At 40.8% G+C, this 282,041-nt stretch overlaps 3 protein-coding genes across 6 annotated transcripts; 1 reads left to right on the plus strand and 2 right to left on the minus strand.

Moving 5' to 3' along the window:
- Positions 1 to 1,033: 1,033 nt before the first annotated feature.
- MAN1A2 (mannosidase alpha class 1A member 2) lies at positions 1,034 to 147,281 on the plus strand. Its single transcript, XM_074157379.1, has 13 exons — positions 1,034 to 1,449; positions 29,725 to 29,980; positions 47,088 to 47,184; positions 66,255 to 66,373; positions 68,821 to 68,901; positions 91,320 to 91,414; positions 93,524 to 93,647; positions 94,058 to 94,151; positions 113,621 to 113,736; positions 123,084 to 123,303; positions 129,653 to 129,825; positions 138,205 to 138,320; positions 142,449 to 147,281. Exons 1-13 carry the CDS (start codon positions 1,142 to 1,144, stop codon positions 142,579 to 142,581), a joined length of 1,932 nt encoding a protein of 643 aa, XP_074013480.1. The 5' UTR covers positions 1,034 to 1,141; the 3' UTR covers positions 142,582 to 147,281.
- A 17,604-nt stretch (positions 147,282 to 164,885) lies between these two features.
- On the minus strand, positions 164,886 to 176,768 carry LOC141471108 (3 beta-hydroxysteroid dehydrogenase/Delta 5-->4-isomerase-like). Of its 3 annotated transcripts, none has more exons than XM_074157522.1 (4): positions 176,579 to 176,768; positions 176,231 to 176,451; positions 170,778 to 170,942; positions 164,886 to 166,866 (listed from the first exon to the last, which is right to left on the minus strand). In XM_074157522.1, exons 2-4 carry the CDS (start codon positions 176,382 to 176,384, stop codon positions 166,052 to 166,054), a joined length of 1,134 nt encoding a protein of 377 aa, XP_074013623.1. In that variant the 5' UTR covers positions 176,385 to 176,451; positions 176,579 to 176,768; the 3' UTR covers positions 164,886 to 166,051. The 3 variants fall into 3 exon arrangements, with proteins under 3 accessions (XP_074013623.1, XP_074013630.1, XP_074013638.1); XM_074157529.1 differs by having other exon boundaries at positions 165,861 to 166,866; positions 176,715 to 176,760; XM_074157537.1 differs by lacking the exon at positions 176,579 to 176,768 and having other exon boundaries at positions 165,861 to 166,866; positions 176,231 to 176,476.
- Positions 176,769 to 185,751: 8,983 nt separating this feature from the next.
- On the minus strand, positions 185,752 to 194,307 carry HAO2 (hydroxyacid oxidase 2). Of its 2 annotated transcripts, XM_074151326.1 has the most exons (7): positions 193,927 to 194,307; positions 193,007 to 193,158; positions 191,909 to 192,192; positions 191,323 to 191,538; positions 189,333 to 189,491; positions 187,587 to 187,656; positions 185,752 to 186,056 (listed from the first exon to the last, which is right to left on the minus strand). In XM_074151326.1, the coding sequence occupies exons 1-7, from the start codon at positions 194,127 to 194,129 to the stop codon at positions 186,001 to 186,003; spliced, it is 1,140 nt and encodes a 379-aa protein (XP_074007427.1). In that variant the 5' UTR covers positions 194,130 to 194,307; the 3' UTR covers positions 185,752 to 186,000. The 2 variants fall into 2 exon arrangements, with proteins under 2 accessions (XP_074007427.1, XP_074007435.1); XM_074151334.1 differs by lacking the exon at positions 191,323 to 191,538 and having other exon boundaries at positions 186,001 to 186,056; positions 193,927 to 194,057.
- Between the last annotated feature and the right edge of the window lie 87,734 nt (positions 194,308 to 282,041).

Here is a 282,041-nt window from a genome sequence, read left to right on the forward strand (position 1 = left end):
CTGCCTTAACGTTCCCACAGCTTTAAAGGGGCTTGGGGAGGTGGACGGCTCAAACACTTGAAGTGGCTGGACCTGGCAGTATTCCTGGGGGATCTTCAGCTCCCAGCTGTCCCAGGACAGCTGCCCCCGGGCAGCGTGCTCTGCTCTCCAGGTCGATCCTCCATCACAGACCAAAACCACCACGCCGGGGGACGCAGCGGCAGATGCCCCCCTAGCAGGCTACCGCTACGTGTCACACGGGTGTGCTCACACCACATCGCGGTGCAGCTACCCAGGGACGCCGCTTCCTGCAGAGAGGAGCGACGCCGAACCGCCGGGGACACCGCAGGAAGGCGACGGCGGCGGCTGCCCCTGCCTTTCCCTCCCGTCCCGTCCCGCCCCGCCCGGGTTACGCGGCCGGGCCGCCCCCTGCCGCCGGGAACGGCGCGGCCAGGCCTCGCCCCTCGCCCCGCCTCCACCCCCGGCGGCGGGGCGGGGCTCTCCCGGCGGCGGCTTCCTCCATCCCTCGCTTCCCCCAGCGCGCCTGCGCCGCCCGCCGCCGCCGCGCAGGCGCCGTGGGGGCGGGGAGAGGGGTCCGGTGTGGAATTGCGGTGGCCGTTGCCGGCGCCGCTCGCCGTTCGCAGCGGGGCGGCGCGGCGGGGATGAGCCTCCGCCCGGCCCGGCCAAGGGGACGCGGGCGGAGGGACGCCGCTCGCCGGGACGCCGCTCGCCAGGCCGGGCCCCCGGCAGCCCGCTGCCGCTCGCCGCCGCCGCTGTTGCCGGCGTCGTCGTCCCCTCGCAGCCGAGCGGCCGCGGAGCTGAGGGAGCGCCGCTGACCGGAGCCCGCCCGCTCGGGCCCTGCCGGCCCCGGGGCGAGGGAGGGGGCCGCGCAGGTAGCGGGGCGGCCGAGCCCCCGGGGGGGCGGGGGCCGTTGGGGCGGCCCGGCCCCCCCCCCTCCCCTCCGTCCCTCCCTCTTTCCCCCCAGGCGGTGGTTCGGCGGGCGAGGGGGGGACGCGGCCCGGCACCCGCGGGGAGGATGGTGAAGCCGCCCTCAGTCCCCGCGGCGGGCCGGGAGGCGGCGGAGCCGAGCCGGGCCCGGGCAGCCCTCCGCTGGGGCTGAGGGGGATGAGCCGTGCCCCGCCGGGTGGTCGCTAGCGGAAGGATGACCACTCCCGCCCTGCTGCCGCTCTCCGGGCGGAGGCTGCCCCCCCTGAACCTGGGGGCCTCCGCCTTCCCCCACCACAGGGCTACCTTGAGACTCTCCGAAAAATTTATCCTGCTCCTTATTCTTAGTGCCTTCATCACCCTGTGCTTCGGGGCGTTCTTCTTCCTCCCCGACTCCTCGAAGCACAAGCGCTTTGACCTGGGCTTGGAGGATGTGCTCATTCCTCATGTGGACACCAGCAAAGGGGGCAAAAACCTCGGCGGCTTCCTCATCCACGGGCAAGGGCACGACGAGCACCGGCACAGGTAGGTGCCTTGCTCGCCGGTAAAGGAGCAGGACCGGGTGAAAGGGAGAGAGCCATTAGAACAGGTCCTTCCCGCTAACTGCTGTCGCTCCTATCCGTGACATCCTCGTGTCTTCCCAACGTGGGTCAACTTCTGAGTGCTAGCCTTGTGTCCTCCAGCTGCCATATGTGGCTGTGTCTCCATGTTTTCTTTTCCAGTGTGAATTTAGCCGCCTGACTAGCGAGGGCTGGGAGGATACGTATGAGCTCTCCTGCAGTTTCTTGCCCTAACCGATTCCCTGGGTCAGCCCTGGAAAAATGGATGTTACCTTGTGGCGTTTGTGGAGACTATAAGTGACTGAAAAACTGCTGTATCTTTTCTATAGTTTTGATGTGCTTACTCAAAACAGCTGCTTGTTGCTGAATAGCGTAGCAAGAACTTTAATCTGATGAAGACTTCATGCTGTGACCCAGAGGCTGTCAGCCTGTGACGTGCAGGACACAGAACTAGTGTAGAGGGCATAATTGCCTTTTCTGGCCTTTAAAATCACTTGTTATAATGTTATTCTGGGCAGTTGAAGGTCCTGGTGGCTAAGTTTCCTTGTTTGTGTTTGCCAATGTAAAGAAATTTGAGATAAAATAGTATTTAAGAGTAACAAAGGTAAATGTCATGCTGTTGATTGATAGCTTTTTGGGGCCACCTAAAGCTTTGTGCAGTGCAAGCCTCTAAATGTTCCAAGACTGGGTCATGTGAAGCCTTCAAAACAGATTAAAAAAAAACTTAAATGAGGGTTATACAGTATGTTTGTTTCTAACATACTTTAATTGCTAAAATGCTACTGAAGTGCCTGGATTATAATGAAGCTGACTGATCTCTCTTCACTGTCAAAGATGTGTAAAATGTGATGATGGGTCATAAAATATAGGCTCTTCCACACTCAAATTATTAATACAGTGAAATTTAAAGAAGGGTTACTTATGCTGATAGTGTTCCTTTGAGAACACTTCCAAATATATGTTTGACACAATACAAGAATTATTTAAAGGTTATTTGTGCTATATTAAAAGGAGAGGGTTTAATTGCCTCTTTTTATTCGTCTGAGTTATAAAGACTACCTGAATACTATGGTGTTTTTCTTTAAGGCATCTTTGCTGTTGGATGTCTTGGGGCACTTACGATCTCGTTCTCCCTAACTGAAAGGGCATGGATGCTTAATATTTAACAAGGACTTCTTTTGTCTATCGTGTTACTTGCTAGTGCAGTTAAATGGTGCACAAAACGTAGATTTAGATGCTCTAACATGCCTTTGAAGTTCTCATCTTTCGCTCTTTTTTTGTGATCTGATTTGTTATCTTCCCCAGTCACTGTGGTACATGCAGTCAAAATCATGTTCTACAACAGAAGACAGGTGAAACAAAAAGAAGAGTTCAGGAATTTTCAAACCTGCAGCTGTGACTGTTGTACTTTGTGCTGCCCAGTAGATGGGCTGTTAAAAAAAAAAAAAAAAAGTTAGTTGATACTGATAATTCTGGAGTGATGCTCTTGATTAACCTACCTACATGGATCCTTTTCACGTTTCCTCTTTAAGTGTAATTAGTGAGGCTACAGCTTTAGTAATGAAGTGTGTACTGGTTTTGTCTGTCATGTGTAGATAAGCAATAACTTATAACTGTCAGAGCTAAATGAGTTTTGCTTGTTTGGGGTCTGTTCTTAAATGAATTGGTTATCCTGTCATCAGTTAACCCTCTTATAGTTCCTCCATGAGCTACGAATGTGTGTACCTCCCCCTGCCCCTCACCCAAAATTATCCCTGTCATGTACAGGTTTTTTTTATGGCTGCCTTTTGAGTTATTTGAGCAAGAATAGATATTTTAGCCCTGCAAACCATTGGATTACTCCAAGCATGCCTTAACTACTAAAAAAGCCTGTCTGCTTAACCTGCTTGTCAAACACTTATGTGAATGAGACAATGTGCTTTGCGGGGCAAGGTTATATGCTTTACTTTTGGAGCAACTCTTTTTGCTTATTACTGCGTAGTCCTGTCAAGAGGCTATTTGCTAGCTTGGAGCTGATGTGGTGACTGTTTTCCATAAAGGAAAACACCTGTTGCCACTTCCATTGCTGATTACCTGCTCCTGGATTGTGGGGACATTGACAGATGGTACTTAGAAAAAGTGTAGAGTCTTCAGTAACGAATTCTAGATTACTTGTTATCTCAGTTTAGGATGGATGCCTTCGTTCAGCTTGCTGTCAAGGAGCAGTCAAGTGTCAACTGCTCAGTAAGCATTGTTTCTTGGATGGCACTGAGGAGTTACGGCACAAAACATCGAGAGAAATTAACCTACTAGTAATACAAAGGAGTATGCAGTCTAAGATATCAAGTGTGATGGTGGATTGACAAGCTGTATTTCCAAGAATTATGGGACTTCAGAAGAGTCAGGTCAAAGGTTATTCATATGAAGTATACACTTGAACATGGAATGACAGGTGTGTTGATTTACTGAATAAACAAAAGTTTCTTCTTTTGTTGTGAATGCTGGTATTGACCTCTGTCAAATGATGAAACCCACATATTATTATACTGCTCCCTTGGTATACAAGCTATAATATTTCAATTCTCATTTTCCCCTACCTCTTGCATTTTGAGCTTTGTAGGCTATTGGAGGCTATTCATATTTCTGTCTTCTAGGAAAATATAGCAATGGTGTAGGTAGAGTGTTGTCATGCAGCCATGCTTTAGTGTTGGGTGTACGAACAATGGTTCTCACTGGACCTTCTCTGTATTCCTTGCTTTGCTTTCCCACCTCTTCCCTTGTCCCCCTCACCCCCCTTGACATTCTTGAGTGGTTTTATTGTTACAGTGGGTACCCCTTGGTGATGTTAACTTTATGTCTTCCATTAACCTTTTTTTTTTTTTTTTTTTTTTTACTGCTCCTGCCCCTCTTCCCCTCTCCACCTCCAGGCAGAAAAAGGGGGGGGAACCCCACCTCCTTTCTGATGGTCTTAAGAAAGAAATTCTTTACTGTGAGGGTGGTGAGACACTGGAACAGGTTGCCCGGAGAAGCTGTGGATGCCCCATCCCTGGAAGTGTTCAAGACCAGGCTGGATGGGACTTTGAGCAACCTGGTCTGGCAGGACGTGTCCCTGCCCATGGCAGGGGGGTTGGAACTCAATGATCTTTAAGGTCCCTTCCAAATCTAACCATTGTATGATTTGTTCAAGAATGACTGTGTCCTTGCCTATCATCCAGAGAAAAACAGCTTTCTTGTAAGAAGATGGTTAAAATCTGGAATAAAACTGCAGTTTATATTTTGGGAAATGGACAGGCTGTAGCGCAAGTTAACACTCATTTTTAGTTGTTCATTTTATGGGTAAGCTCTTCATGTGCACTTGCAGAATAATGCATGGGGAATGGGCTAGTAACGTTGGAAAGGTACACCATAAAATTTTGCCTCTGGAAGGAGGAGGAGCGGAGGAGACTAGTCCAGGAGTTGTAAAGATATGTGCATATGCTTGCTTTCTAAAAATCAGTTTCACTTCCCAAAGATTATTTTCTCTCCGTTTCAAATAGGATATTGCAGAGATTCTGGAGCGAAAGCAGCATGGTTTTGAACACACATCTTGCCGAACAAACTTGTGTGTCACTCAATTTGTTACATGGTTTTAGATAACTGTTACTTCTCCCAGACTTCTGCATCTCACCTGCCACACAAAAGCACTTCTGATGTTTCTCACTACCCGGTTACTTTCCAGCTATCTTAGGTATTTTATTCTTCAGTACCAGCTCTGAAAGATAGCTTTGGAACCAAAACAAAACATTCTTATGGTTTCTTGGCATCTAATATAAATGAGTGAGAATGCAGATGCCCTATAATGCCCTTGATTTATCAGATATTTTTTTTAAAATAAGATTATCTATAATATGAAAATTGAGCAGACTTGTTTCTCTAATGATGTGTCAAACAGCTGCTCTTTATATTACTTGACAAAAGTTAAGATGATTTCTGTGGTAAAAGTACATTTATCTTAGAGGCAAGGAATAATGTAATTTTGTGAGCTCAAAGCTGCTAAGCCACTTTGGAACAGCACTTGGCTACTGTTGTGCCAACGATTCCGTCCTTCAGAATTTGCAGAGCTGTATCTTCAGCTGCTAAATTCCCATGTACTACTTCTGCCACAATTCCTGCCTGTGCTTAAAAAAAGCACCACCAACCCTCATGTTGTCAGATTGATAGCAGGTGCTGCTAGTACAACTGACCACCTCAAGGGCCATGATGGCTTCTGTGTGTGAGTAGGTGTAGATCAGTGTAAATCATGCCTTTGCCTTTATCTCTGTGAAGCTAGGGAATATTGACTTTAGGCAAAGATATAAGCTCAGCAGTCTGATACGACCAGTTGTGGGTCAGCAGCTGTATGGCAATAGTCTTAAAGTGCTCTTTCTTCTGTTGCTCAATATATGGTTGTGTCTACGGTAGTAGCAGCTGCTGTCTCTACTCTTAGGAGGTGAAAGTAACAAAAAATAATTCTGAAGGGCTTTTAGTCTTAATTTCTTCTTTTAAATCCTGTGGTTTTTTTTTCTTTTTAAAGAAACATGAAAGGTTTAATGTGCTTCTTTTGAATACCTTTACCTTCTCTGGTCTATATGACTTAATTAGTCATAGTAGAAGTATAAAAGTGCATAAAACTTTTTGCTGTTCCTTTCCCACCTTTACTTGAGGCACAGCTTATTAGTGTAATTAAGAGTATTTGTTGTGATTCAGAGAACCTGTTTTTTTTTTTTTTCCTGAAAAATCAGGAGCCACTGCAGTGTCTGGGCCCCAACTCCTACTCTGTCCAATTTTTTGTTGCATGAAATTGAGCCTGTCTTCAGAGTAGACTCCACGGTCTCTCTGAAATGTGGGCACTGAGTTTAAACTGAGGTGCTTGATCTAGAAGCAAGGGGATCTTAGGGTGTAACACTCAGGAGATGTAGGTCCTCATGGTGACACCTGTGGAGCTGAAGAAGGCAGGAGTAGTATGTTCCAAGTCAGGATTCAGAAACATCTCGTATGTCTATGGCAAAGAACTCTGTCTGATGTCAGCCTCCAGCTGTTGAAGCTATTGCAAGAGCACTGCCCAATCTTTAGCTGGAGACTTTTCTTGGAGTTTTTAGAAGTCACATGTCATTCTCTATTCTGGACTCTGTTTTGAGAAGAGGCTTAAGATAAAGATTTATGGGAGTTTGATTTCTTCTGGAGTCCCCACATTATACCCTTAAACTCAATTTGAATTTCTTCTGAAGTTGTGCTGGACTGGGGGAGAGGTACCCTCTTGTATTATTTCTAAGGTTCTGCTGAAATTAGTGCATTATGTTATAGGCTGAGAAATGCTTTTATCTTTGAATTACAAAATGCAAATTCTAGACCATCTGTTTAGCTGTCCTCCCTCCTTCCCCCCCATCTGCTGAACAGCCTACATCATATGTAGAGTGCTGCTTACTTCAAGTTATCTATCTTGCTGTCAAAGTATTTCCTGTACTATGAAAGAGAGGAGTCAAGAGATGGTGTTCTCCAGTTCTTATCCTTTCCAGTTAAAAACCCCCAAACAAAACAAAAACTGAGAACTTTAGCTTCTTGGTTTTCTGCATGATCTACACTTTGTCTACATGCTGGAAAACAATCAGGCGTGGGAAAACTGCGGAAAGTCTGCTGGCTGGATTTAGGCCAGCTAGTGGGTGGGAGGCAATAGCACTTTGGTTCATTTGGAGTTTTGTAGATTAAAATCTCAAAAGAACTTTAGCATAAACGTGGGTTGCTTGATGATGGTAGCAGTGTAGGCAATAGTAAGCAGCATGGCTAGTTGTGGGCATATTACACTAAAGAGTTCTCCCATCTTCTGATCCTCTCAGTTTCCTGTAGTAAATACAAACATCTTGATCCTACTCAGCTAGTTCTGAGTTATGGGTGTTTGCTTCCTTACAACAAACGTATGTAAAACTAATTACAAGTTTGATGACAACATGTGTTGTATGTGTCCCTGTTTTCATAACAATTGAACTGAGACTGAATATGAACAAAGAGGAAAAATTTTTGTAATGCCTTTCTTCTTAGGTCCTTCCCAAAGGAGGCCATAAAGTCGAAAACATGGTCAGTGCTTTTATTCCACCATCTTGCACTTTTATTATTGTAGCTCTCAATGTTGAGAAAAGTCTGGTCTGATGGGTAGGCAGCTGTTTCTCACAGTAGATTTTCAGGCTAACGAAGTGGGAACTTGAGGGCATGTGTTTGGATATAGCTTGTGGGATTTGTTCTTTTTCCCTTCATTTCCAGTTGCGGACTGACGTGAGCGCTATCATTTGTCTTAATTCGGTAACTAGATTGTCACTTTATTCCTAAAAATCAGAGTTGTGTTGCAAGTCAGCTGTTTGTGGGGAGAGAAGCATTAAACAGGCTAAATAAAGGTAGTAAGGCCAAGAAAGGGGAAAAATAAGTACCTTTCCCCTGCTGCCCCAAACCTTGAAATAAAAATTCTGAGGGTTCTAAATGTCTTCTCTGATTGTAACTTTTTCAAATTACCTGAATTTGCAGTGTGGTTATTTACCTCTAATTTGATCAATATGGCTTGTGCTATTCGTCTTCAAATTCAACAAATAGGGTTTACTTCATTGTCTTACTGTATTGAGAGCAAATACACTTATTCATGGCAGGGAAATGTTGGGAAAAGCTTTGAGAACTGCTAAGTTTTTGTAATACATGCTTGCTCATAAAATTTGTAGGCTTTTGATTCCTTTTGCTTTCTGTTGTTGTCTGATCTATTGCCCTGTGCAGAGCACAGGATGGATGTAGCTTCATCCATTCACTCAAAGATCTGGAGGTTCTGTATTACTTGGTATTTGAAGATCTCAAAAAAAAAAAAAAAAAAAAAAAAAAGGGGGGGTTATCACTTTCCCTAGTAACTTCCATTCTTATTTTTTGAGTACCCAACCCAGGTACACTGTTGTTTCTAAAATTAAAAAACAAAACAAAAAAACCCAACAAACCAACCTCCAGAAGATATGCTATAGGTTATTTATTAATCTTTTGAGCTTGAGACTGCTCTTTAAAGGCATCCTTACCATTGTCTTCTAAGCAAACAAAGTTTATGTGGCCGTGCCGTATGTTCACCTGTAGCACTTGCTGATCCTTTTCTATTCTCTGTTCTCCCTGTCTCCTGCATAAGGTCTATCAGCAGCAAAGAGTGACCTGTCAAAATAAGTACATTTCTGTATCTTGTGCATATCTCATTGCTGGGTGAAAGACCTTAATTAGGGGCAGTGCTGAAGGAAGAATCGCAGCTGTGAGCCCAAGCATCATCTGTGATACTTGGTCTGCTGCTAGTCAGTCTACACAAGTGTAACTCTGAAGCAGCCATGATACCTGCCCTTGGTTCTTCACCGATTGCTGGAGAAGGGTGGTTGGTAATTAATGCTGTGGTAGGAAAGAGCCAGGTTTTATGGGATGTGTTACTGAGGTGACAGGAGGCATTGGGAGAGAAAGCTAAAGGACACTGATGTATGAGGAGCAGCTGAGGGAACTGGAGTTGTTTAGTCTGGAGGAAAGGAGGCTCATGGAAGACCTTATTGCTCTCTACAACTACCTGAAAGGAGGTTGTAGTGAGGTGGGGGTCGGTCTCTTCTCCCAAGTGAAAAGCGATATGATGAGAAGAAACGGCCTCAAGTTGCATCAGGGGAGGTTTAGACTGGATATTAGGAAAAAATTCTTCACCAAAAGGGTTATCGAGCATTGGAACAGCCTGCCCAAGGAACTGGTTGAGTCACCATCCCTGAAGCTATTTCAAAGACATGTAGATGTGGCATTTAGGGATGTGGTTTAGTGGTGGACTTGGCAGTGCTGGGTTAATGGTTGGACTTGATGATCTTGAAGGTCTTTACCAATCTAAATGATTCTATGAAATACTGGGCTATGTTAGTTCTGCTCCTTAAAGGATTTATTTGCACAGGCATTAAATCACATTTATTATTCCATCTTGCTGTCTTAAGTTTTTCAACTGTTCTTACAATGCAAACCTATGAACTGGATTACCATGCATATAGTATTCAACATTAGTTTCCTTAATGTTTTATGTGCTTCCTTACTTGTTAGTCACCTCTTAAACCACTAGAGGATTTTGTAAACACTTTCCCAATTCCTTACCGTAGTGCTGCCACTGAGGCTTACGATGGACAGGTAACTGTTCTCTATGATTCTATTTGTGAGAGGAAGTTTGAGCTTTTCCCTTGGTTTAAAATTAGGTAATCCGATCAGTATGACACGAGCAAAATTATAGCTTTAAGGGAGTCCGTATGATGAAAGTATCTTCTTGCTGTGTAAAGATTTAAGAGCTGTTAAATGAAATTCCTTTGTGTCTATTAGCACCAGCATGCAGAAATGTCAATTTGCACATTTAATGTGTGCTGGAAGACTTTTGCAAGATGACATTCATCTCAGCTGAGGTTTAGCACTGTCTGTAGGCCAGCAAGGCATCTGAAGTTTGCCCAGGCAAGCTGCATAAGTAGTTTCTCCCTCTCAGTAATTTGTTATCGTTTTTCTCTGGGAGCTGCTGACATGTTTTAACTGCTGAAGTGTACAGTCGGGCTGCTTATGAGCAAGTGACTGTCAGTGGTAAATCAAACTAATCCATTTTACTTTCTATTGGATCAAACTGAATGTGCTCACAAAGGGTAAGAAAAACATCTCATCTGTGGGAGTGGCAGAGCCCTTAAATCCTGTAGTTGGAAGCGGAAGATCACATCTGCCATGTTCTTGCGCTGAATATCCTGCCGGATAAGTGAACTTATGCTGAATACGCTGGGTTCAGTTGTACTTGTGGTTTAGGCTTGTTAACTAGTAAAAATAACTTACAGCATGTGCTGTTTCCTCAGCAGATTTTTCTGGATATGTTGCTGTCTTTACAAATCTGTTGCATTTTGAGTGCTATTCACTATTTTCCCTATGCAAGTTAGGGGATCTGCTTTTGTTCCAGAATACATGCATCCTTTCTGTAGTGTATTTAAAAAATCATAATCCAGATCTGACTTTCTGGAATGCAGACTCTCTGCTTGTTTTCATTATTTTATGAAATCAAATTTGCTCTATGCTTTAAAAACAAAACTTGAAAAAACACCTGCCACCCTCTGGGCTTGTTTGAAATCTCAAAAAGTAGTGGGTAAGATGCTTCTTAGAGAAGAGGGGAGTTATTTTCCTGGATAAGATAGAATATTCCCCCCCCCCCCCTTTTTTTTTTTGTTCACAGAGAAAGAGAAAATTCAGTCCTGAAAAAATGATCATGTGAACTAGTTTGACTTGGAACCATATTTCTAGTAAACTTTTAAATCTCTTGTTAATCAAGTTTATCTTGGAAACAGTGAAGAGTGTTTAATTCTGAACTTAATAACTGCAGATGATGCAAGCATGTGTCTGTTTTCCCAGTGCTATAATCGCACATCCTTAGTTTCCTAAAGGCATCTGTTCTGCTGTTGTTGGTTTCTATTTGAGTGGAAAGTGTTCTCCAAATTATTAAGTAACGCATGTATTGAATTCTGAATTGCAATGCACAGTGTTCTGGAGAAGAAAATACTGCAGAGGGGCAAGTGGGCTCTTCTGCATCATGGAGTTCTGATGTGATAAAGGGAATGTTTCATACAAGGAATTCAAATTTCTACTTTTTGCAACTAATTCCACCTTCTAGAGGCAGTGGAATCCACGGCAATTGAAATATCAACAGGTCTCTGAAAAAGCTATTTTCCAGTAAGTAGGAAAATCAAAACAAATGAGAAATATTGCTACGAATGTAACAGTTTAACTTCAATTTTATTGCTGTATCTAACACATTACTCCATTTTAACTAGTTGTTGTTAATCTGAACTGTTAAAAATACTGATTTAGGTACTTAAAACCAGTCAAGTTGAATCTACAAACTGATATACTTCTTAAGTTGGTCCACATCAGTGTGGTGAAAAGTTCATACAGTATGAATGTTTTGCTTCTTTGTATGTGGAATGAAATACTAGTTCACATCCCAGATGATGGAAGTGCAATAACTGTCACCCCGATAACTTTTTTGGGGGGTTTTGTGTCTTGTCTGGGAATTTCCTCATCTTGAGGGATTGATGATTATGGAAGGATACTAAGATATATAGATATGTTATCTATAAACTGTTTTGTGAAGTGGATAATCAATTGTCAGTGCTGTCATTTCAATATTACAGATGAAGCTTTAAAACAAATGGCTAACAAGGGGACTGGTATTCTGCTGGCAGATCTTAAAAAGAACTTCAGTTATAGACTTGTTGCAGCTTTGTCTTGTAGTGATGTTGCTGAACAGAATGATTGGGAATCATTCAAAGTTGTATTGGTAACCAAGGAAGTGTTGTTGGTTTGTTGGTGTGGTTTTTTTTTTTTTGTTGCTGTTTAAAAAAAAAAAATTAAACATCAAACCCCACCAAAAAAAATCCTGACCCAAAACCAATAAAAATCCCCCATACATCACTCCCTCATTCTTGGTATTACTTGATGTGAAGAACAACAACTAAAAACCCCACAGTGATGGAAGAGAACCTGCAGTCTTTCCGGCTGGATTTCACCCGGTCCTGTCTTGGCACTGCAACATTTGATAGCTGCTTGCTGGCCAGAGTAGGTGATGGGAACAGTTTATTGACTCAGAGTCAAATGCCTAATGATGACTTTGTTCCTGTGTGTGTTTGTGAGACAACAGAATTTTTGAGATTGTGTTACTAACAGTACATGTAAACCCCAGGTCCTTGGTTTGCTTAGGTTTTTATAGATCTGTAGGGGTTTTTTGTATGTTTATTTTGGTTTCTATAAATCACTTGAGAGCTGATTTTATTTGGATGGATATGCTATTGCAGTTTATGCGTAGTGGTTTTCTTGACACCCCCTCTCCCCTCTTTAGACATAATTTTCTCAGAATAGCATCTGGCCGTCACACTACAGTGGGACTAGATCATCCAGTCTACTGCTATTACAAAGAAAAATGAGGCTTGACATATTCATGTCAATTTGGCAAGATGCCTGAATCATTATGCTCAATGAAATATGTGACGTTTCAAGTGGTAATGTAACCTGCAGGAGCGCTTGCAGGAGGAACTTAAGGCACTGCAAAGAAAATGCCACCTTTACTTGATCTGGGAGGTTCAGATACTGACACAAGTTACCTGATCAATCCCCAGCACAAGATTTAGTCCATTAAGGTATATAATTTTATTCAAAATTTTTCATACTCTAGTATTTGCTGGTGGTGATCCTGGCAAAATTTAAAGTGCCTTTTGGATTTAAAAGGAAAATACTCAAGGAAATATCTATGGATCTTCCTTTCATGCAGTAACAAATAAACAAACCAACAACCAGCCTGAACTCCGAAGTAGTGTGTATAATTGAGTAAGTCATAATTACTTGGTGTTCTGTGATTCCCTAGCAAATTTGCTTGGAACCTTCATGGGTTCATAGTATGGATCTTCAGAAAAAAGCAGACTACGTTATATTGTCTAGCGTTCTGGTAACTAGAAAATCTGTGGAAGCATAAAGAAGTTAAAGTATTCCTTAAGTTTGATACTTAAATTCCTTTTTTCTATCTGACTTCCATTAATAAGGAAAAATTCTGGAGCCTGTGCAGACTGTAAAGAGTTCTTCCAAGTTGCCTTAAAAAATTGCCTTAAACTGCATGAGCCATAACCTTGTCTCACCAGCTTTCAGGTGGGTTCAGTAATGCTTAAAATAGAATGCCTTTTGAGATTTAGAAAGCCTTATATTTACATCAAACTGTTCAAAAATATTTATGGCAGATGGTTTTTGGGTTTATATTTTATTTTCAGTTTCTGCTCTACCTCTCCTTTCTATGGAATCTGTCACTTATTTTTAGCCATTTGACCCTGCTGTTTCCAGTTCAGTGCTCAACAGCTGAAATAAAACAAGGCTGTAAATGTGGCAAGTGCTATCCAATGGTTGTGTAGTCAGAAGACATCTGAAACAGCATCACCATCTTCTCTATGTGGAGATGGGAAAGCTGGGAGGGGAAGGAAGGATAGGAGGAGTTGGATGGAAGCATAACCCAGAAGTTGTTCATACATTCCCTTATGCTATGCTGTTTTTCAAATGAAAGATACCCTTTGCCCCAACCTTTCTCCTACAAAGGCTAGGTGTGGTCCTGAAACACATTGTGGTGACAGGTGGCTACGGGGTTGGAACTAGATGATCTTTAAGGTCCCTTCCAACTCTAACCATTCTATGATCTTGTTAAAAATGACTAAACTTTAACCTCTGAGAAGCAAGAGTAAATAAAAGCCTCCATAAAATTTAAGAAATCCTCAGGCTACGTTAGGCTTTGACAGTAATCTGAAATACTATGTTTTGTGTTCTTTGTTTTTTCTCCCATCCCTTCTATCTGGAATACAAAATGCTAAAGACCGAAGGTGAAATAATGGGGTGGGATGAAGGTGATACAGGGGAGGGAATTAAACTTCCATTTCTTAGTCAGAGTGCTCAATTTTGCAGCATCTTTTCTTTAGGGTTGGAAAGAACTTCCAACTGTAATACTAACTTCCATACGTGACAGTGGCTGCAAGGATGTAACCTTTTGCCACAGCATTAATCTTCAGAAATAAGAGTTTTTCTCATTAAAATTGTCATGGGTAAGTGTTAGGCATTTTCTAGCATAAACAGAGGCTCTTCAAGCAGGAGATACACACCAATTATTTGTTGGCTTGTGCAGAGAGCCTAGCCAGTTAGCCTATTTACTGAGGATTAATGTGCTTACCAGCTCAGCGAGTCCCTGCTGGCCTGGAAGGTGTAAGGTAGGAAAATATCAGCCTCCTTTGATTCTTGGAGTGGCTTGATTCTTGATCTTGCTGAGTCAGTGTATTCCAACTCCATTTATTCCCCCCCCCCCTCCCCAGATTTTAGGCCTTTGAGTCAGTATTTTTCTCTTAGATGAAGCTAGATGTGTCAGCAGCTTTGCTGTTTTTCCTACCCTTTGTGGCTTACAGCCATGAGAGTGTCCTCTCATAACGTAGTGGTTTGGTTTCGGTAGAGCTCAGGCCAAGCTCACACTGGACTTTGGGTTGTAAAGAGTTGATTCTCATGGTGATCTTGGGACTGCAAGCTTGTTCACTCTGGAGCAGTATGTTTTGAAACTTTTGCATCTGAATTTCTCTAAATAAACATGATTTTGTTGTCCACAGCTAGTGAAGGAAAGAGTTGTGAGTTGTTTCTAGTTCCAGAGTTTCCCTTAGTCAAATCATCAATGTTACCATGTTTGGGTGATCTCTTTCTTTATTGTCTACTGTTCTACTATGGATAGTATACTGGTTAGGGAAATGATCTCTTGATCTCTTCTTCACGAAAGAAGTAAGGAAGTTGCCGTAATCATTTGAGCTAATGAAACAGATTCCTCTATGATTAAATTAAAATCTAACATATGACTACAACTGTCCGTAAGCTGCGTTTTGTTGCTGGGAATTTAGGAAGTGGACTACGGTGGTGGTGGAGAAGGAAGAAATTTGACTTTACATGTTGGATGTATATGTGTACTAAGCAAATTAACAGATGAAGACGACACAGTGTGTACTATGTAGTGTTTATAAGGCTATCTGAAAAATCTGAGGTTCTATTTATGAAGACAATTCAAAGATCAAATTTTATGTTCCCCAGATCTTCTGTTGTTTTAGATGCATGTTCTGGGCTACAGTCTGGATTTTACTAACCTAGTTGGCTGTCAGCAGTATTGGTTACTCGCTTGGGAAAACATTGCAATTGGGAGGTATCTTTTTCAGAGTGAAACTTATCACTTGTATTCTCTGCAGTTTGCTCATACATGAAGAGAGTCCACTGCATGATTTATAATTTAATGATATCTACATCCTTGAAGATGCTCAGAAGCTGTCTGGACGTGGTCATGGGCAACCGACTCTAGGTAGTGCTGGTTTGCTCAGGGAGGAGGTTGGACAAGATGACCTCCAGAGGTCCATTCCCACCTCAATTTTTCTGTGACTCTATGATGGGGTCTGTGGTCTCTCCTTACATGTAAAAAGCTGCTTTCCATATTTATAAATGTACTGAGTAGTGTGAGCCATGCATTGTTACATTTTTTGAGGTGGGGAGTTACTGATCCAGTGTTGCTTTTCTGGCCTTTTTTAAAAGGACAGAAGCCCCAGAACACAATTATATGTGTCTCAAATCAAAATTTTGTAGTTTATTAGCAGGATGGATTATTTTAATGTGGAAAGTTATTAAAAAGCAGCTGGAAGGCTAAATAATTTGTCACACAGTTGTCTTTCATCCTCTGCTTTATTGACAAGATTAAAGAACTTTGTGAGTAATGATATACAGTTTTGCTCTGTGGAACAGTGCAGATTAGATGGTACGTCATGATTTCCAGGTATTTCGTTGCTCTATCTTTAGTTACTGTTTTGGCTGATTTGCCAAGTAGAGAGGTAAAAAGCTTTGCTGTTCTTTCCTTCTAACCAGTCCCAGAGGTGCTATATGGGAGAAGAACTTTATATTATAGAGTATTTCCATTTTAACTAATCCAATATTACTGTTAAAAGTATATCTACACTGCAGTCCGTGTCCTCTTATATGAAATGCTTTGGAATCACAGTATAATTGCTATATATATTTTATTTTTTTCCCTGAAATAAGGACTGTGTTTAACAACAGAACATTACATGCAGCTCCTGTCCTGTCTGGGTTTTTCTCATGACATGTCACAAAATACCTTCTGAAGACTATTGGTATTCTGAGACTGAGTTAAAATTATTTTTTTTTTTTCTATTGTTGCCAGTTTCTGTGACACGGGACTACTTTTTAAACTGCTGCCAATAAAGGGAAGGGAATGCTGTTGACTGGTGTGATCCTCCCAATCCTATGGTGCAAGGAGCTGGTCTGTGTCATTCAGACTAATCAAACACTGCTCTTGTGGCACAGCAAACTAATTGACTAGCACTGATGCTGTATTAGCTAGGAGCATTGTGCTGTAACTGTTTCCTGGTGTCAAGAGGAGCAAGTCAAGAGAAATTGTTGTAGACCTGTATTTTTTTTTCCCTATTTGGACTAAGCTGCACATCATTAGTAATGTTGTCCCCCTGTAATGAATTGTGATTTTAAAATGCATTAATATACATTTTAAACTCAGTTTACCATATAGCTCTGTGGTAACAGTTGTAAATGGAGAATTAGGATGAATCTGAGCAGTAGTGTGAACTTCCAGTAGGTTATTTAAAGCATTGTTGCTTCCAGGATGTGCAAAGCAACTCTGGCTGGGTGAATAAAATAGCATTACGGAAATGTGGTAGCTTGTGTTGACAGAACATCTGTGTGAGGGTAGTCGCTTCCTTAGAGCTCTGTAGAACCTGCCAGAGGGTTTCCCATGCAGGGAAGTCTAGTACCATCTGCTTACCTGAAAGTTTGCCATCTCTGAGCCTACGTTATGTGCTATTTGCTGCTTTCACTTTGTGATAGCCTTTGTCTCTTTATGTGTATTTTTGCTCTAACTTATTTTAAATTTGAACAATTGAGAATTTTTAGACTAAGACCATACTCATACCATGGCTATTGCTTTAAATTGCTAACTTGTTCCGCCTGTTTTTCTTCACTTGATGAGAGTCTTTGGGTTTCCTGCTGGAGATGAGGCTGCTGAGAAGACTCATGGCGTAGAAGGAAGGAGCTACCATACTTACTATGGTACTCCTTTTGAATACAGGCATCAGAAAACCTTGCTTCAGCTTATATAACTTGCATTTTTCTGGTATAGAGGGTGGGAAAAGGGAAATAAGTACCTGATTAGGAACATGAACCTGGAGGGGGAAAGTATTTCAGGGCTGGCAGAGGGCTGAGGTGGTAGCGAGAAGAAACGATTATTTTCTTTCTTTGAAAGCTGGAGATGGGAACTGCACACAGAGCAAAATAAAAGGGGATGGGATGACTGTGAAACAGTGCCTTTTGCTTTCTGCCCCTTTTTCCCTAAGTAGAAGATTGATGTTGTTTGTCCGAGGCATAAGAAGAGGAGGCCGTTGGCTGTACAAGATATCAAAGACTAATCAGAGTGGCACTGGGGAGAGGAGACATTTGAAGCAAGATGGTGCTCAATAAGACATAAATAAAATTTAGGATGGTAGGGAGTGACTCTTCTCTGACAGAAGAAGCTGTATCATTGGGGTAAACTAGAAGACAGGAAACCATATGGCTGAGTGAGGACATAGAGGTGATGGTGGGAATGACTGGGGTTAATGGCCATGAGTTTGTGTGCAGAAAACATGCTCCTTACAGCTTGGGCTCTAATCCTTGAACATGCAGGTCTGTAACACTTGAAGCTCATGTTCTGTTCTGCTGCATCCTCAGCCGTTTAATCTTGCCTATATCCTTGCCCCAACAACAGTGTTTGGGCAGTTGGCCAGTTAGGAGACCTGATTTGGCCTGAAATGATTGGTGATTTTTTAGCTGGCTCAGCGTATCACTAGCTGACTGGCTTGCTGCCTGGTCTCCTGAGTACCAGCATAAGGAGTAAGGGAGCTTTTTTTTGTAGTGCAACTAAAGCCCTGAAACTTAAAGAATTATTTGCACAGAGATGGTGACCAATACAAGGATTATAGAGTTACAATATCCTTTATTACACAAACCAATATTCCAACTATTATTGCTGATCATACTATTATACACAGCCAATCTGTAACCCAATAAATCGTCAGCATATGTGAACATAAAGTATAATTCACACGCTATTTGACTTGTTGCAACAGAACCACTAATTTTCTAGTCATGAGTGACTCACTGAAGCAACACCAGAGAAGCAGTGTTCCTGTGCACTGTCTGGCTGGTGATCAGGAGAGGGGACCCATGCTGATAGTGGGCATCTCTTACTCATCCAGGGATATTCTCTTACCAGTGCGCACAAGTGGCTTCCTTACCTCAGGCATACAGTGAAGGCTGTGCCATCTTTTCCCTGAGTGGCTCTGCAGATGGGTCCCCTCTGAGGTTGTCTGAACTCCCCAAGGTCTTCCCAAAGCCACTTGCTGTGGCTTATGCTTGCATTGGTGATCTCTGATCTAGGTGTTGAGTGGGTTGTCCAGTCAGTTGCTTTATCTTGCCATGATTTTATCCAATAGTCCTCAGTTTCCAGGAGATCTTTGATTTACTACTGTTGGCTTTGACTGTTTACTTCCAAGCTCTACAGTTTGTTTCATTTCTTGTTATACCAGTCGCTGTAAAGCCACAATTTACACATTTGTCTCTGGCAGCCTCTGTTAAGGGAAGGCTGTATGGACTCATCTGTAGAGGAAAGATTGTTCTTGTTTCTTTACCCACGTTTGTCATCTGAGTCCACCTTCAGCTAATTCAGGGAGCTAATCCCGTGCAGAAAACCTCAGAACAAACAAATATTTGGGAGAGCTCTACCAAGCCCCCAGATAGTCTACTGTGTTAAGACCCTCAATCAGTTCACCAGTTACTGTCAAGTGCAAGAGCTGGTGCAAGGCTGAGTGGGACCTTTCACTTGGTGGTAGCTAGGTATTAATCAGCTGAAATATAATGTGAAACTGTAGCTGGAGTATCTTTTTTTTTTTTTTTTTTTTTTTTTTCCTTGCTGCAAGCTGATATGTGTGAAACTCTGTCAAGGTATTTTTCTCTTCCTCTCCTGTTGACCTACATAGTAACTGATAGCAGGAGGCTGTCATTCTCCATTAGCTCAAACGGTGGAGTCTCTTATGGATGTAAATCTCCAACCTTACCATTTTGAATCACTGGGATATTAAAATGATTGTCATAATTTTTAGTGATTGCTGCTTCTTAGTTTCCTTAAAAAGCACCCTGTTACCCCCAAACACAATTTTATGCAGCAGATGTCTTTTGGCACCCTATTTTTTGTTTCTGGTGTCCCAAACTCTGTTCTTAAGGTTACTTATTTGACACTTTCAAAAGTCAGACAAATATTACTGCTCACAGTTGGTGTCTTTAATTTTTTCTGATTGTTATTTTAAACTAAATAAATCTATTCTTAACAAAAGTGGTTTAATAGAGGTGTTTGCTTGTTAGCTGTGTTGCTTCAAAAGTTTTCTTGGTCTGTTTTATGGTTTTCTTGGGGGTTTTTTGGTTTTGATTCCCCCAATCAAAACAAGAGTAGAGCAGGAGTTACCCTGTTTCAACTGTTGTAGACTCGCATGTTTAGTGTGGGTTGGGTTTTTTTTTTTTGGTAGGTTTTTGGGGCAAATGCTTTTCACCTATGTCCCTTCTCATTTTTTCATTCTAGAACAAGCTTATAATATCTGTATGGAATGTCACAGAAGTGTCATCTGTCCTACCACATGTGGAGAGTGAGGCTATCCTGGTATATTAAGTATTTAATATATTTATATTTAGCACTTCAAGGCATTACAAGGAATTAATGCATCTTTCTCTGTGACATTCTGACATTGTGATTTCAGCAAGTCTTTGATATCTGCTGGAGGAGGGCTTTCAAGCTATATCTTGTGAAGGTAAACAGTTAAAATCCTGTTTCTCTCTTGCTTAAATGTTCTCTTGTATGTTGCTGTTTCTGAATCTCAGATGCAATGTTTGGAAATTCTTCATGGTTTATTAATCAAACTAATATCACATGTTCTGTTACTGGGTTAAACTCCCTGAACAAGAGCATGCTATTAATCAACAGATGTGCTAAGAAATTCCTTTTCTTTACTATGTGGGAATAGCCTCAACTGGCTAAGGCTCTTTCTTAGAACTTGCTCAATTTCTGGAGGCTATTTGGGTCCATTCAATTATTCCTGAAGATTTTCTGCACGCCTCCAGAACTTTTCCTCCTCTGGGCATATCATGTGCGAAAGGGGGAATTTGTAACTCTGGGAGCAAAGAAGATCAGGAAAGAAGGGAGAGCAAGGATGCTGTATAATGCACACAGGACTGGAGTTCCTTTGCTGTCATTTTGTTCTTGTTTCTGTGCTCATCTCCTCCCAAAATTCCTGTACAGATCTAAGGTTATGAACCCAGCATCCTGTATTAGCACAACTCTCCGCCAATGTAATGAGTACAGAGGGTGAAGGGGTAGCAAATCAGTACTGTAGTGCCAACTTCCATAGAACATATACTGGAACTGTTGCTGGTGTTGTACAGAGAGGGACCCGTGATTCATTTTCTTTAGGTAAAAAATGATGTAAGAATAGTATTTAAAAACAAAACCCAAAAATATTCACTCCAGAGAATGTTAAAATGTAAATAGCATAGGAAGTGCTAGTTCTGCACTTGCACATGCAACTTTAATGTAGCTCTTCATGTGTTCAGAAGGGTGAGAATTGAGGTGTAGGAAAACCTGTAATAATCTTAGTTTTCAGGTGTTTGAATCTGTATTTTTAATCAAAAATCAGCCATCTAAGTCTGGCTAATTTTAGGATTCTGTTTAATATTTGGTGCTTAAGTGGGACTGTGGTTTCTGGGAAAAAACTGCCATCAAAGCAGGTTTGTTTTTATTACTGTGAAAAGTGAGTGTATATATTTAATTTTGTGTAGAATAAAGAAAAATAAACAACTGTAAAGATGGTGGCATGATGACTTCTGAGAAAGATGAGTTTGGAGTGGTATGGAAAAATACAGTAATGCTTTAGACTCTGCAGCAACTTTTGTGATATATGCTGAATTGTAGCATGCATGAGTTTTATTTTCCTTCCTGACTTGTGTCGTTGGCTTTGTCTCTGGCTTATTGTTGTGGTTGGTTTTTTTTCCCTCCTATTGGAAACTTAGTTTTTGGCAGTAATAGTAGACTGGATGTAAAATAGTATTTAAGAGCTTGATGCTTGTGTAATGGGGAGTGCTCTTATTCCTTTTATTTCTGCTTGAGCATATGCTTCTGTATCTGATCTGTGCCATCAATGTCAATGGGACTGCTTTGTCATATGCTTTGTAAATGTGCTTATTTGTAAAATGCCTTCTTTAATAAAAAGCAGAGATGACACACTGCTCTTACCTGACAACCCAGTTCTGTGTAATTGCTTTCTCAGTATCACAGGACCAGCTATGTATTACTCTGCCTTGATCAAACTGTCTTTTATATCAATAAATAATATAGCATGCAAGATATTTGACCATAATGTCTTAGACTTGACTGTGGTTAGTAAAGTGTAAATACCCAGATACATTGCTATATATGTATCTAAAATCGTACAACAGCAATGTTTCCAACTACCTGCAGTGGTTAAGAGTAGAAAATTCTGTGGTTTGACACTGTTAATTGAAGTAGACTTCTGCAGTTTTGAATTAAAATTATCCTAGTATTTCTGGTGCTGTTCAAATGCCGCATCAAAATAAACTCTCCACTTCCAGATGTTCGTTCTTACTATCTTGTTCATTTCTAACTTTATCCTACTGCATTCCCTTGTTCAATACTGATTTCTTTTTCTGTTTCTTACTGCTATAGTCTATATGTATTTTTCACTCCTGCTTCCTGTAAAGTTCTTCCATCTTTATTACTTAAAAAAAAAAAAAAAATCTTTCTCATCAGGGTACTAATTGGAAAGGAAGATCTAACGCTCCAGTCCGTATGTTGTTGGAGACAGGAAGCTATTTAAAATACTTTTACACAGGGCAGGTAGCAACATTCTTCTCATTCGGATTTCTTAATAAAACATGAAGAGATCCTAAATTTCATAAACTTTTAGTGACAGGCTTTTCAGTGTCTCTTTTTAGAAGTAAGTTTGATTACTAAATTATAAAATAAACTACTTCTACTCTATTAGTGTTGTAAGTCCTTTGACAATCAGATTTAAGACCTTTTTCTGCAGAGGCTTAATATTCAGCACAGAAGTAATTAGCTGCAGCTGTTAAACGAAGTTTCTTTAATCAGCAAAATTTCTGAAATAATGCCTACTCTTGATTATATGTTAGTGCCTTGAGGCAAATCTAATTGTATTCTCTTTTACGTCGTATAAGCAAAAAGGATCTAAATGAGATGTTTGATAGAGCTGTAGTGATTGAAAACTCCACATTGTTGAACTTTATGCATCTATTGCTTTTTCCTTACAAAGTGTTTTCGTACACTGATTTGTCTGAAAAATCTGTTTCAGCTGATACTGTAACTACAAAACTAAGAAAATTCATGTAAGCTTGAAATGCTTATGCAGTCTCTAGTGACCCTTCTTAGCGCTGATGAATGCCTGGCTGCTAATATGAATACAACTGTTGCAGTATTTGTAGAAAACATTTGCCTTTCTTCACTAGTAAAGCTTGAGCTGACTGTACCGGCTGTGACAGTGCTTTCAGGTCCCAAGAAAGCTGTTAGCTTGAGCTCGGTGTCCTCCTCCTTTTTTGAGTTGACGCTTGGGATTACACGGCTGCTGTGGAGACACCAGGAATAAATGCCTTTGCTAATGGTCATAGCACTTGACAGAATCTCAGGATAAAAAACTTTCCCAATTCTGTTCATGTTAACATTCATAACATAGGAAGCAAATAATTCCCTAAGGATGACCCTTTGCGAGCATGTCTTTTTTTCTCATTCAGAAGTCATACATATTCCACATTTGATTGTGGAATCTGTACTGTTTTCTTTTTAACTGGAAGATATGCGTTGTACTTATTACTGTCATTGTGAAAGAAAACAAGAGATGTCTTATATGCTAATGCACTTTATTAATGAAGTGTTTAGTTGAGTGTATTACCTTATGATGAGGATTCTGGCTATGTTCCAAAATCTTATAAAAAGTATCTAGCAATACTAAGGATTTTTTTGGCTTTCAGTTTTGCAGAGGGCTTGCTTTTCATGCATAAGTGATGTGCTTCAACTCTCCACTCCTTTCTACAAATTCTTTGTGCACGTTCAATCTGTGTTTCTGAAATTCTCTCTAAATATATTCCCCAAGGGTTTTGTTTGTCATCATTCCAAAGGCCCTGCCTAAATTACAAGACAAAGGAAAACAATTGGGTAGAGACAGACCGAGGAGTAAGAATCAGCAGTGGCCTTTAATGATCAGCGTGGAAATCCATGAATTTAATGTATCGGATATCTAGAAGTGGCCATGTTTTCTTTCTGTTGTCCCTAGAAAAATACATAGAATGAATTACAGATTTTGCAGGGAAAAAGTACAGAAAGGCAATGTAAGAATGCAAGTAGTTAAGTGGATTGTCTTCATAACAGAATTGCTGGATGAACAGAGCAAGAACAAGCTCTAAAGGCTTATAACTATATGGGTTAAGAAAGACTGCATTTAAAATACATGAAAACTAAGCAGAAAAATTTTGGTGTAGTCAAGCTCTAGGAAATGGGAAGAATGCCCAGACACTGGGAGTCTGGGGAACGGAGAAGTTTCCACTGCTGAACAAAAGATGTGGGAGGAAGATTAAAAGTTAAGTTACAGTTCATTTCACTTGAAGGTGATACCCAGCGATCTACAAAGAAATGTCCGAGTGAGGTTTTGGTTTAGAGAAGAGAGCAGAGCTGGAGTAGGATCTGTGAACTACCATCATAGAGGTGAGAGTTTTTGAAAGAAGTGATGAAGGTGGCTGAATGCCCATATTCTTGGTCTAAGATTTGGCTGCAAAAGAGATCAATTAGGGATGTCACTTATTGCACAGAAGTGGAAGGAAGTTGGAATGGAATTTGAGAGGATTAAAGGAGAGTGCCTGTGTCAGTGAGTTAATTCTCTGCTCTCCTCTCCTTAGCATGGTTCAAAGAAGTTGAATGATGCAAGTGAGAGGACTTGTTTTCAGAGTGGTGGCCAAGCCTTTGTAGAAGACCAAGGAAGGAAGCTACCGAAGCCCAGATGGGTATACAAATAATAGTAAGGGAAGTCAGGGAATAGGAACATTGAAAAGGTCAAGGGGAAGTGTGATGGCAAGAGGAAGAACTTCTGAAACTGGATGGAGAGGCATAAGAGGACTTGAGTAAGGACTCTGTCTCATGTTCCTTGTGTTTGAGGAGCAGTACTCATGTCATATGCAAATCTAACTACTTGCTAGAAATAAATTCTATGTCACCTTTGTCTGAAAGAAACCACTCAAGGAATCTTCTGCAATTTGGGTTAATTTTTGGGCAATGAGGGGCAGTAGGTATATATCCATTATCCTAGAGTGTCATAAATGTATTTTCTCCGTATACTAGGCAAACGTGATGGGTTTGTGATATGTGTGGGTGTTATAAAATCATGTATGCTGCAAGATTGGAAGGAACAGCAATTTTTGTAGTTAACATGTGAAATGTTTTCTGGGCACTGACTCTCAAAAGACTTATTTACTTATTTTTTAAATTAATGCCTATCTTTTTGTTTCACTGTGTCTCTGAAAGTAGCCTCTGGTTGAAGATTAAACTTGACAAAAGGGCAAGACTTCAGAATTTCCACACGGGGTTTGTTTCTGGATGACAGACTTATACGAATGCTTAAGTGCTTTAACAGTTCTTGTCTGTCCATCCTGCTGAAAATGATAACAAACTGGTTGTCCTTTTGCTGAGTTGACCCAGTGCTTTGCTTTTTAGTGTGAGAGAACAGCTGCTGGTGGCCAGTTTTCCTTTCTTGACTCCCTTTTAATTTTGATTTCCATTTTTGATCTTGAATCTTCTGAACAAGTTTGAAAGCATTTTTGGGCTTGATTAGTTTTTGGGGTTTTGTTGTTGTTTTTATTTTTTTTAATTCAGTTTCTCAGACTTACCTTAAGTCATTGTCTTGGCAAGTGAAGCTTTAGTAGTTGTTAAGTTCACAAGGCTCACTATTGTGTCCGTAATTAAAACACATTGAGTTTCGATTGGTGATCTGGTTGTCAAGTGTTATAATTTGTGGTCTTTTCTGAATGACATTTAGACAGCTTGTGGACACTTTTGAGTGTGTACAGTGTTCCTGCATAAGCAGCTGCAATAATTATGGTGATTGTTTAAAAAACTTGCACCTGTTTTAAGCCTGCACTTGTCTAGTTTCAGATTCTAATTATTAGCTCTATTTATGGTTCTTGCTGGCAAAAATAGTCTAATCACAGCTTCTTTTAATAATATTACTTGTTTTAAAGTAGCTGTTGCTGTAGTTTCGTGGTAAAGTCCCTGTCTTAGGATTTTTAGAATAAGCTGTTGGGGTTACAAAGAGGAAAGCAGCAGCTTTCTGTTAGGTAAGGTTTTTGAAATTTTACTCAAAATGGTCTATATTTTAAGAGTTTGCTTATGTTGCCTACAAGCTTGGTGGGTGGGGGGAGGGTAGTTGGATAGGGAAACTGTTTGACACATTTTGGTGTAAGTGTTTACGCTGGGATTCTTTCCAATCTTATATTTTTAGATTGATCCTTTCTGAGGTCTCTTTAATTCAGGGTATTTAAATGTAGTGATATCTACATGTGTTAAACTTGCTGACTCTTTCTTATGCTTGGATGGGCAGCTTGTTGGGGTTTGGGTGTGATCTCGGGGGGTGTCAGCTGCTCACACAGTTCAGATCTTCTCATTCTCTTAACTTTATTCTGTATTTTCACTTGTTACTTAAGAATTCAGAAGAAACATGTGGTATTGGTATTTAGGGGTGTGATTTTTTTTCTTCCATTAGGATCATATAGTTGAATATATTTGGTAAAATATGTCTTCAGCTGGAATGTAGAATATGACATTTCTTGTAGCTCGTGCTGTCCATCATTCCTAATTGCATGGAGAATATTGATCTGCAGAAGAAGCTCTTGTACTATCTCCTGTAAACTTCCTCAAATACCTGTTGACCTTTCTCTTCATCTTACTGTTTTCTTATGTTTGTCTCAAAATGTCACTTCCTGGAAGACTTGGAGCTGATCATACAGTTAGCGCTAGAATTTTTCATCTGTACTGAGTCTCTGTACGTTCTTCAGACACTTAAGTATTCTGCTGAGTGACTGAAGGAAAGCAGACTGTCATTCAAACCTCCTTAATGACTCTAATTGGATTATAGAGCTGTAGAAATCAACAGCTTTTGTATGTTTATACAGTGGTTCCTGCCGTGTAAACAGACGTGAGTTCAAAACTTGTTTTCCAATTTATGGCTGTTTCATGCAGTTTGAATCTAGAAATAGATGAAGTTGGTAGAGCGATGAAGCATTTGTTATTGCTGTTGTATACAGCACCTGGGACTGAAAATTTAAAGGAAAGGTAAAGGCAGAATCTGCATGGCCCTTGATCTTGATGGTACAAAATCCTGAGGGTGCACAAAGCACATCACCAGCGACTCATTTTAGTGAGTTAGACTCCCTATAACCACGCAGTCATCGTTAATCTTTTTCATACTGGGAGATCATATTTGGGGATGTGCATGTTAACCAAACGTTTCACCAAAACCATTTCTATTTATGAATAAAGCACACTCATTATAAAGCATCCTCTTTAAATTAGGTTAATATGAATACACCTTGAACACTTTTTTTTGAGATACATTGTTACACCGTTTTTTCTAAAAAATCTGGTTTTAAATGATGGTTGATCCTTTGCAAAAAGAACTTAAATAACTATTAACAAAATGTTCGTACATCTAGTCAGAAGGTAAAGGCTTCACTTTCCTCCAGAAACTGAGTTTTGAAAATGAGAAACATACCCCCAAAATATAGTATCCCCACACTGAAGTATTTTGATTCTTAAATGTTCACTAACACCTCCTATTTCTCATTTGTCTGTAAGCCATTTCTTTGGCTTCTGTACAGCGTGCTGTCTCTTGGTGAGAACATGACTGTGGGGAATGACATCTCGTTCTGGCGACCTCATTCTCATTCTCTTTAGCTGCATCTTATGCAGAGCCCTCTGCTAGCCTTGGAAAAGCTTTCCAGGTTACAGATCTATGGTTTCAAATTTTTCGGTTGATAGAAATGTGAGTAACTTTTACAGGAATACGAGGAAGTTTTTTCCACCAGAAGTGGGTCATAGTAGAAGTAAAAGTTATCCTAAATGGTATTACTTGTTTTTTCCTCTATTTAGATCAGTCTTTTGCCATTTTGAAAGTTGTTTCTTTGCTCTGCAGTGGAGGGAGAGAAGGACTGTTACTGTTCAGCAGTGTTAATGAGCTTGGATTTGATAGTCAAAGTGAAGAGCTCAGTCCTTTTTATTGTTTGGGGGAAATAGTGTGACAGGTCATATTGGGAAAAGTGACTAAAGAACTTCAGTTTGAATGCCTTTCAGTCAGTTCATCTGTTAAAACATTGCATTATATTTTTTGATACTGAAATATCAAAAGCTAATAATAAAGCTGCTATAACTTTTTAAAAATGCAAACCTAATAGCACTTAAGAAAAACGTAAGGGCTAATAAAACACTTTGTGTAACAACGTGTTGTTCTGAGAGCATTTATGTTACATTGCCATGGTTTCCCACTGCTTGCTATGCACACTGGCCTGTAAACTGGAAAGTTAGTTTCTGGATGACGTGAAGTGATATCAGACTTCGTCAAATTGAGAACAAAATATGTGCCTAAAAAAAAGTCTCTCTTTGAGCTTTTGAGTCCAAGCTAAAGAATGGAGCAGAGGAGTACAAATTTTAAGTTAAAAAGACACCGGATGCTTCTGAGATGGCAGCCAGGGCTAGTGCTCTGGGGGTTTGAACTGTGAATTTCTGGAGCTAAAAGCTTGATTTTATTGCACTTTGACTTGGAGAATCAGCTTTGCTTAGGCAGAGGGCTGTAACAGTCATAAACCTTGCACAAAATGAACCAGTCTGGTGGGATTGCTCCGATACTATTGTATCATAACTCTATGCAAGTTATTCATATTAGATTCATTCTTTGACCTTTTTTGTAAAGGTGAAGCAGTGCTCTATAATAGACATGACATAATCTTGATCTGTGAGACTAATAAAAACACTTCTGTTATACTTGCAAAGCTCAGTAAGATCTCTTTGTATCTCCAAATATTCCAACACAGCACCCCAGTGAGTTACTTGAAATTTGTTTCAATTTCTGGAGAAGTTACCGGTTTATCATAGTCTTTGCAAATATTTTTAATAACCTTTTTAGGATAAATATCCCAATTTAAATATGTAGATATATTTGTATTGTTGTCAATGTTGTGTTTACTTTTTCTGTGAACTCTGGGTTGTTTTTTAATGGCAGTTGGACTAGATGATCGCTGAAGGTCCCTTCCAACTGAACTATTCTATTCTAATTCTCACATACCAAATATTGGTTGCTCCTTTTCATTGGTATGTTTTCAGTATATTGGAAAAAACATATAATATGGGTCAAGTAGTGCAATTCCTCCTAAAAGCAGTTAGTCTAAGCTTGATATTTCTTTCATGGCTTGCTGCTTGCCTTCTTTCCTTTCAGTTATCCACTGTTCCTTAATGCTCTTAGAGGCAAAAGTATTTTTGCCTTGGGGAGAAAATAGGGAGGGAGCATGTTGTTATTTGTAACTAAGGCTTGTTTTAAATCCCTGCAACTATTTTGGCTTACATTAGTCACTGAGCAACAACTCTATATTTTAAAGAAGCTTGAAAAGGTTGTCTTAGAATGGGTTTGATGTGTCTGTTTCTGATGCCTTGAGATATTTTAGGACTGGAATGGTCTATTCTTGTCTGTTGTTAGAATAACCTCTTGTTTAAGCCAGGCTTTAAAATGGCACTCTTTGTTTTGTGTGTGAATGTCAAAACTTTTACTGATTGTTAAAGATCATGATGGAAGATTGTGCTTAGAACCAAGATGATGTTGATTTTGTTGATCGTGAGTTTTAAAACCATGCTTTACTAAAAGCTCTTATGTTCATAAATGGCTTTATAATTAACTCTGCATTTAACTTGTGGGGTTTATAGACCATACTGATTGGAACAGTGAGTTCTGAATTCAAGACAAAACATGTTGTGGTGGGGTTTGCAGCTCTTGCAGCTCACACCTCATTGTTATTAAAAGGGGTGTCTGTGATTTTTTTTTTTTTTGAGTAGTTACTTCAGATCTTGACAAGTTGTGTATGATGTATTGTTGTGCAGAAGGTGAGGAAGAGCCCTTCTGTTTTTGTTTTTTTTTTTTTTTTGTTTTTGTTCTTTTATAACTGAATGATTGCTACATGTGCCTGTGCACGCATCCTGTAGTTGAAGTATAGGCTTTCCTCTCTAAAGTTTTGTGTAGACAAGCGAAGATGCTGAGATATAATCTAGAAAACCCCTATGATAAACTTCTCTACAGTAGTGTTGCCAATGTGTGTGTTCATGGCAAAAATAGTGTAGGATTGTCAAGTAACATAATTCAGTAAACTTGTCTGAATGATTAGAATTGCTTAGAGTGAACGAACTTTGGGATGTGGCTTCTGGTTTGAAGCTGCAGTTTGTTTATAAGCAATGTGTTTTTAGTAATGAGATGCTGACCAGCATTTGTGTCTCTAGAGAAGAAGAGGAACGTCTGAGAAATAAGATCCGAGCAGATCATGAAAAGGCTCTGGAAGAGGCTAAGGAGAAATTGAAGAAATCACGTGATGAGATTCAAGCTGAGATTCAGACAGAAAAGAACAAAGTAGTGCAAGAGTTGAAAAAGAAAGACAGCAAGCCACTGCCCCCTGTTCCTTTACCAAACCTGATAGGGATAAACAGTGGAGAACCAGCAGACCCGGATATCCGAGAGAAGAGGAACAAAATTAAAGAGGTAAAGATGATGATGTGGTCCTTACCCATTCTTGTATCTAATAGCAATTATTTATATGGCGTTTAGTTGTTGTTGTGATTGATATTAAAAACAAAAGAAAAACAGGACTACAAATCTTTTAAATAAACACTAAGTCAAAAGTGTACATCCTGTATCAGTGAATATCAGCATTATTGCATGGGTTTTTTTCCTGGTGTTGGGGTGTTAATATTTCACTGGATAACAATTTAAAAAATATCTTAAGGATTTCTTCAACTTAGGGGTATGTGTTTATCATTAACACATAGAACAGCAACAAGTGCATTTTTAAAACAGAGCCTGATTTTTCAGGTTCCATTCAAAGACTGAAATATATGAAAAAACATAAGATGTTTTTAAACATTTTAAAAAATGGTTTGAAAAGATAGGAGAAAAAATAACGACCTGCTGCTAAAATTCACAAATTACCAAACTATCACATGCCTTTCAAATAAAGTTTTAAATGGGTGTAAAAAAAACCCTAGGAGCTCATTTAAGTAGATTGCCTCATTTATCTGTGTTACATTTGAACTAAGATGTTGGCTTAGGCTTTTAGTTCTGTGGCAGCCTGTGCTGTGGCTGTTTCTGGTCTTATTCTTTCTGCTCCTGCTTGACCATGAGATTCATTGCCCTCTTTTTTTTCTCTGGTGATGCCAGTTTACTATTACTGTTGCCAGATACTTTTCTGAGTGTATGCTTCTAATTAGCGTGGCAGAAACATTTTTAGTCTTTTTTTTTTCTTGCAATCTGATTAGTTTTATGCTTAAAAACTGGGTTAGCAAGGAGGAATGGTTCAGGCCAGAGGTAGACAAGCACAGGCTCTGTGACTAAAGAACCAGGACCACAGCACTTAGTAGTTACAGCAGCTAAATCTTCTTTTAAATTGTATTCTGAGTTTAGTTAGCTCATAAAACCAAACAAAAATAAGTCAGTCATACACCTGTCCTCATAGTAGGGAGGAGTTGCAGCTGCAGTGTGTGCCATGCTGTGGGTGGCTCACCCAAGTTGGTATTTTACTTGTGACTATTAACGATGACTAGATGAAATCCACTCTTATCAAATGTTGAACAACTGCTTACGATACATGAGTGATACAGCGTGGAACTGTATCATTATTTGAATCTCTCAAATAGCAAATCCTTCGCTGGAAGGTGTGCCTGTTCTGTTGGTGACTACTGCAGAAGCACTTTTGAGAAGTTTTGTGTGGAATATTGGACTCCCTTGATTCAGCTTGGTTAGGGTTGTTGCCCAGAGGACAGCACCAAATTGTGGATTTCAAAAGGCTGTACTGCTTTTTAAATTAAAACTGTGTCCTCAGACATTTTCAGTGAGAATATACAGAGAATCTTGCTTTTCAAAATGTCTTCCTTATGGTGAAGAGAAACTGTGAATGGTATGGTCATCTAGTTGTCAACACTTCTTAATTTTAAATATAGATTACTGTATTTAAATACCTTTGAATTTGCCACTGATGGATTTAATGGCAAGAGTAAAAATGAGTTGATCAAGTAATGTGAAAGTACTGAGCACAGCTAACAGCGAGGAACTAGCTGGAAGAAATCAACTAAAGTTCCTATAGATCAATCCTGGAATTGGAGGGAGGGTTGAAAATAGTATTTGCATTTCTGAGGTTGTTGTCTCAGAACGTAGACTGAGAGGCGATGAGAAGCTGTAGGTTAATAAAGAATGGCAATTTTCTTAGTGACATAAATAAGTAGTGAAGTTTGGACAATTCTTGCTGATCTGAACCTGAAGGTATAACAATTTGCGAGTAAGGAATCTGAGGTAGTTTAATACCTCAGGTGATCCTTAGTTGCAGTTGCTACTGATCTTGTGCTGCAAAAGGCTTTCTCATTTTCTTGATGATCAGCCTATGTGTGAGTCGTGCTGAAAGGCTGATTTTTTTTTTTTTTTTGTGTAACTTGTTGACAGCTCCTGTTGTGATTTCTGAAATGTAGCGTTTCATAGCCAGACCAAAGATTTTATGGGACTAAATATTAGGTTGGTCAATACTTCAGTTAGGATAATCATACCTTTGGACTGAGCAGTCTTCAAGTGTGACTGCTGGCTTGAACAGCCCAGGATCAATACTAGCACGACTGAACTTTCTGTCTTTGTGTGACCTACCTTCATTGAGTCAGTCTTGCCAGTACTGTTGGCTACCATGTGATCTCCAGAACCTTCAAATTCTTTGATGCAGGACAGCAGAATATCAGTTAAACAACTAGATGCATAGAATAAGGGAGTGGAAGGTCTGCTAGCGGTAATGCTGCAGAACCTATTGTTGGTACATTGTCATTTTTGTTTGGCCTCTGTCTACTGCATTTTTGCATCTGCTAGATTGCAATGAATATAATGTGGTTGAGATAAAAAATGTATGTATTGACAGCATCAGATGAATTGTATTTTGCCTGAAACCTGTTTTTGACAGCATGAGATGTATCACAGAAGGCTGCAGTGATTCCAGAGATGCACAGTGCATTTTGAAATATGCTATGATCATCACTACGTATTCTCTCACTGCTTTTTGTAACCAGTGTAGACTGATAAAAATGGTTTTCATAGATGAGGTAGAGACTTAGCAAAAAAAGAACAAGTTTCAGGAGACAGTATCTCTAACATAGATCTACACCTATCTTATGTAGCACTTCTGACTTGCGAGACATTATGGTTGCCTGGATTGAGACCAAAAAAGTAGTTCAGGGAAGCTCCTAGCTCTTCAGAAGCTGCGTATCTGGCTTCAAAATTCCAGGTGGTCCTAAGAAGGCATTTGACTTGTGCCTTGGTTTACTCTAAAGTGTCCTGAGATATATTTGGGGAACTGAACTTTCACAGAATAGCTTTAGACTGCTTAAATGAGATGAATTTGCTTTATTGATTTATACTAAAGAATTTATACAGCCTATTTCACCTAGTATCAAATGGCGAAAAACTATGTAGAATCGCACTGACTGGGGACAATCTGTAACATGCCAATGGCTATGTACAAGTGGGAAAAAGACTGGAAAACTTTGACATGGGGATCTCATTTCTGTCATTTTTGCAGAAAATTTATAACTACTTTCTCTTTCAGAAGAACAACTTGACGAATCTTTTTTAACAGATCTTTTGTATGAAAAGTGGTTTTGCAGTACTTAAATATTTTAAAAAGCCTTTTTTTAAAGTGCATATGAAAGTAGAAGTTGTATAATGCTCGTAAGAGAGTTTTGCAAAGTACTTGAAAGCTCTATATAATAGGAATGTTTGCTGAGCATTGAGAAGGCAGCTTAAGGTTGTGGAAAAAACAAGGAGCAGAATCTGCATCTCTTGGCTTTGTTTTTATGGATCTTTTGGTTCTGATAGTTATATTTAGTGTTATATTGTATTCTCAATTGTAACTAACTCACAGAATTGTATAATTTGTCTATATTCTTCTACTGAGCTATTAATTCAGTTATTTCAGTAAGGACCATTCATGAGTTTGCTGATTATTTTAGAAGCACAGTAACAACTTTGAGAAGTAAAAATTTTCCACCTGCTTACTGTACGTGCTTTGTAGCACTTCCCTAGTATATTAGCTTGCTCTTCTGGCTTTTAAAAAAAAAATGCTGTGGTTTTTAATTAACTGGTATTTTAAGAATAAACGCCTCTGAAAATTATCCTTGATGCTACACTTTAAGTTTTTATTAATACTTGGGGTTTTTTTTCATAGTAAGTAGAAGATGATAAAATGATCTTATAAGAGATTAGATGTAACGTAAAAACTTTTTGGAAAATTATACAAGATGTCTTTTTATTGTGGTTAATGCAAAGAAATTAAGAACAAAACTCATCTTTTGGAAGTCATTAGCTTCCTTTGCAAGATAAATTAGATATAAATTGCATGAGCACTTGGAACTTTTGGCACTTAATTTCCATTATTATGTCCTTTAAATGGTGTTCAGAACATTATATTTTTTCTGCAGTTTAAGTGTAATCATTATAGTGCTCTTTTTTTAATGAGTTTTGTTTCCTTGGTAAGTTAAATTTTACCCAGTCAAATAAGGAAAAATTTATTATTTTTTTCCACCCTACACAGGGGTTCAGGTTTTTCATTTCAGCCTAAGATCTCACAATATTACCTTACTGCTAGTGTTCATTTTGGATACTTGTTAAAATAACGGTACTAATCCTGTGCAGGATATTCTATGTATACCTTGTTCTAAACATTTAAATGTTTGCTTTGAGTTCTTGGATTGTTAAAAGTCCATAGGTGTTTGCTCTGAGAAGTATTGAAATTATGGATGTGTAAGGTTTACATACAAGTTAGTAGGTATTGTATTAAATGCAATATCAGTTTTGCCTATGTATTGACCACAGAGCTCTGGGGGCGACTGTCAAAGACCTGGTGGTCTGGGTAGTGGTCTGCTTGGGAAAGGGTGTGAGGAGGGTGGCACTGGCAACGCATGTCAGCAGGTGATTGTGGAGCTGGTGTTGGCAACCAGGTTTTGGGTTCTACAGCCATGTGACCCTGTTGCAGGGTCCGCCTGAGAGAGATGGGATCCACCGCACTAAGGCAGGACAAAGGCATCTTTGCCAGCAGGAGGGCTGATCCCCTCAGGAGGGCTTTGAACTAGGAATGATGCGGGAGGGAGAGAGTGACCAGCAGCGCTGTGAAGGAGTGACTGACATGGTGGATGAGCAAAGGGCCTGTCATGATGTGACAGAAAGGGATCACAAAATCAGCAAAACGGGGTTTAAGCAGGGTCCTGTCTAGCATATGCAATAAGCAGGTGCCTACAGGCACCATTATGGAGAAATCCCTAAAACTTTCTGGGCAATCAGCATGCCAGGGTGCCTCTCTGAGGTGCCTGTACAATAACACATGCGGCGTGGGGATTAAACACGAGTCAGATCTGTGTGCATTTGCAAGGCTGTGATCTTTTTGGGATCACGGAGATGTGGTGGGATGGTTGCGTGACTGGAGTGTTGCAGTGGAGGGATACAGACTCTTTAAGAAGAATGGGCCAGGAAAACAAGGGGTAAAGTTACCTTGTATGTGAGAGCAGCTGGAGTGCCTGAAGCTCTGCCTGGGGATGGGTGATGAACCAACTGAGATGGTTATGGATAAGGATTAAACAGCGGATCGGTATGGGTGACATTGTAGTGTGTGTCTGCTATAGGTTACCTGACCAGGGGTAACAAGTGAATGAGACCCTCTATAGGCAGATTGCAGCAGTGTCATGCTTGCAGGCCCTGTTCTTCATGGGGGACTTCAACCAACTCAGTATCTGCTGGAGGCACAACATGGCGGGGTATAAAGAATTCAAGAGCTTCCTGCAGTACAATGATGACAACTTACTCCAAATGATAGTGCAGCCAATGAGGAGAGATGCTGTGCTAAACCTCATACTTACAAAGGAGGGGCTTGTTGGGGATGTGAAGTTCGAAGGCAGCCATGGCTGTAGAGGCCATGAGATAGTGGAGTTTAGCAAGCTCACAACCGCTTCAGGAGAGTGGACTTTGGCCTCTTAAAAAATCTGCCTGGTGGAGTCCCTTGGGATAAGGCCCTGGAGGGAAGAGGGGCCCAAGAAAGCCAGTTAATACTGAAGGATTGCTTCCATTAAGCTCAAGAGCGACCATCAGGAAATCAGGCAAAAATGCCAGGAGCTCTTTCAAAACTCAAGCACACAAAGGAAGTATACAGAAGGTGGAAACAGGGACAGTTAACCTGGGGGGAATACAGAGATACAGTCTGAGCTTGCAGAGACGGAGTTGCGAAAGCCAAAGCCCAACTGCAAGGGAATCTGGCAAGGGATGTCAAAGGCAACATGAAGGACTTCTCTAAGTACACAGGTGACAAAAGGAAGGTTAAAGGATATGTGGGTCTGCTGATGAGTAAGACAGTGAACCTGGTCACAGAGGACATGGCAGAAGCTGATCTTTTTTTTCCCTTGTTCTGGACTGGTAAGACTGGCCTTCAGGAATCCTAGGCCCTGGTAATCACTGAGAAAGCCTGGAGCAAGAAAGATTTACCCTTAGTGGAACAGGATCAGGTGAAGGAATACTTAAGAAAACTAACTACATAAGTCTATGGGACATGATAAGATGTACCCAGGAGTGCTGGTGGAGCTGGCTGATGTCATAGCAAGACCTCTTTATAATCTTTGAATGATCATGGTGATTGGGAGAAGTGCCCAAAGACTGAAGGATAGCAAATGTCATTCCTGTCTTCAAGAAGAATGTAGGAAAGTACAGGCTGGTCAGCCTTACACCAGTCCCTGGGAAGGTGATGGAGCAGCTAATCCTGGAAACTATTCCCAGGCCTATGAACAATAAGAAGGTGATTGGGAGTAGCTGGCGTGGATTGAAAAAGGGGAAGTCATGGTTGACCTGCTTGATAAATTTGTACGATGAAACGACTGGCTTAGTAGATGAGGGGTGAGCAGTGGATACTGTCTACCAAGACTTTTGGCACTGTCTCCCATAAAATTCTCACAGAGAAGCTGATGAAGTCTGAGCTGGATAAGCAGACAGTGAGGTGGGTTGAAAATGGGCTGAATGGTTAGGCCCAGAGGGTCGTGATCAGTTGCTTGATGTCTGTTTGGAGGCACGTAAGTAACGGTGTACCCCAGAAGTTAATACTGGGTCCAATTCTGTTCAACACTTTCATTAAAGATCTGGATGATGGAACAGAATATACTCTCAGCCAGTTTGCTGACAGAAAAACTGGGAGGAGTGGCTGACATACCAGAGCACTGTGCTTCCTCCCAGAGGGATGACAGGCTGGAGAAATGGGCTGACAGGAACTTCATCAGAAGCGAAAGTGCAAAGTCCTGCACCTGGGGAGGAACAACCCCATGTGCCAGTGGATGCTGGAGGTCAACCATCTGGAAAGCTGCTTGGCAGAAAAGGACTTGAAAGTCCTGTCCTGGTGAACACCAAGTTGAACATGAGTCAGCAGTGTGCCCTTGCAGCAAACAAGGCGAATTGCATCCTGGGCTGGATTAGACGAAGTATTGGTAGCAAGTTGAAGGAGATGATCCCATCCCTCTACTCAGCACTGTTGAGGCCACACCTGGAGTGCTGTGTCCATTTCTGGTCTCCCCACTGCGAGAGACATAGACATACTGGGAAGAGTCCCTCAAAGGTGGTTAGGGGACTGGAGCATCTCTCATCTGAGGAAAGGTTGAGAGAGCTGGGACTGTTTGTCCTGGACAAGAGAATGCTCAGGGGGATCGTACCAATGCATAATAAACATCTGAAGGGAGGGTGCAAAGAGGAGGGAGCCAAGCTCTTGTCAGTGGTGCTTAGTGACAGGACAAGAGACCATGGGCACAAACTGGAACACAGGAGGCTCCATCTGAACATTGAAAACCCTTGTTTACTCTGGGGGTGACCAAGCACTGCAGCCCAGATAGGTTGTGGAGTCTCCCTCCTTGGAGATATTTGTAAGCTGATAGGGTCCTGGGCAGCCTGCTCCAGATTACCCTGCTTGAGCAGGGAGGTTGGACCAGATGACCTCCAGAGGTCCCTTCCAACCTCAACCATTCTGTGATAGGATGATGATTGTTGACTAAGCCTTTCAGCTGGAAGAGAGCTTCTCCAGAATGTTACACAAGTACAGTAAAGTAAACTTAAGAGTGAAATAGTTTTTATGTTCTAGGCTTCAAAGATAGACTGGAAAATCTGGGTTCTCTGGGGCTTTTGATCTACTACTTGTTCTGTATTTGCTGTGATACACAGTTATGTATTAGACAGTGCTAATTGTACATAGACTTAATTCAGCTCAAGGGAGGTTTGGTGTTCACACAAATAAGTGAAAGTTGTGAAGTGACTGAAGCTGCTTGCCTACTTCTTGTGCAGTTTAAAAGCTGTTATGTTTAATGAGACAGGATAGCAAGGAGATGTCTTCCTGCTGTCTGATAAGCTGGTTTTGACACAGCAAAATTTTGCTTCTGTTCCTGCTTGTCATGGCTTTCTGGTAAAACGAAAAAGTGGAGAAAGCCATTTAAGCAAAAGTTCTTGTGAAATGGGCATCCAGGGAGCATAGAGACCACAGTTAAAGATCACTCGCCCCATCTGACACCTGCAAAACGAGTTCCTGTGAAGTTTAGCTGGTTTACACAAGTGAGTAGCAAGGTCCCAGTTGGGAAGCTGGGGACATCCTGACTTGAGTTCTTTTGCCAGTGAACTTACTGTGGCTTTCAGCAAAACTTCCAGTGTGTCCTCTTTTAAGATGTGACTTCTAATATGTTGCCTCTTAAAAGGAGAGGTAGGAAGATAATGTATTTAATATTAGTGGAAGCAATTTTGGAAACACATTTAGAAATGTGCCAAGAGGAGAAGTGATTAAATTGTATTTTCATCATGGTCTCTGGATGATGCTCAAGAGGCTGCTAATAATGTTGAAAAACAAGAGGTTGTTTTATAAGCAGCAAAACTAATGGTTTCCTGTGGATTTTTGACCTAAATCCCCTTACACCACCCTCTGCTCCTCATGCACATGTTGCTGTTGATGCCCTCTTACCTTCCTTTTTGACTGCATGAGTTGCAATGTTCTGTGCCTAGTTTAGAGCTACCTGCATGCTAAATGCTGCCCCTCTGAATGAATAAAGGGTTGGATTATAACTGTTTTCCTCTCGGTTGGGATGCTAATTTGTGTCTGTCTACCTTACCTCGCCACAGATATTTTTTTCTTTTCTTATTTTTGTTTCCCCCACAAAAAGTAAAGGTCTCAAGTATCTGGTTACTCTAACTCTGTAAAATCAGGTTTGAAATCGGAGAATGGATTCAAAGTGTGGCAAATGACAGATGTACAGACAGCAAGATTGCGTAAGCCTTATACTCTTAAGAAATCAAGTTAAAAATAGTGAGTAAGAGTGTCCTTTTACCTGAGTTCTATTTTGTGTGGTTATTGGGAAAAGAGCTGTGCAGAAGAAATACTTAAACATGTAGAGGTCTTTTCGTGCTGCATAACTCCTCTTTTCATAGTTACTATTCATAAAGCTTCCAATGCTAATCTCATTTATTTTTTTGTAATTGCAGTGTTTCTGATTTACCCAAATAGGCTGCCTTTGTGTGACTTTGTTTTTTCAGCATCTAAACCAAATTTAGAACAATTTCATTATTGCTGACACCTTACGTTCCTTTTGTTTTCTTGGTCAAATTTACTTGGACTTCTAATTGGTTAGGGCATCAGGTTTTAGTAATAAATGTCTGTTGTGTTAAGAATTTTGCACTGGATTTTGTAGCTCCCTGCTCCTGGCTTTGATCCCAATAAAAATGAAACACAACTAAGTATTATGACCTATCTTACTCAGTATTTAAGGTAACACTCCCTGCAGTGTGTGCGTATAAAAAAAAATATATATGCACACATTTTATATGTGTGTATATATAAATGTGATTATATCTATATATGTCTATATATATATACATCATTTATGAAGTAATTTTGTTTACATGCTATTTGTAATTCTCTGTTCTGGATTCTCAAATGTAATTCAGGATGTTGAGAACAGTTAAGTTGGCTTTAAATTAGTTTCACTGCACTTTAATGCTTATCTCATTTTTACTTAATGAGTGAAATCTGTGTGAAGTAAGGATGGACTGCTTTTGATCAAGCCTGTTGGTAAACTAATTTTCAATGGATATGTTAGAATGAAAATCGTGCAGTTAGCACTTTCATCAGTTCAGGCAAGTTAGGAGTGGCTGTGCACAAAGTTGTGTCCCAGCATGTCAGGATGATTGTATAAAGAACTCATTTTACATTTGTATCTTTAATTTATGCCTATGAGAAGCTTTGTGGTTTGGTGTATTAATTTTGCTTGGACAGAAGGATGAAAATAAAGCTCCTAGTGTGGATGGTGCAGTATTCCACCTACATGTCCTGGATAGGTTGTTTTGGTTGGTCACTTAAAATGTGCTGCTGCTGAGGAATGCAAATTTGTGTGTTTGAGGATATTTTAAAAATGAATCAATTCAATTTGTAGCAATTACAGAATTCTCTAGCACTTGTGCATTATTGGAAGCATGTTAAAAATTCAAGGTCTTCATTATTAAAGATATCTTTTTATCCAGACCGTTGTGAGAACAATTTGTCTTTCAACAGTGAACTAGCACATTTGCAGCATTTAAAATTCATAAATGCAAAATCAAATCAAGAAAACAAGGAAATATTTCACTTTCCTGATACAATCAGCCAAACAAAAAAGAGCAAAACACCAGGTAAATTACTTACGTTCAGAACTGGGTAAATGTAAAGGCTCCATGATATCTGTTTGACTTTGCTGCTATTTTAATTTTGTGTTTGATGTGCCATTTATTCCTGTACTATAGAAATTTTGGTAGCAAAAATTATGAGTTATGGCTAAATGGAAGAGACCTCTATTTAAGATCCATTGTACAAGTGGTAATGTTTATTCTGCAGCTGTGAAGACTGATTGGAAGGCAAGAGCATCCTCTTAATAAATATAGTAAAAATTCTACTATTTGTTAGTCATCTTTGCATAATTTCTGCTGTAGTCCCTTCTGTGTTTCTCAGAGCAACTCTGTAGAAGAAATACCAGCATGTTCTTTAACATAGTTTTTTTGATCATGTTAATGCTTGATAATGTTGCATTTCAGAATTATTGGTAACTAAGTCATTGATACACGATGTGACCTACTTGGAGTTGATGAGTAACCTCTTATGGTGTGTTCCATTAAGATATAGACCATCTGCATACAATACTGTAATACTCGAAACTTGCAACAGTTAACTCCTCATTTGCTCTGAGATTTGGATTCTGGATCCATTCGTATTTGCTGCTTTGTTACCAGAGGACTAGGTGACTAACAAGACATCAGTTTTTGAAAGAGGTTCGAGGGGAGATCAAAGGACGGCAGACCCCCTGTACCTGGTGAATGAGCTGTGCAGGTTAACAGAAACTAGACAGGGAATAGAATTATTGAGCATACAGATACCTGAAATTTCCCAGTCTATTTTTAATGATGTCATGATGCACAAAGCTATGGAAGATACCTGAAAGAGTCAACAGGCAGGTGAACATGGGAGATATGGTGGCTATATACACAGCTTTTCAAAAAATATTTGGCAAGGTTCATCACTAATAGCTATTGAACTAAGCAGCCATGGGATGGAGGATTCTGTCTCTGTTTACCTGGAGAAATTGGTTAGAAGACAGCAAATGGAGACTAAAATAAATGGTGCTGGAGGCCATAGAGGATGTGTGCTGGCGATCCATGTTCTAAATTATACAAATAAATTATTTAGAATTGGAAAATGGATGAATAGTAGTATGATCAACTTTGTTGCCAACATGGTGATTTGGAGTAGAAAACTGAGGCTAGACTGAAGAATTGCACAAATATCTTATGGGACTGAATGATTATTTCTCAGCTAAATGTAAGATGATGCATATTGGGACTGGAAGGGGGGAAATTCCAACTGGATGCTTAATATGAAAAGCCGTGAGGTTACTTATTACTGCTTGAGAATGAAAGCTTGCATGTATAATAGTTCCTGGGAAATGTCACTGTAGTGCTCAATAGCAGACAAAAAGCAAATATTCAGTGTTTTAGGAAAAGAGACCAAAACAGGCAAGGTCCTTATGGTAGTGTGTGGAGCTAAGGTGCCTCTGCATCTTGTTTGCTTCATGCAGTTCTAGTCTCTCAACTTCAAAGAGGATTCAGTAAAACTGGGAGAGGTGCAGGGATAAGTTGATGAAGATAATCAGATTGAAGCCTGCAAAGGCAAGACTTGGAAGAAGGCAAAACTGGAAGAAAGGAACTGCTTTCTGCTGGCTGATATGTAGTCCTGGTTGTTTACAAAAGTGATCTGGGAGGTTCTAGTTTCCTGAACACCCCGCAGGACCAGTCAAACCCATGACTGTCAGTTTGTGTGTCCTCATGCTTTCAAGAGAATGTCAAAAATACTGATTCATCATCTTGGAAAAAAAGCGTTTGGCTTTCTTGTACAAACTTGAGCAGTCGCTTCACTGCTGTAAGCTCTCCAATTTTAGGCCCTTTACATCTACTGCTCCATTTCTCACCAGTCTGAAATTTTTTCCCCTTAGTTCCATTGGGCATCTTAGACTTCAAGTATTTCATGCCAACAAAAAAGAACAAGCTTCCCACTTTGTGAACACTTGATAAACATTTTAGTTTTCTTTTAGTAATGGATTTGTTACCAGATTCATTAGTAATAGAAGAAACCCCAGCTTTCTGTGTGTGTTAGGAACATGTTCTAAACAAACTTTTTCAGTGGCACTGTTCAGAAATACATGATAGAGGCATAGACTGGCGTGTGAAATAATTTCTCTTTAGGTAGAGATTTGTAGCTCCCAGAAGAATCAAATAATCTATATGAGTTTTCTAAGTTTCTTCAAAAATCTGAGTATCTATACAAGCAAAAGATCATTCTTTAATTTAACCTGCAAAAAGTATTCTCTGCAGACAGTAGGAAAGTGGATATTAATTTTTAATCTGCCAGTTGAGCAGTAATCTTGTCTAGCAAGTCCTTGGTTATTTTTAAAACAGAATTTGAAGGTGGTTTGTATAAATCTCTTGAGATTGTACCCTTAACCAGAATAGGTTCCTTTGAAAGCAAAACCTGCTCTCTGTAATGCACGTTCCTGATGAATGGCAAGTAGAGGACAGGTTTTTCATTTCTGCGCACAACCAATAAATATTGCAATTTGCTAGTCATTTGTTTCTTTTGCTTATTCCTTAGGACTCTTTATTTTCTGTTTGCTAAGCATCTGCCCTTTGTAACACTCTGTCTTTATAAAAACCTGATTTCCCAGTGACTGCAGAGGATCAGAGCCCATGAACATACTCTAAAGTCGGTAAAAGCATCTAAATAACAGTGTACCTACAAAAGCAATTTAATTTAGATATGTCCTGCTTCTTGGCATTCTGGCTGTCTTGCAGCAAAGTCCAAATTCATCTTTTTGTAGAACTAGCAAGCTGTATATACAACAGCATCTTGCTGGCTGTTTTATCTGTTGCATCCCATAATAAACATGTTCGAGACTGGTATTCAGTGGACCTCTATGAATGATTTTGCCTTCAAAAGCAAAATCTGGCATTAATAGAGTCACTCAAAAGGCCATCACTAAACCCATTTGTCCTCTGGTGGACAGACTGCAAGATATTTATATGATATGCCATCAAGCTCCAAGCATTTACTTTGGCAAACTGCTATCAGGTATGGAAATTTCAGCTATAGAAATCTACCCCTCACCTTTTCTTTTTTTTTTTTCCAATTATTGATCCATGCCTGGACCAGCTTGTTATTTTCACTCTACCTGAGCTTAAGATGTTTCTGTTATGGGTTCTTTAAGGGTTGGGTTGGTTTTTTTGCAAGTGTTTTTGCTTGCTTTCTATAATCATTAGTGCTGATGTTCCAGCCAGTGTCTGAAACTTCCCTTTCCTCTGAAAGACAAGTTTCTGGGTTTTTTTTTTCTCTTTTTAATAAAAGCTTATCTATACCTGCAGCTATTCTTCAGCATTTCCAACTTTTACTATGCAAATACTAGGTGGCATACCTGTAGAGAAAATATTGTTTTTCAGATCAGGGGTTCACATTGCTTGTACTTCCTGAGCTAAAGTGACATCCTCTGCTAAATTTTCAGCTGGTGGAGGCATCCGTCTTCTCCTGTCTCTCAAAAGCTTCTGAGTGCACAACTGATCCCAATAGTATAGATGTTGTTTCTATAGTATATCATGCTACCAGTTCTGACAGTAACACAAATCTCCATGTTGTTATAAGATCTCTTGGCATATTTCCTTACAAAACTTAATATTGTATACAAGAGCTGTGGGGTTTCTCACTTGCATGTAATGTGCAGTTATCTGCTATCATGATATCGTAAAGTCTGCTCACTTTGTGGTAGAGGAGAGTAATGAGCTGTGTGTGAGAGTAATGTGCAGTGTTCATCTGGAAATAATCAGTTGACTAGTTAGCGTAATAAAGTCAAAACATTTTCAGGGAGTTACAACACCATAGTCTTCGTACACTGGGGGAGGCAGAGGGGACAGGACAGACATGTTCGTGTTTACGAAAGTAGCTTAGTCTCCTCAAAATATGGTTTCCTATCTCAGAACCTTAGATGATGCAGTCAGCTGTGTCTTAGTCTGTTGTGTTTGACAGTTTCTAGTCTCAGTAGTGTTTTCTTAAGTTACTTCTGTATTAATTCATGAATCTGGTGAAACTTTTTTTTTGATTCCTTTACAGTTTCTATCTTATGATCTTATGGATATAGGAGCATTTTATGTTGTGATGTATTCTGGTTTAGCCCTTTAATTTCTGTAATTTTTTGGGGTTTCCTCAGAACTAAATAGTCTGTAACAAAATCTGTACCTTCCCCCAAGAAGCATAGCAAATTGGGATAGTGAAATACTCCACAATTAACATTCTGCTGTGAGGAAACAAGTTGTTCTTCTTTTGGGATTAGCTAGTTTTGATCTATAGTGGCATTGCCTACACTTTGAGATTTTTACACAGCTAAAATGGCAATGGTCATTTGATTCTCCTTCATGAAATATTTAATTGATGCATCCATTTACGTGTAGATGTGACACTTGGGGACATGGTTTAGTGGTGGACTTGGCAGTGCTAGGTTTATGGTTGGACTTGATGATCTTAAAGGTCTTTTGCAAACTAAATGATTATATGATTTTATATATTTGAATTCAAAGCCCAGTCTCCCTTACGTGGAAGCAAGTTGGTTAGATCTGCCATGTCATGGTCACCTTGTTGTTTAGACATTCATTTATTATCAAACTCACATAGAGCTCACTAGTCAGCAATTCTTTAGTTTCATCCTGTAGTGTCTTCTGAAGCTATAGGTCTGTGTTTTGCCAGGTAGAGTTTTTAGGTGTTAAAGGTGGACTGACAAGCTGTGAGTTAAAGCAGGACACTTTGTGGAGGCCTTGACTGCCCCATTCTGACTGGAGAAAGCCTTAAATCCACCCTGACTGCATAAAACCTTAAGTAGCCCAGTCTGGTCCCATCACTGATCCTACTTTGAGCCGGAGTTTGAAATAGGGACATCCTGAGGTCCCTTCCTGTGTGAATGATGCTGTGGTTCTCGATTCTGTCATCTTAAGTTAATGAACTATTTTATATAAAGATTCGTAGGTTGATTCTGGGTAATATAAGAGGTCTCAGAAGCAATTCTATACTGCCTGTGATCAGGCTTTTATTGTGTTTGTCATGCTGCAGTTTTCTTACCTGTCAAGAGATGATCACTTTACCTAAGTCACCTTGAGGTTCTAATAGCTATTAACTGGTCAATTTGATAAGTGCTTTGTAAACACTAAGGAATTTGTGAATGCTAATGAAATAGCTTTTCTCTCTTTTAGTATAGTATTTGCATCCTCTTTTTCTTAGTTACAGGTTGATGACACTAAAAGAAACTATACCATTTTATTTCCTAATCGGGTGTCAAAATCTTAGTGCAAATACCAAAAGCCATGTGTGAGCTGACTTTGAATGACAAGCAGTAGGAGTGGGACCTCTGGCATCTTGAGAGGGACATAACAGGGTTGATGTTAGTTTAAGACAGGAATGCTTCCCAGCTTCTGGGGCTGGGCAAATACCTTTGCTGTTGTTCGAATTTATTGTCCGGGAATGAGTTAACTGAGCCATGGGAAATTTGGAGGGAGTTATGTTCAAAGGAATTACAGCCATGTAGGTTGAACAGGGGTCTCTTGATGGTCCTAGGGAGGCAGAGACTTTATTTTGCATGTCTCAGCAGGCAGTTTAGATGTAGTTTGAAAGATTTGGGATTACTGGATGTGAGTTCCACTAAATCCTAAACTCAAGAGAGCTGCTTCTATGTCAAGTAGAGCTGGTATGGCAACTGGCTGCGCCTTAGTTTTAAGGCAACATCTGCTTGTTTACTCCTGTTTTCTGAGTATGGTGACTATCTCTTTAAAATAACAAAGCTACAGTCTTGTAAATCATAGCAAAAACCTTATTTGCCCTGATATAATCAGTTTCTTAAAGAATTAGTATTAGTCTGTTAGCTACACTAGGATAGTTTCTCCTCATAGAGAGCATTTCTGAAACTTGTGGATGTCATGATTTAAGTCCTATAAATTTTCAAGGGCGGGGGTTGTTTATATTAACAGTATTTTAATACCACTTTCTAAGACATAATAGGAAAATAAAATAGGTATATTGTTGTGGATACAGCTGCATGGCTGTTGTTTTAGAACAGATTTGTTCCTAACTGTTGTTGTGTATCGGGCAATGTCTTTTGGATTCCAACTCCTTACTGTTATTTGTTTTGATTCAATCTGTTTAGGTAACTAATAATATTTGATTTTAAACTGCATTTGCTTTGCAGTTTGGTCGCTGTTGAATTTCTACTGTATGCAAACAAGTAGGGATTTTAAGCAATTTAGCAAATCCATAAAATCAGTGCTTAGTGGCTGATGCAAACTAATACTTGTGGGTCAGCAAGACCTTTTGTTTTTTAGATGTAGTTTGCTACAGTAGGCGGTAGAAACATTAAAAAGTTGAGAATGTTTTGCGGAGCAAATACTAATAATTTTATACTGCTTTGTTCTTTATACTTTCTAAAGAGCAAAGCATTTGGCATTTCTTTTGGTAGAGGCTGTATGACAGTATATCTTGGTCAAGTAAGTGATGCTAATAAAAAATTTATTATCCCTTTTGCAAAATTGTTTAGTCATACTTGGATGTAGCAGTGTAAATAAATCCCTCTTATGCTTCAGATACCAGTAGAGTTTTATTTTTTTCTCTTGGGTAGTGTCTTAGACATTAGCCAGTATTTTGCACCAATTCCTTATGCTTAAATGCATTTCTTATGCTTAACTTTCTTAAATGTCTGTGCATATATTTAAAGAAAAAAAGATAAAACAAGAAAACCACCTAATGCAGAGCATTAGGCTCTGTAGCTCAAGTGAAATAGACTTGAAGTTGTTTCCAAATTTATTCATGCTGCACAATCTGATTTCTGTAACAGAGACAGTGGCAAAGTAATTATAAGTATGCTGGAATGACTGTGAAAGATGAAGTCTCAAGGAGTAAAATATTGTATTCGTACAAAGTAGTTTTATAATGTAATCGAATCCTATTTTTTCCATCTCTTAGATGATGAAGCATGCCTGGGACAATTATAGGCAATATGGATGGGGACATAATGAGCTCAAACCAATTGCCCGGAAAGGACATTCCACCAACATATTTGGTAGGCTATATTTTCTGGTCTTGTTTCTTTTTTTTTTTTAATATTTCTATCCATGCTGTCTTCCTTGAAAGTATGCCCAAGCTTCCTAGCAAATTCTGTTTTAATATAAATCTTCTGAAGTGTGGATGACAGAAATGTATTGATTATTTCAATGGTACTTCAATGAATTACTTTACTAAACTATCTTTTTGGGAGAGTAATATGTTATTGTTGCAAAAGCTAAACTATGTCTATGTGCACTGTTACTTTGTGTGCGTGTATATATAGAAAAATAAGATTTACAGTGCATTGATGATATTTTTGGGATGGAATGAATATAAATTCGTTTTTAAAAGGAACAAGCTCATCTTGTCTAGATCTTTGTATTTAATTCTGTGAAAATGTGATACAAGACAAAATGCACGTACAAGATCCCGAAAAACTGCTAGTACCAAGATGAAATTTAAAGTAGCTTTTAAAAAAAAATCTAGATAAAGCAAAAGTGACACTGTTACTTGATGTGTGACTTGTGTCCTGAACCTGTAGACTGGAATGAAAGAAAAAAAAACCAATTCAAAATACAGGAGTTTGAGGGTAGGGGCAAGTTTTGAAGAAATTCAAGGGATGGAGTGAAAATATTTGGGAAAATATGAGTATGAATGAGTGTTACAAATGGCATTTAGAATAGTACGGAACATGAAGGTAAAGATCAAGAAATTGAATAGCCTTGTGTTGTCTACGTGTGATCAGACTAGATGGCTTTTCTTCCTCAAAATGTCAACTGCAGCAGTACTGCTTTTTTGGTGTAAATGCACTGGGATAGAGCAAGTAGAATAGTGTTCTGAAAGTGGCAAGCATTTCATTGGTACACCAACCAGGAAAGACTGAGCTCTGAAGGTTCTCTAGATTAATCCTGTGGTATAGCAAAACGCATAACCTTCATGTTAGTGATTAAGGTTAAGCCTGGATTGGTCCAGAATGCACAGCATCCAAGATGACTGAGCCATGAAGTTCATGCATTTATTTTGAAACACGTACAGGATAGGGTTTTTTGAATTACGTTCAGGATTTCATGCTGTGTTCATCTACTCTCCAGTATCTGAGAAAGGTATAAATTTATCATAACCACTTTTTGCATAAAGAATGAGTGTGTATATACTGTGTATACCTCAAGTATGCTAGTATTGGTTATAATACTTTGCTTGAAATCAAGATTTTGTTGGCTTTTATTGTGAGGCAATTGGCTAATGACTCTGTGTGAGGCCGGTTCTCATTGTACGTGATACTTGTTTTATTTATCTGGCTATAAACCTTGAATTTCTTTCTTGTGGATGATAGAAATGCAGATTAGGATTGTGTAATTGGTTTTCTGTGTTTAGTGCCTGAACCTAGAATGAATTATTTTGACTTAAATCAAAATTTGATTAGCTTTTTGCTGTCATTCATAGGGGAAAAGTAAACTCCCCGAGGAAACTCATTCCAAAAGAAGAGTCAAAGGACTTGTTTCAAAAGTATTGTATAATGCTTAAAGGGATTTTTTTTTCCTCTGTCCCTTCCCTTGATCTCCTTAAATTTTGTCTTGAAACCATTCTTATATCTTACCAAATAAACAGGTTATTTTCTTTATATCCAAACTGGTTTTTATCAAATCTGTTTGCACGATAAACTTCAACCTTAAATAAAGTGCTGGACATGGAGAAGGCAAGAGAACTTTAACCAGGCACACTGCTCCTTTCCCCTGCTCCCAGCAATGAAAGGAGGGCCTCTGAGTAAAATTTTCTGCAATACTTTAAAAAACAAACAAAACAAAACAAAAAAAAATGCACACAAATAACCCCCCTCTCCCCAAACCTGTAGTGCATAGAAGCCTATTTAAATCCATAGGAGAATAATTTCAACTTCTGTACAAGCCCTGTCTGCAATAAGGACTGTTCACCTTTACTGCAGGCAAGCCCCTTTGGACCTGACGTTGATGGCTTTTGGTAAGGCACTGGAACCTGGTTCCTTGCACTTCGATATGGTGTGAAGGCTGATAGTTGTTTTACTACTTTATATTCCTTTATAAAGAAAATGACTGGGTCGGGTGGAGTTGTCTGAGGAGAGGAGAAGATGAACAAGTTAGCATGCTCAGGAGAAAAAAAGTATCTGGACTGGTTGAGGAGTTTAAAGAGTGAAATGCAAGAGTCTAAGATGCAGCCAGCACTGAGCATAGTGCAAGGAAAAGAGTGTGAAGCTGAAGAGAAGACCGGAGCAACAGGCTTCTGCTGTGGCCAACAGAAGGACATTTCTTAAGTTCCCAGAGAGTATTGTGTAGTATTCTTAGATAATTTCTCTTTGCTACCTTGTACATTGACATTGCTTTAATTTTTACAAGAAAAATCTCTACTGAAGAATCTCTTACTGTCATTTAGTTGTATGTTATTTCTAATTCATGGCTTTCCTATATTTTTTCCAGCTGATGAAGTTGGGTCTGACAATGAAAATATTTGTGAAAATGTTCACCTGTATGATTGTGTAGTCTTTGCTTGTGAATTTATGTGCAATTTTGTTGCTTAACTTGCCAAGTATAATTTTAGACTAGCCTTGGTTTGTAACCCAGACTCTCTATGAAGTGAGTGTTTGTTTTCGATGTGACTGACACAATATTTTGAAGCATTTTTGAATTTTAGTTATGTTCTAGCCTTTTATTTTCTTTGCGTTCCTCCTTTGCTTACTTCTAAGACGTCTCCTAATGGGTCTGGAGGACGACTACTTTTTATTCTCCTTGGAATGCTTATTCTTTGGAGTTTTGGCATTGTTGTTTGAAAGAAATTGCAGGCTTTCTCCACATTCAAGTTTCTGATCCTCTTATTTCAGCCACCTCTAGCAGCTGATTCCCTAAGTGTTTGTCATTTTAAAATCCAGATGCTACTAGTGCCATTTAATATTTAGCTGTATCATTTTATGATTGCTCTGTTCGATGCTATTTCATATGATGAACTTTTCTGAAATATATAGTTTTCAGTATATACCAAGTCTAAAATGGAATCGGCTATTGTTGATTTGGTGAGTGGTTGATGGGAAGGGGGAAAAAAAAGAATGGTCCTTGTAGTAAGGGCTGTCTAGGCTGTATTATTATTGTTAGTACTTTACCAATCTCTATTACCCATAATGAGTCCATTCCCAGTGGTATTTGCCTTTATAGAAGCATTACGTAATTCTTTTTGAAATCTGATGCTATTTTTAATAAAAAGCTGCTCAGAAAAACCTGGTTTTATTATTCATCTCAAAGATGATTTGACCCAAACTATTTTCTGCCATTACTGCAGTCTGCTGTACTTCCATTTCAATTCACAGCGTGTCTGTGAGATTCAGCAAGGAGATGGTATCTATCGCTGGTTGACACTGCAACCCTTTTGCTTGAATCTCTGGGAAATCGGGTTTACTGATAACACTCAAGTGAGGTAAACGTGATTCAATTTAGAAGGTAAATAAGGTATTAATCTTCCCTGTTGGACTCCCCTTCCCATCCGAAGCAGTGTATTTCTATATCTATGCCAAGAGGAACATTGGTGTTCCCAGCATTGCAAGATCTAACAGGGTTCAGGCTGGGGTCAGAGAAGGGGAGAGGAGGTGGCCTGCTCTCTTCTCATAACTCCTAGTTTTAAGTCATTAAAAAAATAAGGAAAAGTGATAAACTTTAAAGCAAGATGCTCTGTACCTCACTGAAGCATGCCAGCAAGAACGTTTGTGGGCTGCCCCAGTTATTAGTTTGACTTTTATAACCAAACCTGCTGGGGTTGCTTTAGTTCACCTGCAACTACAAGCCCTTGCCAGTCTTTTTGAGAGGTTTGACCTCATGACTAAATTCTAAAGCAGAACCTGCCAAAGTGTTGCCTATCAAACTGTGTAGTCAGTCAGTAGTTAAAATTTTGAATAGTACCTCTTCAACAGCTGTGGCACAGCATTAGTAGTGTGGTGCTGTTTTGGCAAAGTATGACTGGGAATTGGTGGGCTTTTAAAGATATTTACATTTGATGACATGAAACCATTATAGATTCTATGTTGGTGAAAAAGGGTGATAACTTACTCCTATTTTTATGAAAGTTGGCTGTTTTTGAAGGGTCTGGTAATCTCAAGATTTGTTATTTATTCCTACCCTGTAAGATAAAGTATAAAAGTCAAGGAGAAAGTATAGCAGAGAGGTGTAATTTGTCTTCCCAGTTCAGATTTTTATTTGCAGCTCAGCTGGTGGTTGTAGCAGCTAAGCTAAAGAAAGCTAACTACTTTGTTGGGCTGCTTAAACTGCTGGAATAATTTGATGACAGCCGCAGGGCATTATTGCAGAGGTGGGGTTGTATGGGATCTGGGTCAAGTTCTCATTAGAACACAAAAGGTGAAGAGAAAAGGCTGATGGAAAATGATGCATGTAAGATAATGAGCAAGCATGACGAACACTGAGCCTTACTTCAGAAGGTTTTCTGGGTTTAGCTAAAACCAGAGTAGTTGATGGTATTGTCGGAGTCTCTTGCTGTAATGAAATCTGATTTGCTTCGCTTTTGAGGATCAGAGTAACCATCTGAAACATGCTCTTTAAAGATAATTTGTCCCTGAATTTGTTTGGTGACCCCTAGGTGAATGTCTTATGGAAACACCATTAAAACTACTCAGTCCAGATATGCTTCAGAGTTTTAAACTATGCGTATTTGTGGCATCTTTTACTTCAATATCTTATAAACTAATTACCATAGCACAAGCTTTGAGGACATTTCATTGTGAGATAAATTGAGTAGTTTGTACTAGTGGGTTTCTATCAGTCTTCGCTCTTTATTTTTCTAAAACAACATTTATTTGAGAACTGGAATGACTTTAAGGAAAAAGAAAAAAGACCACAATCCTTGTGCAACTCAGAACATAGTCCTCAGCAAAGCTAGAAATCTGTCATCTTACCTGTCAAAAGCTGTCATCTTACAGCTTTTGTCATCTTACCTGATGCTTTCTGAAACGAGAGTTCTGAAATCTGTGGTGTGTTTGGGATTTTTTTGGTAATGTTAACTAAGAATAAAATGAAGATGTGCAGTTTGTCAGACAGTAAGTACACAATAAAATAATGATATGAAAACTTGCAAAATTGTAAACATACCATACTACTAACAGTTTATTTTTAAACCTTGCGTTTGGATGTATTCTGTCTAGGGATGAGTTGCATTATGTGAAGATGATCTAATAATGTATACATACATAAAAAGATATATGTCTAGGTATGTTTTCAAGGGTGTGAAAAGACCTTTCCTAAGGCATAATGATGTGGAATTTTAAAGTTGTAGGTGCTTGCATACAGGCATGCCCATTCTTGCGCACAAAGGTGTAATGAAACTATTACTTTGTATTTTGTCACACTGGAACTTTCTCGTGCATCTGTAGTGCTTTCATGCCTCTTCTGTTCTCTTATCTCACATGCCATGCAAATGGTCAGTTTTAATCTGTGATGTCTGCAGGCTCTGTCTTGGGATGTTGTATGCTGGGAAGAAGAGAAAATTGTCAATGAAGTCACATTGTGGTTGTGTTTATTACATAGTAGAGCCTCAAGGCTGCAATGCAGGGCCATATCTCTTCCCTAATACATGACCAAATACAGCTGTTGTCTCTTCTATGAGGGATTTTTGTCTGGCGCTTTCAGTGTCATATAAGTAATATACTGTTGCTTCATACATACAGAAGAAAGAAATTTTGAGGTGTATGTTGGTTAACAAGCAAGACGTGTCCAAGGGAACAATTCAAAGATGCAGTTGGGACACTTCAGTGAGCTGAATTTTAACTTGCCACAATGGGCTATTTGGTTTCTACCACCTTGTTGAGTGTGTCCTGTTGGCTAGCTTGCTGCACAACCTGTCTCAGCCTTCTGCTACCAGCATCACCCATAAACTCCTCTGGTCTGTGAGAAAGTTGCTGAGCCAGCTGCCAACTGCCCACTGCCGCAGCGTGGGAAGCTATTTGCTGCAGATCTCTGTGTTGCTAAGCAATGGAGATCTGACAGTGCATTTCTCCACTGTGCTGGAGCGCAGGAGCAGCGATGCTCCTCAACCCCGCAGAGAAAACGCATTTGTCAGACTGCAAGGGCATGAGGCTGTTGTGGGAAGGAGCTGAGTCAGGCAAAGGAGTCTGGTTTTCCAATACCTTTGGCAAGTACAGTGTAGCTTGGGAGAGTAATGCGATTTCTTTGTGGTCTAGAAAAAAAGAAGTGGAATATTTTTTGTAAGCACTACAAGAAAAGGCTTTTACAGATTATTTTTTTTTAATTACCCTGGGAAATAATTATTAATCGATTAGACGTTTTTGTCATCTGTCATTGTAGCAGTTATTGAGCTCCCTGAGTCGCTCTGACAGTATTATCTGCTGTCATCTGATTAGTTGTTGTTTACTTTTGAAGTTCACATAATTGAGTGTCAGGGGTGTCAGCTTTCATGGGCCTTTTGTTTTTCTATATTCTTTTTTTTTTTTTTTAGCTGCCAAATAACAAGTAATCTTATAAACATTATGGAGACGAACCCTTTCACTGGGAAGAACCTAGATGATACCCCCTAAAGTAAAGACTGAGGGTTGACCTTTTGAAAATATGGCTAAAAACTTCTGGTGTCTTCTCATTGTAAAATCCTAATGAAGAGACAGACAGCAGAAACAACTTCTGCTCAACATCCTTTTTCTGTGCATGTTTTCAGCCTCTGAATCCATGTGGAGGATAAAGAAAAAAAATACTTGATGAGTAGTAGTTTTTATCTTAACTGTACGTGCACAAGTGATCTGCCCATCATTGCCTTTTTTTCTGTGGCAAATGAAAGGGGAAAGAAAATCCATTCACACTAAGGAAAGAGGTAATTTCATGATGCAAATTTCAGACCAATCTTTATTTCAGGTTCTATTCAATTTTAAAGTAAATGAAGCTGGCCTTAGGACAGGCCTATGCAGCTGTGTCCTCTGCAAAATCAGTAATGAGTGACTACACTGCGACAATGTTGAATATTATATGTATATTGAATGAATATTTTTTTTTTGTCAGTAACACAGATTTTGGAAAGATAAAATTTTAAGAAAGTAAACTCCCAAGAGTTGCTGGCCAAATTTGGAATTAGAAGAGTGTTCTGGTAACGCAAGAAGAGTTTCTTCAGGTCAGATGAAAGATCAAACATGATCATTACTCATCCTCCAAAAATTGCTCACAGCAGGTACCTAGGGAAGAAATTTAAGAGCAGGAAAAGCCTGTAGTGAGTGAGTGTTTCTCAGAGTACTCTCCAGGCTTATAAAAGTTTGTGCAGTGTTAGTGCTTCTGCAGTCAGGGGCAGCAAGTTTTATTTAATCACTTGTAGTTTATTTTTCCATGATTTTGAGTTATGCAAACTTAAGAGCATCCACTTATTATGGTTGAGCAGCACTCATTATGAGTGATTCCACAGTTTGGTTCCATATTCTTTAGAAAACTTTGTGGTTTTTGAAGTCTGCTCACTGTCCCAGGTGATTAGTTTTGGTATTGAAAACACCAACCCTTTATTCATCTTTTCCTTGCCGTTCATGAGTTTGTAGAACCGTATATGCCCTTAGGTTTGTGCCTGTCTTTCATGGAGAGTCTTGGTCTGTTAAGTCATTTCTCATACGTCTGTTTTTTCATACCCTATACATTATCTCCTTTCTTAGTTTCTTTTAAAGTTTTTTGGGGTTTTTTTGAGAGAGGATGACTAAAACTTTGTTCTGTTTTCCATTTTGTTCACTGTTCATTTCCTAGTAATTGTATTTTGCATCTTTTAGGCTCCTTATGGAGTCTAGAAACTCACCATAGGATGGATTTTCTGCAGTAGCATTCCTTTTCAAATCTTAATCCAGTATTTCTAAATGATTTATAAGTATGAATGCCCCTGTGTGGATGTCTCCTTCCCTGGGAAGTGTTCAAGGCCAGGCTGAATGGGGCTTTGAGCAACCTGGTCTAGTGGGAGGTGTCCCTGCCCATGGCAGGGGAGTGGGAATTAGATAATCTTGAAGGTCCCTTCCAACCCAAACCTGTCTATGATGATGATCTATAAATATTTCCAAATGATTTTATAACTAAGCATGTGTCCAAGCATTCTTCCCTGTAGGATCCCACTGACGGTTCCCCTCACAGTGACAATCGGTTGTTTCTGCTTATCCCATTTCCTGTCTTTTAAACAAGTATTCATCTGTGTCAGAACAACTTTCTCTTATCCTGTGGCAAGCTAGTTTAAGAAAACTTAAGCATTTGTTAAGAGATGTTCTGCCATACCTTCTGTATATATTCTCTGTCCATATGGAAGTTCACTTTAAGCTTAAAGACTGTAACATTGATGTTAAGATAAGACTTCCCCTTAGAAAATCTCTGACTTTTCCTTAGTTCATCTAATTTAAAGCTGGGCTCTGATGCCCTAATTGGCAAATGGAATTTTGTAAACACTATTTTGCTTCACTGCAATAGATGTGGTGTTTATTCAGAGTATGGTTGTTCTCTAAAACTTGCAAATGTGTGCAGGCAGGAAGCAATCTGGCTGTACGTTCTCTCTTAACTATTTTACAGTACTGGTGCCACAGATAAAGACAACTGTGGTTAGCTAAGAATATTTTTGAATGTTACAGCTATTTCATCCAACTGTCACAAGTGTGTCTATGCCTATCGGGAAGATTCACCATGAGCAGCTGTTGTCATCTCTTCTCCTTTTTAATAATACAGTATTCCCAGTGAATTCTTCTCACCCAGTTTGTATTAGCTCACGTACAACACATTTAGGGCAGTTGTTCTCAGTGGCTTTTTTACATGTTTCTGAACTGATGTTGTTAAATCCTATGGCGTTATTCAGAAGATTGAAAATTCTACCTTTAAAAAAAAAAAAAAGAGATACAGAGCTGCAAAGTGGAATTACATAAACACACCTTATTTCTGTAACCTGCCTTATAGAATAGTGAGTTAAATATCTACATCTAATGGTAATGAAGAGATTAAGTCATATTAGAGTTCAGGGCTCAGGCTCAAATTGAGAATTTTTATTCTCTCTAACAGCATCATATTCTGGTTTTCTCTTACCAACCAGATGGTTTGCTCTGAGGAAAAAACCATTATTTGTTTCTTATTGGGAATCTTTGGATTTATGCTTGTTTTGCTTTGGAAATTATTTAGATTTTAGGAATGCTATTCCTGAATTTAAATTTGTTTCCTAACATTTAGAATTAATAACGGAAGGTGTAATAAGGAAATGAAATTAAGGCTATGCAGTATATTTTGGAGTGTGTTAAAATATTAAGTAAATGAGCATGACAACTAAACAAGGATTAGTATACTGAGCTCAAAAACTAAATATGGTAAGGACGACAACATGGACCTGTGTACGAAATGGGAGGCAGAAGCAAGTACATTTTGTTGTCTGAAGCCAGCAGATGTACGAGGCAGCTGTAATTCAGAAGCAGTTCAGCCACGCGAGTGCAGCACCGTGCGTGTGCCTAATGCACTTTGTCTTCTATTGGATATTGTTCACTCCAGTTTTGTACCATGCTGATGAAGTTTTATGGCTACCAAACTGAAATTAGCTCCTCTTCAGCTGTCTTAAAGACAATTTAGAACGTAGTTTGGACCAAAATGTGTGGAAGCAGCCCAAGCTTTTGATTATCTAAAGATGGAAAAGCTTATGTGACATGATAGCAGTTAGAGGTACATTTTTGGGGGATTCTTTTCCAACTGCCTAGATGGCAAAGAAAGAAGTTTAACTTACAATTTCTTGCAGATAATTGTATCTTCGCCATCTTGGAAGATCAGTACTTAGCTTGCTTCACGCATGAGATTTCTGCACTCAGGTCACACGACCATACTCAAATCCCAGATAACATCTTACTCTCTTCTTTACTGTCAAGTATTAATCTTGCTTTTCTTGCTGCTGGGTTTAACTGAAGCCTGTCCATCGGCTCTGCATTCTGAGCTGTTGCTCACAGGTGCTCTTCCCTTCAATCTTCCACTTCCTGACTTTTCAAAATGGAGTTGCTCCAGGTCTGTATTTTTCGTTAGTTTTGATTGACTGCTTCATGTGTGTAGCTGATTGCCATCACCATTCACTTCTCACCCACTATTCTTGCCTCCCATCTGATACACTTCTGTCCCCTTCTTTGTACTCAATTTAGTGCCATCTTCTCTCCCTCTGTCCTTTCCTGCTCTGAAGCTCATCCTAATCTTTTTCTCCTGACATTAGGGTCTTTCAGTTATCACTAGGTCTTAAGCTTCCACTAACTCAGATAATAATTCCAGTATTAATCTTAATTATGGTCTGCACACAGTCTGCTCTTTCCCCCTGCCATCTACAGTAATTCAGTTTTGTGTTTGTACTTAAAAACAAAATAACAAAAAAGGAGGGGAGGACTGGAAGGAAACGTAGAAAATCGAAACAGTCTGGTATTAATATGCTAAGCTCTTTTCAAATTTAGTTTTGAGGACATTGTAGGCTTTGTACTAGAGGGACTGCATTCGACTCTTGCTTGTGTGAATTTTGAATTAAGCTGAAGGGCTGTGTAGGATTTAGTTGGAGAGCAAAGTGAAGCAATCAAGTGAAGAGCGGAGAAGAGGAAGGTTTAGTGTAGTATAAATTCTTAGACGAAGTTTTTAAATTTGGATCTTAAGGAAGTAGCTATTTAAGCAGAAGTCTGTTGATTTAATAACATCTACTTGCAGGTCCACTTTTTAATCGATTCAAAGACTAGCATACACTTCAGTGCTTCACTCCCATTACTTCCTTTATAAAATTAAGGTATTACAATTGATTATTTAATGTTATTTGTATGCTAAAATACTTCACTGTCTGGTACAAAAGATTAGGAACTCCTTTTCTTGTTGTCTATTATCAGCAATTTAACAGAACTAAGCAATCAACATGCTTAGTTTTTTGTTCTGCTTTCATAATTAGCCTAAAATGTTAAAGGCAATTGGTTTCTTCATGGATACTTAAAGGCTTATTCATTGCATTTTATGGCTGAGCTGAAGTCATATGTTGCAGTTTTGTATGAAATGCATGGTTTCATTGACTAATTTTGAGGCACTTGTTTTCATGGTGGAATTAAACTCTGTTGTTCAAAAGTTTAATTCATTTTCTTAAGCGTTATCTTGTTCCTTGTGAGTCATTAAGATATTTTACAAGTGGTATGCTTCACTAGTGGCAGCTTTATTGTCAGAGCCTCATTAGAGATACAAAAAACTGGGTCGATAATTGTTTGCTTTTAATTTTCATGTTACATATTTTTTCTACCACACTTTTAATTGTCTAACACATTAAGAAATCCTGTTGCTAGTCTGAAAACTTGAATTCTTTGAATTTTTTTGGAGTAGAAATTGCTGTACTTTCCCTACATCAGTACAGTCTTGCCCAGTCTGCATTTTTCAGCTGCTCTGAAGCTGGGCAGGCAGGAATATCAATAACAAGAATATATATATTTATTTTTTTTTTAGACCATAATAACTCTTTGTTTAATGTCAGGCTGAGTTTATCAAGAAAGCATTTTTGCTCTGTTGCTAGGGTTTAAAACACCTGCCTATGTGAAAAATAACTAATCTTTTAGGTTCAAGGTGTGCCAGGATATACTTCCTTGAGGAGGCTTTACATCTTTTGTTTCTGGAATCACTGTGATGGAATAGGAAGGATCTGTTCTATGCTTGGGCACACCCCAGTTGTCGGGGTACTCAAGAGTAGTGCCGGACCGCTCTGAAGTTCAGTTCACTGGCCAGAGCAGAAATTTAACTTAAGAATTAAGTAAAATTATCCCCTTGAGACTTTGGTCCTCTTATGTCCCTTTTGCAAGTTGCTCCTCCTCCCACCCCCTATTAAGCACACCACTAATCAAAGACATTCTGTACCAGTACGAGTAAGTTCTGCTTCTAGCAGATGATGTCTGTCTAGGGCTCTGAAAAAAACCAAGAACTGGATATGGGTGGCTATGAGACTAATACTTTTTTTTGGCACTCAAGGTTTGAATCTTACGGTTTTGTCCATCAGTAGGATCATCCTGCTATGGCTATACTATTTTGAGAGTGAAAGGTATTTAATTTCATTTCATCCAGATCTCTAGTCTCTGCATATAACTAAAGATTCCAGCTTTCTAATGCTTAAGAAGAGAAGTTGGGTTTCTGGAGTATAAAATAACTTACTTCCATAGCAGGGATGTCTTGACATAGAGATACTTGCTATTTGTGTGATATAGAGGCAGTTGTCTTCTATAATAGCCCAAATACTTCCACCATACCCAACCGCTTGTTTTTCCTCAAGCAGTCTTGCCAATTCCTTTAGCTTTCATCAAAGCATAGATGGTGGTGGTATCTACAGGCAGTTCATGGAAACAAGAATGAGTCTGTATTAGATTCCTTTATGTTTTTTTCTCTAGTTCAGGAAATATTAAAACCCTACCTTGATTGTAAAGGAACTGATGAGCATCCCACTTCTGGGTCTTTGATCAGCTATCTTTTCTGCTTCATAATAAATTATGTCCTTTTCAGTCACTGCGTAATGCAGAAGGGTAAGAATAGTTCCATGTGCCTATTGTATATCACTTTCCTTGGAGGCAGAATGGCCTTAGGGTAATTTTTCCACTTAGGCTGGTTTCCTTGACTTCGTTGCAGCCCTGCTCTGACCTAGTGTGCATCTTGATGCTCCATTTGAATAGACTGTACTTCCTTCAGGTTACTCCTGTAACTGGTCTCTGGATAGATGCCAAGTGTGTGGTAATACACTAACACACTTGTAACACAAAAGTGATAGAACACAGAGGGTGAAAAGGAAAGAAGCGAATAGGAAGAGCAAAAGCAGGAAAACCCATGGGTTGAGATAAAGATAAGTGAAGGAAAGGGGTGGGGGGTGGGGGGAAGTAATGCAAAGACAATCACTTGCCACCTCCCACAAGCAGACTGAAGCCCAGCTGCTGGTCCCCAGGGGATGGCTACCTGCCAGACTAACGCCCCACACACTCAGCTTTTATCCTTGAGTGTGATGTTATATGGTACGGACTATCCTTTTGGTCAGTCTGGGTCAGCTGTCATGGCTGTGTCCCCTCCCAGCCTCTTGTCCACCCCTGGCTTATTCACTGTGGAGAGGGAAAAAAAAGAGAGCCTTGATGCTGTAAAAGCACTGCTCTGGAATAGCCAAAACTCTGGTGTGTTACCAACACTATTTTAGTCACAAATCCAGAATGTAGCACCATACAGGCTGCTGTGAAGAAATTTAACTCCATCTCAGCCAGACCTGGTACACATGCTGAGCCCCCAACTTGGGCTAATGAAAGCCCCAATGGAAGTGTTTTTCAGAAGAAATGAGATTTGTGTGTGGTATATACCTGTTGAAGAAAGGAGCAGGTATAGGTGACACGCCAAATAATCAAAATTTCTGTGAAGCACCTATTTGATGATTACTTTTCAACTTGGAGTGTATGACTTAAGTTTGCTGGCATAGAGTTTTAATTTGTCATCTTGTTCCTTATTTACATAATGTGACTGTCTCAAATTTTCAGAGTCTTCTCTGATCGTGATTTATTTGTGCTAGCTCGTGTATTTTCTCTAATGCGTCACTGCTTGTAGTCTTTTCTGCTTCCACATAATAAATACACTAAGCAACCCTGAAGCTGGTATCAGACTCTCTAAATCTCTGTACTTGTGGTATAATGAAAATGGGCTGTTTATTTTCTTCATATTCCTTTTGTTATGGAACACATGACAATGATCTGTCTCCCTGTGCTTTGATAGTCTCTTGTGAGACTTCAAAATGGTATAAATAAACCAGTTCTCCATTGAGCACTTTGGCATACTGAAAGAATTTTAGGTAGGAAGACCATTTTTCTTTAAATGGCCCTTCTGTTTACACTTAGTCATACGAGTTGCTAGATATTTCAGACTGCAGATTTATGTGCCATCAAGTGAAGGAATTGTTTGTCTAATCTCAGGAAAGTAAAGCCTACTTAAATATAAATCTGACTTATTACTTTGCCGTCTTTTGGAATAATACTCTTGCTTAAGGAGACTGCACATTTTTGTTAATAGTTGAGCTATTTCACTGCTAAATTTCTTCATTAGCTCATGATGGATATTCTGCTTTATTTAGAAAAATGAGCATTGCATTCATTAGCCAAACTTCATTAAATTTGGAGCTTAGTCAACTAGAACTATAATTACATGGAAAGGAAACTTCCTAATCTGACATTTCTAAAACTGAGCCCTTTTGGAATCAGTTATTATCTTATGCAACATGACCAACTGAGCCTTTGTATTGAACAGAGGCAGACCCTGGGAGGAGTGCCTTCAGCTGGGAGAAGTGTTATTTTCTATTATAATTTAATTGTTTTATAGCCTTTTTCACCACAATGAGACATCTGCTCTCTCTGTATCCTGAGCAATAATAGATCAGACTGGTTGAGGTGGTAGTAAGCAGTGTATACTCCTCTAAACTATTATCTCATTATTTAGACTTACTTTATTACTTTTCAAATGACACCTTCTGCAGTTTAAGTCTGGGAAGACTATCCTCTTGTCATTCAAGGCAAAATTTATGGATCTTAGCATGGCTATGAAAGGAAAAAAACACACTCTTATGAATGGAAAATTATTTCTCTTTGTGACTTTAGACTGAGTGGTTTGTATCAGCATCAGGAGAGGGAAGTACAGCTACCTATCCATTGCAGTCTGTGTTCATAGAATGGTTTGGGTTGGAAGGGACCTTTAAAGATCATCTAGTTCCAACACCCTGCCATGGGCAGGGACACTTCCCACTAGACCAGGTTGCTCAAAGCCCCATCCAGACTGGCCTTGAACAATTCCAGGGATGGGGCATCCACAGCGTCCCTGGGCAACCTGTTCTGGTGCCTCACTGCCCGCAGAGTGAAAAATTTCTTCCTGCTATCTAATCTAAATCAGCCCTCTTCTACTTTGAAGCCATTACCCCTCATTCAGTTGTTACCAAAGGCAGGCTTCTGCTTTGTTTATAACTATATGCTAACTAAAATGAGTTCATTACTGAGCTTACTGTGTAAGAAAAGTTCGTCACTGAGTTGATAGTGGTAAGGATGGGATACCAAGTAGTTAATCACTCCACGGTTCTCTTATATGTCAAAGTATTTACTCTTAATACCAATTAGGACAGAGCTGTGGCTACTTCAAAGGACATCCTTATCATCCTCAAGAAGCTGGCAAACTTACAGTAAACTTTTACTGTCCTGAGATGACTCAATACCTTAAAAGGATAATGTGAGGAAGGGTATCCTTACACAAACGACCACCGAGGAGCTCACACCTGCGCAGAAGGGTTTTGCAGATGCTGCAAAATTTAATATGCATGTGCAAAAGGGCTATTTGGTTATCCTAATGAATATGTAAGCCTAGGTGGAGTTAAGTATTAGGTAGATGAAATAATGAGAATCTTCTGTGTATAAATAATGGATGAATGTCCCCGGTAAGGTGTGTTAGATTTGTGGATTTCCACCTAGCATCTGATGTCGAATAAAGCAATATCTCCTCTCTAAACTGCTTCTGGTTTCGAGAGCTTTTGTTTCAGGTAACACTATCATTACATGCTGTTGTAAAAAGTCCCTCTCCAGCTTTCTTGTAGGCCCTCTTCAGGTACCAGAAGGCTCCTAGAAGGTCTTTCCAGAGACTTCTGTTCTCCAGGTTGAACAATCCCAACATACCCTCCACATAATCCTCTAGGAAAAAAGCTGAGAGCAATTAATTAATTTTAATCTCTAACCCACCTAGTGTAGCCCATGAATGGTTTTAAGTTGTAACTATCTTGCAACGTGGGGCAGCCAAGGTGTTATGCTATGTCTATTGTCCTCTGTGTTGCCCTGTGTCCACCTCTGCCCTCTATTCTTGTAGGCACAAGACTTCTGGATATGAGCTCTGCATTTTGGACTCTTCCCCCTCAATAGACAGGAGGAGGAAATCAGCTTGCTTTGTGCTGCCTGATTGACACTAAAGGAAAAAGACTGGGTGGACAATCTGTTGCAAAATATTGACTGTCATCTCTTGACCTTTTGGAAATGTGTTCAGCCAAAAAGGTTTAAAAAACAAAGGTTGCTCTTCTGAGTCTTCCTCAAGAAAGAAGCGCTGGTGTGCAGTTAGGGTTAGTTACCATATATTTAAGAAAAAAGAGGAAAAATAAACCAAATTTGGTTGAAATACCCTACTTATTCTTAAGAAAGAAGAAAAATGAATACGTTATTATAGGTTAGGATGTAAATGCTATCCTTAGGAAACTGTGATGAGAAATACTTGAGCTCTCACATGGAGTCTAGAAACTGTAACCATACTGATCTGCATCTCGGAAGCGGACGTGCGTCCCTGCTCATGGAGGAGGAGTGTGTGAGCCGAAGGGGCTTTGCTCAGTAATGTTTAATTGGACGCTTGTGGGTCTAGGAAAGGTAGATGTAAAAGACAAGAGAAAGGGGCAAAAAGGCAGCAGGAGGGAGAGCTTGTACAAACTATTGGAGTGTGGCCCAGACAGAAGCTTAGAGCACAAACCTTTAATTGATTCAAAAAATGCTGAGCAATTCTGGTTTGCACTATTGGACTGCACTTATTTCTGTGGCTGCAAACAATGCTGGAGGGTCTTGTGTGAAACAGCTTGTCGGTCAATCCCTATTGAAATCTACTGGTTTAGGCAAGAGTCCTATATTTGGGCTTGAGGGCTCACTTTTAACGCTGTGAGGATGAAAGCAAATTTCTTGTCTCTGCTTGATGAAGTTGTATTGTTCAATCACTAGGGATGCGTTAGAAAACCACAGACACTTGGTTGATTCTGGGGAGAGCTCTGTTCCAGCAGTTCTGGCCTTGCCACTCTCAGTCCCTGTCTGGATGGATTGGTGAGATGGCTTTTGCATTTCCATGGTCCTCCTCTCATGATTCTGGGCAGAAAACTCTATGAAAAAGGTTTAAATTAGTATTTTTGAAGATTTTCTACAGGGCTGGAAAGTAGATATACTTGTGTCGAGCATATTGCTGTCTCACCCCCCTCATCTTCTCCTCCCTCTGTGGACACTTGAATGTACTTCTGAGATCTAGAAAACTGGATAATAGTACAGTGGTGTCTGAATTTTCTTCTGGGTTGGGGGACAACGATGACACACCGATCCATCCCCATACAATTTATTCTCCTCACCCCATGCCAATTATAGGATATGAGAGCTTACTGATGTGGTTATTGCTGTGTTTGTTAGAAGGTTTTTATTTTTTAAAACTATCACAAGAGAAGCTTTCAGGATTTCCTAAGGCTACGTATCTCTGTTTATTCAAACACATTGTGTATTTTTAAATGGTATCAATGTGGTTTAAATAAAGGAACAAATTACTTTGAGTGCCACAGCAGTATAACACATTCCAATTTTGTCAGAAATACCTTACCAGCTAATAGTGAAATTAGTTCTTGTGTCGTGGTCTTGTTTGCATAATTTTGAAGTGATAAGTTAGATAACTGTCACCTTATGCATATGAAAAGGTGCCAAGTTAAGCCAGCGCTGTAGGTCTGCTCAAAGGGACCTCCCTTCAGCACAAGCAATGGAATTTGTCACTTGGCTGAAGGTGTTAAAACCTTCTACTACTTACACACCATGATGAATTCATTTCCTGAGAGTTATAGGTATGCTTGGTGGCCAATTTGTCAAAGGATATATCTTTTAATTAATCTTAAGAAAGGTAGTGTGTCCCCATTTGTACTTGAATATGAATATAATGTCACTGACTAAAGGCTTTCCGTATCGAGTTTAAATTAATTAAAACAGATGCACAGCTATTTTTAAAGAAATTAGTTGGTGATTACTTTGTCAGAGACTGTTTTGTTTAATTTTTATTATTTGGGGAAGGAAATCTCTGAAAATGCAATTAAGCTTGCATGTAAGTATCAGCTATTTAGGTGTGTAAAAGAAAAACAATGGTGGTGATGGCTTCATTCAGTTATTGTTATGCTTGAGGGGAAAAAATATCTCTAAACATGTAGAAATCAGAAATGAATGAATAAAAACAACCAAGCAGGAATACTGCACTGTAGAAATTCCATTAAGGATAAAAAGCACGTTTAAAAAAAATGAAATTGGCTTAACTTGTTAGGAGACTATTGCCATTAAATTGCTAATCACATAGCTATGTACTGTTTTATAGAATACTGGTATGAACAGTGATATTCAGCTACTTTCTTAGTGCGTACTAAGTTTTATACACTTAATGAAAATAAATAAACCCATGGTAATTCTTGATTTCCTCTAGAAAGAAAGACCTCTCCCTAATGAGGGCAACAGCTTAGGTTGGGATGGCCTAAGGAGGTCAAGGCTAACATGGTTGACGTGGTCAGTGGCTCGCCACCTCTTCAACCTGTCTTCCTGTACAAACCGATGAGTCACTCATCAATCAACTCTAAATTGCTGCTCTTTCAAGTGAATGGCATTTTAGGGTAAAGCACCATTGATTTTTATTTGGCTCTAAATGCTCCACTTTAAATGGTGACAATTTAGGAATCCATTAGCACCTCATAGTGTGGGTCCCTGCAGGCAGAGACGTGAACATCTTGGGGCTGGGGCTTTATTACTCAAGCCGAGCCAGGGCATCCCTCTTCATCAGTCCATGCTTTCAATGACTAGGAAGCTTCCATAAATGCAGAACTTTGAACGTTTCAGCAATATATGCTGGGAAATGCAAGACATTGCTCCAAGTACCGATTGCTTTATCTTGCATATGCTTTTTTTAACACTTCTGTCCCAGAATTCCTAATAGCTTTTTGAAGCTGAACCTCGTTCTGTCCTTTTTTGTGTCAAAGTACAGTTGCTTATGTTCAGGTTAGGAAAGCAGATGAGAAGGGTTTGGTTTTTTTTTTATCTATCTTTAGGTTTTTTTTCTCCCCAGAAGCCAAACTGTACCAGAGGACTGATGGTTTGAAAGAGAAGTGTCATCCTTTTATGTGGCTGCTAATTCCTCGCTCATTTTGATTATTCTTTGTACTGTCATCTTTGTAGTAACTTTGCTTTGCTACTGCTTGGGTTATTTTCTCATGCTTGTGATGTTTAAGAAAAGTAATGAAATAATCACCTGTAATAGAAATCCTTCTTTTTGTGTGTAGGAAACTCACAAATGGGTGCTACCATAGTAGATGCATTGGATACGCTTTATATCATGGGGCTTCATGATGAATTCAGAGAAGGACAAGAGTGGATTGACAAAAATCTTGATTTCAGTGTGGTGAGTAGAGCTTGCCCTAATGTTTCTCTAGTCCTTTTCACAGTGTTCCTCTTGGGGTGAGACAGAAGTGGTCTTTCAGGTGGAACTTAAAAAGCTTATGATTCAAATTTTCAGAAGTTCAGATGTAAGCTTCAGTGAACTTCTCTGTGTCTGTAACGTTATGTATTTCGAAAAAAAACCCACTCCAACACCTTCACACTTTAATTGCAAGTAAAGATACATCTATATATTGTGTTTTCAAAGTAAAAATTATAATTGGATAATGGAAGAAAGGGAAAGTGGTCAGTGAGACCCAACAGGGTCTTAGAAATGAATGAATGCAGAAAAATGAAGCTTTACTGTCTAATAGTAGCTGGAAATAACTGAGCTGTGAAAGACAATTTTTCCCCCAAAACCATGGTGTATAAATTACTTAACAATACAATTTCTTCTCCCATGTCCTTAAGATGTTTTAACACAAAGAATGCCACTTGAATCATCTTAGTTTGCCAACAGGTTCTAAATCTATCAGAAGAATGTCCCAGCTTCCTATACAGTATGACATCTAGGCCTTCTTTGTGTGCTCAGAGTTCAGAAGCATTAAATGGAAGAAATGGCTCTATTTTATCCTTCTTGATTAGTCTTCTTATTACTAATTTTGGGACTCTGTCACAGACTGTGACAGAATTTGTATTTCAATCCTTGGACTTGCCCCTGTGGTTCAAAAAAAAAATTCTTCATTCAGTAATGCACAAAAATCAAATGTAATTATACAGTCAGAATTCAGCAGATGCTTACTGTTGTTTTTATATTATATATAATGTGTATTATATATATTATATCCTACATTTCAGAAGTTATTTGTTTGAGGTTTTTTCCTCTTGTTTTATACTGGCAAACATTAAAGAAATTCTACTCTCTGCTTTTTACAGTAAGTGCAAGATAATTATTCAATCTAAAACTAAAGACCCTAAATATATCAGAGGCAGTATAGTCATAGCGGTACCATCATGAGGGTGAACTAAATTACTTCCATAACTTTTGTCTGACCTGAGGCAATCTCAATACAAATTTGCAGATTTAATCTAGGATTTGGGTGGAAGACGTCTACGTGACCCACTGAGGTTCAATTACAGCTTCCTGTGTATCAAAAAACACTTCTGAACGTTAATGAGTTTTCTTCAATCTACCAACTTGAGTGATTTCCTTATATAGTTTGAAGTTTATAAATAAATACATAAATATGTTCCTCTTGGATTCTTTTACTGGGAAATAGAAGTCCTTGGTTTCACTCTACACTGAGCCATTGCGTGTGTGATTCATTACTCATAGGAATTGAGTGGAATCGTACACTGTGGTGGTGTTATCTTTCTCATATCACCTGTATGTGAATAAAAATACATCTTGTACTAAAAACCTGTAATTGGGAGTATCTCAAACTTTACCCTTTTAGTCGTCAGTGCTATTTGCGGAAATCTTTAAAGTATTCATATAATCTTTCTGAAATAACTAATACGTGCAAAATGCATTTATTTTGGATACAAGCAAAATGCGTGGTAGAACCGCAGGTGCCATAGAAATAGTATGAAAGGAAAGATATACCTATAAATATAATTTCAACTGTGCACTAATTAGTGGGTCAACTTGTATTGTGTACTTTCTACTGACTTTTCTGGATAAAAGGAAAGGCTGCCTTATCTCGAAATCTTTTAGTAAAACTACTTTTCTGTGTCTAATGCATTGAATGGATAGAAGCTTATGGGGTGCATGCAGGCAAGGGAGTGAATGGGGCACAAAGGGAGGCAGAAAGATGCTAAAACTAGCTAGTTCAGCTTAATTTTTTGGTGGCTTAAATGAGTCAAAACGTACTGGGGAATTTAGGCCGAGGATATTAAGGTGGGGGAAGGCATTAAAATGGTTTATTGTCTTGGGTTTCTCAGTGGTCTTGTAGTACTTGTTGCCATAACATTAAATACATAAAGGCTATTGGTAGACAGAGACTGTGTTAAAGTGGAGCTCTGAATTTGAGATTGCACATTGGAATTCAGGTTAAGAAAGCATATTACAGAAATTCTCTAATTATTATTCCACCTTATCCTGTAAACCCAGGATATTCGGAGTTATACTTAAATGTAAGAGGAAAAAATGCCAAATCATGGAAATGTACAGTCCTTGCCTTCATTCCCACCATCCACAAAGAACTTTAATTGCACTTTGTGGTGGTAATATGAATAGACAGTAGGAGAAAAGCTAATTTGATTTTTAAAAATCAGTTGAAGCTGTAACTGAATTATCACTTGGTGTCTTGAGGATGTGCACAGGAATTTCAGTATGGATCTAGATACTGAAGGAGTACAAACCCTTGCATGCATATGGGTTTAGAATATGTACTTGCCCCTGCTTGGATGATTTTTTTCTTCTTTGATCACAGAGTTGGTTAATTATTTACTCTTTTCTTCCTGTTCTAGAATTCTGAAGTGTCTGTTTTTGAGGTCAATATTCGCTTCATTGGTGGTCTTCTAGCAGCATACTACCTTTCAGGACAAGAGGTAAGGAGATTGGAAGGTGGCTGTGAAATTTAATGTATTCTGGCAAATGTTGCACATGAAGAATTTTCTAGAAACTTGGTTTCTCAGTAGTTTACAAACTAAGTTGTACAAAGTAACCAAATTCTTAGAGTGTGCAGTCTTTAAAGCTTGTTTCTGTGCAGGTCTCAGTCAATTTAGGACCCTTTGTTAGAGCTTTGAAGTGCTGCTTTTATCAAGATATTTCCAATAGATACCCATTCAAGTAAACATCAGCCTGAAATGTCAAGTCACTAGCTTCTCATGCCAACAATAACTTGCTTTTATATGCTGTAACTCCATGAAGGCAGAAATAATGGTTTTGTCACTTGTCCTACAAGGCTGTAGGTTTGCTTTGCAAAAGCACTATGCAATCTTCTTACTATTTTCTCAGTTACAAACTGGGAAGTATCAAGCCAATTTCATCCCACTTCTGAAACTTCTATTAAAAAAAGAAAATCGGAGACTTAGATTGAAAGGATGCATATACCCAAAGACTTACAAGCATGGACTTCTTTTGTCTAGCAGTAACATTTCTGTGACCTCTTACTTCACATAATTTAACAAGACTGGAGCCTGACCCAACCTACAGATTAAGTCATAGCTCTTTTCATGTCTTACCAGCTAGCTGTCTTTTGATCTGTTGCCTGTGTCTTTGATTTGTTTGCTTTTATCCTTTTTTTTTTTTTTTTTAAATGGCCCTTCTGTAGTCCGCTGCCTAAAACATTAGACTTCCAGACATATTTCATGGCTTAAGGTTTGATAGGTGTTCATATATATCTTCTTCCTCTGTTTAGGGGAGCACCACATACGGATCAATGAGCTATCGGGGATTTTAAGCCCTCAGCCCTAAAATTAACCAGGAGAAACCCTGTATTTTTTGGCTCTTTAGGTCTTTGACATCATCCTGGGATCTGTGAATTTTCTCTTTTAGATGTGTCTTCTCTTTTGAAGAAGAGCTTAGTGGCAAAGCACAGGTTTAGTGTGTATCTTGAAAGAAATTGCTAGTTTTATTTTTCATCAAGTACTACTGCTTCACCTTCTTTACTGTCCACACTCTTCAAGCCCCCCGTCTGTGGAGGGTTCAGCTGCAAGCAGCCCTTCCTGCTGTGCTGATTTATGTGGTCTGTTATAGGAGGCCAAAGGAAAGGAGAATCGCAGAATTTTGCCCCTCACTTTCCTTTGGAGCAATTGAAGAGCTGAGCTTGCTTTTGTGGCAGTGAGCCTTTTTCTGCCTCCAGAATCTGTCAGGCTTAGGTCTTCCATCAGTGTTTCCTCACAGCTCAGCAAGGATTTTACCCTCAGGGAGTGATCTTGTGCCGTGGTTACCTCTTCAGGACGACAGCCTTTGTAGCAGCTATCACTTGTCTTAGAGTAGTGCTAAAATTCAAGCCCTGTTAGTTTACACTTTTGTGTAACAAAAAATGGCATAAAAATCACTGAATGATGAGCCCAAATACTAATTTGAGGCAGCTTCTGAATTTCATCTAGCTCAGCATTATTAACCTACCAGTTCTCTTTTGAAGGTCCCCAGAACAGAAGCTTTCTTGTGCTGTCAAACATAAGCAAGGAAAACTGCTTATGTTTTTATTTCTGCAGAAAAGGAGTTTCATGGAGAGCAGTCTGAGCCGCATGTGCTTTTTGTGTTGTGCCGAGGAGCAGCTGCAGTAGCTAAGCTGGAACCATTAGTAGTCGTCATGGTAGTTCCTGCTGTAGTGCAAGTGACCTCAGCAGCATGTTGAAGGATGCTTCCTTTCCAGAAATCTGTAGTTCTGTTGCTTGGAGCTCAGATCACATTAAGTACTATGTGATCACTGAAGCCTTCAAGCATTGAGTAGAGCAGTCCCACATCATCTTTTCAGCTAGGAATGTTGAGCCTTTCTCTGGATAATTTAAACTGGAGCATGCTCCGAGGAGTCATCTATTGTGAATATGAAAAACCTCAGAGAAAGAGCAATGATCGCTCATCAGTAGCTGGATTGTTTGTATAGATCAATACCACACCTGTGCACAAGTACCTTACAGGATCTTTTTTGCCTCAGTATGCAGATGGATGCAACCGAACACTGCCAAAACACACGCTTTGCCTGCATTTGTAAAGCTGAGTATTCCTTTTCCTTTCAATTGCTTCTAACAGTTTGGTAGAGTCAGAATAAGCTCCTTTGCTTAAAAAGTTTTCATCAACACATTTTATTTCTTTGCTTCTTAGAAAGCTTTTTACCCTCTGTGTTTCCTGAATTTTGGCCACTGGGCTGACTCTTTTGTTTTTAAAAATATTTTTGTGGCATTGGACTCTCCAATGGATTTTAAACACTTTGTAACTTGTGGCAGATGATTATTCCTGTTACATGTTCATATGTATTATCTTTATTTTCCAAAAGAAGAATGCCTAAAAGCATTCAGACTGCATTTCTTTCAAAATACTGCAACAGTTAGGACTGCTTCTGCTACCTGAGAGACTACTTCATTTGCCAGGTTGGTTTCTCTGCAATTTGTCAGTGCGGATAAGACAAGCAAGGGAACTTGAGGCTTTTCAGTTATTGAGCCCAGGAGAAACACCCCTGACTCTTATGAGAACTCCTTGGAATTGGAAACAGGTTTGTTTTGAGATGATTTCCAATCTCTTCTGTTCCCAAGAAGGGAAGGTATTACTTGGCTCAGGATTGGGGCATGCTTAATTTCCTTTTTTTTTTCACTGCATTCAGACATGTGAGGAGACACTTGTTAGCCACTGCTTAGACAGGCAAGGCTGATCCCGAGTGTTCGGATGTTTTGCCTGATCAGGTAGTGAATGTGCACATGGGTTTATGCCTCTAAGGGAGTCTGTCTACTGGTAGGTATCCTTGCTTTGTTATTCAAGCTATCATTTACTTGCTTATATTGCTTTCCTGCACCTTCTTTGATATTCCATTCCCTATCTCCCTTCCTCCAAGCCTCCACTTCTGTGAGACTGTTGCTAAATACTGGTTTAGAAGGTTATCATACTAATTTCCATAGTTTTGCATGTCTTATTTGATGTATTGAAAAATAGGTCCAATACAAGGAACGGGGCTGCTTGGAATTAATTCTGGTTTTTCCCTTTTATATAAATTCTGCTTAGGTCAGCAACACAAGTTACTGCTGTTTGGTGAAAGTTATAAAAACCATTCTTACTTCGTTTTGACTCCTATCACTTAGTGCTGTTAAAGATGCTCTAGTGACAACTGTAATAGAAGGTACCCAAGACTCAACATCAGCTGTGGAAGTTTGGTCACTTTTAACTGGCCGCATTTGGAGAATTTGATAGTCAGCATGGTTTATCTATATGCTTTTGCCCTTTTGTATGGAGAGAGTAATTGTGCTTAATAGGATTTTATCTCATTATGAGTCATAATGCTATATATTGATCATAGTTTTCAAGTAAGTATGGCTGTTAATTTAGATAAAATTGTCCTGTTCACTGTTTTTATAATAAACATAGTAATTTAAAAAAATTATTTAGCATAACTAGTGGCATGACTGTGGTCTCCATTTTAGCTGTCATGTTACTGGTATTGCTTAGAAGGAACATCAACTGTGGTCATGGTTTTAGTGATGCTGCTTATAGTTGATGATAAAATTTTAAACTTTTCATATTAAGATTGTGTGTATTGCTGTCCCTTTTCTCAGTGACAATTCCCTTTTGCTCGTTGGTGTGGATGGGGGAGTAAGATATCTCCTTTACAACTGAAAAAAAAAAGCTGCTGTTTTTAGCAACTGACAACTTGGCTTAAAATGCTATAGGCTTTTCCTGTCCAGTGTTGAGTCACAAGCCTTTCTTTGTGAAACATGACACTTGTGAGTTTTTGAATAGCTCAACCTTTTTTATGTGGGAATTTCTGCTGGACTTCCTTGCATGATGAGCACGTGAAGTTTGAGGAGGATGTCTTTCATGTCCCTCTGGCCAAATGTTGTGGTTGTCTTGCCTCCCTATACCTTTCTGTTGATGTAGAGGGACAAAATTGTTTCTCTAACAGTTCTGATTTGGGGAAAATCACCATCTTTCTTCATTTTTCCATGTCAAAATGTCTTTTGAATAGAGGAAAATTAAGATATGCCTGTGAAACTTGATACAGTAGAAAATCTAGCCATGCTTTCTGTTTTGGTCTTCTCAACTTGGAACAACACTGAAGTTTATCTGGTGGCAGGGGTAGTAGGTCTGCAATCTGGGAGGCCCTTGTTTAAATCCTCTGCACAATAAGTTTTTTCTGGCTGATTGTGGACAGGCCATCTGGTGTCTGACTAGGTGTATATTATCAGATCTAAGAGTGTGCCTTCTTTGTCTCAGCTCTTATGCAGGAATGAGGTCCCAACCTGTCATTGCTTTTGAGATTCTTGGGGTTTTCTTTGAAGCTTTGAGCCTGTGGCTTTTTTCTAAAGTACATTGGTGAAATATATAATGAATATATGCTAAAATAGTGGAATATAGAATCATAGAATGGTTTGGGTTGGAAGGGACCTTTAAAGATCATCTAGTTCCAACCCCCCTGCCGTGGGCAGGGACATCTTTCAATAGATCAGATTGCCCAAAGCCCCATCCAACCTGACTTTGAACACTTCCAGGGATGGGGCATCCACAACATCTCTGGTCAACCTGCCCCAGTGTCTCACCACCCTCTTAATAAAAAATTTCTCCCTTATATCCAGTCTAAACCTACCCTCTTTCAGTCAGTTTCAAAACCGTTGCCCCTTCTCTTGTCACTACAGACCGTGATAAAAAGTCTGTCTCCATCTTTCTTATAAGCCCTCTGTATAAGGGCACTATAAGGTTTCCCCAGAGCCTTCTCTTCTCCAGGCTGAACAACCCCAACTCTCTCAGCCTTTGCAGCCTTCTGATCATTTTTGTGGCCCTCTTCTGGACCCGCTCCAACAGGTCCATTTCTGTTTTATACTGGGGACCCCAGTACAAATAGGGTATACTGTTTTCCTGGTTTTTGTTGAAATTATACTGTCAAACCAAAGAAAAAGAGACTTGATAAAAAGCAGGAAAAAAAAAAAAAGGCATGGGATCTCCTGGGGGCACAGTATGTCTGGGCAGGCTCTCCTGTATTTTGCTGTATGCCGGAGGTTTCTTCCCAGCTTCCACGGAGCAACCAATACAAAGCGTTCACTCCTTGTTATTCCTTATTAAGCTGTACATTTATAGGCATAATCTCTAAGTACCTAAATCTCTAAATAGGAACTGGAAAATGCATTGTGCCTGCACTCAATCAGGAACCACTAATTAAATATTTTTGGAGGTACAGGGTTTAGGAGAGTTGCTTAGTAGAAAGTGGCTGGGAGCCATACTGTGAGAATTAGGCACTTCTTTTCTTCACCCCAGGTTATGATAGAATGGATAAAATTTCTGGCATTTTGATCAAAAAGGAAGCATGATCTTGTAGTTAAGGTGCGCGAACTACAAGTTTTCCACCTTCTGAGGTCACAGGCACCACTGTGCTTCCCCTTTTCCATCTGTCGAATGGATTTAACAGGCCAAATTAACATACTGATGATAAAATATATAATGACTTCTTACCTAAATTGAACCAGACTGTTTCTCAGTAATCCCTGCAACAATCCTTTAATTTCTGTAGGAACTAGACATGGTGTTCATTATGCTTGGGGGGGACACTGTGATGCAGTTGGTAATATAACAAAAATAAGTAGAAATGAAATGTTCCATATGCCTTCTTTGGAGTAAACATTGAGTATGGTAAGTTGGGATGAAAATCAGCCTTACATGAATTTAATAAAACCCAACAAACAAACAAAACCCCAAAAGCCCAAACAAAAACAACAGAAAAACCCAAACTGAAAAAATGCCCAAAAACAAAAGCAACAATTTTTTTTTGTGTGGGCTGCATCAAGAGATTTTTCTCTCCTGCATCATCCTGGCGCAAATGTAAATTTTGTTTTTAGTTATGAATCCCTGTTTCTTACAGTTTTCAATGATGCCTATTAAGGCATTATTTAGCATTTTCCCTAGAACAGTAGGTTCCTTTATGTTTATGCAAGTTAATTCCCCAGACTTACTGTATAAGAATGTTTTGCGTTCTTTATGGTTATCTTTAACTTCTTATCGAACATTAATAAAGTAAAATATCACTCTTGTATGTAATAGTATCAGAATAGAAATGCTTAATGAAAGAGTATCATGTATACACAGAGATCAAAACAAGATAAAGCACTTGTATTTCACAAAAAAAGGATTCTATTCCAAGTTACTCTTTTATTATTAGATTGGAGCTGTCTGTTCATACAGTCTTTTAAAGTCTCTCTCCAGGGAGGTTCCTCAGTTTCCTGGAAATCGGCCATTTTGTATAGCTGGTTTCTCAGGATGGGGCTCTGGAATTCTTTCATCTCGCAGGGTGTCTATCCAGTTCTCTGATTTTAAGATTTTGTTCAAGATCAGTCATGTTTGGTGCTTGCTTTTTCTCTGGTTAACATGTGGTTTTCTCTTTGCTATGTATGTTGGTACTGGTAAATTCTTTTTGTCAACACCAATTATTTAATTGGTCTTTATTGCGTATGTGTTCGATTATATGTTCTTTATCTTCTTTCAGTCACATTTATAGATGTGGGTGGTTTTGGGCATCAGGGTAGCTGATGCTGATTTCTGAGGGAAGACAGGAGGGCTGCTCTATAAAATCACTGCTTGTCCAAAACATTTTCAACTCCTGGCGCAAAAAACCAACAACCAGGCAAGCAGTAAGGATGAATGGCATCGAGTAGAAAAGAGCTGGCTGATCTTTCTGCGCTAATGCTGAAACAACAAAGCTTGCCAACAGATCGCAGCTATAAGCTGCAGTAGAAGTTACAAAATAGATGCATAACGAGTGCGCATGAAAGCCTACTCTCCCAGGTTTGACAATCAGGAGACCAGGAATTACAGTGTCCTCAGGGCCTAGGACAGTAAAAGGTCTGTCAGAATCTGATGGAGGGTACCACACCGGAATCTTCAACATAAATGGGATTTTCTCATGGTGTGCTGGGCTAAATTTTCTATTATGCTGTCCCCACACCTGGTTAGTGAAGAAGTGATAAGTACAAGGAAGACATCATAGACCAAGAATGTCAACAGAAACAAGCTGCAGTTCTTCATACTGGCTATGTGAACTTCTTTGAGCTCATAAAAGCAGGTGAAGATTCATGGAGCATTTTGCAGGACCCAGTTCTTGAGTATGTTCTGGGTTATAAAGAAAGCCAAGTGACTGAGAATTAGGATTAGTAAGTGACACTTTAATGCTTTGTGTAGAGCTCATTTGCTAGCAGTCCATAAAGAGATTTGTTAGGTGTGCAGGAGTAACCCCGTCTTGCCTTTAGAGTAACTAAGCATCTTATCTGGTGTGAAGAGCATTTGTCTGTGGAGAGAGCGCACAAGGCACCCGTTGACTGCTTGCTTTTTTTCATGAAGTACAGCTTCACAAATCATTGAAACTCCCAGTGTGACTGGTAGTAGCAAATAAAATATTCCTTCTAGCAATAATGGGTGGAATGATAGAAGCCCAGAGATGGATAGAGGGTCAGTTGTTGTGTGGGGTACATGGCTGTGCTTGAGAAACAACATTAAGTAAGGAAAACAAAGTGAATATTATTCACTGTTGTGTGATAGTGGCAGGAGGACACACCATTATGACAAAGTGTTCTTGTCTGCTGCTGATTTATTAATAAAAAGGATAGCTTATTGTTTTATTTTTGTTGAACAAAGCTATTTATGGTATTTGCAATATAAAAAAAAGACTAATGATTCAGTGTTTACCTTTGCCAGCCTTAGATAAAAAGCAGTTCCTTTACATGATTGTCTTTCTCATCTTTATAAATACCATCAAAATGACATATCTTTCTGGGCAAGATAATAATATAATTCGCATGGATAAATCCAGCCTGAAATCTGTCATTTAAAATAGTGAGGGGTGTTAAGTACTTGATACTCTATTAACAAATAATCAAACTAATCCTTTCCAGGAAACTGACAAGCAGCATCTCTTCTGTTCAGGAAGACTCCTTAACAAGACTATGTTATATATGCCTATGGATATCCCCAATAACTGACCTAAGTGTATAAAATATAGGTCTTCAGTAAGCAAGACAACATATTTTGTGAACTGGTTTTGCAGAAGTCTTGGCTGTACCTACAAAGGGGCTTATCTAAATTAAGTTTTCAAGGCTTTAAAATCTTGGAAGAGATAGCAGCATTGTGTAGGTCCTATCCAATAAAGATGAGATTTCAGTTTGTTGCCAGGAGATGAGCTGCTTATTCATAAGTGGTCATGACAGCTCACTGGTCCCTTAACAGGACACAGCCTGAAATGTTTTTTGTTTTTTTTTTTTTTCTTGAGTTTTAAAGTGCTGTCATGTATTGGGCATTGCCACTGCTTGCTGCAGTGCAGGTTGTAATTCTTCTGCAGTTTCAGTTTTACTGAGCTTGTACTAAATGTTTTCTTGAGTGGCAAATGACAGCCCAATTTATTGCTGCATCTTTGTACCCCACAGCACCCCAGGAGGAAGAAAGGGGGGGAAAACAGACTCCATTGCAATTTTGTTTCCTCTAGGCCAGATGGGGAATGTTTGCCTTTTGGTATAACGTGTTTTTAACTGGTGGGAATAAAGGACTAGCTGTTTTAGCAACGGAAAGTACAATACCTATGTAGTAATAGCCACTCTTAAAACTCACTCTTTGGTCATGTTTGTGTAGAGGGCTAAGAATAGACCATTTGTAACCACTTCCATGCCATGTCTATTAGTTTTTGGCTCCCTCTTGAGTAGTCTAACAGTCATACTGATGCTGATGGGCAGCAATGACAGCAAGCACAGTATCTTACTTGTTATTTTTCCAGACATTCATTTATTGCTATTACTGTTGACACAGTAACGTACTAATTTCTACCCACTGAGTTTTCCTATGTTCTTTCCTCCTACATTAGTGTCTGCACTGAGGGTTTTCATGCTTGATCTGATCCAGAGAGGAAGTATGGCATTCTTTTTTCGTCAAATGAAAACACAGTTCTTCCAGTAGGATTTTTTTATTTTATTTTAAAACAAAATAAAAAAAGAACTCTATCCATGATAGCACTTTAAAACCAGGCATCTTTGGCTGGTTTTGCCTTTTAGAGCTTGTTTTCATTCGGTGCTATTATGCTCTTAAAAAGGAGTTTGAATATTACAAGCTGTTTAGACAAGAACAGGTACTGTGAAAGAAAAATTAAATAAATGTAATGAATGCTGCAAGAATACTAGCAAAAGTCATGTTCCCTCTAATGATATGTTCATCTATCCCATGATAAAGATGGTGAAATCTTCTAGTCTGTCAGGAATCAAGAGGATGCTAAGATGTCTGCAGTAGTACTGTATTAACATTTGTGAATTGGATAATCAGCTGACAAATCTTTGAAGAAATGACCAAGGAGCTGTCTAGCCTATTAACACTAATTTTTAAATTAAAAATATAAAATTGGAGATAAGTGCCTAAACCAAAAGAACACAACTATGTCTACACTAGAAAAGGTCGTTTAAGGTGACCTAGGTATCTGTGAGCCAGTTAGTCTGATTTCACTCCTCCTCCCCATCCCAGAAATTAATTCAGTTAATGAAAAGTAAGAGATCATCAGTATAGTAGGGATTTGACAATATAAGTATTTTTGTAAAAATTTATAGCTGACTCTAGATTTGCTCATGTTGAAATGACAAGTGACTAGGAAACTCTGGGGAAATTTAATCAATTGGTCAACGTGGCCTGTATAAATGAAGTCCATTTTAATGTTGCCAAAGGTGCAGGCTGTAAGTTACAAGAAAAAGCCAACAACCCATGTTGGCCAGACCAACATGGGAATGGAACAAGGGAATATGTTTTGAGTAGCTGTGGCTTCAAGAGTATGTGGAACAAAAGGCAGGCAGCTCAGCTTGAACTTTTGGTATGAAATCCTATGGCAAAAGACCTATGAGCATTTGGATTTATAAATAAGAGTTTTGAATATGGGGAGGAATTTCTTTCTGTTGAAGTCATTAATAAAGGGTCACTGTTGGCATGCTGTAAACGTCTTGGTTATCATGTTCTTAAAAGTATGGATAAAAACAGCAGAAATGTAGAAGAATCACAAAAAGACAGAGAACTGATAGTTATGCTGCTGGACACATGAATAGTCAGTATGTTGTATGTGACTCAATCCAGATATGTATCTGGAAGAAATGTTTCACTTAAATACTACTTATTAACAGAAACACAAAGGTGGCTTGGTAATTATGCTTTATTTTATACAGAAGACCAAATTGTTGCCTAAGCCTTTTAGATTTTTTTGTTTGCATGGCATAAAAGGAGGAAATTTTGTTTTATTTCTGGCCCTAGGATCTATAAATTATGCTGCAGGAGTTTAGGGTATTTATCTTACCATTTTTCAAAGTAAATGTCTGGTTTTTCAAGTGCCTTGCAGAATTTATGCAACTATGAAGATTTGGTGCTTACTAATTTATTGCTCATAGCTTTTGTTTGCCAAGTCACTTTCTGTCAGAACTTGGTCCTAATATATATTAAGTGTAGATAAGCTAAATATGTCTGTAAATCTGTGAAAACAAGCCAGTTCATCCATTTAAAAAAAAAAAAAAAAAACACAAAACATTACTCGCTTTCATCGGGTACAATGAAACAAAACATACTTTGCATCTGACATTGTGTACAGCATATGTTTTTGAAGATGTAAAAGATCTGTGATTTTTTAAAATTATTTTTTCTATTTTTTCTATTTTTGCATTGTAATCTGTTACATCATACCAACAGGAGGAAGGAGGCTGTGTGTATAATGAGTGCACATAATGTGAAACAGTATGTAAATTCGTCTCTGTTTAACTTTTTTGTAAGGGCAAATACACTCTAAAGGGGACTGAGTAATTTCTGGCAAAGTCTAAAGGGGGAAATCAAGATTAATTTAAAATGGAAAACTTGGCAGCACATTCAAGAGAAACACGAGACAGAGGAATAACTGAGAAAGAAAGTAGAAATTGATACAGTGTAAGCACAGAGCTGAAGGACAAAAAAGATGACATGGCAGAGAAAAATACATGGGAAATTAAGGAGATATTTGACATGAGTGGAGAATGCATTAAGAGCAGGCATTTCCAAAAAAAGCCAGTGTCAAGAGAGATTAATAATCAGAGAGGGTAGGTAATTCTTATTGCTTGAAAAGGATTCTCCTAAGACTTGTAAGTATGGCACAAACAGCTTAATTACTTGACTTCAGTACCATTTCGTAGGGTTCCTAATACACATTTTTCCTTGTAAAAACCACAGAAGACTGGATCATCAGTTGGGTTGGGACCTTCAGCGACATAATGCAGTCTGTTACTCAACTCAGTAGAACAACTGGTACTGGCAAAATGCCAAGGATCACTGATTAATAAAATAAAGTATTTTTTTTACTATTTGCTTTGCCTGAGTGTGTTTGACTACAAAGGCATGTTAAGAGGCTGATGTATTAGGGTCAATTCTAGGACTGAAGAATATGTTCTGGAGATGAGAAAGAGTTCTTCCCTTGTCGGACTCCCCAAGATGTTCCTCATACTCCTGTTCCTTACAACTACACTCTTGGTACTCCCTCCGTGGTCCCTGGTTATGTCTTGTCTTGTTTAGCTTTCCATTCATTTCCTGTCCTTCCTCCTCCTGATGCTGTTTGTTTCTTCCCTTCAGCTCCTATTGGTGTTCTCTTCATTTAACAACTTCTCCTTGGCACTTTACCTTGTATGAGGTGGGGGACTGGAAGCCCTGTCTTTTTCTGGCAAAGCTCCATATGCTCAGTGGCGCTTTAATCTGGTTTCATGATGGCCATTCAGATTCATCTTTCTCCATTCCCTTTTTCCACACTCTTTAAATCAGTCTTCCTTGCTGCCAGCAACTAGTGGGAGAACATTTAAGCCGGATGCCAGACATTGTCTGTGCTCTCACATCTTGATCCCTGTGCTGCAGTAGCTCCTGCAGAAAGAAGTCGTCACATGAAAGCAGAGTCTTTTAAAATCCCACTTACATCCTTGGAGCATGCTTAGGCACGAGTGTGATTAGTATGTTGTGCAAATTCAAGATTGTTACATCTAGTCCTGTGACAGTTTATTTACAAAGGTAGCTAATCTGGCAGGTTAATACTGCTTGTGCAGGGAAACCTACAGTGTAGAATCGGAGATATGAAAAGAAGGAAAGATAAAGCACAAAAATTATCTGGACTGAAAGCAACTTTCTAATAATAATAGAAGAGAAAATTAACTCAAAACTGTCATGGGTTTTGGCTCAGTTAGGATGAGAAACAGTGCATTTTATCTTCCTGGAATGATCAGATCAAGGAGGCATTTATATGCCAGATTTTCATTGCATTTATTCTGAATTGTAAGTGATCTGTGATGTTGGCTGACTGGTGTAAAGTGCCTCAGATTTGAAGGCCCTTTAAAAATGGAGAATGTGTAACTTTTCTACTCAGATGTGCATGAAACCCATGCCAAGGAAGCTGATATGACTATTGAAGTGAATGGAAATTATGCAGTTTAATTGGGGTATTATTAGCCAGTGCCAGGTAGTTTAAATGTGATTAGCTGGTTGTCCAGTGTATGCCAAATTACTATGTTTAGATCTTCTACAGCAAAAAATTTAAATATTTCTAATAAGCTAATATATGCACAAACTTTCTCATGTGGATTTTTCAAAAATACCAATAGTGTGAAACCAATGAATATTTCATTAGATCCTAAGATACCTCAGTCAACAGTAACTAGATTCCTCACGTCTGTTGTCCAGGAAAGCAGCTTTGGAAAACTTTAGTAACAGATAAAGATAGTATCACTTAAGAATTCTGCTGGCAAATCTTTCCTTGCGGATGGTAGAAAACCACCATAGTATTTATTATCCTATATCTAAGAAGCAGCATTTGAACATACAATTGGTAATTTATAAAATGTAAATAGGGAAAGTTGTAGTCAACCAGATAATATCTGTTTTAAACTGCATCAGTTAAATGCAGATAAGTATTTTTCTGTGTTTATTTTTCTACTCATTTGTAGACTGGAGACTGTAGTTGAACAGTATGATCAGATAGGGATTGTAATGCTTTTCAGTAAAACTCTTAACTTAGGAACTTCCACTAGGGTAGTTTTCTTAGGTTGTCCAGTCCATCCAGATCAGTTGTTATGATGGGCTAATTTCTTGCCATCTCTTTTGCCAGTGCTTTATCTGTCCCTATATTCGGTATTCGAAAAAAAACTCACTTTTATTTTTATCTCAGAACAGTCCAGAGGCTCAAGGAAAGAGGAGATCTGGAGACCTGAGTATGTTAATGGACCTGTGCAGCCCTGTGGACTTTACTGAGCTTTTTGTTTCAGAAGTAGAATGCAGAGTGCAGTTACAGCTTTTTCCTTGAAGTCAGGATCATTCTGATACACTGCATTAAAATTTTTTTACAAGCTGAATCTCTGAATCTCTAGACAGAGATACTAAGGATAGCTAGACTTGTGTAGCCATGATATTTAGATCAGAGGCAACTGCTATATCACCTAATTTCGTGCATCATCTGAAACTGGACAGCCTTTCTTGCCTTCCTACCATTCTTTCAGATTGTCAACAAAGACGTATCTTTCAGTGAGGTATACAGTTTGATTTTTCTTTTATAAGAGTATTTGTAGAAGTCTCATGTGCAGTGTTACTGGCCAAAGAAAATGTCAGCCTAGTCTGCATGTTTTGAAAACTAAGGGAGTTTCAGAAAATCTCTCTACAAAGGCATTTTTCTTTTAGTGCAAAAAAACACTTTAGAAATCTTTAAAGGGAAGAGAGAGGCCTGCATCAGAATGGGTGCAGGAGGCAGAAGTCATAAATGTTCATAAACATTGATTTTCTGAGTTTGCTGAATTGCTTAGAGGTGGTTTTTTTTGTTTTGTTTTGGTATGGGGTTTGTGGTTTTGGTGGTGGGATTTTTTTTTTTTTTTTTGAAGCATTTATTGGGCCATGAAATGAGTAAATCAGCCAATTTTGTAATGCTTATGGATGAAGGACTATCTACTTTATCCTGTTGTTCTTGAGAGACCAGAATTCTCATAGCACAGGAGGGTTCTCCAGCAATAGTTGCATGAACAGAAGTAACTGGTCCTACACTTCCCTCAGGGTGAATTTGTCAGCGTTTTAAAATTTTGGAGACTGTTAGAATTAAGGAATTAAGCCCAGTTTCTTTCTCTCTGCCTGTGTAAATCTTCTGTAAGAGCTGCATGCCTTACAGAAGTGGAGTAGCCTAAAAGGTTACAGTTTAAATGAGTATTGTTGGACACCATGAGATGAATGGTACCACCCTTAGATCACTCTTACCTTCAAAAAGGGCAAGAAGGAGGACCCAGGGAACTACAGGCCAGTCAGCCTTACCTGAATCCCTGGGAATGTGATGGAGCAACTAATCCTGGAAACTATTCTCTGGCCTATGAATGGCAAGGTTGCTGGGAGGAGCCAGCATGGATTCACAAAGGGCAAGTCATGCTCAACCAACACTGATAACCTATGATGAAATGACTGGCTTGGGAGATGAAGAGAGGGCAGTGGATACTGTCTAGCTAGACTTTGGTAAGGCTTTTGGCACTGTCTCCCATAAGATCCTCACAAAGAATGGGCTGGATGAGCAGATAGCGAGGTGGATTGGAAACTGGCTGGATGGCTGGGCCCAGAGGGTGATGATGATCAATGGTGCAAAATGTAGTGGGAGGCCAGTAACTAGGGTGTACCCCAGGAGTCAATCCTGTTCAATATCTTCATTAATGATCTGGATGATGGAACAGAGTATACCCTCAGCGAGTTTGCTGATGACACAAAATGGGGGGGTGGGGAGAGTGGTTGATACTCCAGAGCATGGTGCTCCTACCCAGCGGGACCTCAGTAGGCTGGAGAAATGGACTGACAGGAACCTTATGCAGTTCAATGAGGGCAAGTGCAAAGTCCTGTGCATGGGGAGGAGCAACCCCATGCACCAATATATGCTGGAGGCCAACCAACTGGAAAGCAGCTTTGCAGAAAAGTGGTGGACACCAAATTGACCATGAGCCAGTAATGTACCCTTGCTGCAAAGGAACTGAATGGTATCCTGGGCTGCTTTAGGTGGAATGTTGTCAGCAGGATGAGGGAGGTGACCCTTCCCTTTTATTGAGTCCTCATGTGGCCGTGCATGGGGTGCTGTGTCCAGTTCTGGGCTCCCCAGTACAAGAGACATGGACATACTGGAGAGAGTCCTGCAAAGGGCCACAGGGATGGTTAAGGGAGCATCTCTCATCTGAGGAAAGGCTTAAAGAGCTGAGACTGTTCAGCCTGGAGAAGAGAAAAGTTGGGGGAATCTCATCAACGTGCACAAATATCTGAAAGGAGGAAGTAAAGAAAGCACAGCCAACTGACTCCATAACCATTTTAAATTGGCACCATAGTCCAGCTTTGGGTTGTCTCCTGTTTTTTTTGCCCCTGATCTTAGACTGCTGAGATGGATTTAGATTTTTCACTTCATTTTTTTTTCTGCCATAGAGAAGATATAAATTCACAGAGCATCCCTTTGCAGGAAGGACATGGACCTGTTGAAACAGGTCCAGATATGGTCCATAGAATCATGGTATTGTTTAGGTTAGAAGGGACCTTTAAGATCATGTAGTCCGACCATCAACCTAACCCTGATAAAAAACCATCACTAAACCATGTCACCAAGCTTTGTAGGCCATGAGGATGATCAGAGGGCTGGAGCACATCTCCCTATGCAGCCAAGCTGAGAGTTGTGGTTGTTCAGCCTGGAGAAGAGAAGGCTCTGGGGAGACTTTAAAGCAGCCTTTCAGTACCTAAAGGGGGCCTACAGGAGAGATGGGGAGGGACTCTTATCAGCGAGTGTAGCGATAGGACGAGGGATAACGGTTTTAAACTTGAAAGAGGGGATATTTAGATTAGATATTAGGAAGGTGAGAGTGTTGAGACACTGGAACAGGTTGCTCAGAGAAGTTGTGGATGCCTCTTGCCTGGAAGTGTTCAAGGCCAGGTTGGATGGGGCTTTGAGCAACCTGTCTAGTAGGAGGTGTCCCTGTGCATGACAGGAGAGTGGGAAATAGATGATCTTGAAGCTCCCTTCCCACCCAAGCAATTCTATGATAAGTCTTCTCTTGCTTAAAGATGTTCAGTTTTTTAGAAATGCTAAGTGTTGTTCATCAAGTACTTTGGTAATCATTAAAGTTCACCAAAGACATCACAAATACCTTAGCTATGGCACTGTCTTTACTGTATCTGCAAATATTCTTTCATTGGACATCTGCTCTGACTCAATAGACCTATAGTGCTGAAGAGGTGCTGTTGGATTTATGTAATTATACATCGTTTCACCACTATAGGGGTTGTAGTTTGAAGCTGCCTTGCTAAATCTCACATGAACATGGATTTACATTCTCCAGGACAAAATCTAGATGTGACATACCTCTTCAATCATCACTCACAGACATCTTTAAAATATAGCTGAAGTCTTCTCCCACTCTCAGTTCATGCTATGATAGCTGAAATTTTACCAGAATCTTATTGCATCTCCCTCATCTCACAAGATGCCTCTGTAATTAAATCTGTGGAATCTGTTAGAAGCAAGTATGTAAAGAGGGACTCATTTCTTCATTTCTTGGTAGCAGGATGGCCCCCACTTGCAATGGAGAATGCCCTAGGAACACTGTAAAACCCAGGAGTTCCTAATCTTGAAGTAGGAAAGTGTGTTGGAACTTGAGAGTTGTTTATCTGGCATACAGACATCTTCTTCCTATGCAGTAAATTATATATATACATAGGCAACAAAACAGCAATGCTTGTTAAGCTAGTTATCCTTTTTTTCTTTTTTTTTTTTTTTTTTTTTTGGTGACAATGCTGCTTATCTTGATTTTCAGCGGTAAATCACACTACAAGCTTCTATCTCTGCTCATGCAGAAAGTCCCAGCTGACAAGTTGAGCTTTAAATGGGTGGTTAGCCACAAAAAGGTGGCAAAGAGTTCACTACTGCACATTGAACTCTGAAGGCAGAAAGGTAACTATTCTAGACTGGGCCAAAAAATGCTAAGTATTTTCCTGAAGGGTCTGAGTCTTGTATTGCTGTCACATGCTCTGGGTTTTTTTAATCTGCATTTAGTAATTAAGTCTGCCTCATCACCTTCATGCTTAGTGCTCAAAGGAAACGTGTGGAGGATTTGGTAGTAATAGTAGTACTGACGTTGAGAGTAATACGTTTTTATGAACTTGTGCAGTATATCTTCTTTGTCTGATGTTTTTTCGAGGATCAAAGGTTATCAAACCTACAGAACCAGCCACGTTGCATGACCATGGATACTCACTAGTTAATAACTATCAGATTAAGTAGAAGTCTGGCATTTATTACTGTTTAAGAAGAATGACTTAAAGACTGATCTATGTGCATAAATGAAAGAGATGCTTTATTTGTATAAAACATCTAATAATCCCCCTCAGAGTTAGGAACAGAAGCCATTTGAGGCTATAGTGCTGGAAGGAAACACCTCACAACAGTATTAGCATAATATAGTCTTCTAAGAGTTGTATGCATGCATCTTGGCAGTCACTGGGTGCATCAATAAGGCTTTTGAAGAATCATCTCTAAATCTTTAAGGCCTTTTCTGCTGAATATGTTGACCTTACAGGCTCAGGAGCAAGCTTTCATTTTGTGGGGTGGGTGGCAGGTTCGATATGTTAAGCATCAATTCAATGGATGAAAATGATTCAGGCCCTCACAGCTGGTCTGCTGTACACACTAGTTTGTAGATACTGATTGATTTTTATCTTAATGAGGGATCCACTTATCTGATTTGGGGTTTAGGTTTTGCTTTTTTCTGCTAGTTTTCACTCTCTCTCCTTCTAGCTGTAAACAGCTTGATTTGTATTTAATAGAGGGGAAAAAAAATCCTTCCATTGCTTTACAGCATTTGCAGAAAGAAGCATTAGCCCACTAAAGGCCATATAAACTGGTGGATTTAATGTATTAGGTTTTTGCCGTGTAAAGTGGAAATAATTCTCCAAGTCTATGGCAGTTTCCGAAACTTTTCTGAAAAAATGTCCATATTTTGCGGGTGGACAGAACAGCTATCCTGGGATTAATACACATGTTTACGTAGAACAGTATTTGTGTGTCTTCAAAACAGGGGGTCTTGCTAGAGCTGTTACGGGGTCTTTACTTTAAGAAGACTCTGATCAGTTACCTTCACGTCTCCAGGCCACTACATGCTAAATTCTGTAATTGATGCAAGCGTGAATGCACATTTGAGAAAAGATTGAGTTATTGTCATTGTTTCAGCTGGGATGGAGTTAACCCTTTTTGCTAGCAGATGGTGTGGTGCGGTGCTATATTTTGGATTTGGGATGAGAAATGGTGTTGATAGCATACTGGTGGGTTTGGATGTTGCCAGGCTCTCAGGGCCTTTTCTGCTCCTCACACCACCCCACCAGCAAGTAGGCTGGGAGTGCACAAGAAGTTGGGCAGAGACACGGCCAGGACAGCTGATCTTAACTGGCCAAAGGGATATTCCATGCCATGTGGCAACTTGCTCAGTATATAAAGCTGGGAGAAGAAGAAGGAAGGGGGGGGATGTTCGGAGTAATGGCATTTGTCTTGCCGAGTAACCATTATGTGTGATGGAGCCCTGCTTTCCTGGAGATGGCTGAACGCCTGTCTGCCAATGGGAAGTGGTGAACGAATTCCTTGTTTCACTTTACTTGCATACGTGGCTTTTGCTTTACTTATTAAACTGTCTTTATCTCAACCTACAAGTTTTTCTTCGCTTTTACTCTTCTGATTCTCTCCCACATCCCAGCCGGGGGGAGTGAGCAAGTGGCTGCATGGTCCTAACTGCTAGCTGGGGTTAAACAATGACAGTTATCCTGCAGGAACAGCCCTTCTTTGAGAGCTGTTGTCTTTGTGGTTTCTGTGACTCCCCCTCTGTTATAGGGTCCTATACTTTGGAACTTTTGCTAGCAAAGAAACTTGGGGGTGAATGGTCTCCATGATTTATGCACCAGTTGCAAAGGTGCTGTGTGGGTCTACAGAGTAGGTACGAGGCCCTGAGACAAAAAACTTTCCTCTTACATGTATGGAATGTGTGCAAGCCGTTTGATTAATTGGCAATATGGCTGGAAGGAGTGGTAAGGAAGCTGCATAATTCTCAGTTATTCTCCTGTTCCCTGGCAGAGTCAAATCATGTCAGTCTTCATAGTTGCAGATGTCATGCAGTGATGACTCTGCAGCAGTCACAGTCATGTTTCATTATTAGTTATCACCAGCTTTTTCCTAATAACAAACGAACTTTCCCTTGCTCCATTTTGGTGTTAATTTGCATTCTTCTTGTCCACAGAAAAAAATTATTATTTACTTTCCCTTTTATATACTGAAAAGTCATTATCTTGTCTCTCTTGAACATCTTTTCTCTGGACTAAATAACCCTAACTGTTGTACTGTCTCCTAATGAGCTTTATTTTCAAGGCATCCATTCATTTTTTTGTTCTTCTCTGTTCTTGCCTGTGTGTTTCTTGAAATGTGTCGACTGTCAACAGGGAACTGCCAAGGTTGAAATAGAATCTATCAGTTCAACCTATCTAAAAAAAAATCTAAATACTTACTCTATAATAAATAACGTTGTTGTCTGATGCCAGCACGTTATTTAAAAGCTAGAGGCTGATGCATTTACTGTTACTCTTATGGTAAGTCTGAAACTTAGTAAAAGAAATCACTTCAATGAGCTCAGCAGAGCACCCTGGTCACATCTGCAGGCTCCTATGAAAGGCATCTCATTCACCACTGCTTGCTACATTTCTTTCTTTTCCCTACGTCTCTCCAAAAATGCTCTTCTGATCACTTTGATAAAAACCTATGCAGTTGTCTGTCAGTTCTCACTCCAGTCTGCATCGCTAAACGCTGTATCAAGCGCTGGGTGGTTTTGTTATCCAGAAGCAGCAGTGAGATGGGACTGAGATGGCAGTACTGGAAAGTAAAGGCATGTCTTCAGCCAACTTTTTAAGCGTTTCCTTGGATTCGGTCTTGGATGAGAGGGTTAAATAGAGTTTTACCTTCTGATGCTGAATCGGTGGTATGTAGAGTTCTCGACCCAACAGAGGTGACAGGTACTGCAAACATGCTGGTCTGATCCAGCAGTTACTGCTCCTGCCCTGATGCTCTGCTTTGCCCGCATGCTGAAATGGCTGGCACGGTGATCGCCTTGCTTTAACTGCCCTTGTTTAGATTTGTGCACGTTTAGATCAGCTTAATCTTTATACACTCTTACTAAGAACTGCATCCAAACAGTATAGTTTGTTCCCCAAATCATCGTAGTACATTTCAAATTGATTAAAAGCTGGATAGTGGTATGTAAGTAGTTAGCCATTAAGAATATTCTTCTAGTGAGAATGTTTCTAGGGATGTTCTCCCATTGAATATTCTTACTCTAATGTTTCAATATCTTTTATTAATGAATGAGATGATAATGCATAGCTCTTTCAGAGGGTGCAGGATCCAAAAGCTGAATCTAAACAAATTCATGCTATAAATGTCTTTCCCAACTATGTACCGTTTAACTGGATGCCATCATTCTGTTCTGGATTAGGTGTTGAAGCTTGTCTGCGCTGTAGAGGAACTCCCATTAGATGACTCCCTATAGATAGTTCTGTCTGGTCTTGACCCATCGACTACTTTAAAATCTAAAATTTCAGCATGAATTTTTGACATTTATTTATAGATGCAAATCAGGTAGTGTATATGTAACTGGGCCAAGGTAGAGCTTTTAGTTCTCTTCAGAGTTTCTTTTTCCCCAGTTACCATAGACTCCACCTGTGTTATACCTCTTACTTATACTATGCCTTCCTGTTCTGACTTGACCCTTTATTCAAGGTCAGAGTGTTATCTGAATTTTACTGCTAATTTTCTGCACATTTTCTCAAAGACTGTATCTTGTCAGTACCTTTGCTAAAAATCATTCAAGCCATATTGCTTCTGTTACTTCACAATTCTATCAAATCATATTCTGACGTATCCTCTTTTTCAGTTTAGACATATCCCATCTTAAAATTCATTTAGAGTACCTCTGTAAAAGTTCTTTTTCCTGGCTCATTGCTTTCAGATCCACCTTAATCTCTCCATACTCCACTGCATCAAATACAATTAGATGTCATCTTTAATATTCTTTTCGGGTTTATTTCATGTCTCACTAGTCATCTCCTCAAATATTAAGATATCGATCTTTTCCCACCTTCATGTGAAAAATAAGGATGTTCTTTATTGCTGATTTTTCAGCTGCTTTTCAGTTTGCTTCTCCAGTGAGCATCTCTTCCATTTTCCTCCCACAAACTTCACAAAAGGGAGAAATCCTTTTTGTATAAGCCAACAGAGCTGTCTTGTAGTCCTTCTTAAAACTCTTATTCTTCTCACTTACAGAGTATTGGTCAGGTAGTTGATAATGTTTGTATAGTATGTCCATGTTGCATACGTTATTTTGGGGCATGGTAGCTCTTTTTTGTGCAGTGCTTCAAACTGATGAACAATGTTATCTCCAAATTAAGAAGATACTTTTGCAGACATGTAGTGAATACTGACAATGGGTTAATTAAAATGTATTCCAGCAACTAGCTGGTAAAAACAGTTTTATGACACAGGGATCTGCAAAATATGCCTTCTTGGAAAAGATGGTTTCTGTAGGCTTAGAAGGAATTTTTTCCCAGTTGGTCATTTAACTACTAAACATTGGGCTCTGAACATATTTATATTCCAAAAGTAAGTAGGAACAACAGTAGAAATGAAAGAGGTTTTGTCCTGTCAGTAATTTCTATGAGTAATCAGACTTGAGAGGGAAGATTAAGCCTATAATTACTTTTCTTATGCATTATCAATGAAGGAAAAGCTACAGGAAACTGTATATATAGTTTTGCGTAGAAAATGTTCATAAAAGAATAGGAACTCTATGTGCACAATAAACATATATTATTAAAAAGATATTGGAAGTTTGTAAAAGTTAAAATACTTGTGTGGGGGAGTTGTCTCTTGGTTTTCAGCTTTTTCAAAATATAAAGTATGCTTTAAAGTCTTCTTTAGAAAGCACTTGAAATTCCTAATATTGGTGGAGGGAGGTGGGAGGAGAATTGATATTCTTCTTTAATAGGAACCTAAGCACTACTGCTGGAGAGCATGGAAGGAAAGAAATGAAAATTACAAGTTTTCTTTTCATGTTCAAATCTTAATGAAATTTATAAAGTGAACAAGTAAAAAATAAATGATAATTTAATATATTTTTTTACAATGTAAAGCTTTTCTAATACAAAGAGGTGGGTGGGGCAAGGAAATTTCAGTCTTTATAATTCTTGGAGATAAATCAGTCTTTGTAACTATTTGCAATTGATCCTACTATCTTAGGTTTTCAAGATCAAAGCTGTGCAACTGGCAGGAAAACTTCTTCCAGCCTTCAACACACCTACGGGTATACCATGGGCAATGGTGAATCTGAAAAGGTAATGAGTTATTTTTTGTGGGGAAGTGTGTTACTCCCCCTCCTTCCAACTTAAAATTAGTAATAATGTATGTCAGGTATTTTTAATAGTGGAACTGTAGAAGGTGCAGACAAATTGGCATTCCTGGCACTTTAAAATAATTTTAATAGAGTTCAGAGCATTCTACCTCATTAACTGCAATAAATTGTGACCATGATTTTTTTTCTTCTGATTCAACGTGACATTGGAACATACCCACTGTATTATGCCATGTGTTACCCTAGAGCTTAATTATTGGTTCTTTAGTCATTAAAGACCCATTAAAAACCAAAATTGTTTGCAGGCCATGGTTGAATGTACTGGGGTTTATGTGCTGTGTGAGCTGATTGTTACCTTTAGAAGACTCACATTGTTTGAGAAAATTATGGGACTCTGAAGATTTTAATTCATTTTACAGTTCAGCTTAGATATAAAGGCTAGTGTGCTGAAGTCCATGGAGGTGGAGAGGCTACTTTAGATATTCAGGTCAGACACTAAATTAGATTGTCTGCATTGCCTCGTGGAAGAGAATTGCCGTGTCTAATTTATCTTGTATTGCTTGTTCAATGCTGGGATTTCCCTCGGAGTTTGAGAGAATGTTTTTGACGCAAGCCATTTTTAAAATTTTTATTATGTTCTTAAATAGTAGCTGAATTGAGATGCATGTCCAGATTGTGTGTACTTCTTGGGCAGCACAGGCGTCTGGTTCACTGGCTAGAGTGACATAGATGGCGAGGTTTAAGAAACTGTAAACAGTAGATGTATGGATACTTATCAGTAAAACACGTAGGTTGGGCGTCAGAGCACAGTCAGGAAGGCAGGACCGGGGAGGAGGATTTGCAGTAGGCGGAGGGGAAAGGATTGGAGTGCCAGAAATTTCCTGTGTGCTGGTATTGTTTATGCATTTGCTGTGTAAGCCTCTTGATAATGTAGAGAACATGCCAGCATCACAGCGGTGACAGAAAATAGTGGCTGGCATGCCAGGGGGTGGTGACCGTAGCAGGCATGTAGAAGAACACTTACCATGAGGCTGACATGCAGTAAAAGACAAGACCTGAAAGAAATATTTGGAAAATTTTTCGACTTGTGTTTTATTAGCTTTTGTATTCATAATTTAACACTTAATTTGTCTTTCTATGAGAGTGATACCAAAATAACCCTGAGACAAGCTATGATTCTGTCTCTCTACACTCTGGAAACAGTGGTTACTGTCTTTTAAAAGGTGTTGTTCTGTCTTAAGTCAGAGCTACAAATACTGCTCTGTTACCAATGTTTTTCCTTTACATTTTCTCTTTCTAATTTATAATTTAAAAAATAAGTAAGAAGACTGATTGTAGTCTTACTGATAACTGAAATCTTTTATGAGAGGAATTAGAAGTGATCTCCGGGAAAATGAAGTTAACTTCAGAAATTAAAAGACCTGATCCTGAAAGGTGAAAGCTCCCAAATTAGATTAAACCAGAGGTTGTTCAGGAGTTATGACTTAGCAAGATGGTATCTCTTAAAGTACAAAAGATACAAGTTATATAATATTTTCTGTCGATTCTTTGTGAGCCTGAGGAACTCATCATATTCTGCCTACAGTAAACATAGGGTTTTCCTATGTAGATGCAGATAGGGCCCAATCCCATCGTGCTGGAGTGTCTAATATTGACTTGAAACACATCACACGCAAGTAAAGGGAACGTGGCAGATGTTTGGCAGAACAAGGAAGCGAATGCTGCCACCTTGAGAAGTATATGCATCTCGTCTGATGATTGCTTTTGATTCTTGTTCTTGGGAACATACAATGAATAAACAACAGTCGAGATTGGGCCAGTGTTAAGTCATGATATTTCTGGGACATCAAGATATTATGTATTGTAATCACAGGACTTTTTGTTGATGAGCATAGAGTATCTTTTTTCCAAAAAGACCCAACCAGTGAACCAACTGATTAATCAAACCACAACTCCTGTAATCTTAAGTATGGGTTAATATTTTGCTGTTACTTGTTTAATTTCATGTGATGGTTGTTACTAGTGCTGTGCACAATAATTTTGAATTTCTTGTTGTTTTCTCCCCTTTTTATACATACTTGATGGGATTCAGTGGTGTGGGTCGAAACTGGGGCTGGGCTTCTGCTGGCAGCAGCATCCTCGCTGAGTTTGGTACTCTGCATATGGAATTTGTCCACCTCAGCTATTTGACAGGGGACCCCGTATACTACAACAAGGTGAGTCTCAAATTCAGTTTTTAATTATACAAGTATCTTTTATACTATTTCATCATAGATTGCATAAAAGGGGAAGTACTTTGTATATTGCATTCTATATTGCATTCTATATTGCATTCTTGGTAGCAGGTAAATTTTTTAATACTTGTATTTCTGTCACCAAATAGGTGACTTTTTCAAGTAGAAATTTACAACAACACAAGTTTTCTTATTTGTTTCAGCATACGTTTAAAAGTCATAATTTTTAAACATATTTGTGTGAGCAGTCCTTTAAGACAAAAATGTCCTAATTTGTAGGAAGCCCTCAAGAAAGCTTCTGGGTTCAGACTAAGAAAATTTACTATTTAAAAAAAAAAAAAAAGATTAAATGAACGTTGTTAGTGGTGATCCTGATTCTTGATTTAATTTAGGTCATGCACATTCGGAAGTTACTTCAAAAAATGGATCGTCCTAATGGACTTTATCCAAATTATTTGAATCCAAGAACAGGCCGGTGGGGTCAGCGTAAGTATTTTTATTTTATTAACTCCTAATTAAAGCTCTACGTCTATTTTGTTGCTGAGTTGGAGGTCAGAAAAATTATTCTGCAGAAGATGAACAGCATTGCTTGAAAACATGCAATGTAGAAGGATTACTTAGACTTGAGATCCCCTGAAACCAATTTTTTGCCTGTCGCTCTCTGAAGTCACACAGCTCCATTTTTATGGTACTTTCTAAAAGCAGCATCTTCCTAAATCTGATTCCTATCCGTACTTCTATCAGTCAATAAAATCTTCAGTAATAAAGAATGAGGCTGAAAATAGTTTCCTCATTTTGATTTTGTTCCTGGTTTTGTTCTGCAGATCATCTGGTTAGTGGATTACTGTAAGGTAATGTGTAAGTAATGCATGTTTGTGGTAGTTAAATTTGAGCTGGTATTAGGGACTGACATTTACAAACATCATTCTTCTACTTTGTGGCATTTGAAATGCCATGATGAACCTCCCAATAGATCCTGCTGTTATCAATGCGTCTCTCATTTAAAAATAAATAAATAAAGGCTTTGGAATGGAAAAAAAAAAAGTTTTTGCTGCTGACAATGTAAGTGGAGAGATAAAACATTTTGAGAGATTAAAACATGAAGTAAGATGCAAACATGATTCCTTTTCTTCAAGTGGTTCTTCCAAGAAAAGTTGAGTGCTATTGTAGCGAGTGCAGTAAGAGAATTCTTTTTCTTCAAGGTTTCTGTTCCTGTTTCTTTTATGAATGCAAGTTTCTTTAGGAAAAACAAGCGAGATTATCTATTTCTGTCCTGTTTGACATCATTGACAGGTTTTGGGGATTTCAACAGTTGGCTGTAAATATCCAACAGAACATGTTCTGGCTTGCAAAGTGAGAATTTGCTTCTGACTTTAAGACTGGTATATGAGGGAAATGAATGCAGCTGTCATTGCAGTGACTGTAAACAGAGTTGGCTAATCTGATCCTTCAGGCCAAAATTCTCCCTAGAGTCTAATATCTTGGAGTGAATAGTGACACCTCCTGAGACAGACACATGTCTCACAGTTGAGACAAATTTAGGTTTAACGATGCATTCAGAAAAAAAGAAAGTGAGCAAATACAAATATTCACCTGTTGTTTATTCAAAAGACAATTTCATATTGTTGTTCTGAACTATTTTTTTCTATTGCTTTCTTTGTATTCCTAACCAATTGCTCCTGCTACTTTTATCAGTAGTTGTCAAATGTGGCATATCACCATGATTCTTTAGGGGCTTTTTGTCACTTGTAAAAGTAATGCTCAGAATTAGCAGCTCTTGGGAAGAATCCTGGTCACTGAGAATAAACATACAGTGAAAATTTTAACTGTGCAGAAGTTTGATGGAGTTCAAACATACTATTTAAATGAATTTTGAAAGATAATACATTTGGGACTAAAGTTAGGGATTACAGGCTGAGATTTAAGTTCTTAGGATAAAAGTAAATGCAACTTTATAGAGCCTTTAATATTTCCGTGCTGCTTATTAGCCACAAACTTATTTCCTGGAATTTGATGGTTGTTTTGTTTGATGTTTTGAGCAAATAAGATTCCAAGTGCAAATACAGATATTCTGGTAGAGTTTCCAAGATATCTCCAATGCAACAAGCGTTTGTAAGCATATCTTGAAAAGTTTTGTGGGGACAAGAGAGCAAGAATCCCTAATTCTGTTTTTCCTGCCACAAACCAGGATGGAACGATGACAGACTGTCTTTGTTGTATCCCTGATAGATCACTCTTCAGTGAATCTGTTTGCAGAAATTTAAGAAGTTACAGTAAAGGTACACAGGCACTGAAACACTGGATTTATGATCTGGAAAAGCTGAGGCTTAGACAGGAATTTTTCTTCTGATTTTTCTGCGGAGATTGTATCCTGCATAACAGAAGTCAGTTAAGTAAGGGTGATGCCTTCACACACTACATCTCGGTTCACTCATGTCAGAGTCCACAATACCGTTACTGACTTGAGTCGCATTGTTGGTATTAAGGGCATTGTTGGTATTAAGGTAAGGCTTTTATGTCCTCCTTGGAAGGTAATTTCAAAGAGCATTGTGTTTGGCTTGTTATATACTTTAGTGCTGAAAAAAACTGAGACAATGGAAAGAGTACCAAAGCATAACTTTTCTTCTTTCAGCTTCTGGGAAAGCTGCCCTTTTCGTCTTTGCCGTGACCTTTAGTTTGATGCATCTTATCTTGTACAAAGTACTTTCTCCAGATAGTTTCTGAGAATTATTTCAGAACTCTATTTGCCTAGATACCTGTAACTCTTGAATCTGACCTTTTTGGGTTTTCTATTTTTTGCTTCCTTTTAACATTTTTTTCTCCTCAGACTTTTTTCAGCTCAGGTCTAGTTAGGTTTTCTGTGCAGCGTTCCAACTAAATCATGAAGGGTGGGAAATAGGTAAAATAAATATACAAAAATACATACATAAGTACACTGTTGAAGAAATGTGGGCGTTAGCTGCAATATAGCATCATTCTAATGGTGGCTTTATTTTCTATTTTTATACCCATCGTTCTAGCGGTGTGTATATTCTAGTGCTGGATGCCTTATTCAAAGTAATAAAAATATCATTGATGTGCAAATAGCAGTCAAACTAATTAATATTATTACTACCAGTTGATTAGATAATTAGAGTATTAAAAAAATATGTAATGGAAGAATCCATTTAGGTCACGTTTTCTTAGCAGTTACAGGGGTTTTTTTACCTGTTAATTCATTTTTTTAAAAGAAAAAAGTTGTATGATTTGAATAGAATAAAAAAAATACACTTCTGTGTTGGTTTTTCTGTTTAATTTTGTTCTAACCGGTTGATAACTTAAATATTTAAAGACAATTCCTACTGCAAGACAGATTTGTGGAGGAATAGAGAAGTCTTAAACATTTTCTGTGGCTTTGGTGTGGCCCCACAGGACTGTGAGCTGGATATATCTCTACTTGCAACAAGAATTTTGTGGGAAATTCTTGATACCTTGTATTTTGATACTTGATACAGTATTTTGATACCTTGTTAGAGGTATTTGCACAAGGAACCTAGGCATGTTCTCATTTTGTATTTTAACCAAAAAAAAAAAAAAGAAATCCACAAGTATCGCATCTACTTTGACTTGCAATCCCAAGTATTACAGGTGCCTTTGAAATACTCCATTTAGAAATCTTTCCTTCCTTTTTTCTCTTAGCTCCAGAGATCTGTTCAGTAATTTATGCTGCCATATAAGTTAACTTCTTAGCACGTGTAAGGTCTCACAGCATATTGCCTTTCTTACTTTTTTTTTGAATCTCAGATTTTGCACAATCTAAATGTCAGGTTGTCCGTCAGAACTTTGTATGGACTGGATATAACTCACAAGTATGAAGTTTGTATCTCATCTGCTGGTGTTGGAAAATTAGAGTAATAAAATTCAGTGCTACGTCTTATGGAAGTGGAAGGTGATACTTATTTGTTTACAGTCATCAGGCCAGGTGATTTTTACCTACTCTCATTTTCTCGTAAGTTTAATTCATTTATACTCACAGGTACCAAAATATATCCAAGTTGTATGGAAAAGGGGACACTGGCTATCCAGTCCTCTTCACGTATCTAAGGAGTGACTAAAATGATCTAGTTTTGGGGCAGATCTTTTAGGCTGATCCTAGATCAGCAATTGTTCCAGAGTTTTTCTATGCCTCAGAATATTTCTATCTTAAACCTGCATAGATCTTAGGCCATGTTGCTGTGTCTTGTCTGTTTTTCCTCATTTTAATATATGTTTAAAATATATGCCCATCATCGGTTTGCGTCTTGGGTTGGAGAAAGGAGAGTGGGGTATGTGATATGCTGCAATCTTGTTGCCACTCTTCTGATGTTAGGATGCAGGGTCTTCTGCTGATGAGTCATTTCTGCTGTGGTTTGATTTATCGGAGTACAGGCCTTTGGGTCTTGATATCAACAGCACGTTCTGCAATTTCACTGCTAGGAAATGATGTTCCGGGGACAGTGCCCCGGGACATACAGACCGTGCTTTTCGCTCATTGTTCTGCTGGTGCTTACAAAGAGTGGTTTCATTCAAACAAGACAATGTTTCTGTTAAGAATATCAATAAAGTAACTTACCAGGCAATTGGTAATTATGGTTTCATCAAGAAGGATGTGACCGTACCTTTCAGGTTATTAACAAGATGGAGAGATGAGTAGTCATGTAGCATCACATAAATATAATCTATAGCCGAGTCTTTGTATTGTTTACACTTTTATGAATATAAATGTCCATGCATTTGACATAGTACTTGAAGTGTTCTGGTGACAGATTACTTTCTTTTTTTTTCTTCCTGCCTCATGAAGCAGCAGCAACCAGGGTCAGGAGCCGCAGCAGGCAGGGCTGCACAGGGACTACTGTTCCATCCCATTGATCTTTTTCCATTCAAATGCCATAAAACCCAGTCCTAAAAACTGCCGGGTGAATGGCTTACTAGTCACCGCTAAATCTTTATGCTTTCCAGTGGAAATGCTTCATAATGCAGCTGTACATGACTGGGCCCATACTGCTGTGTAGCAAGAACTGAGTTTGTTATACCCAGGAGGAGGAAAATGATGTCATCTGTAGGCTAAATATTTGTGTTTAAGCTTGTAATGTGTAGGTATTATTACAGCTTGAGTGGAATGACAGACAGCTTTTTAATGGGTTGAGCTGAGGATTTGTCATCTCACTGAGGCTTTTGCTAGAAGGCAGAGCTATAATGCCCATACGAATCTTGACAGATTCAATTTTTATTTATGGACTAAGGTGATGGTCCAGTAGGAACAAGTGATTTACAATACCTCTGCCTTGGGGTTTCAGTTTCTCTAAGACTGAAAGGAAAATAGCTGGCAAGCACCATATTCTGACCTCTTACATGAACCTACAGTTAACTTTATTAGCTTTTCATTTCACTTGGTGAGTAGTTGGTTTGGTGTTCGCATCAGAACTTTAAATTTAGATTGTTTTCAAAAACAGTAACTGTGCTTTCTAGAGAAGCCTGCTAAGAGATGTAATGACTGGAAGACTGGTGGCTCTCTTAGGAGAGATGTCAAGTCATATGAGGAGAGGCTGAGGGAACTGGGTCTGTTTAGTTTGGAGGAGGCTGAGGGGGGGACCTCATTGCCCTCTACAGCTACCTGAAAGGAGGTTGTAGAGAGGTGGGTGTTGGCCTCTTCTCCCAAGTGAATAATGACAGGAGCAGAGGAAATGGTCTGAAGTTGGGGCAGGGGAGGTTTAGATTAGGTATTAGGAAGAATTGCTTTACTGAGAGAGTGGTCAGGCACTGGAACAGCCTGCCCAGGGAGGTGGTGGAGTCGCCATCCCTGGAGGTACTTAAGAAACATGTAGACATGGCACTTCAGGGCATGCTCTAGCGCCCGAGATTGTTGGTTTGTGTCTGTTTGTGGGTGGGGTTGTAGGTGGTTGTGGGTGTTTGTTTTGTGTGGTTTTTGTTTTTTGTTTTGTTTTTTGTGTTTGTTTTTTTTGTGGTCGGACTCGATGATCTCAAAGGTCCCTTCCAATCAAGAAGATTCTGTGATTCTGTGAATTTTGATTAAAAGCAAGAGATTTCAGAATTATGGAAGTTAATTTGCACTGAAGAAAAATTATTTTTTAAAAAATGAAAGCATGGTAAGAAAATTCAATTGTAATTTGCATTTGCAAACAGATTAGGTGAGAATACCAAGTAGAAAGCAGTAACAAAGAAGATGCCAATCTGCATGTTGTTGCCAAGTCAGGACATGCTGCACATTTCTGTAAATTGCGCGTTCTTCCTTTCTACTTTTCAATACCGAGAGCAAATTACTGCATTTCATCTGGTTCCAACATCTCTTGCAAGTAATAATGTTACTGAAGGGGAACTCAAATCGCTCTGGTTTCACATCTCGCTTCCTGCAATTGGGTTACCTATGAAATTACCTGGGTTAGTACATAAGAAAGTTGTGTCAGTTTAACTGAAATTGTGTTTTAGTCTATATATGGCTTCTATATGCAAGAAAATAAGCAGAGATATCTGTTCTATGCTAGCCTTCTGTGTTTATTACACCTTAGTGATATGTGAGCACATTAACAAGTTACTGTAAAGTAAGCTACTATGTGAATTTATGGTGCATGAGCTGAGCATTACTATTAGGAATGTAATAGCAGATACTGCAATTACCATCACTTAATGCTGATGTGATGAACATTCAGACTGCGGTCTGTTCTACAGTGCTTTGTTTGTGTCTCCTTACCAAAAGCAAGCCTCTTTAGTCAGATTTGCAAGTGGACTAAGGTAAAAGCCCGATGAGGGTTAGTCTGTCAGCACCTTTGCAAGGACTCACCAGCAATGTGACATCGTTCACATATGTTTATTTAATGCCCTAAATTTAAATGCTGTCTGTTTTGTACGAAGTGAGGACTATCCTCTAAAGGCAAATAAAAGAACTCAGGCAGGTATTTAGCCTGCCTCGTTACACACACTGCCTTAGCACCTTAAGGTGATGTTCTCACTTTCTTGCGGTTCCCTACACCTGTTACTACAGAGTAAGTAGAGGTGCAACCAAGGTGGCTGAACGGGAGAAATTTATATCCTTTTTTTCCCAGTTTTTTGTGCTGTAGACTAGCCTTTCAATAAACCAAAGCAAATTTCTTTGTGGGTGTGCATATTTCAAGTTTCTTCAGGTGGTCTTTCAACACTAAATGCTTAAATTAAACCAAACCAAGCACTTTTAATTATAAAATACTATTTAGAGAAGGCTTCTGTGGATTTAATTTGATTACACATCCGTTAAAATGGTGCAATTTTCACAGGTAGGAAAAGCAATAAAAACAATTTTAAATTACTGTCATTAAATCAGAGCAAATATTGGGTGAATACTCCTAAATTTTTATGCTTGCCTGTACAGCTGGTTTTAGTCTAATGCTCTTGGGCTGAGCTAGGTAATTAACTGAACTGCTTCATTTAAACTCTTGCAGGTAATAGATAAACCATGAGTAATACACCCTATCTATTTTCATTTGTGATATGACATTGCATTAAATACATAATACCATCTGTCTATATTTGTTTGTCATTATCTAAAGGAACATTGAAAATAAATTTGATCTAAATGTTTGTAAGGCACTTTGTTAAAGATGTTAAAAAAGCCACTGCATCCAGCAGATTCCGAGACCTGGGAAATCCTCCTTCCCAGCTATTAAAGCCCAGCCAGGTACAGGTGTCTCCAGTCTGATGGGTGTAGTTGCTGCTGTTCCCATTTGCAGGTTTGGGCAGTAGTGGGGCTGAGGACATATCCTAGAGAGGTGTATACATACACTAAAAGGACACTAATGCGGATGCCCACACAGACTGCCACCGACAGCCTTTGCTGGCACAACTTACATAAAACATATGTACAGGTAGCCAGGTCTTGCTCCCCCTCCTGATGTTCACTGTCAAATAGATGCATGCACTCGCACGCTCTTCACAAGCACCCTCACCCTCATGGATCCTTCAAATATTAGCAAAGGCTCCCAGTCTGCCTAATACCTGCTCTTGAACCCTGGACCCCTTATGCAGCCATCAGCTCAGAGCTTGGGTCTTTTCAGATGCAGGTCTCCTCCTTCTCACCAGCCCATCCAGCTTGAAGTTCGCTAATGAATTCTACATACACACAAGCACACGTGGGTCTTTCCGGTTGCTGACACGCAGACCTAGGGCCCTGTGACCTGCAGCCCCTCTCTCCAACTGCTGGCACTCTGACCTTGCAACATGCATCCCCAGTCCCTCCAGTTACTGGCACCCAGACCTCTCTTGCATGCCAGTCTCTCTAGGTTCTGGCACCTAGACCTGCAGGTTCTTTGACCTGTGGCCCCTCCTCCAGCTGCTGATGTTTACACCTTGTTTACACACATAGGATAGTGAGTGGGATTACATGCAAACAAATACAGGATTTAATGTGAAGGTAAGGCAGACTTTGCTGGTAGGGTGTGGGACTCAGACAATCTTGTTGATCGGCAGCCTGTTTACATGCAACCAGGCCCTTTTAACCCATCTCCTCTCCATTTTTCCCTTGCTCGTTCCTCCTCAATCCACGCTGATCCTTCCCTTTTGCCCTTCCCCTAAATAGCCCATAGTAAGTTTTATGTGAAGCCACAGGCCAGGCCTTTTCTGCTCTTCCATAAATACAATTTGCACAGACCTGCAAGTTCCCTCAAATACTTCGTAATGCTCATGACAACTCTTCTTATCAGTGACAGAGTTCAGGTGCCCAAGTAGTAATGGCCCATCAATCAGTAACTGAAGAGTTCTGGTCTGTGTTATTGTCTGTTACCACCAGTTCATTAATGTCCGTGTGTTTAATTTACCGATTTCCTTATCATTTGTTATTTCTTTTCTACTGAATAGTCCTTAACCAGATAACTTGAAGGTGTTCTCAAATTCTGCATACCCCAATGTGTTAGAGTGCTAATACTGAGAATAATCACCGTGTCAGCTGAAGGATACTGTCCTGGCAGTGTGAGCTCTATGTAATATATAGGAAGAGTGGCTCTCTTGAATGCAAACTTCCAAAGGTGCTGCAGCGATTGATAAATAAATCACTATTTGGATTTCTATTATTGGGACTTTCATTGTTAAAATTAAGCAAGAAACCCTTCCTCTCAGTCTTTACATCTACCTCTGGGAGATTAAAACCCTTGCGCGTTGCAAGGTGAAGTGAATAATGCTGAAGAATGAAGTGGTCTTTCAAAAGATTAAAGAAATATTTCAGATAAATATTTCAGATTAAAATATAAATGTAGCATAAATTAACAGATTGATAGTCTGGTTATAGGTAGTGAGAAAGATACTAGTGTGGGAAAATTCCTGTCTTTGCCAGCTGAAGCTGCTAGTGTTCTCTGTTAACTATGAAGGTAATTTGCATCCCCTCCCTCCCCCTACATTGTTTATTTACTAGATGCCATGTTTAGCAGAAGTAGTCTCTTAAATGATATCTGTTAATACCCCTACATGCTCTAGACAACACTAAGAAACCAGAAACGCCAGGAGTCATGAAAAATCAGATTGTGAAATGTAATGTCAGGTTGTGGCAAAACAGCCATAACCTAAAAGAAAGTGAAGGGAATTGTGTCAAGTAAGCCTGTATTTTCCAAAAAGTATTTTACAAAACTTTTCAGGTAATTGCCTTCAATTTGGACTTGTGGATAAGAGTTTCTAATGTTTTAATTCTTGAGTGATTTTTTTTCCCCTTTGGCATAAGGAAAAGATTTTTCTCTCTCTTAAATAGAAATGGTGCAGGATTGAAATAATGAATTTTATCTATTGTAGAAGTAGTTCCCAGCCTGACTTCATCTTTGCACATATATTTGATTTAGGAACTAAATTTCTTTTTTGATTTGTGGTTGGAATGTCAGTTACAGAACTGCAGATATGCGATCTGTGTGCTGGTTAGTTTGGAGATTAATGCAAGCGTTTATTGTGGTAGAGGTTTTTTTTTATTTTAAATCTGCTTTCAGTTGAGTACGTTATGAACAAATAAAAATACAACATGATTTCTAGACTTCCAGCAGTAGGCATGCGTGTATCAGTTGCAGATGGAGGAGGTTGGGGGTGGTTCTCTGCTGTTTAATTTTCTTTGCTATCTTGGCAGATGCCCTTAATTTTTCTTTCCAAAACATTCTGTCTTGTTCTGTATTTAGGAGCATGCATGTGTTTTGAATATAAAATAATCTATGTAATCTCTGATGGGGAATTCCCCTTGCCCTTTTGCTTTATAACCGTGTACAAATGTAATTATCTGTGTTCCAAGAAAAGGCTGTGTTCAAATTTGATATTCATTAGAAACGAAGAGCAAGTTAATCTGTTAAAACTTCATTTTCATGAAATACAGCAGAGCTGTGCATTACAGGAAATACACCTTTATAAGTCTATAAGGTTAAGACGTTTTGCTGGTCTGTTGAGCAAGATGCTGAAAAAGCAAAGCAAACAAAAGCTTTGTTAAGTGTTAAAGACACTGGTGTTATTGAAGGTTCAACATGTATATGAATTATGCATTGGAAAGGGAGTGTCTATAAATAATTCCTAAAGACAGGATTTGGATATGGTGTAACAGGGTTTTGAAAGCGCTTGCATGCATTGTTGTAGAAAGAGATGAAAATTCTATTTTGCTGTACCACCAAACTGTACTTTTAGGGCATGATCTTAGTGGGGAGTACATCAATATCTAGAATTTGAAATCTGTCCCACAACAGTTTTAGCATTTATTTTCCTGACTGTAAATTCAGTAAATTAATCTGTATTAACAGAGTCCAACATGTCTTAGGGTACCATCTGATATTCCTGAGAGTTTAAATTGTTGGCTTTGAAGATAGCTAACTTAAAATGATTGGGGACTGAAAAGATATCCTTTGACACATGCTGTGTGAGCTTTTAAAGTCTGAGCTCATTGTTATTTCTTTAATAATTGATCTTTGCACTAAGGTCTCTATATACCTAAACTGTATTTTTTAACTGTTCTTGACTTATTTCCTATCAAAGGGAAGCCTATCAAAGTCCAATTACAAACTTCTTACAGCCTTATTACAGTTACTTATTTTTATTTTATTCCTTCTGTATCACTCATTTGTTGGAGGGTGTGCACCAAGCTGTTTATATCGACATTCTTTAGACCACTAGTAGATTTCAGGTGACATATAATAGCCTATTTATGTCCATTCTGTCTTCAGTATGTGAGACTTCATACTCTGAATTATGTGTGGAGATGTACCCGTTGGTGGTCATATGAGAAAGATTTCCAGTTTGGTGACATTGAGGGGAGAGGGTCAATAGTTTTGTTCAGCAGATGTTGAATATATTTTCCTGATGGGTTGATTTAATCATGAAGTTCCAGTGGGAGCTGGACTGTCCTGTAGCAGCAAGGTAAAATACCATCTTCTTTTGGAGATCTATGTGAAGACAGAGCTGATCTTTGATTGCAGATCACACTGTAGCATTTTTTGGCCTATGTTGTCAAAAATAAGAGAGGGATGGTGCTGAATGCAGCCTAAATGTAGGGTGTGGTAACTCAGTCATAGAGCATGGACTGAGTAAGTCTTACAATCAACACAATGTCCTAGCACCTACAGAGTGACCAAAACTTCACCTCACTGTGTGCACAATTTCAGGCATATGTCATAAGAAGAAAAATAAGAGATAGAAACATGCAGAGTAGCCTGGATTTATATTGCATGTGGTATAATCCATAAGAACATAAAAACCAGGGAGTGCCTTTCATTGCTTCTTTGAATCTCTTTTGACTGTCAGCATTCATGTGTTACATATACATATACATGGCATATATACATATCTAAACTGCTATGGCCTTGATACAGCTTGAAGGGAGAGGGCGAAGTTGTTGACAGTGGTTTTGCCAGCTAATTTTGCATAAATGGATGTTGGGCTAGATTTAATCTAATAAAGTCTTTCTCTGTCCCATTTTCTTGTTTTTAATCTGTAATAAGAGAGTTGAGATCTTACAGGAAGACTAAGGTGAATAAACTAAAGGTTGTAATGACATTAAGAGCTTGTCAATCCCTCTATGTAGGAACTCTTATTCAAAAGGGACTCTCTGGATTGTGGACACATATCTATGTATTGGTTGTAGCAGAAGGTGTTACCACCTCTCAACTGTTTTTTCACAGCTACCTTGTCAGGTTAAAAGTCATCAAAGGTAAACATGTACCTGACTTCCCATCAATCCACTGCAAATTCCAGCAGCTTACTTAAAGCTTCTAGTGCAGGTGGGATTTGCACTGACTCCAAGCTTGGGAGAGAGGCAGATGTGCTTCATTCGGGTGGCTCTGCTGGTGAGCGTAATAATCTGGAAAAGACAACTTCAGGTCATAAAAGGCAACTTTACTTTTCAGTAAAAGCACCAATGTAATGGTCTAATGTGTTTTTAATTTTTGCACGTGGACTTGATGTATTTAGCTGATGGATCTTTAATTCGTGAATGTGTCTTTTGAGAGATGACTTAAATCTTTCCAGAATTATAAATAATAGCTGGAATGTTTTGAAGTTTTAGGGAAGTTTGAATACAAAAAGGAAAATATTTCTTCCAGATGTGAATTCCTGGTGTGAAAGGAGAGCCTGTTGTAAGATATCAAATTAGGATACTTCTTTGATGTTACAGAATCATAAACTACATTCGATTTGAAGATGGATTTTGGTTCTAACAACATGAGTTACCTAAATTTTGGGCTAGTTGTACTTGCTGTTCTCATTCAAATTATTTCTGTTGTCTTTGCACACACTTGAATTGTGCAAATACGAGAATTTTAATCTTTAGTTTGATAATCACTGCAGTTCTAGGAAGTAATTTTGCTTAGTTTTATTATACAAGAAAGTGGTAGCACTTAGAGTTAAGATTGCTCAACACTTTCCATTAAGTGATTGTGTTTTCAGTTTCTTGTAGCTGCCAAAATTCAACTCTTCCAACTGGAATATTCTGTCTTCCTCAAGCTGTTTTGTTGGGTTATTTTTAAACAGCTTTGACAAAAATGCCTCAGCCATTTCTAAATGAAGCTAGAGGTAGAATGTGATTCTACCCAGGTTTAAGTTTCGTTTTTTCTAAGCGTACAGTTAAGAAGCTCAAGAACCATTATGTTTGGATATGAAATATTGTGGGAATTATTTGTTTCAAGACTGCTTAAGGAGAAAACCATCCATATTTTTTCAAGCCTTTGAAAAATAGTCATGTCTACTTTCTGCATGTGGAGTATTTAGCTGCTGTATTCTCTGATGTTGTGTGTGCTGAGCAGATGCGATTACGCATCCCCAGCTTGGGAGGAGCTGAGCTAGTTTTTCCTTGTTGCTTGAATCTGTTGCGGCACCAGACAGTAGAATGGGAAAGCAATGTCTGTTCAGCTATCTCCTAACTTCGAAATGCTTGGCTTTGCAACCGTAACTGTTTTTTGTACGTAGTTCTGTTATGTGACAACCTGCATGTTTTCAGAAAAATTCGCATGCTGGTAACGTGTTCCTTAGTGATAAATGATTCATAGCTGACTAAAAATTGCACCTCCACCTCCTTTTATCAGGGTTGGCTCTGCTGCAGTTAATTTACAAGTGTTTGCACTTTTAAGCTATCCAGTATGGCTTATGGCATCCTTAGGTTGAATTTCCACTGTGAATTGCAGCAGCTGCAATTTCCAGGGCCTCAGCTTTCTGGATTAAAGGATTAGAAAGGGAGCTTGCACCTATTTAGAGCAGCTGGGGGGCACTAAGCCCAACTACATGAAGTAAAGATTGAACTGAAAATTAATCAGAGCTATTCTGAAGACAAACAGAAAAGCAATTCTTTAAAAGTTTCCTATGCAGGGAAAGAGGGCTCCTGCAGTGCAAGTCCAGTTGGTATCCAGAACAACTAGTGGTGATGGGGTGTGTGGATTTCTTAATGAAATTTAATATTGGCTTAATCACTTCACAACTCCCTCCCAGTCACTTATCTTTTCCACTCTTGAACTCCATTCCTGGCATACTACAACAGCACTTTGTCAAAGGTACAGTGTTTGTGATCCTTAAGGAAAATCAGTCTCCCCTTTTACTACATTGTCCTTTTGTTGCAAAGTAGTTCTGTACTACTCTTCTTTTGGTTGAAATGAATCAGTAGTTTGTTCATCTTACTGTATCCAGTCTATTGGATATAGCACTGTAGGCAGGTTTAAGTTAGTTTTACTTTACTTCAGAGTCACAGTTTACAATTCCAGCTCTAAGACTTGAGGTTTTTTTACATATTGCCAGATTTCTAATCACGGAATCTCGGAATTCGTCAGAGTTGGAGGGGACCTCTAGAGATCATCTAGTCCAACTCCCCTGCCAAAGCAGGATTGCCTAGAGCACATTACTCAGGACTGCATCCAGGCGGGTCTTGAAGATCTCCAGAGAGGGGGGCTCCACACCCTCCCTGGGCAGCCTGTTCCAGTGCTCTGTCACCCTCACCGTGAAGAAGTTTTTCCTCATATTTGGATGGAACTTCCTGTGTTCCAGCTTGTGCCCGTTACCCCTCGTCCTGTCACTGGGAACCACTGAAAAGAGTCTGGCTCCAAATTCTTTGCTTGGTTGTTATCTAGCTGTCTGTACTTCAAAATATTTAATCAGTGTTATAGTTGCAAATTTGTGAATGAAAAACACTATCGGTACAGTTGATTCTCATCTCCTGCTTGTGCTTAGGTACTGCTAGAACGCTATCGCGCTGCACTGCGCTTCAGCACAGCAGCCTGTGCGTGCTGAACGTCTGCGGTTTATTTCATCTTTTTCATTCCATGTGCAGTAAATGACACATAAGCTTGACGGACGCAAAGGAAGGACGGGAGGATGTGCCCTGGCGTCAGGAAGGGGCAGTGGCTCACTGCCCACCTGCTCATGGGGAACACCAAGCCTCACCCTCAGGTGCTGCGTCTGCTGCATCGGTTCTGGCATAATCTGCTGGTTTTAAAACAACGCCTGGCTTCTTGATTGCTGCTCATTTCTAAGAAATGACAATTGAACAATTAAGGCACAAAGCAGAGAGGGTTTAGCAAATCATGAACTGTTTTTAATTTGCCTCATTAAGTTTCTGTTAACTACTTAAAGCCATCTGCTTAAAAATAATTTATGCATCTTAAGTTCGCTCTAGAGAGCAGGTAGGCCTTCATTAGAGCAGGTTTTGTTATTAATGTTATCTTTAGGGGGCTTTCAGTTGTTGAGGAAAATATGTTCTTGCTCACTGAACCAAACTTTCCCTGTAAAAATAAGGGGTGGCACATGTTTGTAACTTGCAGTCTGCTGCCATAACCGTATTCTTGGGAACCACTACCGTTCATTTAGAAACTGGCTTGCTGTGGAGGAAGTTATTTACAGCCGTTAGGTAGATCTGGGTATGAGAATGGAGAATGAACTATGTGAATGCCTAGTATCTGTATTATCTACTACCATCCCCAAAAACATTAGTCCTGGAGAGGACGAACAGTCAGATCCGTCACAGTGCCTCGGCTGTAATTGAGGAGGGGGAACCCTGCTGCCTACGCCCTGAAGAGCTAGCTGAGGAAAAACAAGTTTATTTGTCTCCCCAGATTTGTAAAGAAGCAATTTCACTTGCAGAGAACAAATCACCCGAGCGCCACAGGCTCTCCCTCTTATCTCAAGCTGAGATTCATTGTCATTTCAGTTAGAGATAGCATGTGGGCTCCTTTCTGACCTCCTATGTGTTCCTTCAGTTTGCTGTGAAATGATTGTTCTGATTCTTGCCAGGGGAGGCTGTTTCAGCAGCTAATGGATTGTTGATACGAATAAATTAATTTGGAGTCAAACTAGCTTTAGAAATTTTAGGTAATGATGGTGTGAGAATTTAAAGGAAGGTCCTCCACTCAGTCTGTGGGAAAGAGGTTGATGGGATTTTTTTAATATTAGCAGAGACATAATATTTGGCTAAATATAGATCTTCTTTTATCAATAAATTAAAAACTCATTAAAATATTGCTATGAAATGGATTGGGTTTTTTTTCCAATTGCATGCTGCTTATTAAGAAGAAAAATGCCAGTATTTACCAAGATGTAAATCTCTTGAAGTATCTCAGAAAAAATGTTGCTATCATCTCTAAATATCTTTGCCTTTCTATTAAGAATTTGTCTCTTTCTGGCAAGGAGGAAGCCTACAAACAGAATGACTGCATAGGTTTGCACACAACATGCTTCCAACTGTGTGACAAACCAGAAAAAATGCAGTGCTTTTTGTAATTGCTTTTGGTTGCAATAGTTGAAGGTATTCTTTGCAACTGCAGCTACCGTGACTTTTAATTTAAAATAAGACTCCCAAGGAATGCTTGACTGTAATCCTTTCATGTTTGCCCCATCATCTGGGGCCTACATTTGAAAAAATGGGGAATGAAAAATATCTTAATTTGTCTCAATTGGAAAAAATGAATGTTCTGAAAACGTATGCATGTCAATGAACAGAATATGTGCCTTCTGCCATATTTGATATGCCCTCATACTTCTGTTCTCTTTGCTATATTTGTCTCTGTCTGGAAAGAATTTTACTTCAGGATTTTGCTGTGAAATACATCTTCACAGTAAAAACCTTTAAACGACATACAGCTAATTAAATAGTTCCCGTAGATCAAATATGTGAAAAATTAAGTCAATTTTTAGATTTGCAGAATACTTACAAACACTTTAAACTCAATACTTACCTTCACAGCTGTCTACTGAAGAGTACCCAGTGCCCAGACACTATTGCAAACTCAGTTATTCAAATCACGAGTTGTTCTTTTAGGTACTCTGGATTGACATGCAAAGTTAGAGCTGATTGAAAAACTTCAAAATATTTTACGTGCAAAACATTTTTATGAGCGAAACATTTTGAGTTGAGCTGAATTAAATCTCTGAATCCATCTGATCTGTAGCTCAAGTAGCAGGAGAGAGTGATAACCACCGTGAATCTTCTGATGATAAGTTTGTGTCAGGAGCTTTGTTTGTAGGAGAAGAATGGTGTGTGATGACTCAAATCTGCAGTTTTCACAAGCTATATATTTGCTAAGGAATCTTGAAAAATATTTCTTTTGCATTTCCAAAAGGTGAGAGTGAGTTGTCAAAAGTCCTGCAGGCGTCACAAGAAGTGTTTTAATTTTCAGTCTAGTTATTTCTAACTATTTCTAGTTATAGTCCTTAACACAAAATGCAGCAAATTCTGCTTTAGCAACACCTTCTGATACTAGCAGAAGGTCTAAAGAAGATCTTGCCAGGGTGTGCAGTTAGTGCAGCTGTAGAAGTTGGAGAACCTGCTGTGCTTAAACCTCAGCTCAGCTGCTGTGATGACCTCCTTTCACTCCCACCCTCTCTCTGGTATTTTTTACAGATGGGCAGGGGTCAGGAAAGTAAAGACAGCTGTATCTCAGTGCAGTCAGCTCCCTTGAAATACTGCTTCCTTCCTGTGTGAAGCATCTCTGTCCGTGATGTCTTATCATGTGTGACCACCAAAAATATTTCATCTCTCCTTTTCCTGCTGCTGAAAAGAAGGAACAGAACCAGTTTGACCTTTCGGACAGGTCCGTCCTCTGGTCCATCTGTGAAGGGCATCCACTGGGAAGTGGTGGACCACAGTGTTTAATGAGAGAGGAGCCTTGAAAACTCCTAGTAGTTCAGAGTTGGAGTGAGGTATGCAAAATGGGAATAAGGAAAACACTGCTGCTACTAGCTGCGAGGCCCTCAGAAGCCCTTAGCCTTACCATGTTTGCTTCTTACTTGCTGAGTGGGAGGAGGATCTGTATCTTGTGCAGCTCTGTTCTCTGAACATATGAAGAAGGTGCAATGAAGGCTGCCTTGGGGGATGGCGCCAAGTCCTGTGTGTCCCAATGCTACTGGTTCCTGTGTTCCCTGCACTTTCATCTAAGATGAGAAGCAATGTGGAGGAGGAGAAGAGCTGCTGGCAGGAGAGAAAGATAGTTCTCCAATGACTGCTTGAAGGAGTAGATGTGGAACGGGGTGTGTTTCTGATAATTGACTTTGGAAACTCACCTGGAAGGTGGATTCCTCTGTTTAGGAAATAAACATTTTCCACTCATCTTCCTGCTCTTTCTTGCCCCGAACCTAGCTGGATCTGCTAGGAGATGAACGCTGCTGAGGGAAACTCAGCAATCCAGTCCTCGTTGGGGACTGTGTGAAAGAAAGCTAGCAGAGGAACAGCGCTGACCCAAGTAACACAGCTCAGCTGGGGAGGAGGCAGCAGCTTAACAGAAGTAGTTTTAAACTGTATCTCTTGTGAAGACAGCCCCTGAGTAATGCTGACATGAGTTGTTGTAACTTTGAAGTCTTGGGATGGTTTGTTTATTTTTTTTTTTTTATGAAAACCACAGACCCTTAGTACTTGTGTCTACTTGAGAATGTAGTTGTGCGTTGAAGGAGTAATTTCTAGCCCTTGCATTTGTGGAAGGAAGTGACTCGTGACCCACATGCCCTCTTACAACTCAGAGCTAGAAAACTTAGGAAAACTCACTGTGGTTAAATCCTTGAGTAACTGGGTGTGAAAAGGCTGTCTAGGAGATACTGAGATATAAGAGAAGGGCTTGAAGTAATTTGCTCTAAATTCACAACCTGAAACAAAATCGGAAAGCTACAGGCTTTCCACTTGCTCCTTCCTTTGTTTAGAAATCCATTGGTAAGTAGCAGAGGAGTCAAGAGGCAGCTAGAAGAATTAGGATAGAAGCATCTACCAGCTCTAACCCCCTGGTCACATCTTCAGAGACAAGCAGACATGCTGTGGCAGGACGGTGCTTGGAGGAAAAAGGAACAGAAGGAGAGCTCCAGCCTCTCTTTTGCACCTTTACCCCAGAAAGACTGTGAATAATACTGCTTTTTTGAGGTACTTTGGGAAAGAAAGTATCATATCTTTTCTTTATTTCACCCGGTAAAAGGGAACTTGCATGACTATAACAGCCGTGCTTCGGGCAGTGAATTTCTGGCATTGTGACAAAGTTGATCTTAAACATTTCCTTCACCTACCTGCAGCAGAATAAGACTGTTCTGGTGCCAGCGTTTTGGGGGCTGTAACACTGGGAAAGAAAAAGTTATGTGCTGTTGTGTTTCAAGTCACTTATTAAATCTCATAGACTGTACTGCTTCTTGAATGAAGGGTGTACTGGGGGAGTTCTTACCGTGGTTGCAACAGGAGCTCCAAGACTGAGTCAGACCAGTAGGCTTTTTGCGGGGGTGTATGATAGTTCACCCGAAGAGAAATATAGGTAGTTCTCATGTGGTCTATCAGCAATGACGCTGCTTGTGAAAGGCAACCTCTGCAAGGCGAAAAAGGCATCAAAAAAGAAATCTGCATGTTAGAAGGTCCAGTTTATGTGGTTGTGGATTCTAATAGTCAAGCAGCCTTACCCTGTAGCCAGCACATGGCCAGGCTCTGCATGGCTGCTCAGGCACGGCGGAACAGAGCGGGGCTTGTGTTGTAACACGACAAAGGCAATTTGCCTCCTTTTTGACTGAAAGAATTTAAATAAGAACATTTACTTTGAGGAATTCATTAGTCTGTTAAGTAACTACTTACATTGATTGGATCCTGTGTAGTTCATGGCAGTTTGGAGCCAGATGCGTGACCTGGTTGCATCCTAGATACAGAGATCTTACGGGTTTTTTTATATATACTTTTCTATAGATATATAAAAAAAAAAATTTAAAATCCCAAACTCTAGCAGAACAATTAGGTTCTGTGGAAGAGATTAAATTACATTTTTGATATGAGGGATAGCCTATGTGGAATAACAAACAGTGAACACATACAGCAGGTTCCACACCTATGAAATTAAGTTTGGAGGGGATAGGGGATACAGTGCAGCTTTGTTCTGCTAAACAGGCTTAAAATATTGATAATTCTATGACGGTAGACCTTAAAAACTTAAGTTTATGTTTTGAATAAATTTAAGGTGCTATTATGTAACAACTTCAACTTTTTTTTTTTTTTTCCTCTTTTCCTCCTACAGATCACACATCCGTGGGCGGGCTGGGAGACAGTTTTTATGAATATTTATTGAAAGCCTGGCTTATGTCAGACAAGACGGACACGGAAGCAAGGAAAATGTACGACGATGCAATTGAGGTGATTATAATTCATTGAGTTTTCCAATAGAGTGGAACTTAAAAACCATCTTTAATAAAAAAAAAAAAAAAAAAGAAAAAAGAAACCAAACCACAGGCCTGCTTTTGATTATGTAAGTTTTAAGAAATCAAGTGATGAATAATACTAGCTTTCAGTCTGAGTAGTTTAAAAAGTATTATTGTGGAATACATCTGATGCAGATTATTGTGCTAAAAATAATCAGCTTGTCCAAAATGGTATGATGTAAAAGCCCAAGCTATAGTTTATTAGAAAGAGACCTAAAACCCCTAAGATGTGTGCAGAACTACCAAGTCTTTCTTATCCAGTGTTCGGAATCATTCTAGGAGATGAGGTCCTGAATTGTTTTATTCTTAAAGTTATTTCCTAAAACATTTAAATGTTATATTCCATATTTATCTTGTAAAATGTAGTTCATGCCTATTCCTTGCTCTGTAGTTCTTTTGTGATAAGATCTTGTTCCCTCTCACAGATCAAGTAGTGCTTGCCCAAACAGAGCAGTACTGCAGGGTGGTTCAGTGGGATTTGGGGTTGGGGGGCTTTTTGTGGTGGCTCTGAGCTTTATGCTGCCCAGGTCTTACTTTTTAAGTTTCCCCATGTACAGGCATCTTTTTTTCATCAGGCTCAATTGTGCCCATATATGCCAACATGCCTGTGCTACAGTTAAGACCCATAGAGACTAGCAACCAAGCTGGTTTTAGTCAAGTCAGCTGTGGCACCAACAGCAGCAATGACTGTGTTGTTGTGTCCAAGTCTTAGGCACTTGGTGCCTAAGTTGTTCCATGCTCTGTGCATGCTGTGTTTCTTTCAACACAGGGTTTTAAAGCTTAGTTTTAGTGCAGTCTCCTAAAGCAAAGCGCCCGTTCTTGGAGTTCTCAAAATTCACATTTAAAAAGATACATAATGAAAGTTCTAGTCTGAAATTGCTTTGAAACTGTAATATGTCTTATTCCTGACCTGAATTTGGTTACATTTGGCTTTCAGCTACTTGAACTTTTTCCCTCCCCCCATTGTTATAAAGGGTTATTTGCATCATGTAGCTGGTTACTAACAAAGGTACTTCTCTTGAAGGAGAAATGCGTGATTTTTCTTCAGTCTCACGATATAAAACAGACTTTGAATTCTTTCTTAAGCTTTTTTCTAAGTGTTTTCCAGTGTTTTCAGTATGGAGAAAAGAATGTAATGTTTCTTCTAATACGTCATTGCCTGATTTCTTATCAGTAGTCTCCTCTTCATCTAGCCAAGAGCAGGGTTTGCACCCTTAACCTTTGCCTCGCACTGTCATCCACTTCCCAGTTGGTTTTACTCTGAAGTTGGTTATAATCCTTTTGATTTACTGCTTTCCTACTACTGTGATTTACATTCCAAATTCCTCGATGTGAGACCTTACGCTTAACTCTATTAAAACACAATTGTTCAGGCAAAACCCATTTTGTCACCTGTTCTGAATGATTTTGCAGGACTGGCTTTTCCTTTATCACTATCTATAGCTCCATCAATTTTTGTGTCATCTGCAAATTTTTTTTTTAGCATTTATTTCTAGCAGATTATTGGTAGAAATGCTGCCTAGCATTGAATGAAAGTTTCTTTGCAGAATCTTCATGGGAGGATTATTCTTCACAATTTTTTGTTTCAGTTTGAACTGTTCTAGCAAGCTAACTTTTAATCCACTCCACACGTGCTGTCTTGAATTTGTTTAGGACTAATATTTTGTACAATGCCAAGAAAATCCCTGAAATGCCTAATATTCATAATATCAGCATGCACTTGTCAGTCAAACATTTACTTTTGAAACCACGTAATTAATTTTATATGATTGTTCTAATAACCTTTTAAAATACGGTTAAAGCATCAGCTATTTCTCAGTCCTTTTGAACTTCCTTAACTTTCCAGGGTTTGTTAAAGTCAACATTAGTAGTTCAAACTGTTAGTTGAGTACTTTTAATAGTCTAAAATACAGTTTATTGGGCCCCATGGGTTTAAAAAGGTTTAGTAGTTGATGGTTAACATCCATTGTGGTTACTGTTGAAATACTTGGATTCCTAAACTGTGAGCACTTTAAAATTAGAGGAAATAAACTTTCCCTTTCATTCTCTTCACTGTAAGCCCAGTCTTGCAAATATTTTGTGTGGGCAAATCTCTGTCTCTGAATGGAGACACAGCAAAGCAAATTTGGGACCAGATGAAAACGTACTGTGGATAGGAAGGAGAAAGAGCTGAGCTGCTTCCGCTTCATGTGTGATATGACCTGCACTGTAAGCATCAGATGGTTTCCTCACCCGTGTACATTTGAATCTGCATGAACTGTACTGATTTATGCATTGTGGAACATCTTCCTGGTTCAGGGTTTGTGTTTAGCCCAGATCCTACTTGACATTGAAGAACATGGGCAAAAAGTTAATGAGTAGGATTTGTAATACATAATTGCATTTTGAATTTTTATTTAAAATCTCAAGATATTTTTAAGAACTTTACCATTCTTTTGTTGTTGCCCATAACATAGGTCTTCCTCCATAGCTGACACCTTACTCTTTGCTTTTCAAAACTTGGAGCAAAACCTCTTTGTGTCATTTATGCAAGCAGAAGGGGAAAGGTGTAAAATACATTCTTCCCACTCACAGCACAGAGTTAGAAATGTTCTCAGCCCCCACCAGTCTAAAAGAAGATATGTGTCCAGCCACAATTCACTCCCTTAGCTTGCTGCAGGGGGGAGAGTGGAAGATAGACAATCATGCCCTTACTCTCAAGTCTTGCAGTAGGCAGTGATATCCCCGTTCTTGGAGGTATTAAGAGAAAGAAAGATGACAGCATCTGTTCTTCAGTTGTCATGATTTCCAGTCCGTGGCATATGAAGCCTTACCCAGGTTACCACATACTTCATGACAAGAGTATGAACAAATTCTGTATCCATGACCTCTGCATGCTATATAACATTAGTGTAGTCTTCCACTGTAAAGGACACTTCATTTCAATGCCCAGCTGTTCCTTGTTAATTACTGTAAATATTAATTGTCCTTCTTATATAGTTAGCAAGCAGTGGGTTGCTGAATGATAAAGTATTTTGAGAAGGTTGCATTTATTTTCTTTTGGGGGATGCTTCCTTTGCAGCTGTTAAGATGGAACTTAATAATTAAGTTGCTGACAGAACTTGATTTTCAGATTTCAAAAACTACTCCTTATACAGGACAGTGATGTTCAAGTTCAGAAGATGTGCCCCTATTGTGAACAGAGAATACAGTTGGACTAGATGATCTTTATGGTCCCTTCCAACTCTAAAAATTCAGTGAAATTCAGTGAAATTGCATCTAGATGATGTTCTTCAGTCAAACTCTGAAAGCAAGTCCAGCGTGAAGGAGTAACTCATGGAGAAGTGTATAAATTTGGCCTTTGCTGGCTCTCCTGATGCCAACCACAGCAATTTTTTTCCCCCTGGAAATGCTTCTGAAACGTTTACTCCTCAACAGTTATGAAATTACAAAAAGATACAATTCAAAATGGAATTCCACAGAACATTTGGGAAAAAAAGAAGAAAGTTTTCCTCCGGGAAATAAATAATCCAAACACTTTTAAGCCTTCTTGCTCCACATAGTAAAAGTGGCTTTCCTCTAAAAAGGACTCCTCAATTTTTATGTACCATATGGTCAAAAAAAAATCCTATAATCATAAATAAATGAAATTATGAATCATAATAATTAGGTACCATAATAATTAGGCACCAATACAGGTTAGGTGTGGACCTGCTGGAGCCAAGTTCTGAAGAGAAAGATCTGGGGGTCCTGGTAGACAGCAAAATGAGCAAGCAGTGTGCTCTTGTGGCCAGGAAGGCCAATGGAATCCTGGGCTGCATAGGGAAGAGTGTGGCCGGTAGGTTGAGGGAAGTCATTCTCCCCCTCTACTCTGCACTGGTGAGGCCACAACTGGAATACTGCATCCAGTTCTGGGCTCCCCAATTCAAGATGGATAGGGAACTACTGGAAAGAGTCCAGCGAAGGGCAACGAGGATGATTCAAGGATTGGAGCATCTCCCTTATGAAGAAAGGCTGAGAGAGCTGGGACTCTTTAGCCTGGAGAAGAGAAGGCTGAGGGGAGACCTTATCAATGCTTATAAGTATCTAAAGGGTGGGTTGAAGGAGGAGGGAGCCAGACTCTTTTCAGTGGTTGCCAGTGAGAGGACGAGGGGCAACGGGCACAAGCTGGAACATAGGAGGTTCCACTCAAATATGAGAAGAAACTTCTTTATGGTGAGGGTGACAGAGCCCTGGAACAGGCTGCCCAGGGAGGTTGTGGAGTCCCCTTCTTTGGAGATTTTCAAGACCCGCCTGGATGCAGTCCTGAGTAACATGCTCTGACATGCTCTGGGCAATCCTGCTTTAGCAGGGGAGTTGGACTAGATGATCTTAGAGATCGGGACAACAAAGGGAACCTTGTGGTAGGAGTCTACTACAGGCCCCCTGACCAGGCAGAGCCTGTCGACGATGCCTTCTTACTCCAGCTGGAAGAGGCATCACGATCACAGGCTCTCATCCTGCTGGGTGACTTTAACCACCCTGACATCTGTTGGAAAAGCAACACGGCTGGCTGCAGGCACTCCAGGAAGCTTCTAGAGTGCCTAGACGACAACTTCTTGAGACAAGAAATCACCAGCCCTACTCGAGGAGATGCATTGTTGGACTTGTTGGTCACAAATGCAAGTGAGGCCATTAGGGATATCAAAGTTGAAGGCAGTCTGGGCTGCAGTGATCATGCTCTAGTGCAGTTCACTCTCTTAAGAAGTTTGAAGCCCAAGAGGAACACCATCAGGACGCTAAATTTTAAGAAAGCGAACTTCCAACTCTTCAAGGAGTTAGTAAATAGGACCCCATGGGAAACTGCCCTTAGGGACAAGGGAGCAGAACAAAGCTGGCAGATCTTTAAGGATGCTCTCCATAGAGCACAAAAGATCTCAATCCCAACATGTAGGAAATTGGGTAAGGAAGGCAAGAAACCACCATGGTTGAGCCGGGACCTGCTGGTCAAACTAAGGGGTAAGATGGGGCTACACAGGAAATGGAAGAAGGGACAGGCAACCTGGGAAGAGTATAGGGATGTTGCCCGTCTGTGTAGGGATGAGGTCAGGGAGGCCAAGGCACGGCTAGAATCGGACTTGGCAAGGGACATAAAGAAAAACAAGAAAGGCTTCTACAGGTACATTAACCAGAAAAGGAAGGTTAAAGAAAATGTACCCCCCCTAATGAGCAGCAGTAGGGAACTTGTATCAACGGAGGAGGAGAAGGCGGAAGTTCTCAATAATTTTTTTGCCTCAGTCTTCACTGGCAACCCCTCTCCTCCTAGCTCTTGTATTGATGGCCCACAAGTTGAGGATCCAGGTGACAAAGTCCATCCCACTATAACTGAAGGCATGGTACGTGATCACCTAAGGAATCTAAAGATATACAAGTCCATGGGACCTGATGAAATTCATCCCAGAGTCCTGAAGGAACTGGCTGATGAAGTTGCAAAACCACTTTCCATGATATTCGAAAAGTCATGGCAGTCAGGTGAAGTCCCTGCAGACTGGAAGAAAGGAAACATCACACCCATTTTTAAAAAGGGAAGAAAGGAGGACCCTGGGAACTACCGACCTGTCAGCCTCACCTTTGTGCCTGGGAAGATCATGGAGCAGATCCTTCCGGACGCCATGCTTGGGCACATGGAGGACAGGGGGATGATTCAGGACAGCCAACATGGCTTTACTAGGGGCAAGTCCTGCCTGACTAACCTAGTGGCCTTCTATGATGAAGTGACTAGGTCAGTAGACAAGGGGCGACCTATGGATGTAATCTATCTGGACTTCTTTAAGGCCTTTGACACAGTTCCTCACAACATCCTGCTTGCCAAATTGGAGGGATATGGATTTGATGGGTGGACGGTTCGGTGGATAAGGAATTGGCTGAATGGTCGCACCCAGAGGGTGGTACTCAATGGCTTTAAGTCCAGATGGAGAACAGTGACTAGTGGTGTCCCTCAAGGGTCCGTCCTGGGACCAGTACTGTTTAACATTTTTATCAAAGACATAGACAGAGGGATTGAGAGCACCATCGGCAAGTTTGCAGATGACACCAAGCTGTGTGGTGTTGTCGATACACCAGAGGGGTGGGATGTCATTCAGAGGGATCTGGACAGGCTGGAGAGGTGGGCCCAGATGAACCTCATGAGGTTCAACAAAAGCAAGTGCAGGATTCTGCACCTGGGAAGAAACAATCCTCAGTATAAATACAGACTGGGGGATGAGGTATTAGAAAGCAGCCCTGAGGAAAGGGATTTGGGGGTGCTGATTGAAGAGAAGCTGGACATGAGCAGGCAACGTGCTCTCGCAGCCCAGAAGGCCAATCACATCCTGGGCTGCATCAAAAGAAGTGTTGCCAGCAGATCCAGAGAGGTGATTCTGCCACTTTCCTCTGCTCTGGTGAGACCTCACCTTGGGTACTGTGTGCAGGTCTGGAGCCCTCAATATAGAAAGGACATGGACCTGATGGAGCGGGTCCAGAGGAGGGCCACCAAAATGATCAGGGGGCTGGAGCACCTCTCCTATGAGGACAGACTGAGGGAGCTGGGGTTGTTCAGCCTGGAGAAAAGAAGGCTCCGGGGAGACCTCATAGCGGCCTTCCAGTACCTGAGGGGGGCCTACAGGAAGGCTGGGGAGGGTCTGTTTACAAAGGCCTGCAGTGACAGGACGAGGGGCAATGGTTTTAAGTTGGAGAAGGGGAGATTTAGATTGGATATTAGGAAAAAATTCTTTACCATGAGGGTGGTGGAACACTGGAACAGGTTGCCCAGGGAGGTGGTTGAGGCCCCTTCCCTTGAGATATTCAAGGTGAAGCTCGACGAGGCCCTGGGCAACCTGTTCTAGTTGGGGGTGTCCCTGCTGACTGCGGGAAGGTCGGACTAGATGACCTTTGGAGGTCCCTTCTGGCCTGGACCAATCTATGAATCTATGAATCTTTATGGTCCCTTCCAACTCTAAAAATTCAGTGAAATTCAGTGAAATAATGTCAGTTTTGTCTCAGTCTAGGATAATTGAATCAACAGAGCTCGTGCTATGGATCTTAGTATTCAGTTGCAGAATTTTCAGCAGATCTAACCTTACCTATACAGATACTTTCAGAACAAATGAGGCTTGTGTGGTTAACCACATCAGGCTCCCCAGCAGCAGAAGCCATGGTATCATACCAATCCTCAATGCCAATTTGCATGATGGTTAGACAACCACTCTGGCAGCTGTCAGAGACTTACTAGTTTCTGCTCTGTCAGTTATTTCAGCGTTCTTCTCACTGCATCCTGCTGTAAGCAGAAACTTCAGATCTTTCAGTGGTATTAGTGAAGAAACTAGCCCAACAGGAATGCAGACCAGCGCTTTTTTCTCATCCCCTTCAGAACGCACAGTCTCAGTAGAGGACAGTGGAGAAATTGCACCATCCAGATGACGGCTCAGTCCACAGTGCGAGTAAGGAGCAGAGCCCTGCTGACATCAATGCAGTCTTCTCCCTGTAATCCACTGCACTGGCTTTTAGCTAGTACATCCACCTTGGCTATATGGGGACTGCCAGATCTTCACTAACTACATGGCTGAGGTGTAGATTCACCTGACTATAACCATCCAGAAAAGCTGCTGCGAGCACTGCAGCATCTCAGAAAACCATACAGAAACACGTACATATTCAGAAACACAACTATTTCAGATTACTGTTTATATTATTGTCTTCCCCACATGAGGCTCCTAATCCTACAAACTGCCTTGTCTAACTGTAATTTCAATAATTTTGATTTTAGAAAAGCTTTTTGTTGAAGAAAACTTTGGAAGGCTGTCAGATGTTATTTCAGTACCTGAATGGAGGACTTCCATGTTATCAAATATTGCTGGGTTCAGTGCAGCTGCTCTTAACCATTTAAGCATCAAGCTTAAAATGAGGAAGTTAACTTGAAATACCTACTGCAGTCACAGAAGAGCTTGAAACTTTTTGTTTGTCCATTTGTTGAAAACAAAAGGCAGTCTCACTTTTTATTTGGAGGGAAAAGCTATTTCAGTGTCCACTTTCAAACCTGAATTACAAATTGCAAGCTGATTACGTGTTTATTGCTTGAATCTGTATTGTAGTGAACTGCATAGTTTGCGCTGTTTAGATAGCAGAGAGACAACTGCGTGCAGCAGATGTGACCTCTGCTTCCATAACAGTTTTAGTTATATATGGGATCCTCTGCCATAAATACAATTATGGACATTTGGGGTGTAATTTGTTGTAGGTACCGGAAAGGTAATGGAGTAATGAAGTAATTCACTTCTGTAATAGATCTTGTGGATGGCAAGGAGAGTAGTGAATACCTTTTTAATGACACTTTAATCCTTCAATTCTGATCAGACCTGCAGTACTCTGACCAATCGCAGGTCGTGCACTTCGTAGGAAGTTGTAAACCCATCAGAGGGTTATATGTGAAAATACAGAAGAGATTTCTGAAAAGAAGATAGGCACAATGTCTCCATGGTAAAGAAGATAATTGTCTTTATAATTATAAAACTCAAACTGTAACAAGATTCTAGTTACAAGAAAAACTGTCTAATGCTAAAGATAGTAAGTACTACAGTAGATTGGTGGTGATTCTGAACCTCTCTGAAAGAGAATTAAGTAAATGTGCTGTTCTGTGTAGTTTGCAAACTTTGGAAAGTTAGGTTAGCTATTCTTCCTACTATTAGAAGAATACCATTTATAAATCACAAGCAACAAGATATATTGGTACAAATGTGCAAACAAAAAGCAGCAGTTACCTCGCCTATAAAATAATAATGTTTTTTGTGAACAACTGCTCTAACCCTCACCCATCCTTTGCTATGGAGAAGTAACTAGAAGGTGGCTGGAGCATTCCTGTGACTTTCTATTAAAGGTTGACTGGCAGTACGGGTGCTGTCTTTACATATGTTGCTGACCAAAAGTATCCAATATGGATCTATTTTCTGAGTACACACAGACTGTACTGCAGAACAAATAGATCCTTCTTAGAGTTAACAGGTAGCCAAACATTGTTTGAGCCATAAAATATATGTTGAATTCTCAGCTAAAAGTGCAATGTGATTTTCCTATGACTGATCTCATTAGCATCATTTAGCAGTTAGGGTATCTTTTTGTGTGCATTGAAAGCATATTCTTATAGCTGCTCGTTCCTGTAATGCTCAGAAGTGAATTTGGCAGAAGAAAATTCTTTTTGTTTTGAAAACAGTATTTTATTCTTTGAAGAAGATTAGTATGTAAAACTTGCACGTGAAATGGTATTTGAAAGTTCTTTTAATCTTCTTGTAGGCCATAGAAAAACATCTCATCAGAAAGTCCAATGGAGGATTGACCTTCATCGGGGAGTGGAAGAATGGGCACCTTGAAAGAAAGATGGGCCATTTGACCTGTTTTGCAGGGGGGATGTTTGCCCTTGGAGCAGATGGTTCCAGAGATGATAAAGCTGGACATTATTTGCAGCTTGGAGCTGAAATTGCACATACGTGTCATGAGTCATATGACAGGACAAGTAAGATACATTGCTAATCTAGTCATTTCAGTAGTCAAAATACAGAAATTGTCATAATTATTTTTAAGATTTGTTATGGTTATATGCCTTATCTAACGTGCATTGGTTTTATACCAGTGTAATTTTTTTAACATCCATGTATTTACTTCTGATCTACGTCATAGTGAGTAAATGTAATACCAGAGCTTATATGGTTCCTTCCTGCATGTTTATCCCTATTTTTGGATCAGTCAGCTAAGATAGGTTATATGGGTGCAGGGAGGAAGGAGTGTGTGTGAACTCCTGTCCTCCCAGATAGATAGGGCAGTTTTTCATTTCATATATACTGTTCTTACAGACATGTAAAGTGAAAAATTTGTAAATGCCCCTTTCACTGTTTTTAGTACTAGTACATTCTGGGTAAGTACAATTAAACTAGAGAGGATGAAGATTTGTATGCAAACTGTGTGATGGCCAAAGACCTGCACAGTGAGGAGGCAATATCAGACTTCACTGTTGGACAGGAAGTTTCTCAAGTTCAGTCTTTTGGACCAGGTTTATTTTACGTCTTTAATAGTGATGTTGATGCATAAAGTTGAAGTGTGCTGATTACACTTACAGGGGCCATGAAGTCATAAGACACAATTAAAACAGAAGAGTCTCAGAACAGTAAACAGGGAGATCTTGAGGACTGGATTGTCAGAAGTAAAAAATTCACCAGAAAAAAGGCCAGAGCTCTTTCTTCTAAATGGGGAGTTGAAAAATGCCAGTGCGGTCCTAGTCTGTATCAGGTGAAGAATTTTCAGCAGAGATTAGAGAACATTAACGCTGCCTTAGAAGACATGTATAATTTGTCATCCAGAATACACTTTGCAAATCTGAATTTCAAGCAGAGTAAATGCAGAGAAGGACCAACAGAATGATTAGAGCAACTGAGCTTGTATCTTACAGTGGGAAAGTAAGAGAGGTTGGCCTGCTCAGACTAGTAAAATAATGCCAAAGAAGGGAATTAATTTTGTTGTCATCTCAAGGGGTAAACACTGAAAAGAAATAGAGTTATTTTAAGATATAAACAACACAGTTGTACCAAGAGCAAGATTTGTAAGCACACGGTGAATAAATGTAGGTTGGAAACTGGAAATGGTTTTGTGTAGCTGTCAGAGAAGTGAGCTTCTGAAATAACTTCCTAGTGAAAGTAATAGTAACTAAAACTCAAAAGCAGTTTTAAGATAAGAATTAATGTATTTATTCACAGGATTACATAGTATTGTATAGTTGCCTGTAATTTTAAAGAATTTGATTTGATAGTCGTGAGTGATACTTTTCCTGGGTAGCAACAACATTTAAAAAACAAAAAGAAGGAAAGAAAAAAAAAAAGAGGATGATTAAGGAAAAAGGTAAGACATAATAACTATTATTGCATTCTGAAAATTTGAGCATTGAAATTAAACATTTGAATGTTTGACACTTAAAAATAAGCAATACTGAATTTACAGTTGTTTGTGCAGCAGTCCTAATTTTATTCCTTCAGATGTTTATTCTGTACCCTAAATAAGTCAAAAGACGGGGATAAAAGTTTTGATTACATATTTAATGACTGTATAAGAACACACATGAAGGAAACAGACTGAAAGTTGTACAGACAGCTATAAATTTGCGATGTCCTAGTTTTCTTTTGTTCAGTCTTGCAATCTAAGTAACGTGAATTCATTTGTTTGTTTGGGTTTTTTTGCCTGGACTAATTTTTCAAAGAAAATAAAGATCCGTTATGTGCAAAATGGCAACTTCTTAATTATGCTTTAACAGCAATATTCGAGAAATAATTGTATGCTTTAATAACAGGACTAGCTGTTTGCAGAAAGACTGTCTTTCAGAGGGCAGCCAGATAATTGGACAGCTGATAGGTTTATGTTTCAGTCAGCAAAGGGGAGAGCCTGATCACTCTCTTCTATAGAGTTGGGAGAACTCTTGCCCAATTTGGTGTCCCCAGAGGAGAGAGCAAGGCACTAAGGATAGAGAGCTCTTTTCTTCATATAAACCATCCAGAACTGTCCATTCCTCTGTCTTCCCACTGTTGCTCATAATAAACTGCAGTATATGCCTGGTTTTACAATATATTAGTGTAAAAATACTACTTTATTAAGCAACCTAAATTTCCATAAGGGCTGAGAATGACACAATAAAAAGCTATTTCAGCTATTTCAGGGACCAGTCTCAGCAAAATCAAAACAGAATTTCACAGAAGAAACGCACTACTTCTTTCACCCTTTTAGTGAAGAAATTTTTCTTAATATCCAGTCAAAACCTCCTCTGGCACACCTTGAGGCTGTTTCCTCTCATCCTATCACTTGGGAGAAGAGACTGACCCTGACCTCATTACAGCCTCCTTCCAGGTAGTTGTGGAGAGCGGTAAGGTCTCCCTTCAGCCTTGTTTTCTCCAGGCTGAACAAGCCCAGCTCCCTCAGCCGCTCCTCATAAGACCTGTGCTCCAGACCCCTCACCAGCTTCGTTGCCCTTCTCTGGACCCACTCCAGCACCTCAATGTCTTTCTTGTAGTGAGGGGCCCAAAACTGGAGACGCGACACTCGAGGTGGGGCCTCACCGGCGTTGAGTACAGGGGGACGATCACTCCCCTAGTCCTGCTGGTCACACTATTCCTGATACAGGTTGGCAGCATGTGCTGATTTACAGCACACGGTATTTTTAGTAAAATATTATTCCTTATACATAAGAATTTTCCCAGACATTAGCTGATAATATGTAAAGTATTGACTGACTACAGGCAGATTATTTTAGGATAAAGTTTTTTGCATTTCTTTAAGGTTTCTGACAGGAACTGTCCTCAGAATCTGGGTACAATATTTGCTTGCTTTTACATGTGACAATTCCAATGCAGAATAAGCCAGATGACTAAAATTTCAGCTGAGACATTGTCAGGGTATGAGTAGATGCTATCTCTGCCCCAAGACTCAGCTAAACAAGCAAAGATGATAAGAATAATTATTTGTTTTTGTGAGAAGTGTAAAATAACAATGCACACTGATGAAATGGTTCAGAGAGTCTCGAACAAAAGTATCTTGGAGGGTCTCTTCCTCAAATTTTATGACAGTTAGAACCTAGAAAGTATTATTACAATTATGAATCCTTTCTTACCTTCAGGAAATTTGTTGCTAGATTGACTGAAGTCTTAAAGGAACCCACAAAAAAATTAATCAATGTTTTCAAAATTATTTCTAAAACCAGATATATAGATATTTATCCAGAAGTTTGAGGATTTTCCCTTATTTTCAGCAGTGCTAAATACAGCTCTCTTTGAAGTCATCTTTAAGACATTTAAAATCTCTTTTTAAAATGCTACTGGTTTAGCTTTGCAATTTTGCACTATGGTATGAAATTGTTTCTCATCTGCTCTGCCTGACTAGAAATACAGGCTATCAGCCCCATTAATGCTAAAATAACTGCATTAAAGTGTGGCCTAGCATTGTAAAATGGCCTTAGATGGTTCTTTTCTTAGAATGTTTCCCCCAAAGGTACTACTACTTACTTTAGTCAGCTACTAAAGTGATTAATTTTGCGTCCTTGGTTTCAGATAAAAATTCAGTGAGGTTGTCACAATCTGCAAGGATCACCCAGCCTCTGGGTGGTATAATTTCTTGGAGTACCCAACAACGTTACAAGTGAGATATGAGTAAATTATTAAAGTTTTAATGCACCAGCAGGCTACAAAGCAAGAGAAGTTGTCACAGTTTCTGTAGGTGATGCATCACCAGAACTGCCTGAAATCTAGCTTCTTTGGTGGATAAGAGTAATAGGATAAGAGTAATACAGCTGACATGGTTTACTTGATTTCCAAAAGGCTTTTTCAAAAGTTTTCTACTAAGGCCTTTTAAGGATATTAGGGAGCTACAGCATAAGTAGTAAGTACCTGCATGGAGAAAAAAAAATGTTTGTAGTGTAATAAATAAATTAAATAGCTCTTGCAGTGGACGAATGGTGGTTACCCAGTGGTACTCTGATATATTTGATATATATTTATGCACATATGTGTATCTATATGTATAAATGTATATTGTATTTACATTTTATATTTTAACATGTGTGTATATCTATATACAAATAAAATACATCTACCTTAAATTTATCTATACATACATACACATATATCAGGAAAAGGGCAAAACAGTAAGGCAAGTGTGCTGCTAATAATAACTTTTTTTAAAAAGCTTCTCAGATAGCAAGGATGAAAGCAAGCTGAAAAATTGCACAAGGACCTTATGAGGTTGAGTAATTGCATAATAAATTACTAAATTAAATTCAGTGTAGTTAAATGTAAAGTGAGGCACCTATGAAAAAATATTCCTAACCTCACATATAAAATTATGAGCTCTTAACTGACCATTACAACTCAGGAAATTGCTCTTGAGATTATGAAAATGTCAGCTCAATAGCAGTTAGGAAAAACAAAGTGAGAAAGAACAAAATAGAAAATGTCATTATGTCACCGTATTAATCTTGTCCACACTTTTAGTGCTGTATTCAGGCTGGTCCTGGCATTTCACAAAGGATATAGTGGAACTGAAAGAGTTGCAGAGTTGCTAAAAGGAAAACTAAAGGTAGGGAATAGTTTCCATTCAAGGAATGACTGAATCAGATAGTGTTCTTCAGCGTGGAAAAGGGATGGTTTAGGTAGGATAAAACACAAATCCAAAAATCATCAGGACGCTGGAGAGAGTAACTAGGAATCAGTTGTTCGCTCTCCTCAGCAAGAGAAGACCTAGGGACTATCGAATGAGTCTTGTAGGAACCAAGCTGAAAATGGAAAGAACAAAAAAAGTGGTTCTACACTGAAGAGAGAGTAGAGATGTGGAACTCTTCAGCAGAGGTTGTTTTGGATGCTTAAGGCACACATACGTTTAAAGAAACACCAGATAAGTACTTGAGAAATAAATCTATTAAGAATTACTGACAACATAAAAAAGTATGTCTAGTTTGGGAGAAGCCTTGAGCTCAAAAAAAAATTGGAGACTGGTAGAGAAGCTGGAAAAAGGTATCATACATACTTGGCCAATTCTTCCACTTCCCCATAGTTGTCTGATTTTGACCTCTGTTGCAGATGTGATACTGGACCAGACGAACTTTCATCTGGTGCAGTATGGCCATCCTTCTTAATTTTGGATAGGTAGAAGTCTGTATCTAATCTCATTGATTTTGCAGTAGAAATTGTTTTGTTTTTTTTTAACTGAAACAACTATCCTAAACATTTCTTGATGGCATTTTCCTTATCATGTGTGTGGCTGAACAAAAGTGTGGTGCTTTTTTGTGTTTGCATCCAGAGCCATACTCCCTTGAAACAAAAAGATTAAGGAACATTTTTTGGAGTTTTTCTTCTGGGACACGCGCAGGGACATGTTCATATTTTTCATTGTAGTATTCTAAGGTTCCCTTTTCAGACTCATGAGACCATGGTTAATTTGAGCCTCTAGCCCTTAGGAATTACGTGATTAATCTCTTTGATAATTTTTAGAGCTCGAGTGCAGCTTCGAAGTTCAGTGCCTTAAAAATTCTCTGCCAAAGCAAAGGGTGGGGGGCAGCTGTAGGTAAGAGTACATTATTTATGTCAAATTTGAGGAATAGTGTGTAGCTGTATAATAAAAAAATACATGTAATTGCATTTTCATATTATAGACAGTTTTTCTACGGTACCTCCTTTTCATATGAATAGTATTCCAGATGCTGGCACAGGGCCATTACAGCTTCCTTTAAGGGCTGAAATAGTGAATGTCTTAGTTCAGAGATTTATTTTCGGGTGTGGCCAAGTTTTCATTGCCTAGTGGTAATACTTGAGGATCACATTATAAAGCGTATCAGTTACGGTGGCGTGACAGCACTTCCCTAAACCAAGAGAGTTTGGATAAAGATGCAGGTTATTTGAGGTGGTGATACCTGGTTTTGTTCTAAGATCTTTTGCCACTGTGCTGGGTGGGATCAAGGAGCATCAAGACATCTGTTGACCCTACTTCTTTTCTTTTGCTTGTAAAGGACTGATGTTGGTCACTTTAATTTTATCCTATAATTGAACATGTTAATGTGTTTATATTCTTAGCGTTTCATTAGTTTTCAAGAGGATTACTGTATTCCTGTCAAGATAGGTAGTTTTCTCACAGGAATTGGATAAATTATTCATAAGAAAAATTATAGGCCTCAACAATAGGAAATATTTATGAGACTGCTTAAAGACAAGCTAGTTTCTGCTTTTCTCACATACTTGGGATACAGCCATCTCCTAGCCACCCTTCCTGCAAAGATTGGTAAGGAATAAATATATATTGTTTTCTCTCTTTTTTTTTTTTCTTTTTCCTTTCCTCTGCAGCATTAAAGTTGGGTCCAGAAGCATTCAAATTTGATGGTGGTGTAGAGGCGGTGGCAGTGCGGCAGAATGAGAAGTATTACATCCTAAGACCAGAGGTGATTGAGACCTACTGGTATATGTGGAGATTCACCCACGATCCCAAGTACAGGCAGTGGGGCTGGGAGGCAACACAGGTAAATGTATTAATTATCTGTCAGTAAATTAATTCCATGTAATTTTCCTTTGGTAGCCACTTTCATCCCGTGGTACTGAAACACTTCAAATGGTAATTGATTTTCACAAGTCTCTGTAAACATACGGGGGTGCACGCAGTTATTCCTGTTTTGCAACTGCTGAAGCAGATGCACAGATGAGAGACGTGGTCAGCATTGTACAGCTGATGAGTTTTAGGGGTGGAAACAGATTCCGCTGGTCAGGACTCCTACTGTTATCAGTAGTCCACAGCCCCCAAGAGAAGTAATTTATCCTGGGAAATGAAAGGGTATTATAAATAACTTTGTTAAGCATGTGTTAGCACTCAGATTAGATTAAAAGACACAGCTATTCTTAGAGTTTCTTCTTGGTCAGCTATTAGAACACAAGTGGTAGGAGAACTGTTCTCAGACAGTTTGTAGACTAGACAGCACATACATACGTGTATGTGGGTTGGTATCGTGGCTCTTTCTTTTCTTAGTTGTCTGACTGGAAGGAAGAAAATTTGCCAGACAGTTTAAATTTACTCAATTATAACAAAAAATCACATCACTAGAAGTAGACCAGAAGGGGAAGTGAATAAGTAATGGCACATAAGGCAGAACTTAAAAATTGTTGCTAAGATATTTTAGAGATTGTTGCTTTTTTTGAATAGCTGCTTTCCTAGGTTTAAATCTAGTTGTTGCTTGTTTTAATCAAATTCCCAAGTGTGAAAATGCACCTGAGCCTTTCTCATTGGAAATGCTTGTGATGGTCTACAGAAGCCCAGACTCCTTGTAAGACTCTTAACACAGATCTGTTGCTCATGGCCTTCCCTCATTCATCCTTTGTAGATAGATGGATAACTCCTTTGTCTGATAGTCATAGATTATGGGCTATATGAACAACTAGGTTTCGTTTTCACATGACAATATAATATTCTAGTTGTAAAAATTATTTGTAATCCCCCAAAAGAGTTCTTGTTTTAAATGCATCCTAGGGCTGAACTTGTGAGCCTTTTATGTCTTGTGTTTCTCCCTGCTTCTACCTGATGGTCTCTACTGAGGTTGTGCAAAACTAATTTGCTGGCGAAGCAGTTTTCTGGTCGTCTTCAAGATCTGTGGATTATTACAGCTCCTCCACTTCCCTGCTACAGCTCCTGCAGTCTTTGGAAACACAGCTCAAAGCCAGTTTCAGACATGTGAATAAACATTACAGATAACAAGACACTAATGAAATATTTTGAGTACAGCCAAAGGAGATCAGGGAAGAGCAAAGGAAGAGATGAACCAAGAGCCTGGAGAAACTTTATTCTGCAGGTGAAAGCCAGTTTTTCTCCACAGGCAAAAGACCCCAAAAAAGTACTTGAAGCAAGAGTTCTGTTGAGAAGTCTGTATTCATCAGGTGGAAGATAGTTAAGGCAGGTTCAGAATATTTAGCTGAGCTCATCCTTATGCTTCCCTCAGTGCAGTTGCGATCATGTAGAAAAGTCCAAGTATTTTAAGATTGTGTCTTAGTCTTCGTTAGGTTTTGCCTTGTAGACTGTTTTGTTATAACCAACATTATGTTACTCTGGAGAGAGGTTCTGCTTTTGTCACATTTTTATTCCAGAATGCATTGCTGCGCTCTCCAAAACATCAAACGCTGAGTCACACCATCCCTCCTGCCCAAAAACTATGCATGTTTCTAATATGACAAAGAAATGGATTTAGTAAGCTGCTCGTTGCCACTGTGTGTACTACAAATGCTTGCTGATCTAACACCAGCTCCTGTCAGAAGCTATGGCTGGATGATCCAAGCTGAGATTGGGTCCTTTATACTAGGTTAAAAAGTTTATAAATGTAAATTTTTCAGACCAAGTTCTGTCTCTTAAGCACGCTGCAAAGCATGCTTTTTGAATTGCATTTTGTTTCGTTTTCTCCATTTGCCTTCATATCTTGCTCCCCATTAATGCTTTCAAACCCAAACCCTCCCTTCCTCCTTCCCGGCCTCCAATTTTCTCTGTGTGCAGGGTAGGATTTTATTTTATCCTTCTGTCAACCTGTACGAAAGTTGTGTAAATCAAGCAGCCCACGTGTTTAACTGCCTCTGTCCTTACAGAGTGCCTTTTTTTCCTTGCTTTCTCAATAAAGAGTTTCTTTATCCAATGTAGCCTTAAAATACTTTTTAACTCTTTGTAAATGGTTTTGCATACCCCTCCCGCAAATCCAGAGTTTCTTTCACCTACTGTCATACTAACACAGAAGCTCGGCAAGCTCTTTGTTCCCCATGGTTTTCTGTTCCCTGCGTACAGATAATAAGTTCTTGTGTTTACTTCTCACACCTACTCACTACTTGCCCTTCTTCCCTACCGCATGCAGGTCTGGTTGTGTTTGTTCCTCTATTTATAAATAAAGAAGAATCTGGTATGATGCACAGAGCCGTTGGCTTGCTGCTCGTGTACACCACTGTCTGCATTTGCTTTCCATTTGCCTTTCAACCACTGAAGCATATACTTTGAAATCTGTTATTACAGACTTCTTGTGGTGAAGGATATTTTCTTCATCAGAAATCTAGTAGTTCTTTTAAAGTTTTGGAGAAACTGAGTTTTGTTTCCGAGTTCTAAATGGTCTTATTTTTCTATACTGAACCTGGTGTAACCTGGCGTTTGATGACTGAGTTCTTAGTGGTCTCCCTTGTTTGCTTCTTTGAGTGCATGAATATGTCAAACAAATGGGTTGGGTTAGTTCACCAATATTTCAAAAGTCTGCTTCTGTCATTTTAAGAACTCTTCAGAGATGATCTGGGATACATTGCAGAACCACCTGGCTTTTCGTTATACCACATTACTTAAGTTTCTTTAGCACCCCCAGCCCAGATCTCTTTCTGCCTTTTATCAATGGGAATTTGAACAGTGGGCTGGATTGTGTGTGCATGCAGATCTTTGTACTGTACTATCTTTTTCACCATTAGCAGCTGCTTTTTGGCCTTATTATCTAGAATTTTGGATAAAACTTGGGCATTTTAGTGCAGATGTTGTGCTTTGACTAAAGCCTGTTTTGTCACATCTCTCCAAATCCAGTGTGTGTGGGGAAAAACCAGGAAGCTGAATCTTATATCTCCTCAGTGATCATAAATCCCTGTGACAGGGTCTTTATCTCTTTCCTAATGAAAAGAGGCTAATTCTCCCTAATACTATACTTAGCACTAGAGACAACATCAATCTCAATTGTACTGGGCCAGCCAAATTGGATGATGGTGTGCTGGGGGGCTGGCTGAAGTATTACAGAAATACACATGCAAGATATTCAGGGTAAATACAGAAAATTTCTAAAATCCTTTTTAGGCTAATTATTTGAAAGCAATAAGAGCCACCATCTCACAATAGGAATGTAAAGCCAATTACTAATCTGAGCTACTAATGAAGGGCTCAACTATTTGTTGGGGACTTGCGTGTCTGATTAAGCAGGATTGCACCAGGGAAGCTGCAGAGTTCATTCAGAGTTTCTACTTACAGTGAAAATAATATACGAGACTTCAAGTTCAGGCTAACTTCAGGCAAATTGAGGATTGACAGTCAGATGGAGTGGAAAGACCTATAGGCTCTCTACTTAGTGAAGCGGAGTAGAAAGGAAAGAGCCAGGCATAGGTTGGAGGTGAAAGAAACAAGGGTTCGGGGTTCATAGGTTGGAAGCTGTGAGTACCAGAGAGAGATGTTTTGGGAGGTAAGCTGGTGAAGAAACTGGCAGTTTTTAGGAGCATATTGTTGGCATAGTCAAGAAGAGTCACACACGCAACCACAAAAACACCCTCAGAGGAACTGAGGGAGTTGGGATCCGATCTAGAGGCACCTCCGATTTTAGTTCCAAAGAACTTGGATCAACTCTGACCTCCCTGAATATCACAGGCCCTGAAATTTCGCTTTGCGTCATTTTTGACACAGGAGTACACTATTGCATATTCTTCTGTTCTACTCTTGATTTGAATAAAGGGAACTGGAAAATCCACTTCTTTTGATAATTTGTTCCATTATTTAATTACTTGTGCTGTTAAAAAGATATGCTTTGTTTCCTATTTGAGTTTGTCTAGTTTCAACTGCTAATCACTGGATTTTCCTATGACTTCCTATACAATTAAAATGTCTTTATTCTCTCATGTTTTCTTTCTGAAGAGTTTTTATAGATTGTAATAAGCTTACTACTGAGTGTACTTAAGATGCTAAACAAATGGTATTGTCTCCCACTGTAAAGAGTTTTCTCCAAGTGTCTGCACCCACATCAGTTCATCGTCCTTCTTAAAAAATGAATCCTAGAATTGCATGTTCCAGTTTCAACTTTACCCACAGCCCTGTGCAATGGTAAAATTATATCCCTGCTACTGTTTACTGTCCCTGTGTGTGCACCTGCCACAACATCCTAGCAGGAACCCATACTGGATTGTCTCATATGGCCACTGAATTCTTTTAAGTGTCTCTACTTTCCAGGCTAATCTGGTTCTGCAGTTACACAGCCTTTATGTCTAGATTTAGGATTATGTACCTGGTTATATGAAACTCATTTTCTTTGGGCCCCAGTTACTGCCAGATTATAGTGTCTGCAGTTATTGTGTAAATAACTGTTGCAGTGATTGATAAAACTTCAGACCATTCCTTGTGGATCTCTGTTAGAAGCAACTCTATTTGGTGATGATTTTACATTGCTAGTTTGTTCTTAGAGCACTGTCAGTTGGTTTTAAATTAAGACCGTAATGTTGATATGATATAGTGCTATTTTGTTTTATATTAGTGTCTTATGGTATCGTGTCAGTTGCTTCAGGAACTTTTAAGTTTATTACACCTCTGCAGTTACCTTTCTTTGCCAATTTATAGACCTCAAAGAATGAAATCAAGCTTGTGTGCAAGGTAGATTTCTATAAAACCATGCTGATCAGTGTCAATTATCTTCTTGTTCTTTTAAACTTTTTTCATGTGTTCCCATAAGTATTTGGGTCTAACATCAGGTACACCATCCTAAAATTTTTTTCAGCCTGCCAATGCCTCATAATAGTAGCATTGCCTTGATGTGCTTCCAGTCATCTAGGACTTCCCTGTATTCTAGGGTGCAATAAATTTAGCATCATTTTATCAAGGAAACTGGTCCTCAGCTCTTGAGCAAAAGAGCACCCAGGTGGAAAATCAGATGCCTCTACACCAAGTACTCTGAGATCTGTCTGAAGGCAGATCACTGCAAATTTCAAGTGCATTTTAAGCAGCTTGTCTACAGCACCAAAGTTTTCAACCAGTTTCATGAAGTTCTGTATGCCTCTGAATCAAGGACAATTTGTTTATCCATATTTGGAGGAATAGCTGCATAGCAATCTTTCAGAGGAATTTTTCCTCTCCAGTTCACTACTACCTGCAGCATCCAGATCACTGATCAACTAGGATAACTCCTCTGCCTTTCTGAACTCCAGTCTAGCCAGAGTCTGTCTCCTCAAGGAGAAATTTCTGAAGATACAAGACTACTTGGTAATTGTAAGGTAAAATAATATTAATATAAATCACATATTTTCTTTCTTCAGGCTTCCAGGCCTGCCAGCTTCACCAGTGTTGCACTTAGTTATCCGAGCATGAGACCTCTATAGCACAGAGCAGGATCTCAGTGCTATCTATTATCTGCAGTCTCCAGAATGAATGAGTCGTGACTCTTAGGCTGACTTGGGGTTTTAATTCTTGAGGAGGAAGGATACAATATCCTAACAGTGGTATTGTTTCTTCCTCCTTTTCATTTTGCCACAATCAGTAGCGAGTTTCTCCTGTCTGAGCTGTGGAACACCGGGTTGCTGAATCGTTGACCAGAGGAACACCTGCAAGGTCAGACTCCACATGCTAGAAATTCTGGCAGGATGGTAACCATTGGAACTTCCCCCCCCCCAATCTTGCCATGCTCCAGAGCAGAGACAAGGTCATGTTATGTTTTTATGCGGTATCATAAAAAAGGGGATAGTGGCAAGAGCAGGCACTTCATTTCCTGCCTAGAAAGCAAAAGTGCTTTGGCTCTTGCTTATTCACATCACACCTGCCTGGTGGCTGTCGGACTTGTGGGGTGGACATGCAAATGGTTCCATAAACAGTGTGTGTATTATTTCTTCAGAAGTTGGGCAAGCAATTGATTTTTTTTCTTTTCCTTTTTTTTTTCCTGTTTGGCTGCCATGTGATAGCTAGCATCACTTGTGGTGTGCAAAAGCAGGCAAACAAAGAGATTGTCATGGTGTGATGCTGTTGGGCTAGATGTGTCACAGGCACCTTTCTCTCCAGACTGTAGAGAAAACCTGGTCAACCCAAATCCCAACATGTGATAGTCTCAGTGTAGCCCTAGCCTATGCCAGTGAAAAGAATTCATCCAGACACTTGCTGCTTATAGGCTCAAGTCCCAACAAAAAAGGGAGCGTTTCCATCCAAATTTGGAGAAGGCTCTGCTTGAGATAAGGAATTACAGAGAGAATTAGACTTTTCCCAGGAAAGATAGTACCCTTCTTGACATAAGCTCAGGCTCTAGAGCCACAGCCATTCCAGTAACATCCTTTTGCCAGTCTCTCCTCTTGCTTCTTTAGAATTCTTGGTCTTCAGAAATTTGAAAGAACTTTGTACAGTCTGGATTATTCTTTGATCCGTGAGCAGCCTCACGTTTCCACAGGGTAAGAGTGTATACTAGGAGGAGGTTAGCTGTAGTACCTGATGTGCTATGACTTACTGTCCTAGGTACCTTGCTCATTTGACTTTTCACTTTTCTTCCTGATTTCAGTTATGGCATCTGCCAGCACACTTCATGTCCAATGGAAAATTCTCCTTTGTTTCCCAGTATTTCTAGTATGTAAAGACTTTAGTAAGGACCTTGAAGAATTAATTTTGATTGAATTTATTTTCTCTGCATAAAAAGGGACATCATTCAAAACTTGTTTACTCCCCTGCCTTGACTCCCCTCAGCTTCTGTTGAGTATAACTAGCAAAAAAAAAAAAATCAGAATTAACGAAAATCTGGGTCTAAAGCACCATGTGGAGAGAAACTTCGCACAGGCTAACGGGCTGAATCATAGATTACTGAACTACAGGTAGCTACATTCAGTAGTTGGTAACGACAGACATCCTGAGCCAAACACTTTCCTTCATCACTGTGCCTTTTCTGTCCCTGCATGAATCTATTAAAAGAGTTGGTGTCTGCTGAGGAAGCAGTGCCAAAGCAGCGGGGAAGCACAAATAACCTGTGAATCATGTCAGAGTAATTTCTTTGGGGCCGGTTTTAATGGCTGATATCCTTGTGTGCTGTAAGGTCGTGCATGTGAGTGGATAATGAAAGTGTAGGCGAGAGGTGCTCTGAGCTACTAACTGGTTCTTTCCAGTCTCCTCGTCTTCCATTGTGTTTTTTTGCAGTGCTGTGTTGGAGCTGACTAGCTGGGTGATTTGTGAATCCTGGGTCCATTGGCCCAGGATTTAAACTTCATGCTTTAAAGATAGAGAGCTTTTCTGCAGTTCAGCACATGAGCTGATTTGAGTTTTAACTGCGTAAAGGGGAAACAGAGAAGAGCACGTGTAGGAGATGGAAATGTGAGGAGAGAAAGCAGTAGCTAGAAGAGTTTATAAGATGAAATCAACACTCCCTAGAGATGAGTACAGTATTTTATTCCTACTTTCAGTAAGTTATTAGGCATTGGAATGGGCTGCCCAGGGAAGTGGTTGAGGCACCATCCCTGGAGGTTTTCAAAAGACGGGTTGACATAGTGCTTAGAGACATAGTTTAGTAATGTGGGGGTTTTTTTGTATGGTTTTCTTTTGGTTTTTTTATCAGAGTTAGACTGATGGTTGAACTAGATGATCTTAAAGGTCCCTTCCAACCTAGACGACTCTATGATTCTATGACTTAGCTACTAGTCATAGAGCTCCTATAAAACTTCAAACTCTTCCAGCTGCAAAATCCAGGGACATTTGTGATCTTCCTATGCATTTCATAGCACATGTTGCGTTGATTGACTGATGGATGTTCTGCTCAGTATTACCTATGAGGAGCCACACCAGCTCAGAGCAAAAGTCTACTGAGTCCATGTCCCATCATCAGTATCAGTCAACAGTAAATACCCAGGAAAGAAAGTATTCTTCCCCAGAATACTTTCTTAGCATCTAGCAGTTTGCCAAATGTGGTGTTGTAGCCCTGGAGGGATTTTACTTCTCTACATGTCCAGTACCTTTTCATTTTTGTTGGTCAGCATAAACTGTTAACATTCACAGCATCCTCTGACAAGGAGATTTACAACAGAGTAATGCAGCATGAAAAGAGCTACCTCCTTTCTTGATGAAGCCTGATCCTTTAATGTTTCCAAATTTTGCTCTACAATTAAATTCTCCTTTTCTTTTCCCTTCCTCTTCGCAGGCAATTGACAAGTATTGCCGAGTCAGCGGTGGCTTTTCTGGTGTCAAGGATGTCTATTCCTCATCTCCTACTTACGATGATGTACAGCAGAGCTTTTTCCTTGCTGAAACTTTGAAGTAAGTTCTCTTCACTCTTGCATCTTCCTGTAAAAGCTAGCATCTAAATTCTAGAAGAATGCCATGGCTCAACAAATAATCTGTTGCCTTGCCAGGGTGGTTTATGGTTTGGGGTTTCTTTTTTCCCAGCTTTAGGGTCCCAGATCAGCCCATTTTACCAGCAGAAAAGATAAGTGGAATTTCCCATACAAGAAGCTTATGCTGAGAGAGCTTTGGGTTTTAAAACTTCTGTTTGATTTCTGGCATCATAGCAGAGGAGAGGTTATCTCCTTTTAAGAAATTCCCTTGGCAAAAGACTTTTTTTTTTTTAGATACACTGACTTGACATGTCTTAAACAAGTATGTGCCATGCTGTGATATTGTAGAACTTGTTTCTCCTGTGTGCGTTACTGGAAGGGAGTAAAGGCATGGAACAAAAGTCCTTCATGGCCTTGGATGAATTTTCTGTATTTATCCCACAGCATATTTTTCTAGAATGCTTTTTGTTGTGAGCAAGAATATTGGGCATATTTTATAATCTTTTACATACTTAAATATTTTCAGTTCAGTCAAATCAGTAGGACACCTGTAGTCCATCCTCCAGAAGCTAATGCACTCTGTTGCCTATTTGGTTCAAGGTAAAATGCTCAAAGTCGCTGGTCTTCCCCCATGTTTCTTTTAAATTAATAACAAAAAATGCTATACTAGAATATGCCATAACAATAAGAATAACTAGTATAAAGATTGGAATATGTTATGGAGATTTTATTAAGAGATCCATTTTTAAAACTGAGCTAGTGTGTCATGGCTACTTATCTCCTTCATCATCAGCACAAATCAGCTATCAAGAGCATTCTTTTATCACACGGTTGTGATCGCTCTGGGGTTATGCCTATGAAGCAATGTCTTCTGTTGTGTGATGGTTTTCTTGATACTCAAGTCAGAGCAGCAAAATTGGTAATACAGTTCTGGCATTGATATCTGCCAAGATTCCTGCATGGGTTATCTCCCTGAAATCTTCTGTATTGTATACTTTTGGAAGAAAAGTGTCCGAGTTGGCTATATTCCTTACCCCTGTTTTCTTCCCTCCTGTCTAATAGTTTGGAGAATGTTTTACTTGGTTAAATTCATAGACAGAAGCCACTTATGGTAATGTGAATGAGACCAGAGCTGCTGTTAGGAGACTTAGTTGTCTCTGGTTATATAGCCACTTTCTGCCAACATGTGATGGAAGGGATGATACATATGTTGTTGCACAAACCTGTCAGCAACAAAGACTCATTAAGGTGCCCTTTCTGTCTTTACAACCCAGTGATATGATGAAAAAACAATTGTAATCATTTGACAATCTAGCATGGCATGCAGTCTTTGCAGAATAAACAGGGTTTCTATACAGCAGCAGAGTTTACAGTATCGACAGTATCAGATTTTCAGGTTTTAGCTGCAGCTGATGTATGTGAAAATTGATTTTGGGTATTGGGAGCTCAAAATGCAGCAGGGAGAAAGCAGGTCCTCAAAGTGCCAGTACTGGTGCCTACTTCAGGCACCACAACATGTTCCATTGGCAAGAAGGGGCTCTGAGTTCATCACATATAAGGGGAATCTGGCTATTCTGTCTTTCTACCAGCATCCTCTACATAGCCTCCTTACCTTACCAGCCTCCTCTACATAGTCACAATGCTTTGTTTCCCCATGTTATGATTATAAAAACAAAGTCAGCCACTGCTGTCTCCTCTGCTGTCTTCATTAATTTTATTTCACTTACTCCTTTGAGTTCATTTTCTGTAGCCTAAAAGCTATAATACCAAAGAGAGAGGCTGCAGTTTCAAACAGGTCTGGTCAGAGAAGCAATACCTCCCCAGGAGGTGATCTTAGGATGATTGATCTGTCTATAAAAGCCAAATCAGAGAATGAAATCTGTTCCTAAGGGACTTCTGTGGTGACAAGGCTGACCTTTGAAGTATTGCCAGAATCCTGTCTGCATCTTAAATAATCACAAGGAGATCCGAAAATTCACTGATGTATCACTCAATAACTGAATGTACTATAGTGCAAGCATTGCAAAGAAGGCAGTTCTAGGGAGGAACTGAGAAAGGCTTATTGGCTTTTGGTTTGGATCATTTCCCGCTTTTGGGACAAAATGGAGTTTTATTGGAGAGCTGGATATTAGATATTTGACTTAGATGCTATTGGCATAGCCAAACCAGGAACTGGTATCACCTTGAAATAAAATAACATAAAATCAGGATAGCTGAAATAGCTATGAAAATAAAGACAGAAGGGTTGGGTGTGATGCCATGAGAAAAATGGAAGGTGTCTCTCAGAAGAGGGATGTAAAACGTGTGTAATGGAATGCTTGCTGTGATCTTCTTTGCTATTGATGATAACTTCTGCAACTTTACTCCCCTCAAATTCAAAATGCATACCTCTCCCAAACATGCATTGTTGCTGCTCAGGTACTTTGGCGCATCAAAGATCCTTGCCAAATTATGAGTGTTTGGGCACTATGGAGATAGTTGTTGAGTGGGAAGGAGCAAGACGTAGAAATGGGTAGCTTAAGTTATTCAAAGGAAAAGCTTGAATCAAATGAGGAAGGTGAATTTGAGTAAGATGAAACATTGCTGCTGTGGTGAAAAAGTTTGGAAAGCTGCAGAGGGAGAAAGCAAGGAAGGATTAAGGAGGAAAGACGTGATGCTTTAAAGATGAATTAAAAATGTAGAGGAAGAGACTAAACCTGCAGGACAAAACTGAATCATCTCAGCAACAATTTTTTATTTTTAAACAGTTAATTAGTGAGGAAGTGAAGAAAAAGCAGAGCTTCACTGGCTGGTTTGTGCTATGGATACAACCAGCAAATAAAGGCAATGGGAGAATGATCAGGCCGTGGCACACAGCTGTAGACAGTAGTCTGAGAGAGAGCAAAGTAGCAGCAGCCTCAGCAGAACAGTGTGTGTCTGCAGTCTGGATGTGACAGAGACCAATAGCGGGAATGACGCCCCTTCCTTGTCACATGCTGCAAGACCTGTCATTTTCTGGATGACAAGAAACCAGGCTGAAGGAGAAGCTGAGAGGTCCAGTACACCCATGATGTTATCACAGAATCACAGAATGGTGGGGGTTGGAAGGGACCTCTGGAGAACATCTAGTCCAACCCCCCTGCCAAAGCAGGTTCACCTAGAACAGGCTGGACAGGAACACATCCAGGTGGGTTTTGAATATCTCCAGAGAAGGAGACTCCACAGCCTCTCTGGGCAGCCTGTTCCAGTGCTCTGGCACCCTCAAAGTAAAGAAGTTTTTCCTTATGTTAAAATGGAATTTCCTGTGTTCTAGCTTGTGCCCATTGCCCCTTGTCCTGTCCCTTATGCTTGCACTTGCACAGTCAGGCTTTCTGGAAAAAAGGAAATGCCTTTTGAATTTTAGCAATGGAATTTGGAGGCCTTGACAAAGATCCCTACCACCAATATCTCCTACAGAGTATAGCACAGCCATGTTCAAAAGTGCATAGTAAGAAAAAAGAACCAAGAAATACTCTTCTTCTATGTATGTCCAGAAACCTTAACTTCGTTACATGCTTCGTTTGCTCTGCATTCCTTTATAATGTACAACATTTATGAATCCCTTCTGCACAATATATTGGCCCATTTCTTCCCTCAAGAAGCTGAAACACCTTCCAGCATGGTGATGACTAGTCAGATATCTGGCATGGCTTAGTAGCTTCTCTTGTGCTTCCTCAAAATCTTTGATTTGGATTAAAGGGGATTAGTCACTTCCAAGCAGGTTTACTCTGATAAGAAGAATTTTTTTCCAACTTCTCTGCTCCCCGTCCCCAAAATTCTTGTGCTTGGTGTCTCAATGTTTGTTTTACGTTGCTAGTCTTTGAAAGGAGTCTTGAAAAATGAAAGTGACTTGGAGAGATTAAAATGCTGTCTTTATAACAACTTTTCATTGAAGGGCTTGATCATGATAAAAATGACTTTTCAGATCATTATAATAGGGCAGGTTGTGCGGGTGCTATATAAAGACTGAAAGCAAGTAACCTGTTTATAGCTTTAGCTGCTGACTGGGGGGCCTGAAGCTGCTGTGTTGCCCCTTCCTGTCTGTTGCTCTGTTTTAATACTCACCATTTTTCCCCTCTGTCTTGTTATCCAGGTATTTGTATCTGCTTTTCTCCAATGATGACCTTCTACCATTAGACAACTGGGTTTTTAACACAGAAGCTCATCCTCTGCCTGTTTTACATTTAGCCAACACCACACTGTCAGGAAATCCTGCATATCGATAAAAACAGCTCTATGAAGAGGAAAAGAGACTGTTTTCAGCTCTGATTTGTTTACATGGACCACTTGAAACTTTAAGCAGGAGAGGAGACAGACACTTGATAAAACTAGACTTCTGAGTCAAGCAAATACTGGCGTGAGAAACAAAGCTCTTCAACATATAGATAAGTTAAAACTGAAAAAAAGTTCTGTTTTATACATGACCAAAACACATTAGTGTGGTATTTGCAGGACAGAGACTTCATGCGCTTTGAACCCTAGCAAGACATCGAATCTACTGTTTAATATAAACACAGCAGCGTAAGGAAGAAGAGGCTTTCCCATCCAGGGAGAGGACCTTGCTGCTGTTCGCTGTTGAGAAGAACAACAGACCAGTCACCTCTTCAGATTGGGTGGGTTCCAAATACCTAGATTTTATTTTTCTTTTTTTGTGTTTGATGATGGCATGAACAAAGCGACAAAAAAAGCAACATCACTGCACCAGCAGCATCAGGATTTGGATTTTTTTCTGTACCTGTCTGAGTTTTCTAAGGAGCATCTGTTTGTCCAGACTGGCAGCCATTCTCAGGGCCTCTAAGCTGTTAAAACTCAACTCCAAACTATAAAAAATATCGCCTCCTCATTTCCCCTTTTCAAAATAATGCTGAAAGATCTGTGCTGTATGCTTACATCCAGAAAAACATTTAGTAGGCATTTGGTTTGTAGTTCACTGTCAGCAGTGTGGGCTTAGTTCATTTGGCAAGCTGCAGTCACAGAGTGTGGAGCATATCGCAGGGGTAGGAAGAAGCCTAAGTTTCCCTTCCTCACAAATCCTGTCACATGGGAAAAAAAATTCTCCTATTAGTCCTGGTTCTTTTAACTAAATAAACAGAGATGACAACATGAGAAAGACAGTCTCTCATGATTTATGTAACAGGGTAGAGTATACGGCACTTAAAAATGCTTCCCTGGAGCTAAGCAGCAGGAGTTTGTTGCTTTGTATTTTTCCACACAATTGAATTTTTTCCTAAAAGTTAAATTTCATTCTTTGGATACTATTCATGGACCCTTCTTTGCAGGTATGTGTATGACAAGCCCAAAACTGCCTTTGATTTAGTTTACAAAACTCCTTTTCTTCTCCGTGCTCCAGTACAAAGCCAATGTGATTTTCTTTGGAACAACGTAACATCTCTTACATACTGACTGGAAAAAGAAACTGAAGAGTATCTTCTTCCATTAGCTTATGAGAAATGAGATGCTGGTACCTGCATGGTTTTTTTCCCACGAGTACTCCTGGACTGGGCAGGACAGCATCACTTAAATGGAGTCTGTTTCAGTCTTCACTTATTTGCTAAAAAAAGTTTTGTCTTTTCAAGTGTATCTCAATCTCTTTTTTTTTAGACTGTTGTTCCAGAATCCTTAAAGCTCCAGTTATTCTTTGTGTTCCCCTTTATAGCTCTCAAATCCTTTTGCCATGGTTACTGGCCCCTTTGCAGAAAAAGAGCTGTGAGGTGCTCCTTTTCCTTCAAATTAGTGCACAGGTTGAGTCTTTAAAAAAAAATAATCTTGATTGTGTTTTCGTATTAAAGTGAGTGGATGAACTCGTCAGTGAGCTACAGCAGTACAGCATCAGATCTAAAGGGAGTGAGTGCTATTTCTCCCCCTCAAAAATGTTTATATATGAAGTTTTATATATAAAAGCTTATCTCTTCATCATATCATAATTTATCTGAATGTACATTATAGTAGAATTTCCCCCATAGAATTTTTATTCACTCATCCTTGACACTTAGACACAGAAATCATCATCACGTGATGTAAGAAAAATGCTATCAGATCTCTTAAACTGAAGTAACTGTCTGGAAAAAGGTAAGAAAGACATAGAGCTTGGAAAAATCTCCAATCTCAATGTTTTTACCTTAATAGCGGTTGCTTAGTTACTGTAATTTGCAGCAGTATCTTAAAAATAATTTGAGAACTGATAAAGTAATTGATATAGTAAATAATACTGATTCAAGTAATTGTTTATTTAAAATTAAAAGTAGCTTAATAAATGTATTCTTCTTACTGATCCCACATTAATTTATTTTTCTAATTAGTATTCAGTGACTTACTGAAGAGCTAGTAATTTTTCATTTTCCAAAGTTCAGATATCTTGTGTTTTCAGAATGAGTTTATTCCATCCCATGAGAACTGTTATTAGTTTAAAACTGTACTTGATTGCCTTGTTCTCCTAAATCTCTCTGGGTACAAAGGAGAAAGAGGAAAAGCAGACTCTTCTGCTTATAAAAAATAATAATAAAAAAAATTAAGGAAAAAGAAAAGGGGAAAAAAAGAAAGACATTTTCCACCCCATACACTCATCCCCATACACCTCCTGATAAATGCAGATGTAGAATGGCTGCCAGTCTGTTCAGAGAATGGTCAAGGACAGAATTCTGGAGTCTCAGAAACAGCAAACTTCTTAACCATTGTTTGCTGCTCTTCCACCCCCCTCTTGTGAATTAACGAGCAGCCCTTCAAATTAATTCCTCCATGAATCCCAATGGGTTAACTCACTGCTACAAGAATGCTTGAATTGAGGACCTACGCCATTTCATGTTATGGGATGGTATTTTTCTCAAAGCAGATATACAGTATTGCTGTTTCTTCTTTGTGTAGACAAGCAGCAGGTACCAAATAAAGGACGCTTGTTTCTTGTTTTTCCAGTTACCCCAATGGCTGTCAGTTTCTACACTATCACTCTTAAAAATGCAAACTCCTTTTCCTCCAGAAGCTACTGATGTGCATAGTCTATCAAAAATAATGCATTTTATGGACTGTTTGCTGTGTCACTCATGAATCTCTCCATCCTGAGATTTCTTAGAGCAAGCTGAGTTTGGAGGTAATGGGTTCTGAGCAAGGTGGGTGCTTAATAACCAAGCACCACGGATATTGAAACTTCTGACTGAAGTGACGTGCCCTCGTTCTGAGTACTTCACAGAGAAGTAGGTTCTGATCTGCAGAATGACGTTACGTGCAACCCAAAGTTCAGCCTCTTTTCCCTCTGGGTACCTAAGGTACAGTAGAATATTGCCATTTTCATTCCGTTGCTGCTGTCTGACATACTTTCATGAAGATAGAGTGTAAATTTAAGCACAAAATGACTTTTTAGTCCTAGTTGTTTCTGAGTCTTGCACTGTATTCTCTAACAAAACAATCCCCATTTTCTTTAGGTAGGTGTCCCATTTTAGCAATTTCTACAATACCCTCTCCTCTTACAGGATGAAATAAAGAACAGAAAATCATGTACGTTTTTGGCACGTTGGATTTGGGCAAGAGCCTGGAAATCCCAGAATTGTCTATTTCCTGTTTGCATGCAGTCAAAACAAGGATGTTCAGTTCTTTTCCTAATCCAAGCCTCAAGCTTGCCTGTTGGTCAGGATCTGCTAGCAGGACTTTTTTTTTTTCCTAACTTAACAGCCTGACTTTTCAAAGAAGCCAGATTTCTGCAGCTTCCATTGACCACTCTGCAGCTGTGTGTGTCTTGCAGTCAAGAAGTCAACTTCTTAGCTTTGTCCTCTAAACAAAAACAAATCTTGAATGATACTTTGGATATTCATTTTTCTGCATAATATGGTCCTTAAAACTATATGCTTAAGGAAAGTATGGAAAATAGTAAGTATCCAGGAGTAAAGAGAAAAGCAGGTAGTTCCCTGTGCCAGTCACGCCTCTGAGGCTCCTTTAGCTCCCTACTCCAAATTTGTGCATCACTGTCTTCTACCTCCCAATCACTGACATATTCCAACCCAATATTTTACAAGATTTGAATGTTGAGTATCCAGGTTCTAAAAAGTGAAAATAATTACACGCTCCCTATAATACCATCCTTTAAGGTTAAAGGTCTGCTCTGTGCTGATTTACAGCTAAGCAAAGCCCTATCATGCTGTCTTTTATGATCCCCTCTTCCTGTCCCTCAGGAAATGATATTACAAACCTTCATAGTATCACTCTCCCTAGTTTGAATGGAGAAGTGATTAATAGCATTAACATTGAAAAGATCAACAAAGTAACCTGGTATCCACAGAAAATGGTGAGACAGTTTACATCTCAGGGCTGTAGTAACAGGCTTTAAGCAAATTGAGCCTGTTATGTACATTAATAAGTCTAGTTCATGTTTTTAAGGGGACAAATAAGAAACAGACTTCTTGTTAATAGAGAAAAAGAAAGCGAGCTCTTGATCCACACTGTATTTCGGAGATCTGTTCACCCTGTTAAGACATCCCTTTTTAGCTCCTTGAATTTTGAGAAACAGTCTTTGACTCAAGAGTTTGAGTTGCCATACAAAGAGGAAACCCAAGCTCTATTGCAAGTTATGTGCGTACAACTGTAGCAGAGATGATAAGCACTACCTGCTCTGGCTGTCAGCTCCTTCTAACAAACTGCTCTGTAACTGCCCAGAAAAGTTGGGAACCACCAAAGTCGAAGGAGACAGCCTGACTTGTTACGGTGAATTGTTGCCTTTAATCCTAATCGCTTGGTGGGAGTTGGATTTGCATTCTGCCTTTATTCTTGCTTTGTCTAAAATTCACAGATTATTTTTCCTCCAAAATAATAAAAGGGCAAAAGTCTATCTTCTGATGTGGAAACCTTCTGCCTCTGACCTGGAATCCTGCATATGTACTTTTTACAGATTAAAAAATAATATTGTATATAAAAAAGATTGAATAAAGAATGTCTTTAAGTGAAAAAGGTGCATTTTGTATCCTTTGCCTCCAATAGGAACCTCCTGTAGGATTGGACTGTGATGCTGATCCTGTTTCTTAGGTTTGGTGGTGCTGCAGCTTTTCTTTCCCCTGCAGTTTTACGAGGGATTTTGTAAACTTAAACATGTATCAAGACACCCTATTGCAAAATTAAATCCCTTGTTTGCTTTTAACAGGTCGATGCAGCGCTCAAATTTTTCTCAAGATGTAGCTAAATGTTTGAGGCTGTTTCTATCTGCCGTTCTGAAAGCCACCAAACCTCACAGAATTTTGAAATGTCTACCCTTTTGTTAAATTTGTGTGAAAGTGGCTAAAATGTTCAAAGATTCTTAGTGATGAGGGTAAAGGAGGCAGGCAGACAAGCAGTGCTACTAAATAAACTTAATTTTCTTAAAACACCAGGTTAAAACCCCAGCTTTTCTTGATGCTAATAGCTGGTGAATTGGGCAATTAAGTCTGTCCATTCATTCCTCTGTCCTCTGTGAAAAGGAAGATGTTTGTAATTGCTTAAATGGTCACAGGAAAATTGGTAGGAGGAAATTGCTTCGAGTGAGCCTGTTTTTCCTCTGCACCTTTAAGTTCACTGCAACTGCTGCTATAGCTCTCTTTTTTGCAGGACAGCAGGTGAATAAGCAGATTTGCTTTCTGATTCACATTAACTGTAGATAATCCTTACTGTCTGACATCACCCATATTGCTCATACATGGTACCTTGTTTTCGTGGTGTGCCATGGCTGCCATCCTGTGTGTCCTGTTTCGGTGCTTTATATCTAACGCCCAACCTTCCTAGGGTGCTTCTGCCTCAAGACACGGTGACCTCCTTCAGTAATGCTTCATAAAAGAAAATTGCTTCCAAAGTGCCATAATTCAGTGCAACATGTGACGTCAGGTACACGCCTGCTGTCCTGATATGCCATCCATATTGAGATCCAGTTAGGCATTCAGCTGTTGCTCCCTGGCTTTCCCCAAAAGCGCTGCGTGTTCACCTGGTCTAGTGGGAGGTGTCCCTGCCCATGGCAGGGGGGTTGCATCTCAATGATCTTCAAGGTCCCTTCCAACTCTAACCATTCTATGATTCTGTGATGCACCCATCTTCCTACCGCAGTGCCACTGCCAAAGCAGTGTCTTTTGCATCCATTGATCTTCCTGTGGTGTGCTCAGCCCTTAAGCCACCTCATTGAAATTGACTTCTTTCATCAAAGCACGTTTGCTGTGTCTGTCCATGTCACACCATCTCAGCCTCTGAGCCCTCACGCACAAGACCTTGCCTCCTGCTCTAGTACCATCAAGCCTCTGTCCTTGTGTAGAGCATTTTGCCAATACCGAAGGCTTCATTACTGTCCTCCCTGCTCTTCAAACAGGATCCTGTCCTTTGTGGTTGTCCTGCATTGTCTCTGCCTCTTCAACAGCGAAGTGTTTCATGCCTCTGCTTCTACCTCTTCTGAAACACGCTTTCTTTGCACGTCCTCTATCTGAGGATATATAGCCAATGTCCTCTTTTATTTTTCTTCTGGCACTCTGCCTGCATGTCACCCGCCCCTCCCTCCCTTCCCTTGTAGGCTCCGTGATTGTGTGTGCTCCTTCCTGGAGACCATGTGCCTTTCCTATGCATATTAATTAGCTGTATTTAAAAATCCTGAAATTAATCCTTAATGGGTTATTTTTAGCCCTCATGTTGTAGCTCTGGGGGTTGGCTTCTCTCAGTGCAAAACCATAGGCATCCTGTGGGCTTCGGAAAGGAAACATTACTCTGTTTGTGCCAGTTCACATGTGGGATGTGTGAAGGTTGGTGGTGGTGTGCTTTTTTTTTTAAACATGAAGAGCAAGAGTCTTTTTGACAGCAATATTTCAGGCTGAGCAAACTCCCATGTGAAAGGGTTTGAGAAGAGCAGTCACTCATATAGCCAAACTACTTGCAGGTGAAAATTCAGGCATGGATTTGGGGAGGAAGAAAAAAGCACTGTGTGTCCATGTGTACCAACAATTTTGCTGTTTTCTTTCTTATGTGATTTCCATTGTACAAGTAGTTCTAGGCAACAGGTAAGATGTCTGTTACCATATAAACCCGAAAGGATGAGCTGCTACGTGACTGAGAAAACAACATCATCATGTGTTGGGATGGGATCACAGAGAAGTCCAATGTGAGCTGCATTACTGGTACAGCTACAAAAAGGAAGACTGTCCCTCAGGCATTTCTTCCGCAAGCTGGTGGTGCGTATGTCTGCATACCCATCTCTTCGCCAATCCATGCTGAAGCTTCAGCAAGGAAATCCCTGGAGGAAGCCCCAAAGAATAGGAGTGGATGCCAGCAGTCTGCTACATCACCTGCAACAGAGGCCTGTGCGTGGGTTCCAGGAGGTGAGGTGCAGGAAGATTTCCCATGTGGATTTACTCATGTGGACAGGTAGACTGGATCATGACTGGTATCTAGGTCATGCCCATCATTCCTGTGAATCCCACTACAGAGCTTCTGGCTAACTTTAACCACTTGTGAGGCCACAAAACGTGTTTTGAAGAGTCACTGAAGATGCAGAATTACTTGGGATACCAAGGCAAAATCTTTCAGGGTAACAGATGCTACTTTTTATGAGATATATCATCCTCCAGAGGAAGGATAGATGGTACATCTCATGTAACTGAACTTCAGTAACATATGCAATACTGCATCTTGATTAATTTATCTTGGAAATATGAAGTTGAACACAAGAGCTGCACAGCGGATAAAGAAACAACGAAGTATAAAATGGGGAAGGAAATTCATTTAGTGAATGTCCCTAAATCCTGGTACTAGGACAAATCCTCTGCAACAGCAAGAAGAATTTGTTTGCAGCAGAAGAAAGCTGGGAAGAATTGTCAATAAAGAGAATGAAGGGTCAGATAATCCTGAGGCCTGGAACAACAGAAGAAATGTAAAAAGTCAAACTTGTTCCTCCAGGGCCTAGAAGCAAAACTGTTCACTGTAATCTGGGATGTTGTCAGTCTGAATTCATTAGCATTAAGAAAGAAGAAACTTCTTTACGGTGAGGGTGACAGAGCACTGGAACAGGCTGCCCAGGGAGGTTGTGGAGTCCCCTTCTTTGGAGATTTTCAAGACCCGCCTGGATGCAGTCCTGAGTAACGTGCTCTGACATGCTCTGGGCAATCCTGCTTCAGCAGGGGAGTTGGACTAGATGATCTCTATGGTCCCTTCCAACTCTAAAAAAATTCAGTGAAATTCAGTATAGTCAGCCATAACGACGCAGATCACCAATGCAGGGTGAAAAAAAGCAAGTGAAAATAAAAGAATGGCTGTGCTGGGTCAAAACTAAGATCCGTCTAACCTCGCATCTTGGCTCAACCCTGACCAAGAGAGCAGATTCCCACAGAAGAATAGAAAAATAAGTATGAATAAATACTTCACAAATGTACCCTGAAATGATCTGCGGGTTCCTGAGCCATAGGTGGTATCTTTGTATTTAATAGCCCTTGACATGCAGGGAGGGAGGGGTGTTCTTAGAAATTAGCCCAGTTGCTTCCCGAGTCAATAGAGACTGTCAGTGTGCAGAGCAAGTGCTGCCAAAGAGCCTCGCGGTGTTGGCAAAGCGTGCACGCGTTGAAAAGGAATTTCTGATGAAACTAAAGAAGTATCAGTGTTGTACAAAGTGGGAAGAACACATCTGAGATATGGTGTGTGGTTCTCGTCACCCGTACTTAGGAGGGCTTGTCTCAGTGGAACAGGTACAAGACAGGAGTATTTAGGTTTATCAGGGAATGGAGCATTTTGTGTCAAGAGAGGTGAGAAGAAGAGTTTAGCCTGGCAAAATGGAAGACTGACAGAGAGGATAACTGCTGTCCACAACACATCAAGTGGTTGATCATCCTGGGAGAGAAAAAAAAGCTGTTCTTCCTGGAGGACAAACCGGGAGCGGGGGAGGAGGCTTGGAAAGCCCATACAAATTGATACATGCAATATCTGAATAATTTCTGACAGTGAGGTCCTAGAAGTAGAAAATATGTTGATCTACTGAAGAAAAGGATGATGTTGTGTGCTTGCCTGCAATTTCAGGTGAATGAATCAAGGATATAAGAGGTCTCTTCCTGTCCTACATTCCAGAACTCCTATGGGAGCTCTATATCTAGGGCTGAATTTACATTTTCCTTTGCACTGTTACCTGTTTCTAGGGCAGGGCAAGTGTAAAATGCCATTGGATCAGAAAAAAAGCTTTTTTTGTCTACATGGATGGGAGTACTTGGTTCACGTTTGCTATGTGGTTGAGTTATGATGAATAGAAAATTATCAAAGTACTTGCTATTAAATTTTCTAACATGGTTATCTGTTTAGCTCTCACCGTTGGATTTGCTATGGCTGAATCAGAAACACACTGCAATGTGTTGAAGCACAGTGCTATCAATATAGGACACCAATCTCTTCTATGTAAAAGGTTCGTTATTGAACAAGGAACAAGGAATATGATACTAAAATAGAAAAGAGTTGTACAGTCCACAAATAAAGTCCTTTGTGCAATGATTCTTACACAGCAAAATAAGTAAAGATCATCAGTACCCTCAGAGAGAGAATCTCTGAAGATACCATCTGTTGCATGCACTTATATTCTGGTTTGCCCATATTTGTATATGCAGATATCTGTCATAAGCTCATCTTGTCCTTTATTTAGGTACGTTTCCCATTATTACTTGAGGTGCTTTATGTCTGTGGGTTATTTCTATACTAATTAATGTTTATATCAAGGGATTTCCCTGACAGTTCTCTGCCATTTTTGCCAGTATACTCTTAGATTTGCACTGATACATAGTTATGCATTTTGTACACTTTAGCCAGGAAATAATTTCAAAGAATCCATACGTTATTGCTGTTAGTATGCTTAAATCTTAGAACCAGTGTTACTTAGGCAACCATGTACATCAAACTAAAATCTATAGCCTGCTAGAACCTTATGCCAAGCTCCTGTAAACTCAGACACTGTGTTCCTACTTGTGGCACAGCAAGGTTAGGTTTTCAGGTTCTCATTAGGTATTTTTCAGCTGAAGTAGAAATTTCCCCCAGGAAAAGAATCCTCAAAATCTTTGCATACCCACCAGTCATCAACTTGTGGGATTAGTTGCTTTCCTGTGAAGCAGACTTTGAGGAGTTCAGTGACAAAAGGGAAAAATTTACTGCCACATCCAGGAAACATCATAACATTGATTTTTTTTTTTTTTTTAATTAGCTTAAATAATACACAAATGCTGCTTTTCCAGGTGTGTAGTCTAAGTAAACCTTTCTATATACTGCCCCTGATTTCCTCCAGTTCCTGCTCATGCTTTTTCTTAATAGAGCAGAAGTCTGTGGGGAAAACACATCAACCCCTTCACAGAGCACAGTGTGTAGCCCTGGAGATGTTCCCTCTGAGCAGGTTATGTTCAGTGCCAGATGCTTGTTAGCTGTATCAGAAAGATGCTCTGCCTGCATCCATATTTTATTCTTGCAGCAGAAATTTCTCTGTCAGCTTGAGCTGTCGGAAAAGGGCACTGATGTTGCTGGCTGTACTCCAGCGCTGGTACCACCTTGCTCACCTCTCTGCTTGCTACTGTATTCTGTGTTCAAGGCATATCCTGGCTAGTCAGCCCCAATTTGAAAGTTATGATTCAGTTTCAGTAGTATGAGACTAACTTCCAAAATGGTGACCTTTGAACATTAGGTTCAGATGTCAGATGCTCATTGTCTGTCTCCCAAATGCTGAATATCCTTTGCCCGCCTCTGTGTGTGTAACGCCAGATGCAGCTGACGCACCAGGATGTGCAAAGTCCCCTGCTTCAGCAGCCAGCAAGGCTCAGCAGACCCGGCCAAGCGCAGGGGGGACAGCAATCTGCCCTGAACAGGTCAGGAAATCAGCACAAAGGACGGTGGAGAGTTTGTGGTCTGGAACGTGAATCGTGACTGTGAGGAGCCTTCTCCCTGGAGAGGAGCAAACACACCTCCTCCTACCACGGGAGGCTGCCCATGGTAACCTCTGTGGAGACTGTGGGATTTCAACTGACTCCTGTTGAGAAAAAACAATAGTTTAGTTTTTAGCTTCCTGACAACCCCAATTTTTCAAAAACTCTGAGTCAGGCTGCAGGAATTATGAGATTCCTACTAAATAATAAGCTTATGGATCTGTTTCCATGTCTTCAGGGTGGGTTTTTTTTATCTTAAGCCTTTGGGTCACTCATAGTTTAATACTTCCAAGCCCTTTCCTTCCCTTTTCTTTCAGAATGATGAAGAACACCCTTAAAAAGAAAAGAGAAAGAAAATTTGGCATATCTCCCAACCTGGCAGAGGTTCTGGCACTGTATACCAGCACCATGAAAAAATCAAGAGTGGGCACTGCTGCATTAAGCTCACCCTGAACACTGCTACAAATGCAGAAGTAAGGGCAACTTGCTTTTTGGAAAGCAAATCTTTTTAAGCTTACATCTGATACAGACAAGGGTCTTCGTTCCCCAGACACACCAGGCAATTTCTCCTGTTGACTGCTCTGGTTCAAACACATGCAATTGGCAACATCCTGGGTTTAGCGAGACAGCTCACAGCAACCAAGTACTAAACACAACACTGAATAACGCAACATCCAAGTAGAATGTTCTGTGATATAAATTTGAGTCCCACAAAATACTTTTGGGTTCTTGCACTGGTCTTTATACAGGTGGCTTTATTTTTCCGCTCAAAGTGTATAATGAACAGGATTCATACACTCAGCCTTAACTCTGTCACCTGTAGTCCTACCATTTGCTGGAGGAGTGCTGGAGAGAAGGGAAGGGAGAAACTTGGGTTTTTTTTAAATCCTGTATTTCATGTCTGTCTGTACAGAGAGGCCTGTGCAGACTTCTAGCATATTAATCAATTTGTCTTTAGACAGGAATTCAAAGATTAACAGTGGGACTCTGTGTTTGGGAGGTTCTTCAGATGCTACCTAGGTTGCGTTCTGGTTGTTCTGCTGTCGCAGCTGAAGATGGCATCGCTCCCACTTGAGCAATCTTTAGAGAATGAACCAGAGACCTTGCAGAGCCTTTAAATAGATGCATCAAGCCATTCCCCTAAAGCTACATTGTGAAATTTTGACTTGTTGGAGAGGTTGCAAAGCACCCAAGCATGTTAGCAGGGGAGGAGGTGAGACAAATACTTGGATGAATACCGGACAAGATATATCAGACTTAATCCTTTGCTCTGTTTGTCTGAATCTACTGTATCCAGTGGTAGGCAGCCTGCACCAGCAACCTTGCACACTGTTATTTGTGATAAAACTGCAGGCTTTGTGATTACAGAAACTCAGCAGTGAGAATATTAAATTGGACTTCACAGAGAGAGCGAGGGGAAACTATTGCTAAAGATACCATCTTGTGGTAGTAAGAGGCACAGGCTAACAGAGGCAGCAGGTTTAAACTGTGGGAATCAAGCATCAATCCTATCGAACAGCTGATCATAAACTACTTCCTTTCCAAGCAAAGGATGCCACCGAGGGGTAAGTACTAAGCTCAGATCTCACTTTGCCAGGTATGTCCTATTCCAGAAGCTGCAGGGAAGGGACACAAGAAAAAGCACAGGTTCATACTGCACTCACCCCACCCAGCGGTCGGTCTGTTATATTCCTTGTCCAAAACACCTTCCCCTGTGAAAAGGCTATGAGATCAGAATGCAGACCTGGCCCTTACACTGGGATGTCACCCAGATCTACCTGGTGGCCACCTTCCAGCTGCCTTTCCCCTACAGCTTTGCGTTCGGCACCTCTGCCAGCAGCAGCCTGGGCCCTGGTGTCCACGACACATTTCAGAGCACAGCGCATCTGCCCACTCCCTGCTGTTCCCACAGCCTAAACCCCAGCCCAGAGACACTGATAGTACAGCCAGGGGGAGCAGATCCCAGCTGGGGTCTATGTCCTGCGGTGGCACATGGTCAATTTGCAATCTATTGCACTGCATGTTACAAGAGCTAACCTGGTGTGACATTTTCTTACTTCCCTTCCCTCATTTATAGCAACACTGTGCACAGAGAGTACAAGGTAAATGAGATCATCGTAAAAGTAACTACTTCCTTACTGTCAATATATAACTAGTAAATTTAAGAAGGCTGAGGAAAAGTCCCTAGAAGTAAGAAGACTTGGCCACTGAAAAACGGCTGCCTCGACCCCTTCTTACAGGCACAACCTACCGTGTTGTGCTAAGCATCGAACATTTTTCATGTCTTGATTGTTCCTTGTGGCTGGCCAGAAAGACCACGTTGCTCTAGCAATACTTGTGTGCCAGAGTTTATTTCAAGAGCCTCATAGACAAGAGACATTAATTGTAAGGCGGACCAAAAGAAGCCTGCCGTGAGAGTGACTGTCCTGAACTTAGCAGTGAGTACGCGCTGTTCCCTATGTCATCAGCATTTAGAAGTAAAGTGTGTAGAAAGCCCAAGTGCATGTAAAAATATGGTGTGCTTTTGGTCTACATTAATTAAAAAGTTTACATATCTAAAGCTGCATGTGGAATTATCAGAAAAATGTATATCTAGCTCTTGATGAAATCACGGCATTGAAAAAATTGAGAAGAAAGAATATTTGGAAAAGAGAATAGCATGTAATAAGAAACTGAAGATGCTCCATTCATTTAATTTTTTACAAAAAAGTATGAAGGGATGAGATGATTGCAGAGCATATAAGTACCTTCACTGGGAGGAACTTCAGAATTCTCAAAAGCTTTTTATTCTAGTAGAGAAAGCATAACAAGAAATCAAAAGCCAGAAACTGAACCTTGACAAATCCAGACTGAAAAATAATGTCTGAATTTTTAGCAGTGAAAAGGCTTAATTACCAATTGATACATTCTTCTTCTCTTGACACCTATGGATGAGGTCTGGATGCTTTTCTGTATTACACGTTTCAGTCAGGCCCAAGTTATTAGGCTCAGTGGACGTAAGGGGGTGAAAGTCTATGGACTACATTATTCAGGCAGTAAGAACAGATCATGCAATTGTCCCTTTTAGCCTTGAGAACTGTTGCAATAATCTTAAAAAGGCTTGGATGACTTTCTGAAGAGTATCACTTGGTAATTAATCTGAGGAGAGAGTGCTACAGCATCACTTTGAAAAAAAGATCTTCAAACCAGGCTGAGCCTTACTGAAGGAGAAAGTCCTTGAGAAGGGGTATGGGTGAGACACTGAGTTTGGAATGTAATAGCTGGTTAACAAGGCAGGTAAACTCTCCCGTGTACTCACACCTTAAAACTCTTTAATCATGTTGTCTTTTACAAAAGATATACCTAGGAAGGCTCATAAAGGCAGATGTATTATAGCTGTTCTGTATTAGATAGTAGAGACTTTTTTTGGACTGAAAGAACTCGATGAAGAAATGCCTCTCTGCACCATTTTTGTCTGTGGCCTAGACAAGTGGTCTGTGCAATGGTGGGGAACTGGCTGACAGGCCTCCCCCAGAGGGGTTGGTAAATAGCTCCTTTTCCAATTGGCAACCTGGCACAAGTCGGGACCCTCAGGGATCAATACTGGGCCCAATGCTGCTTAGTATCTTCATAAGTGATCTGGATGATGGGATCAACTGTACCCTGACAAAGTTTGCTGATGACACCAAACTGAGTGAGGAAGTGGACACTTCAAAAGGGAGAGCCACCCTGCAGCAAGACCTGGATAGGCTTGAAGAGTGGGCAAGGTCTTGCACCTGGGAGCACATAATCCAGGAGTGCAGCACAAACTAGGATCTACCTGGCTGGGGAGCAGCTCCGTGGAAAGGGACCTGGGGGTCCTGGTGGACAAACAGCTCAATATGAGTGAACAGTGTGCTGCTGTGGCTAAGGAAGCCAACAGGATGCTGGGTTGCATCAACAAGGGCATCACCAGCAGAGATAAAGAAGTCATTATCCCACTCTACTCAGCTCTTGTCAGGCCACATCTGGAATACTGTGTTCAATTTTGGTCCCTGCTATACAAAAAAGATGTGGACAGGCTGGAAAGGGTCCGGGGGAGGGCCACCAAGATGATCCAAGGACTGGGAAGCCTGCCACATGAGGAAAGGCCAAGAGAGTTAGGTTTATTCAGCCTTGAGAAAGAAGGCTTAGGAGAGATCTTATCACCATGTTCCAGTATTTAAAGTGTGGCTACAAAGAAGATGGAGACTCCCTTTTTACAAGGAGTCACATGGAAAAGAAGAGGGGTAATGGGTACAAGTTACTCCTGGGAGATTCCGATTGGACACAAGAGGAAAAATTTTCCCAATGAGAACAATCAGCCATTGAAATAATCTCCCTGGGGATGTGGTAGATGATTCCTCAACATCGGACACTTTTAAGATTCAGCTGGGCAAGGTGCCGGGCCATCTTGTCTAGACCATGCTTTTGCCAAGAAGGGTTGGACCAGATGATCCCTGAGATCCCTTCCAACCTGGTATTCTATGATTATATGATTCTTTTTTTTTTGGTTACTGTTCTTCTTGCTTTCTTAAACTGATCCTCAATTACTTAATATTCAGTGCTTGCTGCTAGCACTGGAGAGGCACATTTTATTTAAAAAATGTGAGAAGTTTAGTTATATGAACTTCTAAAAATGGCAAGCATTGGTATGAGAAAGAAATCTATGGCACAGCCAGACATGAATTCTGGTTATCCAGTGGTTTTTGAACTTAGATGGAGATGCAGATGGAGAGCTATAAAGAGGGAGCAAAGCATTACATGGGACTAAAGGGGTCATGACAAGAACTGGTGAAATGAAGATGTCTTTTGAAATGCATCTTACTGTACTCCCACTTTCCAAATTAGCTTTACAGTGGCTATAATCTATTATATCTAAACTGTGTAAGTGATAGATTTTTCAGGTTAAGAGACCATTGTTACTCTGGTTTCCTACATAGCAGACATAAAGTTTCACATTGTGATTCTGCACCAAGCCTATGAACTGAGCTAAAGCTCTTTTTTGTAAAAAAATGCAGTTTTGATTTAAAGATCATAATTGAGAAAGTTAACATTTATTTTGTGATTTTTTCCTTTTAGTTGTTATTAATTCATTTAAAGTCATAGTGTAAAATGACAACTTGTACATCAAACTTCAATAATAAATCAAAATTTTTATCGTAATAGGAAATCTGCAATGCACTCAAAATACCAATGTCACGCTTGTCTGACAATATGGATTCTTCATAAAATCGTGCTCACTGGCATTTACTATCCAACTGCCCTCCACTGATGGTATCCTATATTAACGATACCAATGCCAGGCATGTCTATCCAGTATTGACTGCAGGCACTTTTGCTTCTGTTCCTCTGGAGCTTCTTCAGTATTCTTGAATTTATTAAAAATGTAAATTAATAGCTTAGAGTTCCCAGTCCATTTTGGCAAGCAAAAATCTGTTCCTCCCTGGCAACAAAATATTTAATAGCAAAAGGTGGTCTATACCTGCTGGAACCAGAAGTAATTAATTTGTCTGTAGCATGCAAGTATCGCTGACATATCTTTGCTACTTGCCCATTTGCTGCATGCCTGAAAGGTAAATAAACACCTTTCCAGCAAAGCAGCCTTAACGTTTTTCTCTTTTCCAGTGTGTATACAGAAGTAAAATTCTTCTTACTGACTGTGATCCTGTTGACAGTGGAGTTTCATTGGTAACCAATAGTTTGCTTTACTGATTGCCAGCAAACTAATTAAATTAGATGAATCGTACTGCTCAGCTAACTCAAAAAATAATAAGGCTCTTGTTGATCAAGTACATTTTGTAGCCACTTTGCTAACCTACCAAGCATAAGAGCATGTCTGCGAAGTAGACTTGCAGCAATTCAACTGCTTTGCAGTAAGTGTGCTTGTTCTTCCTCTTGGTATCCCTTGAAATAGCTTAGTTGGCGCGTTTGTTAATGGGTAACAACATGCACAGGCTCACTTGGTGACTGGGATTGGTCTCTTCTCCCCGTTCACAGGTGATAGGACAAGAGGAAATGGCCTCAAGTTGTGCCAGGGGAGGTTCAGATTGGATATTAGGAAAAATTTTTACACTGAATTCAGTCCTGAATAATGTGCTCTAGGCAATCCTGCTTTAGCAGGGGAGTTGGACTAGATGATCTCTAGAGGTCCCTTCCAACTCTGACAATTCTGTGATTCCGTGAAAGCGTTATTAAGCATTGGAATGGGCTGCCCAGAGAGGTGGTTGAGGCACCATCCCTGGAGGTATTCAAAAGACGGGTTGATATAGTGCTTAGAGACATGGTTTTGTAATATGGGGTTTGTTTTTGGTTTTGGTTTTGGTTTTTTTTAATCAGAGTTAGACTGGTGGTTGGACTAGATGATCTTAAAGGTCCCTTCCAACCTAGACAATTCTATGATTCTATGTTTGGGTACCCATCCCCTTGGGTTTTCAGGACTTGTTATTGCAGCCACTGTGCTATTTGGGCAGATACCTGAAGTGAGAGACAACACAGATGCAAACCGGAGGGTCTGTGGTGACTGTGGCTGCCTAGGTCCATCACTCCTCCACACCTTCTGTCTGCCAGCCCTCCCTGTGCCCTGGCACCAAGATACACAAAGAAAGAATAAGAGGTGTAAAAATCCCCACCATGCCACAAAAAATATGACTAAAAATAAATAATGTAGGCCTTAATTTTTCCCCTCTTTTTCTCCTGCCGGGCAGGTTTTCCACCTGTCGCTCCAGGGAGTGGGGTACAGCTCCACAAGGCAGGGGGCTGTGAGAAGCTGGGCACAGGGGTCCCTTTCTGGAAGTTTAAGGATCTTTGCCATATTTTGGGTTTCACCCTCACCCCGACATCTTTATTTATAAGGGAAGAAGAGCGACACAGCAGGGCAAGGCAGGCAGCTGCTGGCGGCACTGGGCCCCCCCCAGCCCCACCACCGGGGCAATGGTGGCCCCCAGCCCCAGGCCCACCCGTGGCCCTTTAGGCTGCCGCCAAGGCCATACACTGCCCAGGGCCATGCAGTGGCACGAAAGGCTTCCTGCCTCGCACCTTCTTCCCTGCTCGGTCTCCCTCTGGTGGGCAGCGGTGAGGAGGCGGCGGAGAGCAGGCCCAGCTGGGGCCTCTTCCACCCAGCTCCTGTCAGAGGGGCAGCAGCCACGCTCCCCCTGCCCCGGCCTGAGGTCAGGGCTTCTCCCAGACACCTTCCCCGCCCTGTCGGCCCAGGAGGCCGGTGCCTCTCAGACTGTTCTCCCACCCCGCTGCTGTGGGGCAGGTTTTTCCCCACCCAGGTCCTGGAGCGGAGTTCCCCCCACTTCCCTGCCCTCCATCCCCAGGGGAGCATGGGGGCTCAGTCTGCTGTGTGGGGGAGACTCTCAGCCCAAATTTATGTGGTGGCGGGATGAGGGATGGGGTAGTGTTTGTGCTAAAAGGCAATCCTCTGGGATAGCTTGTAGGGCCATGAGAATCCTCCCTACAGAGTGACAGTCCAGGTTGTAATTACTTTACTCTGCAGTCTCCTTCAGGGTCCATTCACAAGGGGTCTCCAGATGGAAGGAGAGATGGAGGTGCGCGTGGCCATTTTCAAGGAGATGGCAGGATGGGATCTCCCCACAGACATCGCCAAAGGTGAGGAATACACCAAATAAATTTAGTACCTCTGTAACATAAAGCCAGTAAAGTCAATTCTGTGTTGAGTTTACAGCCAAGCGTCCAGATCATCATTAGTCATCAGGGATTATGGATGGGAATAATCCTGAATCTGTGAGTAAAGAAGGGGATGTTATCCTCCAAGTCCAAGCTTAAACTACGGTTTAGTAAAGGCTCATAGTCTCTAAGTCCCTCTCCCTATCTTGCTTTCTTGCTGAGCATTCATATTGGCTTGTCTTTCATTAAGATTATGAGGCCAACAGTGGGAATGAAGATGACAGTTCCCTGGCAGATGATCCCAAGAATGTGAAACAGTGTGAGACATTACTGGAGGCATTTGAAGATAATGCTTTCCAGAGATGTAGCAAGACAGAGGCCTATGAGAGCGAATACTCAGAAATGCATCAGAGGGACCTCCTTGGGGAGAGACAGAATGATGGCATTAATCTAGAAAAGGTCCTCGAGGGCCACAACAATCTTCTTCACCTAGACAATGCTGTGGGTGACAATCATTGTGGATACAGTGAGTGTGAGGAAGATGTCAGTGAGACATCAAATCTTCAGCAACATGAAGCATCCCAGAAAGAGGAAGCCCACAAATGCCCAAATGTAACAAGGGCTTCAGGTGGTGCTCTGAATTAATTAAACACCAGAGAACCCACACAGGTGAGAAGCCCTTCACGTGCAGTGACTGTGGGAAAACTTCACAGTGAGCTCCCACCTTGTCTCCCACAGAAGAATGCACACAGGAGAAAAGCCCTACCCTTGTCTCAAATATAGGAAAAGCTTCAGCCGAAACTCTCACCTTCGAAGTCACCAGAGAGTCCACACAGGTGAGAGGCCCTTCAAATGCATGCAGTGTGGAAAAGGCTTTAGTGATTTCTCAACGCTCATCCAGCACCAGCGAACCCACATGGGTGAGAAGCCCTTTGTGTGTTCCCAATGTGGGAGGTGCTTCAGAGTGCTCACACTAGCAGATGCCAGCGAGTCCACAAAAGAAAAAAGCCCTTTATGTGTGCTGAGTGTGGGAACTGCTTCCAAAACAAGACTCACCTCAAGTAGCACTATAAATTTCATCTGAAATAGACAGCAGGGCAGCATTTCCTTTGGGTCTATGAGAATCAGTGCCTTGCCTTAAAAAAAAATAGATTCAATTATAAATTTTATGGTGTGATTGAAAGAAGGAGGAAATCAACAAAGGGAGAAGAGGGTTTCTGTCACAGTACAAGTCAATTGCTGATGAGGTGGGAGCTGGGTGGCAGGGTAGGAAGTAGAAGTGGGAATAAGCTTCCTGTCAGCCAGAGCAGCTTGTCCTGGGGATTGAAGGAAGGGATGTGGTAACAAGAAACAGGGAGGAAGTTCAGCAAAGGGGGAATTTTGTGCTTAGAAATCTGATTGTCAGGAGCACGGCCCTTGGAGAGATTAAAAGATCCCACTGTCTTACTGAGAAAGCAAAAATTATAAAGCAGGCTCTGGCAAGGGGAGCCCACATTCGGGAAATGAGTCACTTATTGAACTGTGGAAGAAAAGTTGTTCTTTATTCTCTCTGGCAGCGTCTGTAGGTATTTTAGGAGCTCTGTTAAACCTGGGCAAAGATGTCCTAGTTTTCTGGTACGTGTTGTGATATTCTAGCTCTTTGATCTGTTAAGTGCCTTCCCCTATTTAAGTAGCAGCTCTGCTTCTGTTTTCTCCCCCTTCCTTTCCTGCTCTATTTCCGTGTGCCTGGATTGTCCTTTCTACTACTTCAGTGACAGAGCAGCCATGACTGCTCCCATCATTGGCTTCATTAGACATTAGGATGAAATCTCACTAGCCTAGGAAAATAATGGGCTTTACTGTCTGTTGAACACCTTTTTTCTTTTCTCAGCAGGGTTTGATAACCAGGTCAGCACTTTCTGCCAAGGAGAGAGTGCAAGCAGGCAACTGGAAGGGAGTAGAATATGAATGGTGGTGACTGGAGAGCACCAGTCTGCAAATGGGGCCCAGAGGAGAATGGAAGCGGAAATAGAACTGGAGGGAACTGAAAGGCAACAGAGTACATACAGAAGGAAATGGAAAAGAGCCATCTGGTGAGAAAAAAGCGATCAATGGAGTGGAGTGGAGGAGAAAAGACCATGAATGGTGAGGCTTAAGGGGAAGAAGGCATGAACAGAGGGGCTATAGCTAAATGTATTTTCACCAGAGAGGTCTAGACAGAATGGCAACATGAAAACCCAGCCCCACTCCCTTTCCTGTGCATCACGTCTCTAACCACAAGACGCCTTGTCTGACCTCGGCCAGTTTTGCAGATCCTCATACCTAACTTTCCACAGCAGTTCACTGGCTGCAAACTCCTCAGTTCTCCACAGCCAAACAAATGGCACATCTGAGCTTCTGAGGTCTCAGCTGTTCACTGCTCTGGCTGCCCTCTAGACATCTGGCTTTTGCTCTCTCCATTGGCCCATCTGTGGCCCCAGAACCCAGGGTAACTGGGATAACAAAGCTTTTTGGGATGGATCACACTGAGTCACCCATCTCGTTGCCTGCTGCCTCCCTCCTCACCTTGTTCAAAGAGTGGGGAGATCTGGACATCTGCGTTCCTGAAGCCCAAAGAGGGCGGTAGGGTATAGAGGCTAGAGCAGTGGTGCAATATCCTGGGGTTCTGAGTTCTGGTGGTGTTAGGGCAAGGTGCTCAGAGAGAAAATGAGGGGGATGGACACCCGTGTGCCCAAGGAAGACGGTTGGGCCTTAGGGATAGAGCAAACCCCGCTCTTCTATGTTCCTGGTTTCCCTCCATCCCTGAGCTGGCACAGGTTTTTTGGACAGCAAGACACTGGGTGAGGTGGTGAAAGATGCATGGCTCCCTTACTGTATAGGACAATCACCCACCTTATAAAATAATTTGTTTAAAAACGAGGTTGGCCAAATTATGTCCAGACCACAGCAACTACTAAAAACATGTTGATATGGCTCCCCAAATTACCCTCCATTTGTCTGTGATGCACACAAGATTTGTGCCTCAAGTCGTTCCATGCAACCGAGGTTCCATGGTCCTTTGGTCACTGTTAGCAGCTTGCTTCCAAATGCTCTACAATTAACAGAAAAATGGGAAACTTTGGCTTCTACTTAAGTTCACTTGAGCGAGCAGCTGTGACAGTGAAAGGTGCTTCAGTCACAGGTTTCTCACCCCTGTGGTGGAAGTGTGACAGGAAAAGAGAGCCTGTGCCCGTGCTGCTCTTTTGTGTGGATCTGCAGCTTGTGCTGAAGCACCAGCCTGCAGGCTGGAGTAGCTGAGACACACGGGTCTGTGCTGTTGACTTTGCTATGGGGCAAAGGGATGGGACAGGACCTTTGTAAACTGCTGCCATAAGATCAATTGGACCAAATCATGGCCTCTCTGGGGAATTAGTTTATTTATTAAAGCTATCTTTATTTTTTTAACGTGATGTTAAGGCATGAGAATCTCCTTGTAGGGATTATACAGCTGGTTAGCAGTCCTTGTGCTGATGTGCTGCATGTCTGCCATGAGCAAACTCTGATGTGTTAAGTTTGCAATTCCAAATTTCATTTCAAATCCATTATTCTTTAAGGTTGCTGCAAGCCTCCTCACTCTCCATCAGAGAGGAGAGTGTTACCCTAAAGAGTAACTCTTTAGAGTAGTTACCAGCATATAGTGTAGCAGGGGATGGATCTCATTCAGCATAGGATAGATCTGTGTGCTCACTAATAAAGGAGGAAGGTGGTGTTAAGATGGAGGTGTTAAGAGTATTGCTTGCTCAGTGGAGAAGGGTGGAAGCGTTGACATGGTTATCTGTGAAGTGATAACATTCAAATAGCTTCCACAGGACTAGTTTGCTGAGTGTTTACAAAGCCTTCAGTGGGAGCCTGGAAACCTTATTTCTGTGTCCCCAGAATATGACTGGAAGTTCTGGTGGCTGGTATTTGGCTGCTTTGGATCTTACATACTTAACCTAAGATGTTACTAAAGAAAATGATAATATTTGCACTAGGACTATCAAATGTCTAGGACACTGAATAATTAAACTCAACACAGCCTTCAAGCTGCCAGCATCTCTGGAAATGTGATTTATTTACATTAGTACTGAGTTAGGTAAAATGTGTCTGTTCACATCATCCTGAACAGAAGAGAGAAATTCCCACCTTTTAGAGCTGTTTTCAGCAGGTGAGCTGTATGTTTAAGAAGCAAACACTAGATCACATCTATATGTTCAGACAAGTTCTGCATTTTTGGCCTAAAAGTCAAGTTACACATTCTGCAGAAACTCATATGGCCATCAGAAAAGCATGGGGACAGCACATGTGTATCTATCAGCTAAAGTTACACTTTGTTCCTAGCTGAAACCTGGAAATAGCGTGATTTTTTCAGCACTGTTTATTTTTCCTCAGTGTTTACAAATGTCTTGCCTCTGCAATGGAAACCCTTCAGTGACCAAGGCTGTCCTGCAATATTTTTCTCCGTTTTATCTTGCTGAAGCTGTTGTTTTACTGGGCAGCCATCAGATTTATTGCAAAGTTGGTAACTAGGAAAATGGGAATGGATGAGGAATTCTTCACCTGACCAAATCTCTTCCCCCACAAACTGTCCTAAATAAAACTATGTTGCACTTACATTGTACTTTTGGCCTCACAATGCTTACAGTCTCCAAATTTGCTCTCCAGGTTGACTGTCGGCTGAATGGCACGTGAAACTGGGCAACACTCTTGAAAAAGTGAGCAAGACTTTTAACAGCTTTTGCAATCAGATGGCTTCTTCCTGCTGCGTGTTTGCTAAGTCTGGCAAGAGCTGAGTGAGTAGGGTATGGCTGAGTAGTATATATTTGTAAAGTATAATCATAGTTCTAGGACAAACCGTGCTTTACAAAAGCCCTAAAGGTGGAGTGGAGTGAAAAGAAAGGCTCATGTGCTCACACCAGGGACTGTGTGGAGTCTTAGTAAAATACTGTCTTTGTGCTGCACAAGATGTAGAAGTGGATGTGGAGCATACAGTCAAGCTACCCCGATCAGACTGTTTTCAACAAACAAATGAACATTTCACTTTTATTTATTCTGGGTAGTGGCGGTGGTTGGGGGGATGGGGAGATGAGGGGCCTGTTACACGAAGTCTTCATTTAAATGTGCTGTAGTTATCTGCTGCTGCTGTTCACCCCGCTCTCCTCTGGCTCCTGGCCCTACTTGTTTAGCCAGGTCTCAGCTCATTTTAAGATTAGGCAGCCTTGCTTTTCAAGTACACCCTTCTCTGTGGGACTATGGAGAGAATCCACTGTGCGGTGCACTGCTTGGCCTCTTCCCATGTGTAGCGGGGCACATAGCCAAAATCCTTCTGTGCCTTTCTATAAGAGAAAGTGAACGGGGTGTTCAGTAGAGTGACCAGGTGACGGTTGGTGGAGGGGATGTATCTGACAAAGGGCCTGAGCAAAAAGCTCACAATCTCCAGCAGCAGCGAGAAGTAATACAGCATTGTCAGAGGCATGGGGAGCCGGGGCTCAATTCCAAACCCCAGGTCCTTGGTCAGCTCGTAATTTAGGTCTGCATAGCTCATATGAGGAGTGTCATCTGAGATGTAGTAGAACTGCCCCCTGATGTGCTTGGCTTTCTGTGGGACCCTCAGGGCTTTGGCTGCCTGCACGTGTGCCCAGGCAATGTTCCCCACATATACGGGGTTCACCAAAGCCTCCTTCCTGGAGAAGCGCAGGTAGACATTTTTGTTCAAAAGACACTTATCCAGATGACCTTGAAGAAATGGGCATCCTTCTCCAAAAATGTACATGGGTCTCAAAGCACAAGTCATCAGTGTGCCACCATCCTTTAACACCTGGCCATCTGCTTTCAGCACAGAATCCTCTGCTAGTCTCTTGCTCTGGGCATAAGGAGATTTTGATTCACCGTCATAAGCTGTATCTTCATCACCATTGAAAATCGGGTCACCTTTGCAGTTTGGGCCTGCCACTTCTAAGGTACTGGTATATATGAAGTGCTGGACGTTACAGCGGACACATGCCTCCAGCAGTAGTTTAGTACCTTCAAAAGAGAAACATGTAAGTCAGTCTAGAGCTCTCCAAGCAGGGGAAAGTGGGCTTTTTAGATCCGAAACAGCATCTCTGGCCTGAGCTTGGCCAGATGTCCCCTCTCTGCAGCTGGAAGGATCCTGTCCTGAACTGGGCAGAGAGAATGTTCAATGAAATTGAACCTGTTCTGCATGTGTATTTAAGTGGTGTCAGTGCACCTGTTGGAGTTAGACAAGGATGTACACTTGGTCTTAATTGCATGTTGTGGGGTTTTTGATGCCAAGAGTCAAATTTTGCTCTTGCATAGGTTAGCATGGATGCTGACCACAGATTCAGGGTCTTGTGCCTGTTGGTTGGATTTACTTGGCTTAAGGCAGAGAACCTTCAGAAGCTATCCCTTTCATTAGGTACCATCCATCCTGTATGCTGAAGCCCCTGTTTTCCAGACTTGAGGATGCTCTTTGGTGGTTTGCTAAGCAAGGACAGAATTAATGTGGGGCCTGAAGGTTTGCTCCAAAAGCAGCTTCATCCGGTGGGAGTCTATCCACTATTCAATTGGCTTCAGAGAAACACTTGAAGGGAAAGATCTTCTGTCGGAACAACGCATGGTACCATGTAGTCAAAGAGCATAGAGTGCAGTGAGCAAAGTGATGCTCATGTATGTATGCCTCCTTTTCCAGCATATTCTGGCTTTTTCTTGCAGTAACACAGGATTTCTTACTTTTAAAATCCTATCATAATGTTTCATTGAGGAGAGCAGAGTTCAACTGGCAGGTTTGAGGTCTTTCAAGCAGCAAAGAGGGTTAAGCTAGCAAAGCACATTGGAGGGGAAAATAAATATTTTAAGAAATTGAATTGTTTTAATTGCAAGTAGACTCTTTCCTTTTTATTCTGACCTTTGAGGCAAAACAATGCCTTAGTTGTCCATGGTGTAATGAGAGAGATCATGTATGAAAGAGCCAGTGACTTTGGAACAGAAGATACAGCTCAAAAGACATTTGAAAATATCTTTGGCAAAGGAACATTAAATCAAAATGACTGATATGATATCAGAAGAGTGTGACCTAAAATCACGGGGATAAAATCAAACACTAGCAGTGAGGCATTGAGGCACATAAATGATCTAACAAGTCTGCTCAGTCTGTTATAACAACAACTAAAGGCAGAACAATGCAGAGCAGGCTCGCATTGCTAAAGAGAATATAATGAATAAAGGGGGTTCAGGGGACCAAGAAATACTGGCAGCAAAATATGGACCCATTAATGAGTGGAGGAGGGAAGAATTATTGAACTGAATATTGTTAGGGCACCAAAATTTCTTTTTTCAAGCTTGAACAAGAAAAAGAAAGAAGTTGGAACAAATGGAAGTAAATCTGGAAGAGGCTTTAAGAAACACCAAAGTGCAAAAAAAAAATGTTACACAGCCAGGAATAAATTCACATGAAAAGTGAGTTCATGCAAGTCACTGTGTTTAGATGACACAAGGCAGAGTCATCTGGGAAACAAATAATTAATAAGATACATTATTTTTAAAATTAATGGCTTAGTTCCTGCCATCAATACTGTTTAGAAAGTGCAGGAAAGTAATAAAGTGCAGAAGGGCTAGATAAAATCAAATGAGATAGCAAGTTCTAAAAAAAGCAAACATAAAATTTATCTTGGCAGTTGGTATCTGTTCAAGATCAATTTCACTCATATAAAATGTGTTTTATTTGCAAATCAAAGTTGTACATAAAAAATGAAAAGGTTCTTACAGTAATGGGAATTTGAGCGTCTTTCACATAGCATGTAAATAAAGTAAATCTTCTGTGGAGCAGGTCTCGATAAGTTTTGCTTGCACACAAAGCCCTTCTGGCTGAGGATCTGATTCACAGTGGGTACTTTTGTTTGGATTATATTTAATTATTTTCTTAATTCCCTCCCTTCTAAAAATTTTCTCCCCTTCCTAAAAGGATATTATTGCTCTGAGACATTGTGTGGCATGTGACACAAAGGAAAGCCCTGTATCATGGCAAGTTTAATGTGTTTCCTTCTGTTCTGGTTTGTGAACATCCACATCTGATACCTTGACACATTTGTATTATAAAAGTTCTGTTTTCCAGGAGAAAGAAAATTTTCATCCTGCAAATCTATTAAGCATGTAGCAGTGTCTTGACTGGTCAGAAAGCCAGCAGAGCATCAGAATGGAAATGGAGAGAAATAGGACTGCAGTATTTGCTGACTCTCCTTAGGGTCAGTTTGCTCTGGGAGCAGGTCTGGTGTGTGCTTTTATTATACCAAGTGTTATCAGTGAACCCTCACTGGCCCAGTGAGCTTTTTTTACACACAGGCAGACTCTGCTGAGGGGGCATCTGAAAGATTTATGAAAGCCTAGATACTTTGTGCTGAAGTCTACACCCGCCAAAAGGAACGATGGGGCAGACTTAATAAACTTTCTAGCTCTGATTCCAGCTCACAGCTAGAGAGCTTTCTGCTTTTGGGACGTTTTAATATTTGTTTGGGGTTTTGTTGTTTTTTCCCCCATGGGTTTAGGCAACACATTCTGCTGTGAAAAACAGACTGTAGCAGGAGTATGGTCATAAAGAGAGAGCTTTACAAATCGTGTTTCCGAACTGCCACTCCTGTATATTTATTTTTCATACTACCCAATGCACAGGTTTACAGAAACTTGCCTTTCTGCTCTTCCCTCCTGGCAGAGACCTAGGAAGCTGCCCGCTGGCCTCAAATTTGCCATCACTGACAATTTGTGGCTTTGAGAAGAAATGAAAGGGTCTGGAAGCTGAATGTACAGGCAAAGAGCCAGGCAAAACAGGCAAAATGCACTGGTTTTAAGGTGCATGTGAGAGACAACTCGACTACAAAGCACGCTCTCTTGCTCTGAACACTGATGAGTCGCCAATATTTGTAAAAGTGGTGCCTGTAAAAATATGTTCCTTGTTTTTCTGTGAAGCAGCCCTGTATCTGTGCCAGAGAGGAACAAAGAACCAAGAAAACTATCCATGTAAATAAGAACATCTTCCCCAAATCCTCACCAAGGAGCTGAGACAACACAGCCAGGGAGGTCAGTGTGAAAGGCACAGAGGGTTTTGGGATCACAGGGAAGGGGATGAAGTTGTTCTTTTAGGAAATATATTTAAATTTCCTGACAACTGATGCCACACAGGCCATTCCTAAGCCAAAAATCTTCCCCTTTAATCTGATCTTTTCATGAAGAACAAGGGCTCCTTAGTAGAAAGGGGGATCCCATCCCTGAGTAAGAAGTCACCGAAAGGCCTCCCTCCCATAGCCTTGAGTTTGTTGGGGGATTTTTAATGATAAGCTCAAGGTGTGAGAGCGCCTGCTTCTCTAAACTGCATCCATGCACACACAGACATAACGGCAAATGGGAGGAAAAGCGGAAGAGGAGGAAGAAAAAGAATAGGAAGCAGAAAGCCACAGGGTCTGGGACATTAGCAGTGCAAGTTTGCTGTAATTGCAGCCAAAGCCTGCAAGTGTTTGTAAAAATTCAAAAATGTCCATAGGCAGTGGTGGGGAGGGAGAATAAGAACTGGTTTTTCTCAGATGTACATCAGGATTTCAGAGGTGAATTGCTTCCAGAAATCTCCACTGACCATGGGATCATGGCTATCCCCACTGAAGGCAAAGCCTTTGCAGACGTCAGGATGGGCATGTGTGACTGCTGACAAGACTGAATGATTCTGCAGTGCCCTGCAGTGGAAGATCAGTGCACGCTGGGTGTGGAGAGCAATGGAGCTGCACAGGGCTGCACATACGCATGCTTTGCGCTCATTTGTATGCCTGTACAAGATGCAGAAAACCCTGCTAATCTGGCTCAAAAAAACAGGTCAGGTGTTCCCTTTTCTGAACAGATGATGATTAGCGCATAATAGACACGGGTTTGAGAAAGGTGCTTGACCCACTCACCCGTCACATTCACTTCCCAGAGCAGCTGCTTCTCTATGAGGCCCAAGGTGTCAATGATGGAAGCCGTGTGGATGACGAGGGAGATCCCTTGACAGGCATGGTGCAGGAACGTCACATCTCGGATGTCCCCTTCCAGGATTTTCACCTCAGTCTTACCCTGGAACTCTGTAAGAGCAGCAGAAAACAAAGCAGAAGACCTTATGGGCATCCTAAGAAGAGCACTGAAAGGAGTGGTGAAGGGCTGTGTGGATGCTGACGCTGCGCCTGGGAGGTGCTGACTGCCTGGGCACAGGAGTGATATTTTAAGGCTGGCTGTTGTGGTTTGGGCCAGACTGGCCACGGAAAAAAAAGACAGATGCTCTCCCCCACCAGAAGGTGTCTTCCAATGGCTATATTATCAAGTGCTGATTACAGTACTATAGAAGTCTATCTTCCATTGCTTACAGTATTTTTGGACCCCTGTTCAACATGGTTCTTTCTTTTTTTTAAAAAAAAAAGAGAAATCTTTCCCACTGCTAGCCAGGGTCTAAAGCTTCCTTCAGGTGTGACTGTTTTAAAGTTCACAGGGGGACCTTTAGCTATGCGTGTTCTGGTGACCAGCTATTTATAAAAGTGTTAACCCAAGTATACCGAACAGCCAGGCATTGCATGCTCCTGTCTTCAAGGTGATGAATGATCTCTCTCCATCTGCAGCATGTGTGCACGGAGCTGTGTTCACACCTATTTTCTGCCCCTTGACCTTGCCCATATTGCATCTCTTCTAATACATTACTTACAGTTCTGACTCATCTTTTTTATGCACCTTGGCCAGGACTTACTATGCCTCTTCTAACTCCAGCTCTGGCTCCATTTCAGCATCTGTGCTGTGGGGTCATTTTTAGCATGTACATCTTCCTGGTCCAAATCTGAACTCTCAAGGCTGCTCTCCTGAGCTACCTTAGCCCTGATTTGCTTTAACTCCTGCTTTTTAAGCCCCCTCCTTCCCCAGCAGCTAATGCATGTGACCCTGGTGCAGACCTAGGTCTTGGAGCCATCCTTCCTCTAAGTTATGCTGGCCAGAAGCATGCTTATATGCAGCCCAGAACTACGCTAACAAAATTGTACCAGCGCAGGCTGGTCACCTGGAGAAATTTATAGTTCGAGGCCATGCTGCTCTCCTGGGAAGTCTGCTGGCCTGCCTGCAGTTATGCTGTGGGAGAGGACTTTCTTAGCATGACTTACAGCTTTTTAGGATGCCGTGTCATTACAGCAAGTCCTCTCATGAGCCTCTGCTGTGGCTGCACTAGAGGGCTCCCCAAGCACAGCTACTGGGAAGAGATTCGGCAGCACAGGCAGATGCTCTGACATTCTTCCAGCATAATCAAATGCCCATTTTAGATAAGAGAAGAATCTGACTAATTTATACAGCTTTCAGCCTCAGCCCTGACTGAAATCCCATGTATCCTAGTGCTTTCTCACTGGCTCCAAAGCAGGCAGTATTTCATCCCATGTCTTTAATGGAGAAACACTAAGAGAGACAGCTTCTGAGGTCTGGAACTGAGTAGGAGTATCTTTTAAAATGGTTTTATCTCATTATCTCTGTAGCACGCTAGAATGTAATCCTGTATTAATTTAATGATTATTCAGACACAACAGGCTTAAGGGTCTTTTTTTTTTCATCACAGTCAGTTGGTCTGAGATGTGAAATGGGAGCCTAAATGCTCAACATTTACAGAACTGTTACTAAATCTAGAGTTATTGCCCTCCCAGCACAGTCACTGCCACATGCTCTCTTACACTCTTTTATTTTACAGAGTGCATTCATTTCCTAGGGCTCCATTTCCAGAAGGTTTACACTGACATCTACTTGTATGGACACAGAAGTGTCAGACTATGGGGCCAGGCCTCTTGTTAAGCCCCTGGTAGTTAGGTTTGCCCTAAAAAATACTAGTCTTTGTACAGCCCTTAGGCTGATGTTCTCCATAAGTTACGTTTCATGGGGTTGCAGTAATCCAAAGGGTTGAAATACATGGTTTTCACAGTGTAAATTCTGATATGTGGCCCCTTCAGAGTGGTTGCTGTGCCTAGGCAGAAGTTCAGAAAATTGAAGTTCTTACACATGCAAATCAAAGCTTCCAGGAAAAATACAAAAGAAACCTGTCGTTTTTAAAGCTGATGACAGGGAAAGTTGGTATCAGTCACCAGAAAGCTGCTGACTAGCTGCTTTGCACCTTGTTTGGGCTTGCAATTTAAGTTGTGTGTGTGCTATAAGGCAGGAAAGGTGCTCTTCCATTCCACTTTACTCAGCACAAGTTGCCCTGGTAAGTACAGTATCAGCCTTGTTCACTTTACCAGCACCGGCCAGATGTCAGGAATCAGCAGATTGATCTTGTTTTGCTCTGGGGGAAGAGGAAAACTACAGTTGAGCTTGGAAGCAGAGAGAGGAAAGAAGAAATGACTGACAGACAGTGATTTCACTCTGAGGTGGACAGCAGAGAAAAACTTGGTTTGCATCTGGACAAATCATTGCCCTGGTGTCAAAAAAGCACATCTATCACGGAAGGGGTGGAGGGGTGGGGGCAGGAAGAAGAGAAAACAAATTCAACCCAGCTCTCTATTTTTGCATACAGTGGTTATGAGAAAGTATCTAACCATTGGCAAAGTTCTTCTACTTCACCAATGGTTTCTGTGTCCTCTGACCTGCAAGTAGTTCTCCCTGTTTGCTTGGGGTAGTTTTTGCTTGGAAATGCAATGATTACTTGACAAAATTAAATCTCCTGTTGTGAGCAGTGTCTGACTCAGCAATACAGTTGGACTATTTGCCCTAAACTGTCTTTCTCTTTCCTATGTGTTGTTTGAAGTTCAAGCAAACTGTAATGTCTGTAAGACTTTAGTAGATTGAATTACTTAGTACTCTTTTATAGAGGTCCTAAAGGCTGTGGGGTGGATGGTGGGGAAAGATGCTCCTCATGAGAGATCTTCACTTCCCTGGTTAACTGGATTTTTTACAATGGTTTTTTACAATGGCCTACTTTGTGTATTCATAGGATAAAATTAAAAAATGCACCTTGTTTTCATTGGTAAAGGGTAAAGCAATTTGTTCGTTTCTTTACCTAGGGAATCTGCGATGTTTATTCTGTTCCCATTTCAATTGCTGGGATGTTCTGTTGCTATTCTGCCCTTGAATGCAGTCATAAAGGCAAATGAATGTCTGCAAAAAGCCATGAGGAAGTTTCCCAGAGCAGGAACTTTCCCGCAGCAAAAGTCCTGGAAAAACAGTCATCCCTTCTGCCTCTACTTTCCTCTACTCTGGAGCAGTGCGAAACCACTCAATGCTCAAGCATCACACAATCTATAAAAGTCTGTCTGTGAAGAATGACATGAAATGAAGGTTCGGGGGGAGAGGGATGAGACAAAAGAGAGTCAAGGATTTGAAATAGTGAGAAATCCTCTTAAGAACAACCTGGGAGTTTCCAACTTTTCCGGAAGTGCCAGTGCAAAAGTGAGCAAAAAAAAAGGAATTGCATAAGTAGAAGCACAGGAAAGTCAGAAAGATAAATTTGAAGTGAAGATGGGATGTAGGAAACCCAAGGCACCAAACTACCATGTTGAACGTGACATTCATTCTCCACCACACAGTGTAACTGGGTAGACTCCAGCTCACAGCACTTGACATTGATTGGGTCATCCTGGACTCCCTAGGGCTGTGGAACACCACAAATGCCGCTGGTTTTCTACAGTCTAAGTGCAATGGTCAAGGTCTCAGCAGGAAACTTGCTTGGACAAGAGAGAAATGTCCCTGAGTGTCTCCTGGCACAAAGAGCTGTAACTTGAACGTACTCTTGTGTCTTACTACCCAAAGCCCTGACTCTGCAAAGATATTGCAAGTAAAAGGTACTCAAGAGCTTAGTGAGTAAGAAAACCACTCAGCTCTGCTCCTGGCTATTAAAAATATCCAAGCAACATATGCCAGCAAGTAAAAGTCCCTGCAGTAAAAATAATGCAAGTCAGAAGGCTCCAGCCCCCAAGTTTTTGCAGCAGACCTGCGTTTGGAATAGAAGTCACTGTGCTAGAGAAGAGCTTGAAAGAGAATGTTTCAAGAATTGGAGAGGGAGTGTCTGGGCAGCATTCAGTGGAAGAAGGAGGGAGGATAAGGAAATAGGGCATAGAGCTTTCCTATTAAAAAAAAAAGAAACAGCGAAACCTTTACTGCAGCCCAACCAAGATTGTGCTCACACAGTCATTTTCACTCCCTGGGAAGCTCCATTATCCCCCCAGAGCTCTCCTGGCCTGAAGCAGCACAGATGCTTCGGTTGCTCCTGCTGCATCAGTGCTAAACTACACACACTCCTGCTGCTGCAAGAGCTTCAGCCTCTACTGCAGCTGCAGGTTTTGTTACTGCGAGAACTGCCTGGAAATCAGAGCAGGAAGGGCTGCTACAAGGCTCAAGGGCATCTATCAAATCCTCAGTGAAACACTGAATGAGGTTTATGGTGCACTGTTACTCTTCGTGGATGACAATTAAACACCTAGAAAGATTGTGGGTCTTTAGCAAATTGTATGGGGATATTCCATGAGAATTCCCATATAGTAGCCTATATAGAGGAAGAATAATCTTGAGGTTAAGATGTGATAGAGCAAAGCATTGCCAAGTAAATGTCTGTGATGTTGGCACTTAAGAACATGTTTGAACTTAGGTTCCTGCATGCCTTTTTATAGATGTGCTCAGGATCCCAGGAAAGGGGACATTTAAAACATAATACTCTGAGCTGCTTTCCCCGCCACAGGTCGTTTCTGACACTGGGCATATCACTCATTTGTGCTGTCTCCAGTCCATTCAAGAAGTCACAGTCCTGACTTGCCCTTTGCAAATGGGTCCTGTCTATTCTGTGCATAGCACAAAAGGGTTCGATAATGATAATAACAACAAGTTTTTAAGATACCTCATCACAACTCTCAGTCAGCAGATCACTATTAACCAAACTAATCACAGGTTGAAGAAAACCATTAGCACTTGTGCCCACGACTTTGCCACTGCCTTCTAGTCTAGCACATCAGAGCCCAGGACAGTATGCTCTGGGTTACACAGCTCCCTTCGCCCCCCCCCAGGTATAGCAATGCTTGCATTTCCCTTCCCCCCAGCAGAAGTGCTGAGATTTTAGCACTAATTTTGCTCTGTGGGTTTTAATGTAATAGAAGTCAGGCGGAAGGCAACCTCTTTACTGCATTAACAGTACATAGGTCTCTCTTCCGATCTAGAGAAGTCTCAGGTCTGGCAAAGAAAACTCTTGCTCTTACATTTTACATCTGATTTCTGTGCCAGAGGGGGAGGGAGGTATAAAGCAAGACATCCTTGAAATAAAACCTCTATCTGCAAATCTGGGTTTGGGTGGGAGGTGAAGACTTCCGTGCTATCCACCTGACACAACAGTACATATATCCACAACACATACACCTCGCGAGATGGTACTTACTTCCAAATCTCCCGAGTGCTTCATTGCTAAAGGCTTTGTCCAGCAGTCGGATCTCAGCCAGCGGCTCCTCTTCCTCCAACAGCAAGCGGACAATCCTCTGGCCAAGAAACCCTCCTGCTCCTGTCACCAGACAGCTTACCCCAGCCAGGGACATTGCTCTGCGCTGCTCTTTGGTGGTGAACGGGATCTCTTGTGCTTAGACCGGCTGGTTCACCTCCTGCCTGAGGAAAAGAACACGACATCAACCTCTGGAGTCTTTACAAACCAAAGGTTGTTACAGAAAGAGAGACTACTGGAAAACAAACTCTAAGCCTTACATTAAACAACAATTTTTAAAGCATGTCTTACTTTTGCTAGCTATTCCTATTCAGAAGTAGCCTACAGGTTTTTCCATGTGAAGAAAAAGACTATTTGCAAACTACTACAAACTAAAGAAATTAAGAAATCTGAAAATGCTTAAAATCAACTTCAATGCCAAACAAACCCCACAAAAGTCTGCCTCAATCCTTGGTTCTACCTCTCTAGCACTCAAAAGGCTGTGGGGGAAGATTTGCCTGTATTTATATACCACAGAGCACCACCTCGGTCCTTTTGCTTTCCCTCCCTCTCGCGTGCCTCCTCTGCTGCAAACGAATGGGGTGCTCCCACTCCTCCTCCCCTCTCAGAGAGGAAGGCTCTGGATGTGGCAAGGTCTGAGCGCTTGCCTAGATGTGGTTCTGCACACATAAATCCTCAGAGTGTAATCCCTCATACGGATAATTCTCTGTAGCTGCGCTTGCTTGTGTAATACAGTGTTGATATGAAGGGACAGAGCATTAAAATTAAAAATAAATTGAAACAGCAGGAGTAGATGTTTATAACTGTTTGAGAGGTAGACTCTACTGCTATAGTTTTTTTGCATACTGGGCTCCCCATTATAGCGTGGGTTTCTCATTCTGTCTGTGCGAGGCAGAAAAATAACTTCTGGGATTTTGTATATGTTCAGTATCCTCAAGGCATTTGAAGTGATGATCTAATGTATAGGCTGCTTAAATTAAAGCTGCTGGAGAAATAGATTCACCTCTGAAATGTCTAGTGTGAGAGCACCTAGTGTATTGTTATATAAGGGTGTATCTGTCTGTTTGTGCCTTTGCAGTGAACTGTGTCATTACTTTATACATCTCCAAAATACAGGGAAAATGCCCGGGTATTTCTCCCCACGGTTTCACTCCAGTTTGAGCAAAACTCTTTTCCAGTGTGAGACCAGGACAGGGCTTAGGCTTTAGCTCATAGTACCTGCACTGGTACTACATTATATTGCCAGCTCTTTGTGTGCAGTCAGGACACACTGACTGGAGCTGTATTTCTCTTACAGCTTAAGAGAAAGGCTTAAGCAAGGTGTCCTGCTACGGGACGTTACAAAGAAGCCCAGCAACACAGCTATCACTGGAAAGGGGATCACTGATTTCAGGGACGGTTGCAATGAACCTCTAAAAATGCTTCATTTGGACTCATGCGACTAACTCCTGAACTCCCTTTTTTATTCTGCGGTCATGGATTTTGTTCACTCATTAAATACAGCCCTGGAGAAAAGCTATAGAAGAAGCAGCACCCCCACACTGTAACTTTTTTAGAGTAAAACTGGGCCTGGAAGTGACAGCAGGACAGCAAAACCCTTTCTGTTGGAGGAGAAAAGAGTTTCTAGCTGACACAGATGAGGAAGTTCTGGCAACTGTTTCAATCACAGCGTCCTTGAAAATCTTTCCCTAACCCCAACAAAGCTTTAAAAAAATTATCAGTGCTTCTTTCCTTGGCTTCTCTCAGTCAGAACCTTGACATTGGATGTTCTTATCAGAAGCTGCTGCAAGTTAATTTTGTGCAGTTCATGCGTTTTGCAAGGAAAAATAACTGACCAAAGCCTGCTGCTGCAACCAGTGTTCTCTGAAATAGTCGTTCCTTTTTACTTTTAAAATGGAAATAAAATGCTTTGAAGAGGCATTATAAAAAAAGACAACACAACATAGCCTCCTAAACCAACTTGAGCAGGGATAGTGCTTTATATGAGAATATGTGTGCTGCATAGGGGACTGACTGTAGGGAGATTTATTGCTGTAGTGCTTTTGTCCTCTTAGCTACTGCTGGGCCAAATGCTTGGCATAGTTCGAGGGAATTTTCTACATTGCTACATAGCAGCCTTCATTTGACCTGCCACTTGTGAATGTCAGGGATCAGTCGGCAGCAGTTTGCTCTGTTCAAGCACGGACCCACTGGTGCTTCCTGCGATCTCAGCTAGAGACAACTTTTTCTCCCGCTCTTTCTTCTGGAAACTGCTCTATGGGATTGCTGGGTGGCACAACAGCTCCTCTGTGCTGCAAACAAGGCTGGCGCTGCTGTTCCTGGAAGGACACAGAGGCAAATGCTGGAATGCGCTGTGCGCCCCAGAACGGTATCAATGAGCAACGAGGCCAGAGCCCACCAGACCCCTGACCAACAGGAACAACTTGAAGAAATTCAGAGCTGTTGCATGGGTCTGGGATTTGCAGACTAAAACATGATTCAGCAACATCTAAGAAGTTTGTCAGCTCTGCATTCTGTGTCAAGGCATAGCCATTTTTTAACAATGTTGTCTTCTCCTCCTTGACTTTATCATAAAACAAGGCCTTCACGATATTTTGCTGATGTACACAGAGGTGGATGGCAAAATGGGTTGCATGTCTAAGAGTGTCATTTTAGAAAATCAGAGCTTGCAAATTTTGGCTTTTGTTGGAGAATTGCTATACATGGACTAAATTCATAACTTAGTACATATGCAATCCACTCTGTCCCATCACATCTGTGTCCCTAATCTGGTGGTTCAGGAGCAATGTTGATCCTCCAGCTTTACTGGTGGTTACCGTGACAGAGATACTTCGGGGCAATGGCGGGCTGCTGTTAAAAGAACACATTTTCTTAGTCTTGTCACAATGAGAAAAAGGGTTTGGGATGAAACGACAGCAAGAGAGAAACAGTGAAGGGAAAATTCCCAGTGACATTGAGAACAAACTGTATCATAATACTGGAGTGAATAAATGCAATAACATTGCAAAGCACAGAAGTTTTAGGTAAGATAAAATATTATGCTTTTACAGAGGGCAATGCTGTTTAGTTGTGCAATCAGGCAATAGAAACGATGCAGGATTAAGAAAGAAGGACAGATCCTTTTATCCAGAAAAGAAAACTGGTTTAGGAAAGGGATCTCTGGAGTCTGCCCTGTTGTCCAGATTGATGAGAGCTGAAGTAGTAAAAAGCAAAGGCAGGCTCGTTATTTAACTGGACCTTTTGCTGTCTAAACATAGAGCAATTGTGATCAAAAGGCGATAAAAAATTCATGTGCTTCTCGTGTTCTCGTATGTTTTTCTTACCATCATAAGCCCATAAGCTCAAAATGCCTACGTGCTGGCAGCTCTGCGAAAGAGGGTGTACTTTGAGATGTAGATTTACTCCAGGAAACCTCCCCTTCAAGGGGGGAGGCACTGTTCCCTCCTTGAAACATTTTCCTCTCTCTTCTGGTTACACATTGAGAAGAGGCAACAAAACTTAAATAATTAACTTTTGGACAGCTGTGCTGAATCAAACTCTGACTAAATACCATTTCTCACAGTGGGGAACAGTTTTAAGACGCTTTAACCACAGTATGAAGATAACCACCTTAAGAGGCCTCAATGTTTCTGTGTATTCAAACCTGAAAAAGAAAATATCTCCTATTTCAGTAGTATCAAAATTCTTTTGGTAGAAGGGAGAAAGTGATTGCAAACTTTCATTACATGATCTTCAAAATCAGAAAGACTTAATTGTAATATTCTTTGCTATATTAGACAGTACCGGTCAGGCAATTAGCTAGAAAAAAACGTTCAGTTTCATTTTCCCTGTAGTTCAGCAGAACTGTGTTTCCTAAACTGAAATTGATGAATAAATTATATATTTAAAGGCCATAGAACTTTTCACCATATGCCAAAGGAAAATGTTTATATTTGGATCCATTTTGTAGATAAACTACCCTTGTAAATAGTCTGATTCCCTGTCCCTGCTACATCCCCCAGGGATGTTGGGAGGCAGCAGGGTTTGATTAGTCCTTAACCCACATGTTTACAATCTCTTTGGGCACAGTTCTTTCAAAAGACTTGACCTTGCGTGAATTTGTATTGGAGATATTCAAAACAATCAAATACAGAAAGCAGGGCAGTGTGTAGACAAGGTGGCATGAGACTTTGGTACGCATTGGCAAAAGCTTAATCCAGATCCTAAAAAAACTTGAAAAAGTCTTGGAAAAGTTGTAGGATGGGCTTGTTCAATAGGCTGTCAGCCTGTTCAAATCCTGTGAGCTCCTATTTTAAGCTCACTCACGAAATAGGTTTCTTTTTCCTCAGAAAATGCTTTCTGAAGCATCTTTCACAGAGATATAGGTGCTGCCTCTGCAGCTCCATGGTGGCTGATCACAGCAATGCACCAGTACAGCAGAGTACAGATCTGATGTGTGGCTCTATGATTCTGTGATGTAACTCAACAATTTAGATTGAAAGTAGCCTCTGGAGGTCTCTGACCCACCTCTTCTCAAAGCAGCATCAGACTAGACAAGGTTGCTCAGGACCGTCTCCATATCTAAGGATGGAGATTTCGCAAACCCTCTGTTTGCAGTGTCTGACCACCCTCCTGATGATTTTTTTCCCACTAATCTTTAGCTGGAACTTTCCTCATTGTAACTTGTGTCCATTGCCTTTCACCCTTTTACTGTGCACATCCGAGAAGTTGGGCTGCATCTTCTCTCTTCCCTCCAACCAAGTGGTAAAAGATAACAATGAGATCCACCTTCCTCCTACCTTTAGACTTCTCAGGACTGAGCGCACCCAGTTGTCTCAGCCTCTTCTTGTACATCCTTGAAGTCCATCAAACTGTGCGATGTACTGATATTCCTCAGTCTTATCTGCTGAGCTGTCAGTCTACTGGCAAGGTTTATTATTACTGGAACGGAGAGGAAGGCCTCCATGTGAAGGCCTTTGGAAGATCACTGCAGACACTGTTATCTCTGTGAGAAATTCAGGTCTAAACAGAGTGAGCTAACAGGACTAGCTTCTCTATTCTGCCTCCTTAAGGCTGATTTAAAGTAGGGCTTATGCAGAAGGTCGCTTCTTGATAGCGTGACTCCTCCCATGCATGCCAGGGAAGTGGGCACTAGGGCATCTGCCAGTTGCCAAGCAGGCTGTCAAAGGGGGTCTGCACCTCTGCGAGCTGGCTTTTTGCCCCAGAGGTGGTACTCTGCCACAGGCAGTGGCTTGCCCTTGAAGCCTCACGTGAAGAGTGTCTTTATCATTTGCCCCCAGGATGCAGATGCCCGATTCTGTAGCAGTTCCCTTTTGGTACTGATCCCAGTGGCATGATACTTGCAGAAACCTGCCTGGTAGAATCTTCCCTTCCCCTTACTCCCAGGGGCATGCAGAACTAGCCAAGTGCACAGGCATTGCCTCCATTTTGGAATACATGCTGATCTGAAAGGGGAAAAAGGGCTAGGAGGATATACTGTATCATTGTATAGTTTGAAAAATCAGACAGAAAAATGTATGGCTGTAAAGGGCCAACAGCAAGAGACAGGACTGGAGAACAAGATATTTCAGCTGCGTGATGCTGCTTATTCCAAATGCCTGCAGTCCTGGGCTCCTACTGACCTTCATTTCACTTGCAAGGGCTCCACGTCTCTTCAAATCTGGCTGCAGGTGCACTGCACTAGACATCGGAGGTTGCAAATTAGTGGCCTCTGCAAACATTTCTGGTTTAAGACGTTTATGCTATCTTATACAACAAACCTATAGAACAGCTTGATCTAAGGCTGCAATTTGTTTGGCTACTTTTAGTAGGGCTCGCATGTCCTTCAGCTCCACTTGCCCTCCTACCCTCCATCCCCCAGCTTCAGTGCCATGGGAAAAACAGAGAAGGTGAGTTACAAGCTCTTTCTTCCCAAATCGTAAAATAAACCATTGTGCTTATTTTCATGATGTGGCATTGTCTTTCCTTTAAAACAGATTTCACTCTCATGGTACTCAACAATGGTGTAAATGAAGCCACCACAAGCCAGCTCAGCTCTGCAGACAATTTCCATCATGATTGTTTCAGCTCCAGCAGACGTCTCTGAGTTTCTTAAGATGGCTTTCCTTCTTGAAAGATTTCCTTTACAATTGTAACAATCACATTCTTTCCAGCAACTTGTTTTTGCTGGCTTTAAATGAAAGCTGGGACCCTGAAAGCTGGGACCTCTGAAATGAGAGGTTTTTCTGCTTCAGCAGAGCAGCCTTGAGCAGTACCCCTGCTCCAAGGAGCGCAGACTGCTGTGAGGAGGGGCATGAGCAGGCCAGCCATGCCATGCATGGAGCACCGAGAGAGTCTGACTGCAAGTGAAAAGTATTGAAGCAAAATGCAGGTGAGAAATGGATGATTTTTCAGTACAGTTGTACCAGCCTCTCAGCATCTACTTTCCCATGTCACAGCATCAGCTCCAGAAGACATTCAGGCACCACTCATGCACAGGTGCATTCAGGCATCTGCTCCCTCTCACTGCCTGCTAGTGGCAACAGAAGCAGCTGGCTGCCCCATGGAAAAGGATTAATGTCCTGAGTCATGAAAATGCTTCACTGCCTCAAGCTAGTCACTGGCAATGACTCATTTTTTGTGACTTTTTTTTTCCTCTTCCCTCCCCCACAGCTCCTAAAGCCTGATGTCCAGGTCTTCCACAGTATCCAGAAACAGATCTAACAAAAAACCAAATGCTTAGTGGGAAGGTTGCTGAGAGGTATCAGAGGCAGCATGCTGGAAATCCTGCTCCTCTCCAGAGCTTAGCCAGATGACTCAGGTCTGCCAGCAGGCACCTTCAGCCGCTGCCATTTGCATAAGCTGGAAGCCTCTCTTCTAGCAAGTTTAGGACCTAATGAGCATCATTTGGTTCTTCTAAGATATGTGCAAAGGAGGTGCTGCTGCTGCCCCCCTTTCCCTTGTACACCAGGAGCCAGTGGGCAATGTGCTCAGTGGGAACTGGTGGAGCACATCTTCTCCTCCTCAGAAAAACCAGCACCTATTCTCTGCCAAGATAGAGCTTTGACCAGAGAAGCTCATAGGTAGTTTCATGGGAGTAGAGCTGGCACTTTCTTGTTGAAACTTGGCCACGTAGTTCTCCAGATCCACCAAACTGGGTTAGGTAACCATGCGGCCCCGCACAGCAGCAACTCCTATAGCATTTTCCTACAAGTAATTACTGGGTGAAGTAATGACCTCACGTGCACACCTTTGCCCTCATACACAGGACAATCTCAATCACTAACCTACAAAGTGTCACTCTTCCCTGCCTGCAGCCCCTTCCTCTTGGTGCTTTTACTGAACAGTGCCAGAGCTCCAAGGGGGAGGGAGAGAGGCCCCACTTAGGGATGCCCATGCCTGGTGCCCAGAGCAGTGTGGTTTGCAGGAGCCCACCATCCAAGGTTGCCTTCTGCCAGGTATTCAAGGTACTCCATCCAGGCAGGAAGAATATCTGGCTTCTTGAGCCTAATTAACTTATGCAGGAGGGTGTGAGCTGCTCAGAGGAGGTGCAGTTGAACCACCTCTAGTACTTACATTTATGTCAAAGAACAGGGCAGGGGGAGACCATGTCTGGTTTTTTGGATCCTGCAGGGTGAGGAGCCAGCTGAGGATAGCAGTTCTGCATTCGGGTGTCTTTGCTCCAGCTCAGCCCTGCTTTGTATGACTCGGTGCTTCCCATTTTTGCAGAACCAGGGGATTAGCAGAAAGGAGAAAGAAGAAAATAGCTGTGAGTGTACAAGAAAGGGAGCCTTGTGTGCATGGGAAGACTGGGAAATGCCCAGCAAGTTGGAACTTCTTTGGCAGAAAATGTCATTTGGCATCCCATTGCTGCCCAGCATCCCTCAGCCATTTTGTGCTGCCCTAAAGTGCCATAAAAGCAGTGGCTGCGCCACTGAGTCTGACCTTAAAAGTTATTTATAAGGAAATTAGGTTAGGTGTCTTACTAGATATTTTTGAAATCACATTGCATTTTTAAAAAATAGGCACGTTAACAGTCCTAGTTTACCTAGCCTCATTTAAAAGGCCTGATTAAGCCCGAGTAGTTAAATCATTATACTCTTTATGGAGATTCAGCTTATTTCCAGTCACACTGGCCCAATTCCCCACTGGTTCACACCACATTTATAACAAAGACCAAAGGTGCACACGGGAGTTTTAACAATTTCAAATAGATGAATTCTGTTTACACCTTTACTTGAACAGCATTATATAAAGATTAAAAACAAAGTGTTGTTAAACTCCTCCTAGGGAGAATAGTTCAGAGTAAATATTCATGCTGCAGTCTATTGACACAGAAAAACCCCATCAGCTCCAAATAATACAACATCAACAGACGTCTGCCCTGCCTGCAGGACCTTATGTGCCCCCATCCTGCCTCACCTCTGCTCCCCACTAGCTCCCTCAACTCTGGGCAGCAGCAGGCTTCCTTTCCAGGTAGCAAGATGGCAGCTCCGGCATTCCCACCAATGGTCCATGACACCAGGAGGCTCATGTTAGTGAGCAATATACATAAAATATAGCCTAGATGAGGACCAAAATTTTTCTGAAGAAAAAAATAATGGGGAAAGGAGGCTGGTGTGGAACAGAGAGATGATGCAGGGAGATGGAATGAGGAAGAAAGAAAGAAAGAGAGAGAGGAAAAAAGGAAGGAAGGAAGCAAGGAAGGAAGGGAGGAAGGAAGGAAGAGCAAGCTCCTAGTTTTTACTAAGCACCCATCACTAGCGGGTGATGGCAGATGGGTGGCATGGCCATGGGTGTGCTTCATCATGGGGAGGCAAGACCCACGTCTTGCCAAACAACTTAGGAAGGATCGAGCAAGGGTTTATGCTACTCTATGCTGTCAGCAGGCTCACCACTGCCTCTGCACCATCTTCCAAAATCAAAGGCCATGTGCTGCTCGGGTGGTGGCAGCAGTTCCTTGCCTTTCTGTCAGCCTGCGCTGGCCACACTCATCCGAGGGCAGAGACCAGGGCACCAGGTGAGTTATATATATGCACTGCCATAGACTTTTGCTGCGCTCTGAGCATGTGTAGGTCCTGAGCACTGCTCGGATGAGTTTGCTGGGCAAATTAACTATGTAGTGAAGGAAGAGTCTCCGCAGGGAGCACAGGGTGGTGCTTTGGTTACTAGTGATTTCATTGCTCTGCATTTAGAAAAAGTAGGCAAGAACTGCCCCCACCTCCAAAAGGTAGCTGGGGTGCCTGTGAGCTGACGCATCTTGTTTCTGTATCTGCTGTGAATATACATCCAGGGAAGCCCAAGCTATGGAAGATATCAGCCACAACACTTACTGACCCGGAGCAAGAAAGTTGTGTAGCTTGAGCTGCAGTCAGACTTGGTAGGACAACCAAGTGGAAGAAGCAAGGGACATAGTTTTCTATGCCTGCCTGCCTGATGTAACGGAGCTTGGGAGTAAGGCCCAACACAGGTAATGCCACAGAACAGCCAGTTTAAAGTAAATGTATTTTAGCAAGTAACAATTACCCAAAGTGTTAAAGAACTAATTGGTTTCAATAAAAGCAGAGAACGGGCTTTGCTAATGTGGAGCTTTTCCTAATCTCCTCAGAAGTTTTCTGAAGGCCTTATCAACTGCTTATTGCACTTTCAATGTTTGCACCTCCTTTTTCTCTCTACAGTCTGGTTGGGACCTCAGTGTGAGCTGCCTCTGTTCGGTGGGTGTTGCAGGAGATTGTTCACAGCTTTGAGAACTGAACGAGGTGTCGGCCAATCTCTGAGATGCTGGCACAGCCTGAAATAAATAGAGAAATGAAACATGTTGGTAAGAGAGAAAGGAAGAATTACTTTACTGAGAGAGTGGTCAGGCACTGGAACAGCCTGCCCAGGGAGGTGGTTGAGTCACCATCCCTGGAAGTATTTAAGAAATGTGTAGATGTGCACTTCAGGGCATGCTCTAGTGGCCAAGATTGTAGGGGGGTTTTGTGCGTGTATGGTTGGACTCGGTGATCTCAGAGGTCCTTTCCAACCATGATGATTCTGTGATTCTGTGATTCTGTTTGTGGATGAAACCTGGAAGGCTCCCTCTCTGAATCACAGTCTAGTCTTGTATGAGCCATGTGGAGATAGGTTGGTACTTCAACAGCTCATTCACAGGAGCCCTACTCCTCAATGGCCTCTTCAGCCTTGAGTTTAGGCTCCGGGCTTCTTGCACAAGAAGACATAGAAACATGGAAAAAAAAAAAAGGATCCTTATAACAAGCTGAGCAGGGACGTATCTGATCCAGCCAGAAGTGAAAGGTGGACAGAAAAGACACAGTAATTGCCATGCGTCAAGTGACTGGAGGTGGAGACTTGCATTGCCATTTCATCTGGTCAAATCTGGGTGGAATTTCAGAGCTCTGCCAAAAAGGTCGCAAGCTGCTACTCTTGCTGAGTTCAGTGCCCTTTTGCATGTAACAAAGTGTGAGAGCCTTCTGAAAAAAAACAACTTGTAGGAATCCTTACTAGTTGAAAAAGTAATCCAAAAAACCAGCCTATTAGGAAATGCCCAACAGGATTTCAGTTCCAGTCTCCCAGTCAGCATTGCTGTCCAATTGAGTTCACGGTTGCTGGAGCATGAAAATCTTTAAAACATGATTTGAAGTGGGATAAGACCTTTTGCTGATGTCTGAATACTTCTGCACTGGATCTGCATGTCGTACTCGTTCATGTGTGAAACTGGAGTTTGCACTGGGCTGTGCAAATTTGCTGTTCAGTGAGGGGGGGTCAAACGTGGCAGCTACAAGTAGGAGCTGAAGTGGGAAATGCAGAATGAGGAGCAAGAGTAAAAGCTTGGAGGAGACATGGAGGCTCTTAAAACATGTGCGATGCAGAGATTGGAACCTGCACCAACAGACTGTATTCTCCAATACAGAGAGAAAAAGTCTGCATCCATTTTTTCCAAACTTTGCATGCAGCAAAAAAATTGGTTGCATTTTACCGTGGTAAACATTCAATTAGATACTGGAAAACATATGCTGCAATTCCCAGCAGAAGAGAAATTCCAAGTTTTGCTCAGCTCTACTTAGCAGTTTTGTATCTCTTTAATTGGGTCAGAAAGCCACTTTAACCTACTTCCTCCTTGCAGGCTTCATTGCTATGGCACCTGAAATGCCAAGTGGTTTCACAGGAAGAAAAGAATCACCTTAAATATAGCAACTAAAACCAGAAGAGCTCACATGGATTCCCTTTTTGTGACCCATCCATCAGACTTCTCATATTAGATGGCTCGCATGCAGAAACCTCTGTATCACCAATTACAAACGACCTGAAAAATGCTTACCAGCTAAGGCCATCGACAAGCGAAACTCATCCTGCAAAATTCTCAAAACATCCTGAAGACCTTCTTCACCCTGCTCCAACAAAGAAAGCAGTCAGCGTAAAAGGAGCACTGGCACAGAGCAAGGCTGCAGGATGCTTGCACTGTGAGAGCTGGGACAGTCCCTTAACTCCGTGCCAATTCCAGTCTCTCATACGGATGAATGATTAAAATGATATGATGGATGTGCTCAGTTCATCACAGATTAATTTAGATGCTTTTCCTTTTGTGATACATCTGAACAGGGAAAGAAAACAAAGCTGTTTTTCACTTCTGACATTTTCTAGCTGGTTTTTTTTCTTAGCTTTCAGTTAACCTCAACCAATGGGCTTGTTTTAAAATGTCAAGCTTTACAATGCTGACAGTATTTTATGAAGTAATGAGAGTTTTATATATGGTGCAGCTTTAAAAACTTTTGTTTACTGAGATACCAGACTAAATCTTTAAAAATAGTACACTGTGTGTTTTCCTCGGAGCAAGTGACACCAAGAAGTTCAAAATCCAATAAAATGTGCATATGATTTTGATCTTACTGTAAAGTATTAGATGATTTTTTCTTTTTTTTTTCTCTTAAATTTTATTTTTATTTCTTGCAATAAAGAATGCTTTGGGTGCAGACAATGTCAGTGTTTGTTCATGCCCTTCCTCTCTTGTATGCTAGGGTAATGATTGAGATACAGCTTTAGGAATACTCTATGGGATATAATACCAAAGCACAGTTGAACTCAAAAAAATCCAATCATCTCCTTTCTGTTTGCATTGCGGAATAAAAATGCAGGCAACTCACAGCAACACTCTTTTCATGTTAGACCCTTTTTCTCTCTTTACTGGCAACAGAAACAGTGCTGCCACCTCTTCCAGGTTTCTCAGAAGATTCAGGTGTTTTCTTGCCGAAAGTCTAGCTACAGGAATCCACAGCAATAACACCACTGGATAGCAGTCTCATTCAAAAGATAGGAAATGTTTGTAGACCATAAAAATATATTTTTTTTTGTTCTAGAGAAAAGCTTGAAAGCTCCAATCCAGAGGCTAAAAAGCAAAAATCTAGCAAAGCAAACAACTGGTATAATTACATTTTAATTTTAATTATATTACGTTAACCTTCTGCCTCAGAGGCCTAATTCATGACTGGCTCATAGAAATATGCTAGTTGTTAAGAAGCAACAAAGCTGGAACTGAGATAGTAGTGGCACACTCAGGCACCTACAGGACATGGTTGTGCTCAGTTTTGTCCGAAATGTTTTAGACACCAGTGGGATGGAGTTCTATATGTATTTCTGAAGAATTTATAACCTGGTATCAAAACTGTGTACTATTTCCAAGTAAGCTGACAGCAAATAAAATTGTCAGATTCATCTTTGCAGCAAATAAGCCTGCCTTCAATTTTCAAAAGCACTGATGGCCCAGAGTCCTATGGTATTTTAGCACCAAACTACAACACCACGAAGTCAGGTCCCACAATACAATTTTATCAGCTTCAAAGTCATATTTGAAATTGTAAAATTCAGTGGTATTTTTACGTCACAGAAAAAGTCTGATTTTGATTCAGTTTGGGGTGTTTCCACTTAAAATTCAGCAAAACAAAACAAACAAAAAAAATTAGGTAAGATTCTTCACTGCTGAAAACTGTCTCTATGACTTTTAAATAACAACAACAGAGTGTTGGAGAGTATGAGAAGTAAAAACACAAACTCAAAGCTCCTTACTCACCTTGTAAGCCAGACCCCATAAAGCTGGTCTTCCAATAAAGACGCATTTTGCTCCTAGTGCCAGTGCCTTTAATACGTCACTTCCTTTTCGTATTCCACCATCTAAATACACTTCGACTCTGCCTTTTACTGCTTCCACAACCTCAACCAGAGCATCAATCTGCAAAGAAGTAGCCATTCTTGAAGCTCACCTTGAAGTCAACTTTTGATTCCAAGAGAGAGAGAAGATATTCCAAAGAGACAGGAAGGAATGCAATGCTTTAATAACATACCTTCTTGAAATGAAATGGGACAATGCATCACACATAGCTCAGCACCAAAAGCTGCAGAATAAAGTGCAGCTCCCTTTTCTGTTTGCTAGATAGTTAATTCTATTTTCCAGTGCTTTGCTTATACTGATATTCTTTGCTAGCACTTCTGATAAGTGAAAAAGTAACATTTTCACTTGCTTTCTGAAAGGTTTTAAAAATAAATTTCAGTGGAAATAATTGTTGTTAATATCTTACTTTCATTTGAGACGATGATCAATGTTATAAATGTTTGTTAAAAAGGCTGATGTTAAACTTTTCCCTGCTACTGTCCAATTTGCCTAGACTTGCATTTCAACCTAGTCCTGGTGACCACCTGTCGAAAGCTTTCGCAGACCCTCTGAAACACCTGTGAAGGATTTCATTTGCTATGTAGTACAGGCAACCTATCATTTCTTCCAGGCTCAGTCTCCTGATTCACTAAGGTCTTTTCTGTAGAGCACAGTGCAGTGCCAGGCTGGTAGTGCATGGCAGTACCATGCAGAGATGCTGGCTCTGGTCCCAAAGGCAGTATAACCAGTGGCAGGACATTGCAGTAGACCTAATTAACTCTCCTTCACAGCAAACCCAAAGGTCTCTTTTTCTACAGTCTCTTATACTCTTTTGCCTTCTCTTCATCTTTTTTTAAGTAGAGCAGCTGTAACTAAGATTACTAAGTAGATTTTTCCAATTGTTTTTTTTTTTTTTTTTTCAGAATTTCAGACTGAAAACGTTCAGGCTGAAATTTTCCAGGAGTAGCTCAGCAAGAGCAGGGACAATAGCTTCTGCTGCCAGGCTTAGTAGCAGAGAATTAGCAGAGCTGAACTACGTATCTACTGGTTTGTCTGTGCATGTAAAGAAACTGTTAAGGTAGAAGAGCAGTTTAATGTGGACGCTATTTCCATTATTATGTTATTTAGCATTTAGATACATTTTTTCAATAATTATTGTCAGCCTCGACATACAATAGAAGAGAATTCCCTGGTGCCTATTTGCATTTTACAGAGGAAAACAGAGAAAAGAAAGTCCATAAGATCCTATGCAATACAGAACTGTAAAAGAAGAACAGTTTGAAAAACTGACAGAAGCCAAATTAAACCAGTGAAGTATACATATGTCCAAACAACCCACAATTTCTTTGTACAGATTAAAAAGTGGGGGAATTTTTCTCCAGATAAATTATCCTTTTTCTGGCTCATGAAAGTCAATAAATTCCCATTTAGTTTTGTGTCTGTAAATACGCAAGCAGACCTCTCACTAAATCTAGCTGCATTGTTTGTGCATGCTTTGGCAGATGTGAACAATGAGAATACATTATGCTCTCATTTGTACATTTTTGGTTCCAGAGCTTCATTTTATTTTTGCTGCAGTGCGCAAAGAGTACGTGTGCACTGCATCAGCTAATGAAGACATAGGCAGAAAATTTTTACTAGCTTAGGCCAGTAGTTTATTTGCAGTTACGTGGGTTCAGCGCTGCTTACAGAAAACCTCCCAAGAAGCTGAGAAAATACGTCAGTGGGTAGCCCATGCCAAGGCGTGCATCTTATCAGTTAAAAGCTAAAGGGCAACTACGCACATCCACAGCCATGCAACGAACTCACTAGTCCACAGGAAGCATATATACAAAGACGAGCATAGAGATATCCAGGCAAGTGCAAATTTGCATTCAGTAAACACTCATGGGACATCTGTCTTCCCACTTACAGTGGCAGGTCCTCCATCCAGTTGTCTTCCACCGTGATTGGACACAATAATTCCCTGAACTCCATGTCTCACTGCCAGCTCTGCATCTTCTTTCGTCAAGATGCCTTTGATGACGATGGGCAGGTGGGTCAGGCTCCGCAGCCAGTAGATATCATTCCAGGTGACTGAAGGATCCAAGCTGTTGGGTGGCAATCCGTACTCAGAACAGTCATCTCCCTACAGCCATAGGACAGAAGGAAACCTCATCTGAGCTATAACAATACAAAGCCTCCTTGAGGTCTTTCCCTGCTCTAGAACAGATTAATTAAACTTGCTAACAGATATGTTCATCAGGTCCGGAAACCATGTGCCTCTGGAGGAGAATAATTACAATGGGGATGGAGATCACTGTCTCTAAGGAAGCTGAACTGGCAGTTTGAAGCCAGAACCCAGGCTGGCAGGAGGTCAAGCCAGGACGCTGCAGAACCAGAAGGGGAGGAGATACGCCCTGGGTGCAGCAGATGCCAAAGCAGCAGTTACCCGGTGGTTTTATCTCATGTGGTACACACCAGCGCAGTGAATGAAAGGACAGGCTCATTTTACAAACCTCAGAGACTCCTTCCAAGTTCTTCAGTTTCATGTGGGGAGGAAGGCGGAAACCATTGCGGACATCATCGCGTCTTTTGCCCGTGTAGGGCAGATCCGCGGTGAGGACGAGGGCCTGGAAACCCAAGGCCTCCGCCCGTTGGACCAGCTGCTGGGAAACCGCCCTGTTGCGGTGGATGTAGAGCTGGAACCACCGGAGGCCGCCGGGGGCTGCCGCGGAGATCTCCTCCAGTGTGCAAGTGGAGTATGTGCTGGCGATGTAGCAGGTGTTCATTGCTTCAGCCGCTTCGGGAGGTATTGGAAAATAATCAGAATCAAGGTCATTTCAACGGTCCTGACAGACACCAGGCACAAAAGTTTTTTTATATACAGTTTGCAGAGAACACCTGAACTCATTTTACTTATATCCTACCAAACACAGCGCTCTACCAATTGACAAATATGTCCTCAGGGTTAAAAATGGCTTTATTTACCTTGCACTGTTGTAGGGTCATGGTTAAGAAAGCAGCAAAAAGAGAGGCAATTAACCAACTGGTACTTTCATTTTGCTACCATTTTTTTTTAAAAAGCAGGAAATTTATGACTGTGTCCTTGCAGGAGTACACTGTCAAATGCCCTACATTTGTCTACACAGAAACACACACAAAGGTCAGCTCTCCAAACCCACCATAAGATTTGAGGAGAGAGGTTTTGCTTTTCTCCAAGGCAAACACTGTTCTTCCCAGTAACAAGGAATTTACAGGCTGAGTCCCATCCACCGCTTTTATGCCCTATCTAGAGCCCACAGCACTGAAGACCTGTGTGGTCCTTGGTGTACACCAGAAGTGTGTCTGTCTAAAGTTTGCAGCAGCCCCCCCAGGGCTGATCTCATAATAGTGGTAGCTGGAGAAGCACAGCAATGTCTATAAGGCTTCCCACGCACTCTGTATCACCAGACCCAAGTGGGTCATCCACAAAAAGGGGTGTCAGAAAGTGGGAAAGGAGTTTGCCTCTTCAAGCCTGAAGATTTTGCTCAGTCACACTTCAAGTCATCCTAACAGTTTCTTGTGGTTTTCCTGCAAGTCTCTTTTTGTTACAGAGCAACAGAGCAGAAGAGTACCTCTGGCTGTGCTTTTCTCTCCATCAGGCCATGCTAGCTGGTGGAAGCCAGTAGGGGCAATTCCTACAGGAAAGCTGATTTCAGTCCCCAGGATCTTAGTCCTAATGTCCATCATGGACACATCCCGCAGCATACGTGGCCGGAAACGAATTCTGTAAGGCAATAAAACCCCTTCAGGATGGTAGCTGCCTGGTGGCTTTTTCTGAAGTTTCATGGAAACCACGTCTTCACTTACCTATTGCAATGCAGGAATCTGAGCCAGTAAGTAAACCAGCATATAATAGGATTTTTGTCCTTTCTAGCTTTTAGAGGTCAATTCAGCCAGCAGTTCAATCACTTCTACTTTTCATTAATCTCATACTCCTGCTCACTGGCCACAATACATCATTTCTGCATTTCCCACTTCAGCTCACCATCTCTTGTTCTCCCACTGTTGATCCCACAGATTCCTTCTACTTGCAGCCCAGTCCCAGGTTGCTGCCTTCCACTCCACCATTTGTGAGTCTGTCTTCACTGTACATCGTGCCTGCCCTGGCTGTCTGCAGCATGTTCCCCAAATCCCACACTACTTACACATAGGCTTCCTGCTGGTCACCACATGCTCCCCATCACATCTCATTCTATTATAGCCACTCATCCCTTTTCCTGTCATACCATACCACACCACACTACACCATATCATGGTATGGTAATACCACTTGCCTGAACCCCCAGCATCCCTTATGCCTCATAAAATCTGTGTCATGTTAGGCTAGCATCAGAGCACACAGCACATGTCATTCATGTAAGTGCATTTTGCTTGGGGACCACCTAAAAAGGGCAAGGTGTAAGGAGTATTTGCTTGTGAAGTCCAAACACTTGCAAAAAAACATAGTTTAAAATCTTCCAGTACAACACCCCTTATTTGCTCCTTACATTACCTTTTATATGCCAGGATGTTTTCATCTCGAGTGCTACAGTCATCTGCTCCAGCTGCAAAAAAATCCCAAGCAAACTTGGGTAAATACTTTTTAGCATAAGCTTCGAAGTCTGAAAGACACACCATAGCCATTGCTGAGAGAGGCTCTGGGAACCCTGAAGAAAAGAATAACATGGAGAAGAAATTAAATCCCTGAACTCTCATTCTCTCTTCCAGGGATTCTAATGTCACTTAAGGCAAAACTTGGACCCATCTGTCTTGTAAAGAGTGGCTGAGAGGTTGTCCCAGTCTGTCTTGCCATTTATCCTCTCTCCTTGTATGAGGAAAACTTGCAGCCATAAGAACAGGAAGAAGCTTGCATCTCTGTGCCTCTCTTTATTCTGTCTTAAACACAAGCCTGAAGAGGACATTTTAGGTCCTCTGCTATTTTAGGACAGAGCAATTGTGTAATTCTGTCATAAATACCATCTTAAAACTAGCTGGGTTTTTTGTTCCAGTAATTCTCCTCAAAGTTTGTCCCAAAACATCATTTGCTGGATTAGCCCTTAGGATGGCTCCCCGACTGAACAATTAGTTACTGAGCGCAGTGACTAAATTCAAGCTTATAAAATCTGGAAGCAAATAAACACGGAGTCTACATCTAACCTGCTCCAGCATGAACGCATTGTAAAACTATGTCCAGACTCTGAGTGCAAGCCACTGTCAAGGCCAGCACTGCAGAAAAACAAAGTATTTTCAACAGATCTTCCTGTCATTTTTGTAACAAACATCTGGGCATTTGCTGTTGCTGCAGCACTGATACATGCTAAAAAAGGAGGATACAAAATTTGGGCAAACTACGAGAAAACACTGGCAAAAAGCAAATTCCACAAAGTGAAACATGATTCTAAGAGCTACCCTCAATCTTTCAGGGAACAGAAGTGACGTTGTGTGACCCAGATATCTAATCAAACCAACATAAATGCTGCCTAGCAAATGTCTGCACTTACATGCTTTTGAACCAGCCAGGACTAAAAACTATGCAAATTAACATTTTAGCAAACCATGCGTGTGCAAGGTGAAACCCCTCCCGGACCAACAATGGGACTGGGACCTAACATCTTGCACAAGGAAACATGTACAAAACACAGACAAAATCAATTTGCTAAATCGTTTGTTACAATTACTTCCACAGCTCTGATTATAGTAGGCATTTTGCAAGGTAAATGAAAACACAAACTTTTAAACCAGCTGTGGTTTGGGTCTAAGTTTTCTAAAAATGTACGGGAAGAAGCAAATATCCTAGTTTTCAGGATTAGCCTCCTGCAGCAGATTAGCAGAGGTTGCAAGCTTCACCAAAACCAGTCCCGCGTCCGATGTACGCTTCTGACAGAGATAAACACCCAGGTTATGTACACAGATCCAGCCTGTCAAACTGCAGACACGGACATATCTCACTGACTGAGGGGCCCACGTATGCGCTTGAAAATTAGGACTCACAGTTCTCTGCTAGGAAAGAGCCCAAGATGAGGGACTCCTTGGAAGATGAAGAAGAAATGTGACTGATTTCTTCAGTATTGTTTTGTCTCCTCTGACAGCCAGAGTGAAAACTATCCCAAGCTCTCTCTCTATGCCTTCAAGACATCAAGCACTGCTGTTAGCACAGATCTTCATATATTATACATTGTGATAAACCGCAAACTGCTTATCATGACTTCTGCTTCTCCAACTGTTAGAAAGGCCAAAGCGAGAACCAAAACATAAACCAAGTCCTCTCATGACAAAATAAATGGAAATTTTAAACAACCCAGGCCAGTTCCTCATTGTCTCCCAATTCAGACCTCAGTTCAGACTTACTTTGAGTTTCAGGGAAAGCTGCAGGAGGTGAGATCCTCTCCTTTAAATTCACCTGCAAACAGGATGTGAAAGAGGTCTTTGCACTGAGTAGCTGCTCTTTTTTCTGGAGTCAATAAGCAACTACCAGAGATTAAAGCTCAATCCTGCAGTAAACTTTGTACTGTTTGTGTAACAGTAACTTTGTTTTGCTATCAGGTGATTAGAAGGTCCTTCCAAAAGACATGCATCACCTTGTCAGCATCACGATTGCTTGGGACACAGCATGGGAGCTGTGCTCTTCAGCAGTGGCCGAAGGCTGTGTATTCATTTAGGGAAGTAATGGTAATTCGGGGGATTTGACTGAATCTCTAAACTGTTGGTAACTTGCTGCTGAATGTGCTGCAAATTCCACCAAAATGATGAACCACAGACAGTGTGATTTGTTACAGCCCAAAGCTACAGAGCCTTGAATCTTTACCACCACACGTGGGAGATGGTTTTTTCCTTCCTATCACATATGAACAAGTAAAGGACCTTTGGTCTTCTGCCATTTTTAGAAGGCTACGAGTGCTCTCATGATCTGGTTGCTCTCCCACTGGGCTTGCAGATTCCCTCCTCTGGTTCCCCACCCAGCCTTCTCCCAGAAGGACCATGGGTCCTCTCCCTTTCCTGTGCTTAGAGCTGGTGAGAGTTCTCTATGCTTCCCTCTTTTTCCCCTGCTAAGCATTACAAACCAGGACTGAGGTGGCAACAGATTTATGATATTGACTTAAATTTGTGAGATATGAAAAGTAAACACTGGACAGTTTAATTTGTCCTTTGGTTTTTTTAAGCCTTTAGGGTTCATGTTTTCAATTTGTCCATGCAAGCAAGAGAGCTTGAAACTTTGATTTTTACCAACTAAAAATTGAGCTATTTTTCTCACCAACGTGTGGTACCAGGTGCAGAGGGTGAGGCAGAAACGTGCAGCTGGGGCAGTGAGTGAGCCAAAGGACTGGGGAAGAGCTGGAAGCTGAACAGAGCTGCAGCCTCAGGACCTGGTGTCCAAGAGTCTGGTCTGATCCAGGACTGCAGACCTGAAGTTTCTGACAGCAGAAATCCTAGGTCACTGACACCTTCTTTTCAGTTGTAGTGAACATCTGTTCTTCTCTTAAATGTATTCATGAGACTCTGCCCAAACTCTACCAGGAATGATCATCTATACCATCATCTTTTGAAACTTTTTTAAATTCAGCCTTCAGAGCTTGTTACCTGCAGATAGCACTGTGAAGCTTCTGGCATCTGGCTATGGATACACGTGTCACCAGTGGGACAAGGTGTGTATGCTTAGCAAGTGTGCCCGTGGGCTCCTTGGTTTGCTTTCCTGCCCAGGAACAAGCCGCGCAGCAGCCAGCCTTCAGATCACTTCTGAAGAGAAGATTGAAGTGCCATCTCTCTCTGCACACAACGGAGTGCATCCCTGGGAAGGGAAGGAAAATCCTGTGCTCATTATCCCTCCACTAGGTGTCAGCTTTGGGTCATATATATCAATCTATGTTAGTAATAGCAACACCAAAAAAAATCAGTCCTTGGTGGACTGCCAGGCACTGTGGCCTTAAAACTGATATGATCGCAAGAGTGCCTGCTAATATGTTTGGAAATCTTCATTCCCTGTGTTTTATTCTTAACATTTTCTGGTGCACAGCATAGCAATAAATGTAGCTACATCTGGTCTGGCCTGATCTTCGTTTCAGCCTACAACTTACATGCAGGGTTGTCTGTCATATTTCTCATTATGCTGATCTCAGTACTCCCCTACTTTAGGGATGCACATTGCAGCCAACTCACCAAACCATAAAGTTTATGGTTTCATGGTTATCATAATTTTACATGAATTAGAAATACCCTGTCACTACTGTATTTTGGATCAGGAGAGAGGAAAAATCTCTGCTTTTGTGCTGTGGCTTTTAAGAGTATGTACTCTGCATCTAGATATATTGTCTTCCTTCAGCAATGGACTCAATTCAAAGTAGCAATGACTTCTTATCCCGTGAGTAGGTTTTTTTTCTGATACGAGTTAGACTTCTGATTTAGCTGTGAAGCCCCGAAGTTCTAAGGAAATTGAAGTTTGATGGAAAGATAATACTTAAAGCCCCTGCTACCTGAAAAAAGTAGACAAGTTTTAAAGTTCTGTAGCTCTTTCACTGGAGTACAATAAAAGACTTAAAAAGACTCTCTAAAAACTTTGCTGGAAGAAAATAATATAGGAAATAATCACACATCTGGTCCAGCCTTGCAGGTAGAGTGTCAAGCAGCCAACACACAAAGCCTGATTTTTGCACAGATCTGCACAGCTGGGGTTTTGCAGTTGCTTACTTTTCAATACTAACATAGTCAAAGGCTCGTGAGTCCAAACACAAAGATCCTGTGTAAATCTGTGCTCAAGTTCCTATTACAATCATGATGCTCGTTACTCCAGTTGCTTATATTTGTTTGCTTTTCACAGATGGCAAATCGCCATGGGTCAAGCTGACATCTATCTCACTGCTGCATCCACTAGTGGTGGGTTCAGCCTGGGACTTTACAACACTCCAGTGAAGAATCTGGTGAACTCCAAGCAATGTAAATAACTCAGATCACATAACAGTTTGCGTACAGTCACTAGTGCTTTTCCTTATCAGATGTCTTTCTTGGGCATAGGCCCCATGTTTGGAAGGAAAATGCTTTTTCCTTGCATGTCAGTCATGCAAGAAAGTTTTCCCAAAATTAAATATTTAAGTAGCCATCCCTCTATTATAGGTGGAGATGGCAACAAATCTTGTATTTAACATTGCCTAACACTTTCAATTATAAGATCCAGTTTTCAGATGCTTTTAATTTTGTCATATTTTAATCATTCTAGGCTGAAATTTTCCATCCTTGGTCTCTGCGTTGGGCTGAATTTTTTTGGGAACATTTCACTGAAAGCTGGTCAGCAACTTCCAAGAATGAGGTTAGCGAAAACTATGGTGGTTGGCCCATGCTGAAAATGTCTTACAGTGGTTTCACTGCAGTTCAGTGCTTTATGAAGGGGCTTGAAATTAGCAGGGGCTGATCCCTGGGGGCATCAGCCTGTACTTGCTGGCCATATGAAAATCCATCCAGATCTGACCTAGCTGTAAATCACTGCTCTGTACTTGCACATGCTCAGCAGAGCTTGTCTGAATTCCAGATGTTAGCTTTACTAAAGACCTGCCTAGTGCAGAGCACGCTTCTGCCCATGGCCAAAGGAACTCAGAGCAGAGGGCAGAGGGAGACACCTGGCTACCCCTGACTCTCCTGCCCCCCTGCCACCTGTGCTTGGATTCAGCCTTAAATAAGCCTGGAGGGGAAAAGAAAGAGTAAAATAATGGCTCAAAAGAGGAGCTGCAGGACAGTACCTAGGGACAGGCAGGGTGGGAAGGGGCAGAGACAACAAGGTCAGAGACAGAACAGATGGGACTAAAACAGAACAGGGGCATGCCAGGATGACAGGACTTCAGGGGTCTAGAAGAATCAAGAGAAGGGGACAAATTTGGGGAAGAGGCAGAAGAGGACAGTCTGCGACACACTAGACAGAAAGAGTTCTAGGAGACTACCAAATATTTGGCTGTTCTTTCTGTAACCACCTCTGTCTCCAAAACCCAGAAGAGAGCTTGATTTATTCTTAGCATTGCTCTGTGGAACAACAAATAGCTACAGATCCCTTTGGGAAAATGTGTCTCATCTACCCCCAGTGTTAGATTCTCAAAAAGGAAAAGTGTTTCCCGCTAGCGGATGACGCCATTAGCTCATGTGGCAGGGCTCTGTGCTGTGTGTCTGGAGGTCCAACCACATAAAGTCTCACATCTCCCCTGTACAGTCACATGGGGTAAAATGTCTTTTCTGAGCCTTTATTTCTGGCTTACCTAATGTGCCCATACATCACCTAACTATGAGTTTTCCCATAAGGGAGCTGCATCTCACTTTGACATCTGCATCAGCATTAGAGAAAGGGTCTGAAGCAGATGAGGTTTAACTAGGATGCACTGGGGAGCACCCAGCAAAGCAAAGATGTGCTAAACCAGTGACAACAGGGCACAGTGAAATCACAGGACACAAAAGCAGACTGGGTCTGAAAAGAAACACTGGGGCTGGTAGTCCACAGCCAGTTAATTGCTAGTAAAGCCATGTCGGCACAGCCTCCTTGCTTCCACTCTGTGAGCACTCAGAGCTGTTCTTGGGATTATCGGCACACTGGTCCTGACCTCTGTGCTCTGTGCCCTTGGATGTAAAATAGAGATGACTTTGTTACTATGTACAGCACTGGTTCAGGACCATTCTTTTTTGGCTGGGCTCTGCAAGAGATAGCAGACTTAGATTGCCTGAAATAAGGCAATCCAAATTCATGGACATGTTGGGAAAACTGTTCCTCATGGGGTCCTATCCCAGTTGCCTCATGCTGCCACTGTGACCCTGTACATGCAATCTCATCCTTTTACTCTAGAAAGTTCAGGCCAGAAAAACAATGATCTTCTTCCCTTGCAAGGTGCAGGGGTCCCTTCTGTCCTCTCACAAGGGGAAGAGAATCAAGCACAGTGGACTTTCCAAATCACAGCCTGGATTTCCAATTTGATCCCTACCGAAGCCACAGCAGGACGTTTCAGCTGTCAGCTCCTTTGGCGTAGGAAGTGTACCTCTCTCCCACACCACATCTGTCTTAGCCTCCCTGCAGGTGGCAGCTCATAGCTGGTGCACAATGTATTCTGCCATCCATCGGTCTGAATCTTCCTACATCTCTAGAGTCTCTCAGTAACCTGTATTTTTGTGGTATCCTTTCTTTTATTTCATCCTTACTCTTTTTCTTCATTCCTCCTTCCCTCCCTACCCCCCTCTATCCACCCCAAAATAAAAAAACCCACAATAAAACCCAACCTGAAAAAAAAACCAACAAACAGGAGAAACCAGGAGCATGCTTCTCAGTCCTACTGTGGAAGTCTGTTCCCTTGCATGTCTTCAGGTGAGGGAAGTCTGGAGCGCTTTGTGACACTGAAGAGAGATGATGCAGTCTTTTCACCACATTACCCCTCTTCATAAAGGTACTGAAGCCACAGACTCTGACAAGCTTCTTCACCAGCAATACTGGAATCAAGCCAATAGGGAGGGAGGAAAGATCACATCAGGGTTTGATGTAGGAGACTCATTTACTGTCATGGGCTGGAGGTACCAGAGAGGGGCTGCACAAGTAGGGTCACAAACTGAACATACAACCATAATAAAAAGGTATTTCAGAGAGCAGTTCCAGAGTCATTTAATTATTGCTGGGAAATGCTGGAGGAAGGAGGACTATGACTGTCTGTTTTCAGTATGAAAACACAGAGCACTCACATCAGACATATCTAAGACCAGTGTAAAACAAATAACTGCACAAATAAGTACAACCTGTCCTATGGATGCAAAATAGGGGTAAGAGTGTGAAGTGAATGAGGAAAGAGTTAGGGAAGAAGGGCTGCAGATGCTGTGTTTCCCAGAATACACTTGGGTCCTCACTAGTTGCTGCCAAAGCTGCCTCCAAAGACACTGAGCTCATACAAGGTGGAGCAGGTGAGGAGCTCAAACATGACTCAGCTTTGAGTCTTCCCTTTGACTTAGATGGGCTGCTGTCCCTCTTAGAGCCAGGGAGTCAGAGGCAGCTGGGTATGACATTGATCATGATACACCCTTATGTAGAGTTGGCTACAGATTATTTTGTCCATAACCTTATTTGGCCTAATAGGCTAACAAGGCTTGTGTAGACATCCAGTCTTTCTCTTCCTTCTTGCTTTTCAAAGTACCACGGTACTGGCAGTGAAAGAAGTAGCTCACTCAAATCCACAATGCAGAATGAAAACAGAAAAAAGAGGTACCTGGGAGCTGTACCCACATGAGATGAAGAGAACTTTGGGCTTGATGTCTCACTTCCATTTTATAAGCTGGGCAAAGTTCTGGCAACTTTCATCTGCAGTGGGAGGGATGCTGCTGTCTGACCACGATTCGAGAATCAGTGAGGACTAAGTCTTTATCTGCCACTGCATGACTACCATAAGATGAATACAAAAGTATTGCTGAGAGGAGGTCAGAGAGGCTGTCTAGTCCTCTCCTCTTTCCTCTTCCTGAAATCAGAATCAGCTATACCTGTGCCTGTCTCTACTCATGGAGATTCCACATCCTCCAAAGAAGACCAGTTTCATTGATTTATTGCCCTCAACACAAGGAAAATTTACAGGTGTTTCACCTGGATCTCTCGTCCCATAATTTAAGCTATTATCGACCTGTAGTGGACATGGAAAAGGACTCATTCCCGTTCTCTTTATGTCTGTCTTCAAAATATTTAAAGAACATTTCTGAGCCACCCCCTCTACTGTCTCTTTTCTAAATCAAATGCAAATTCCTTCGGTCTTTCCTCACAAGCCATGTTTTTTGGACTTCTGGTCATCCCCAGTTCTCTCCTTTGACTCTCCAGCTGTTCCACATTCTCCCTTAATTAAAGCACCAGAAATTGGACATGATCCTCCAGCTGAGTCCTCTCCTGCTCTTATCTGGAACAAAGCAGAAAGAATTTGCCAATACTTCTGTTTATTCAGCTGTGATGATAGAAGAGTATTTTTGTGTTCATTACTCAGCAGTATGTTCCTTACTCATTTCTTCAGATGTGCCATTCTACCCTGAGATAAAGAAAGGAGCCAAACCCTTTTGTTCATCTCTTCCAGATGGAGAAGTATTCTCATCTCTTTTCCAACCAGGACAAGAATCAGGCTAAGGATAATAGAAGTCTCAAACCCGAGAGATCAACCGCCTAAGCAAAGAATTCTAATTTTTTGCTAAAAATATTGAGAGGAAATAGAAGTCATAAAAAGGCTCCATTCCACACAACAGAGACACCCCAATACATCCAAGATGTCTCCTCAGAGAAATAGAGGCAGAGAAAACCTGATATGATGTATGATATAAAGGAGGCCTTTGAACAACATTGTCAAGAACAATCTGTATCCTGAAACATCCACCTCAGCCTTGAGATTTCATAGTGATAGAAGGGCAGAAAATAAAGGAGATTTTCATGCCTCTCAGTCTGAAGGAGAATGAGGACTCGGAAGTACAACTGAGGGGCTCCTTTTAGCTTTGAGACTAAACTATGTGTATAAGCCAAGACTCTGGAGTCCCACAACTGATGTCTTTGCAAAAGTAAAACCACACTGGTGCTTTGGAAGTTGACTTGTCTATTATTGTTAATGTCTAGACTCCCAGTACAGCTTGAGTCCTCTTATGAAAGCATAGGATCTGCTCTCATGAGAACACAGAGTGGAGTCAAGGTGCTTGCCCTGGTCCCAACGATCCCAAGGTTGATCCACTTCAGAGATAGTCCTCTGGCTGATACTAACTAAATCTAACGGTTTAAGTGTAACTAAGACAGCAGGGGAGCAGCTGAGCTGAGGCAGCATGTCCCTGTTTACCCATTGATCTGCAGCAACCTTTCACTGAGAGGTTTCTCTGTCTTGCAGCAGCATTGTATGCAGTTTTCAGCTTGGGACGTACTACAGCCTCCATATTCCTTCCTGCAGTGCTGCTTTCTAGCTCATGCATATCTGATGGCTGATAGCTAAAGGCAGATGGTTTTTGTCCTAATAAAACTGCATTCCAGCTTTTCCAAACTATTTCTCCAGTTTATCAAGGTCATCTAAATTAATTGCAGCCCCACGCAATTCAATGTAATATGGAAATATAATAAATATATTCTCTATTCTGTCACCAAATTGATTAATTAAAAAGTTAGCAATAGAGACCTCAGTCAACATATACTTCCAGACTACCGATGAACTAACAAGAACTAATCTCTGAATATACTTTTCAACCAACCTGCTAAAAATTGTACATAGCCAATGTGTTCTTAGCTTGCTTCTTAGACAATGTTCAAAGCCTTACTAAAGTTAAGATACATCCTTCTGATTTTCTTGCCTATCCAAGTCCTGTCACAGAAGCATATTAGATTGGTTTTGTATGATTTGTCCTTGATAAACCCATACTGGTTGCCACTCACCTTGTAGTTAACTTCTGGAGGCTCAACCATTGCTTCCCCTGCCCCCTCATTATTTAAAAAAATAGTAAGAGGCAGCACATTTATCTCTGTACTCCATGATTCCTCAAAGATAACAGCTAATAGTTCTGGCATTGCTTCAGACAGTCCTCCCAGTATTCTAGCAGGAATTTCATCAAGTCCAGCTGATTTGAAAACATCCAACATATCTAACTCTCTACCATGATATTGCTTGGTCTTGCAGCAAATTGAAAACATTCTCAGACATTCTTAGCAAAATTAAGGCCCTAGACAGTCATTTTGAAATGAAAATATTCCCTTATTGGCTGAAGAAAACAAGTAGTTGGGGAAAGCCAGCAGGTGTGGAAAAGCCCAGACTCAGCACAAGTACCCTTATAAGTAAAAAAATGGGAAAGTTCTGAATGCTGGAGGAAAGCATTATCCAGAAGATGCAAGTAATCCATCAGGGAAAGGTAAACAAACATACTGGGTTTTATACAAAGTGCCAATAAAAGAACCAAACTAGTGGCCCACTCACTTCTACACAATGTTTGAAATCTAAAATATAAGATGAGGAACAAGAATGTCTGATCCAAAGTGCAGACAGTGATACAGCAGACATATTGGAAACCTGGGCACAGGAAAACAATCAATAGGACACTAAACCCAGGATATAAAGTACACAGTAAAGATACACTGTGCCAGAAGCAGAGCCTTATTGAAAAATCAGCATCAAGTTGAATTTACAAGCTCATGAACTCAACAAGTAACATAAAGTCTGTACAGGTTGAAATTCCAGGCCTAAATAGAAAGAATATAGTTATGACAGATGTTACTGACCTAGGATAGCAGAAAGTGCCTTGAATTCGATACACTGATAGAGACGAGAGAGGCAGTGTGGGCAGGAAAAACAGTAGTAACAAGAGACATCAACTGCCCTCCTGTAGATCGACAAATGTCATGCCGGGATATGAGACAGAGACAACATTTTGGGGCTCTGTCAGCAAGTATTCCAAGGAGCAGCTGGTTAGAGAGCCCACAGGAGCAAAGGCAGTCCTTGGCTTTGTAGTGAGAAATGCACATGATCAGGCTCTAGCCCTTCCAGCGGAAGCACCGCTCTGTGACAGTGACCACAGAGGACTCGGCTTCGCCGTCTCTACAGGAGCACCAAAGGCCAAATACGCCACTGCCATTGTCCCCAGCTTCAAGAAATACTCTGCAGAAGTGAGGAGGCTTGTTAAAAAGAAGCTAGAAAGGTCAGCAAAGAGAAATCCTAACAAGCAGCACGGAAACTTCTGAAGAACACCAGACTGGAAGCATAACACCACTGTGTATGACCTATTGAGAAAGGCCAGAGAATGGACTAAAGGAGGCCAGCACTTATAAAAAGCCAAGTAAACAAGTTTATTAGCAATAAGAAGACATTTTTCAAAAAGATGCCTATTGTATCCAAACCAATAAAATGAAATGAATAGTGTACTCAGGCAGATTAAAAGCAAAATCCTAATTAGGAAGGCTAAAAAAGATTTTGAGGAGAACTAGCTAAGGAAATCAAAACTAGTACTAAGTCCTTCATCACAAATGTCAGGGGCAAAAAACATGCCAGGGACCCTGCATGGCCAGCAAGTGATAAGGCAAAACTCAGACAATGAAGCCATTCTGCATTGCTGTTCACTGGGAAGAAAGGGCAAGTTTTCATACAGGGGAAAAGGCAGAGGATATGTCTGAAATCAAAGTGATTGTGGATGAAATTGTTTCAGACAGACAAAGTGAAAATGAACAAATTGCTGGAGCCAGATGGTACATAGCAGAAATCAAGGCATGTAAACACTAAATTACTGATCACAGCGTGCAACCTCCCAGTTGAAACCTCCCTGGGACCTGAAGACTGGAAGATGCCGTATATTAAGCCAATCTTTAACACATATCTTGGGGGACACCCAGGGAAACACAGGTCTTATGCTTCATACTATTTTTTAAGCCTGGAAAGGTGAGCAGGGCAGCTCAGGAGATCGGGGCGTGCATGTGTGAGAGAGCAAATTCTGCTCTTGACAAATCATTTTGAGAATTCATTGGTATGTGAAGAAATAGGATATACTTCAAAAGGGTCAAAATTGCTAGTGTAAAGAGAAGTCCTGTCTGGAGGCTCCCTTGGACATCTCTGAAAGGATCAGCAGCAGACAGGTGGAGATGGCCCCGTAGAAAGAATCCACCTTGAAAAGTCCCAAAGGCTGCCAAGTACATTAAGCAGCCAAAGTACAAGAAGGAAAATCCTGAAAGAGAAGTAATTGAAATAAAGGAAATAGAGAGTAGGGATAAACATTTTCAGAACAGACAGATGTCAACAGAGGAGTTGCACAAGGGTCTGTGCTGAGGCCTGTGTTCAACTTACTCATAAATGACCCGAAGCAGAGCGTGACAACATTAGCTGGTGGTACGAAGATATTCAAGTGAAGGAGGGTGAAAGCAGACTGTGAAGGATGGTGGAGGGATTTTGGATGACTGAGTAATGAATGAATAAATTCACAGGTGAAATTCAACGCAGATAAGTACAAAGCAATGAACATGAGGACAAGTTGCCATTTCTCATGTGATTTGATGACCTCACGCTGACCATTGCCACTAAGGGATGAAACATGAGGATATTAGGTCAGTGCTCAGGAGCAAGTAAAAAGCAAATCAGAAGTTAGGAGTTACTAGGAAAACAACAGAGAAGAAAACAGTGAATAACATCATGCCCATGTATTAGCCCATGATTAGCCCCAAACTTGAATCTGCGTGCAATTCTGTTGTTACCATCTCAAAAAAGATATATCAGAACTGGAAAACATTCAAAGAACAGCTATCAAAAGCATGGGATGTCTTCTGTAGGAGGAATGACTCAGTAGACTGGAACTTTTCTGCCAGGGAAAGAAAAGGCGTATGAAAGAGTTCAGCAAAAGCCTGAGTGAAATGGTGATGATGCATTACGATAGACTGTCTCTTCCAACTCAAGAACTAGGGACAACAAAATGAAGCTATGAGGAACTCGGCTGAAAACTGACAAAGGAAAGTGAGTTTCATACAAGTAATAAAACTGTCGATTACATGGGTTTAAGGAGAGACTACAGAAATGTTTGGAAGTGCACTACTTCAAAGGATATTAGAGAAAAAGCATCAGGATCAGGAAATCTCTGGAGCTAAATTTGTTTGGCAGTTAGGAGAGTGTCATTAATGCCTCGCCTCCTTTTACCCTTCTAAAGCCATCTTTGGTGGTCATCGTTGCAGAGAAGCTACCAGGCTACAAGTATCCTCGATCAAAACAAGGAGAGCAGATTTCATGCACCTTTTCCTTACAGACAGCCCTTTGAGTGACCAGTCTAGAGCGTGTACTATAGCTACATCCAGGCCAGGAGCAGCAAGCAGTGCAAGGGTCATCTTCTACCTTATCTACAGATTATCAAAGGCCCCCTTGCAATTCAGCCTTTTTCTACTTTATGCCTTCATAGTCTAAGTATGCAGTAGAAGGTACTGAGCTGTCTTCTCTCTAAACATGCTTTCAAACTCCTCTATTATGTATTCATAAATAAATGGAAAGATAAACATTCTTTATAAACAAGAGCTGCAAAAACAGTTACTAGTTCACATCTAGTTCCTTGAATAATGACAAATACTGTAACAGTTTATAGCTGCCTAGGCACAACCACATTTCTTCGTTAAGCCTGCATTAGGATCAGTTCTGCTGTTTAGACTGCATTTCTCATTCAATTTCATCTGATCATGCCAAGGTGTCACCAACGCGCTTTCAGTCCTGGGGTCCCTTCTCCTTTACCATCCATCTCTTTCTTGATCCAAATCTTCCTCATTTCTTCATATTTATGCATAGTGTTTACACACACAAAAAAAATGCTGTCAAATATGTATACCTTCATACTATGCCACAATGTTAAATTATCAGCCCTGAAAGAACAGAAGGAATTCCTTGGTTTTAGTTTGTTTGGTTGAGTTTATTTACTCCTTTGAAACAGGGCATGAATTGCTCCATTTGACTGACTCTCCTACTAGATTATTAAAGAACTCTTTAGAATGTAGTATCATCTACTACAATGAGAAATCTGAATGACTGCAGCATTTCCAGTGTGGTTTTGATTTTTTTATATGCACCATTTATTTCTCATCATTTTATTTTAGGGCAAACGAAAGCTTGGGAAAAAAAAATAAGCAATCAGTCTTCCTTAATTAAGGGATATCATTCCCTCTGGTGAATTTGTGGAGAGCAGGAACAGAATAAATTTCTTTTCATTTCCTCACTGGGAATATTAAATGCAATGCAGCTAATTTGTCTGTGAATTAAATTTCCAGCCTTTTTCAGCTCTTCAGTGCTGCTGTTATCTTTCATTTTACTGAAGCAGGGGAAGATGCTGTATTATGGTAGCTGAGGTATAGTGAAGGGAAAAATCTTTGTATTCTGCTTTCTTTTTCTGGTACTGAATGTCTCTAACAAACACAGGTATATACAGAAAATAATAAATGTATATGTTCTAGGAATCAATTTCTTATCAGTCTTCTCAGCCTATTGAAAAAAATAATTCTCCCTTAGACAACCAAACTTAAGACGAGGTTGTCTGACAGGAATTCTTCTATTTCTAGTGTAGCATTCTCCCTCAGTTTACACAGATTTCAAGCATGACATTCCTGCTGCATATGGCGCTAGCTTTAAAACCAGCATACTCTCAGCATGCATTTCCATGTAGGTCTGGAGCCTCGGCAAAGTTTGTGTGAGGGAGCTGTTTGGGGCAGGTGTGGGTGGCTGGGAGAGGAATCCTCAGGCTCATCTGAAGGACACCAGAACTTCTTTGCTGTGCTTGCATTCCCTCCAGCCCTGTTCCCTCTAGAAGCAATGGCAGTACCATCCCTGATTAAAAGAATTATTTCTTTAGAGTAAAACGCGTAAAAAGTAAACAGGTTTTAACCTATCTGCTTGCACATTAGAAGTGGCTGACAGTCCTGTACGTTTATCTTCTATCCCTTCCTCTGCTCTGAGGGCTTTTTAACTGTTCAATGTCTTTTCCAGCTGTGCTGCTTTTGAAGCCTGAAATTCGGCTGTTGCCCCATTAGTTTGGAGGTTGGTTGGAAACATTGCTTACTTGTTGGCTACTGCATTGCTCTCCTGCTTACTTTTCCTCCAGCAAGGCCAATTCCTTCCCCAGTGAAAGCATTATAACCTCAAGTATGGTAAATCATCCCACTAATAATGTCACCATAAAATTATTATATCTCATTATTCTTAATTACTTTGCAGTGCTTCCAGATTTTTCCCAAAGCTCCATGCTGGAGAAAAGAGGATATAAAGCCTTTCTCAGAGCAGAATTAAGGATGCACTCCAAGAAAGACCCTAGGGTAAATTTTAGTTAAAACCGAGATCCATTTTTTTCCCTATGTCCCAAGTTCGAATGTTATTTCACATGTGGCAGAGTGGGCATTTAACATGTTTATACCACGTTTGAATTCTCTGACCTTTACTAAATGAAAAAAGAAAAGACAGAATGTGTTTGTGAATTGATCATGTAAAAAATTTCTTGCCCTATTTACTGTAAGTGCTCACTAAAAACTATCTTGATATGGAACTAGGTATTTCCATAAGCAGCCCTTCCATGATCTGCTGTTCCACTTTACCATTACACATATATCTGCCTGCTAACCAGCTAATCAAGTAGACTATGCAGATATATATGTATTTAATTATTATATTAGTTGTTTGTAGATCTACTTGAGCTACGATTCTCCTTTGCAGGCTTTCTTAAATGGCTGAGAACAGCAAGGACTTTGTGCCTAGGAAAAGCTTCCAAAGCATAGGTTGTGATCTCCATACTCTCCTCAGGCACCAGCAGGCTAGCTGACCTTTAGAAATCCATTTCTCAGGATGTTCTTTCACTTGGGACTTCTATTTTTATCAAGGGACAATGTCCTGCAGGATGTGCTATGTATGTCATCTGAAGAATGGTGTAAGACACTTGACAGAATGCAATTGCCACATATTGGCAAGCAGTTGCCTGCTATGTCAATATCTTCATTTTCTCTCCTAGAGAAAAGTTTTTACATATATCCTCCTGGCTGGCCTGTCCTAGACCCAACACACCCTAAATTCTAGCCAGCCTATGAGATGGAAACCGATGCAGTACTGGTGGATGGTCTGCTGGTAAAGCAGAGGGAGCACAGATCTATTCTTGTCCTTCTGGGCTCTTATGCACTGTTCAGGTATCTTGCAAGATGCCCGGTCTGGGTGATCCCCTGGGGCCTCTCATAAGATACCAGCTGTGGGTGATGTGAGGGAATGGGTGCTGTTCTTTCCTGGCAAAATGCATTCAACAAGCAGTGGTGGGAAGCTGCATCTCCACAATTAGCCTCCTTAGCTGTGGAGTCCATCAGATGTTGTCTCTGCTCTCTACCTGCTCTTCTCAAAGTGTACATGTTCAAGGTCTCGGTCCTTATGGCTGTATCCTCTGCAGTCTGAGACCACCATCCCAGAGATAATCCTGAGAACTACAGACAGAGTCATGTAAACAAGGTGTCATCCTCAACTGAAAACTAAAGCTCCTAAAGCCTTGTGAAAAATTAGGAAGAAAATGCCTTTTTGTATTTTAGAGGAAACAAAGAAAGAATGAGGGGTAAGGCCAGTCAGTAGTGCCCTGCTTTGGAGGAACTTCTTGAAATGCAAGTTTGCATGCATCTTGTGAGGCTTAACATCTGGTAGAGTGGAAAACCTGGGTGACAGCTTTGGATCCAGCTTTGAATAAGATTTGCATGTAGTTGGGTCAAATGTATTGCATACATTTGATATTGTTAGGCTCTGTGGCTTAGACCAGAGGAAGAACCAAAAAAAAGAAAATTATGGAGCCTGCGTCTATTCTCTGGTATGTTCAGCACAATTAAAGTAGCTGTCTTATCTTTTTATGAAAAACACACATGTATTTGAAGTCCTTTTCTCCACCTATTCTATCCCCAAAGAGGCAGGGCCTGGGTTTATAATTTCCTGATACAAGCAGTCCTATGACACAGGAACAGGGGCTCAAAAATTCTGTTCAGAAAATAAAATAAAAATGCTTTAAGCAATCTATCCTCCACTCATTACAAGGAATCCATATGCTCTGAGATACAAAGCCAGCCTCTTCCTTTTTCTGATTCACAGAGGACGTGCACAGCAACATTGCATTTAAATATAGCGAATGCAGAAGTAAAAGTCATGCTGGCAACAGTAGACAGCTAGAGCCCCAAATCTCTTTTGTGAAAACACATATGAACAACAGCAAGGTTATAGCAGAGTAGTTAATACTGGCTTAATACAGCACAAGCCTACTCCCAGAGTCTGTTATTCCCTTAGGCTTAGATCCCTTCCAATTGCACAGCTTGACAGTATGAGGACAACTGATGCTGGAAGAATATGGGCTCAGTATGTCAGCCCAGCAAAAGGAGATAAATAAGCATCATACAGATGGTGTGTGCTCAGAGGAGAGGACAGGATGGAGACACTCTCCTTATAGCTGGCCCAAAATTTAATCATCTGTGCACCTGGCTTCAGACAAAGTCAGAGTAGAGATGTGGTTTTAGTTAGGGATGTAAGCTGCATCACAAAGGCAGAACGTCTATTAGTTAATGGCTAGTATCAGTTTTCATGCCTTTTAAGGCCATAAATATTTTAAATATCAAGGCCTTTTTCTTTCATGTGTGTATCTATTTCTCTTAAGTGCATTCCACTGCTGTCGGTCTCCTTCTCCTCTGCTCTGCTCTGCAAAAGATTAGACATGATTTTGTCTCATGGCCACCTCCAAGCCCTCAATCACGGAAGGTGTTCCTGACTCACCACAGGTCATGTCAGATTAATCCATAACTGTTTCTTAATTCCTGTGACCTTTGAGAGAGGACTTCACATGATAAAACTGGGCGTTCAGTCTCACAAAGATGTTGGAAAATATGACTCGCAACAGGGATTAAGTGCTGCTCTAGGAGATATGGATTAATTTAAGAAAGGTAGTGTGAATCTGTGACAGACTTAATGCTCCACCTGCCTGCAGGTGCCTGGGGCTGATACAGAAGCACAAAAGCAGGCTTCTCCAACATGGTCAGAGCAGCTTTGGGAGAGCCTCCAAAACGCAAGGTGGAGTCTGATATCTGCGTCCGTTTGATATGGAGAGTTACTGTTTGATTCGCCAGATGTGCTCTCCCCCATTCCACTCACCCATCATCTCATTTCCTCTCCATCAGTGATTGTGGTATTTGGAGTGTGTTTCTACATATGAGGGCTTTCTTATTTGGCTCTGTGCAGGTTTTATTAGTAAGGCATAAGGTTACTTTGCCCCTATGATGGCGAATACACTGGCTCCTCTGCCTTGCTTAACTTTGTTCTTTTTCCACTCCCCAGTCAGCTAGCATGACAAGGACAAATGGACTTGCCTCCTCTTCTATGTTTTTATTCCACTTCAGAGAAAGTGCCCACTCTTTCCATTCATTAGACATCAATATCAGTTAGTGATGTCTTCTTCCACTGTCACATACAATAGAAATCTCTAAGTCAGCCAGTCACCTGGCTGACAGCACAGGTGAATCATACAGTGATGGAGAGAAGCAGTGTCTGTGAATTTACCCTTTGAGAGAAGTGCCCACAGGGTAGACAAGCTCCAGCGATATGTCTGAATCCTCTGAATTCCCCTGAGAAACGCTCATGTAATTAATTTGGAATAGATAATTCCAGCTCCTCCAACTTAAGTTTTCATTTGAATAATGCCAGATGTTAATGAAACTAGCAGACTTCATGGTTCCAGAAGTAACAATAGGATCTGAATAGTAGCTAAATCCTGGCTGGAGGATGTTGGCATCATTCAGATGGTGGAGAGACCAAACAATTTTAGGGAGAGCAGAGAGGTAGCTCCAGTAAATACTATAGTAAATGTTCTATGTGTGACATAAAATAACTCTGTTATAACCTCTGGCATCATCTGGTGGCAAGAGAACATGACAGAAACTCAAGAGTTTTCACCATATGAAGTTTATCTGTCTTTAACAAGCTTTTTTGAATGCATACTTTATAAGTTTTGTCATTTTCTTGGAGTAAAAGCCTCCTGCAGAATTGGTCCTATATTCCCATTCATCTCTGTGTGTGATGTGGGTTGTCTGGGTCTCTGATGGTTAAGTGGTCAGATTCTCTGTTTAGGGATTTCAGTATTGAGACTCTTCTGTATTATGATCAGTAGCAGCATGAAAAATATCTACTTTTGCCAAGGTTAATGAATAGGTAAGTTTTTAATCACTTGGCTGCTGCTAAGGCTTATATGTCCAAAATTAGATTAACTCCATAACTTTCACAGTCACATGTTTAGAGGTCCTTAGCTAAAACGTCTTCTTCAGATACATTAATTGTTGCTTTCACATTGTCCTTTAAGAACAATCTGTTAGACCTCAAGCAGCTGGGGTCCAGATTGGAAAGAAGATGTCTACAGCAACTGAATATGTCATTTAACATCGTAAGCTTCACAGAAGGTGTTAAAGGGAGCTGGCATGCAAGCTATGCAAGGGACACAGGGATTCAATCACACACTGCGCAATTTCAGACAACTCAACTGGAAAGAAAGAATGAAATGAAATTTGTGCTATTATCTAGGAATGGTCCAAAACACTTTGAAGTCAATGGAAAGATTTTCACTGACTTCCAGAGCTCTGGATTAGGTCCTGGATAGTCTTAGACAGAATGACAGGGAACTTGCATCTTAAGGAATTCCTTTCAAGGGACATTGCATTAAATGGCCTTTACTAGCTGTCAGGGTCAGTGTATCTTTAGATAATGAAATGGAAAATGTTTGGATCTTCATGGCAACTTCAGCTGTTGTCCACTAAGCAATTCAAATCTAGACACCTACACTGAGATGTATACATCTATATTTAACATCTATGTATCTGAGGTCAGACACGCAGAAAGGTTGAGTACTCGCCATTGAAGTTCATGACAACTGTAGGGGATAATCAGATCTAAAAACTGGTCTCTTGCTGAGGCATCAGATTAATTAGAGGGATGCATCCAGGAATCACCTTTGTTCTTATGAAAATGTCTGCAGTCAAACCATTCCACAAACATCCTTAGGGACTATATACTAAAGGGTATCATAACTGCAGTCAAACCAGCCAGCTGTTTGGAATTTGAATAAATGGGATTTTCCCAACATTTGAACATTCTTCATATAGAGTTTACTTAACCATTTTTATATATGTGTGTGTGTGAGCCTTACCACCTCCGTCATAATTTTTGTTCCTTTCCACTGGATTCTCCTAATTTGTCAATAACTGTCTAGTAATAAGGCAGCTGTAACCAAACGCAACAGGCAGACACTCAGCTGGTGTTCATTGGCACAGCTCCACTGACTTCAAAGTCCCTGAAACTTTCAGGTGTGGCCGCACCAGGGATGTAGAGAGGGGGTTTATTATCATGTTCTCTGATGTGGTGCCTTTGTGTATGCTGCCCAAACTGCATCGCTGACACATTGCAAACTCATGTCTAATTTACTGTCCGCTCTCAAACTTAGGTCACTTTCAGCCTACCTATTTCCACAGCCCCCTTGGGTGAATAATGTGTTTTAGATAATTTTCCCCATATGTATTAGTTTATATTTTTTCCCAAGTAGGATTTCATTTTGTCACCCAGTGACCTACTTTCTGTTTCTTTGACTTCTCCAGTTTTGCTCTATTCACAATACTCTGAGGAAGTACCCTCCTGCCTGCAGACATGAGGAAGTTGAGGCTTACCCTCTATTCCATTAAGAAAAAGCTAGAAAATATCAAAATTATTACTCAGTGTGTAAAGTGGTCTGCAAACTTCTGGAGAGCTACTGATTGTAAGCTGGTTTTCAGGCAGTTTTCAACTCGCCTGTTACTGACAAAACGTTTTAAGTTGTGCCACTAAAATCAGAGGCCCAAGTCTAGAGCTACAACATGATTGACACAGCCCTAAAAATAAGACAGGGCAAAGCAGCTTAACACTGTGGTACCTCAGCAGCAAAACACTCTCAGTCAGCACTTCCCAATCTGGCTGCCAGGCCAGTGTCTCCTAAGAGCTAAAACTGCTTGAAGGCTGCTCTGATTCATCTCACTGACTTCAGGCAGGTGGAAGCCAGACACGGTGGGGATGGGAAGAAAGCAAAGGTAACATGCCTGCATTGGAGACCTGGAGAAAGGATAAACTAGGAGGCAGCGCATCTGGCTTTCTGCATTGCAGGACAGGAAGGGGGGTGTCCAGGGGGCCATGTAAGGCACATTTGAAGCTAGCTCTGTGCCAAAGATCTCGTGTTGGACCTGCTCCACCTACTGCTCTCCCCATTTGTCTCACTCACTACTAAAACCTGTTTTAAAACCTTCCATCTGACAAAGTCTACCTATTTTCTCTTCATGCTTCTGTGACATAGATCCTGCTGCTTACTTATTCATTGGCAGGTGAGATCAGACACACAGGATGAGGGCTCAAAGACAGCACTGGGTTTAGGCTATCAAACGATGCACATACTGTGGGATCATGGGGATGCAGCTGCAGCAGAAGGCAAGAGCTATGTCATGGTTTCAGCTGGGACAGAGCTGACCTTCTTTCTTGCAGTTGATACAGTGCTATGTTGTGGATTTGGGATGAGAATGGTGTTGATAGCACACTGGTGGTTTTGGTTGTTCCTAAGCAGTCCAGGCCTTTTCTGCTCCTCACACCGCCCCACCAGCAAGTAGGCTGGGAATGCACAAAAAGTTGGGAGGAGACACAGCCAGGACAGCTGATCTCAACTGACCAAAGGGATATTCCGTACTGTATGATGTCATGCTCAGTATATAAAGCTGGGGGAAGAAGAAGGAAGGGGGGACGTTCGGAGTTATGGTGTTTGTCTTCCCAAGTAACCATTAAGCATGATGGAGCCCGGCTTTCCTGGAGGTGGCTGAACACCAGCCTGCCGATAGGAGGCAGTGAATAAATGAATTCCTTGTTTTGCTTTGCTTGCATGTGTGGCTTTTGCTTTACTTATTAAACTGTCTTTATCTCAACCCATGAAGTTTCTCACTTTTACTCTTCCAATTCTCTCCCCTATCCCACCTTGGGGAAGTGAGCAAGAGGCTGCCGGCTGCTTAGTTGCTTAGTTGTCAGATTAAACCATGACAAGGTGAAACATAAAGTTTGCCAGGAGCTCTTCAGTCATGGGGAGGCACACCCCAAACTGCAAAGCATGGCCACAGCTACTCTCCCAGTCTCAACCCATATTCCAGTATGACGCCAAACAGAGGTTGTGGTGCTGCACCACAGATGATTGTCATACAGGATTCATGAGTAAATATTTTTAAACAGAATAGAAATTAAACATGCTGGACACTTTCTTTGTTTTCAACAACATTAAAATTGCTTTCTTCAGGTTTTTCAGTATCATCTCTGTTGTTATGAATCAGGCATACAGTTTAAAAACTACATTTCCAAGTGGAATGGAAACTTGCCTGCCAAAAAAGCACAACCTACATGTACCCTAGTGTCTACCCTAAATATTAAACAACAGCCAGTCCCAGGTATTAGAGCTTGTGCTCTATTATCTCCCTGTTAAATCATTGCAACTACCTCTTGGTACAGCCTCGGTGTAGAAACCCATAGCGGAAGGCAAGACGAAGGGACATTGTTTCCAAAGAAGGGACCACACAGTGTATGGGAAGGTTGTAATCTTCCTGGGTCAGATGAAGCATTGCGAGGGAATGATATGGAAGGCAGGGGCAAGATGGAGCTTCCTAAGTACAGCAGAAAGGGCAGAAGAGTTGGCAAAGTGTGGGGAAGCAACTGGGAAGGTCAAGCAGATGAGAGCAAACAAGGCAGAACTCTGTGGTACCTTTATACTGCGAAGGAGCCAGATAGCAAGTGATGGCCAAACTGCGCTGGGAAGTTCAACACTCCTTGCTCTTGCTTTTATACCCACCAGAGATCTAGGCCCTTCAATTTCTTGCAATGGATTCCACTTGTACTAATGCCTAGTACATTGCCTTTTATTGGACTGTATTTCCTGGTAAGCACATTTGGAATATCCATGAACAAAACTGAAGTCACTAATTCACAGTAACAGGATCCATATTTCCTTATAGTCTCATTCAGTTTCTGCTCCTGTCTTGATGCGTGGTTTCTTCTACAGTCACAGTGACTGCTTTCACAATTTTAACTCTAATTCATGCTCAAAAACCTCTTTGTTGAATGTGTAGCTGAAAGGCCTTTTTAAAGTATCACCAGCAGCAATCTTCTCTTCCCATCTTCCCCCTCAGAAGTGCAGTGTCTTCCCAAAGGCTTTTGGGTCCAGCTCTCCAATGCAAAAATTTTTCTTGCCATTTTTTGTTTCCTGTGGCTTCACCAGATGCTCGAGGCCTTTTCTGCTTTTATTGTACCCAGAAGCACATCACTGCTCTCCTCGGCAGGACTGTAATTAGCCGTGAGCAGAGCTGTGACCTGCCGATGCTGTGGGCAAAGTGGGCTGGGTCCGCAGCTGCCCGAGTCCCACCTTGCCCCGTGCCTGCAGGAGAGCAGGGGGACGGCTCTGGGACAGCTTTGCAGCCCAGCCAGCACAGTCAGGACAACCTGGTGGCCCAACCAGATGACGCGTGACTTCTGACTGGCCAATCAGAACACTCACAACTTCCGGCCAGCCAATGAGAATGCACATGACCTATGAGCTAGCCAATCAGAAAGTGTGTCCTGGATGGCCATGCCCTGTTGGTTGGTGGCTCACCAAAGTGGCCCAGGGTGGTGCTCAGCCCCCGAATTTTGCCCCAGGGACAGGGCAGGGCAGGCAAACTCCCTCAAATTTTAATTCAAGATAACGGAAATGTTTTCGTTAGGTGCTTTCTCTAGGTGACGGTTTGCTTTCAAGCTGAAATATTTCATTTCATTAACGCAAACTCACTGCTGTGTATTTTATTAAAGGATAAAGCTTATCGTTATGCTTTTGTTAAAATACTGTGTTAAACAGAAGAGTCTAATAATAGAAATTTCCAAGTGAACTAATCAAAACATTATAGAAAGTTATACCAATGAAACCAATGAGGCCATTCACACTTTCACATAGTGAAAATACAATGAAAAAAATCAGCCTAGGAAATAATTTTAACTAGCTCCAATCACATAAGTATGCAGTAAATACAAAAATGATACTAAAAAATTCTATATAGAGTGTAGAAAACCAGGAAATAGTAGATTATGTAAATACATTTCTGACCATTGAGGTAGGTAGGAAAGGTAGCGTTCACATGAAAAAAGAAAGAAAGAGTCTTATATAATTGAAGGTTGTATGAAACTTAAGCAAAAGGCTGCAGATGAGTAACCTTAGCTATAGTGTTCTGTGGCTGGATCCCTTATAGCAAACTTCTGCTATTTGTAATCTCTGCTTCCCCTCCTCTTCTGCTTAAGCTTTTTCTGCTTTTCCCATGTTCACTCACACTCTTTCTCTTCTCTCCTCACCTGTCCTATACAGCACTCTCTGTATCTCCTTCCCACACAATTTTCTGTTGCTAGCAATATAGGATCTAGGGAGTACATACATTTCTTCTATGCAGGCTTTAAGCCCAAGTATGAACAACAACAACATTTTTGGCTGAATCTGGAAAACGCTGCCACGTGGATTCACAATGTGGCTTTATGGTGGATAGATGGATGAGTTACCTATGGTGGCAGGAATCTACCCTTCAAATCATAAAGACATAGAATGGTTTGGGTTGGAAAAGATCTTAAAGATCATTGAGTTCCAACCCCTCTGCCATGGGCAGGGACACCTCCCACTAGAGCAGGGTGCTCAAAGCCCCATCCAGCCTGGCCTTGAACAATTCCAGGGATGGGGCATCCACAACTTCCCTGGGCAACCTGTTCCAGTGCCTCACCACTCTCACAGTAAAGAATTTCTTCCTAACATCTAATCTAAATGTACCCTCTTTCAGTTTAAAACCGTTACCCTTCATCCTATCACCACACTCCCTGATAAAGAGTCCCTCCCCATCTTTCCCCCTGTCGGCCCCCTTTAGGTATTGGAAGCTTGTTATAAGGTCTCCCCGGAGACTTCTCTTCTCCAAATAAATAAATACAATTCATATTGACAGACTGCCACTTCTGTATCTCAACTGCAACACTAGTTGCACCACCCTGCAACTGTTCATTGCCATTCTGTACAAGGACAAAAATATTCTGTGAAAATAAATTCAAAACATTGCTGGATAAACAACTCATAGCTCAATGTAACTTACATCTCTGGGTTCCCAGATCTCAGTGTGCCGGATATCCTGCAAATGCAATACCATAGGCAAAAGACAATTGTTTTAATTGATTCTTATTGGCAGAATCCCCATTTGCAGATTGAAATTCCTGCATAAATGGTAAAACAGATCTCTTGGCAAAGGACAGAGAGATTGATTTAGCAATTGGGAGCTAAGAAAGAGGGGAAGAAACTTCCTCTTGAGGGAAGAAAACTGGGAAACAAATCTAAAACTACATTAGAAAACTGTTCTCCACAGGTACCAAACCAAAAATCAGTCAGATGTCCCAACTGCCTCCTTCCTCTCACCTCCCCCCTGTTAAGGACCAAGAGGCAGGTATACTCACAGCAATTAGACTTAAGCAAACAAAACAAATTGGAGAGGTCATGAGTGTGTTACCCAAGTGTAAAGAACAGGCCTCTTGCATCAGCATTTAGGGAGCCAGCATGTGAGAATGATGGATGGAGAGTCTGGGGGAAGGGAGATAAGGAAGTGTCCTTGCTGTTGAAGCCCCCATTGAGTTTGATTGGAATATGTGAGCAGGAGACTTGCAAGGAATATGGAGCTGATAATCAAAAACATGACAGGGAAACAGATGTTGCCTGCTTTGGAGACTCTCCTTGCACATTCAACACAATGGAAAGGGCTCAGATAATAAAACAGAGAGGATCCCAGCAAGAAATATAGCGTGCTGACACTTTTATGACCTGAGATGCTTACAAAATACAGAAATGGCGTTTTGTTTGCTTTCCATGCGCAGCTTGATATCACATGCTCAGCTCTCTCTGCTGCCACTCGGAGTCAGGAAGGACGATATATTTTCCTTTCCAGATAAACCTAGTGATTCTAGTCAGGTGCAGAAAGCAAATAAATTACATAAGAAGACTTTCTGTATCTATTAATCAAGAGGCTTGTCATTTTCCAGGCCTTGATCCACATGAAAGAAAGTGAGGAGGGGGAGGGGGACCTAGGAATAAGGGAGGATGTGGAAGGGAGCAGAAGGAAGATTCTTGCTGGAGCTGCTTGAGAGGTTTCTCATAGCACGAAGGACCACAGCTTAGACAAACACACTGAAAAACAACTCCCTACCCTCTCCTTTTGGAGCTTTTCTCTGCAAGCCAAGGGGATGCAGTCCAGAAGGGGGAATGCACGAACCAGAAATATTCCATTATGCTTTTGGGGCAGTTATTCTCACATTTCCTTCTTCTTTTGAATGTTGAGAGGAAAATACCCTGCTGCGGAAAAATGGAGGCACATTCAACACCTTGTCTTCAAGTATATCCCAACAGGCTAAGTCCCACACTTGGAGGTTTCTTTCCAGCACATAGCTAGGTATTCATGGAGTATAGCAAGGGAGACTTGAAGCAACATTGTTGGCTACTTACATAGATACAGGAGGAGAGAATTTTCAGTGTGGAATGCAATAATTCTAATGTCAAGTAGAGAGATATGATGGACTCGGTACTTTGCATGAGAAACTGGCTCTATTTCCCTGTCTGCAACTGACTTCACATGTAGCGTGTAGCATTAAAACAAGACTCAGAATAATCCTATTAAGGCCATCATATTTACTTTCTTCCTTGGATTGCTGTGAATGTAAATCAATGAATATTTATGGCATTTTCGAGATCTTCCAAGAAAACAAACTAGAAAAGCATAAAATTACTGCATGGAAGGACTGAATTATTGCTGCAGCCCAAACATGAATCAGAATAATATCCCACATGGAAAACTGTCAGGAAAGTCCTTGAACCAGGAACCTGGTTCGTGGCCAAAGAGTAAATCTGGTTCTCTCTGAATCAACTGCCTGAGAAAATCTGTCTACACACTCCTAGATAGGCATGTAGCGACAATATGGGCAAAGCAATTTTCTCTCTGAGGCTTCTTACAAAGGCTAACGTTGGCTTAGAGTAGCTGTTGTCTCTAACTTCCCTCTACCATCTGTGACAAGAGAATGGCTTTTCCCTGAGGCATCTTGGAGGACTGGAGTTTAGGCTCTTCTGCATTTCTTCCTGGAGCTGCCTATACAACCACGTGTCTCTCATCTTTCTCATTTCAGCACAGAAATAGGCAACAAAACAGTTCATGCCAACAGCTAAAGTATTATTGTGATTGGAGCAATGGTTCTAGTTCTGGTGTCCACACCCATGAGAGGATGGTAGAAACTGGAAAGGGTTCAGAAAATAATTTAATGACTAACATGAGGTCAGGAAAATCTCCTGCATACTGAGGAATGAAGGCAGACAAATCTACTAGCTTATCCAACAGGCAATTGAGAAGGGATTTCAATCTTACCTACAAATACCTATGTGGGAAAGAGATAGCTGATAAGAAAAAGCTCTTTAGTTTAGCAAGAAAAGACTGTAACAGTTACAAATTTGGATTAGAAAGCATTTCTAATTAAACACTGAAATCACATACTGAGAGACATGAGGGATTTTCCATTACAAAATGTTTTATATCAAGACTGAAAAGATTTGCAAAGGATAAGCTATAACTCAACCACAGGCTACTAAAGTCACTGAAAAAAATCCTAAACCCTTTTGGTTTATGACTTTGATCTTAAATCCTCTAGAGACCTACAGTTTTTTGCAGCGCTTCCAATAATCTCAGAGCTTGTTGGCAGTCTCTGTGCTAGGTAATATTATCAACATACTCAAGATCAACAAAAGATGATTCTGTAATTTTTACTCCTGCTTTAGCATCTGTTGTCAGACAGTCAATGGGAACACTGAAAATACTGGCTAAAAAACATTTCTTTGGCATATCCCCATTGAAAGCGAGTTCATAAGACAGCCATCAAGTCTTTCATAATTAATGGCAACGCAGTAAAGTTTCTCAACTGGATACCTTAACTCCTCAGACAGAGGATTCTTCTCTATGATTTACATTATGACTTGCTACATTTACATGTTCTGCGGATTCTGATAGTTATAACAGAACATCAACCGCAAAATTTTCCCCTCATATGGATTTCTTGTAGAGATATTTTGTTTGTTTACTTTTAATTATGAATTGGTGCACTCACTGTCATTACATTTCCTGTTCTGGAGGAATCTAGTTACTTAGTTAATAAACCTCTCCTTTAACATTTTCTTCTGCCTTAGGAAGGTTTTCCTGAAGTGCTCGCTTTAATATAATGTCAAAGTATTTGTGGCATTAAAGTATATCCTCCCAATTCCTTTTCAGTTGGAGCTTATATAATTTTATCAAGAGGGCAACAGAGGAGCAGTTAATCACTGTGTTGATCTTTGTGTTAATAGGCTTCACAAAGAGCCAAGAGGGCAGCTACGGCAGTGTCTGAGGACAGCCAACAGCTGGGCATCCTTCAGAGCTGCTTCACTCCCTCAGTCAGCGCCGTGTGGAGCTGGCTTTGGCAATGGCATTCTGGCTTGCACAGTACAACCAGGCTATGTAGTCTGCATCGCCCAGACTCAGTCAAACCGGACAACAGTGACTCACTTTTCCTCCAACACATTGGACATGCTCTCCATGAGAGCCCTGCAGCATGCAGCATTCCCATTCTTCATTCAGGTAATTGCTGGTAGGTCTTGAAGTGCCAAGTGTCATTCAAGATGACAAGTAATATATCCACTCTGTGAGACTCAGTAAGGCTCTCTACCTACAGATACCCATCTTGCCAGTAATCCCAGCTCCTCACTCAACTTTGCTTCCATTTTCTATGTAGCTCCCTATTATTCTAAATGATTTTAAATTAACTAACGTGCTGGTATGGGAAGATGTATGATTTGCAGCATAAAAATTTCACTTTGTAAAAAGGTGTGAAGAATATAGAGATATGTGACATTGCAACGTGAATTTGTCAATACAATGAGCATCAGCTTTTGGGACTGACCACGCAAGTTTGTTCATTTTGCACATAGCGTAGTCCCAAAAAGTGAGGCTAGCTTTGTTTCCTGTCATCCTTTTCACTTGTAGGTTTTACTAGAATGTTCTCTGAAAGACAAACAAATTACCCAAAACATTTTTCTCTGACACTCACCCTTTCCATATGCTCAAAGTCTTTAAAGTACAAAGTCTTCAAGTACTGGAAAATCAACCACGTCCCTAAATAAGTTTCTTCAGTAGTTAACTAACTCCACAGCCATGCACATGCTTCATATCCAATCTCAATTTGACCAGACTTAGCTTTCATACACTGGGCCTCTTGTGCCAGAGTTGTAACCTGTCACATAACATATAACTCTATTGATTTTTAAAAGCTAACTGATATTGTTGTGGCTCAATTCTTAAACTAATTCCTTGGAAGATTTAGCACCTCCACTATATATATGGAGGTTTATGCCTTATTAAAAAAGACCAAGGCTAACAGAAATTTTTATAGAAGACTCATTTTTCTAGATAAAAGCTTCATAAATTTGAAATGTGATTGGGCTGGTGCAGGTCTGGCTGTCAGAAGTGTTTATTTCAAAGAGGAAGTCAATATTGTTGCTGATTCTGAAATTATCTTGGCTAATATATGTGGACCCAGCACTAAGTAATCTTAAACTTTCTTTTTCCTTTTTTTTTTTTTTCAGGGGAGTTTAATCAGCCTGTTGCAGCAGTAAATAAACTCATCAGTTCACATTAGCCATAAACCAATGAAATCCAGAAGAGCACCAGATTCTCATACAAAGAATGAGACATGCATCCAACAGACAGAATTTATACACTTCCACCCTCCACATCTAATGTGCATTCCCAGATCAACAGTTCTCTCCTGTCAAGGAAACTAGTCATATCTGTGCCCAGGTCCTCTGGTGGACAACCATTTGGACTAGGTACACCTGCAGTTGAGAGTTCATTCTGATCATGGAGCATGATCTAACCATGTTTCAAAAGTGCTTAATTCCTGTTTACTTCTAGGTTATGAAAAAAAGTTCTATCTGGTGTTTAGGATACCTTTTACAAAGACAATCCAACCTTTTATAATGATATTGCGTCTTCATAGAAAGATTTAAACTGATTTACTCTCCACCACAGAGTGTAGACAGTTACATTTAGAAAGGAACCTCAAGTGTTCCTATCACTTTTCGTATGAAATTCCATGACATGGTCTGCTTTACAGTGAGAAAACATCATCCTGATTAGTTTATATAAGCGGAAGTTGTGTGATGCAATCCTTAAATGTTCATGGGGAAAAGATTTCCAGCAAAAGACAGATAAAAGTAAAAAGAAATCCAGTGACTGGAAATTGAAGGAAGAGCATTTCCTGGTATAAATAAGATCTACGTTCTTGTCCATGAAAATAGTCATTGAAACCACTTTGCCAAACAATTCTTCATCAGGTGAGACTTTCAAATAAAAAATCAAATCAACTTCTAAAAGCTATTGTAGAGATAAAGCAGAAAATACTGTTCTATTGATGGAACCAAATGCAACTGCTTACACTGTCTTACGGAAAAGCCTAGACAACAGTATCATAGTAGTTCCTCTGGGCTTTAACATCTCTGGAAACATCATCAGTGCCTTGTGTTTACAGGGGTCTAGTCTTTGGTTTACCTCTTCCGTTTTTAATAGACCAATATTCAGCTTTTAGCCACATGCAGCTTCTTTATGTCTAAAAGTGTCTCATTTTGTGTTGAGCAGCCTCCTTCCTTCTGCGTATAGGGCATCATCAATGGAAAAATTTGCTCTTTCACTTATGCAGACAGAAAGCAAAATATGGTTCTATTTAGCCCACTGAGATGACAACATTTTCCTCTCACATAGGTTTCTCAGTAAGTGATGTTTCAACATCCTCCTTTGACAGAAGTGGGAAAACAAACTTTCAGAGAACCTGCCTCTAACCAGCAGGCAGATTCCCACTGAAAACTGGGTTGGAAAGCTCACTGTGTCTTCCTTGAGCTACAGAAGGACTGGTGGATGTGTCAGTGCTGAGTGACCGAGGGTGTGTGTTGTATGTTCAGAAAACATACAACATGATTATGAATATGGGGGTGGTGTCTTCATTAATGTCTGAACAGGTTAGACATTAAAAAAAAATAAAGGTCACAGTTTGAGAGGTAGAACGTGCAGTATACCAGTGAAATCAAAGTGTGAGCGCTGTAAATGACAATCAAGAAGTACTTTTTCCCAGCAAGACCTATAATTTTTAGAGTAATGTGGACTCTTGAGCTTTGCTGGCAAGCTCCAGAGAGGCCCCATGCCCCAACAGTTCAGCCTCTTACTCCCTGTGTTGTGCTGCCTTACATTTATTTTTGGTGTTCAAGACCGTGTGAAACATGTAAAACGTGATCACTCCTATTTTACAGCATTTGACATGTTTGGCTTTACACCCCAGCTGCAAGGTAGCAATGGGTGGTTCTCCATAATCTAAGCTTTCACAAAAATAAAACCATTCTTCATTCTCCCCATCCACTTCCTCCCTAGTAATTTCTCCAGCTAAAGGTTCAAATAGTAAGCATGTGAGAGAACCAGCTTTTCTGACTGGGTGAGAAATGTGACATCCAAGTTTTGTTCTGTTTCTGTCAAAGTCTACATCTTATCTAAACAGTTTGCAATTACCCCAACTAACACCTCTGGGAAGCTGGAGCTAAGGTTGCATATGTTGCCTGTAATTTCGGAACTTGATAAAATAGAGATAATGTTGCTTAAATAAAATTAATCTGAATTGTAAGAAATGGGAGGTAAGATTACAGATAAAAATATGCTGGAAAGGACAGAAATGCAGAACTATCAGGGAATGCAGAGTTCTCTGGAGTCTGGCTTTGAATATTGTGTATCTATGCAGGAGATCATGGCACCTGTTAAATTTAATACATATTAAATCTTGTCATATCTTATATATCTGGGCAAATGTAGCATACCTTCATATTTTGCTGGCAGCTTACAACTCCCAGATTTCAGTTTATGTTACAGAAAGTATGTAGTCAATTTCCAATGAAAAGCTGATTTAAAGGGCACCGCTGGGGATTGTAAGGAGATTAAATTGTTTTAATATTTTCAGTACATGGAAGGGGGAATTTAAATGGGAAGCTGGGAAACTTTGTTCCTTATGTGAAACACAAAGGTCAAGATTTTTCCATAGATACAAGAGTTGGAAGATAGTTTCTGGTTGCATAGATGTCCATATGTCCTGGGTGGGTGCTTAAGACGTCCTTAAATCACATCTGATGCACACTGATGGCTCATCTTGTCAATGTACCAAGGGATTGCAAATCTATGTGGGTTTTTCCATTGTTATAAATGGAAGATGTGCAATGAGATGAAAGCAGACTAAAGGTTCTTGACATCTTGAACTTTCTGCGGTTTTAGATTTTTAAGTTACCTCGCTAAATTTCCCATTAAACCTTCTTATTTTAAACTCTGGTCTTTCACCATTATTTTTCATTCCTCAGATATGAATAATTTTTTTTTTATTTTAATTTAATTTAGATTATTGGAGTGCTGTTTTTTTCTGTGGAAGAAACATCACCCCTTTCTAGAATAAAATTACTCTTGTGCAAAGGCCAGAGCAAGACCTAATTTAAATACCAGGGTGGGGACATGAAATCTGTGTTGGCTACTGTGGTCATATTCTGCCCTTACAGTCACACTGTTCTCCTAGCAGCACTGCACCACACTGCCCATCATTACCAAATTGTCCATCATAAAAAAAAATCATGCAAGCCTTGCTTCTGGCTTAACCCCTCACAAAGCTCTAGTCATATATAGCAGACTATAGCCACGCTACTCGTGAGTTGTCACAGTTTTTTGTATGAGAGAGAGGGAGGGAAAAGGGAGCAAGAAAAGATTCTCATTTCCTCTCCACTCTACTCACTCCCAAAATAAAACAAATCGCATTTTATACTATTTTATGCTTTATTTTTAGCATACCATGTACCTCCTCAAAAACCATTTCCTCTACTTCTGATAGGAACTGATCATGCAAAGAATAAAAAAACCACTCGCAGCTTACTGCTTGCACAGGGAGAGAGCACCCATGACCTGAGAAGCTCAACTACAGCTGACAAAGCCTTCTGAATCTTTGGATTGATGGTGTTTTCATGGTGGAAAATCGGATATACACAGCTCCCAATCACCTCCTCAGTGTTTATCAGTACTTGACTAAATTCCTCCACACCCACTGAGAATTCAGCATATACTGTATCCAAGAAGGGAAGCTACACAAAATTTTAAATATGTCATAGCTGCCTTGGATGGGCTTCTTGAGACTCATAAAAATCATCAAGCAAAATTCTTACAGCATCCATAGGGTTTTTTTCAGCTTAGCTAATAATCATAGAATCATAGAATGGTTAGAGTTGGAAGGGACATTAAAGATCATCGAGTTCCAACCCCCCTGCCATGGGCAGGGACACCTCCACTAGAGCAGGTTGCTCAAAGCCCCATCCAGCCTGGCCTTAAACACTTCCAGGGATGGGGCATCCACAACTTCCCTGGGCAACCTGTTCCAGTGCTTCACCACCCTCACAGTAAAGAATTTCCTCCTAATATCTAATCTAAATCTCCCCTCTTCCAATTTAAACCCATTACCCCTTGTCCTGTCACTACATCTCCTTACCAAAGTAGTCATAGGCACCAGTCATTGATGAGATCATCAGGGACAAAAATTGAAAAATAGAGCTACAAAAGCTATTGGTATAAATAATTAACATGTTTTCCCAGAGAAAATATAACGTGGGGTTAATCAAAAATATTCACAAATTCATAATCAATTTAGCAAGTCTACAGAGATTTTTTGTGGAGGAGAGAAAAAAAATAATTTGGACACTTTTTTTGATAAGCATTTTGATTTTTCCCCATAATATTTTGTTTTGAAATCCACCCACAGATAGCATTCTTAAGAATTAAAAAACAATTCACAAAATTAAAATGTCTTCTCTTCTTTGGTATTAAAGAAAAAAAGGAATCTTGAAACAATTTTTTATTTTGCTGGGAGAAAAAAATCTATTTGTATTAGCAAAAAACCCGCTTATTTCAGTATTGTCAACTCAGAACTCAAGCTGAAAAAACACCTAATGATAAAGCACTAATATGACACATTCAACAACCAGCTTTCAGTAATCATAAAAAAGGTTGACATTGAACGTGCAGGGACTTGGCTCAATTTGGTCAGCTTTTTCCTTGGCCCCTAACCCTCTGTTTCTGCAATTGAGAGGTAACAGGTAATTACACGGGAGGTTGTCCTTCAGTATGAATCTCAGCTCCAACTGGCGGTCCTCCATTAAGCAGGGAAGGCAGAAAGACAACCAACCAAAAAAGACTGCTCCTTTTACTGATTTTACTCTGGGCCCCTAGAAGAACCTGAAAACCTAGAGTCTGTGGAGAAAACCCGTGGTCTTGGCAGATCTGGAATTTTCCAGACCATGTTGCTTTTGAGTCATGACAAGCCAAAAAAAATTAAAAAAAAAAACAACCAAAATTTAAAAAAATCTGTTTAAAAGAATGCTCCAGTTTCTATATGAATCCAAAAATGCCTCATTCAATTTGTCTCAAATTTTCCAGAAAACTTCTGCTCTGACATGAGATCATATATATGAAATGTAAGACAGACTGGTTTGTAGTTTTGGCAAAGCTGGGAGAAAAGATGAATTGGATTGCATTTTTAAAGAGAGAATTAGGGTCTCATCTTTGAATTATCACCTTTTTAGGCAAGTCCTGCCACTTGTGACACTTTAATCATGAGAAATTATTAAAAGAGATGTAAATATGTTACCAGGAACTACTTTGCACTGGCAAAGAGATCATAAAGCATGTAGGAGGAGGATGAGACATAAGGAAAATAGGAATGTGTGGGGAGACCACAGAGAATAAAGAGGAAGGAGTTACAAAAACTTGTGAAGATGCTGTGTGCAAGGAAGAGCTGACAGTGAGCTCAGGGGACTGTGTGGTGTAGTAGGATTTTAAGGACCATAGGGGACTATAAAGTACAGAAGAGAAAGAACAAAGAGATGTTGAGAGACTGGGGAGGTGAAGACCCTCCTGAGGAAAGAGAAGGAAAGAAAAAGTAATTTTCTGAGAGAGGGTAGAATAGCAAGAGTCGTCTCAGATCAGGGAAAAGGGAAAGCCAGTTTATGCCACTGCTGGAATAATAAATATATTAAAAAGTGGATGGGCTCATTAGTTGAGCAGGCTTGGGACACCCTTCTTCCCAGCATTAGTACTGCAGGAGGGCTGCACACACCACCACCCACCTCGCTGCCAGCTCCTTCTGCACTGCAGGGGAATCTAGCAATGCTCCCCCAGAATGCACCCATGCCAGCACTGTTAAAGAGTAAAGTCAACACAAAAATTTAATTAGTAAACCATGTTCTCAAAATGCCTTAGAAGCAGCTTACAGTGCTTGAAATAAGCATAAGGTTACCTGGGCTATACGAAGTCAGGAAAGATCATCCAGTTATGCTTTCAGCATACTGAAGGTCACCACCTTAAAGAAATGAAACACTTCAAAATAAAATACATAATGATAACTACAGCATCCAGTCATAATCTGTAACAAAATAAGCTAGAACCCCCCCCAACTCCTGTCTGAAACTCCTTTGAATGTCTTGGGATGATGGCTTTTATTACTTTTTGTCATGATTTCATTTTTCCTTTGCAAGGAAGAAAATCTTTGTTACTCTTGGAAAGACACGGGAGGGAACCTGAGGTGTCATGCAGCTCACTGCCAGAAACACATATGAAGGCAGCCTACTTGGCAGGAGGAAAATGACTGGCCCTGCCTGTCAGCTGCATGTGTTTCCTGGTCTTTATTCTCCCTAGTGTTACCACATGTCACAAAGTACGTTACAAAGCATTAACAGGAGTTGCAGGCTTCCCACCCAAAACAAAAACACAAGAAACAACTCTGCAATTAAGTATCCGCAACAAATTATGAACCCTAAAGATGGGTCATTGCCCCTGAGTTAACCCAATTCATTAACACTTTTGACTTTTGCACGTTTTTTAGCGGTGAGGGGGAGGAGGGAGGAGGTTTAGTTTATTTTTTCCCTCATCATTCTTCTGTTTGAGGGGAGAGCCAGGACTACGGGCATTTAGGTGATGTCATGTGCTAGACAGCAGCCATATGGAGAACATGAAATGGAAGTTTTCTACCCAGCTCCTGGCAAACCTGTGGCAGATGCCGTGTGACTGGGACCAGCGAGAAGTGCTCCACTCAGATGCAACAGGCACGATCCCCATCCTTTAAAATGTGCAAAGGGGCCACTGGCACAAACCGTGCAATTGATCTGTGGACAGCCATTTTATCCCAGGAACTCTCTTTCAGCCCTCGTTTCCTCCAAAGGGCTGGCGTCCAGGGAAGGACTATGTTGGCTGAAAGGAAGCAGAACACAGGACTGTAATGAACCTCTTGAGTCACCAAAGCAGGCAATCACATCATGTAATCCTTTTAAAATATTTACCAGCCCTGTCTTGAAGTTTGTTCAGCTTCCAGTTTCCATTATTCCTACTGATACTTTTCCACACTCTCCCAATTCACAGCACAAGTTTGCTCGCAGCCATTTGTTCTCATGCCAGGATGGTCACTCAGCTTATATTGGTCTTTTGTACCCTGGCCACTTGGCCCTGAATTATGCATAGAGAACATGAGTATCTTCTTCCTGGTCTTCTGACAGCGGAGCTTAAAAAGACAAATTGTCTTGGTCTCCACACATAAGACAGGTTTCCTATTCACAGCCACTCCAGCAAGCCTCCTCTGCAATTTTACTTCCAGTTTAGCCTTCACAGTGTGTTCTTAGGGAACGCTCATCTCATTATGTTAAAAGTCAACCTTTGTTAGAAATGCCTCAATACATTGTAGGATGACAGTTTTTTTCTCCACAGTCATATCACACTATCATCTCACTGCAATCAAGTAAAAAACTACAATTCTTACCTTGTTCTGAGCAAACTTGCCATCTTCTTTCTATGCGCAGCCACCTGCTATTCTCCTGTGTGAATCATGACCTTTTCTGTACTGATGGTGGCCTCAGGTCTGTGCCATCAGCAAAAGCTGTCAGCGCTTTCTCATGTTTTGTACATTACTGAAACCATTAGATGAGATCTGTCCCACCTCCATATGCACCTCCCATACTGCTCCTTTCCTGAGAAAGTTTGTCCTGGAAATCACTCGATTTTGGGTACATCATGGAAAGATGCTGTCCAGCCAGGAAACCTAGCCCCCAAGAGAGAACAGGAACTTAGACAACAGTGCCTATAATACAATACACAAACTTATTTTAATAATGGAATATCATTCAAAAAATCAAAAGAAAACATAATTCAGGGATGTTGAAACATTGTGGTTTAGGTGAGGATGTAAAAAAAAAAAAATTACCTTTCTGGGTAAAGCCTTTCAGAACTTCCACTCTGCAGGAAGGTGGACGCTCCAAGCATTTGATGTGCTAAAGTTAAGGCTATTTTTAGAAAAATATGTTACCTAAATACTTATTTTCATTCATTACTAAAACTCAAAATGAAGGTTGCTTTTGGATGAGCCACATGAGACTCAGAGAGATTCAACTGTAAGACAAACATTAATATATTTATACACTGAATAATACAGGTGACAGTTTGCGTAGTTATCATTTCATAAGCAAAAACAATGGGAAAGTGTAGGCTAGATTGCAAGGTCGAGCAAATCACTCCCTATCAATAATAAGACTTTTGTAACAAGAAGTAATGTGTTGGGATTACGACCTATTCTCTGTCATGGAAGTTGAAATTTTAACTTGCTGGAGCAAATTGAGAAAAGAGCAAATGTCTGTACCTGTAGCACCCCTCTTTCTTGCTCTAGTATGTAAAACTCATTGAATTTAGCTGGCTGTTCTCACATTTGCCTGTGTTCTCAGTGTGGCATTCCCCACTATTGTTAATCTGGTTACCTCACTCTGGGTGGGAATCAGCCGTGATTTCATCTTGAATTTAAAATAATACAACAAAATCAGTTACATGAAATAATATGTTTTCTGACTTAAAAAAAAAAAAATCAGGGTTTTTAATCAAACCTTTCCAAACTGACTTTGCAGAATAACCATGCTATGCAAAAGACATCAAATTGGCTTCTGCAAAAGAAGAGCAAAATGTCTTTCAAATGGGCAGGTTGGCTTCATTCATTTTAATTTCCCATGTTTTGCTTTTTCTTTAGGAGACTATGTCAAAGTGAAAATGTTGTATAAATTATAGACATGATCTATGACGCAGAACAATATTTATAACATGCCTTTAAAGTTATGTAATGCTGAGAACAGAAATGCAATTAAAGTAGAGAGGAGAGGAGAGGAAGTTCTGCACTCTGCAGAGCGTGCTGTCTCATCTTTTAAGCGATGCAACATGATGGAAACCAATAAATGTTTCTGCAGAGGTGACTGGTTTCTTGTATGATGTATTGATATGGGAGGGGTTGATTTCAAAGATGCATTTTTTCAAAATCAATTTTTCAAATTCATTTGGGGAAAACAATGACATTTTCATTTTCTTTGTAAGAAAAGTATGTGCTATCTTCCCCATATGTTCTCAGAAGAATGCAGGCAAAAGCGGGCATTTGGAAGTTATTTTCTAGTTTGTACTAAATTATTTCACGTGTTTCAAAAATAAAAAGCCATGTTTATATGAATGGATATATCTTAGAGAGAGTCAGATAGCTTCTCAGAAATGGGAACCCAAGATGACAGTGGCATCAGAGACTTTCTCAGGATGTCAACTGCACTTGTTTTCCACTGACAAGAGTAGGGCTCATTACTTCATGATTTCACTGTCACAAGAGATATAATTTTTATTTATTTGCTTTTCACATAGCAACTTAAATATTTCTCTCTCACTGGTTCCTATCTGCCACATTTTGCTCTGTGCAACTGTTTGCTTGTGACTGATAAGTACCAGAAATGTGTCAAGTAATCATCTGTGTAAGATGCCCATAGGATACCAGGTATCAGAATTATTAGCCCTTTTCAAAACATATCAAATATAACCTCAGCGCCATGTCCCAAAAGTTCCTTGCCATAAAGCTGCCCATAAGATATGTTTGCCTTCTAGTGCTCCAAAGAGAGTGAAGATTGATCGGAAGAGCTGACACCACACAGCCACATACCCAGTACTGCACAGCAGTATCAGCATCATTAAGGACATTTCTATTGAGAAATGTTATCTTGCATCTATGAAGAGGTTTTTTTTTTGGGTAATTCATGCTGCTATGCCTCTCTAGAATGGTGTCCTAGATAACTTCTTAATGCTCTGCCACATGGAGCATCAAGAAAGGACTTATGGTGAGAGACATGCTGCATGAGACAAACGTCTACCAAGTAAGGAGAAGAAAGGCATCAAGTAAACGATGTAAATGTGTACCTTTACACTGCAAATCTTAATTCTTGGGGACATGTTGATTTTTTTACTGAAAGAATCCAAATTCTATGGGAAAATTCCCAAATAAAATAAAATTCAACACTTTTCAACCAGCTATAGCATATAAACAATACAAGAGGGTGAAAAAAAAAGAAAATACATCCAACTACAGTAATTTGAAAGTGGTTTACACTCATTATTCTCTCATTTGCTTGATTTTCTTTTGGAGGTTTGGGGAATTCCGTTTGGGGAATATGAATTTTGCCTTTCCTTGTATTAGAAGAGGAGGGTGTATATGAAGGGAAATGCAGATCAAAGCCTGAGGACACATAAAGGAGAGATGGCACAGAAATGGAGCAAAGAAAGGAACAGGGTAAGGAACGTGGAGGAAAAGTTGAGAAGGCTGCTAGTTATTAATGCCAAAATAATATCCAGCAAATACACTCTGAGGGCCACAGCCTGGAGACATCACCAGAGGTGATGGAGAGAATACTGGGGATCGCAAACTTGACTGTCTTTTCTCCTGCTCCTCTTGTCTTCCAAGACATGATAGCAGGAGGTGAGGGGTTTGCATCAGGCTTCAAATCCTGATCTAGACCATTCCCACACACTGGTTTCACACAGCAAAATACAACAGACATTTTATTCTGGTAAGTCTCTGTGTATATAATGCACAAATACACTTACCAGAGAAAGGGCTTCATGGATCACCCTCTTCTGTATTAGATAAGGAAGATCCTGAAAGAACCTGGACTGATTTGCAAGGCAAAGAAAGATAATTAAGATCTTGTATATTCAAGCCTATTTAACAGGAGGGAGATTATTCTGATCACAAATTCAGTGTTGAGAGATCAGCTCCTCACAAATTTTAAAATTTGATCTTCTGTTAAGATGTGGTTTGCCAATCCTATCTCCTCAAACCCAACCACGTGCACTCAGTTGAAGCCGTTCGCCATGCTCAGGAATCATCAATGGCTACACTTGTATTTATCCCTCACAGAATTATCAAAAGTGAACAGACAGACTTTTGCAAGAATAACTTTAGAAATGTGACAATTTCTAAAAGAGAAACTTGATGGGACAAAGCTAAATTCAGCATTTTAATATGCCAGATGGCTCCCATGAGATCGTCTTCAGAAGGGATATAAATGCATCAAAATTGACAATTAATTGCGCAGGTTAATTCTGATTAAAATGTTCTTGCTGTAGTTATTTGTTATTATACCTTGATTTTGAACAGGATCTAATGATTTCTGACCTATTTATTTCCCTCTCCAGCAAAGAGTACGCCGCACTTAGAACTGGAATCAGGCTAGTTTCTTAAGGATATAATTAGTTATTTAAGGAGAAAATATAGGGAAGAAAGGTGTTCTCCTGACTGAAGCAGGCTTCAGGGACCCAAGGATTAGCAAAGTGAGGACTGACCCATGTAGACACCCAATTGTACCCACTTATCAGGCAGAGAGGTGCCAGAATAACATTCTGTGCTCTTCTGGGAGTCTGGATACAAGCCAGTGCCAACAAACTGTAGGTACAGAAAGACAAGCCACATGCTACAGATCTGAGCTCACTCTGCCATGCTGCAGAGGTTTTGAGTAACCATGGAGCAGCAGACCCATCTGGTGACTTGGAGTGTAAAGTCAGGGCTTCTTCTGTCTTAGCCCTGCCTCAATAAGCCTGTGCTGGGAAAGAAAAGAGTGTGCATAATAATTTTAACTTTTCCTTTTAAAGGCCTAGAACTGAGGAAAGAAAAGAAAAACAAGCACACGCATTTTTGAAAAACTGACAAAAGCTAACAAATCCTGGCCCCAGAGTACTCAGAAACGGCACTCTAAAATCTGGGCGTTAGGTTTTGAGAAGAATGTGTGAACAACTTAAAGAAAATTATTTTGAGGAATCTTCCATTTTCAGTAAAAACTCTTCTTATTTTTTGACAAAGCAAAGTTTCAATAGACATTCTTCAGCTAGCTCTATGTGCAATCAGATACATGTCATAGCTTTAAGACCAGCGACACGGGCTCATTTTGCTAAGACTCTAGTGAAATCTAAGCTCTTCTTTGACTTCACAGACACAAAAGGAAGACAACTTCTTATGTTAGACTTTTGTTTTTCCCCTTCTGCTCTTCAGGACAAGTGAAGAGTTCTAAAAAATAAGCAGAATTAGAGGTTTGCACACTTGGAAAATAGACACAACACATGGATGCTGTGGTTCCAGAATTGTAGGTCATTATATTTGGTAATGCCTCTCAGAAAACTTCAAAAAAAGAGTCAGGCAGAAATAATTTTTATCAAACACTCCACTCTCTGCATTACTCTCCTCCCACTAAAAGAAATATGGATATTTGTATAAAAACTGCTTTGGTCTTCATTTGTAGTTTTTTGGTTTTGTTTTTTTTTTAAGATATACATGTCCTGCTGTTTAGTTCTCACTGGGATTCACAGATTTCCTCAGAGCATCCAATAGCAATATGATAATCTTGGCCTAGAGTCCTGATACTCAGGCAAAGATCAGAAAACTAAGAGACTATTTTCTTGCAAGTACTCTGAGAAGTGTTAAAACTTGGAGTCAGAGGGAGATAATACTAGTGGGCTGCTGTGATCCTGTCAAATTTTGCATTTGTTAAAGTTGTAATAGGGACAGGCCAAACAGATTGGGGGCCACTTGTGGAAAAAACAGACTCTGCCCCACAGAGCTGACGCTACAAAAGCCACTGACATCCCTGAAATCAGATTAACAGGGCTGCCTCTACCCACCAAAGAGGGTTTTTTCCTAAAAATTATCTATCCTGCCTGATTTCAGTAAGCTGCTTGAACACAGTATTATGGCAGTCACCAGAGTAGTCCCTTTCATCTTAATGGACTACTCACCGCCTCCACACCACACATTTAAAGTTGCTCCAAACTGGAGTCTAGAACATCACACTTCTGTGCTCCCATTTGATCTCCTCTCCAGAACAGTGTGCCTGCATGGTGAAGTCACTTCTCCGTAACTGGGCTGTCTCTGACTAACACATACAAAATGTTAAATAAACCATGGGAACAGACATTTTGCAGGCTATGAAAAGAGACTGGTGGCAGGCATGGTTCCACACATGGTACCTCAGGTGCCACCGCCTGCTCTACAGGAAGAACATTCATGGAAATAAAAGGCAAGATGGTAAACATGTTTAAAATGTAAGTTCACTACAAAACTCGATTCTCAAGTCTTGTAGCAGGGGAGGATGAAACAAGAATAGGCTCTTATTCCTTTCCTACAGCACTGTACTTTCCTTTCCCTTCATAGCACTGTACTTAATATTTTCCTTCAGGTTATTTTCAAGCTCTGAGTTCATTTAGGGCTGGTTCACAGATGACCTCCCTCTCCCAGCCATACAGGCTGGATTTCTCTATCTACAGGGCAGATGCAGCACCAGCAGATGTAGCATTAATTTCTCCACATATTCACAGAGCACATCCATGGAAAAAAGACTTTGTTCACGCAACATGCAATTACACTCTGGAACTCATTGTTCTGAGAAATTGGAACGGCTCAAGACCTAACAGCAATAAAAAAGGACCAAATATTTATGTGGCTCTCAAGAACATCCACAGTTGTCACAGGCAACAATAGTAAACATTTTCTACTTGAGGGCTCATACCACTTCTCAACTCCTGGAGATCGGAATGGCACTGGACAACAAGGTCAAATTAGCCTCTTCTCTTTTTCTCACCCATTATACCACAGGATCCTCAAGTGTTCCTCTGAAGACTTGATTCTAGAACATGTGGAATCTGGACACTGGACTGGATGAGCACCAGTCCAATAAGGCCATCGGTTCCCACTTACCTATACCACAGATGAAGGAAGAGGGGAGTTCAGTTGCCTGATGTTTTTCCTTCTTCACCCCTTTCCACTGAGATTCAATAACGGGTGTCATGAACTTCAGTGCCTTTCATCCACAAAGCTCAAAGAACTCTCTGTAGAGGTCATGTCCTGTTATCACCAGCCTAAAAAGGGATTTCAAAAGAGTCGAAGTGGCTTCTGCTAAGTGTCGCACAGCAACTGAGCACAAGAATCAAGAAAAAAACCCCAACACACTCCTAGACCTTCGTAACTTTGCAGCCATCCTGGTATTTTCTAGTTGAGTTGCATGTGTCATGAATCTGCCCACTGTAGGTTGGCATCCAGCTTGCTGCTTTCTTCTAATCAGACTCTGGCTTTTCACATTGGGATTGTGGCGGGCTCTGCTTTGAAATGAGATGCCTGAAAATGGTTGACACCTGTAGTCCTCTGGCTCTCGGGAAAATTTGTTAACCTTCAAGAAAAGTCTTGGAGAGGAGGGATTTCAAGTTTTACAAGATGGTGAAGTTCTCTTTGGTTCCTTTAAAAAGCATTAGCAAAGGTCAGATTAACAAGTCAACACTGAAACTAGATATGACCAAGACTCCCAAAATTGATGCAGAAAAGAAAAGAGGTGGGTGGGGACTGGGTGTGGGGGAGAAAGGCCCACAACACAACATTGGCTCTGATCCTTTCTCCCTTGTTGGGCCTGGGGCACACTTGATAAGGTGAAGGGAAATTGTAAAATTAGACCTGGCAACCTACACAGAGAGGCCCAGTGCAAGGCCCTTGGCCTGAGGCAAGCTGAGAAAGTTGAGGAATTGTGGGGGAAAGGGGACTTGGCAGGCTAACTTCCTGTGGCTGCATCCAGGGCTAATTAGTTTTCAGTGTTCTGTGTGTGTTTGAATGGAAACAAGCCAGCACTGAGAGGCACGGGGTGAGGAAATCAAAAACACATGCACCGAGAAGGAAGAAGGGAAAAAAGAAAAAAAAAAAGAAAAAAAAAAAAACCTGTCCTTTTTAGCTACATTTTCTTTTTCAGGAGGGGATCTCATCATTTTGTTCCATGAGCACTAAATCACTCCGGCTCCCCTGTCTATCACATCTCACATCTGCTTCAGAACTCATTAAACATCAAAAGGCCTGCCCTATCAGTTCTGCTTAGTTAGAAGTCTGAGTTACTAGAGTCCTAACCAGGGAAGATTTTGTATGTTTTTAATAATAGCTTAAGGAACTTCTTAGCACCCCATAAATTACTTAATGCAACAAACTCTTCCTGTGGACCAGCAAATGTTTTACAGAGGAGCTGAATGCTGCCTTAACATGCTTGTGGTCAGTCCAGAGTTACATAGCAACCTGTTTAAATGAACCTTTAATCCATGTTTCAGTTTAGGAGTTGTTTTCTCATGTATCCTCTCCTGCCGCTAGCTCACTCTCATTTTTACTGCTGCTCTAATTTTATATAACTACATTATAACTTGTATTTCCATAGCATTTTGATCCTCAAGAATGCCAAGGCAATTATTAAAACAGAGATCATAATGCTACAGCACCAATGAAATCTGCCTACTTCTGCCATACCATTTCCCCTACTTCACATACACACGTACAGTGCCCTCCACTACTGCATATGCCAGACAAACAGTTCATGAAAATAATTTATATACAGGAAACACAATGAACACAGTAAAGGCACCAGTGGGCATTTGTTATTAAGAGTACCACAAGAGCTCTTTAAAATGAACTGAGCCTAGACCGAGTGCAATTTTTGAGTGCTTGTTATTCAGACAAAAGCAAATCAATTTTCATCATGACACTCACAAACTTTTGTCTTTAGTGAAGAAATTTTTTCTGCCTAATTTGAAGTTTCTGTCTGCATCTGTTCTATCACTCGAGCACTTCTGTCTCTCTTTATAGAGTCAGAAAACATAGGTTTTGCACTTTTCCTCATGCTTTGGAATTACTAAACCACTTTTGCTCACAATTTTAAAAAAATCTGACCATTTAGATGCAACTCTTCCTTCTTCCATCTGAGATTGGGACCATATCTACACTCCAGACAGGCGTCAGCATCCTTGAATCCTCAGGGTTGCGATGTTTCTTGTTAGAGCCCTAAACCTCAGAATCTTTTCCCTCTCAGTTCTGGGGTAAAAGATCAACAACTCACAGCTAAAAAAAATAGGAGAAAAAGTTAGAAAAAGAACTATTAAACAATGGTGGTCAAAAATAGCAAAAAAACAGTTGTATGTAAATGTTTCTTTTTATTTCCATTTACCAGGAGGGACATTCTAGGCTAAAAGTTATATAAGAATGTCTCTTCCAAAAAATTATAAATCAACAAAATGTATTTTTTTCAAAATATCAGCATAAATAAAAGGAAATAAAAGATAAATAGCATGACCCTCAAGCCATGTTGAATGAAATTCATCACGGAGAACGAGCAGAGATGTATGTTAGCACATCCATTATAAGGCCCTGTGCCTCCATTGACTATCTAACACTCACCTTGCTGCAGACAAAACAACTTTGGCCATCAGAGGTGCTATCAGACCAGGAGTAAAGAAAAATTAAGTTAATGATAAGTTACTAACCCTTTTCTATGATTGCTATTCCTTGCCAACAAACTGTGGATACTGCTTACCAAGGGAGACTTCCCTTCCCAAATACAGCACATCTGGTTCCTTGCAAATTAGTGGAAGACAGTCCTGCAGAACAGTGAGGACTCCTACACCTGTGGTGGGTGCAGGACAACCTCTAAGGGAGCACACGCTCCCTGTGCTCACTTCTCCTTCATGCAGAGGATCCCCAGTGCTGTCTGACTGGATGAGATTTAAGGGATCCATTTAAGGATCTGTGCAGTGCTCTCTTCAATGACACTGCTGTTAGGACAATTTCACAGCTGTCAGAGCTGCCAGCTAAATTCTTAGGTGATCCATGGCCTCTCTTCGTTGCTCCTCTAAAGAGGGACCTTTATCTGCGATAAGCTTCCCATAAGAAAACCCCAAGTCACCAGAGGTCCTGTTCAGTGTATCTGTGTCTCTGGGGACTGTCTGTAACCCTCCCCTTTGACAAGTAATGTAATTAAGACATCAGTTTATAAGAGTACATCAATGAAATGCAATCAGTCACAGTATTAGTCTCCCTTATACTACGTGCTTAAGGAATGAATCACCAAGATAGTCGATAAACAAACTCCCTTGTACAATGCAAGGCTGACACCCCCTACAAGGGCTGATGTTGGGGATTAAATTTAGTCCTTGAGAGTTCACATATGATTAAGCATAGAGATGTTCAATGACATATGACTCCAAAACTATTTATTGCACAAATACTTAAATGATAGAGAGGAATCCAGCTTATTACTAGCTCTGAATAGAGACCAAGCACATCAGGAAATGATGACAACTTGAAGGTAATGATGTTTAGACTGAAAAATGCCTCAGCTACAGCTTACTGTGTTTGGGAACCCGCATCAGACCATAAATATGCCAGAATCACTGGAAGACTACAAATAACACTAAAATCAAAAGTACCTAGAAGATATCGTTGCATGGATAAGTCTTTCAAACAGGTGGGCCACATACTCCGGGTTTAAAGACAACTATGCTCAGCCCTTAGCTGATGTTCTCTGATAAGGCATTCAACAGCTGTAGTCTTCCTCCTGTAACTGTTATTTTCCTCTGTATTCAAGATTTGTATCCTGCACCAGTTTAAATTAAGCACCCCTATGGAGGAAATGACAGGTTCTGAGTGAAAGAAGCTCTAGGGAGTGTATGCACTTTCCCACTCTTTGATTTCCCCTTCATGTGGAGCTCACACTGCCTTGGGATGATATTTACTCTTAACTTAGAGTCAAAGAACATATTTGCTTTCTGTTTTTCATTAAATACAGAGGGTTTCACAAAAGAGGCCATTTTTCATCAAAAATTGTTTTCAAGTGAAAAATATCTACCAGCTCTACTCCTGACTCTAAACAATTCCTGGCCTAAGAGCACATTACTGTGACTTTACAGTTCATAGAGTGTGACTCAAGAAATGAGAAAAATGTTTTCAAGAAGTTACAATGAATATTTTACAAAAAAAAAAAAACCAACCATAGTATTTCTATCACAGCTAACAGTCCAGCTGGTAGCCTGCATGCCATCTGAGACAGCCACAGCCTTTACTAGCATCAATCTTGTTCCTTTTTTTGATGACGGGCTCTACATTTGCTTTCACTCAGCCTCCTGCTTCCTCCCTCATTTTCTATCACTTTAAAATAATTGTCAGTAGCATCATATAAGCTGAAGTGGTTTTATCCTTTTTTTGCCTTCCTAGTCTTCCTGCACTTAAAAGTGTCCTAGAATAAGTACAACTGCCTAGGTTGAAGGAGGTAATTGAACAGTGAGTACTTGGGAGATGTCAGGGTCATAAATTGAAGGTGCTTGACGCGTTGTGGCTAATGTACCAAATGGGACACGAGGGCTTGCTCTATGTTAATGCTTTAAGGAGTGAAGTATGTCTTACTTGGGATCTAAAAACTTTCATAAGACGTTCTTCATATGTGCTCAAATTCTTTGCGGCTTCATCAAAGCAAAATCTAGCCTCTGTTCAAGAAGGCTATTTTCTTTTTTTTTTTTCTTTCTTTCTTTTCACCAGAGACTTCCTGTGTATCTTTTTTTCTGAAATGACATAAATCCCTCCCCCATCAGACCAGTGCATACAGCATATTTGGAGGCAGTTTATATAAACAAAATAAAACTGAGTTTATTAGCCAAGATTAGGTCAACTGATCTGAGCCCTACACAGTGCTGTAGTTTTGCACCTAAGGAAGCCAACAGCAAAAATTCCCCTTTAGCTTCAGAATAAAGCATTGCCAATCATAATGCTCAGAAACCATGACTCAAATGCAATAAAATGTTAGAGTCACTTAAGTCATGAAATATACTTTAAAATAATAAATGTTAATATTTGTAATGTCTTTCTATATTTTCAGCCTTCACATTGGGCCCTCTTAAGACAAAAATATGCTATTTTTATGGACAAAGGATGAGATACATAATCCCTTCTGCAAAACAAGTAAACCCAAACATTATCTATCACAAGACACACAAGTAAATGAAGTATGAATTAGCAGCATGAATTGAAGTGAAAAGGCACAGTGGAAGTTCAGTCTGATTTTAGAAAAACACTAATGCTCCCCTTTTTCCAAGTTTTGTGACAAAATACAAGGTAGCAAAAATAAAAACACATCTGCACTCAGAAGACTTGATAATGCATTCCATGTTGGCAGGACACTGTGAGCTAGCTACTACACGCCAGTAACGCAGCCAAAGAAGGCATCATTGCCCAGGAAGAGAGGCAAGCTGAAGTCATTAGGGATATGCTAACAATACAACCACCAAGTTAAGACTGTGCATCTTGATTTCTCTAGAGAGCTAAGCAGAAAATAAAACTGCTGCCTCCTTCGATGGAGTATATCCAAGGAATGCACATGCAATGCTGTTTGACATCTCTGGAGTGAGTCCTCCCAGTTAGCAAGACACTGGATATAGAAAGCAGGTGTGATTTTTTTAGCATCTCTGCAACATCTGTCCATCTAAGTATTGAAGTATTGGTAGTACATACATTACCATGACACACAAAAGTCCCAGAGTTATTATCTGAACAACACATAGCCCACAGTCCAGCAGCTGAGGGAATTTTTAATTTTAGTTCTTCTCCTCATTTTCCATTCTCCTTTTGCCTTCATTTATTGTTGGTGGTGGTTTTGTTGGTTTTTTTAAGCTTCAGCGAAGACACGAGATTCTACATTTTATTCACAGAATGCCAAGGTCCCATCTCCACTGGAAAGCAAGCCAATCGCTGGGAAAATTTCATCTGCTGCTCTCATGCCATTGCTTTTAAGTCTGACAATTTCATAACACATCCTGTAAAATAATAGAGAAACTATGCACCATATCATTTGATCCCTGGAAGCATATAATTTCATCTTTGTTTATCACAATTTATTTCTTCACCTATTGCTCTTGCAAACTATTTGGCAGCACATACTGTCACTCAACTGAAAAGATGACAGTTTTAGCAAAGAGCTGAAAGGTAAGGGAGATCCTTGTCTGCACACACTCTGAGGTTCAGTTTTCTCTGGAACAAAGCTACTACAAATAAATTTCCTGCAAATCAGCAGCACTTGGTTTTGGCGAGATCAAGGTCTTCTGCAGCATGATTTTTTCCTTAATAGTGGCTCTTTCTCTCAGATATGTTCGCTTCAGGTCTGCAGAATAGTGTTTGACTCCTGAACTCTGTTCTTGAGTATTAGTGTTTCTCTCTCTGAACGTGTTAATTAAATCTTTGTCTTTCCTCCCACAGAATAAGTACATTGTGTTTCCATTTTCATATCTAGAAAATGACACCCCTAATGCAAGAAATAAAAAATAACATTAAAAGTTACCTATTGTTTGAAATCATCTATACTCCTGGGCAGCCATCCTTTCAAGGGCTAGACTTTCTGAGTTCTAGTTCACCAATTTATGCTCCCTGAATGGTTTGCCCTTCTTCCTTCCTTTCCCTTTGAAAAACAGATTTTAAAGAATCTAGGTTAAGCATTAACTCATTCTTCTTCCTTTGTTGCTCTTCTTCTCCCACTTTGAGTCTCAGGTAACTCTTGCTTTGACACTCTCTATCCCAACATTTTCATTTACGGATCAGTTGTGTTTCAAACCTTCCGTCTCAGAACAGCCCCTTGTTACATATGCTGCCTGCTTCTTGTTCTCCGAATTTTTTTTTTTCATAAAGGAATTCTAGCTCTTTGTGCTGTAATTACAATGGGTCTGCAAGAGAAAGCTCTGGGGAAACACAAATTCTGTGAGGACGTCTTCATGGTGACTTCTTAGGAGGGCTATGGGAAGGACATAGCTCTCCCAGGAAGGAAAATGGTTCCTCTCTCAGAGCACACGAATCCTCAGGGATATATATAAGGCAAGGCCATCTGTGGAAAAGCTCTGGATTTCCCTGCTCTCACACATTTAACACTAGCAGGAGGGTGTAAAATTGAAGACACTGATGGGAAGAACAAGCTTTTTCTCAGCATCACTATGTCCATTCAGAAAAGGACGATACGAATGCACACGGCTGCCCTTCCTCTTCCACTGAGGATCCCAGTGTTTTAGCACTTGTTCTCTCATCCACTAGAATCAAAATTGCAATGTCCCAATTCTACTTTACTGGGGGTTTATTCCTACAAATTCCCATGGAAATCAAATGGAGCCAACTTGAGTAAAAAGTAAGTAAACAATGGACATGGGATTGAGGGTTTGGTCCTACATTTCTTAATCTTCTTTTATCTTCTCTAATTTTTTCTTCACTTTTTTCTTTTAATTCATCACTACGCTAGTCAATTCAGTAATTTGCTCCATGTTCTCTGTCGGCAGAACCTCCTGGGTCCTGGTGCCAAACTTCTCTCTGCTTCTCTTACCCTCTCCAGCCCTCTCAGATGGCAAAGCAGATACCAGACAGTGTCTTCACTGACTAGACTCCCTCCCTTCTGAGCAACAAAGTTATTTTTCCCTTTCAGTTTAGGAAACTATTTTGTCCTTCTTTGACTAAAGGGAATTTCTGACAGTTATCAGCGTACATAAAGCTTACGCTCCTCCCTAAACTTGGCATTTTGTGGCATTTTCTGGTTTGAGAACATTTTGTTCTTATTCTCTTCTGCCTTAGTGGTTAGCAGCAAATGCACATTTACATTTGTTTGTTCCCTTTTCTTGTGTCCTCACTTAAAAAAATGAATCAGTGTACTTTTCATTGTTGAGTTGTAGCCAGCTAAAATTGTTTCTTTACCCTCTTCTGTTCTGTATAGCTTGTGTGCCTCATGCTGTCCTTCCAGTTTTAAGTGTCGCCTTATTAAATTTCAAGGTTTGTTTACGGCATTGTAATATATATCCATTAGCACAGCCTTATCCTCAGAACTACTTATCCGATTCACAAGCTCCTTGTACATTAGTACCTTCAGATGTTCCTATTTTTAATGTTTAAAATAACTCCACCTTTCAGCTTTTGTTTATCTTCTGATGTTAGGAGAACCCACCAGACTATTTGTGTTAAGCAAAAACTTGTGCTTCTTATCAGGTTTAGACATACACTGGAGGAGCAAACTCATCCATCATGAATCATTTACACCTGTACGTGTCACCAACTCATGATCATTCACGGTGCTTTGGTAACACGTGTACATAATGCCAAAATGAGATCATCTCTTACATGTAGTTTCCACGCATGTGAAGTCCCTACATGTGAAAATAGAAATGCAACTATTAGTTACAATCGTAATTTTGCAAAATTGAACAGAGGAATTAACACTAGCCTGACAATCAGACCCAAATCTTCTCTTCGAATCATCGCTGACAGGAATATTTTGTTGAAATCCCCAAAGTCAAAGCTCAGCTATACAAATAAATACTGTAGCAGATCCTGACAGGAAGACGTTCAGCCCAATCTTTTCCAGATGGCAGTGATGGATGGCTGTGTGCTTCTATTTATTTGGTTTCCCAGGCAATGGTGTCCTGCTTTCACTGGTCATCACTTGAAGTGCTTTGGCTTACAGACCAGCACAACGGTTATGTACACTGCCAGACAGGTATTCTGGTGGGTTTACTCATTCCTTGGATGTCATGACTGCAAAAAAAAAAAGAAGCTAAATTTTACCACTTTGCCGGGATTATCTTTTCTAAGAACTGCATGTCTTAAATTTCTGACACACTCTTGGCACAGGACTCAAGGAGCTCCCAGGTAAAGCAGAGACCAATCATACGTAACTTGCTGATTGCTGAGATATGCCAGTTCTGAAAACAATACGGTGACCTAAAGAGGAGAGAGAAAGAGGGAGAGAGAGAGGAAAGACATCCAAATCCCAAACCACATTGACTGAAAATGTGGCTGTCACTATTGTTCTGTTCTGTAAAACACATGGTACTTTACATAGGGCTATAAAACAAACGTCCATAGATCAGGGACTTACGTTATAGAATAATGTGCGGGGAAGACTGGAGCTGGGATACAAAGGCTTCTGAATCCAGACCATTCGTTTTGCTGGCCATGCTTGAATAGTGAACCAAAGTTATTAGCAACAAACACATGTTTGGTGGCCTAGGTAAAATGATCCATTGCCTCCAGATGATGTTCATTTTGCAGGCATCCATACCAGAGAAGAGAACTGCTTGCTGCAGGGGTATGAGCTGCGTGGTGCTAGCACATTGTAAGCAATTTGGGGAAGAGGCTGTATTTTCATGTGTTCATATAAAACAGGGCCATATTGATGACTGGGGCTTTTGATGCTACTGCTAACACAGCAATGGATAAATGCAAATTCTTGATACAAGCACTTCCTGGAGAGACCAGGTGACACATGAAATGTGGAGACACGCAGGATTGAATGCATAATGGGAACAGACACAAAGAAACGCATGCTGTTCCCATGGTCTCAAGTCACAAACTTACTTACAGAGTCATTTTTAGGAGGGCGATACAACCAATACAGTGCAATTATGATAAAGCCTCCTTCTAAATGAAAGTGCACACATTAACATCAGTAAGTGGACAGATTAGGGGAAGGTTTCTTTAAAAAAAAGCTTTATCTGGAATCCAAAGACAGCAGGAAGTGAATGAAATTGGTTGAGGCTGTGGGGATGTGGTCACGCTTCTCTATGCAGATGAACAGATGGGCAGCAGAATTCGGCATGTGGTGGTTTGGACAGCTGGGACTCAGGGAAGCCATAGAAAGGGAATGATAAGAGTAGGAGAAAATGAAGGCAGACTGAAGATTTCAGCAGAGGCTGGGTTGCAACACCAGTGTGCTCAGGCATCAGTCTTGCAAAAAGCAGTCACTATCTACTAGATTACAGACTACGGTTACCTGTTGGGCTGAATCATGCTATCCAACAAACAGAAAAATAAAGTTATAAAAACACTAGTAGCTATTGCAATGACAGATAATCTGAAGTCAGAAATAAACTAGTGTGCCTGGGTCTTATGCTGTCTACATTAATTAGTCTCTCCACAAAAATATGGCACACTAGTGGCACGCGTATGGCTCACCAACAGGGTAAGAGATTTTTTTTCAACCAACACAGCTCTAAGTTGTGCTATCAAATACCTGACAGCAATATCAGATTGTCAACTTCTTTAATCCTGCATATAGACATTAAGCCCTCTCACAGTATTATTCACAGGTAAGTGCATAAAAAAGAAATTAATGATTCTCAGTTTTCAGCCCAGAGCCTCAAAAGAAATGAAGGCACCTCCTTTCCTTCCAATTTGGCCCTTTTAACCCACCCTACTATGTGTCTCTGTCCTGCTTCTTTCCCACCTTGGTCCTGCTCTCCTCATCCAGCTGTTCACAGCTGCCTGCCTCAGAAAAATTACCTTTGCCTCACACCACTACAGAGCAAAATTTAGCCTCAGCCTTCCAGCCAGCCCTTTCTGATTCTCTCTCTCGCCCTCCTGCCATCATATGCCAAGTGGCAGTCTCCTGCCCGGGTACACCCAGTCCTTGCCAGAGCTCCAGCCTGCCAGCAATGGCCAAGCTGCCTAAGGAGTCACCATCGCTAAGGAAAGTGAGGATTTTTAAACAGATCGTGGCAGTAATTTATTTTATACATACTTTTGGCAATAAATTCATTGCTTGCACACAATATGCTGCTGAGTTCCAGATCATTATTTTCCTAGCCACTCAGCACCAACACAACAGCTGCAGTTGGCCTGAAGAAACTGAGGAGTGAGGTGAAGACACAAGCAGCAGCAGCAGCAGCAAGATCCCAATTATTTGCCAAACATGACATTTTCATACAAGAACATAATTGAAATAAGCATAGGCAAGCTTCTTTGTTTATGATGAGAATTTGAAAAATGATCCCAGCGACTTTAATTCACTCTTCCTGTAGATTCTGAGTAGAAAACTATCTCAGCTTTCAGGATTGTGTTCAAAGCCCACCAAAAAGGAGAGTAAGTGATCCCACATACCAAAGAAGCAGATGAGCAGGTAGGCACATAGATTTTATGGCTAAAGGAGAAAACGGGGAGGTGATCGTTATCTTGACTTCCAGTGCAATACAAGGCACAGAAATCCTATATAGATCCCCAAAACCTCTTGCTGAGCTGGAGGACATCTCACAGGCAAACAGCCAACCATAACGTAAATTTACCCAGTCACTTCAAGTAAGGAGGAATACACTGCATTTGCTGATGAGTTATTTTCCAGTAACTCTTTGGCCTCATCATAAGTGCCTGAACTTGATTTTCAGTGTGAATTTGTCTATCTTGCAATGTGTAAATTTACAGTCTCTTGGTCATTTCTGCCTTTTTCTGAGCTGTTTGATCAAAATCTTCTGTCCATACAGTTACCTACAGACCATAGTTGAGCATTTGTCTAACTTCCACTTGAGTTGCTCTCTCGTTATGAAGACTCCCTTTGCGGTCATATTTGTAATTGTTTCTAAACCTTCATCTTTTTTTCATCACCTTTCTGAAGTGTAGACAGCAGAACCGGGCACACATCTAGTGCCAGATACGTATCACCAGCACTGTTTGCAGAGGAAATATGATCTCTTTATTCAGTGTTGTCTGTTTATACACCCAGTGATTACCCAGCCATCACTCACCGGGCTCACTCAGCCATAGCACTGCACCAAAAGGTCATATTCAGTCATTCACCACAAGCTGGACTTTCCGAGGTACTGCTTCCCAACCGATAGACTTCACCACACCAGGCCTACCTACTGTTTTTGTCCTACTAGTGTATAGCATTCCATTAACTCCAAACGGGTGAAAAAAATGACTTAATTCCAGCAGTGTAGGAGTATGCTGTGTCAGCCTCATGCAGAACTTCACAATAAGAGCACTTCACCAACTCACTCCTACAGCACGGCACTAACTGTGGGATTAAACAGATCTAGCCAGTTTCTTTTCAGATCATATATTTAAATTGTGTTTCCTTCTGTCTAAGGAATATCCTTTGTGTGACAGCTCAACAAGAATTGTGCAGGCCGCACTGTTTACATCCTGAGCAAAAGGGCAATTGCACATGAACCTAAAATGAAGAAACCTAACAGGTAAGGAGGAGTCTAGGAGAGACCTCAGTATGGGTTATTTCTAGATGCAGAATCCTACTTGAGTGCTTCACTACATGCAGGGAAAAATAAATTGATCACATTCCACTCAGTCTTGCTATTCATTGACTATGGGTTATGTTTGTCACGGAAATTATGTTTACTCATCTGGCTTTTGGCCAACTACAGATATAACACTTTTCACCACCTAAGGATTTCCACTTCTATTGACATTCCAGTTGGGGACTGTGGAATTTCACTCAAAGAGCTCACCACAAAGGGCATACTTTGTAAAAACAGGAGCAAAAGCATAAAGAAACTGCCCTCCAAATACCCTATTTAACCTTAGTGTAAGGTGATGCTATTCGTCTCAAGACAATATGTTACTAGTTGATGTTAAGGCCAGCATCGGGTTTGACTGTCCATTCTCAGCATAACTGAACAGGCTTGTAGGCACTGGCTGAAAAGATATTGAGATTCTGTGATTGATGTTCTATTATTTCTGCCAATGTGCTACAGAAAAACAATTTTATTTCATTCAACTAGAGACATTTTAAGGGGGAAATATACAGAAAAAAAGCCAAATCCCTACAGATTGAAATCAGCAGTTCCAGGAATGGAGAATCAAGATCTCTCTATTTCAGAATTTATTGGACCAGAGAGGAGGGGCTCAAATTTGCACAAGTTTTGTGCAAAGGGATATAAACTTGGGGAACTCTATGCTGCTGACACTCTCAGCAGGGGCTGAAGACTGTTCCTGGCTGAAGTCCACAATGATTTACAATGCTCAGCATCCTATCAAGACAGCAACATATGTTATTCCTATTATCTTGCATTCTTTCCTTCCACTCAGTTGTGGAGTATTGACTCCAACACCATATAGTCCAGTTCTAAGAGAGATGGCAATCACCAAGAGTTTTAATTGTATTAATCTAATGGTGCAAAGGGCTTTTTGCTGCAGACAGATTTTCCTGACCAGAACTGTCAATCTGAGTTTTACCCAGGTGATGCCCAATTACTTGAACTTCTCTCAAAACAGCATGCTGCTGGTTATATGAAAACTATGCTGCATATACTTAGAGCCTTTTTAACTAGAAAACTAACAACACTTTTGAGTAGCCATCAAAGCTGTTTTAGCTTGTGACAAGAAAATTGCAGTGTGTTCACTACTGCTATTCTAAAAATAAGTTCGGATGTTTTGTTCTGACTTGGAAAGAAGAAAATGAAGAGACAAGCTTTCTCCCTTTTGATTTCTCCACTTGACAGGATTCCACTTCAAATAAACAATAAGACATTTGGTGGACCAGAATGGAAGTCAAACTGACTCCCATTGACTCCAAGTGACTGGTTCTGCAGATTAGCAGATATGGCACTTGTCCAGTGCAGGGACACTGGACACACAACCAAGGTTCAAGTCCCTGCTCCAATTAATACTTAATCATAGAAAGTGGCATTTGCCATATTGTCCTGGTTTGAGGTAAAACAGAACCAATTTTCTGTTCAGTAATTTTACTTTTTAGCTAAGCATCTTCTAACTAACTGAACTCTCTGAAATTAACAGCATATTGTGGAGACACGGTTCATTCTCAGAGTGATAAAACCTGATTATTTGTAATTTATGCCACGGAATGGTATGCAGAGAGGCTCTTGCTTATACCTATTGCTATAACAACTAAGGTCAGCTAACTTTGTTTTTTGCCCTGTTGGAGGGTCAGAAGCAGAAGAGCGTAGTGGGGTTGTACCTGTGGGGAGGAGTGGACAGGGCAGGTGACCCAAAACTGACTAACAGGGTATTCCATCCCATCTGCCTCATGCTTAGTATAAAAGTTGAAGGATCAAAGGGTCAGCTCTCTTTCTTTGATGGCCAGCGTCCAAGGAGGACTCTATCTGATCATCTGCCTTTGATCCTGATCCACGCATTCCTGAATCCAGATCCAGAGTCAAGTTCCCGTCCGTCACTGAGTCCAGGCTGGGACCTTCCCAGTGCCTGCTGGTGATGTGATCATCATCCTAGGAGTTTGATACAGTTCTATATATATTTTTTATATATTTTATTATTTTCTTTTTATTTTATTAATAATCTTTCATTAAAGTAGTTTAGTTTTTTCTAAACTCCTAAGTCTCTTTCTCTCTCTTCCTCCTCTCCCTGGAGAGAGAGATCAGGGAGAGCATCTGTCATTCATTTCAGTGGCCAGTTCGGCCCAAACCACAACACACATGAACTGCTGGATTTCCAGAAAAGACCCGACAGCTCTCTGGCCTGAGTTCTCACTGGGAATACATGAGATAAGGACTGCAAATGTGGATCAGGCACCATGGGGAATTTAAGAATTTCCCACAGTGTAGTTGAAACAGGTCTTCTGGCGAAGGTGAAGATACATCTCTCTTGATTGCAGAACAAATATCTTTGGGAGACCTGTACTCAGCTGAGTGTTTCTTTTAACCTGATCTAATACTGCCCCAAACTAAAAGCATAGCATCTGTTTTCTATTGAGGAGAGGAGAGGAGAGGAGAGGAGAGGAGAGGAGAGGAGAGGAGAGGAGAGGAGAGGAGAGGAGAGGAGAGGAGAGGAGAGGAGAGGAGAGGAGAGGAGAGGAGAGGAGAGGAGAGATCATGCTCTTGACTCTCTTTGACACAAAATGAGGCCTATAGCCTAAGAAAAAACTTCATGAACACACACTACCCATGTTTCCTGGAAATGGGTTAAATCTTGCAGGTAAAGCTCCTCTGTGAGCTCCTGCAATCTCTAGAGCTCACATTGACTCGAGAAAGTGATCAATTTAGAGAGAAAAATCTATTTTCTCATAGAAAATGGTTTCTCCACATAGGCTAGTTCAAGCAGAATTCAGGCACGTAGGCAAGATACTTACAGAGCATTTTGTACAGAGAAAAATCTAAACAATGAGAGAAATTTCTAACTATTCCTTCAATATTTTCAGTTTAATAGCTGTCAAGGGCCAAACTGCACTAATAGGCCTTAGTTGCCCTGACCAGACTTACCTCTGGATCTCTCCCACACGCCTTGCCCATGAGCCCAGGAGCTCCCTGCAAGTTCAGCCCTGGGCTAAGTTCAGCCCTTGCTTGAGCTTTGTTTTAAGACTACTTGTCTCCAGAGCAGCCACAGCTCTGCCTGTGCCTGATCTTGAACTCCATTGTTTTGGACATTGACCATGGACTTGTCTTGTCAATACAGACCTTCCCCATGATCACTGGACTCTAACCCTGGTTATCCTCACCAGACCCAACCTTGACTTGTGGATTGACTTCCTGTCTTGATCTTGTACTTGCTTCATCATCACAAGCTTGTGGATGATCTGGACTCTTGGCTGAACCTGGCCCTGGTCTGCTCTGCTCACCTCATTTGGGTATGGTGGAACTAGACCCTGCCTGGTAAAGCCATTGCACTGCCAGACGTTGTTGTCCTCAGCTTCTGGGTCCCCATCCTTAGGGAGCAGCTGGCCTTCATTGCTCCCTGGCAACACTCAGCTACTAAGAAGAGAACTCCTTAAAGATGTGCTTCCCAAATTTTAGGTAAATTAATCCAACTGCCCCTACACATAGAGAGACTCTTCATCGTAATGGCATATGTTTACTACATCTCCTACCTTGACCTTCATCTCTCAATCAGGAACTCACAGTCTAGCTGATGCGAAATTCCAGTGTAGCTCTTTGTCATTCTTTCTTTGAGGTGATAAACACTGTAATGCTTAAATATTATTACTGGAGCCTAGTACCTCCCACCAACACAAACAGAACATCTATATTTTATGGCTTATTATTACAGATGGTCTAGAAAATCAGGAAGATGTATCTTAAATTCACTTTGTACTTTTGAAGGCCTTCTTCAAAACTTTAATAATAAAAAATTAAAAAATTTTCAGACTGCCTTATATATGACAATTTGTGGGATGGGGGAAGAAAAAGTTTCAGAAAATACACCCTTAACTCCCACTCCACATTAGTGTCTCGTTCTATATCGAATGCTTACAGACTCCCCTCACTGACAGAGGAGGGCAGGCACGACCCCTGTTTACAGCCAGCTTCCCAAGGAGGTATGCTTCCCAGCACCTCACACAGACACAGAAGCAGTTCAAAGTAGCAGGCTTGCTGTGCTGGAAGACTAGACAATCCTGATCTAGTTTGTAACCTAAATATAGGGAAACGCCTTAATTTTTGTCTTGTGTGCAAAGTTAAACATCTGCTTTACAAAATTCACGTGCACAGAAAATACTGTCTTCCATTCAAAGTTGCCTTGTGTTTGGGTAAATGCATTACTTACAATTTCAATGAAAGGCAAGACTAGGGAACACTTATCAAATCTGCCTCATTTTCCTGTCTTACCTCTGTTCCAGACAACTACTTCCAATGCTGCCTAGTCCTTGCTGCCTGAGATGGCCTTGTTTTGGGAACCAGCAGCCTAGAACCAGCAGAAAGTCCAGTGAATGTTTTCCATACACATGAGCAGCCCAGAATAGACTCCAAAAAAAGATGTAGCATTTTGAGTCCATAAGGAAAAATATTCTATAATTCTGGGATGTCTTTCAAAGGCAGAAGGGTCTGATCCATAGGGAGTGGATGTGCTAAAAACTCACCATGCCCGCCATAGAATACTGGTCACGCATAAAAATCTGTATCTTCATTGCGTGCAGACATTTTGTTATCAAAGCAATATTTCTTCAAATACTGAAAGTACCAGAACCGTGATGGTCCCTGTGAGCCCCTGACTGCAGAGAAGAATGCACTAAAAAGTTGAATGTAAAAACCAAATTATGTGAATATGAACAACCTGAACAGCTATTTGGTACAAAAGAACTATTTCAGATAGCACCCCATGACAGTAGCTTCTGAATTTTATTATTTCTTAGAATGGTGACTGTGATAAAGGTAAATCTTCCCCCTTAAGCAGGGATGCTAGACAGGGAGAGGTGTACAAGGAGAAAATGAGACAGCAAAAAGGCCACCGGCTATTTTCAAGATTTCTGAAATATAACGAAGAAAAGCTTGAAAGAGGAGTAGGTAACTTTGTTTATTGTCTCTGAGATACAGGGAGACTAGATAAGAACAGGAATCCATGAGGTATCCATGATTGCTGAATAAATGCATTAATTAAAGTGTCCCCATACATACAGAGTTCAGAGGAGTTCAGAGTTACCGCTCCATGCAGAAAGCAGTCCATGTAATAAACCCTCCTGCTGGCTGAAGCTCTGAACGTTGTGTAGATTGCAGGCTTATGTCAAAATGAAGTGCCAGCCTATGTCCCACAACTTCCTTTTGAGGAATTCCCTAAGCGCAGTAATTGTGCTTCTTGCACAGGATCTGAGTCATGGCATCACACTGGAGGTACCACAGCACACGGGCTCTGCTGGTTTTTTCACAAGCTTGAGAAGTGGGCCCATGTGAACCTCATAAGGTTCAACAAGGCCCCATGCAGGGTCCTGTACCTGGGTCAAGGCAACCCTTGGTATCAGTGAAAAGCTAGGCATGACCCAGCAATGTGCGCTTGCAGCCCAGAAAGCCAGCTGTATCCTAGGCTACATCAAAAGCAGCAAGGCCAGCAGGATTCTCCCCCTCTGCTCTGGTGAGAACCCACCTGGAGAACAGGTCCAGCTTTGGGGCCCTCAGCACAGGAAAGACATGGACCTGTTGGAGTGGGTCCAGAAGAGGGCCACAAAAATGATCAGAGGGCTGGAGCACCTCTCCTATGAAGACAGGCTGAGAGAGCTGGGATTGTTCAGCCTGGGAAAGAGAAGGCTCTGGGGAGACCTTATGGCAGCCTTCAGTACTTAAAGAGGGCTTATAAGAAAGATGAAGACAAACTTTTTAGCAGAGCCCATTGCAATAGGACAAGCAGTAATGGTTTTAAACTAAAAGAGGGTAGATTTAGACTAGGTATAAGGAAGAAATTTTTCACAATGAGGGTGGTGAAACACCGTGACAGGTTGCCCAGAGAGGTGGTGGATGCCCCATTCCTGGAAACATTGAAGGCCAGGTTGGACGGGGCTCTGAGCAACCCGATCTAGTCGAAGATGTCCTTGCTTATTGCAGGGGGCTTGGACTAGATGACCCTGGAAGGCCCCTTCCAACCTGAACTTTTCTACGGTTCTAAGATCAAACGGATTCGCAGAATAGTGGAGCAGGCACAAGAGGGTATGTATATGAGTATTCTCATATACATATGCATATACATATGAATGCAAACTAGCCCCAGCCAAAATCACAGTCTTGTTGTGAAAATGTTAACATCCGAGACCAAGTTCTGGCACACTGTGAAGAGCACTGCTGTCATATAGCTGCAAACAACAACAAATGCAAATGATATGCTATACAGCTATAAATCACAGTTTATATGGTAAAGCAATACCAGGAGGTTGTTACAGCTCAGTCACATCTGCACTGCTACTGGCTGAAAGCACTGTGTTTGAGACGTCCAAGGACCTCGGATTCCAGGAAATATAAAATTACATTGAGATAACTCTACCCACTAAGACTTAGGCCATATGATAATAATGGTATAATGATAAACAGCTCCCAGTTAAGTATTGTAATACAAAATGGAAATTCTTATGCTTCCCTAAAAAAGTAGGCTACAACACAAATGAGGCTATGTTTTGGTCTGCTCATATGAGTGGAAATGTAGAGTAATTCCAGTGACTTCAGGAGAGCTCTAGAGGATTGACACACCACTGTGGGTGACATCAAAAACTTTTTAATTGTCCTTTCCATCATTTTGCTTGGTAAGTTTCCATGCAATATACAAAATTATCACAACGTGGCAGAAAACACTGTTGAGTGCTTTCGCTACTCCGAGGGTAAACTAAAATGCTTCCTGTGGAAGCAAGGCTTATAAGGACACGTGGGCTGTCAAAGGGGAAGACTGAAGATTGTGATGATAGTTTGCTTATGATTTCCTTTCTATACTCTTTCTTCTCACAATGTTGCTTGAAAAGGTTAGCCAGTTTCAACTATATCTGACACAAGTGACTATTTCAGAGATATTAACTCCAGATAGTCAACATGACAGTCACTACCTGTTGAGGAGAGCCCTTGCCAGTGCTTCCCTGCTGATGGGGAGATGGCAAGGTAAGCTTAACTCTTTACTGACCCCAGAGAATCCACTCAGGTAGTCAGTCTTGAAGCCAATTAGAGGAAGCGCATCAGTTCTTTAGTGTCATTATTAGACACCGAAGTTAAACTACCACAAGATGCCAACCATGTTCCCTTAATTCCAGAATTCATGGAGCTACTTGTCTTCTGTTGTGTTTACTGCTATTCAGACTATATTCTTCTGTAATCATTGACCCATTATAGGCTTTAGCAGGGGATTAGCCAATTCAGATGACAGGTCTGCAAACTGGAACTGTGAAAATAACAACCTCTGTTTAGGGAATGCATTTCCAGAATTAGCACTAGACTGTAAACTCTTAGATCTCATGCAATGCAACACAATGCTCTTCAGGGACCCCATGGAGAAGATTTCTCATCCTTTACCAAAATGGACAATTTCCTGGCTTTCTTTATGGCTGAGTGTTGTATTGATAGTTTCATGTTAGTGATAGAGAAGAAAAAAAATGGTGGGAATATGGTTAACAGATTGTTGAAGAACGGTTTGAACAGCCTATTGATCTCAGATGTCATCTTCTGAGATGCAGTTCCATCCATCGTACCTTAATCTAGGCACAGGTATCCTTTGCCTAGGTTGTCTACAGATTCTACTTGCTCTGAAGGGCCTCCTAGGAAAGTCCATGGATTGAATGTACTGGGTTCTTGACGTTGTTGAAGGGCCCAAAGAATACATGGAAACAGCTGATCAGACAGAAAATACTAAGTACATCCATACTTCAGGCAAGTGTGTACTTGAATGTGTGCAATAAACACCTAAGATTTTTCTTTGGCTATAACAACTGAGTGAGCCCGCAGCCAGGTATTTCTGAAGTATCTTCCATAAAGAGGGTGGACAAGTACTGAAATTAAGCTTTGAGTCTCAAAGCTGTTCTTAAAATGTAGAGTACGTAGAAGCTCACACACAAAGTTGACAGACACAGGAATCAGGAACTTGCAACAACAATGGCCAGCTTGTGAAGGTAAAAACACTATGGGCTTAGATGAGGAGTATGACACAGGACCTCCTCATGAAGCCAGGACCTCTGAGGCATATATGCAGTCTGAATCTTTTTTTCTGCCAATCAGTGGTAGGTTTTATTTTTTTGTGGATTTTTATGTGTTAGAGACCTTGGACTCTACTTCAGAACACTATGTCCTGACAATCAGCTGCGGTTATGTCACTTTTCAAAGGACTTGTGTGTAATAGCAAAAAAGCTGAATGCTGTAATCCAACAATCGGAGTGCAGGGACTGGGCTACTGATTCTGTAGACTTCACCTTTCAACTCCAGCCATAAACAGAGCTAGATGGAGACACTCGCCTGACAGATGACTCTGAGTACTTCATACTAACCCCAACAATTAATTTGGATTCTGGAGCACTCAGCTCTGGTTGAGCTACCGTGCTCTGGGACTTACACTAATAAAATGTTAATATTATGTCAGAAACTAATTAATTTCTCCCTGCTGTAGACAAAATACAAATAATGTTAAGATCTTGTGGAATGACTTTCCTGGTTCAATGGCAGGCAGAAAAGTGGCACATGGGTAGCTGAGGGAAGCTTGAAGAAATCCCTTATCTGAATAAATTTACCAGTACAAGATTCATTAATAGAACCTAGACTGAAAAAAAGGCAAAAATCAAAAACCCTCATAGTTTTGGGAATAGTTAAATCTGCACAACTTTATTTAGAGGTCAAGTTCATGAAGTAAATGGAGAAAGATATGTGGCCACTCATACTCTGTGTGTGCTCAACTATAGCAGTTAAATTTTATTCCTTGCAGTCTTTCATCAAATTCCTGGGCATTCCTCTTTAGCATGAAAGAACAATAGACAGTTTTCACATCTCTTGTTCAGTAACATTCTGAATATATTTCACTTCTTTGTTCAAAGCTTGACTTCACGTCACCTCCTCTGCCCTACTGCTGGAATCCGAGGGATAATACGGTGCTTTCTTGAATGCAAGGTGAGCAGAAAGATTAGGCTTGGATGCACTAAATGTGCTAATGGCTGGGTTATAGCTCTCCAGAAATTGATCAGAACAATCCTCAGCCTTGTTTCTTGGTATAAAATAATGCAACAAACCACCCTGGAGATGATAATTGCCACAGTGAAATCAAAATCTGATTTCTAAATATCTGCAGCTAAGAAATGGAATTATTGGTATCTATGTTTTGGGGGCTGTTCAGGAAGAGAAAGGAATCCAGAAGAACTGAGCATGCCTACTTACATGATAATTGGAAGTCAGATACCATTAGATGAAGGAGTACTTTCTGTTATGGAGAGGATGAGACAGAAGGAGAAGGCAGAAATTCCCCCGCATATTTCTTCTGTCCTGACAGGTTCTGACTGACTGTTCTTTGTCCTGATGCTGATGTTTTCCAGGTGCTAAAAATAGAGAGATGATGCTATTTGCATATGAGGTAAAAAGATGTAGAGCTGAGACATTCTGCTTATAGCTCCATACGTGCTGCTTCAGTCTTGTTCAGACGCATCAAACACGGCATTGTCAGAGACAGCAAAACTTAGGGGAATGCAGGAAGAGTCACAGGCCTCTTCAGTTTAAGGGCACCAGGCACAGGACTCTTGACCTTTTAGGAGTCACTTCAATATACACTTCTTTCACCCTGCTTTTGTCAATAGTACAGCACCTGCTTTATAGGTACTTCATGAACATATGGTCACCCTCACTATTATCACATGTAAAATACATTAGTATAAAAGCACGGGCCATGTCTGGGCCTCTTGCTTGGCTCCCAATCTGTGCCTTACTTTTGTGGACTTCATTTCAAACTGGGAGCATTCTGGGGCCTGGGACTGTTTTTGTTTTGTGTCTTGTTCAACACAGAGCACACTGAGACTGCTTAACACATAATAAAATAAATAATAACCCTAAATGAAGAGGAAGCCTTGAACTATGGAAAGAATAAAAGCATTTTCAAAGGTGTCCTGACAATGTTTTACAGGTTTCAAGCAGCAGTCTGATGGCTCACGATCAAGGTCTGCTCTTTCAGACTTTTGCATCTCTCACCCCAACACTTTGAAGTGCATCTGAGCTGCAGAAAACGTTTTGTTTGTTTGCTGCTAGTGCTTGTGGTCACAACAGCAGCACTTGTCCCCTTTCTGAGGACAAGGGCCCTTTGTCTTGCAGCACATTCTGCTGCAGTAAGCACGGGGGTGAGACCGCACCTCACCTTTTATCCCAATTTCACACATTGGCTTCACAGCATTAATAAATTGGTTTCGTTTGCCACACATTTGGCAGGAGAATTTTCTAATAACATTTTTATCCCCTTTGAGAACATGAATCACTCACACGCTGAGTATAAAATTACTTCCCTCCCTCTCCTTATTAAAGGCACCGCACGTTAGCAGGGGTCAGGCACTCAGCCTTGCCAGTGGCAAAGTCAAAAACAAGGGCACGGCTGGGAGGCATGGTTGTAAAGCTCACTGCTTTTCTTTCTTATGGACGGTGGATAACCTATTTAGCACTCAGAATATATGGTTTTCTCCAGCTGTCAATCCTACCTGGTTGGGGGACAGATTGAGAAAACGTGTGAGATTTACCGCGCCACTCACAGGGCCGTTCCAAACAAGAAATAAATAAAACGTGTGCAGCAGATGTCTGCTGCTGCCGCCCTCGCAGAGCCACCAGAAGCTCCCCTTGGGCACCCAGCGACCCACCCACCACCACTCGCTCCAACCCCCCCAGCCTCAGGAAAGGTCCTTTCCCTGGAACAGGCACATCAGGCTGCACTTGGGTTTTGCCTGAAATATGACAAAGGGTGGGGAGGTTTAGTGACAAGCCGAAAATCACAGTATTCACAAATTTGCAAATCCATCTGGATTTGATTTCTGGTTTAAAAAGAAAAAGAAAAAAACAACCACTTTTTATTTTCAAAATAGTATTTTTTAAAAGGGAGATCTTAGTTTGAAAACACACTTTTAGACAGCAAGCAGATCGTGCTACCAGAGCTGATTAAGTATATGATTTGAGGAGCATTGTACTCTGATTGCCATTTTGTTCCAAATCCACACATCAGTCAAAATGTACCCCTTGAAAACACAGAAGATCTGTCCTCAGATTACCTTTTCTCCCAAATTCTTGGCAGACACTCCCTGCCTATGGGTGAAGATAGAGGAAAGACAAGTAAGAGAGATAGCAAGAACTAACGTGGACAGGGAGCTATGAACTAATCCATGCTTCCAGGTGGGATCACCGACAGAGGAGGCAACGGGATGAGCATGCACAAAACCTGCCTGAATCCTGGGCAGGGATTTCTGTTGCATCACAGAAACCCGAGAGATGCGCAGGGGAATCCTGCTCATACCATGCTAGTTTTCTTCCCAAGATCTTGCAGATTACGTGCTGTGCTACCTTATGCAGCCAAGATTTAACTGCTCAGCAGCAGACCTTCAAGATCACAAAGAGCTTTGCTGGCAAATGTATAGCCCTGAGGAATTTAGACATCTTCATGTTTGGCAGTAGCTTTGCTGGCATTTTGGCATATTCTTCAGTGATCTAGATGTTGGTTCTTGGTGGTGGGTTTTTTTTCTTTTTAATGAGGCCTTTGTATTTCACTTCTTAGTTGTTAATAGGAATATTCACACAGAGTGTTACACAGGTATAGCTTGAAACTGTTATTTCAGTGATGACATTGTGCATCCCCCGTGTTACATGAGAACAGCACTGTGACATCAAATGTCAGCATATTTTTCACCATTTTGTCCTAATACACTACTTGCTGCATGGAACTTGTCAACAGTTCTTTTAGTGATTTTGAATTAATTGGGGGAGGGGGGGAATTTCATACCCAGCACAGTATGCAAATTGCTTCCTATCAACATATTCATATTTAAATACAGAAACGAAAGGCCAAATTTAGTGAATACCACCTATAGGCGGTTGTTCAGTGAGCACCAGGTTGACTGGGCTCCTACGCTTTTCCCTTTTGACCCTTCCAGGCAGGTTGTGCTTTTTCTAGCTTCTGAGTCATCAGCAAGAAAAGCCGAGTGACCAGCTCACAACAGAAATGCAATCATCTGAGGCATCTACCCTCTTCTTCTGCCGGCATGGAAATAACAGCCAGCAGGAGAGCCTGCGCTGCAGCTGTCTGGGTTAGGTTTGATTGGTCAGATAAATCACATTGTATTGTTTCCATTCCTTTGGCTGAGGGAATGTGTAAGCACTTCAAAACCGAATGCTTATGCATGAGAACTTAAAACTAGTTTACTTAAATGCACACATATGTATCTGTGACATTGACTTTCTACAGATTTTCTTGTCAATAAAAGTAAATTGCTTGACTGTTCACAGAAAGTTAACATAAACATAGTCAAAGTGAATTCATATTTAAAACTGTATTTTAGCGTGTGACTGCGTTCAGTGACAACATTATCAAAAGAAACGATAAAGTCTTTGCTGCAGTGACTCCATGCCAACCACTGCACTGAAGTCACATCTGACCAAGAGCCCCGAACTTTAAGGAATAGCAGAGCAAACACTGAATGCCTGTTTCAGAGCAAAGGACTTGCTGATTTACGGCAAGTTGTGGGTAATGGAATTGTCTCAGCTCATCAGAGGACGCAGACACTGTCCAGTTACTTCCCAACTGTGCAAACGCTTTTGTTTCGGGGCTGACAACTCTATACCTTTTCACCACTTCTCAGGTCCTTTTTCAGGTTGATGGAGAAAACCTTTCAGCATACAGCAAAAAATCATGCCTCGCTATCTTTCCCAACTCTCACACATCCTTGGGAAGCAACCACAGCTGCTCCACAGAAGGGGTCCCAGCACCTCCCACCTACCCACCCCCTCAGCACCATGAAGACATTAAAGGAGCAGGGAGAGAGAATAAAAAACCTGAACGTCTGGGAGAGGGGCTGGAACAAAAGGAGCAAAAGACAGGGGAACATAAGTGGTACCAGAGTTTGGGGGGCAATTATTGATAAGGCATTTATGGGAGTACTGACAAATTAACTTGGGGCAGAATACCTGCTGTGTCTCTAGTTTCTCTGGCTTTGCTGCGAGTCCCAGTTACATGAAGTCTGCATGGCAATTTCCCCTCCATCAGGCTGAGTCCAAGGGCACCAACAGCTCCCAGTCTGCCTGTTCCTCCTGTACAGCCGCTGCTGAGTGAGCAGCTCCACTGCAGTGTCACTCTCTCCACTGCTACCAACAAACCTTGCTTGATCCCCCATGGGTTAACCATGACAGGCAGCTTTTCTGGATGCACCAGTATTGCGCGACAGTGGCCACTAAAGGGACAGAGGTAGGCGGGGGCTAATTCGTTTTGTGACATTTAAGAGCAATTATTTTTGCCTGGAGACTCTTGCAGACCTGACTGATGGATGGAGTCTAATTCACATAGCTATTGTAAGGTTACATCAGTCATGATCTATCCTTGATCAACATGGCTGCTTCAGTCGCTGCTTCCCTTCATGTGTGAAGCAGCTGCCCTTGTTTTCTGAGGATGTGGGGTGGAACTGACACAATTAAAGGTCATCCTCCATCTGGGAAGAGAAAGTTCTGGTCTACAGTGAAGCACGGGGGCTGGTTTCCATTTTGTCAGAGTTATGTAATCTCTAAATAAAAAATAATTCCGCTGTTCACTACAAGATCTTGTTGCTTAATGCTCCCTAGAAATGGCTGCCAGATTCCTGTGCGAACGTAGCGCGTACGCAGCATTTTAAAACCTACATAGACTGGAAGTTCTTTAAATTGTAAATGAAAAGCATTATTTTATAGAAGGGAATCTGGTCTTCCAACTGAAAAACATTAGTGCCTGATTTTCAGAGGTGTTGAATTCCAGTCGAAGGCAAAGGCAGCTGCTTTTGGTTTTGTGCAGCCCCTCTGAAAATAAAGCCTACAGTATTAACAGTACATGTTAATAACAGGCATGTTAGGTGCAGGTGAGAGACTTGGAAATAAAGTAGGGACACACAGGACACACACAGAGACAAAAGGGGAAGCAGTCAAATTTTTAAAGAAAAGCATCAACAACAACCATTTGCAACTTCAGATTTCATAATTCCAGACTCATAATCCAACTGAACTATGTTGTAAAACCTGAACCCAAAAGCTTTGGGTTTTCCAATTTAAATATGTAAGCCCAAGAGCCAGTGACATTTCTGCCCAGGATTAGGAGAGTGCACCCTTGTTTATTTTAGACAAAAAAGTTTAATTAACTAGTATTTTCCCTATCCTCACATATGTCAAAATGCAGTAATGTTCAACAAAAAGACCAGGCTGCACTGTTACATCTTCATTCTTCATATTTGATCCTTCAACTCAAGAGTCATGTCTTGAGGACTGATTTTTTTTTCCTTTACTCAGAAAAGTGCCTTTTGTCTCCTATTGATTTACTTCTGATGCTGCTGAACCAGCACATCTTAAAGTGTAGGGCTCTATGTACAAACACAAAGGCTGCGTTTCACTGTGGTCTCTGAACCAGGACTGGAAGAGTAGCAGAACTACTGAGTTGGAAATCCCAGGATGCATGAGTTTCCACAGCACTACTCTCCTGGGCCACCCTGCTTGCTTTAAGAATCTGGCACATGTCATGGACAACGGCTTGGAGAAGGCACAAGGTATTACTGGAGTGTATTATGCCCTGGGAAAGCACTGACTCCTCACCTTTCTGATGAAGTGGATCCTAGAGCTTCCTATGGGGACATTTCTGGGTTGTTTCTTCAGGTTGAACACTCCTGGACTAACCATGCATCAGGAAATATTTATCTTGCAAGCCATAGTTTGGCCATTCTTGAAACGTATTAAAGAGGGAAAGCTAATGGTCCTCCAGAATCCATCAGGTGAAGTGCAAAGCTAGCAAAAAGAAATATGTTACTGCACTGAGCTCTGCTTGCCCAGAGTAGGACCTAAATAACAAGTATATAACAAGTATGTGCAAGCCAGAAAGAAACCAGCTATTGTCTGGTTCCATTTCAATTTGTTGATCTAAACTCAACTAATGTTCTTAACTAATGTGTGTTAATATAAACTAGTGTGGTCTCTCACCATTGAAAGACAAACTTGCTCCCATCAGGAATATTTTTAATTAGCTTCCAGAGTGTAACTATCCCTTAGTTTTATTCTATACATACACAGCATTCAGTATCTGTGGATATTCAGCATCAGTTAAGGTATACTTTTATAAACCTACAAAATTGTTAGTACATATTTTTGTGGAGAATCAGTTAGGTGCATTGCATTGTATACGTCATAATACCTGATATTACTCTGGTCAACTGCAAAAAATCACAAGATGTTTTGGGAGAGAAACAAAAACAAAAGGAGATCTATCAAAGAACCCAGAGGCCTGCTATTTTTAAAAAATGCTTTAATCTGCTTCTAATCTCAGTATCAAAATTCATTTTTTCTAGACCTAAGCCACGGATCAATAACAGTAAGACCATAAACCTGTACCACATGGATAGGTTGTCTATGTGGTCAGCATCCTTCATTGGTGAGGATTCACTAGTAAAAGGCAAAAAACCAAGTCTGTTTCTCCTTCTGCAGCAACAGAGATAACTAAGCTAAGTAGAGTTTACTGAGGTTTGCACGGAAAAGTTAAGATCTAGCTACAGGTAAAGATGCATGTAGGCTTTTCTTACATCCACTGTTCCTGGCTGTCATTTATTTTGGAGTTAATGCATGAACAGTAAAAGAAGCTGTTTCTGTAATACAGCTGCCACAAACAAATGCAATCACAGGCTCTGAGGGGCTTAGAGGTGCTGAGCAAAATTAGGATCAAAGGTTAACATGGTGGCTGAATGGGCCATGGTAGCACTTTGACCAGGAGACAGGGTAGAAGGAAGAAAACACAATGGCATATCCTTCAAAGGGATTAAATAGGATCTGAATTAGAGATCAAACATAACCGATTTACAGTAATTTGCACAGGATCTAAAAATTTTCACCTCCAAATCCAGCACATTTGCATCTGTGCCTGTTCTTGTTAAGGAGGTAACTGTAGTCTTTGATGTCAGCATCTTCCCTGTGCATGGACGTCACTTCCAACATGTCCTCACACAGGAATTTGGGCCAGGTACAGAATACTTCAGTAGCAGGGAATCTATTCCAATTTAATACAAACACCCCTTTTACTGCACATCCTTTCTTTCTGCAAGTACAGGACAGTACTGAAGGGTTCAATCAAGCCACAAAGTACCAGCCAGCATGCCTCTTTGAAACAGAGATGAACTAAAGGACCCTAAAGATTACAAAACTGCCACAAATTTAGGATTTAAATCCCCTGCTTCTTCCCATGAGAAAGACCTTTCATCTTACTTTCCCGCCCACCCCAATGGGCATGCAGACACTCTACCTTCTTTAGAAATTTTACAAACGTAGATTACATCACAGCACATATAAATTGCTTTCCTTTCACAGACCCCTTAGAAGCAGTACTTGAATTCCCAGAAATCTGTGGATCACAAGTTGTAAGCCACTGACATAAGGACACTGCACCTCATGGGGAAAGATGACAAAGGCAGTGGATTAAACATAGATAAAAGAAAGTTAAGGTGGGCCAGACATGTAACTGACTGGTTATCAAGTTTGCTTTTAAATTAAGGTTTGCTTTGTTTTTATGTATGCATTCTTATTCAAAGAGGAATTAGCTTGGAGCATCCCAGTGGTGTCTGTCAGCCCTCAGGTAAGACAGGTAACAGTCCAGTCACTCCCTCTTGAGGCATGGAAGCCCATTAGGGTGATGATAACTGTGCCCAGTATTTGCACACTTGTAACATATTTCACCCTGTTACACTTCAAGCTCAGCAAGGCTAGATGATAAAATGCTTAGGGGCTGGTTTGGCCAACTTACACTTAGAACTGTAAGTTGATGTGCACCTATAAGCACCCTGAAGGTTCTCTATATGCACCATCGTGAGGGGAGCTCCACTCTTGCAGCCCTTTGTCATGAGACATTCTCAGCAGCTAACAGACATAGTCAGGAAAGCATTTTCCTTGCAGTACCGTCCCATCACTGGCATCCACTGTACACATATTGAATCCCTTACCCTCTTTACTCCTATTTACTGGGAAGGCCACATTAGGGAAAACAGGTTTGGCTTAAAGGAACTTTACTGAAGGAACAAAAGCATGCGGCTCTCCACAAACAGATTACCAAGACAGTAAACATCCAGCAGTGTAGAAGGAAATCTCCACAGTCTTTAGACAGCTGTACAGCTGTCATTAATGAAAAGGAGAGGAAATCTTTTCAAAGTGAAAATATGCCTAGATCTGCCCCTGTACATTAGAGAGGCAGGAGATCTAAGCATCAGTTTTTAATGAGGTAGAGCCTGAAAGGAATTCCATATATGTTAGGTGATGTAAGAAGCATTCTGTCACAGAACAGAAAGTGTTGCAACCATGCCTCACTGCATGAATTGAATTACTAGAAAAACAGCCAGAATCCAAATGTGGAAGATACCTCATCATCTAAGACTGTTAAAACAAAACATGCGCTGTTGCACGTAATCTTGCATTGGCAATCAAGAAGCAGACTATGTGATGCTTGGGTTCTCATTCATATGCATTTGTATTTGCAGAAATGGCATATTCACAAAGACTGAATCTGAAAGAGCACCCTCATATTGCATCTTCTTAGCATCCCTAATATAAATCTCATTAAGCAAGAGATTAGTGTGATTCACTTATTCATGCTGCGAGTATGATGTTTTTAAAGTGAGTGAAGAATCCACAATTTGATCTATCTGACACTGCTTTGCTGCAAACATGCCAGATATCCTGCACCCCAGCCTGTTGCATCCTTTAGGAACTGCCACCTTTGGTTTACTGGACTCAAAGTGAGAACCATCTTAAAAAAACTATGGAGGTTGTGGGGATAAGAGAAACAATTCATATTATTTAAACACGGACATTTTGCTTCTCCATTCTGCTCCATCTTGCATTCCTAGTCAGGGCTCATTAAAAAAAGCTGCCCTGTGTGGCTAAAAGTATAGGTGACTGTACTGGTGACAACAGATATAAATCTCCAGTATGGTCTTAAATCCAAAGGGATCATCTGGAGGAACCATACTAGGAATCAAAAGTATTGAAGCCATGGCCCCTGACTCGAACAGAGGCTGCTCAGAGTGCTGTAGCATCCCTGCAAATAGCTGACAGTAGATCTACCTCCCTATCACTTACGCAAAGGACTAGTTCTCCTAAAGCACAATATTACACTAGGGCAATCAAAGGCCTAATTAGCAGTGACTGCATCAGGGAATGGAAGATGGAAATGGGGCTGAGCACAGTGCAGGGACACATTTCTCTCTCACACAGACCCTGTACATTGACCCCCAATAGCCACCCAGAGTTCAGCTTCAGCATCTGACCCAGACCTCCAGCCTTAACCCAGGTCTCAGAGGGAAGGCTGAACATGAAGCTTTGTTGCTACATCTCTGATAGATGTGCTGCAGCATGTCGCTGAAAGCCTGACAGTCGTGTTCCCAAGAGGCACCCAGGCTTCCAGCATCAGCGAGGTGAAAGGCAGCTGCCATTTGCCCCAGCACCAGCTGGAGAAGCCACAGCAATGTGTGAAGAGGGTCAGCAGTGAAAGCCTCAGTGCTGAAGAGGGAAAGAAACGACGTCACTGTAATGGAACCCTTCCCTGCCTGCCTGTCTGTCTGTCTGTCTGTCAGCAAGGACTTCTGAGTCAATAAATACCAGTCAGAATGCACAATTCCTGCTGACCTGCAGTCCCCTCTTCATCTCTGGAGAAAATAAACATGGGCTGTGGGTGCTGAGCTGCTCTGCCTTCTTCAGAGCCTCCATTGTATTTCTGTTTGCAGTGTTACAGCCAGCAACACTGGGCAACGTTCACTCGGTACTCCCAGGAACTTGGAGGAACTCCCTGGTTATTATGAGATTACCCCTTCACTGCAAAATAAACGGTTCTTTACAGATACCCTCTCAGGGGTGTTCCCTCACAGATGTCCATGAGTCAGGAGGGGTCAGGACAGGAGGGATTTGACATTGTGTTTAAATACTCTCAGTGCAAGCTGCAGCCCCCAGCACAATGCCACTCACTGTCCAAAGCATCCACGGGAACGGGAGCTGCCTCTGGAAAGCCTAAAGGAGGGCCTCTGTCTCACACCTCAGCCCACAGCAGCACCTCATATGTCTGCAGGCAGCTCAAAATCGGATGCGGAAGGGAACTTCTGATCACTTGTGTGTGAACAGAAACACCAGTTGCCATCTCGTGGTTTTCCCTGTTCCTAGGGGAAAGTGTTCTGGTTTGGAATTCTCTCACTATCTTATTCCACATCTTAATAGAGCCATTTGTCCCTGCTATCAGTCAATGTTCATGGTATAGTTGTCGAACTACTGGTTCAATATCAAAAGGCCCAGCATCCCTCATGCTCGCTCTTTGCTTGGGGTGAGAAGGAAGGGACAGAAATGTCTTTGTTTCTCAAGTTGCCAGCAGCAGCAGTAGACTGCTATTTCATACTTGGTCTGGCCATTAAAGGGGGTAAGGCACACTTCGTCTCTGGGCTTCGCAGGTACTTGATGACAATGAAGTGATTCAAAGGCTTTCTGGATTGTGTTCCATTTTCTCCAAATTGGACCCGGGCAGTGATAGATCGCTCCAGCTCTGTTCTCCAGGACCACGATACTACTTGCTACTAGCCTCATCCCATTCCCAATTTCCAGTTCCAGACTTTCTGTACCCTGTTCTTTGAGGCTGGAAGCACACTAAGGCACGACTGTTTTACACAATGCCTGGAAAACACCTGATACACTGAGACGCTCCATCAGCAACTTATTCAAGCTGCTTTTTCTCCCTCTTTCCCCCACCCCCTCCAAACACTCAGTTAAAAGAGAAAAAGATTTAAAGATATTTCAATCTGGCAGGGAAGGTGCAGGATTATTTCTTTGCTGCTTTGAATTGAAAAAAAAAAAAAAGATTATTACTGCCAATGTTTGACAACAGAGAACAGAGGTGATTTTCATCAGAAAAAGAGAGAGTATACAAATATCCGTGCAGGTTTTGTGTCACTTGTTTCCTGAGCTATTTGGGGTCTTTCTGAAACCCAAGGCTGCTTCACAATTTGCAGAATTTGTTTTCTATGTTTTCAGCTAGAGGACTGTTATTTAGAAGGCAGTCCTGCAAGCCTGAGAAACCATCCAAACATCACACCACAGTCCTGAGGCTGAGCTAGTATGATGGTGAGACACGCTTCTCCAAATGTCGGAGAGAAGAGCAGCCCAACAGGACACAGCGGTGGAGAATTGCAGGTGACCTGCAAAAGAATGTGTGGCATCAGGTGTTCAACAGAACTTTCCCAGAGGAAAAGGCAGACCAGCAATCACGAGTAGCGTGAGCTGGTTCGGGGGGCACAGTCTGCTCTGCTGTGCAGTCAGAGCCCCTGCTTCCCACAGCTCTGCAGCCCATGCAGATCTCACTTAATGTAAATCATGCTCTAGAAATCGTGGCTTATATTTTAAAAAGCTTCTGACAATTGCAGTTATAGCAATAACTGTGAGAACCTGAACCATGGGTAAATGACTGCAGCAATGCAGAGCTGCCTCGGAGCTGGAAACAATAGTTCTCGCAACACCTTCCCAAAGCATTTCAGTCACACTCTCATTAACTCACTTATTCTGCAGCAATGGAATTCGTCACTGTCCCATAATGTGTAAATATAGTATTTTACCAATATCTGCAGTCAGGTACCAAACATCAGTTTCTTACCAGCTTGCAAGCCAAATGCATGCAAAGCCAGGGAACAGGTTCTTCATGGTAAAGGAAGCAGTCCTGGCACATGGCAGCAGCAAGGCTGAGAACTGTGGTCTGATAAACTGCTGAAGCCATCTAAGTTAACTCTTTCCCAGGCACACACCAGTAAAAAAGTCCTGGACTATGCTTCTTGAAACAATACTTCACTAAACAAGGCCCTGACAATGGAGATAGATTGCTTGGAGACATTGTGAGGCCAAGAAAAGATAAAAGCTTTCTTAAAAGAATGGCAGAAAATATTCATTGCCATATTGTGGTGATGACTATTTTCAGCAGATATGGGCCGCAGCTGCACATGTTTGTGTGAAGAAAGGAAGACAAGAATGAAAGAGGGTTTTTTTATATCATTACTGTTTGGTTCCATCCCATTACAGAATACACAGAAGCTGGTTTTGCAAAGGATGCGTGCTTTTGAATCCTTGTGGCTTGTAGCCAGAGCTAAGGTAAATAGTTGTTAATTAATTTAATTTAAGCCATTAATGAGATACAGAATCTAACTCACATTACAGCAGTGTAGGTCCTGGCTTATATGCTATACCACGTCTATGTACTGTATAAATAATACTGTTAAGAAACTATTGACGTTGTGACGTCAAGCATTCAGATGTTAAGGATCACTAGCCATAAGCCTGACCTTATTTCAGCCCTATCTATAAGCTACCTTGCCATCTTTAATTACATAACCACCTAATTTTCCACTGGATCTCTGCTGAAGATCCTGTATATCTGAAGTCTTTTACAGTCTTTGTTCAATAGGTGGTTCGTGTCTTATTTACTGCATATCACCCAAACTCTGCTCTAAAGCCTGAATCATTAATTTTCCAGGCATTTTTTTTCTTCTGTTATATTTAATTTTTGAATTTCCAATGTGTGGAAATTCCTGTTCTATTTCTGGAGACAAGCATCTGAGTTCCATGCCTCTCCCCCATCCTGTTTCCAGTCCTACCTGTCAGCCTCCCACCCCTTCTCAGAACATCAGGACATAGAGCTCAGCATCTTTTTGTCCCAATGTCTTCATTCCCAGTACTTCAGTCCCAGCTCCCTACCTTCTGCAGTCTTGTCAGAAAGGTTCCTTCTCCTCTCCCATGCTCAGTCAGACAAACACTGAAACCACAGCCTGTGCCCCAAGACAGCGCAGCCACACCACGCATCCCACTGCTCTGGCGGGAGAGAAGGTTGCCGTCCACCCCTGGGTTTGAGGATGGGCAGAAATCCCTCAGAGAACATGCATTTCTAATGTCTTTGTGCAAAGCAGGTCTTTCTGAGGTTCATAACGTGAGTAAATGTGGGAAAATTTTCACGGAAATAGGCAAGTATACATTCCTGACATCAGAGGGATCCTCCGCCCCAACTGCTGATCAAAAGACATGTCTTTCATCCACATTAGGTAGGGATTATTAATTTTTACTCGTATCCCTTTCAGGTTTTTTTTAAGCATATACATGAGAATAAAGTCTGCCTAGCTTTTTTTTCTGAAAACTCAATTACTTTCCTCCCTTTTTCAAAGAAAGAGGAAAAGAAGGATGCAAGGTACAGATTAATCCCTGACACAGGAAATTTCACCCTAGTTATTTCAAATGTAGCAAAGTTCATACACAAGTGAAAATAAGATATTATAATTTGTGGTATTAATTTTCAACATCATAAACATTTCCTTTTATGTTGGCTATAACAATCAGTTTCCAGGACTATTTCTGTTAAATGGAAAAAAACCCCTCTATTTTGCTCTTATATTGATTTAAAAGTGTTCTAAGATCTTGAAAATATTTAGTCAAAAACTTTTTAATAATCCTTCCTACGTTGTTTGGAAAATGTTTGGCTCAGTCTGAGCAACCTCTTCAACTGAATTCCCACAGCCAGCCTACAGTCTTCATAATGCAGTGTGGTACCTCCCTGTCCCAATACACAACATGGATAAAACCAGTGCGATACAACAGGGTACCCAATACAGATTAACCAGGGGATCATTAAAGACTGCAAGCTATCAGCTTGGGAACTCACCTTCCTCTCCTTCTCTTGTGAGAAGTTCATCCACCTTCCCAAGCCCCATGGCTGCTCTCCTTCAATCCCTTGCCCCCACCACCATGGCACACCTTGGACTCTTCCTGGGGTGGGCAGTTGGCTGGGGCCCATGCTATGCAGGTCATGTGGAAAAGAGGATGGAGAACAAGAGGAAACCATCGTTTCTTGTGCGAAAGAAAGGAGTGACCAGAAGTGAATGAACAAAATGCTTAGGTCCCTGACTCATAGTGACACTATGGTCAGGGTGAGCTCTGGCTCAGGTTTTTACCAGTCTTAACATCAGGGTTGAGGGCTGAATAGAAAATTGAATTGCCTTCTCCCCAGAAAGGCCAGAGGAAAAGGTGATTTTTCTGGCCTGGTTGAGATGCTTTGAAAGGGGATCCCAAGGCACGTTGATAAGGGAGCTAGCAGTTCTGCTGCTTTGGTTTTACCTGTTTTGTGGACTAACAAATGACTTCAGTTTGCAATGCTGTCAATCTGGAATCCCTCATCGCTACCAAATTAATAAAAACATCTTTAAAAAGTGAATAAAAACATGTAAAAAGCGCTAAGTAGCCAGCAGTCTGGCGCTTGAAGCCCAAGATCGGATGGTAGAGAGGGAGCAGGGGGTCTCTTTCTCACCTAGGTAATGATTATACGAGCCCCATAAGGACATAGTTAAATCAAGTATTAAGAAGACTGCACTTAAGAGGGGGAAAATATGTCAATCACACTTTTGCCTTTGACAAAAGGAAATTCCTTGAAACTGAGAATGGGGAGAGAGCGGGAGGGAGAGTGTCTCGTCATGTGGGTGGCCAGGAAACTGGAGGCCAGAAAAGTACGAGAGAGAGAAAGAGTAAGAGACAGGGGGGGAAAAAAACCCACCAGACTGAATTCTAATCCAAATGCTGTGAGGCGTTCACACCAGGCCTTGTGAGAATATTAACAAGGTTACAGGAGAGGGGCCTTTAGCCTCGGGAATTATTAGTGAATATGGAATTATATTTGCGCAAACACAACCAGATGCAAGCAGCTAAATGCTCTGCAGATGTGAAAGGAGACGGAGTGTGTTCCAAATGGGCAGCAGCTTCATGTGTTTTAACCCTCCATCGTGGTGCCTGGTTGCCTGTCTGAGGGCTGCTTTTCTGAAATGGCAATGGGACAGGAGGGACAGGGTCTTCTTTTTTATCAGAAATTCCAACATTTAGGGATTATTCTTCTCCAGAGCCACTAGCATCTCCCAGCTGACTATCATGCTGAAGAATACATCCTGACTACATTCTTTTGTCTCTCTGTGCCTTAGATTAATTTCCCGCAAGTTTTCATTTTTCTTCCATTTTGATATGTCTTTTTCTAAAATCTTTCTCTGTCCTCCTCCCCGGTTTTTCGTCATTTTTTGCTCTCTCTGGTTGCATCCATCATGGCCTGAGTAGTTAGCCTGTATGCACGACATCGCAGGCTGTTCCTATTAGAATGAGAAATTGATTACAAGAGCCAGGTATTTCTTTGAAGTAATCCTGTTTTACTACAAATAAAGTCCCACTTCTTGAAATACAGTGAGATTGAACATGAATCTGCTGCTTTGCTCATGATCCCAGATCCGCTTGCAGTCAGGGCTCTCAGCTCAAAAAGCTCCTTCCCTTGGCTTTCTTTCAAGGCCATTGTGTATTCACTTCATTCCTTGTACCATGATTTTTGGGTTTGCTCCCTGCCTGTTTCCTCCTGCTTTCCACTGTTTCATTCACTCTAATCGATCCTCTCCATTCAATGTTTACTTTGGGCAGTAGCCTCCATTGTTTAAGTTATTACTAAACACAGGGTGTTCCCTCCTTTAGCCAGTGCGGAAGGCAGCTAGCACACCTAGCACCCTGAGTGGGATGATTCGAAACCAAAAAGCTGCCTCTCAGCTCCCAAACTTACATTATTAGGTACATAATACCACTAACTCAGTGACTCAGTCGAGAATGCAGCTTCATCATTCTACATGAATCGCTGCTTCCAAAGTAATTACAGTCCCTACTCTGAAGAGGAGAGAGCATACACCAAATCTTTAAAGATCAACTTTATCAATTTAAGTACAAGCCACTGAAATGGCCATAGGCATAATTACAAGGGTTTTTAGTGTTGCTCTGTGGCAGGGGTAAGACTTCTGCTCAAGAGGAAATTTTCTGCTATGAAGAATAATAGCAGCAAATGACTGTTCATCCTAGAGAATTGTAAATGTAAAAGTATAGAGATTTGGAGGCTTACGTACACGGGATTTTAACAGATTACAGTTTGAATTAGGTGAGTCTGCTAATTGTGATTTTAATTACCTGAATGGCTTGAGTTCCTATTAAGTAAGATCTTGAATCACAATATTTATTTTCGAAAATAATCACAACATTCCTACAGTATGGCTTGTGCAAAATTATTGATGATGTATGCCCTCAAATTTCATCATCTTTTAAATTACTTTCTATCACTGAATGCATGTTTTAGAGGCAATTAAAGACTCTAGAGTCAGGGTAGAATTTTCAAACTCAGGCATGCTTTATTGATTATTCTTTACTCTCTATGAAAAACACAGTGTACTCTCCTTAACAGTACAATATGTATGGTTTGATTACAAAACAAAATTTCCAGTAACTTCAAGGATGTATTTGAATATATTAATTTGTTTAGAGATTAAAAATCAGGCCTTTAAAAAAACCGACCACCCGTTATTAGACCTCTCTTTGTTTCTTATCTTGGTAAAAAGAATACAGACTCCATTGACCCAAGAGTATATGAGGCAGGAGGCTGCCCAGTGAAAAGGGAGGATGGAAAAAATATCACATCTTCATAGATGAAATGGTTATTATTCTGTGACAAAAATTGTTTCCTTTTAAAACTGTCAAATAAGAATTTTGTTCTCTTAGTATTTAAGGAAGAGTCAAAGCATCAATGGGAGAGAGCAGCAAAAAGGACTTCAATCTCCCCTACAAAACTGGCTAAAAGCTCTGCTAGCTCCCACATAAGCGGAACTCATTGTAACCTTGCACGAAGACTTTATTTCACTTGCTTCTTGTAATTGAGCTGGTTTTGTTTGCGTATTTTTCCTCTTGCATGTAATCTTGTTTTCCCCACAGGCCAGGCCCAGAGGCTGCTCAGTGGACCACTGCATCTCCTCAACATGGCTGCCGCTCCCCAGTGCGCTGGATGGGCCGAGAGCAGCAGCAGGCCTCAGCTGGTGGCCACGTTGAGAAGGCTTTTTCCCATTGTTCCCAACGGGGTCTGTGTTTTATGATGCCTCACAGTATAGGCAGCCACCATCTCCCCTGAGGGCAACGGCAGTTTCTGTTTCATGGAGAACAATGGATGATGGTGGCCAGTCCAAAAGGGAACAATTCTGCATGGGGGGGAAAACAACAACAACAACAAAACAACTTTTAGTTACAAAAAATAACAGCAAGTATGGCCATTCATACAAAGCATCTGGGTGGAAAGCACCTATTGTGCCAGATCCTCCTTGCAGACAAGCTGAGAGGGAGGTGGGAGGCAGTGTCCTCATTTTCTGCACTGAAGGGGAAGCCAGGAGCAGCCTCCCTGAAGGAGTGATGGAGAGGAAAGCAGACGTGTAGATGGCTGGCTCCAGGCTTGTAAGCAATGTGGGCAAAATTGCATTTTGCTGCCCGAAGGAGAAGGGACAAGGTCACTTCTGCCATGAGATGGAGGAAACGTGAGGAGCTGAGGCTCAGGGAAAGGCTGTGAAGAGCTGCTGCCATCACCAGGAAGCCAGAAGAGCTGGGGACGTGGACCAATACTACTTGACGGTGCCGCCCTGCTGCCCAGACAGAGCCAGTGTGCATGGAATGCCCTTGCTCCCTCAGCAGCAGCAGTTGGCCTGACTCTCTGAGTCGGTGGCAAAAGAAAAGCAGGTGGCGGAGCAAGGAGGTTTTGCTGTCACCCCCAACCAACCTGGTGCCCTCAGCAACTGGCCACTCTGCCTGAATTAAGTGCCGGTTTGCCATACGAGGGGAGCGGGATTATGTGAGCCTGGGGAATTTCACACATCCACAGGATAAAGCCAGGCTAATGGAACGCAAACAAGGGGGTCATGTATGAAGAATAATTAATGGTGGGAGGTGACAAATCAGCAGGAATTTGGCATGAAGAAAGGGTGCAAGAGTCTTATTTCAGCAACTTTTCATCACTCTGGTGAAACAGAGTGGCTGCAAACCCAGCCAAAGTATCCCACAAACCATAGGTGTTCTGCGTTCTCCAGATGGGAACACAATATTCAGAGCATAGCCGTGAATATGCTCTGAATATGCACACAAATGGTAAAATAAAAAAAAAAGCAACATTGAAAATCTTTATCTAGGAGTGTTGTTTAATATTACATTAACACGTGACTGATTTTTTTAGAGATAATTATAACAACTCTGCATTTTATGTACTTCCATCTTTCTAGAAATACACTTGGCTGTGCCATATCTACATTTTTGTAAAGTGTTTATTTTGGTACTTCATGACAGTCTTATTTTTTAAATTAACATAAAATAATCAGTGAAATGTATATTGAATAGTACATTAACAAATGGATGTTAAATCATTACCAACTCCAGGTGTTAAGCCACTGATCTCATTTTAGCAACTAGTATTTTTATTAATCACATAGAACAAAACATGCAAGCACTGCTAGTAAAGTTTGCAGATGATGCACAGATTGGTGGAATGACAAACAGTACTGAGAAAGAGCCACTTATACACAGCTGGGTTGTTTGGCAGGAAGGGGAACTCATTCAAGCGATGTGTCTGAACACACATAAATGGGGAAGGTCACACACCTGGAAACAAAAACCCTGTGTCACTCCTACCAGTTAGGGGACTGTGGAAACCACTGACACTGAAATTGATATACAGAGATCAGACAGAAAGAATGTGAGCTCTCAGTGCAGTGCAGCAGCTAAACATTATTCTCCAATATACAAATGCTATTTATTGTTCTATCAATCTGTGTATCATCTGCAAACTTTCTCAGCAACACTTCCTTTTTTTTCTTTTTTAGTTTTTTAACAGATAGTTGAGTAGAAGCAGACAAATTATATTGAGAATAACAACAGTATTACGGTACATCTTGGTGCTTACCCTGAACAGAAGAGCTTGAAAAACTGAAAAGATTAGGTAGCCACAAATGTAAGTTAAAATGTGTAAAGCCTATTTTATGAGAGCTTTGAAAAAAATCAGTCCACATAATTTCTTTAAGAAAAAAAAAAACATATAAAAATTATTTGAATATAAAAGGAGAAGATTTCTGAATGTAAAATGTGGTTTAGCTTAAAAGGCAATGAGGTTAAACAATCTAAAATTGGAAAGTGAAATTAGACTAATTTAGATTGGAAATAGGGCATATCTTTTAGGAACTGGAACCATTTATAAAAATAAATTGTAGGTTTTTATGAATGACTTCTCAAAAGTGTCTGGTGCCTAATGACTTGATTTAAATGTGAACTGGGCAAGCAGAACTCTCTGTACCCTACTTTCACATACTTAAGATCCTTATTCCAAGAAGAAGATTGAGGGATTCACTTCATTATTCTTTGTAGAGTCTCTTCTGAGAACCTTGGACAGACATGTAAGCCACAGGCAAATGTCACACTGTAATATATCCTCTAGAGAAAGTAAGAGAGATGTCATGCTAATTGCCATTGTAATAAGGCAGCTGTGAGGCTCCCTTACCAAACTGGACATCCAGAGTTACAAAGCAGAGGTTCAGAATGTGTGAATTCCTATCTACTCCTAAATTTTCCAAATCTGCTTATGAGATTTTTCCTAACAGACAATTACATAACTTTGCCAAGCTTGTTTAAAACTTTTAAGTGTTCTTCATTTTTCTATTAATTCCAGTAACAATATTTGCAGTCTGCAGTCTTAAGAGTCTCTGATATCTTCACAGGTATGGAAATATCACCATCAGTTGGGTATACCTGAAAGAGGTTTGGCAGATGAGGGAAATGATTAGGAGAGAAAAGACCATCCTAATAATGTTGCCCAAAGTAAAACTCTAGTCCATGGACTGTTACTTAAAGATGTGCTTCCACTTCAGAAAGGAAGAATCACTGCTGCATACCAGCAAAAGCCTCCTTGGGGCCCAAGACAATTATGACTGAAGAACCAGTTGAGACGATGACTTTCTCAAACCCTTTCCCTGATTTGTCCCAGTTTTCCATACAACTTCACAGATCTTTGGGTACAATGGAGTAAGGGAGTACATGCATATAGTGAAATATATTTTGGGTGGTATCTGCATTGATGCATATTAGTATATTGAAGTTTTAAAAGGAGGGCATTTATGTATGAGATAGGAAGGTCTCAGGGTGGCATCTAAATGAATAAATTTCCTTCTTTCCAAGGCTAAATTCCTGTAAGAATACCAGAAAGTATGAGAAAGTACTGCATATCTGGCCCCCAGTGCTTATTACATCCTTTCTCTCCTTTTCCAGTCTTGTGTTCTTTAAAAGCAGACAGATATGGATGATACGTCAGCACTAATTTTTTTCCTTTGTGAAGTCCGTTGACATAGAAATTTTTTTCTGTCTGTGGATTTCATTTAATTTATAGAGGGCAAGTATGTCCATTCACCATTTCTACTGACAGTCTCTAAGAACGCTTATCTAGACAGCAATGTTTGCATATAAAACTGAATTTCAGATACAAAAGACAGGCGTTATTAAAAGCATTGCTTATGTTACACCCAAAGATATGTTAAGCTTTTTAGAGATACAGAATAAGATAGCTCTCTAGGAGCTATCCTAGGAACAATGATCCACGGGCTCCTCAGGCATCCAGGCTGGATTAACCACCGGAAATAACAGCAGAATTGGGTTTTCTATTTACTGTAGTAAAGCAACCTTGTCTATAAACTCCTTATTGCTGCAAACCAAAGGTGTGTGTCTGGGGAGGGTAAGCTTTTCCCCTTGATGTTCCAGGACATGGAAATACAATCCTTTTTCAGACACAGATGTTTGCAATAGAAAACTTTCACTCTGCTCTCTTCTGTTTTTAATCTGCTCATGACAGGAAACACAGATTCAAAATGAATGTAAAGAACACAGTCACCATAACTGATGATAATACAAAAGAACATGTAGGAAAGAATTCTTTTTCCCAACATATTATAGGGAGAAAAGGTTTACAGATTTCAGAAGATTCTAGGTGGTTTTATTTCTCAGTGGCTACCAGTACAGTGTTTTTCCACGAACGTCACAGAATATAGCTCTCCACAATGCTATGGTACTATCAACAGTTTCAGCATACAAAAGATAATACAACACTTCTTTATGCTCTCTGCCAGATCTTCAGCCCTTTCAAATGGCTACCCTGCCAAAGCTTCACTGAACAGAGAGATGTATAAAAATAGCCAAAGATTCTTCCATAGCATGTGTAAAATGTAAAATGAAACAGGTAAGAGTAATTGGTTCACCCTCTTCAGCCAGTCCCAAGAATTCTCCCAAGAATTTTGAAGATGTGCTTTTAAACTATGCCAACCTACACATCTCAAGTGAAGTTCTTTATGTATGACAATGTGAAGGGTATGACTGGACTCTTTCCTGCGCTTTTGGGCTGCCAGTTCCAACTTCTCCTCTTCCTCTGTTCAGATCCCACCCTACCTGGTCTCCCTTCTTTGCCTTCTCTGGTTTGCCTAACCCTGCTTTCCTTGTTCTTTCATTCAGGTAGTACCTTGCTAATGACATCCTTCACTTACGAAACAACAGGAGCCACAATGTTTACATGGTGATTTCTGCAAATTCATTTATCATGCTGTATGTCATACATACATACACTCTTTGATCTGTGTCCACTTTGTCTGTTTAGACTATGAGCTATTTGGAGCAGGTGCTGTGACCTGGTGCGTGCTTGAACAATGCACAGCACAAAGGGATCCCATTTTAGACTGTACCTGAGCAATGCTGTAGCAAACAATAAAAACAATTACAATTACCTCTCCACCAAGCTACATTAAAAAACATGATCAAACACTCAGAACTTGAGAAATGACAGCACCAACTCTGTGATGTAATTTTAATTCGTTTCCCTCTCTTCTTCTGTATAAATATTATGACAGTTCTCTACTTATATGATAGCATACATCTTTTTCTGCAAGGGTCCTGCATCATTGATTATTGTTAATTTTTTAAAATATTTTTTATTCAAAATGATGCCCTAAAACTTTTTTACCATAGGGTTTTCTGTCATAATCCCTCAATTGAGTAGAAAATTACTAATTTCCTTCTACATTATTCTTTGTTACTTTTATCAGAGAATGTGAATGATTCAAGAGTATTAGTGAAACTATTTTGACAATGCTGACTTCAACAGTTGTTACTTTTACTCTGTTTTAAATATGGGAACAAGTAGATTAAGCATAACACATAAAACTTACATGTTAAATTGATACAGGTTCTAATATTTTATGCTGTTTCATGTTTTTAGCATATGGTATATTAGAAGCACAGCAGCAAAAAATCAGCTTTTAGCTAGGAGTGCACAGAATTTAACCTAAATTTTCAGGTGAGGAACACAAAATATTTTTTGCCAGTGGCAAGGAATAAAGCCAGTTTTTCAAAATTTATTCAGCTTCTTTAACCATTCTTCCTTTTTACAATCTGCTGCCAAGAAGCAGATTCTAATTTCTACATTAAATAAGATGAGGAGGCTGTGCATAAAATCTCTCTACACATCCCTAACTAATTCCCAGGACCCCATTCGCGTTGTAGACCAACCAAGGCTGGGTCCTGTGTAAAGCACTGCCTCTCCAAGGCTTCATGAAAATAAAAGTTTTGTGGGCTGTAGCACAGCTACAGAGGTCTTCCTACCCAGAAAAAAAGAATTGCAGACTCTGTGTTCTGCTCCTAGCACTATCCTTCATTTTCACTAATCACTTGTTTGAGTATGTGCCTAAGTCTTCTCTTAAATAATTTTATGGCTACTGTCTGTAGTTTTTTCCTGGATTTTTCAATATCTTTTTTTAAGCACGGAAAACCAAAGCAGACTTAGTATTCACTGACTGGTATTCCAGTACTAAAAAATCACTTGATTATTTTAGCAACAAGACTGCACTATCAAAGAAAGTTGCTTGTCCAACACAAACTCCACATATTTTGCAGAATCGCTGTGTCCCAGGAGACACACACTCAGCAGAAAGATGAGGTCTAAAACTCTTGTTTCTAAGTCAACAGTCAGTTTGATTTAGTGATATTTTGACTGAGTTCTGGTTCATGTTCACCCGTTACTGGTATTTTCCTAATTTGATGTCAGTAGCAGATTGTGCACATCCAAACAGTCTTGAATGGATTCACAATATGCACTGGGATAATAGGGGTAGAGGAAAAATGTCTAGGAATCATACATGAGAAAGGTCAGAAGAGTTTCAGCAGCAGCGGGAGATTTCAGGGGACAATAAATATGAGCAGTGAATCTTTCTCCTCCCCTAACTTGGCCACCTCTCAGGATGCAAGCCATCTCTTCTTCTCCGAGATTCTCAAGCCAACCTCTTCCTCTTCTCACCTGCCTTGCACATTCATACCACTTTCCCTCTCTGCCTGCACGAAGAATATCCTGTGCTTATTCTTCTGCCCCTGCTAGATTTCTGTCATAGTAGTGGGCTCTTCTTGTGTTAGAGAGCTATTGTAAATATTTACTTCAATTTTTTTCTTTAAGTTCAGCTTGCATTTGGGTTCAACAAAGACTCTGAAGTATTAACTCAGGCTCAGTTCTGGTTAAAGATAAAAACAAACAACTTGAATTCAAGTTTTTACTTCTGTTTCAATTTGATTTTAAAACATGCCTTAATACACTCCTAATATCAGAATGGTCTGAGTGACCACCATGTTTTTACTGTTATTTACAGGCCTGTCAATATTTTTGTCAAGGGCACATTTCAACATAAATTAGCCAGCACATATTTCCAGATTACAGGTAACAGTATTGAGCAGGGCAAAGCACTGTGCTCTACTAA

The sequence above is a fragment of the Numenius arquata genome, chromosome 1, assembly GCF_964106895.1.
Source record: "Numenius arquata chromosome 1, bNumArq3.hap1.1, whole genome shotgun sequence".
NCBI lineage: Eukaryota > Metazoa > Chordata > Aves > Charadriiformes > Scolopacidae > Numenius > Numenius arquata.

Bases quoted from the DNA above. Each gene is read 5' to 3' on its own strand.
- LOC141471108 (XM_074157522.1), bottom strand. From the start codon at position 176,384: ATGTCCCTGGCTGGGGTAAGCTGTCTGGTGACAGGAGCAGGAGGGTTT. The intron at 170,943-176,230 runs GTAAGTACCATC...CTGCTCTTACAG, and splicing joins AGCACTCGGGAGATTTGGAA to AGTTCCAGGGTAAGACTGAG. The intron at 166,867-170,777 runs GTGAGTGGGTCA...TCTCTTTTGAAG, and splicing joins CTGGGAAGTGAATGTGACGG to GTACTAAACTACTGCTGGAG.
- MAN1A2 (XM_074157379.1), top strand. From the start codon at position 1,142: ATGACCACTCCCGCCCTGCTGCCGCTCTCCGGGCGGAGGCTGCCCCCC. The intron at 47,185-66,254 runs GTAGGCTATATT...TTTTGTGTGTAG, and splicing joins ACATTCCACCAACATATTTG to GAAACTCACAAATGGGTGCT. The intron at 68,902-91,319 runs GTAAGGAGATTG...CTACTATCTTAG, and splicing joins ACTACCTTTCAGGACAAGAG to GTTTTCAAGATCAAAGCTGT.
- HAO2 (XM_074151326.1), bottom strand. From the start codon at position 194,129: ATGAGAGTTCAGGGATTTAATTTCTTCTCCATGTTATTCTTTTCTTCA. The intron at 192,193-193,006 runs GTACTCTTCTGC...TACCTCCCGAAG, and splicing joins AGAGAAAAGCACAGCCAGAG to CGGCTGAAGCAATGAACACC. The intron at 191,539-191,908 runs GTTTGTAAAATG...CTATGGCTGTAG, and splicing joins ACTTGGAAGGAGTCTCTGAG to GGAGATGACTGTTCTGAGTA.